Source organism: Podarcis bocagei (assembly GCF_964188305.1).
Source record: "Podarcis bocagei genome assembly, chromosome: 2".
Taxonomy (NCBI): Eukaryota; Metazoa; Chordata; class Lepidosauria; order Squamata; family Lacertidae; genus Podarcis; species Podarcis bocagei.
Genome location: NC_138126.1, coordinates 104,016,984 through 104,259,331, shown reverse-complemented (window position 1 = coordinate 104,259,331; position 242,348 = coordinate 104,016,984). Strand labels below are relative to the sequence as shown.

The 242,348-nt window shown below is 44.8% G+C and overlaps 2 protein-coding genes and 1 long non-coding RNA gene across 12 annotated transcripts; 1 reads left to right on the top strand and 2 right to left on the bottom strand.

The window, feature by feature from the left end:
- Positions 1 to 5,104: 5,104 nt before the first annotated feature.
- Positions 5,105 to 96,048, top strand: AATK (apoptosis associated tyrosine kinase). Of its 7 annotated transcripts, none has more exons than XM_081180839.1 (16): positions 5,105 to 5,528; positions 64,838 to 64,971; positions 67,569 to 67,712; positions 70,147 to 70,288; positions 73,362 to 73,441; positions 74,663 to 74,781; positions 76,423 to 76,510; positions 77,735 to 77,868; positions 79,396 to 79,480; positions 80,029 to 80,150; positions 80,867 to 81,016; positions 81,756 to 84,711; positions 85,257 to 85,419; positions 86,095 to 86,328; positions 87,652 to 90,698; positions 90,731 to 96,048. In XM_081180839.1, the coding sequence occupies exons 2-15, from the start codon at positions 64,927 to 64,929 to the stop codon at positions 87,681 to 87,683; spliced, it is 4,494 nt and encodes a 1,497-aa protein (XP_081036965.1). In that variant the 5' UTR covers positions 5,105 to 5,528; positions 64,838 to 64,926; the 3' UTR covers positions 87,684 to 90,698; positions 90,731 to 96,048. The 7 variants fall into 7 exon arrangements, with proteins under 7 accessions (XP_081036965.1, XP_081036963.1, XP_081036961.1 ...); XM_081180837.1 differs by having other exon boundaries at positions 5,105 to 5,803; positions 85,257 to 85,413; XM_081180835.1 differs by having other exon boundaries at positions 5,105 to 5,803.
- On the bottom strand, positions 93,908 to 98,887 carry LOC308579897. Its single transcript, XR_014004611.1, has 2 exons — positions 96,712 to 98,887; positions 93,908 to 96,592 (listed from the first exon to the last, which is right to left on the bottom strand). It is a non-coding gene; the product is annotated as an uncharacterized lncRNA (long non-coding RNA).
- Positions 98,888 to 100,462: 1,575 nt separating this feature from the next.
- On the bottom strand, positions 100,463 to 236,824 carry BAIAP2 (BAR/IMD domain containing adaptor protein 2). 4 transcript variants are annotated; one of them, XM_081180894.1, is made up of 15 exons: positions 236,591 to 236,822; positions 197,979 to 198,054; positions 190,910 to 190,996; positions 164,777 to 164,838; positions 163,953 to 164,024; positions 162,074 to 162,211; positions 130,688 to 130,840; positions 123,696 to 123,923; positions 122,081 to 122,282; positions 119,422 to 119,623; positions 117,247 to 117,315; positions 115,570 to 115,720; positions 112,128 to 112,162; positions 108,030 to 108,083; positions 100,463 to 101,006 (listed from the first exon to the last, which is right to left on the bottom strand). In XM_081180894.1, the coding sequence occupies exons 1-14, from the start codon at positions 236,666 to 236,668 to the stop codon at positions 108,056 to 108,058; spliced, it is 1,581 nt and encodes a 526-aa protein (XP_081037020.1). In that variant the 5' UTR covers positions 236,669 to 236,822; the 3' UTR covers positions 100,463 to 101,006; positions 108,030 to 108,055. The 4 variants fall into 4 exon arrangements, with proteins under 4 accessions (XP_081037020.1, XP_081037017.1, XP_081037018.1 ...); XM_081180891.1 differs by lacking the exon at positions 108,030 to 108,083 and having other exon boundaries at positions 236,591 to 236,823; XM_081180892.1 differs by lacking the exons at positions 100,463 to 101,006; positions 108,030 to 108,083 and adding an exon at positions 109,378 to 109,989 and having other exon boundaries at positions 236,591 to 236,824.
- Positions 236,825 to 242,348: the final 5,524 nt, after the last annotated feature.

The following is a 242,348-nucleotide window of genomic DNA, read 5'->3' as shown; positions in this document are numbered from 1 at the left end:
CATTATGGTGAGACAAATTTGCATTTAGCGAAATTGCATCCAGATAACTAGTTTATTGAACATCCACCCTGATTTGTTTGTACAAAGATTGCAGGGAACAAGCACACCTGTTTATGGAGAGTGCATTCTTACTTGTTTCCCCAAAGGTTATATGATGTTGCATACAAAGGCCAAATCTATAAAAAGCATGGCCTTTAATACTGAGGGTCTTTCCTAATGACTTTTTTCACTGCTCAGTAGTACACATGCATTTGTTTCTCATCTGATGTAGTTACACCCAGTGGCGTAGCGTGGGTTATCAGCACCCGGGGCAAGGCAAGTAATTTGCGCCCCCTAACCCGTGGATTTGCGCCCCCTAACCCTAACCCCCAGATGTTGCGCCCGGTGCGGCCGGGGCCCCCTGCACTCCCCACGCTACGCCACTGGTTACACCTTTCTCTAAGGTAGTGCTTTGCTGAAGGTAAATTGAATTTTACCAGCCAAAGTGGTAATGTGAAAAAGGCTCATTCCACACACAGAGCATTTTTGATAGAGAGTGCTATGTGGAATGTGGCTGCACAAATTTTATTAGCACGTATTGGCTAGCGACTATGACAACACTGAATGATTATTGGCCCCAAGTGTTGTTGTTTTTAAAATAGTGTGTATTTTATAGTCATCTACAGCCTAAAAACTCAGTTTTGTGCCAGTCCAATGCAAGAGTGTTCATACGGTCTGTCAAAATACAAATTAAAATTCAGAACAAAACCTGGTAAACGCCATTAAAGCTATTGGTATAGCAGTGTTCCATTACAGTGGTACCTCAGGTTACAGATGTTTCAGGTTACAGACTCCGCTAACCCAGAAATAGTACCTTGGGTTAAGAACTTTGCTTCAGGATGAGAACAGAAATCACGTGGCAACAGTGGGAGGCCCCATTAGCTAAAGTGGTACCTCATATTAAGAACAGTTTCAGGTTAAGAACAGACCTCCGGAACGAATTAAGTTCTTAACCCGAGGTATCACTGTACTTTGATATCCCTTCCCCTACCCTTTCATTCTAGGCTGCAGTTCAGAATTTCACTCCCTTTAAAAATACATCAAATATTATTTTCCCACACCTCTTGCGGCAAGGCTACATAACTCATTTGCACAGTGACAAGACACTGATGCTTTTCCTAGATAAGGACTTGTGTTAGCCTATCGATATCAACATATATCTCTGTAGGTGACTGTGGTTCTTTGGGATTCCAACCCATTTCTTTCAGCTGGGGTCTTGTCTCAAAAGCATGATGAAATTCACCTCTCTTTAACTTCAAAGAAATAAATGCCATCCTCCTGTTTTAAAGGAATATTATTTGAAAGCAGATTGTGTTCTAAGCATTTCTGTTCCCACTCAGGTTAACTGCCTCTGTAACCACCCATTAAGAGTTCTGCACTCCTGTTTTACAAATGGGAATTGTAGCTGCATGCAATGCAGTATTATCTTGTGCCCCAGGAAGGCAGAGAATGAGCTCAAAAACATTGGGGCGGCTTCTCAAAGAACATTTATTCACAAGGAGACCTTTTAATTTCCCCCATCCCCTCGCTCCTAGCGTAAGATCTATTTATGGCAGGATGACATCTACAGCACTATGTTCTTTGCAGCCATGGCTCCTCTGAAAAATTAATACTGTACGCAAATTCAGCTTTAAATATTAACATGGACTGTGGGAAAATATAGGTCCCCGTACTAAGAGCTGAAGAATTTCAGGCTGCTTGCTGTTGCACAACAGCATTACAGGAGTACATTATTTTGGTGAACGAGTTCCGATTACTGGGTCTGGGTGGGTGCTTTAATTAAAAAATTAGGCCTTTCAAGTCAGCTATGTTTTAACCATTTCTATGCTTTGTGGCCCAGACTAAAAATGTTAATTCAGGATTTGGGCCTTTGTCCTCTGCCAGTGGCTTGCTTTAAAATATGGCTTGCAATTTAACTGGGTGGCATTTGGTTCCACAGGCCCACTCTGATGCTAAAATGTCATCCCAGACAAGAGGAGAGAGGGCAAGGCATGGCAGCGACATTATGCAAGGAACCAGCCTTCACAGGAAGCATCTCCACATTGCTACTGGAGATTCAAAAAACAGTGGCAGCTGCATTCTTGGTCAATTAGAAACGTTATAAGTTGAGTTGACACTGCAGTCCACTGATCCTAAAGTCTGGGAGCCATTAGATCCTAGCATCTGAATGATGTGATGGTAGTGTTTAGCACACTGGATTTAGAGTGGGAAGATTTCAGTTGAAATCCCCACAAAACTCACTGAGTGACTTTGGACCAATAAGTATCTCTGAATCTTAATATACCTCAAAGGGTTGTGATGATAAAGGAGGAAAGGCCATGCAAACTGCCCTGTGTGAAGGAATGGCAAGATACAAATGTAATAAATACGTTTCATTTCCTCATCTCGTTCTGAAGGGGGTTGGAGTAGCTTTTCTCCACTGTGCAAATACAGCCATTTGTTTCAGGGAAGTACCAGTGAAGGCAGAGGAATGCAGCCAAAACTACTGACCAAAATAGGGGGAGTCAGTGGCAGAGAAAGGAGAGGAGGAGACCTATCTTATTTGTATGAGGGAAATACTATGAATTCTACATTCACCCTCTGTTTATACCTTTTGATTTTCTAAACATAAGCTGTTCACTCAGCGTAGCACACCTGTCCTCAAGGCTTTCATTTTTTTATTTTTTAAAAAAGATGATATTTCACTTCCAAAGATAGAGGGATGGAAAGGAACTGCCAAAAAGTATTTACTCAGGACAATACTTGAAGGGCCGCCTTTCCCTTTTTGAATCACCTTGGAACCTGCACTCACCATCTGAGGCCCTTCCTTGTGTGCCTTCTCCGTAAGGTCCAGAGAATGGGGCTTTTCTGTGGTGGCTCCTGCTTTGTGGAGCGCTCTCCCCAGGGAGGCTCGCCTGGTACCTTCATTGCCTATCTATAGGTGCCGTGCGAAAACCACTTTTAGAATTGGGTGGGCTGTTTTAAAGATCTTTCTTTCCCCTCCCCCTTGGTTTTTAATGTATATATGTGAGGGGTTTTGTTTGTTCGTAAGGGCAAGATAAAGCGACTTAATAATGATAATAATGATAATACTGTAATAATAATATAATGATGTATCCAGGCTGTAACAGGGTATGTGGTCTGTGTAGGATGACGTGACGAAGAAGCATTTATTTTGGAGTATGAAAGCAATTGTACACATAATGAAACAGTAGACTGAGGTGGTAGAATTCTAGATGGTACAACTGTACTTTGTACTCATGAGGTGATTGTGGGTCCTACCCATACATGAGATCAGGGGATTTATTGCTTATCAAAGAGCCTTCTTGGAAAGAACACCTCTGTTATGTAACACCCTCCCCTCCGAGGTTCAACTGGTGGTGCCAACATCCATCTTTTGGGGCTGGCTGGAGAACTTTCTTCTTTTGCCAGGTCCTCTGAATATGTATGTATAGGGCCAGCACAGCGAGATAGTTTTGCTCTACAACTGATTATTTTGACTGTTTAAACTGCATCTTCTCTTTTGTTGTTACCTGCCCCAACATCATCTGGTGAAGGGTGGCATCATCTATGATGAAGGGTGGCATATACCGGTACATTTTATAAATAAAACAATAATACATAATTTGACAAAACAGCTCAACCCTTTCTTTGACCTAGTTCAGCCTTTCCCAACCTTGGGTCCGCATATGTTATTGAGAACTACAGCTCCCAGCATCCTTAGTGAGAAGGGCCAGCAGTCAGGGATGATGGGAGTTGTAGTCCCAACAACATCTAGGGACCCAAGCTTTGGAAAGGCTGCTATAGTTAATTATACAGTGGTACCTCTGGTTCCATACTTAATTCGTTCCGGAGATCCGTTCATAACCTGAAACTGTTCTTAACCTGAGACATCACTTTAGTTAATGGGGCCTCCTGCTGCCACCACGCTGCTGCCATGTGATTTCTGTTCTTATCGTGAAGTAAAGTTCTTAACCCAAGGTAATATTTCTGGGTTAGCGGAGTCTGTAACCTGAAGCGTATGTAACCTGAAGCGTCTGTAACCCGAGGTACCACTGTATATATATGTGTGTGTGTGTGTGTGTGTGTGTGTGTGTGTGTCTCCCCACCCTCCAAAATCTCACCACCTCAATCTTTGTAATCTGTAATGTATAAAATGGTCCTGACGGGCCTGCATTTTCAAAGATTGGTAGGATCACTCAGGAATATCCTCTGCCTCAGTTCATGACCATTACGACCATTCGCAATTTATACTTTCTCCACATTAAATATCACCATACACGCTTCCCAACTAGTGCAGGGGAAGATCTGCCCCCCTTTTCCATTTGCCTCTGTCGGTCCCTATGGCCTTGCAACGAAATTCGTAGGAAACTCCATTCTTTATATACATTTATTGATTAAACGTACCACGCTTTATGCTTTATATCTAAGATTGACCCGTTCTCCCCTTGCTTAGCCAAGCAGCGCAGGTTAGCGTGTGAACCTGCTCCAAAGCGCAGAGAGCGCGCGGAGCCCGTGGCCCTAATTTGGCGGAGCTGCGCGTGTGAACGGGAAGGGCTGCTCCTGCCCGCCCGTGTGGATTGGGCAAATCTGTGCGCGCGCGCGCAGCCCTGCCGGCTCGAACGAAGGGCGTGTAGTTTAGCAGTGTGTGTGTGTGTGCGCGCGCGCGCGCGTGTGAGCTCACCCGGGTCACACTTGGCTGCACGTGCGGCAGCGACGCCCCTTCTTCGCCCATTGCGCGCGCCAAGCCATGCCACCTGGGCGAGCGCTGCCCGGCGGCTCCCTCTTCTCCCTTCCCCCCCGCCTCGCTCCTTCCCCGCCGCTTGCTGCAGTGTTGGGGGGAGGGCAGATCTGGAGCAAGATGGCGTTGCTGTGGCTGCTGCTGCTGCTTCTCCCAGGGTCAGCACTGGAACAGCTCCTTCCTTTGCATTCCCACTAGCACCGGCAGCTGCCCTGGTGTTCTGCAGCCGCCTCTCCTGCCCTGGCGGTTTTCGCTGCAGCCAGTGATCTCTTTCCCCCCACCTCCTCGGCGCTCCAGCTTTCTCTTGTTTTGGTGCAAAGCTTTTCCCCCTGTGTGGCAGCCGGAGAGGGGGGTGGGGGTGGGGTGGAGAGTGCGCGATTACATCTCCTCTCACTCCTTTTGCAAGACACTCACTAGGCTGTACCCATTCTTTGGAGGACGGCACCGAGCCAGGTGCAATTTTATTTTGTTTTTTTGCAGGCAGCTTTTCTTAGCATCTGTTTTGGCTTGATTTTGCAACGCCGAACGCCGGGGCCGTTGCGATTAAAAACAGCAGCCTCAAATTATAAAGAAAAGAAATAGATATATATCTAAGCAACTCACTTGCAACTGTGGCCGTTGCAACCCGAACCCCCTTCATCTTCCCATGGAGGATGTAATCGGCTAAAAAATACCTGAAGGCGACGCACTGGGATAATAACATGGAGGAAGAGGAGGAGCTGCAGCAGCATTGAATTCCCTGGCTGTGCTATCAAGAGGAAAGGAGATGGTGATTTTTTTAAATGTGGCACCGGCGCAACTTCTGGAGTTGCGAGAGCTTTCAGCCCCCTCCCCTCATCCCACCGCCTCACCTGCCTAGTGTCTGCCGCTTCTGTCATTTAATTTTTTGATCCACCCCCCCTCCTTTCTCTCTTCTCTGCACCCCCTACAACCCTCCCCCCCTTTTCTGCTTTGCCATGGGAATGGTGGCAAATCTCTTGGCTATTGTCATGTCGGCTTCATTTTTCAACCCCAGCTTTGCCTTCAGTTCGCACTTCGACCCCGGTAAGTTGGCTTTATTTCTGTAAAAAAAAAAAAAAAAGTAATGATTTCTCAATTTTCCTTTCCCTTCCTCTCTCTATCTCTCTCTCCCCTCCCCTCCCCCCAAATCGCCTTTGATTTTCCTCTCCTTGCCTCCCACTTCAGCTACAGATTTCTTTCCCCTTGCAGGCAATTATCCTCTACCTGCCCCCCCCCCACTTCTTGCGTTGTTTAACCCTTTGCTGAATCTGAGCCATTTTATTAGGCCGCTGGTGGTAAAGGTGGCAGTTAAACCAAGCAAGGAAACAAGACAACAGTACCCCAGTACCCTGCTCCCTCCCACACACTGCTTTTGTCTTGGGTTGTGATTTTTAGATAGACTCCTCAGGAACAGATTCTTCCTGCAAAAGTTGCATCACCATTGATCAACTGTTCTGTTCCCCCTCCCCTTCCATCATTTTGGAAATTAGGGGTATGTGCAAAGAGTTCCTGGGCATTTCCCATATGATATAATTTGACATTTAAAGTGCAGCTCATACTAGTGTATGTGACATCTTCTGAGGGCATACCTTGCATGCAAACAAGGTATTTATGGTGGTGGCCACTCTTTAAAACCTGACTTGTTTTGGGTGAGATGCTGTGAGTGATTGAGGTTTTGAATTTCGTGCCTGGAAGTTCCCTTTAATTGCAGAAGGGATGGAATTCTATGTGGCTTATAACCCTTGCAGGCCTTTTGCTCTGCATTCTTGTGAAGGTTGTATTGCGTAAAGTCGAGCAAAAGTGGGGTGAGGGAACCTTGTTGCCTTGCTGGGCCTTTCTCTGTGCTGGGTGTCAGTCTTGAATTGAAACTTCCCTTTGCTAGAGGTGATTGATTTTTTGACCCTGTTCAGCCATCAGCCTTTTGGCTGGGTCCTTGATTTGTGGATGAGCAGGAGCATGTTGACTCTGCAAAGTCAGAATTGTTGTATCCCAGAGGGACTTACATCTTCTGGTGACAGGTTTCACTGCTTTCCTCAGCCAGGAATCCTGAAAGGTAGAAACCTAATCTCTACATCTGCATCCCAATTTGCTCCTGAAGTGCTTTTACATCCATTGTCTTCCTGGTGCCTTTTGCTTTTATCGTCTGAAATAGCTTCTAATTCTCATGGGTCCCTCTCCCCTCCACATGAAACTGCCACCTCATCTCTTTCCACTAATTTGTGTGCCCCTAGTCCTTATCTGCCACGCTGGTGGAAGATTGACTCAGTCGCCTATGAATGAAACATGAATTTGTTTTCAGTACCTCCGAATGTCACTTTTATGTTCTCCACTGGATTTCTCATGTGAAAACAAACTGTCGTGTTCTGCCCTGATAATACGATCTTGGCACAGCTTTCTGGATTCCACTGCAGTTGCTACCTGGCAGGCCTGGAATGATGTCTTGGGCTCTTTAATAGGTTGAGTTTTCTCAAAAGGCATCTGTCCGATGAAAAACATGCAGAGGGATAGAGGATAGCACAAACAAACCAAACTCTGCCCTCGCTGATAAATAAATTTATTCGGGTCCTGTCCTTTGCCTTATACAGTCTTCAGCAAAAATTGGTAAAATGCTGTTCAGCCAAATTTCAGTTTGTGCATATAAGAACTTGCAACTCCGTCATGTAGGCATTAGGGAATCGTATGTTATATAAGTAGCTATTTTGCAGCTTTTGTGTTAAAACTCAAGTGCATGCCCCAAATAAAAATGGACCTGTTTCCTTAGTTATGTATGTTTCTGTTGCAGTGTGTGAGCTGACCTTGCATTTCACCAATCTGGTCGCAGATGGAGGCTGATAAACAGAGAGGGATGCGATTACTTTGCTTTCATCTTCTAGGTGTTCATGTGGAAGGATTACCCAAATTTTCACAAAGGCTTTTGCAAGATCTCTTTCCTAAAAGCAGCACAGAAAGACGGTGTTGATCAGTGCAAATGAATGTATGCTTTGGGTGGTGGTGGGGAGAATCATATAATACCTAAATAGTGTTAGCTTTTATCACTCATGAAAAAAGGTAATGACATAGTTTGTAAATAGCACCCTGGAACCATCAGCTCAGTCTGTTTAGCCACTAAAATAGCAAGCATGGCTAGAGAGAGTTAGGAAAAGAATAAGAAATAATACCAAAAGGATCAGAATGTCTTAATATCAATCATTTGATGTATTATGTGTTTACTTCTTGAATGATGTGTGGTACTTTGGGTTCTTTTCTTTTAAAATACACAATGGACTTGGATATGGATACTAGTTACAGATGTTACATGGCACATATTCAGTATGTTGAAGGGTGTAAGAAAAATTCTCACCCTCTTTTTGTAGGGTCCCTTCCATCTTAGAGAAGAGAGATAGTGAAGATAGAATAAGTAGTGTTGGTTGAAGAAAAGTGAATAGGGAACGTTTGTTTGATTTTACATAATGCTAAGGCTAAAGAAAACTCAGAAGTAACACCAAAACATTAAACAAATCTTACAAAAATAGGTCTGTGTTAGCGTTGTGCAGCTCTCTCCCACTAGAAGTGGTAAATTGCCAGCTGATTCTCTGTGGCCACAATTTGGTGGACTGATCTTACACTGACTGTGCACCAGTGTGCAGCTGACCTCCATGATCTGCAGTGTGTCCTGGGTTGCTTGCAACATAGGTTATGAACTACTCTGCAGCTGTGCCATGGGATCTGCATCATATTGTTGATGCAACCAATCATTTCCCAACTTATGCATAGCTTTGTGAACAATGTTATCCCTGGGCCATCCCATAGTACGTGATTTTGATTTCAGAGGCATATAGTGTAAGTGTATGGGACAGGATATTGGATAGCATGGACTTTCTCTCTTCTCAATGAAGTTTTGGATGGGGAAATAGATAGATGGGTTATGGTCATATTCAGCGCCCGACTGATTGCCACATATTTGGTTTTTTTGGCGGTCAGATTGACTAATGACTTCTTGTTTGTTGTTTTGTTTTTCCTGTGCCTCAATGTACGTGACTTGGATCGCTTGCTTGAGTCTTAAGGAGAGGTTTGCTCTCGGGTTGTAGCAAAGTGTGTTAAGGTTACATGAATTGATCTGGGAACAAGGGAGACAGAGTTGCTTCGTATAAGAGCAAGGGGATTGGAATAGGTGGCCTTTTATAGTTCGGTTCCTGTTCTCCTTCAGAGCTGTGGCTCTGTACCGATGAGCCTGTGGTCCTCCAGCTGTTGGACTCACAACGGCCATCCGCCCCAGCCATTATGACTAGTGATCAGGGCCACAGGTTCCCCATTCCTGCTCTTTGTATTGTGCATTGCTATATTATTGACCCACTTATCGTTGATCATACAATGGGGGTGGCAATCAGTGAAGCCTTGCTGGTGCTTGCAGCTGTTTCTCTCCAATTCCTCTCCACATTTCCCACTGATATTAGTTCGTATAAAAGGCTGAGTATGGAAGATAGTGGTTTGCCTAAGGCCACCTACTGGGTTCATAGCTGTGAAGAGATTTGATCAGGGGCCTTCCTGCCATATAGCTCACAGTCTTTGCCAGCTCTCAGACAGCAGAGGATTGTGAAGTTATGAAACACAGCAATGCAGAAAGATTTTTAGCAGAGAGTCAAGGAATTAATAATTGCTTAAGTTATTAACCAGTGGTAAGCAGCTGGAAATTGGATCCACACAATCACCCCCCCCCCAATGAGCGAGGTTTTGTTTTTACATTTGTCTCGTGGTTGAGATGCACATGGAAACCTGTCTTGTGAATGCTTCAACACATGTGGTCAGCACACGTTTACCGGGCTTCAGAAAACAAGCTGGCCAAATTCCAAAGCTGCCAGCAAATAGACTGCTTGATGCTGCATTCAAAAGATTGGTAAACATATGGTTCATTTGCAAGGTGACCGGTGGTACGTGGGTGTGGGAGGGAGGGGTAGGAAATTGATACGTGAATCTATTCCAGAAGTAGATGGCAAGGAATGGTGTGCACGTACTCTTATCAGAGCAATAACTTCAAGTCAGCATTAGACTCCCATAGTGTATTAGCTCAGGCACAGGCAAACCCGGCCCTCCAGACATTTTTGGGACTACAACTCCCATCATCCCTAGCTAACAGGACCAGTGGTCAGGGATGATGGGAGTTGTAGTCCCAAAACAAATGGAGGGCCGAGTTTGGCTATGCCTGTATTAGCTTGTACACTGGCCTGTGTCTTTCAAGTTGAAGCCAGTATTGGGGATTTGCTTTGTTGAGCACTGGTAGAGCTGCATGTCGTAGTAGAGTTCCCACTGTCAGTCTTCGGAGCCCCCTTGTCCTTCCTGTTTCTCCTATTTGTTGTCACTCACAGATAATGTACCCTGAATAAGTGAGCAAATGAAGGAACAACAGCATTCGCTCACTTTGTTCTCTTTCATCCTTATGAACTAGGCCTGTGGGATTAAGGAACGTGTATAGGTCAGGAGGAGGTGGGACCATTCAAGGAGGGGAGAGAATCTTGTCACCCCAAAGACCTAGAGCAGGTGCTCATATCAGCCCTTGCAAATACAGAGATAATCATTGCAGGTACATTTATTTGGAGCAGGACAAAGGACCTGTGCTTGCTAAATGGTATCCTGCGCCCCTCAACTGAGACAAGGGGTGGAAGAGGTGTGCTGAGCATGGGAATGATGAGCATGAAGGGACCTCAATGACAGCTTATAGGCATTTACCTAGTGTCCTTTGGGGAAGAAATGGCTCTGCTTGGAATGCTTCTGGCTTGTCTGGAGTTGATAAAACCCAAATGTTCAGTAGTGATACAGTAGGTGGAGCAAAGAGGGGAAACATTTTGCTGGCACTATGATTGCCTCCCCAGGATCCTGCCTGCCTTACTTCAATGATATTCCTCTTTATGAATGTGCTGGCCAATTTTCTGACCCACCAGGAGCCCAGAGACAGAGAGGGAGGGATGTGCACCTATGACATGGGTAGGAAACTGTGGGTTTGGGGTACAGATAATAATAATAATATAATAAATTTTATTTATACCCTGCCCTCCCCAGCCAAGACCGGGCTCAGGGCGGCTAACAACCAATAATATAAACAATTTGATTAAAATACAACTTAAAAAACAAGATTAAAATACAACATTAAAACACTAAGATGCAGCCTCTTCACAGGAGGAGAAAGGAAAAAAGAAAGAGGGGGAGGGAGGGAATCAAATTGATTCTAAGCCAAAGGCCAGGCGGAACAACTCTGTCTTACAGACCCTGCGGAAAGAAATCAGATCCCGCAGGGCCCTGGTCTGACGAGACAGAGTGTTCCACCAGGCCGGAGCCAGTGTTGAAAAGGCCCTGGCTCTGGTTGAGGCTAATCTAACTTCCTTAGGGCCCGGGACCTCTAGGGTGTTGCTATTTATGGACCTTAAGGTCCTCCGTGGGGCATACCAGGAGAGGCAGTCCCGTAGGTACGAGGGTCCTAGGCCGTGAAAGGCTTTAAAAGTCAAAACCAGCACCTTAAATCTGACCCCGTACTCCGCCGGGAGCCAGATGCAGCCTCTCTGCTCCGTGGGACTCTTTGCAGGCCACAGCTCCCCCCCCCCCCCGCCCCAGGGCACTGAACCTGATCTGCAGCCTTCTGAAGTACCGTATTTTGTCTCTTTCCCTGAATGCCTGGCACCCATAAAATGATGCAGTAACCACCCCCACTCCCATTTTTTCATGCAAGAAAAAGTGGCTGGCTCTTGAGGCTTGTTTGTTGTGTTCCTCCTCCCTCCATTGCACCTTTTCTCCAAGGTACTAAAGATGCTCAGTCACTCATGATTGTGGGTGAGAAATGTTGGCTAGAGTGGCCGCCAAGAGCACAAAGATGAAGCACCATGTAGCTATGGTTCAGATCTTGATGGTTCGTTGGGTGCCTGCTGAAAGGTCTCCTTAGACTTTTCATGTTCTTCTGCAGCAATTGTAATGATGGCTGCCATAGTCTGAAACCCTGGTCAGGCTCTCCTCAACAGATAATAGGGAGGGCAAGATGTATCCCAGTACAAGGGGGTGAGACAAATGAAAAAAGAATCCTATGGTGAGAGTGGCATTTTGTTTTGCAACTTATATGTAGCATTGTTATTTATTGTTCTGTATAGCTGCCATAAATCAGTCAACATGGAAAGAAGGAGGCCACTAATTTTTGGCAGGTAAAATGACTGGTATCATACGCTAAACCAGGCTTCCTCAACCTCGGCCCTCCGATGTTTTGGGACTGCAACCCCCATCATCCCTAGCTAGCAGGACCAGTCGTCAGGGATGGTGGGAACTGTAGTCTCAAAACATCTGGAGGGCTGAGGTTGAGGAAGTATGTTGCAGAAGGTTTTCCATCCAGCCTTTTGGGGTCTTGTGGAGGAATTACATGACTTCTCACATATATTCTTTTCTTAAGTCATATTTTATAGTAGGATTATGTTTCAAATAGTATGCATGTGCATGTTAGGAGAGAGGTGTTGCTTTGCCTTTCTGAAAGTGAAATGATACTTCCTTCCTTGGGCTCCATCTCTGCCTAGGGCTGTCATGCCAAGCAGTGAACTGTCCACCTGCTATTTTGCTGTGGTCAGATGTTGTCAGATGTTTCATGAAGTTACTGTGTCAGTAGAAACTTTTTGTTTCATTATACAGTGGTACCTCGGGTTACAGATGCTTCAGGTTACATACGCTTCAGGTTACAGACTCCACTAACCCAGAAACAGTACCTTGGATTAAGAACTTTGCTTCAGGATGAGAACAGAAATTGCGCGGCGGCAGCAGCTGGAGGCCCCAATAGCTAAATTGGTGCTTCAGGTTAAGAACAGTTTCAGGTTAAGAACGGACCTCCAAAACGAATTAAGTTCTTAACCAGAGGTACCACTGTAGTGTCATTAACGAAAACAAGAGTGAAGGCTACTTGGCCTTAGCCCGTTAGTAGTGGGCAAAGATGGATGAATCTGTCCATTTTAATTTCTCCCTCTTTCTCATTTTTTCTAGTCTTAAATTCAGTTCTCCATATTTCTGCAGCAATGTGCACTTATGATAAAAAACAATCCTCATGAAAATTCATAACCATTTTAGTGTGAATTTCTCCTAATAAACACATTTTTGTATGCACTTTCGTCTAATATGCACATTTGGTATGGAGTTTTGACTGATATACAGATCTTTACAAGCAATTTCCCCTAATGTAATGCATTTGTGTATGTTACTTCCACTAATTATATGCATCTGTATACACACTTTCCCATAATTATATGCATTTTTGTCCAGATTGTTTTGTTGGAGAACCGTGTTGCAAAAATTTGGAGCTGTGTGAATTTTTGAAGGATGCTGTTTTAGTTCATATATTAGTTCAAGGTGTGCAAATTAGGTAGTTTTGCATTAAAATGCAAATAAAACAAAATTGCTTCTCCAAGTTTGCCTAGCTGAGGTAAATTTAGCAACATACCAGAGCTTCTCTTATTGGCCACCTGCTTATACCTGCAGGCACCACACCTCTGAACAGTAGCTAGTGGTAAAGGATACTGATTGTGAACACCCATGACCCCTCCTTGCTTGCAAAGAGTACCCCTTCTGTGCTGAATCTAATACTGATGATGCTTGAAGAATGGGTCACTCCGCTAGTTACTTGGCACAAATGCTGTTAAAAACTGAACTCTTTTTAAAAATAATAATTGCTCTTACTATATTTTATTTCCATTAACTGTCCCTCATGTGAAAAGCTAAAAAGGCAACACTAATTTTTTTGCATTTATAGAAATCCTTTCCTAGTATTAGTTGCACTTCTTTGAAAAGTTAAATTAATTGTTGCACAAAAACAGTTAATTTGTTTCTGTAATTAAACCTGTTGTCGATTAAAGTATTTTTGCTGTTACTGTTCTAATAACAACTAAGCAGCAACAACAATAAAATGAAGATGACTGGGCAATCCTAAAAATGCTTGACTGTTATATCACAATATTTGATCACTCAGTTGGCCAAGTTTCTTTTGCCCGGCTTAGGCCATCTCTGTTTTCTTTTCATTCTCATTCAATCTGTGCTTTGTTAATAAAAAATAAATAAATCTCAGAGCATTCCCTGTTGGTTGATTTATGCCTGGAGCACTCTGTGTGTATTCCTGAGCCAAATGCCTTTTGCATTTCCATTGGAATTTGGCTATCTCCAGAAATGGCGATGACATTAGCATGGCTTAATTTGCGAGTGAGACTTGGTAATTCACATCTCAGACTCAGGAATGGGTGACAGTTTAGTAGCAGGCAGATCATTTTCATTGTCAGCAAACTGACGATAGTCTTGAAAGTGGATGGTGCGGAAGAATGAGTCCCAGGCGCTGGCTCTGACCTGAGTATCTCCTGGTTCTGACTACTTGACTGGCAGGAGGTTTATGAAGTGCATAAAAATGGGACTCCTGTTCATACCTTTGAACTATTTGAGGGGTGGCTGAAAATTTCTCAGTCAAAACCCAACTTCATTCTGCTTAGATTGAGGTATTTTCAGCCATCTCTTGCACATAGCTTGTTCCCAGGGGCCTTGCTGGGATTAGCTGATAAGGGATTCCATGATGCATGATATGAAATAGAACACCTCTCCCAAAAGACGCTAAGCTGGGCCAAAGAGAGAAGAGTTGGGTTGTAGGAATGGTTTTGTACAGGCACTGAGTTCGCTTTGCTTATTGTAGTTCCCTTTGGTGTTTGTCTCCATCTATGGTTTCTGGGGGTTTTTTTTGCAGTAGCTCTTTAGACCTGAGTACTCAGCTTACATTTGTTTGGAACTTGTACTTGTTGAACCTTTGTGGAGCTGGGTGCCTGTTTTCCTGAAAGTTGAGATGTTTTCTGTCTAGCATCTCCACCATCCTAGGCGGTGTAGTTTGTGTATGGTTACACCCCTTTGTGGAGAAGTTTATAGGCCACCTGCAAGGCAGAGTTATAAGATAACTAGGTGGGAGCAGGTAGATGGAATGAGTTCCAAAAGGCCAGAAAGAAAGCAAACATGGTACTTCCCCCCCCCCAAGGAAAAGTACTAAGAACAATACAGCAATTATAAATACTGTATGTACCTTGGTTTGAATGGCTGGTAGGTTTCTGGAAAAATGAATAAAACAATCAAATTGTGAAGACTTAGCTTGAAAACATGGGAAGGGGAGGGTAAAAGCTAATGTGGTTCTACTAAGAACAAGTCTACAAACCCACATTTTGAAGGACAGGACTAGAATTCAAAACTCCCTTCCCCCCGGGACAGATACTTCCCCCCAGGATTGCCACATTTTCTGACATTAGAGGTTGGTTTGAAATTTTTTGATAGAGAACTGCAGTCAAAAGAAATGGATCTTGCCCATATGTATTTTCCATTTGTTTATGGTTGTCTTGAGGACAGAGCCCAGATGTCAGGAAAGATACGGAGCTACCACTGTTACTTTGGGGAGGGAACATTGTTCAGTTCTTGGCATTTCCAGTTCAAAAGGATCACAGGTAGGCAGAACCCCCAACTTAGGACCCTGGCCAGAGTATGCAGAACTAGGGTAGAAGGATAAATTGTGTGACTCTGATATAAGGGTCTTCCCCTTCCCCTTCCCCCTCCCCCTTAATGTTTTCTGTTACCTGTCTATGTAGGCTAATGGTTCCTTAAGACTCAGGAGGAAGGAGAAATTTGATTCAGTTTGGCTGGGAACTGCAGCACAAGGGGCATTGCTAGAATACTAGCCCTGTACTTGGTGCTTTGAGTTGTGAAAAACGTTAGGGCTACCAAAGCACTTATTTCTCACCTCCCCATCAGAATTCAATGCAGAATTGAACCCCACCCTCCTGCCCATCCGCTGATGTCATGAGTAGTGTCAGCTGACTGAGGGGTGGGTGCTGTTTTGGAAAAATGGCCTTATGGGTCAAATTGGACCCCTCTGGCAGGTCAGGATTTGGCTGCAAGCTTCCCACCCCTGGGGTAAATCATGAAGGGCTTTTGCCATAGTGGAACCATAAGCAACTGCGTGTCACTGACACTAGTTTATTTATTTTGTTTATATTCCATGGTGTAATTGACAGTGACATCCATAGGTTTTGCACATAGTCTGTATCCAAGCACTAGCCAAGCCTAGACCTGCCAAGCTTCAGCAAGGTTGCTGCATTATGTGCCCCATGACTAGACTGAAAATTCCAGAATGTTGCTGATCCCTTTTGAAAGTAGGGCTCAAAGACAGCTGTTTGTCAGTGGCTTAAAGACCTCTTGGGATCAGCCACACTCCAGAGTTTCTGATCAAGAGCTTGGCTCTGGAGTGTATCTGATTCCAGATGAAAGCAGGGCTTGAAAACAGCACCAACCAAGTTGGTTGGCTAGAATCTTGCTTTGCAGTAAGTCTTGAACTCAAGCCATGCTGCAGAGCGAAAACGGTCCACCCGACAGCATGGGGATATAGGTGACTGATAGGTGGCCAGCCCCACCCACCTGTCAAAGTGACCCACTAGGGATGGAGGATCTTGGGATCTGGCCCACCAGCTAGATCCTGTCCCTCACCCTGCCTCCATCCATGCATACACTCAACAAGAGCTGGTATTTCTGTCCCGGTCTACATCAGGGAAACTGTCCCAAGCAAGGAGAAGAGCAGAATTGAATGTGTTGATGGTGGCTGTTCTTGTTTGCTCATGGATCCAGCATCTTAAAGCTGAGAATCTGATTTGGCTTAGGGCTCTATAAATAACTTTCTTTGGTCATTGCTTCCTCCTTCCTCCTAGGCCCTAGGGGGAGGTAGGAGTTGGAACATTAGGGTATCAATAAGGCATTGATTAAGTCAGGAAAGGTTTGGAGCAACGTGGCTGATAAGTGACAGGTAGCTGCTATTGCTACATCAACCGTTTACCTTAAATAGGTTATTTATAGGCAGGGCTTGGATATGGGCCAAAAATAGTTGGCAACCTTTGTGTGTGCTGTAGGACAGTATGTGCTCTTAATGCAGCAGTGTTTTTCTGTCTATAAAATTGTGGCAGGTTGGTTAGATGGATGGTTGTGGAGGGAAACGGCAGAGAACGTTTCATGTCACTGTTATTGGCTTCTCTGCATATGGCACGGGGAAGAAACATATAGCAAGTCCCAGAACTATTACTTCATCAGAAATGCAACCTTGTTTTAAAAGCACAGTGTGAGTGAGTTGCTTGTTGTGAGCATTTTTTAGTGCCACGGGTACTGAACAAAGGCTGAAATATTGATTTTGTTGGAAGAATGTGAACCATGTGTTCTGAGTGTTTGGATGCAAAAATATATTTTCTTATTGGAATACCGGTGGGAGGGAGTTTGAGGACTTCTGGTTTGAATCTGCCCAGCACAAGTGTGATAGAGAGGTGTTTGAATGCCCTTTTGTACTCCTTCATGTAAGGGAAAGAATGATGAGAGCATAGATTCCCCGCCCTGACATTTTCAATGTGTGGTTACGGGCTGGAGTAGGAATTCTAAGCTGCATTAGTGGTTGTGAATTGAGGGTGGTGCTTTGTTCTGTACAGCTTCAGAGACTGCATAGCAATGCCATGTTCACATGAATAATTGCTGCAGCTTAACAAACTCTTAATGTGTTTTGCCTTGAACCTATATGCATTTTCTTGAAATTAAGTCCCATTGATTTCAGTAGAGCTAACTTCCAAATCAATGTGTTTTGGCACATATGCACTTAGGCGCATAAATCGCCCACTTTCTTTGTTATCACTGAGACTGCATTCGTATGAAAAGATTTGCAGACTGCGTTAGGTATTCCAAAAGGGTTATTCAGAAAGATTACTTTGCAGAGTTCATGTGTTCATTATTCACAGGAACACATTTTCCACAAGGAGGACCATATTTGCGGAAGTCATGTTTGTCAGCTGACTCCAGAGTGTATCTCTCTTCTACTTTTCAGAGGGGGGGAGATGCTTCTTTTCTTTTTGGTGAAACACAGGACGCCTTAGAAGGAGTGGAGCAGGTTTGGTTCTGGTAACATCATTTATGTAAACCACACTGTTTGGGAAATAAGGTACTGTCATGAGTCTACTACTGTCATGATTTGCGCAAAACAGCCCAGATCAGTTATAGAATTGTTGCTTGGCAGAAGGCTCTTATTCACGGGTGTCAAACACAAGGCCCGCGGGCCGAATCCAGCCCACCAGACCTCGTCATGTGGCCCGTGTAGCCGCCGCCGGCTGCCAGCCTTCACCTTTTATTCTCGCTTTTTTTTTTTTTGACACAAGAAAGCCGCCTCTTCAGCGCATGCGTGGCAGCCTACAAGCCAGAGAACGTCTGCCCTCTAGCGGCACCGGCCGTTCTACACAGGAAACCTCCACTTTACACATAGCCCTACAGATACAACCGGCCCTTTGAGGGTGACCAAACTGCTGATGCGGCCCCCGATGAATTTGAGTTTGACACCCCTGCTCTTATTTGTACCTTGATGACTTGACGGATATCATAAACATGCAGTAGGCAGAGTTGGCCAATCCCAGGTCCTATTATGTCTCAGAGCCATTTAGGCGCTACTTGGTGAGCACGAGATCCCTTCTTACCAAGGGTCTTGGGCAGACGGAGTCTCTTGAATTCCAAGGCAAAGCACAATGAAATTTAGAGCAAAAACATTTAATTCAAAAGAAACAAGCAGAATAGAAAACCAAATAAAATAAGAATGCAGAAAAGCAATTTCTACTATTCTTGAGCTAATCGCTATTCCACAGAGGAGGCAAAACAATTTGGAGCATGTTTACTTTAATTTACAGTGTCAGAAAAATCAGTTTTCTGTGTAGAAACACAAAACCCCTGACACATATCCAGTGAGAGCAGTCCCAAGGAGGTTCATCTTTTATATTACCACTGAGAGCCCATTGTAATCCACAGAAGTAATTGCCAAGCCTTTTGATGTGGAAATAATATTTCCCATTTCCCTTATTCCATCTGCATTCTTTCCTAACAACACTTGAGTTAGATGCAAGGGCATATTCCATCCAAAGTTAAGGACTGTTAACTCCTATTGATTTCAATAACAGTGTTCAGCACAGACATGAGTTTCTCCCACTGAAACAAACAGGATCTAAAAGCGCTTGACCGTGGCTTGATTATGTGGCAAGTGTTAACCAAACCCATTCTCGCTGGATCTCTATATCAGTATTGACTGTTGAGAGTTATGTGATGTCTGTCTGGATCTTACTTGTTTTCTTAGTGAAATATTTTTGAGTTACACTTCTGTTGTTATTGTGCTTCACTTTCAACTGAAAAAAGGAAAAAAGACTCATAAATTGTAAATCACAGAGTGGTGTGACCACATTTGTCTGGTACCGCAAAGATAAAAAAAGAATCTTGTGCTCTCATTTTTAGTGTGTTTTTAGATCTTTGGCGCCAGTTTCCCCTGTGCTGGGTTTCGGCTGTTTTTTTCCTGATTTTATTATGGTTCTCATGGTTTTATGTCGGTTATATTGCTATTTTTAAATATATGTATCATATTATTTGATTGTGTTTTTGCATTTTATTGATTCATAACTTCTGAAGCCACCCAGGGAACTTTGTTGATACATAAATAATATTTATTGTGGAGTAAGCTTTTGTGGAGTAAGCTTTTAAGGGACGCGGGTGGCGCTGTGGGTAAAACCTCAGCGCCTAGGGCTTGCCGATCGTATGGTCGGCGGTTTGAATCCCCGCGGCGGGGTGAGCTCCCTTCTTTCGGTACCAGCTCCTGCCCACCTAGCAGTTCGAAAGCACCCTCAAGTGCAAGTAGATAAATAGGTACCGCTTTATAGCGGGAAGGTAAACGGTGTTTCCGTGTGCGGCACTGGTGCTGGCTCGCCAGTTGCAGCTTCGTCACGCTGGCCATGTGACCCGGAAGTGTCTCCGGACAGCGCTGGCCCCCGGCCTCTTAAGTGAGATGGGCGCACAACCCTAGAGTCGGACATGACTGGCCCGTACAGGCAGGGGTACCTTTACCTTTACCTTTTTAAGCTTTTGTGGATTCATTAAGTGAGAGTGTTATAAATGCTCATAATATTGTAACATTCAAGATCCTTTTCAGCAGCAGACATAGATTAACAAAAGGAGAATTTTAGCAGAAATACATAAATGTCTTTAGAGAATATCAAACAGTATTTTTCAGCAAATGGAAACACAGGTTTAGCATTTCAATGGCACAGTAGCAGCTTGAGTTCCAAAGGGGATTAAGATATGTATACAGTTAAACACTTGTCACTGATACCTTTTCTTTAAAGAGAAATTGCTTCCTTCTCAATGAAAGAAGTATAGGGCTTAACATGTGCTAAGGGTTTGATAAAATGAAATAACTATAAGAAGGAGAATGAAAGTAGGGGGAAGCAGCAGTGATATGTACTAATTTTAAAGAGCCCCTCTTTAAAAATAAATACTTGTGTTAACTGCTTATTCATGAGAATTCTGTTAGAATATCTTCCTTAGAGAGCATTACGGATCCTTTGCTAGGAAACAGAGCAGAAGAGAGTTCTGGGTCATCCTCCTTCACTGAACATGCATTTCCTTAAGAGGGAAAAAAATGGGACAAGAACTACTGCTTGTAAAGAATATTTGAACAGTACTGTACTGAAGGAAGATGACTGTAGCAGAGTACAATACAGCTGTTGTTTGATCCTGGCCTATCAGTTTTAGACAGCCAAATATCCTACCTCTGATAATAGCATCACCCTAATGTTTCAGATGGAACGCGGGTGGCGCTGTGGTCTAAACCACAGAGCCTAGGGCTTGCTGATCAGAAGGTCAGCAGTTCGAATCCCTGTGACGGGGTGAGCTCCTATTGTTCGGTCCCAGCTTCTGCCCACCTAGCAGTTCGAAAGCATGCCAGTGCAAGTAGATAAATGGGTACCGCTCCAGCGGGAAGGAAAACGGTGTTTCCGTGCACTGCTCTGGTTCACCAGAAGTGGCTTAGTCATGCTGGCCACATGACCCGGAAAAACTGTCTGCTAACAAATGCCAGCTCCCTTGGCCAGTAAAGCGAGATGAGTGCCGCAACACCAGAGTCGTCCGCGACTGGACTTAATGGTCAGGGGTACCTTTACCTTCAATGTTTCAGAAGAAAGGTAGGGTGGGATTGGGAAGCTCCTCTTTCTCCCCCAAAAAGCGTTTTTCCTATTTCCAAAAGAGAAGATTTTATGTGACTTCACTACCACGGCATAGATACTAGCACAGGATGTATGCATACCTGCCTACTAACTGAAAAGCAGTGGTGATTAGTGGTAGAGGTGGAAAAACAAAAACGCAGGAGGGTAGCTTTGACCGTTCCCTGGCTCCCCTGTTTTTAAGTGTGCAACCCTCTGCCTTCCTTCTCTCTCTTTCTCTCTTTTAATGATATTTATTACTTTTTTAACATTTCCACACAAACAAAAAAGGAAGAAGAAAAAATATATAAAGAAAAAACAATGCATATACAATACACAAACACTACATGAACTGAAAAAAACAAAACAAATAAAGACAAGCAAAAACAATTTAAAATCACCTCAAATATTTTCAATATTTTGTATTTCATTCCCTTATTTCCAGCGACCTCCTCCCACCTCCCTTTTTGTATTCCACTTCTATTATTTGTTTCAGCAATTCCTTTCCATCTTACTCGAGGCTTCCTGCCCGGCCAAACAACTCTAGGAGCATCCCTCTGCCACCTCCTGAAACCCTCCATCCCATCCAAAGCTTGCAGTGTTTGAAACAAAAGCAACATCCCCAACAGCACAGCAGCCCTCATCCCCACCACAATAACTCGGCCCAACAGTGACAACTTCTGGTTTGTCCATATTTCCAAATCCCCCTTCTCTTCAATCCAACATCCTTCACAGTTATCCTTAAGCAGATTCACATTTTTGGCAGTCATATCAACCCCCAAATACCTCTCTTTCTCAACCAATGTTAGTATCACCTCCTGAAACTCTGTCAGGCTTTCCTTTTCCAATTCAGATGGGGCTCTGGTCCTCAAATTCATCCGTTCTTCTTTAAGTTCAATCATAACGTATGTCAGTTGTCTTTGCATGGATGGAACTCCCCTCTCCAGTTGTATTATTTTAGATTCAGCACCAAGGATCCTTCCCCTGACTTCATCTGCAGTTTGCCATATCGAAGTAAATTCCTGTGTTAGTTTCTGAGTGGTTTCTGAACTGGCATTCACCTTTTGTCCCGAGTTGTTTAAGCTTTCTACAGTTGACTCAATTTCAATACTTGCAACATCCAATTTCACATTTCTCGCATCTATTTTCTTGTGGAGTTGTTCCAGCGAATCGTTTATTTTCAATAATTCAGCCACTAAGGCCTCCTCTGTCGACATCCCGTCTGTTTTTTCCTTTCCGTTTGCCACAACACTCAAAGAACCCAAGGTCAATTCCAAAGTCCCACACTTTCTTATCCCCTAGCCCAGCTCCCATCAAGTAAATTTCAGAAGCTTCCCCTAGTGGAAAACGAGTTATATTTGTATCGGTCAGTATGTCCTCTTTTGAACACAGTTTCAATAATCCAAAATTAATTTCAATTTTCAGTCACTTTCCTCCTTTTTTAATAAAGTTCAGTAAGATTGTTTCAATTTTTCATTACTTTACTCCTTTTTAAGTGCAGACGAAGACAATGGAAACAATGTATCTCTCTTATGCTAGCTATCACCGAACGTTCTATTCGCTGTCAATGAACCTTCCGAAGCATGTCGGTTTTACTGGCAGCCCGTTTCCAGGTTCGGAACGGTGGTATTTTAACTTCCTCACTCACTCCTGCAGGAATATATAATCCAAAGCCTCCCCCCCCCTTCTCCTGCTTCCAAGGGGGGTTTAATATTTTTTACTGATGAGAATTTAGTCCTTTACAATGGGCTTTCCAAGACTTTAGCTTACAGCCTCTTTGCCTCAGTCTTATTTACAAAAAGGGGAGGTGGACTTCCTGTTTTGAACCTCCCCCGTTTCGGTGCCAAATCAAAACGTTTAAAAATCCAATTCTTCACTCTACTCACGGGTAGTTGCTTTAAAATATAAATTGTCCACAGGAAAAAGTCAGCGCTCTCTGGCAACAGCTATGCGGCTTCGCTTCGTGGAAGAAGCAGTCGATCCGAAGCACCGTGCCGCTCACCCCACATCGCTCCGGATCCCCGAAATCGGGTTTCCTCGTGAGTAGGAGAGGCGCAAAAGGTGCCCGCCGGATCCCACGTTCACAGGTTTCAACCGCCTGTGATTTTTAGTGGGTCTCCGCCTTCGCCGTGGCGGCCAGACCCAAATTTCCATGAGGCAAATTCCTCCCGGTCAGAGGAATTCCGCCATTGCCAGTGGCGCCAACCCGGAAGTCCTCTCTCTGCCCCTCTGCCTTCCTTCTCAAGCCTCCATGTATACTAGGTCTTTTCTCATATGGTTAAGGTGGGACAGGAGTGTATTGACAGCACTGAGATATGCTATACACCCCCCCCCAAAAAAAGACACACACAATGCGTATTTAAGTGCTAAGGATAGGTTGCACTATGCAGCTCTAGTTCATTGTTGTTTGTGAATACAAAGATATAGAGACAGACATTCGACAGCAGCTCAGCTCCCAAAACACAGGGCAGATTTCCAAAGCAATGCTGAGCACATGTTGCTAGGTCCTTTGGATTTCCAGGTGTTCAAGATTTTCAAATACCTTGCTTTTGGAGCACTGAGTAAACCGAGGACAGAACTGCATTGGAAATAAATCTTTTTAGAAAACTTAGTGGAACTGTGACGATTTTTGATGGGATTTGCGCTTTTGCTGTAAAGGTTTTTTTGCTATGGAGGGGAATGGGGGAGTTGGGGGTGCAGGTAGAAAATGACTTGTGGCATCAAAGCTGCATCAAAGAAGTTCACCATGGAGTGGTTGGCAGGACAAGGGTACATTTCTTTGTTTTTGGGCAGTTTCTTGCTGCAGTGCTGAGAACAGTTTGCTTTGCAAGCACTGCACTGCAGCAACAGCAGTAGGAGCAGCAGCAAAAGGTTGATTCCTCTTGGATGTTGATGGCCTTAGAGATTAAAGTAGAGATCTGTTAAAAGGAAGAAGGGGAAAGATCTATATTGTGTGGCTGTTTGGGTGGTGCATTTTTTTTTAGCTGACATGTCTCTGGCCCTTGATATTCTCACAGTGCTCTTTCTTGCTCTCTCTCCCCCCCCCCGCCCCTTCTTCACCCTGGCACGGGTGATTACCTTTTGGATGATGACAATACAAATTCCTGTCAAAGCAAATTAAGAGAAATTAATACAAGAGTTTTGAAATGGCTCAGATCTCTGGAATTGTTCAGAGCACAAATTATGAGTCATGCAATCCTGCTTGTCCCTGGCTGTACGGAATGCAGTGAGCTGAAAAGCCCTGGGTGCTGGAGTGTGGAAATGATTGTTTGCTCTGGCCATTGCACTGAACTTGCTGTGTTTTGTGCAAAAAAGGCTTTGGATGTATGAAGTTTGCAGGCCTTGTTCATAGGGTGGCCACTTATGCATCAAAACCATCCCCAAAGGAAATGCATCACCAACAGAAAAGAGAGTGCATATTTGCATAAAATCTGCATGTGCCAATTTTTATGCATGCATGCAAATATTAAGATGGTTACTCTGATTTGTAGGGAAGACTGTGACCAGTTGACCTGTGTGCCTGCTCAGTTTGCATTCAGGTGCTAACTGTTCTTGGACAAGTTCAAGGCCCATGCTACTCTCACTGAATAGAAGACTTTCCTCTGTAAAGTAAGAGACATGGCCACCCTTGTTTGCACTAGTAGGCCCTGGTGCAACTTGATGTTCACATAGCATCTCAATGAGCCTCATCTGAATGTAGCTACATCCTCCCACCCTCTCTCTTAAGTATGGAGAGGGGAGGAAGCCACTGTTATAAGAAAAAAAAACTGCTCCCTGTCCCTATGGGGTAACCAAGAGCTCGTATAGAGTCCTTATGTTTATTGGCAGGAGAAAATAACAGAGGCCAACCAGAGTATATTGAGAAGCAAGGCAGATGGTAGGCCTGATCTTTATTAACTGTTGCAACAGGGTGCTCACAACCACATGCAGGAGGAACCCAGAACAATGGTGCGCAAGCCCTTATACAGACATTTGAAATTGCCCACCCTGGAGCCCAAGACCACTCCTCAATACATCATACATACATCACAGAAGGGGCGGTCTACAACAGAATCCTGTCTGGCAGGAAACCTGTTGATGGGGTTACCTGGCTGTTAATGGGTTTACCTGGGCAGCCTGGCTATTCTTTTGTGATGATAAATACTTAAAACAAAAATAAAAATAAAAAATCCTTCCAGTAGCACCTTAGAGACCAACTGTTATTGGTCTGAGCTTTCGTGTGCATGCACACTTCTTCAGATAAATAATTCCTGAGTCCAGGTCACAGGCTCACCCTATTCATATCTGAAATGTGCCCTTAGGGCAGGATTTGTGACCAAAGAGACAATGGGGAGGTTTTTCCCATTTCCTACCTCCTTGCAGAGAAACATTTGAGGTCAATTTGGGAGAGACAAAATGGTTTCAGGATTCTTTTTCCTGTACTGTTTCAGATATGTGGTTTATATATTTATGTATGTGTTTGCTTGGTATATTTATTTTATCTCTTAGACCTTATAATTCTCATAACATCGCCATACTCAGAGTCCAAAGCAGACTCATCTGATTCAATCCAGGTGGATTATGAACCAAATTAGATCAACAGCCCATTTCAGAATCCACATTCCAGCAGATTCCTTTCTATGGTAGAGCCATGTTTTTTCAGTACAATTTCCTGGGAGAACAATTGAATGTCATCAAATCCTGTTGGCTCCCAAGGGGACTTGCTGTATATGTATTCAAAGTGTGCGGCAGACATTCTAGGCTGTAGGTGGCTGCATGCCATGATTTTGAAGCTTAAAGGGGGGGGGGGGCTTCCCAGACCTTACAAATCCACCCAAATCCAAAGCTGCGTGTTATGTATATGGGCATCAGTTGCTTGCCTTCTTGTTTTTCAGTTTAAAAATTTACTTTGAGAAATAGCAACGAACACTTAATTTAAATCTAAACTTTTCTCTCTTATTTTCTTATTAGTATTCTAACAACAGCCTTTGAGATAAACTGAAGGTGTTTTGGCATGGAAGTGAGCAGCACACATTTCCTGTGCACCTTTCCCCTGGAAAATTATCTCTCTTCCCTCTTGCCAAGCAGCACTGATAATCTGGTATCAAATTGCCTGAACGGTAGCTGTGCCAAATGTGCTGTGTAGATCTCCTGATTAAGTTATCTGTTGGATATGAAGCTGATAGGAAATAGATCCAAGTATTTATTTGTTACAGCTACAGTATGTAGGAGGTAGAAAAATGAATGAGAAGACATGATGTCTTTGGATTCACTAGACCCTAACAAGGCTAACACTGTGCTGCGTAGCCAGACAGAACAGTAGAATCATAGAATTGTAGAATTGGAAGGGACTCTGAGGATTATCTAGTTCAACCCTGCAATGTGGGAATATGCAGCTGTCCTATACAGGGATCGAACCTGCAACCTTGGCATTATCAGTATCATGCTCTAACCCAACTGAGATAGACGTATTGCCAAAGTGCAACATGCCTTTGTTTTTGATATTTTTGTGTCTGGAGACAGGAAATCTGGATTGTTAGCCAACCCGACTCCATTGTGTCTGTAGCAGTTTCATCAAGCCCACTGGTCTGGGACAATCTTGTGGGAGATTTTGCAGTCAAACCTAACAATGGAAATCTATGACAGTTAGTAAATGAAGGGGTTAAGGACCACATCTTTGGTTGTCTTTATAAAGTAGTGTTGAGATGCATACATTACTTCTATTCTTTACATGTTTTCTGTAAAAAAACATCATAGTCTGTGACACTAGTGTTTCCTACAGCCATCATAATATGTGGTGCTATCCTTCTTTGTATTCTTAGTATAACCTCTCGTCCATCTGCTTGCATATGATCCTTTTTTGTGTGTGAATGTCTTCATGGTACCAGATTTTGTTACAAGCATTTTCCTGGCTGCTTCTTCCATCTTCTTGACATTTCTTTAAAAACTCTACAGGAAAACATTAGGAGAAGCACCTTCTCCATTTTTTCTCCCCCAAATTGATGCGCAGCTTAAAGCCACAAAATATAATAATAATACAGTAATAATAATAATGATAATAATTTCTACCCCTCCCATCTGACTGGGTTTCCCCAGCCATTCTGGGTGGTTTCCAACAAAAGATTAAAATATTTATATTTATAATATTTATAAAGAATAGCAGTTCACATAATATGTTTTAATACATATTTATTGGGAGGAAAGTGCAAATACATACATAAATAACAAATTTGTGGTCAGATATTAAAGTGAAGCAGGAAAAAAATACAACCAACTGTCTACCTCTTGTGGTTTTGTTGTTGTTGTTTAGTCGTTTAGTCGTGTCCGACTCTTCGTGACCCCATGGACCAGAACACGCCAGGCACCCCTGTCCTCCACTACCTCCCGCAGTTTGGTCAAACCCATGCTGGTAACCTCGAAAACACTATCCAACCATCTTGTCCTCTGTCGCCCCCTTCTCCTTGTGCCCTCCATCTTTCCCAGCATCAGTGTCTTCTCCAGGGAGTCTTTTCTTCTCATGAGGTGGCCAAAGTACTGGAGCCTCAGCTTCACGATCTGTCCTTCCAGTGAGCACTCAGGGCTGATTTCCTTAAGAATGGATGCGTTTGATCTTCTTGCAGTCCATGGGACTCTCAAGAGTCTTCTCCAGCACCATAATTCAAAAGCATCAATTCTTCGGCGATCAGCCTTCTTTATGGTCCAGCTCTCACTTCCATACATCACTACTGGGAAAACCATGGCTTTAACTATACGGACCTTTGTTGGCAAGGTGACATCTCTACTTCTCAAGATGCTGTCTAGGCCTGTCATTGCCCTTCTCCCAAGAAGCAGGCGTCTTTTAATTTCGTGGCTGCTGTCACCATCTGCAGTGATCATGGAGCCCAAGAAAGTAAAATCTCTCACTACCTCCATTTCTTCCCCTTCTATTTGCCAGGAGGTGATGGGACCAGTGGCCATGATCTTCGTTTTTTTGATGTTGAGCTTCAGACCATATTTTGCGCTCTCCTCTTTCACCCTCATTAAAAGGTTCTTTAATTCCTCCTCACTTTCTGCCATCAAGGTTGTGTCATCTGCATATCTGAGGTTGTTGATATTTCTTCCAGCAATCTTAATTCCAGCTTGGGATGCATCCAGCCCAGCCTTTCGCATTATGTATTCTGCATATAAATTAAATAAGCAGGGAGACAAAATACAGCCTTGTCGTACTCCTTTCCCAATTTTGAACCAATCAGTTGTTCCATATCCAGTTCTAACTGTAGCTTCTTGTCCCACATAGAGATTTCTCAGGAGACAGATGAGGTGATCAGGCACTCCCATTTCTTTAAGAACTTGCCATAGTTTGCTGTGGTCGACACAGTCAAAGGCTTTTGCATAGTCAATGAAGCAGAAGTAGATGTCTTTCTGGAACTCTCTAGCTTTCTCCATAATCCAGCGCATGTTTGCAATTTGGTCTCTGGTTCCTCTGCCTCTTCTAAATCCAGCTTGCACTTCTGGGAGTTCTCGATCCACATACTGCTTGAGCCTTCCTTGTAGAATTTTAAGCATAACCTTGCTAGCGTGTGAAATGAGTGCAATTGTGCGGTAGTTGGAGCATTCTTTGGCACTGCCCTTCTTTGGGATTGGGATGTAGACTGATCTTCTCCAATCTTCTGGCCACTGCTGAGTTTTCCAAATTTGCTGGCATATTGAGTGTAGCACCTTAACAGCATCATCTTTTAAAATTTTAAATAGTTCAGCTGGAATACCATCACTTCCACTGGCCTTGTTATTTGCAGTGCTTTCTAAGGCCCATTTGACTTCACTTTCCAGGATGTCTGGCTCAAGGTCAGCAGCCACACTACCTGGGGTGTACGAGACATCCATATCTTCCTGGTATAATTCCTCTGTGTATTCTTGCCACCTCTTCTTGATGTCTTCTGCTTCTGTTAGGTCCTTACCACTTTTGTCCTTTATTATGGTAATCTTTGTACGAAATGTTCCTTTCATATCTCCAATTTTCTTGAACAGATCTCTGGTTCTTCCCATTCTGTTGTTTTCCTCTATTTGTTTGCATTGCTCGTTTAAGAAGGCCTTCTTGTCTCTCCTTGCTATTCTTTGGAAATCTGCATTCAATTTCCTGTATCTTTCACTATCTCCCTCGCATTTTGCTTGCCTTCTCTCCTCCGCTATTTGTAAGGCCTCGTTGGACAGCCACTTTGCTTTCTTGCATTTCCTTTTCATTGGGATGGTTTTCGTTGCTGCCTCCTGTACAATGTTACGAGCCTCCATCCATAGTTCTTCAGGCACTCTGTCTACCAAATCTAAATCCTTAAACCTGTTCCTCACTTCCACTGTGTATTCATAAGGGATTTGACTTAGATTGTATCTTACCGGCCCAGTGGTTTTTCCTACTTTCTTCAGTTTAAGCTTGAATTTTGCTATAAGAAGCTGATGATCTGAGCCACAGTCAGCTCCAGGTCTTGTTTTTGCTGACTGTATAGAGCTTCTCCATCTTTGGCTGCAGAGAATATAATCAATCTGATTTCGATGCTGCCCATCTGGTGATGTCCATGTGTAGAGTCGTCTCTTGTGTTGTTGGAAAAGCGTGTTTGTGATGACCAGCTTGTTCTCTTGACAGAACTCTATTAGCCTTTGCCCTGCTTCGTTTTGATTTCCAAGGCCAAACTTGCCAGTTGTTCCTTTTATCTCTTGCCTCCCTACTTTAGCATTCCAATCCCCTATAATGAGAAGAACATCCTTCTTTGGTGTCACTTCTATAAGGTGTTGTAAGTCTTCATAGAATTGGTCAATTTCAGTTTCTTCAGCACCAGTGGTTGGTGCATACACTTGGATTACTGTGATGTTAAAAGGTCTGCCTTGGATTCGTATCGAGATCATTCTATCATTTTTGAGATTGCATCCCAGTACAGCTTTCGCCACTCTTTTGTTGACTATGAGGGCCACTCCATTTCTTTTACAGGTTTCTTGCCCACAGTAGTAGATGTGATGGTCATCCGAACTGAATTCACCCATTCCCGTCCATTTTAGTTCACTGATGCCCAGGATGTCAATATTTATTCTTGCCATCTCATTTTTGACCACCTCCAACTTACCCAGGTTCATGGTTCTTACATTCCAGGTTCCTATGCAATATTTTTCTTTACAGCATTGGACTTTCCTTTCGCTTCCAGGCATATCCGCAACTGAGCGTCCTTTCGGCTTTGGCCCAGCCGCTTCATCAGCTCTGGATCTACTTGTACTTGCCCTCCGCTCTTCCCCAGTAGCATGTTGGACGCCTTCCGACCTGAGGGGCTCATCTTCCAGCGTCATAACTTTTATATGCCTGTTGTATTTGTCCATGTTGTTTTCTTGGCAAGGATACTGGAGTGGTTTGCCGGTTCCTCCTCCAGGTGGATCACGTTTGGTCCAAACTCTCCACTATGACCTGTTCATCTTGTGTGCCCTGCTTGGCGTAGTTCATAGCTTCTCTGAGTTCTTCAAGCCCCTTCGCCACGGCAAGGCAGTGATCCATGAAGGGGACCTCTTGTGGTAGATAATCTAAAATTGTGCGAGAGATGGAAATGTGAATTCAGCCTGGGATTTTCTCTTCTTTCTCCTATAGAATATCTCCCCAGTTTCAGAGTTCATAATTCTCTACAGTGGTACCTCAGGTTACAGATGCTTCAGGTTACAGACTTTGCTAACCCAGAAATAGTACCTCAGGTTAAGAACTTTGCTTCAGGATGAGAACAGAAATCACGAGGTGGTGGCACGGCGGCAGTGGGAGGCCCCATTAGCTAAAGTGGTACCTCAGGTTAAGAACAGTTTCAGGTTAAGAACGGACCTCCAGAACGAATTAAGTTCTTAACCCGAGGTACCACTGTATATCCATTTATAAAATGGAAAACATCTAGCTTGTTTTCAGCAAGTGCTCTGATAAAAAAAATCAAGAAAAGGTTCTTTTCTCACAAGGGAAGGAAGATTCAGTGTTACATATTTTCAGTATTTGCAATTTAAGCATTTCTTTATGCAACTTTGGGATAAAAGTAGCAAATACAAAGGGCCAGGACCTAACACGAATGGAACGCTTGCTGCTCCTAGCCCTAGAGAGTCTATTTCCTCAGTGATTATCCTTTCAAGGTAAATCCCCACATTGCAGAGGGAAGCTGAGGGTAATAGAATAGCAGTTTGCTCAAGCCCACACAGGTTTACATTTATTAAATGTCTATATTTCTCCCCACTATAAAAAGCCTCAAAGCGATTTACAACCAAAATAAAAATGCATAACTATATTTAAAACATAATCAAAATATAAACATCCAGTTGCTGGTGCTGAATAACAGAAACATCTTTGCCTAGAAGTGAAACGATGAAATGGTTGTCTGCAGGTGGGCCCTGCTGGGGAGAGTATTCTGTAGCTGGAGCTACTACAGAAAGGACCTTTCCTCTCATTGTGACCCCCTGGACCACCTTCAGAGGTGGCACACAGAGAAGGGCCTCAGATTATGAACTCGGGATCTTGGCAGGTTCATAAGGGGGAAAGTGGTTTTTTATAATGTTTAGGGGTCCCAAGCTACATAAAGCTTTAAATGTCAAAACGAGCACTTTGAATTGAGCCTGGAAGCAAATTGGCTGCCAAGGCAGGCAGACCAAAACTGATGTCCACACCTTCTTGCCCCAGCTAACAATCAATCTTACACGTTCTTCACCAGCTGTAGCTTTCAAACCATCTTCAAAAGTTTCACGGTCTACAACACACTGCAGTAGTCTGATTTGGAGGTTACCAGAGCTAGGCTATCCCTATCCAGATAGGGTCGTAACTGGGCTGAAGGCACTCAGTACCACTGAGGCCACTTGTGCTTCCTATTATAGTGTTCCTATTATAGTGTTGGATCCAGGGACGCGGACTTATAAAAAATATTGGGGGGGCCCGGGAAAGCTCATGAATAATAAATAAGCTCATGAATATGCAAATAAAGTGGCGCCGCCTCCTCGTGAGCGAGCGTGCTGCGCCTATTAATCAGCTCCGGAACAGCTGATATGCGGGAAACGTGGGGCTAGCCGGAGAAGAGAGGGCGAGCCCCCTCCGCTCCGGCCCTAAATAGGGCAAGCCACACACCCCCAGCCAGCCGATTGGTACCCGGTCGTTCTCGCGGGGGCTGAAACCGCCAGGAGGAAGGAAATTCCCCCCGGCAGTGCCTTGGCAGTGGCGGTGGTGCTGCGAAGCAGCGAGGCAGGAGCCCCCGCCCCCGGGGATTCCCTAATCTCGCGGGGGACGGCCGGGGCTCTCCAACTAGGGCACGCGGCTGGCTGGCGAGGGAGCAGGTGGGGAGGAGGCGGGGGACGACGGCGGCGCTCTGCTGGAAGGGCGCCCGAGATTATTGGGGGGGCTGAGCCCCCCCAAAAATTTTTTTGAGGGGGCTCAAGCCCCCTCAGGCCCCATGGAGTCGGCGCCTATGGTTGGATCCAAGGGTATCCCCAGACTGTACATGGGCTCCTTTAAGGAGAGTAACCCCACCCAGAACACAATGCATTCCATCCATCCTGAGAGGGGAACCACCTGCTGACAGTGTCTGTCTTACCTGGATTGAGCTTCAGTTTGTTGTTTTTCATCCAATCCATTATCGAGGCCAGACACTGATTCAGCACATCCACTGCCACACCTGCTTGAGTTGCAAAGGAGAAATAGAGTTGTGTGTCATCAGCATACTAATGAAAGCGCCCTCCAAAATTCTGGATGGTCCCATTCAGTGGATTTCATGATAGGTGTTAAACAACATGGTGTATAAAATTGCAGAACCCCACACTAGAGGCTTCATGGGGACAAACAACATACCGTATTTTTCGCTCCATAGCGTGCACCAGACTATAGGGCGCACCTAGTTTTTAGGGGGGAAATAAAGAAAAAAAATTCTTTATTTTTTTATAGCACCAACTCCCGCTGCACTCCCCGGGCTTCAGGCAGCTATCTGCAAGCCTTCGGAGCACGGGGGGAATTCCTGCTGCACTCCGAATGCTTGCGGATAGCTGCCTGAAGCCTGGAGAGCGGGAGGGGTCGGTGTGCACTGACCCGTCTCGCTCTCCAGGCTTCAGCAAAAGTAACGCCTCCGGTACGCGGAGGGAACGCTCCTTCTGCGCTTTGGAGGCTTCCCGTTGCTATCGCTGAAGCCAAGGAGCCTGCATTCACTCCATAGGACACACACACATTTCCCCTTCATTTTTGGAGGGGGAAAAGTGCATCCTATAGAGCGAAAAATACAGTATCCCAAGCCAATCTTCCAAGCAAAACAATGCTCCCTACTCCCAATTCAGTCTCCCAAAAAGATACCATGCTTGATGCTACTGAAAGTTGCCAAGATTGGGTAAAATCAATAGGAACATGCTCCCAACCTCCTCTCTCCTAATAGGCCAACCAAGTTGGCAAAACTGGGCCTGAACCCCAGTTGAAATACATACAGAAAATCAGTCTCTTCCAGCCTAACCCACAATCAGTTATGCTGCTGTGGGACTTTCAGTAGAAGTTTCCATGGCTTCCATACTTGCCACTGCTACACCATAGACGGGATAAGAAAAGCCCTTATGTCTCTTAGGCAGTCAACTGAGCACCAGGGTTAAATCCTATCCAGAGTTTCAGAATCCTATTAATTTTAGCATAAGGCAAATGGAAAGCAAATGGAACTGCGTATAGATCGGGAATTTTGTTTCCTTATGTTCTTTTCAGCTTCCTTTTTGGTAGCTCCCTGCTTGACAAACTTGGCAAAGTAGAACATAATGCTGTGCCGTCTTGCTTCCTGGTTTTATTTTTGGCTTCATCCTGCTTTTGTACACTAAACTAGAAAAAATTTGTGTGTGCCTCCTATTCCTCCATTTTAAATATATGGTGTCTGCATGGAAGCAATCTCCAGTGTATGTGTATATGCATCCTACTGCTAAAATGGCCCCAACAGGGCCATTGGATGGTATAAAACAACTGCTGTTGCATCTTAGCCGAATGAGGTGCACATAAAATCAACCTGAACCATTATTTTTGGTGTGTATTTTAAAAATATTTACATAGCTGAGAGTGAGTGTAGTAAAAAGAAGTGCTAAGTCATTTTCTTTGTGCAGAGAACACTTTCTTGTGGATATGCTAACATTCACACTGTAGATTTAATACCCTGCCCATCTGGCCAGGTCTCCCCAGCCACTCTGGAGTTTTTTTTTAAGGATGCTGAGAGTTGTTCAGAGACCCCTATTCTCCTCACACAGCTACAATTCCAAGAGTTCTCCCATGAGGAGGGATTGATTGTTAAACCACTCTGGGAACTATAGCTCAGTAAGGGGAATAGGGATCTCCTAACAGCAGCTCAGCACCTCTTAACAAACTGCAGTTCCCAGAATTCTTTGGGGGAAGCCATGATTGTTAAAGTGGCATAAGAGTTCTTTAAATGTGTGGTGTTGAATGTGTTGTCATACCTGGTGGCTGGAAGGAATCTTTGCCATATTGGATTGGCTGCAGGCTTGGTAATGTATGTGAGGAGGGAGGGTTGTCATCTCCCAGAATGCACCATGGCTTGTTCATTTGAGCCGGCTGTATGTGCCTTTCTATGCTTATTTCTTGTCTTATACTCCTTTTGTGGCAGAGTTCTTTCCTAACTAGAGCACCTATCTGCTCCCTCTCTGAGATGAAGGGCAGGCCACCGCCCTGACAAATACCGTATTTTTCGCTCTATAACACGCACCAGACCATAACACGCATGTAGATTTTAGAGGAGGAAAACAAGAAAAAAAATATTCTAAACGAAACATTGGGTGTATGATTTTTGTGGTTCATGCTGTGGCCACAGACATGTGATCTGACAGTGAGTTTGGAGTAGCCCAATGCAAAAATCCTGAGGATCCATGTGGATCCATGCTTTGTAACCACGTTTTTGCACCACTGCGGCCCCAGGCAACAGTGGGTGCGTGATTTTTTTAGTGCAAGATGTAGCCATGGACATGCTATGTGATCTGATGGTGAATTTGGGGTGACCCAGTGCAAAAATCCTGAGGATCCATGTGGATCCGTGCTTTGTAACCATGTTTTAATTGGGGAAGGAAGGAAAAGCACTCAAGGGACAAGGGACACGCGTGGGGTGTGTGGAGAAGGATGCTGCTAATAATGAAGAAGAGGGGTATAAGGGGAGAAGGTTCCTCTCCTCTCCCATTTTGCTCCTTTAAAGAAGCAGGCTCTCTGTCCCTCTCTCCTCCCCACTCAGCGGCTCTTCTCCCGCTTTGCTGTTTCAAAGCGAGCCACGGAGGAGGGAAGGAAGGGGAACCATGGATCCTCTGCTCATGACTGCAGCAGATCCCCTCCGCCACCCGCAGGCATTCGCTCCATAACACATACAGACACTTCTCCTTACTTTCTTGGAGGAAAAAAGTGAGTGTTATGGTGCAAAAAATATGGTAAACAAACAAAAACTTTCCCCATACTTGTATTCCTGAACTCTACTTCCTGGGCAGTGTAGTTTGACCCTTCTTTGTGAGTTTGCTGTCAGGCTGGTCAGTTCAGCATAGTCCAGGCTCTTATCTATTCTGTTGCCTCACATTTTTAGTTCAGTGTTGAGTAAAACCAGACAATAAATTATTGTTGCCTTTAATGATGTGTGCCTGTGCCAGCATGGACATGTAGAAGGTTTCTCAGGTGACCATGAGGAAGAACCTAACTTAATTTAACAGCTGGAAGCTGAGATAAATTCCTTTGCATCTAGGGTTATGGCATGGCAAAGACACGTTTGATAAACCTGTTGACGTGGCAACCTATGAACTTCAGTCAGCTCTTTATTCCAGAACGTTTCAGTCACTTTCTGTATTGAGGTCTGTGATGGGATTCTCAACCCTTCCTGCACCCTTGTTTAGGCTGTATATTAATTAGTGCACTGTTAAGACTGAATGTCAAGTGCATGCTAAAGATAAGCTTCATGTGGTAATCTGATGTCACTCTTCATGAAATGATGTCTTCGCTTGATAAGCAAGTTCACTTTTCCAACGAAGCAATGTCAGATCTTTGCCCTGATGTGCCTGTTTTCCATCAGTGCATACAGTTGACAGCCTATGCTAGCTGAAATACTTGCTTCTTAAATAATATAAGTAGATTTTTATTTCATTTGTTTATCTTAACCTTGCTGTAAGTGCTGTAACAGCTAAGTGAAGTTGCTGGAGCACTTAGGCTTAAGCTAAATGTGACAATGGCAGATACACCACACAGGAGGGGGATTGCCAGCCTTCATGCCTCATATGCCCCACCAGGTCTTCCAGTTGGCTTGCAAGGCCATTTTGCCCAGGCCATTCCCACCTCTCCCTTACTTGAGACTGTCAGGTGTGGGACAGGTAAACCTGCAGCAGTCAAATTCACAGCCCTCTGAGACTAGTTTCCTCCTCCACAAAACCAACCCCAAACTCTTCTACCACATATAGTTGAAATGATGATGATGAAGATGAACAAGAAGTGGTTTGATAAAAGTGTTGACCTGTTAAAAGTAGAGACTGTTCATAAGTAAGGTGTAAGTATTAAGCCCCATGAAATTATAGGAAGTTTACCCACTGTTGCCTAGTAGTTGCAGCCTCAGGATGCTGCGTTTTTATATTTTATTATAATATGCCCTTTTTTTAACGATTTGTTTCCCAGAATGAATCTGCTTCTATGCATATTCACTGCAAATGTTACCCCACTGAATCCAGTGGAGCTTGTTCTCAAGCAAGTGTCCATACGATTTCTACCTTATTTGTGACCATACCTGCTTCAAACAGTTTATAATTATCGCCATGTCCACAAAGCCTTTCTAGCCTTCAAACCATTGATCAATACAGAAAAGAAATAATTCATTGAAAAGCCACCTGAGGTAAAATTGAAAGGTATGCATGGACTTGGTGGATCCTTAAAAACGCCTGTTCACTTCAGCTCTGCGATGTTGGCAGGTACTCTGAGTTAGAGTGTGTAATCTGGTTAGCCCACTCTTGCTCACAAATAAGGAGTAAAAGTTGACTCTGAGAGATGTACAAAGAGCTTCTCTCTCCTCTGGAGAGTTAGTGTTAGAGATGCTCTAACACTTCTCTAGAGAAACTGCTTAGGCAGATTGGAGAGTTCCTGCACTGAAGAGTCAATGTTTCTAAAACCTAAGGGCAAGACTACATGTGCTGTTAAGTTTCTTTGTATAAATACATTCACGTTTTTAAAATACAATCCACAGGCATGTGCTGGAGATGCAGGTAGCAGCAGGCAGATTTAGCATACCTCATTGAGAGGTGCCAAGTCAAAGGCCTTTTTGAAGGGAAGTACAAACCAGAATTGACCTGGTTCTAGACAAATGCCTGGAAATGGGTGATATTATTGGAATAATGGGCTTATCAAATGGAGGCTGTCTCAGAAGCTGAAAAAGTGGTTCCATACAGCCACACTAGAGCAGCAAAGTGAGTATTTAATTCATTAAAAATTATATACCGCTTGATTGTACAAAAACCCCCTCAAAGCACTTTACATGAAGAAAAAAGCAATGATATTATCAGTAAAAAAAGAGTTAAAAACAACAATTTAAAATCTTCCAAAAAATAAATAAATCAGAATCAACAATAAGATAAAAAAGCAGATTAAAACACATGTCAATATTCTACATGTCTGGATATTTTTATTTTGTTTTATTTATTAAATTTCTGTACCGCCCTTCATCTGAATATCACAGGGCAGTTTACAATATAAAACCACAAAAATATATATCATAATAACAAACAAAAATAGTTTAAAAGGCTATAGCTTGTTTAATTAGCCCAAGGCCTGGGAGAAGTGGTAAATCTCCCTGAGGCCCTTCCCTTGGGAGAGCATTCAACAAGGGGGGGAGCACCACGGAAAATGCTCATTCTCATGCTGCCACACTAAAATATTTATTTCTTACAAATGTGGAATGAGCATTGTGTAGCATCTCTAAAAGTGACAATTCTGCAGATCAGAGTGGTCAAGTAGGCATGCATGAGGTGAGGCAGAATCACAAGTCAACTAGTCCCAAGCTGTCAAGGGCATTATAAAGGTAAAGGGACCCCTGACCAGTAGGTCCAGTCGTGACAGACTCTGGGGTTGCAGCGCTCATCTCGCTTTATTGGCCGAGGGAGCCAGCGTACAGCTTCCGGGTCATGTGGCTAGCATGACTGACGAACCAGAGCAGCGCACGGAAACGCCATTTACCTTCCCGCCAGAGCGGTACCTATTTATCTACTTGCACTTTGACGTGCTTTTGAACTGCTAGGTTGGCAGGAGCAGGGACTGAGCAACGGGAGCTCACCCCGTCGCGGGGATTCAAACCACCGACCTTCTGATTGGCAAGTCCTAGGCTCTGTGGTTTAACCCACAGCGCCACACTAATACTGTAGAATAATCCCCCCCAACACCAGAAATCCTAAATCACGCCAGGAGCTGAGGATTGAATGCAGGATCTTCTCTAGCTGCCAGATCACAAGAAAGTCCCATTGAGCAACTTGCATAAAGAAGTGAGTTTGGATTCCTAGAGCTCTTTGCTGAGAGTGATACATAGAGCCACAGAGGTCTGAAGACCCACTACAATACAGTACAGTCGAGTCTTTCTGATCTACTCTTTGTTCTCCTGATTTGACATTCATAATTGACCCATACTTTTCCTTGACTAACAGGCTATGCACTTGTGGGGAGTGGGTGAGTGATTGAGAAAAGTTGTTATATTTTGTAAAACAAAAATTGTTAATCTATCCATCCACCCATCTATCTATATTGCAGAAAGTACCAGCCAGGTAACTTAATCATTATTGTGATTGGCACCAGTGGGGGACATTGTCCCAATGCAAATAGCAGTTTCAAATGAGAGATTTCCCTCAGGATGCAGAAGAGGAAGAAGAGATTCTATTTCCCCTCTTAAGCTTGCTATTGCCATAATCATTATTAGCCTTCCAGCTGATCCTAGCTGCACATTTCAAAATCTGCATGTTAAATGCAAAGTTTGGCCCTACACCTCTGGACCCTACTTTCTGCATCTTGTTTGTTGTTGTTTTTTAGTTGAGGAACACTCACATGAGAGCCAGTCCTGATGAACCCTGGCAGTTAACTGGAGCAGATCAGTTCCTGTTTAGCACACTGAAAAGCGAATCTGCGTTTAAAATGTTGTTGTCACTGCTCTCACGTTCTTGTCTGTGGCTCATTAAAACAAATTCATTTGACCTCCTCAGATTATGGCTACGTTTTTGCTTTGCATCTGTGTTCTGCAGCCAGCTTAGGCTTCGAGATGAAAGCACAAATTAATCAGAGTCTAATCCTTCTCCTAGTTATGCACTTTCCAGAGTTGGGTTTTTTTTTAAAAAAAATTATCAAAGCGTCAGTTATATAAATGGTGCTGTATCACAAGAATATCAAAAAAGGTGCATGTAAAACTATTTCATTCTAGCCTGGAGCAAATGTCATGATTGTAAAATCTGATGTAGTTTGCAGAAATTAGCTTTAGTGCAATATTGCCCCAAAACCTCCATAACCCCTCCTAGGGCTGGGTCAAGATTCAGCATGCCAATACACAGGTCACACCTAGGGCCAAAGTAGATGTGATGTCCTGTGAATGGAACACCTGTTGTTATTATTTCTCTTGTCCAGAAATCAGCCATGGGGGTGGGGAATTTGGATGAGAGCTGCAATGCTTGTGGAAGAACAGGATATGGTTGCTTGCGTATGTTTTCCCCTTCTCAGCTAATAGCTGCTTTTTAAATGAGGGCAGCCACGTCATTTTTTTTCCATACAGTTCCCTCTGAGGGTGAGGAAATGTCATCAAGTCCCATTGCTCCCAGGGATATTTGCTGTACCGTGTTCAAAGTGTGCAGTGGCAAAAGAGCACCGTGTATTAGCTGCTCCACATGGTGGGTCCTTGTTTTGGAGCTTTTTAAAAGGAAAGAGGGGGAAAAACTCGCTATCAGACAGAAGCAGCACTGCACCCCTTGGATTCCTTGTAAAGGGCTCCTCAGAATCCCAGCTGGGTCATGATCCATCCAGATCATACTGGGTGAATCCGCTTCGGAATCTGGCTTCTGCATATTCTTCCCCCACCCCTAGTTGTTTATAGGGGATTTTATGAACATCAGTAATGGGCTGCTTTGTATGCTCTCATTTGACATTAGATGTCCTTTTCCTTTCCCCCATCCCCAAACAGGCCTTACAGCACTTTACAAAGCTCTCCACAATATGTTGTTGTTGTTTAGTTGTTTAGTCGTGTCCGACTCTTCGTGACCCCATGGACCAGAGCACACCAGGCACTCCTGTCTTCCACTGCCTCCCGCAGTTTGGTCAAACTCATGCTGGTAGCTTCGAGAACACTATCCAACCATCTCATCCTCTGTCGTCCCCTTCTCCTTGCGCCCTCCATCTTTCCCAACATCAGGGTCTTTTCCAGGGAGTCTTCTCTTCTCATGAGGTGGCCAAAGTATTGGAGCCTTAGCTTCTGGATCTGTCCTTCCACAATATAGACTTTTCAAAATGCTGTACACAGGGCTTTGCAAAACCCAGTGTTCAACTGGACCCCTTTTGCCTGAGCCAGGTCTTTAAAAGCTGCTCCATACCTCATGTCAGGTAGAAGGCCAGGTGAGTGTGGCTTGACTGAGATGGCCTTGTGAGTCAAATGGGGAGGGACCTGAGGTCCCCCACACCTGTGCTGCCCCCATCCCCTTGTTTTCTCTTCTGTGATGTTTTCCTTTTGCTGCGGAGGTCTTGGACTTGAAACTATAAGAAGCCCCTCCTAGCATCAAAACAAAAGTGAGGTGCAGTTGGCAGTTTTAAGGGAAGAATGCAATGAAACATTATGGTAATTGTTCCATCAATGCAAGCATTTCGGCTTGCCAGGGGCAATGATCACCCCTCTCCCCCTTCTCCTACCCCCATGTGCTGTTCCGATTCCACACAGCCCCCAAGCCAATTTTAATTTATGGGGGGAAGAGAGGAAGGGAAAGCCCTGTTGCGCTAGTGGAAGTCTTTGCTAACAGAACTTGTTTGTTGAATCTGGCCCTAATTATTTTTGGCCCACAACCTTATTCCAGTGCTGGTGCACATTGGTTGCGTTTGATGGAAAGGAGGTGTCCCCGTCCCCCAAAAAAGCATTCATAGTACAGTGGTACCTCGGGTTACATACGCTTCAGGTTACAGATGCTTCAGGTTACAGACTCTGCTAACCCAGAAATAGTACCTCGGGTTAAGAACTTTGCTTCAGGATGAGAACAGAAATCATGCTCCGGCGGCGTGGCAGCAGCAGGAGGCGCCATTAGCTAAAGTGGTGCTTCAGGTTAAGAACGGACCTCCGGAACGAATTAAGTACTTAGTCCGAGGTACCACTGTAAACATATTGCAGTGCTTGCTTGTTTCAGTTATGTGGAAAGCAGTAATAACTTCCCTTCAATTAATGGTTGATATAAAACTGCCATGGAAATAAGTATGTCGTGAACTGCCCTGAGATCTATGGATGAAGGGCAGTATACAAATTTTAATAATAATAATAAGTATTCTCCCCTTCCAAAAACATATCACAGTGACCAGAAGTTTATTTTCATAACTAGTGTCCTTGAGCCATCTCATTAGACCATTTGAGTTCCTAATCCAGCTCTGAAGAAAAGTTATCTGCCAGGACAATGGCAGTTCCCCGTTACGTCCCAACAAGAAGAACGACACGGCTTAACAATAAATGGACCAAATGAGGTAGTGATTACAGAGGGAGAAAATAGCTTCATTTTCTGGAGATGTTGGTTATTTCTGTCAGGGGACCATTCCTGTTGCTGAACTTGCTTCTGAGTTGCCATTCTTACTCACCAGGAGCAGACTCACTGCTTATCCTGGCTGTGCCATGATCCTTCATTTCTGTACTGTAAAATAGGGTTAATAATATGCTACCTTATGTAGTAGTAGTTGATATAAAACTGGACGAGGACCATAAAGCACTTTGAACACTTATTCTGTCATGCAACAATAGAAAATTTTATTTTTTATTTATTTATTTATTTATTTATTTATTTATTTTTTATTTATTTATTTATTTATTTATTTTACAGTTTTCCATTTACACTTTACACTTCATACAATTTTTTCATCTTACATTATTCCCATACAGACTTCCCAACTTATCCTTTACTGGCATTCTAGGCCTTCAAGATTTAGCTGAAACTCAGTTAAATTCCACCCTACCTATCTTCCTATCATTTCCATCTTTCTTTGTTTACTGTTTTTCAGAAATTCATCCCCACTTGCAAAGTAGTTTTAATGCCATATATTTTAAAATATTCACTAAGATATTCCCACTCACCCTTTGTTTTCCTCTCATCGAAGTTTCTTATTTTTGCTGTCATAGCCTCAAGCTCTGCGAATTCTATCAACTTGCACAGCCACTGATCTTTTGTTGGGATGACCTCTTCTTTCCATTTTTTTTGCGTAAACTATTCTCATGGCTGCTGTTGCATATGGAAACAGATTATGAGCTTCCTTTGGCAACTCCCCTCCTGTAATAGCCAATTAAAAATGCTTATGGTTTCCTGGGAAATGTGAGTTAAAAAATTTCTTAAGTTCCTCGTATATCATCTCCCAGTATCTTTTTGCCCTTTTGCAAAGCCACCACATGTGTATCAAAGATCCTTCCAGTTTTGAACATTTCCAGCATAGTTTTGACCTTTTTTGAATACATCTTGGCAAACTTCGTAGGTGTTAGATACCATCTATATACCATCTTTAACATATTTTCTTTTATCATATAAAAAATACTATAGTGACAAATGAAAAGGAGTAAGGGAGAATAATTCAGCCAAGGGCCATCAGTCTTCATGGCATTTCAACTGTGACTTCAGAGGTCAGATGGAATTCATGGTTAGTTGAAAAGAATGTTAAACATCCCTCCAGAACAACAACTGTTGTGGCAATCTCTCTCTCTCTCTCTCTCTCTCTCTCTCTCTCTCTCTCTGTGTGTGTGTGTGTGTGTGTGTGTGTGTTACGGAATGAGGGTTTCAGTCATGATACACATGAGAGCATAATAACACGCACATGGTCCTTCATGGTGGATGGTTGAGATCAAGTGGCGTGTGAGGCAGCAGTACAATAGGAAAATTGGAAAATTCATCCCGGTGTGATTTCTGCCACGGCAGCTCGTTAGTACTGCACTCTTCAGCTTGATGACAGCTAAGAGACAGCCTCCTTTCCTTTCTTAAATGCAACAATTTAGTGACAGACCCGATGGCAGCAGCTCTGGCGCATGTGGGCAAGCAGGAGACAAGTGCTCTGTTGTGCAGTGAGCTATGTGAGTCACTTACGAGGTGTGTAATTAACTTCTAATAACCCCTTCTCCCACAAGCAGGCCTGCCTTCCTCAAACAGGACCTACTACGGAAGCTGCTTGGAATATATAATGTGCATAGGCGATGCTCACTAAGCATCAGACAGGCTCGAATCTCCTGCAGCTTTAATACAAGAGTATAGTGCTGGGTGACAGAGGAGGATAGGGGAATGTTTGTTTATCTGAATAAATAAATAAACTTGTATACGGCTTAAATACTTACTTTCGGGGGGGGAGCTTTTAAGTAGCTTGCAAGTAAAGAGGCTATAAATAAAAATCAGCAAATAGTTTATAAAAATCCTTTTGCTGTTTTCTGATTTTTAAAAAATATATTATACTAGCAAATTGCTTAGATTTTCTTTAAAAAAGTATTTGCTAAGCAGCTTACAAATATCATAGGAAATACCAGAAAATAACAAATACTTCATAGAAGAATCTGTTGGTTGAAGACAACATAGTCAGCTACTGAACAGGATAGTCTTCCTAAGTATCAGAAAGAGCCTCTGTAAACACATGGTTCCCTCCCCCAAAATATATAAAACTTAAACAACATCAAACTTATGGGATGGTATTCCAGAATGTTGAGTAGAAGTGTGACATGACAAATCCTGCTACCCCTCGTATTCCAGTCACAAGTGTTAGGTTCTAGTTCTCCTTTGCCAATTTTGCATATCAATACCTTACAAATTCTGGGTTGTTTTCCCCCCCACCTCTAAATTTAGTGCTTGAAGCCTTTCATGTGGCAGGTATGACCAGGCTGAATCTGCCAGTGGTGGTCCATTATCCCTGCTGGCATGATCCAGTGCTGGATGGGAGTTTATTTCAGTCCATAACAGCAGCATCTTACTTTGACTTACTTTGGGATTCAGTGATGGTTATTCTGTAGATGTGGTGAATCCCAGTGCATTTAGAGTGCAGTCTCACTTTCTGACCAATTTGATTCTTACATCTGATCTTCTTAAGGGTTATTGATTCTATTTTTGTGGGGTGTGTAAACAAACAGAAATGACTTCAGAGGTTGGGTATCATGTGGTAATTAATTCTATGGACAGACCCTTTCAGAACTGAAGTTAAAACCGGGACCTCATTTTTCAGAAATTCTCAGTAGCTGGTATGACACCAACCCAGTAACGTTGGGGGATAGGCAACTTGAGTCTCTGATGGTACCAAACCCAGTTTTCTGCTTTGCCCAAGTCCCACTTCATTGGCTAGCAGATCTTCATTCTGAAGTGCAGAAGGACAGTGTTCAAAGCACTCTTGATTGTGATGTGATCGTGTGATATACATAATTGTGAATTGTCGTTGGGTTTATAACTGCTAGGGTTCCATCACTACATGGGGCTGTGCTACACCCACCCCCAGGCTCTGTCTGTAGAAAGCTCACTATGGGATACCAAAGCCCTATCCATAGATTTGAAATAGCTGCTCAAATGTAGGATATAAATACGTAAGATATAAATGCCCGCCTACTGCTCAAAAATAGTTTTGGAGAGGACTTATACTCAATGTGATAGAATCTGAATGAGCTTTTTCCTGTGCACCCCCCCCCCTTCTAACCACCTGGTGTGGCAACCTTATACTTAAATCCTTTTTTCTTTTTATCAGTTGTGTATTATTATTTTTTATATAAAATACTAATAAAAAAGTGTGTGTGTGTGTAAAGTCCCCAAAATTATATCTCCTATATACATATATGAGATATAATTTTGGGAACTTTACTGAAGGAAGTGGAGGTAGCATCTCTAGTTAGCTGTAAAATGCCTGTTGGGTATAAAATGCCTGTTGGTGGAGCATCCTTAGCAGAGATGGTGCCTACTCTCTCAATTTTTAGTCTCTGGATCAAAACTATTTTATTTGCACAGGCTTTTAATGAACAGCGATGTTGACTTTAGAGTTGCCTTGAAATTTTATTGTCTTCATTGTTTATGCTGTGTTTCTACTGTCTTATTAATTTTATGGATTTTTGTAGTTTGTATTTTATTGGAGTTCTTATTGATATTGATTGTGGCTTTTTGTTTGTTTGAGTCATTGGAAACTCCCTTGTAAATTACTTCACTGTTAAAAGAGGAGATATAAATATTTTAAATAATTTTTTTGTGGAGGGTGAGGAAATTAACAGGGATATAATACATTCTTAGAGTCACATAATTTGCCTGTCCAGTTAGTTTTCACCATATAAACAGAAAACAACCATAAAACGCTATCAGATTGTGTTAGGAAATCACTGAGCTAAAGAATGGGTCTTTTTTAAAACAAACAAACCACACACAGTATAAAAGTTAATCTCTTATAGGTATCTTCTGTAGACTCATTGGTTATGGAAAGTGGAAGAATGTGTGTGTGTGTGAGAGAGAGAGAGAGAGAGACAGAGACAGAGAGACTAGGTAGAGTCTCAGCTGCCAATCAGTATGAACAAATGAAAGATCCAATCTCTCTCTTTTTCCCCCTGGCAGCCTTTGTTCCCTTCATTTGAACAGAGTGGTTGCCTTCTGAGGTGTAAAATTACTATCCTGGGAAATGCACACAAATTTTGGCTCCTCGCCTCCATAGGAATTAAGATATTTATGTGGCTGTGTTCGTTTTAGAGAGAGAACATGTACGGGTCTGAACATCTGGCTGGAAATGTCACCCTGGTGCTGGATTTCTGAGCTTTGATGCCAGTATGCCAAGCAGTGGTCTTAATTTCTTACATTGAAGTTGTCTTGGAGAGCTGTAGAAAATAAGGGTTGAGGCATCTGAAACTTGTGATTTTGGATATGAATCCGCTGGGCTGGGGAAGTTGAAAGCAGTCCAATATCATACCATTGAACCAGGGGTCCCCAAACTGTTGTTAACCAGGCCAATGGTGGTCTGCAAGCTTCATTCTAGTGGTCTGCCATGAGTTTGTGAAGAACAGTAGGCACAATGGCTGATCCATCTTCCTTGGAACTTGGTGGTCTGCCCAGAAGATGAACAGGATGGACTGGAAGATTGGAAATCACTGCACTCGATGACTTAGTTGCGTGACTATTGTAAATGGGGTGTAGATGTGGGGTTCACTGCAAAGACTGACTTGGGGTCAAGGAACTCTTGTTGATGATTCTTGAAAGCATCCACCAACCAATAGAGGCACTTGCTTCCCCTGAATTCCTGTGAAGCTAGAGACACCTTTATGGGGAATGCATAAAATATCCTTCTATTTTTATTTTTTTTAAAAAAATCATCATTTCCCTTAATCATTATTAAGATAGCTTCCCACAAAGAAAATATTACTTGACACATTATGACACCTCCAACATTTTAAGGGGCATGGAGCAGGCCAGCAAAAATTAGGGAGTGGATATTGCTGGTGTATACATCTACTCACTATCCTTTGAGGTCCTCTTATATGAGGGTGCTGCACCCTGACCACCCAGCCTTAACCAGATTCCAGATCATATGGAGGCATCTGAGTGCTTTGGGTCACACTTCCTTCAGGCCTTTCTGCTCAGTTTGAGGAGGTTGGAGTGGAGGGTCACATGCAGGAATATTGGGGGCAAGGGCAGGCATGCATGCCCACAACATCCTAATATTTCCTGCTCCAACGTAATAAGTCATCTGAAGTATCGAAAAGAATGGCAGAACTTAAAAGCCCAAGCAGATTGTGAAGAGCTTTTGCCTTGATGGAGCAACTCACTGGTAAATAGGATTCAGCTGCATTCATGCCAGCATCTGGCTGGCCGGTTTTGGATGCAGATGCTGGGCTAGATGAATCTTTGGGCTGACCCAGTAGGGTTATTCTTTCCTGGTTATATTAAAGGCTCAGAGCCTCCTTCGTCTCTAAATGTCACAATTTTGCTGGCCAACTTGCTATTACATAAGCCCATTTCACGTATCTCTTGGAAAACCATAGCCACCGATTTTCTGTGAGTGTAGCAATCTGGTCTGTTTTGCTCCTCACCATTATTGCACAGGGAAAATTTATTGCAGTCTGTCAAATAGTATTATGTCTAAACTGCGAGTCATGGTTGGGTTCAGTCCTGACAACCCACAATCTGTAGCCAAGGTTTGTTCTTGATTATGTTACTGACCGTGGTTTGTTTTGAGCAGTTGTTTCCCCCATGCATTTCCTTAGCTTCAGGATTTGGGTGCTGTAGTAGTGAGGTCCTACATTTAACTGATTTTGTATATGTATTTGCACTCCCAAAAACATTTGCTACACAGTATAAACAGGAAATATTAGCATATTGCCCTGCTATAACTTGAAGTGCTAAAGATTTCATATTAAACATGAAAAGATGTAGATCAGGCTTCCTCAACCTCAGCTCTCCAGATGTTTTTGGCCTAAAACTCCCATGATCCCTAGCTAGCAGGACCAGTGGTCAGGGATGATGGGAATTGTAGTCTCAAAACATCTAGAGGGCCGAGGTTGAGGAAGGCTGATGTAGATTATAACACTGTTTTGTCCTTACTCTGTTTCCCATACTTAGGTATCTGGGAAACTATTGTTTGGGCTTCATATTTGTAGACAAATTGGAAAGAGTTGGAGAAGAGCAAATATGATTTAAAAAACCAGAGCATTTAAGGATTCGGATACGTATCTGTGCATGTTTGTTTAGGAGTCAGACCCAGTATGTTCTAGGGAGCTTTATCTATCCAGCCTTAGTCTCTGTAGGTTTGGAGTACCATCTTGCCATTACAGCATGAATGTTGTGGTCCTGCGTATGTAAGGGGGCTAGGGTTGACTACTATTAAACAAAGTGTTCCTATATTTCAAAAAATTATTTATTTTGGCTGTCAGATAACATTTGCAATAGATTAAGTCCTGCAGTCACAGGGTTGGTGACATTTGAGTCCTTTTCCATTCTCTGGCTCTATGTCAAAATCTCCTAATGCTCATTTTTTAAAATATTCACCAAACACAAATAAACATGATACTGGTTTAGGCACGATTAACCCTTTAATTCACTGAGTAGAAGACTTCAAATGTGTTTCTAGGAATGTAATCAAGGAAAATCATCAATATTAATTAGGAGCATGGTTCCCTCTGGCTCTAGGCAAGCTAGCTTGTATTTTTGCAGGAATGCGTATCCTGGAATGCCTATGGGGCATACAACACTGTGCGGTACTGAGGAATATTGATTATGTTTAAACATTTGAGTAACAAGGGATCTTTGGAGTCACAGTAGTACTGTACAAACTAAAATTTGCCTAAGGCTAATGGAATTAAAAAGCCTATTCTATGCATGTTGAATTGAGAGAACTGATATATGAAACGAGAGTTGTTTCATATATGCGTTGTTGTTGTTGTTCACATTCACTTTGTTTTGGATATCCTCTCAAATGTACTGTACAGTGCATACGTTGTTGTTGTTGTTGTTGTTGTTGTTGTTGTTGTTGTTGTTGTTGTTGTTGTTGTAGTAGTAGTAGTAGAAGAAGTAGTATCATTTTGTTCCCCTATTTTTACTCTGAATTCCAAGGATTGTTAATAGTTTAAGCAAGTTGACTTAAATAAAAACCAAGCTAGATGTGGTGGCTGCTGCCAGTAATGCCATCGACAATTCCCTTCTGTATTGTGTCATAAAATTTACCTGACATTGTGACATCACAGCATTTTGCATCCCCCCCTCCCTGGTGACATGGAGTAGGCCTGGGGGAATGTCAAAAACCCTTGGTGCAAGATAATGTTTTGCCAGATGTTACTGATGGGGAAGTGGAAGTGATTGCAGTAGCTATATGTACGCCATCATGCCTAGTGTGCCTCTTGTGGCCTCTTTGCGCAGGCAAAATGGCCCCCTGTGTGATGAGCTCCCACAGTCCCTAAGGATACATTCCTATGGCGAATGTAACACGCAGCCTAGGCCTCCTGTTGCTTCCAGCTTCAGTTTCCCAGCAGCAAATGGCTTCTGACAGTCTACACTTCTGAATAATAATGTGGCTGCTGTATTATTATTTTTTTGTCTCAGAGGTGATTCTAGGTTTCATGACAATAATATGGAGAGGAGCAAAGGAGGAAACTTGGGACCTGTGTTGAATGTCTCTTGGACAGAACAACCCCAAGCTTCTGCCATTTGGTTACTCTGGCCTTCTGCTGCTATACAGCTTTTTCTTTCCTGAGCATATACAGTGGTACCTCGGGTTAAGTACTTAATTCGTTCTGGAGGTCCATTCTTAACCTGAAACTGTTCTTAACCTGAAGACCACTTTAGCTAATGGGGCCTCCTGCTGCCGCTGCGCTGCCGGAGCACGATTTCTGTTCTCACCCTGAAGCAAAGTTCTTAACCCAAGGTACTATTTCTGGGTTAGCGGATTCTGTAACCTGAAGCATCTGTAACTTGAAGCGTCTGTAACCCGAGGTACCACTGTATTGGAAAGGCCAATCTGTGCAAGGAACAAGGGAAGCAGAGAGCAACAGTCCCCATTGCCTGCACTCTTAACCAAGTTTTCAGCCTTTGTCTCTACATATGTATACAGTAAGGAGAATGTTAGCCGCTTTGAGACTCCTTTGGGTAATGATAAAACAGGATATCAAATCCAAACTCTTCTTCTACTCTTCTAAGAACAACAACAACAACAACAACAACAACAACAATGTCCATTGCTTACATGGAAGATGGAAATTCTACCTACAGTATCTATATTCGTAATAGTTCCCTGTAAAGGGATTCCACAGCGCCCCTTCCTAAGCTATGTAGTCAAGGCTATATATACCTGACTTTGTTTTGTTTTTTTAAACCCTTAAAAATCTTTGGCCATACAATTCAAATTCTCTGCCAAGAAAAGCTGAATTCTGTAACATGTATAAATTATGTGAAATAAGCGGGATTTCTTTTCTTTTCTACATAATTCATTGTTCAGTGTTTACTGTTTTGCATAATCTGTCCTTGTTCTGCTAGCTTTGGGGAGGAGAAGAAGCTAATATAGACAGCATGAATTATGAACTTTATACCTCGAGTCCAACTAGACAAGACACAGGAGATCTGTGAATGGTCCTTCTTCTGGTTTCTCTCTATTCTTCAAAGTGGCAGAGAGGTTGCACAGACTAGATTAAGAGACCATGATTCTGGAGAAGGGAGTTATCCTTTGCCCCTTGCTGAAAACACATGGGCACATGTTTGTTTTCCTGAGGAAGGCAAAGAGCCCTGCTGACCTAATTTTGGGGCACTGCTGCTTTGGTGGAGCAGGGTGGGGGTGGGTGGTGGGTGGGGAGAGGCAAGCCAGGCTGTGCTCTTCCACAAATCATCTGGTTTGGTCCCCAGTCTGCTTGAAGTCACAATCTAACCTTGTCCATGGTGCTGATTTGATTGTTTTTAACAACCTCATCTTACCACACCATTGGGACCATGGAATTGTGCTCTGTCTCATAGTGTAGCTTGATATTTAGCCTTCTATAAACCATTTTCTCACACAGCAAGTAAACCATGAACTCATAAGCTCCTTGAATCATATCTTTAAACTTTTCCATTTGTTTAATTTCTGGTATTGTTGGGTCTCGTGGACAGATGCCTTATACATTCGCCCCTCCCACTCCTTCCTTAACTTCTTTTCCTTCCTTCCTTCAATTTTTATAGTCAGTGAACTAGAAATATACTTTAAAAAAACACAGTAAACTTCTTTTCCTTGTGCATTGGTTGGTAAAAAGGTAAAGGGTAAAGGGTCCCCTGACCGACTCTGGGGTTGCGGCGCTCATCTCGCTTTATTGGCCGAGGGAGCCAGCATACAGCTTCCAGATCATGTGACCAGCATGACTAAGCTGCTTCTGGCGAACCAGAGCAGCGCTCGGAAACGCCGTTTACCTTCCCGCAGGAGCAGTACCTATTTATCTACTTGCACTTGACGTGCTTTCGAACTGCTAGGTTGGCAGGAGCAGGGACCGAGCAATGGGAGCTCACCCCATCGCGGGGATTCGAACCGCTGACCTTCTGATCGGCAAGTCCTAGGCTCTGTGGTTTAACCCACAGCGCCACCCGCGTCCCGCATTGGTTGGTAGAATGCCACAAACAACACTGTTGTGGAGTGTCCTTAACAAACATGGTGCATGAGTTTTAAAGGAAATGTTGAGCAGACTGGTTGGTGGGCCCTTCACTCAAAATGTTCTCACTGTGAATCACTGTCATTTATATAACCTACATGTAATAATCCTGAGTTCTGCTGGATTGGCGCAGAAGAACCATGAGGCAAATGGATGCTTTTTGGCTGGCTGAAGAAGATTCATAGCTTTTACTAATGGAACCACATTTGATAGGAAGGGCAACTGTGCACTGGGCTGTGAACTGTTTCTACTGTAGAGAAGCAGCTGATATTAGTTTCTTTCACTGATAGTACAGATGGCGCTAATTTGAAGAGTTTCTCTTGAGAGCAGTTCTGCAGTAATTTAAACTCCCAGTTTGCAAATCTTTATTCAGCTCTCTCTGTTTCTTGCATTTATTTTTGTTTGTACTGGAAGCAAAGCTGCTGAGCTAGAGTAAGGGTGGACACCCTTACTTGTTATATGCCAGTGGATGTGTTTGACACTTCAGAGAAATGTAATAATATCCAGATTCCGAACCAAAAGAGTCCAAATTTTTACTTAGAGCAAACTTTGCCCATTTTGCTTATATTATGCAGATGCATGCAAATAGTGTACTTTGTTCTTACTGCTGTGCTGGAATTTGTAAATTGGCAAAGATTGGTTGGGTCTTTGGCAAAGAAAATGGTTAGTGGAAGAGGAGTTGGGCTGGAATACAGGTCTATTGGTTCCATTTCCTGATTACTGGAACCCTGACCAAGAGGGCCTTTTGGATCCCTTATTTGAGAGATCAGCCAGGTGTTTCATCCTTTTCCTCTGCGGCTGTGAAGATCAGAAGCCTGCCTCTCTGTTTTTAACACCCGAGAGCTGGAATTTTCAAGAAGCCAGAATCCTTGCTGTAGTTCATAATTGACACTACATGGCAAAAATAATGAGCCTAGTACAGTAAATAACTTGTAGCTCTGCACTGAACATTATTTGCTTTTAAAGTTTGTTGTAATGCTGGCAGCTGCTCTTAGGTGGCCAAATAAAAAACATGTCTCCTTTGCAGAGATTTGAGCCAACTGAACTTAAATGCTTCCGTCAGTATTTCTAAGGGAAAGCAAATATCATGGTTTCTTGTGTGGGTGGCAGTTTTCTGGTGGCAGTCAGTCATATAGTCTGTCATGCAGCAGCTCTGTTTGAGGTAGTGGCAGCACAGAAATCCGGCTGGAATTAACTGACAGAAATTATTAACATGTGAAATGGCATTGACTGTTAGGAAAACTAACAGTGGGTGGGTTTGTCAATTTCAAACTTTTAAATACTAGCAAAGCTTGTTTTCCTCCCCCCTCCCTTTTTTGGTATAAATTAGTTTTGATTTATGTGGAAGCTCAGATTCAAACCTAGAGCTAAGCTTGCACAATTGCAAACCCATTGTATTTATATTTATTTATTTACTTAATAAATGTATATCCCACTTTTTCCTCTGAGAAGCTCAAGGCAGCACAGATGGTTCTTTCCTTCCCATTTTATCCTCACAACAATATCTGTGATGTAGGTTAGGTTGAGAGAGAGAGAGAGAGACTTGCCCAAAGTCATCCAGTGAGATGACTTAAGTCATGTCTAAGTCTAGCTATGATCCCACACTGGGTATTAGACAAAAGGATTGCTGCAGTGCACTCTACGTAGGGCTACCCTTGAGCAGGGTGGATAAAAATCAATGATATAAATAAATAAATAAATAAATAAATAAATAACATAAATAACATAAATAAAATCGGATTTATTTGATTTAAATCGGATTTTTAAAATAAAATGCTTTTGGAGGAAAAAATCTTTCTAAATATAGTTTTCTAACTAAATTACATTATAGTCCAAAGGCTATTCATCAGGAAATAAGGATTTGTTTTAAGTTTTTCATGTGTGCTAAAACTCAGTCTAAGTTTTTTTTTAAAAAAAATCATTTAACCACATCAGTTAACAAACATGGATACATATGCTATAATGTTATTGTTTTAGTTAAATAAATTGTTTAAATTGTAATTAATTATTTCTCCTTCCAATGAAGTACAGCAGAAAAGTTGTCCAAATATAAACAACAATTTCATAATTATCTGTCTATGTATTTCTAATAGTACAACCAAATCAGTATTTTTTGATATAACTGTAAAAACTACTCCAAAAAATTATTATTCCAAAAATGAAACGTTCATCTGGTTGTAAATATTAAGATTACACCAGCAAGAATGAGTCTTTCTGTAAAAAAATGATTTAAATCTAGTTTTACAGATGAGTGATTTAAAACGATTTGATTGAAATCAAATCCACCTTGCCCTTGAGGTTTGTTTGGAAGTTGCAGGTAGTGCAACATGGGACATGTTAAGCAGCTACTGAAAGAATTGCACTGACTGCCAGTTAGCTATTGGGCTAAGTTCAAGGTGCTCTTTTTGGTGGATAAAGCCTTGTAGATACCTGAAATATCATCTCACCCCTTAAATGCCCAATCAACACTGCCATCTTATCAGGAGGTCTGTTCCTCACAGGAATCAGGGCCTTTTGTGTTGTGGCACCTACCAGAGGTGGTTTTAGGGTAGTGTGACCAATACAGTCACACTGGGCACTATCCTGCAGGGGGCGCCAAAACAGTGCTATGGAACAGAGCACGAGAGGCGGGGGAACTGAATTTTAGCATCGCACAGGGAACTGCTGAAATTTGAGAGTCTAAAGTCTACTGCTGCACCTACCCTTTGTCTTTGCTCTCCTTTTGGCACCTACTGAGACATTCCCTTTTCAAAACAAAACAAAACCCCAAAAGATCTTTCCTAGTCTGCACCTGTACTGGAACTGTTTATAGAAGTTTTGATGGTTTTGACCTTTCATTGTTTGCCACCCTAGGGAAGGGCCATAGCATAAGTGATAGGACATCTGCTTCAACCCCTGCTTCAACCCCTGGTATTTTCAGGTAGGACTCAGAGAGGCTTCCTGATACCCTGGAGAGCTGTTGCCAATCAGAGAATTCTGAGCTAAATAGACCATTGGTGTGACTCAATATAATGAAACTTTCTGTGCTCTTCTGTTCCTATGCCCTGGGCTCCTTTGAGAGGAGGGGTGAGATATAAATTTAAATAATAATGATGAGGATACAGTGGACGCTCGGGTTGCGAACATGATCCAAGCGGGATGCATGCTCGCAACTCACATCTGCACACACACGGGTTGCGATCCGGAGCTTCTGCGCATGTGCAAAGTGCGATTTAGCACTTCTGCGCATGTGTGATTGCCGTAACCCGGAAGTAACCCGTTCCAGTACTTCCAGGTTTTGGCAGTCCGCAACCCGAAAAGACGCAACCTGAAGCGGCTGTAACCCGAGGTATGACTGTACTTGTAAATATTGTTAGGTAAATGCGTCAAGATTCTGAAGGTTGCAACAAACGCAGCCATGTCCAAACCAAAGCCATATATTTTCCTTTGTGCTGTTAGAGCTCTGCAGAATGATTTGTCGTTCCTGCTTTAAATGCACTACCAGGTAGGGGAATAGGAGCAGTTAAAGAGTTTAAGGGAGGCAGTAAGCTGGAATAAATCATTGTGTGTCTGTGCCCTTCTCAAATGTAAGTGGACTAAAGCCTACTTTTTTAAAAAAAAATCTTATTTGAAAAATATAGTTTATAGTCCTTGGCTATATAGCTCAAGAAACAAAACAAATGCCTGCAAATCTGAGAAAGGGTCAAAGGCTCTGAAATTTTGGACAGGAAACAATTGCTGCTTTAGTCCCCTTCTGCTAGGACTGCCTGCTGGTGGGCGATAAAGCAGCCTCTGTGTGCTGAGACGATTTCCCCAGCACTGACTGCTGAGTAGCATTTCGCTCTCATGGCCTTTTTTGCTCCCAGAGTTTGGCCCAGAACTCACAGAAAGGATTACTGAGTATGTGCCTAGCTCCCTGCTGAACCAAATATCCCATTAATTGTCTGAAGTGGCTGAGCCAGGCCCCGCAACGAAACAAAAAGCCTTGGCTCTGGGGATGCCAGTATTAGCAGCTTGAAATCTGTTGGTCTAAGTGCAAGCATGTCAGTATTTGCACCACAGACTACTGAACTAGTCTGAAAACAAATGCAGGGATATATGGCAGCAAAAGGTCTGTGTAAGGGTCTGTAATTGTAAGTTCTCAAGCTTGCTTTTTCTCAGCCTGGGGAACAGGAGTGATGCGGTCTCTAAAACCGAGGTATGCTGCCAACAGCCTTCTTTCCCCTCACTTAACCTTGAGGGAAAGGCAATTCAGGTACAGCAAACAAGGGCTACCAAAGTGTTAATTACTGCCAATGTAGTAATCTGCAACCAGTGTGTTCAGACCTGGCACAGCTGAGACTTGGCTGCTTGTGCATGATGGAGAATGAGCAAAACTGAGTAATACTTAAGGGGCAGGGCAGAATCATGCCACAGAGTCTACATGCTACAGATCGTGTGTGGGGAACCTTTGGGTCTCCAGATGTTTCTGAACTACAACTCCCATCAACCCCAGCAAGCATGGCCAGGGATGATGGGTGCTGGAGTTCAACAACACCTGGAGGGCCAAAGTTCCCCACACCTGCTATAGGTAGAGAGCTGGAGGGGAGTTGTACATATACAGTGGTACCTCGGGTTACAGACGCTTCAGGTTACAGACTCCGCTAACCTAGAAATAGTACCTCGAGTTAATAATGTTGCTTCAGGATGAGAACAGAAATCTTGTGGTGGTGGCATGGCGGCAGGCCCCATTAGCTAAAGTGTACCTCAGGTTAAGAACAGTTTCAGGTTAAGAACGGACCTCCAGAATGAATTAAGTTCTGAACCCAAGGTACAGTACCACTGTACCTGCTTCTCGGCTTAGCATAGCTTTTTTTTATCACCACCAGTAGGAGCAGAGAATTGTAGAACATGGAAACTTATGCAGATGAAACCATCCAAACCCAACGTAATCTTGCACATAAGGGGCAGAAGAGGGGATTCTCAGTGAGCAATTGGAGGCTGATCCTTAGCTGCCTTGGTGTTGAAGATGAGAACCTGCTCCTAAACTGTTTCCTCGAGTCTCTCACACTGCAGTGATTTCATCAAAGTCACTTTTGAGCTCCATAGAAATTCTGTGCATAGTAACTTCTGTGTCGTAAGTGATGGTGGTGGTTATTACTAATTTCCCCCTCAATTCAGTGAAACTTTTTAATATAAGCTAATGGGGTCATGATGATGATGATGATGATGATGATGATAATTTATAATAATTTATTTATACCCCACCCATCTGGCTGGGTTTCCCCAGCCACTCTGGACGGCTCCCAACAGAACACTAAAAACAGAAGAAAACTTCAAACATTAAAAACTTCCTTAAACAGGGCTGCCTTCAGATGTCTTCTAAAAGTCAGATAGTTGATGATTTCCTTGACATTTGGGGGGAGAGCGTTCCACAGGGTGGGCGCCACTACCGAGAAGGCCTTCTGCCTGGTTCCTTATAACCTCACGTCTCGAAGTGAGGGAACCGCCAGAAGGCCCTTGGCGCTGAACCTCAGTGTCCCGGCTGAACGATGGGGGTGGAGACACTCCTTCAGATATACTGGGCTGAGTATACTAGCATATATGTAAAAAGATTGCTTGACTTCATTGTCAAAATATGCCAGTTTTGCACATGTCAGTTCCCCTTCCAGTTTTCATTGTTACCAGGTGGATGAATTCTATCATATAAAATCCAGAACTGGCTAAGATTTATAGTCTATAACATCTGGAGGGCACCAGGTTTGTGAAAGCTGTCTAAGATCATGTCAGATTACTTAAAAGAACACAGTTGATGTATTAACTAAAGCTAAAAAGGAAAAAAAAAACCTTCTGATGAATTTGCACTACAGTATTTTTATATATATAGAATATGAACCACTCTTCTGTTTGGGAGCTGATGTTCTTTGATGCTTACTGGAGAGGTGGAAGCAAAGTAAAATGGTCTCTCCCTGAAAGCATGAAGCTGATCATCAGTGGGAGTCCATTGGTTTTTCTTGGGATGGGCAGCTGTAGCACCTCCTCTGTTCTATGTTCCCTGCGGCCACAACAGCATTCAGAAAGTTCCATGACAAAGGGAATTTAATTACCATTTCAGCACCAGTACAGCAATTTCCATTAGTGGAAACAGAGGCAATTTTCCAGCAAGAATACCCTGTGGTGCTGTTCCTGTGCCACTGGTGGTATTTAATCATGTAGACAGAACGCGAGGAAGCTGCAGTAAGATGCAAGCAGGAAATAATTTGTCTGCTTTCTTTCTAAGCTGAATACATTCAGACTGTTTCATTCCTTTGGCTGAAGAGAATATTGGATGCTGAAGTCCACAGGCTACTTTAGGGTCACCTTCTTCTGGAATTTCACTTGGGTGCCTATATCCATTCAGACCTCACTGGTTTCATCTTGTTTGCCAGCATGTAATTGGTGCTGGAAAGGCAAGCAAATTGATACAGTGTGACATGCTATTTTTCAAGGTTTTCGTCTTGTATCTCCCTGGTTCCATCCTCTTCTAAACATGATTTGAAATGGATTTGAGGTTATACTGTGTTATTTTCATGGTGCCCCTGTATACCTTGATGCGGGGCTGTCTTTCCTCTACTTATATAAAGTTTTTAACCACCTTATTGGACCCAGTGGAACTGGTCCATGATGTCTTCTTTGTCATGGGTGGTTTGATGGCTGCTGCTTGGGCAATCAGCACATTTTGCAAAGAGCATTAAGAATTGCAATGCCTTAGTTCCTTAACGGAATTTTAGTATTATGTTCAAGTGTTCCTACCCTATATTCCTTCCTGATTCTACCATGGCCATTTTTGGCCACACTGTGTTATTTTTAGCGGGGCCCTTGTCTGTCCTTTCTACCTGGAGCTTCAGTGAACTTCATAATTTAGGCTGCGAGTCTCCTTCATTTGTCCTTGCCCAACTTGCAAAACTATTAGGTGTGCTCTGGGAAAGCCCACCTCCCACTACCCTGCCTATGTTGGAAGGAGGAGAATAGGATCCCGTTGGAAGCAGGAAAGCCATTTCTCTGTTCCCTTGATGCTTTTATGGAACTCAAATTGGCAGCATCACTCTGAGTGGTTGCCTCCTCCATCCTTGCCCTCCTGCTTCCTCCAACTCTAAACACTTCATTTGTTGTGAGAGGTTCTGGAAGAACAGAGTAGCGATAGCCCAGCTGCAGCTTCTAAGGCAGGGGATCTGTGAAGGGAAGCAGCCCAATCAATGGCTCACAAAAGCAGACTCACAGCTGAGCAATAAAAGCCGTGGGCTGCTCTCGCTGCAGATGCCCCATAAACCTGGTGCATGAAGGCTCTTTTTGTTAGGGATCTGTACTATTCTCATTGCTGGCAGCCCTGGAGGAAGGGACAGGTCCCTTCTCCTTGCTCCAGGGAGAATATTGCCCAGCAATTTAATTGAGGCAGTATTTTACTATCAAAAAGACATGCCAGAGAGAGAGGTAAGATTCAGCCTTTCCGAGAGGAGGCTGGTTCAAAGTGCAGATAAAATAAATAAAAATGTGCAGGTGTTGTTTTATTTGTTGAACGGGATCCAGAAACTTACTCACATGGAACTTGTTTCTGTTTTGGAGTGTATTTCTGTATTTCTCCCGGTACCCAAACATCAATATATAGTTGTTAGGGGAAACTGATTATTTTTCCACCTTATGGGACCATTGCTCTTTGGCATGCTGTACCAAATGTGGTAGCATGCTCTATCCTTCCCCTGATCTGATGTTGTTATAAGGGGCTTTAGACAACCACATCGCGTGTGTTCTTTTAGTGCATGTGGGTGGGGAATCATTTGAACCCTCTTTTGTGACGCTAATTACAACATGCAGATTATACCTATGCAATAGACCACTGAGAAGATAGTCTTCTGTAAACAATGGGATGCAGATATCATTTGCGTATCTCTTCCTTGCTCCTTCCAGAGACGTGTCCCAAGCTGCCCCTGCTCTCACTCCTTGCTGTGACTTTTCAGATTTGTTTTGTAACTTTAGGTGAGCTTGCTACCTGAAGGGGTTTTGCTTTGAATAGCCCGTTGGGTTCACACGGCAAGTCTCCATTTTCCTCAGGGATTCCTCCCGCTTTGCATATCCAGAGTATCATGCAGCTTTTAAGAAAGGAGTGAGCCTCTTATCCACGTTTTTGTTTTGTTCATAAATATCCCTCCAAGGGCATACCGGCCATCTAATATATCAGGCATAGGCAAACTCAGCCCTCCAGATGTTTTGGGACTACAGCTCCCATGATCCCTAGCTAATAGAACCAGTGGTCAGAGATGATGGGAATTGTAGTCCCAAAACATCTGGAGGACTGAGTTTGCCTATGCCTGTAATATATCATGGAGTTACCGTAGATTTGATAGAAGATTATGGAAATAATAAGAGCAGTACTGAAATGGTACGTTAAATGTTTCTATTGCATGTTTGGAGTTCTGTATTTTTTATGTTTATTATAATAAACTCTCTAATTATACATTTTTTTAAAAAAAGATTTGAGTGAGAGCAGAAATTAAGTCATTTTCTTTCTCTCCCTCTCCATGTCTGCACATTTGCACATATGCACATGTGCATTTGAACACACACACCACGACACCTTCTCATCCATTCAGAGTGAATTTAATGTTTCATCATTGCCTTTGAACCAAGGCTTGCAGGGATATTCTGTATGTATCGTAGGGGGCATGGATCAAATTCATAACTAACTTTCATCAGCCAATGTAAGGAGAAATTGGAGTCTTTTAAACATATGGTGCTATCATTTTCTAATGAAGTCTATAGCCAAGTAAGGTCTACTCTGTCATTGTTATCCTACCTTATCCCAGAGTTAGTTTGCCACATTATCTTTGCATCTTCTATTTTATTTTATATCATCTATCTATCTATCTATCTATCTATCTATCTATCTATCTATCTATCTCACAATTTCCAAAACCACATTCACATTAAAATAAAATAAAAAATCCCATTCGTATATTTCTTTAAAATAAAACAATCATTTATGACTTCCCTTCTTGCCCTTCCCTGGTTCCTTTAATTTTTGCCAAGCCTCCTTATTTGGGACCTCACTCGCCCGCCATTACTGGGCTAACAAAATCCTAGCTGCTTTAGTAGCATACATAAATCGATTGCATCTATTTCTTGTTGCATTGTGACCTATTATTATTGTTATGCTTATTATTCCACTAGGGACGCGGGTGGCGCTGTGGGTAAAACCACAGTGCCTAGGACTTGCCAATCGCATGGTCGGCGGTTCGAATCCCCGCGGCAGGGTGCGCTCCTGTTGCTCGGTCCCAGCGCCTGCCAACCTAGCAGTTCGAAAGCACCCCCGGGTGCAAGTAGATAAATAGGGACCGCTTACTAGCGGGAAGGTAAACGGCGTTTCCGTGTGCGGCTCTGGCTCGCCAGAGCAGCTTCGTCACGCTGGCCACGTGACCAGGAAGTGTCTGCGGACAGCGCTGGCCTATAGAGTGAGATGAGCGCACAACCCTAGAGTCTGTCAAGACTGGCCCGTACGGGCAGGGGTACCTTTACCTTTACCTTATTATTCCACTAACTATTCTAAAAAGTAACTCCCATTTGAGATCCTCAAGAGGGACAATATGGAGAAGCGACTGGTTTATGTTCACGTGGAAAGTGAAGGCAGTGAAGGGCATAAAAATCTACCCTCTGATCTTTATTGCACTCACCTGTTCACTCCAACACTTTGTTGAGTCGAGGAAGCAGGGCACCCTCCTCCTTATTTGAATTGCATCCTCTAAAGAGCCATATGGGTAGCTTATGTCTCTTTCCCCACTCACCAAGAGGGCAAATATCTTTTTAAAAAAAATAATCAAAAATCCAAGCAGGGGATCTGTAACCATCTCCAGCTGTCATCTCAGGAAGAAAGAGAAGAATTTACAGTCAACAATAATCCACTGGGAACCTTTTCTGTACAGGTTTATTTGAATTAAATGAGACACTTCTGCAAGTACTCTTCCTTCCCATGTTTGTCTAACGTGGTTTTTCAACAACAAAAACCTGAAATTGCCTCTGAGGACTTAACCAGACCTCCGTTTGCCCCACTGCTTCCCTGGGGAAACCCGATCTTTAGCGCTGAATTGCAACAAACAGCAATAGTTTTTTCTGCAAATTGCTGTTGGTTCCGATTTCAGCTTTAAAAAATAATGCAGGAGCTTCATTGTTTGTTTATCTGTAGTTTGGCTCTAAGCCAGGCACAGGCAAACTCGGCCCGCCAGATATTTTGGGACTACAACTCCCATCCTCCCTAGCTAACAGGACCAGTGGTCAGGGATGATGGGAGTTGTAGTCCCAAAACATATCGAAGGCTGAGTTTGCATATGCCAGACCTAAGGACTGAAGGGAAGAGGTCAGGTCCTCCCCACTACCCAAGCTTAATGGGGACAGAGCTCAAGGAGATGCCTTAACAGTGCAGCACATGTAGAAAGACGTGTCACAGGTGGAAACAGTCAGGAGGAAGGACATGGATTGAGAACATGGGCTGTAGGTCAGTAGAAAATCCAGGGGCTGCAGTTGAAGGGATTTCAGAAACAAAAGCTGCCAGGGTGTTTGGGAGCCACCAGGGATTCCTGTGTTCTAAATCCCACCCTTTCAGGCTCAGAAGAACCATCGCGTAGAGTGAGCACATCAAGAAGAAGGCTGGGGTCAGTGTGGGGATGGTGGTCCATCAGGGCAAATGAAGCACTGCACCCATCATTTCTAAGCCAGCCCCCACCTACCTGACTTTTTAGAACCAGTCCAGGAGGTGCCAATACCTGCCAGCTTCCTCCTCCTCACTTTCAGGTGTGTTTGCATTACTGCCCCAGAGCACAGCGAGGTTGTTGGGTTCTTTTTCGCAGTCCCCCCCCCCCATCAGCTGTTGACATGGCACAGTCCCAGCCCGGCCTCTGAATGAATAGCTCTAGCTCTGAGGGTAGGAGGCATGATCAAGTGGTTAGAGCAAAGTGGCTAATTATGAACTATATTCCATTTAGCGAATGGGATTCTGTGCTCAGTCCTGCCTATCAGAACAGCCACTAGAGTGGCTAAATGGCCTTAGTTATCCTTGCCTGCTTATTTGTGTTGTTAAAATTGCTTCTAGGATGCACCCTTCTGAAATCTAGCCCTGCGAAGCACAATATGCTGTTTCAGGCATTTCTGGCTGCGCTCATTACTCCTCGCCACCCACCACCAGCATGCTTGCCTTTCGCGTTGTTGATTTAGTACTGACTCTTCCCCCTGAAAGAGCAGCTGCATGGCTTCAGAGCAGGGCTTTGTTCCTGCTAGAGATAAATTAGAGGCATCTCTTAGGGAGACTGAATTACCCCAGTGAAACACAGCTTGGAAATAAGGGGATGAAACACCTTTGTCAGGTTCCCTCCTCTCTCCATAGCTGGATGAGGAACGCCGTCCAGCCCCACACGTGATTCCAGATCCTAGCTGGGAAGTCCATCTGGAACAAGTGCTGAGAAAATCCCAGGCTCCTGGTTGCCTAGGCACCAAAAAATGTTCTGTTGGTGCCTAGACAATTTGCAAAGGAAATTCAGTTCTCTGCAGCATTGCTCCCTCAAAACTCTTGTTCTGGTTCTCGGGAAATCCAAACATTTCCCCCGCAAACTGCCCTAGAACTACTACGGTAAATCGCACAGCAGTTCAATCCCACCCCCACGCCTGGGCTCGGTGGTATTGCAAATGCCAGCAGACAGATGGATTACACTCTTGCCAGTTTTGGGCCTCGTGGAAACACAGGAGTCAACCGGCGGATATGGGCCTCTCTCTTAGCTGGTAGAAGCAGGGCTGCAGCCTTACAGAAAGCCAGGAATCCCACTGCTGGGGTTGAGGAGGCAGGCAAGGGATGCTTATTGCCATGGCGATGGTGTCATGACAAGTTATTTTGCTCCATTTCACGGCATGTGTGGGATTAGAACAGAGAGCGAGCGTTTGTGACTATGCATGTGTGTGCAGCATCTATTGTTTAATGTGCCTACACATAGTTGTATGCTCTCACTCACACACAATATCCTGTCCTATCCTTTCATCTTCCAGCATTTACATGTTCCCATACACTCTCCTATGTACATGCTTTGTCTCATACGCGTATGTGCTTCTTAACATACCATTGTAGCAACCAGTTAAATGCTCCCCCTGGGACTGTATTAGCTAGCTTAAATTGGCAAATTAGCTCTTTTGCATTACAAAGCATCTTGGGCTCCGTGATCTTGATGCCTTTAATATTTCTTTTGTTTATTGACTTCCCCTTTTTGCTGTGAAATTAATTTTTATTGCTCTGATTGTCTCATTTCCCCTTTAATCTTCTGAACGCCAGCTGTCTTCATTATTTTAAAGGAGCTGCCGTACTGGCCTTCAGGATACAACAAGCATTCTCCCTCTTGCTTGTTTCCCCCCTTCTGAAATGTGTGCAGTCTCCAACATCCCTTTATGTTTCAGGAGGCAAAACAGAGGGGGTGCTCAGAACCACCAGAAGTCAGGCCTTCTTCAAAGCAGCTGGCTGCTAGCAGACAGTGGTCTGCCAACCAGGCACTGAGGTCTTATGCACACTTTCTGTTGTTCCATAGGGAAAACCACTCTTTAGTGCTCATTCGGAGCAAACAGCTGTTTGGATTTTCTGCAGGTTGCTGTTTGTTCTGATTTAGAGCTAAAGAGAGGGTTTTTCCTGAGAAAGGAGCGAGGCAAGAGGGAAACTGCTTGGATTCATGCTTTCTAGGTAAGGGACAAGCGGAAATGTCCCTCCGTGAATATCCACACTGTCTGAAACTGGCGATAGCTTCTCCCTGAGCATAATGGAAATGACTGTGCTTTTCACCAAACACTGTGTGTGTGCAGCAGGGTGCCATGGGTCCAAACTGAGAAGGAGAGGCACCACGCTGCTTTCATACAGAGCAGTGAACTATGAACAACAGCGGGCAGTGTAGTGGCTGGAGTTTCAGACTAGGACCTGGAGGACCAGGGTTCAAATCCCTAGTCGCTCTGGGTGACTTTGGGCCAATAACTGTCTCTCAGCCTCACCTACTTCACAGGGATTGCTTGAGAGGGAGAACCATGTAGAAAATAAAGAAATCCATTAACAAATTAGAAATCTGAGGTATGTGAGGGAGGTGGATGGAGATCAGCAGGGCTGTGGGAAGTACAGGTAGGGTAACCAGGGGCCTATTTTATGTTAACCCAGCAGCATCCATCGCTGCCCCAACCTGGACAAACTCTACATGTTAAAAGCAGAGGGGAAATGCGCTGTGCACCTCTGTCTCTTGCATGGCACGGTTGCCTCCGACTTCTACTTCTCCTCAGCTTCTCCAGGATGTAGGCCATGTAGGACTAGGCCAGGTAGTCCACATGGGTTGAAGAGCATCTCTGGTTCCTTCTCTTTCCTGTATCATACCTGATCTCTGAGCAGAAGGGAGAGTGAAATGGGCTTGGGAGTGTTTTCTGCGTTCTGTTCCAGGAGTTGGGAAGGAGAGTAACTGACAGACCTTTTGTCTGAGAAAGTGTTTTTTAAGTGTATCGGTTGGAGCAGGGGGCGAACGGGCTTTTGTGCTGTCACAGCAAAAGGGTTCCTTAAGCCCAGAACCTCTGGGCTAACTTTGAGTCTGTAACAAAGGAGGGGGGAAAGGTGAAATTGTAGTCAAGTGCCATCCTGCAGGGTTCTGCCCCTCGATGTCCTTTTTCTGTCTTCAACTAAATGCTTCCCTTTTAAAAAGAAAAAAGTGCATCTCCATCCTTGGCTTTCCCTGCCCTTCCTTTCTAATCTTTCCCCCCGCTGTGTCCCATTTGTCTCCCTACAGACGGCACTCCCTTGAGTGAGCTCTCCTGGTCTTCCTCTCTGGTGGTTGTGGCTGTTTCCTTCTCTGGGCTGTTCACATTCATCTTCCTCATGTTGGCCTGTCTGTGCTGCAAGAAGGGGGGCATTGGCTTCAAGGTAAGCACTGTGGGAAGCTCACGTCCTCCCTAGGGCTAGCTGTGTAGCAGCACTGGACTTTGCGGTAGAGAGGGAGGTCGTTCTCCGTCTCCTCGGGGTCTGTGATTGCAAGGAGAGGCAGCAGGTGCTCAGCATTGGGCTAGAACAAACCTCGCTCTGGGTAGCCCTTCTTAGAACACCCGTGGCAAGGAGGCAAGATTCGTGTGGGAGAGAAGCAGATTTTGGGGGTGCACCCTTGTTCACAAACCATTGCTGCTCAGAGAAAGCAGGGGCAGAGAGAGAGGTGTGTTTGTGTGTGAAAGAGAGAGGGCAACAGTCAAGCAGCAGGCAAAGGATCTAAGCTGTGACAGGAACCAGCAAGGAATTCATCATGGGCTGAAGATGAAATGGGGTGGGCAAGGTTAGTGAGCAGCAACATCCTCCAACAAAGCCTGGTGTCAGGGGCTTGCTGAGAATCATAGAGTTGGAAGGGACCACAAGGGTTATCTAGTCCAACCCCCTGCAATGCAGGAATCTTTTGCCCAATGTGGGGCTCGAACCCGTGACCCTGAGGCTCTACCAACTGAGCTAGCGAGCCTTAGAACACAGCAAGGGATGCTTGTCTGGCATTCTGTTGGAAGTGGGGGTGTTGGGGTTGAAGGAGACCCTGTTGAGTCCTAACCAACCCAGAAGAAGAGGCGGGTGAGCAGATGAAAACATAAGAAGTTGTCTTATTCCATTCAGACTGTTGTCTGCCTAGGCCTGAGTGGCAGCAGCTCACTAGGGTCTCAGGAGGGCCATTGACACCCCCTGCTTCCTGAGGCTTTTAAAAGGAGAGGCCAGAGAGTGATCCAGGGACCTTCCACATGAAATGCAAGTGCTCTTCCAGCGAAATAACAGCTTCTGCTGTTGGGCCCAGAGGCAGTGGGATTCAGTGTGATGGCTCCTGTTTCCCTGAGGCACTGTGTCAGAATTTAGACCAGGTTTGTACACCAATGCCCTTTTTCGTACGTGCGACAAAGGAACACTCCTGCAAGTGGGGCGATTTAGTAAATCAGAGCTGTCTTTAAAGCCTCCAGGAAGGGCAGAAGCAGTGGGGATTTTTGGTGGGGCTGAGCTCTGTAGGGAGGAGGGCATTCTCTCGGGAAGCTCCTTTGCACAGTCTGGTGCCGTGCTGTGAGGAGCAGGTAAGAAGAGGCCACGAAATATGAAAAGGCACACAAAGAGAGTAGCAAAAGTCCATAGGTGCCCTTGAAACAACATCAAAGTGTGTTTCAGGTCCGATGGCTCTTCATCAGCAGCAACCAAACAAGTTTTAATGAGGAGATAAGTGTTTGTGCAAACTATCTGCCTTAACACGCTCTTCCGTGCACACCTTTTGCAGGTAAGGGCGCAAACTCCCAAGGCACTTTCCTCTCCCTGACAGCATAAGCTCTGTCGACTTCTAACGGGGAGCTCAATGGTGCAGTAGGCATTTCAGGGTACTGAGATGGCCTAAGACAGGGGTCCCCAAACTAAGGTCCACGGGCTGGATAAGACCCGAGGGACTCGTTTATCCAGCCCGCGGCGAGCCCCACCACTCGCTCTTACCGGCACTGTGCTGTGCAGCTGCCCACTTCTGGGTCGGAGGAGCACCGGAAATAGCTTGTGCGCATGCGCAAGCGTTATTTCCGATGCACATCTGGGTTGGAGGAGGCACATGCACACAAGCTATTTCCGGTGCTCCTCCAACCTGGAAGTGTGCCAGAAATAGCATGTGCACATGCGTATGGGCACACACTCCCCCGCCCTCTGGCCCGCCACGTGATCGGCGCTAGAGACACCGGCCCAAGGTGCGGTAAGTTTGCTGACCCCTGTCCTAAGAGGAAGGATCTCTTTTTTTTTTGCCTCTTGTCTTGAAGGAAATACATGAGTATTTGTTTGTGAGCCACGCATGACATCCCCTTCTTGCCAGAGTAGTGTCAGGGTGTCCCTTCTTAAATTCCCAGGCTGGTTGGCATCCTCGTCCAGTCTTGGCGGTGGCCTGCCCTGGAATGCCCCACGAGGGAGTGGGCAGCGCCAGCCTGACCTCACAGGCACAGAATGTGCTGGAGAAATGTGTTGCTGAGATTCTTGCGGGGGCTCTTGGCAGCCAGGCCGCGGTGCAGCCGTGGGGTGCTGGAATGGAAGCTATGGACAGTCCCGTGGGCTGGCGGCTGTGCAGCACCGGCCAGGTTTTGCCGTGGGAACAATGAGGCGCTTCAGAGGCCCCTACGCTGCCTATATAGGGGGCGCAGGGAGGGTTTGCAAAGCAGCCTCCATGCTTTCCCCGTGGAAATGCTGCGGCAGCGCAAGGGCGTCATGGCACAAGGGTGATGCTCACCCTTTCCTACCTGGTTGCCGGGGCAGCCTTCGGTGGGATAAAGTCCATCCAGGTAACTGGAAGTGGCTTTTGCATGGAGTGAATGGGGAGGTGGGAGATGCTGCGGCCACAAATTGCAGGCGGGATGTGTGTGCATGTGTGGATGGGGAGGCGGGCGCATCGAACTTTGCGTGCTATTGCCGGGGTTGGTGGTGTTGAAGGGCACTTCAGGGAGGGTGCATTTATTAACACTCTTTCTCTGGGCACTCTTGCCTAGAGCTGGAGAAGCGAATCCCGGGAGAAGAGGCTGAGGATGGTTTTGAGGTGTCTGCCCTGCACGGGGGCCAGCACAGTGCCCAAAACAGCCTGTAATGTAGAACTGGGGAACCCTGGGCAGCCCTCCCCCTGCCCCCTGACCAAGGTGAGGCTGCTTCTCCCTCAACTGTATTTATGACTGTGTCTCTCTCACTGGGGGCAGGGTGGAAGGAGCAGAGCAGCCGCCACTGGCCACACAAGCCGAAACAAAAGCAGGGGTACCAGTGTGGGACAACAAGCGTCCGGCCAAGGGCGGGGTGGGCACAATGGGCTGTGTTGCTCTGCATTCAGGTCCCCTGGGGCTTCCTAGCTGTCCCATGCAGAAATAGGACTGGGGGCAGAGGCCTGGAAGCTGTTGCGCCAGCCATTAACCTGCCCCCTAGCCCAGCCTTCTGCCCTCCAGATGCTGTTGGTTCCCAACTCCCATCAGCCCCAGCCAGCATGGCCAAGGGTCAGGGATGCTGGGAGTTGTAGTCCAGCAAAAAGCCAACAAATGGACACCAGGTGGGGAAAGCCAGCCTTAAACCTTTGTCGCTTTGCCTGTGGGACTGAGCTCCATCTCTTGAGTCTGCAGAGAATCCTGGGCAGATGATGCTTTGCCAATTTTTGCTGCTTCTGTCCTGTTCATCAAAGCTTTTCTCGCCAGCTGCACCGCTCATGGAGCGTCTGTGTTTCCAAAGGGAATTGAAAATTGGCTGCCATTAAATGTCCTAGGAGCTGTTGCCCTGGATCCGTGAAACCAAGCTTGAGCTAGCAACCCCCCCCCCAATCATCTCAATTTGTGTTTGTGTGTGTGTAAAGAAAGAGTGCAAGTAAGTGCACTGCTATCTCTGTCACCCCACCCCCTAAGTTTCAGTGTTTGGATCTGGACGGGAGCGGCTGCGCCCTTCACACGGCTCTGGCATGGTTCATGCGTGTGCTCAACGGTGTATGTGGCTGCTTGAAGTTGAATTGCACCTGCACAGTCCCAGATGGCAAGGCTGTTTGCATGAAGCGGCTTCCCCATGCAGCTATCCCCTCTACAAGAACAGGGCATGGCTGAAGCTGTCCCGTCTGAGCGGAGGGAGGTCTGCTTCACACAAGTGGCTGGCTGGCTGGCTGGCTTGCTTGCTTGCTTGCTTGCTTGCTATTTCATAGAGCTGCATTGTGCAACTCCCATTTCAAGCTGTTATACCATAGGGATGAGCCAGGCCTGTTGTGTGCGAAAGGGCTCTATAGGTCTGTGTTACTGGCCAGCGTTTACTCTCCTATTGCTTATGGACACTACAGAGACTCCTAACAGTTACTCCCTCCCCCAGGGAACTCCAGGAATTGTTGTGGGGTGGGAGTGGGGGGTAGCGGAGGAGACGGGAAAAGAATTAGGCAATCTCTAACCGAGAATTCAAAGCAAACTCTTCAAAGGGCATTTCCCCCATTATCTTGGGTTGGCAATTAAAATGGTTAAAGCCAATATTGGTTTTAGTGCAAATTGGGCATATGTATGAGAAGGCTGTGCTTAGTGCTTTTGTTTTTCCATTGTGTGTAGCTCAAGGATGTTTATACATGTATTCCTCCCCTGGCTGTTTATGGGGTGGGGGAATGTGTGTGCCTGTTCCTCCCCACCTGTGTGCTTGCTCCCTTGTAAGCGTACAGAAGAACGCAAGGGAGTTGCCACCCACCACCTGGGTGTATTTTGGAACTAGGAAGCTGCCTTCTACCAGGTTGGGATAAAGAACAATGGCAGTAAATATCCTTAGAATCCAAGACATGAACAATGGCAAGACCCAGAATATGAAAATTGTATTTCATTATTCTTATGAGTAAGGTAAACTACATCAGCGAAGGTACAGAAACACAAAACCAAATGATACAAATCAGAGGAAAGCATGCCAGTAGAGAAAAATCCATTTTGCCTGCTCAATCTTTTTCAATTCTGCTTTCTCAATAGTCAGAATTGACTTTTTATCTACCTGTCTGCTGTCTTCTGAATTATATTATTTAGTTTTGTGTTTCTGTATCTTCCCTGGTGCAGTTTATGTTTTATAGATCACCATTATAATACAGTGGATTTTTTTATATAGCCTGGGCCTTGTAATTGTGTATGCTTCGCTTCACATAATGTTGGACTATTGGTCCATCTGGTTTTTCTCATGCCAGTAGTCTGCATCTTTCCAAAATTCCAGGCAGGCAGCTTTTCCCCTCCTTACCTAGAAATGCCAGAGATTGAACCTGCCACCTTTGGCATGCAGAGCAGGTGCTCTGCTACAGAGCCTCAACTCGCCCCTTATTTATGGGTTCAGTACATGTGTCTGTGCCTCCTCATCTGTGTTTGAGATGGCACCGATGATGACAGTGATGAAGATGTTATAGAAGAGTAATGATTGCTTCACATGCATTATTGCAATAATCCTTACGTGACTGGCATTACGAGTATGATGATGGGGAATGCATGCTTCCACCCTTCCCTTTTCTACATGTGTATAAAAATGTTTCCTTGCCCTGTGCTGGGCTCCTTTTTCTCTCTCCCTATCTGTCTTGCCCACCCCTATCCCCCACCCCAGGAATTTGATAATGCCGAGGGAGAAGAGTATGCTAGTGAATTCTCAGCCCAGGGCTCACCCGCTACCCAGAATGGCCCAGAAGTTTACATTCTGCCTCTCACCGAAGTCTCCTTGCCCATGTCCAGGCAACCTGGGCGCTCAGGTAAGTTGCTGAACCCTCTGCATTTCGGATTTTGTCCACCCTTTCAGTTTTAGCAACGGTGCACACTTGCAACATGCAAAATAAGAGCATGACCTTGGATTTTCACACGGCTAACCAAACCTGGAATCTCCCTCCCCCCCCCCAAAAAAAAAGTGGGCAGAAAACTCCTTCCTTTAACCTTCGTGATTTTGCACTGTTCACTATGGTTGAAAAGGTGTAAAGGGTTGCCTATGTGCACCCTCAAAACAACTAAGTACTGATACATTTATTATGGCACTAACACATTTGTTATGACATACGCTTCCCTTGATTAGAGTGCCGTGATAAATGTGTTAGTCTTTCAAGTCTCTCTTTTGTTTTTGTTGCAAGAGGCTACTAATACAGCAACCACCCTCTGGAAGTTTTCGTCATGCCCATTCAGTGATCTTACATATGAGTTGTTTCCTAGAGGAAGCTGTCACAGGTTTACAGAGAAAAGTGAAGCAGGAGCAGTAGTGGTCACTACTATCGTTACCTGGTGCTTTTTGTAGAGTGACATAAACGAGAAGTCGAGACCCACCCTGCCTCTAGGAGCTTACAGCCTCAAGAGAAGAGGCAGATGCGATCAGAAGAATGTGGACAGTGGAATTACACATCCTTATTATATTTTATTTTATTTTAAAAACTTCTAACCTCAGGCTTAAACATGTGATCTGCTGAAGAGTCGGAAGAAATGCAAAATAGATTAGATGTTATCTTTTGTAGGCATAGGAAGATGCAAAATCTAGAGCTGTGCAGAGCATACAACCAGAATGCCAGATGTTCCGTGCAACACAGAAGCTCTCGTCCTTTTGCCAAAATATGTCAGTCCAAAAAAAAAATACACCTTAAGCTGTTGTATATTCTGTCTCATCCCACCAGGACTTAAGGCAGCAAAAATTGCCCCTAATGAGCAGGCGATCTTAAAGCGGCCAAAACAAGGCAGTATGCTTACGATGGTATGGATCCAAAGGTCACCATAGGGGGATTCAACCTCTGGGGCTCCCCAAGTGTCCGTCCCCCCACCTCCCAGCAAGATCAAAGCTACAAGAGATCCCCTCCGTCTGCAGCCCATTTAGCTCAGCTGTCTGTCATATATTGCAAGGCTCCCCCCCCCCCCACTCGCCTTCTCCTCCACACAATGGATGGTCTCATTCCTGCTGCCCACAGCCCACTTGCAGCTGCTTGGTGGATACTGTGTCTGGGTGGATCAAGTCCTCGTTCCAGTCATGGAGTTCAGTTCCCTTCGCCCACATCTATCCTCTACGATGTAGATGCTTCTGTTGCCACTCACAGCAGCTGCAGCGGGGCGGGGGGGGGGGAGCAGCAGGGTTGGTTTTATGTGCGCAGTGTGTGGATTTGTTTGCAACTTCCTGGGAGCACCTAGCGATGCTGCTTTCTGCCCCTCCAAGGCCCTGCCATACACGAGTTGTTCTTCATCAGAGGCATTTTCACATCTAAAAGAGTCTCTATGCAGTGCGTATTGTATGACGGCACCAGCCAGTTATGTGTTTGGGGGCTTTTGCTTCCCCTGCACCTACTTCAGAATCCTCTGCCTGCTCTCCCCCCCATGGGAAGATACAGTGGTACCTCGGGTTACATACACTTCAGGTTACAGACCCCGCTAACCCAGAAATAGTGCATTCAGGTTAAGAACTTTGCTTCAGGATGAGAACAGAAATCGGGCTCCGGCAGCGCGGCGGCAGCAGGAGGCCCCATTAGCTAAAGTGGTGCTTCAGGTTAAGAACAGTTTCAGGTTAAGAAAGGACCTCTGGAACGAATTAAGTACTTAACCTGAGGTACCACTGTACTCCAAATCCAGCATGGAAAAGCTCTGGTGCAAGAGCGCCAGGTGGAAGTGCCGGGAGCAGAAGTGGCAGCATCTGACCTTCTTTAGTTAAGCACCAAGCAGCCCACGTTTCAGGCGCTGGTGCTTTTTGCCTGTCTCCACACCAGATGCAACACTCTGCTGCTGTTGTTTCATTCCCCCTTTAACTAGTATCTTCCGGATTGTTCCGGCTTCTTAGATGGGCACCCCAGCCAGTGACTCGGCAGTGCCACCTTGTGGGTTTGGGATGGCAGGGCAACCCCCCATTTAGGCCGTGGTGGGGTGGGGTGGGGTGGAGGTGGCAGGGGAGGAAATGGGACACAAAATAGGAATGCAGGGCACTTTTTTCCTAAACAGGATGTGGTACCTGAAAAGCAGGCATTCCGGCCTGGGCATCCAGGCTCCCTCCATAATCAGGCAAGGCGGGGAACAGTGAGACAGGCCATGTCCAAGCCTCAGTGTAGGTGTTTGACCCCCTCAGCAGAAGTCACTCCCTGCTCCTGTGGCCTGAGATCACTTCCTCTCCTCCGCTACCTCTGGAGACAAAGGCCTTTTGGTCCCCAAGTCCCACAGGCCCCGCATTCCTTCCCATGTGACGTGGCGAAGGAATCCAAGGCTTGCTCTGCTGTGTGGGATTGAGCCAGCTAGCTGGACAGCGACTCCCCTCTGCTCTGCCCACACAATTCTTGCCTGGTGCGGCCCTGCTGTGCACTAAATGGGCCCTCAGAGAATGGGTCCAGTGTCCAGATACAGCCATCGCCGCTGGGCGCAACAATAGGGCCTTTGCTTCTCCGTGTGATGGGGAGCAGTGGCGTCTGGCACTGAGGGGGCGAAGGGGTGGCACCGCCTGCTTTTTGGGGGGGAGGGGGACATGGGACTGCCCAGAAGGGTGGACGCGACACAGCTACTTTCTGCTGCCTGGAGGCTTGGAAGTTTGGCTGTCTATAGCAGAAGGCTCCTCCTGCGTATATGTGTTTGAGAGAGAGTCTCACTCACCTTCAGTCCTGGATCTGCCAACGGGGTAGAGATGCAGCAAAGTCACGTAGCCTGGCCTCAGGAGCGGCTGAGGTGTCCGCTTCTCTCTGCGGATCCCCGTGTGCCTGATCCTTTGGGAAGCTTCCTGCCCCAGACCCCGCTCTTCTGCGGAAAGTTAGGATGAGGCAGCAGGCAGGGGACAAGCTGGCAGGGCATGCAGAACTTCAAACCGCTCTGTATGCTCCTTCACAGTGCAGCTGCTCAAATCCAGTGACCTGGGACGCCATAGCCTGCTATACCTCAAGGAAATTGGCCATGGATGGTTTGGCAAGGTAAGCTCCTCACCTGAGACTGATCCCATATTGTTGATTTATGCAACGGGGCCGCGTTGGTGGCAGTGGGGGACAGGGGGAGAGGGAGGAAGGAAGCAGACGCCAAAAGGCATGCCGAATGAAGGGATAACAGCGTCGCTTTTGCTTCCTGTCCCATTATTCCTGCCTTCCTTGGTGTTTCCCTTTTGGCTGCTGCTGGTATGGGAGTAGGACCGGAACAACGTGTTCTAATTCACAGGCTGCAAATAGAGATCTTAATTCTTCATTTCGACCCGGAGGGTGTGGAAATGAGGGGATTCCATTGAAAGGGTGCGAAGAAGTGAGGAGAGAAAGGATGCCCTGGGTTGGGAAGGTGGGAGCAAGGAATAGATTAGGTCTGACACCCCTGTCAAAGACTACAAGTAACAGGCCTTTGTATATTTATTTGTATTGCCTGCCTGCCTGCCTACCTACATTTTGGCATCTGTTTTTTTAAAAATAGTGCCTGCCTCAGTGACCCCAAAGCCAATTCTGAGAGCTGGCCATGGGGTGCCCCTAACTGGACATGGGTTATGTCCAAGGTCCTTGCAAGTGCTGGTGGAGTGTAGAGCAAGGAGAGGCCTCTTTTTCATGTTACATTTTAAACTTAAGTAAGATGCATTGAAAGAGGGAGAAGGCAAGATGTGAAATCTGTTGAAATGTAGTGTGCAATAACTTTAGCTCAGGTCTGGGCCTTTGGGGGGAGGAGAATGTAGGCCTGAGAATGCTGAGCCTGTTCATAGTTTTCCCCGAGTTGCTTTTGTCACTTGGGGAGTTGTCCCATTTGCTCAAGCAGTTGGACACAAACTCACATTGTGATTGCTGAAACAGCATCAGAAACCATGGGTCTGCATACCCCTCGGCTGATGCGTTGGCTCGGTCGAGAGGATGGATGACATGGAAAAGTGCCGGAAAGTAATTTCTGAATTGACACAAAGTGGGGGGTGGGGGAATTGAGAGCAGGGAGGGGAAATAAGTTTCTTACATTCGCTGGAGAATTACAGTGGACCAGAAGCTTAGATTTGAGCCGCAGCTGCATTGGTCACCTGCTAGGCTGCTCACCTGGCATTTTGCAACAGCCTTGCTATCTGACAGATACTGAGAGATAATGGCACTTCCTGGCCCATGCAGTGGCACTGCCCTATGGCAGGAGCCCAAGGTCCCAGTCCAACAGGCTAATGCCCTCTGTCTCTCCCATCCCAGGTGTTCCTCGGTGAGGTGAATGCAGGGCTGAGCAGCACTCAGGTGGTAGTGAAGGAACTCAAAGCCAGTGCCAGTGTTCAAGATCAGATGCAGTTCCTGGAAGAGGCCCAGCCTTACAGGTAAGTTCCCCAGGGCCTTTCTGTAATAAGAAACATTGTGTGCTTGTGGGATTTTCTGTCTCAGGTGTCAAAGTAACTTTGCCAAATTTGGGCACTATGCACTTTGTCCTGGGGAAGTGGCTCCACTTGCTGTTCCACCTGAGGCAGCGGAACGTCTTGGGCCGGCCCTATTGATGACCTTGGCCAGGAGAGAAAGATTATAAGAGGACCCGTGTTAAGTCTTCCCCCGAGCCGGAGTACAAATGTGCTTCTGGAAACCTGCTTGCCTTCTAAATAAATACCACTTTCCCATGGATGCGCCCAGAGAAACTTGACAATGTTAAAGCATAAAACTATATAAGACGATTGTAAGAGCTATTCATTCATTCCCCCCCCCCCACTCTACCATAATTTCCATGCCCAATTGGGAGAACACAGATGAGCCCCCATTGACCCGTTCCCCTTCCTGCAAGTCTCTGCCACTATTCCTGAATGTTGTGGGGGCTCAGTTGCCTGCAGCAGGGAGCTTGCTCTGCTTGACTAGGCTCTCTGTACTATTTAGACCCTGACACATCGCAGTGTTGTTGATGATCAAGAGAGCCCTACCCTTGTATACAACACAATGACCAAAACGAACTACAGACAGTGAGATACACCCTGTAGAATCAACCAACAATGAAAACTAGCAGCAGATTTTGGAACTAAAAAATGTCGAAACCGGCGGCAGAAGTAGTTAAGGCATTACAAATGTAAAATCCTAGTAAAAATGATGACGTCAACTTATTATACAAGACATTTAGACGGAGCTTGACTGATCTCAAATGCTTACTGTATAGCCCAGTTGCCCAAAGGTGTGTGCTTGGGAATTTCTGTTAGCACTGTGCAGGACTTACACCTAAAACGTTTTTCCCCTCTTTCCTGATAACTTCAAAGTATCCTTGCACCTTTCCCCACACACAATTAATCCAGTATAACTAATATTTCCTGGTTTTGTGTCAGTGGCCCCCAAGGCATTAACACACTTGAGGCACCTGAGGAAAATGTAACTCCTTCTAAGCAACCCAATTCTCTGTATCACCTGCCGGGAAAGCTGTTCTGTGTTAAAACGATTTGCAGCGTATACCCCCGGGGCTGGAAGGAAGTCAAAGGGGCTGCCTTTTGGATTCGAGAGGCATTGTCCAGGGGAAGAGGAGGGATGGGACAGTGCTGGGAAAGCGATGAATTACCGTACCGACTCATGAACAAACTCCCCTATTGTTCTTGGCCGTGCTGTGGTGGCTGGCACAGCTTAGGACCCATTTATTCGCGGACAGTACAGGGCTGTGCCATAGGAGCCCCTCTCTGTCCCCGCATGAACCTATTGTGTGAGTTGTTTGGAAAGGATGGGAGAGGAGAGCACACCCTGGAGCAAATCTCTCTTTCTCAGCTAACCCACTTGGGGCTTCACCTGTAGGCCCAGCCTGCTCCTTCTTGGCTGTCCTGGTCCCAGTGGCTTCCCTAAGGATCCTCCCATCGCCTTGCTCCCTGAGTCTCCGTTTCCTTTGATCTGCAGTGCTGCTGATGCAATTCCCTGCCTGGACTCTTTCCTTTCCTTATTCCCCCTCCCCTTTCAGTCCCATTTCATTCTCCTGCTGTCTCTCCTGCTTTCCCCCTGTTTCACAGGGCACTCCAGCATACCAATCTCCTGCAGTGCCTGGCCCAGTGTGCAGAAGTGACGCCCTACCTGCTGGTGATGGAGTTCTGCCCATTGGTGAGTCATTGCTAGAGGGGAGTTGCACGCTTCCTCTCCACCCCCCCCCATCCCCACAAAATCCCTGCTGCTGTGGGCCTCCCCTGAGCTTGGGGGGACAGGTAAGCAACAAGACTGTGGCTGGCCGAGAGCCAAATCCTTGTTTGGGTTCATACCGTATCTCCTCTCCCGACTCTCGCTTGGATGACGTGAAACCATTTGCTCGCTTCCAGAGGTTTTTTCCCCCCTGCTGTTGCGTTCTTTGGGGGAATCTGTGGCTCTCTGGGTAATGTTGAACTCCAGTTCCCATCATCCCTAATGGTCAGGAATGATGGGAGTTTGCCGTTCAATAACATCCGGAAGGACACAAGGTTCTATATACCAAGGTGTATGTACTTTCTCCAAAATATGCTTTGTTTTACCTAGTTTGATGGAAGGGACGTGGGTGGCGCTGTGGGTTAAACCACAGAGCCTAGGACTTGCCGATCAGAAGGTCGGTGGTTCGAATCCCCGCAACGGGGTGAGCTCCCGTTGCTCAGTCCCTGCTCCTGCCAACCTAGCAGTTTGAAAGCACATCAAAGTGCAAGTAGATAAATAGGTACCGCTCTGGTGGGAAGGTAAACGGCATTTCCGTGCGCTGTCCTGGTTCGCCAGAAGCGGCTTTGTCATGCTGGTCACATGACCCGGAAGCTGTACGCCGGCACCCTCGGCCAATAAAGCGAGATGAGCGCCGCAACCCCAGAGTTGGCCACGACTGGACCTAATGGTCAGGTGTCCCTTTACCTTTACCTAGTTTGATGGTGGGTGGATGCTCCTACTTTAGATACAGGGCTTGACTGAGAGACCATTGCATCTTTGAATTCTGTGATGTATTTTTTCCTCTGTGGGATACTGGCAGTTTAGTGTAGGGCTGGGGAAACCTCTTCCCTGCTCCTGCCACCCAGATGTTGCTGGACTCACTCCTGTCCACCCCTGGTCCATTGGTCATGCTGGCTTGAGCTGATGGGAATTGGAGTCCACCAGCATCTGGAGGGCCACAGACTTCCCTATCCCTGGGTTTGGTGCACATGACTCTCCCTCACCTCGGGCCTTCTTTGGGGCTTGGCTCCCACCCCCTTGGCTGCATTGCAGAGATGCTTTCTCTCTCTTGTTCTCCTCCAACCCACCCATTGAGACCGCACAAGAAAGGTCTGTAGGCAGTGGTGCCCATGGGTAATGTTGTTGCTGCTGCTGCCACCCTGACAGGGTGACCTGAAGGGCTACCTGCGGAGCTGCCATGCGGCCGAGGCACTGGCACCGGACCCTCTCACCTTGCAACGTATGGCCTGCGAGGTGTCCTGCGGCCTGCTGCATCTTCACCGCAACAACTACGTGCACAGGTGAGTCAGAGTTCCTGTCTTGTTCCTTTGCCACACTTTCACATGGGAGTGTGTGGAGTTGGGGTGGGGAAGAATCCTGGGAAAGGGGCCCAGTTCTTCATTGGGGTTGACAGGGGAGCACCAGCAGTATCAGTAAAGCGCTAAGCCCAAAATGCAGCAGGAAATAAAATGGGATGTGCACGCAGTGGTTCACAGAGCAGCGGGTGTCACTGTCAAAGCCACCCTGTGGAAGTTGCTGTATTCCATGCCAGACCATTGGTCCATATAGCTCAGTTTTGTCTACACCAGTGTTTCCCAAACTTGGGTCTCCAGGTGGTTTTTTTTGGACTACAACTCCCATCATCCCTAGCTAGCAGGATCTGTGGTCAGGGATGGTGGGCATTGTAGTCCAAAAACCAGCTGGACTGGAGACCCAAGTTTAGGGAAAACTGGTCTACACTGACTGGCAGCAGCTCTTTGCCATTTTAGACAGGAGTATTTCCCAGCCCTACTTAGGAGGACTGAACTTGGAATCTGCTGCACCCAATTCCACCACTGATGATCTCTTTCCATATGACGGTGTTGCCATGTTTATGAATGCAGCATGAGGTGGGGTGTTTGGTTCCTGGTGGCTGGAGGTGGAGGTGGTGATGATCCACAGAAGCAGAGATGAGGCTTTCATTTCCACTTTTGGATTTTCTGAAGGGTTCATGGGCTGAGAAATGGGAAGCCTTGGGTTCATGGGGTGGAAGTTTTGGCCTAAGGGAGAAAGTGAGTCCTAAGGTCCTGTGAGTGAAGTTATGTGGACTTATGGCCAGTGTGTGCCAGGTATGGCATGCGTCGCTTGATGGCTTTGTCCTGCAACGGCGTTCTTGTCTTCTTCCTGTTTGCCCTTCCTGGAAACGTGGGGCTCCAGCATGCAACTTGCACTCCAGGAAGAAACCATCCTGCTGTGGATACCCTTCTGCAGATCCTGATCTCCTCCCGTCACCCTGCTCTTCCTCCCCAACAATATCCTGGTGCTGAGTGAGTGGCACTCAAGAGACTCCAGCATCAGTGATTTTGTTGAAGAGGCTGAGCTCCGCCATCTTCTGAGGATGGGAGTCCTCCTTTTGGGGAAGTGCACTGAGCTACAAACTGGCTGAATTTTGCCTCTGCCATGATCTCACTTCGTGGTCAAAGATACAGCTTTGCTGTAGGGACATTGTTGGGGAATCAAGAGGGGGGCAAGCAGTTGACCGTGAGTTCAGACTGCTGTCGGTGATGCTCAGACTGCATCTTTCTCTGTGGAGTTGACTCTTGGTGCATTTCAGTGGATAGTCAACCAGTGGCCAGCCACAGATTCATTATTGGTCTTGGTGAGCTAAGCAAACCCGATGAGGGCATATTTGGGACCTTGCCCTGGAACATCTGGTCAGCCCTTTCCCACTTCCCGGCCCCATAGCTCCTGTGGGCCTGATCTGGGTCACAATGCATGGGCTCCCTTGGCCGGCCCGTCGCTTCACGCCTTCCGCTGTGTAATCTTCGCTGGGCGTTTCTTTTGTCTAGTGACCTGGCGCTGCGGAACTGCTTACTCACGGCTGACCTGACAGTCAAAATCGGCGACTACGGCCTCTCTCACTGCAAATACAAAGTAAGTCTGCTTTGGGGGCGGGAGCCGGACAGGGAGCACAAGCCAGTGTTGATGGTGGGGTTTGTGTTCAGGGCCCCCGCAAGGCTGATGGCGGGAGCAGCCTTCTTGGGGATGAGGGGCAACTTGGCTCTCTTGAGTGCAAACATTTTAAGGGGAGAAAAGGCAGGAGGGACAAGTGGTTGGCAAACAGGACTGTGCCTGCTTCACCGGGGCATGACTGTACGCAGGGACCTGCCAACATAAATCTGGAGGCAGGCTGGGAAGTGGGGATTGCGATTCTCCCAGCAACAGTGTGAACATGTCTAAGGGATAGGGAGAGGTGGGGGACAGGCTTAGTGGAGACAGACCTATTCTCCATCACCAGCGGTTCTTGGGTGGAGTAGACTAGGCCACCTTTAGCATAGAATAGGAAGGGACTTGAAGGCTCATCTTGTCCCAAGACCCTGCAACGCAGGAATCTCAGCTGAAGCATCCACAACAGGTCGCGATTGCTGTTTCTGTTGGTGCCGGTTTGACGTTGTCTTGCTTTGCCCCTGCATGCCTGGCAGGATGACTACTTTGTGACGGCTGACCAACTGTGGGTACCCTTGCGCTGGGTGGCGCCTGAACTCATCGACGAGGTGCATGGCAACCTGCTTATTGTTGACCAGACCAAGACCAGCAATATCTGGTAAGAAAATCAGGGGTGGTACGGGTGGGAAGGAGCTGTTCCTGGGGTGTGTGACCTTGGGAGGGTGGGATAGCAGCAACGTGAACCCTTAGGCCAGATTTGGGAAGGGGGGCAGTGATTTTACTGAGCCAGGTAAACATCTCATCACTAAGTAATATTTTACAGTGGCTGTGATCCAAGTTTTATTTTGGTAGCCCCACAAGCCAGCAGGCAACTCTCTGGCTTAGGTTACATTTTGCTCGAAAACAACCTTTGGCCAGGAAAACTGTGATTACAGTGCAACATGGGATATGCCTGCTGAGTTTGCTCCTCCTGTGTGATGTGCACCTTGGTAAATCTCCCTGCTGGGCTACTGTAGCACATTCTACATGGGACGACTACTGAAGGCGCAACTGGTCCAGAATGCAGCAGCCAGAATAATTTCTCTTGGTAGCTACAAGGAGCGCGTATTTGGTTTTATTGGCTGGTGTAATTGTTTGGGTTCCTTTCACTTTATTTCCCCCTTCCCACAGTTTTACCTGCATTTTCATTGTAATTTGATTGTGTCTCCCTCCCCCTTAAAGATAGTTGTCCCTTTTGAAGGATGAGCTGTGCATTTGCCAAGCAAATAAATGCAACTGCCCTGGGTTCAAAGGGCCTGGGTGACCCGGCGCTCTCCCTCTATTGTGGTGCCACCTGCCACTCGCGTGTGCTTTGAGCCCCCTCTCTCTTGGCAGGTCCTTGGGCGTGACCATCTGGGAGCTCTTTGAGCTGGGCAGCCAGCCCTACTGCCACTACTCGGACCGGCAGGTGCTCACTTACGCCATCAAGGAGCAGCAGCTTAAACTTCCTAAGCCGCAGCTCCCACTCTCACTGTCTGACCGCTGGTGAGTGAAGCAGGGCCCTCGGGGGAGGGGAGGGCACAGCATCCCATGAGGGGCAGAGGTGGCCAGCAGGCACTAAATGGCAAGCGTGGAGGAGGCTGGACCGTAGGCAGGTGGGATCAGGTGTGTGGGTAGGCAGATGCTGATAAACGTCTTTGGTGCCAGACTCCCATCTTAGCCCTCTTGCTAAGCAAACAGCACACCAAGCCACCAGGAATGGCAAATTGCAAGCTTGCTAAATGTATCCATTAAGTAAGGAACAAAAAGGCTGCCACTCAGTCGGTAGAGCACAAGCTTTGTTGGTAGCCCCACAAGCCAGTGGGCACTCTCTAACATAGTTCTAGCACCTCTCAGGTGGGCGCCCAAGGGAGGCATTCATAGTGACTATTTCTAGAAACATAGTACTGATTACGTCCTTATTTCAGGCATTGTGATATATCGGTACATCACAGTGTTTAGCTGGGGATATATCACAACGTTGAAAGCCAGACATTTCTCAGCCCTAGCGCAAGGTTAGCCACAACTGGTCTAAAAGGGTGGTTTTAGGGGTGTGCAGAAGAGAAAGAAGGGTTTCACTAGGGAATTAGGGTAGCAAGGAGCATGTTGCCAAGTAGGTTGCTGGCAAGGAGCAGATTGTAGATAGAGGAAGGCTGGCTCTGCGAATGACGCAATTGCTGAGTGTTGTCCCCAGAGCAAAGGAGCAACCGAGTCTCACCTCTCCTCTGCTCTTCCCTATGCGCAGGTATGAGGTGATGCAGTTTTGCTGGCTGCAGCCAGAGCAGCGCCCCACTGCTGAGGAGGTGCACCTCCTGCTCTCGTACCTGTGCGCCAAGGGTGCGTCGGAGGCTGAGGAGGAGTTTGAGCGGCGCTGGAACTCCATGAAGCCTGGCGGCGGCGGTGGTGGAGGAGGCGGCTCGGGCTCGGGCTCCAGCCACGTGGGCGTTGAGCTCTCGTCCTTCCCCCTCCTGGAGCATTTCTCCAACGATGGCGATGACGTCCTGACCGTCATGGAGACGAGCCACGGCCTGAACTTTGAGTACAAGTGGGACCAAGGGAAGACTGAGCACCTGCCGGCCTCGGCCATGAGCCCTCGCGACGCCGCGCGTTACCACGAGCTCTACTACGCCGCCAGCGGCAGCAGCGGCGGAAGAGGAGACGGCAGGCACCTCAGCCTGGGGGTCTCGCCCTCCTGCTACGAGTGCAAAGTGCAGGGCTGCCCTGGCCTGCACACGCCAGGTGTGGTGCCAGTGCTGAGCGCTCACAGCCCCTCCCTGAACAGCGAGTACTACATCCGCATTGAGGAGGCGGCTTCCGAGGGCAGCGGGACGGACCTCGACTACACCATGTGCTCCTACAGCCCGGAGTTTGGCCGCCCCTCACACTGGCAAGCCAAAGAGGGCTGCTATGAGTCAAACAGCAGCCCCACCGTCTCGCTCACCATGGAGCCCCTGCTGGGACATTCTGGTGCACATGGGGACAGCGGCCACTGGGAGCCCCCTGACTACTACTCCTATGGAGGGCAAGGGGACAAGGAGGCCTCGCCGTACTACGAGGCCTCCCTGAAAGACGGCCCTGAGGACTACCTGCTTGAGGAGCATGGGGCTTCCGAGTGGCCCGTGGCAGCTCCGCAGAAAAGCATATTTGCTGACCCGCTTGGTGTTTCACCCTCGGTGGGCTACGCCTACAAGGAGGAGGCCGCAGTGGCAGACTCGGTCACTCTGGAACTGGGAGAGGAGGAGGAGGAGGAAGAGGAGGAGGAGAACTCGTGTGGCAGCCCTGGGAGTGAAGGGGATGAGAACAATGGGTCCCCTTCCTCCAGCAAGAACTGGACGTCCAACACCTCCGCCAATAACAACAGCTGCCACCTGCTGCCGCCGTGTGAGCCACCTGCCAAAGACAGCTGGTGCTACCGCCACATGATCACTTTCCAGGGGCTCATGGCAGAGCCGCTGTGTACTGTACCCCGTGACGGCCCCACGCTAGGCATTGAGGACTTGCGAGCGGCCCTTTTGGGCGAGGAGCGGGTGGCATCATCTCACACGGGCTCCCCCTGCCCGGACACCGACTTGCCTTCAGAGGAACGAGCGTCAGCCGAGGTTGCCAGCGTAGAGATCGGCGCAGGCGATGCCACGAATCCCTTGGCTGAGAGCGGGGTGGAGTGCCTCCTGGCTGCCACCACTCCACCACCACCAGGGGACACGGATTCAGTGGCGTCAACGCTGGAACCTGTCAACAACACGGACACAGGGGATGCCACCGTGCCAGAGGAGGAGGCACTAGGAACTGGGGAAGACCCCGTCGTGGTGGAAGAGGCCTCGGCCGAATGCTCACCCAAGGTGCCGCGAGAGATCAACGTGGACAGTGGCAAGAACACCACAACCAGTGAGCAGGACAGGACACCAGACAAGACGGTTTCCAGCGCCAGCTTCCCTGACTTGGATGAGGCCAGTGACGAGGACACGGCTGAGCTCACATCCGGGGTCTTCACTGACTTCCCAGTTGATTGTACCGAGCGGCAGGACGTCATAGTCACCCTCAAGTCCTTGCAGAAGCAGGTGGAGACCCCTGACTCACTGGAGTCACTGGACATCCCCTCCACCACCAGCTCCTGCGAGGCGTTCAGCCCCACAGCCTACGTGCCCTCGAGCCAGCCTAAAGCCTTAGACAGCGGCTACGACACAGAGAACTACGAGTCGCCTGAATTTGTCCTGAAGGAGCCTCACGAGCCACGGGAGCCCGAGTCCTTCACCCAGCTAGAAAAGGCACCGGATGGCCCTGAGGGCCCAGCCAAAGAGCTGAGCCTCTCCAACTCCTTCAGCGCTGAGCTGCAGGCCTTAGACGAGAAGAACCCTTACCGTGACTCGGCCTACTTCTCCGACTACGATACCGAAGGGGGGACTCGGGAGGACGGGGAAGGGGACAGTGATGGTTCTGAGGGGCACGAGCCAGAGCTCCCCCAGGCGGACGTTGGAGAGTTGGGGAAGGACCCCGCCCAAAATAGCTCAGGCGAGTCTCGGCCTACCTTGCTTGAGCCCACTTGCCCACAGGAAGACGGCATGGGGTGTACCTTTCCTCCAGCGACTAGCGGCCAGGGCATGGGGACAAGCATGTCACAAGAGCTGGTAGTGAATGGAGTCACTGTTGCTGAGCTGGACTCATCCAGAGGCAAGAGCGACGAGGCTGTTGCCCTGCCCCAGGTGCCACCCCCCGCCACCAGGTCCTTTTTCTTGTCTCCTGTGGTTGCGAGTCCGGATGTGCCGAATGGGGCTTGTGAGGGAGATGCGGGGACGGGGAGCAATGCAGTGGCAAGGGCAGCAGAGGAATCCGGGGAAGGGCAGGAACGATGCTGCCCTGGCGAGCAGCCCCAGAGCAGCCCTGGGCTCTCTCTGGACCTTTCGTTGGTGCCCTCTCGGCATCCGTCTGTCCCTGCCGAGCTCGAGGAAGAGGAGGACGACACGGAGGACAGCGATGAGTCAGACGAGGAGCTGCGGTGCTACAACATCCAGGACCAAAGCGAGGAGAGTGAGGAGGAGCTGCCGGCTGTGCCCATTGTGGTGGCCGAGAGCCACAGCGCCCGCAACCTGCGCAGCCTGCTCAAGATGCCCAGCCTGCTGGTGGAGACCTTCTGCGATGACCTCGAACGCAAGAAGAAAGCCGTCTCCTTCATCGAAGATGTCACCGTCTACCTCTTTGACCAGGTGAGTTGTTTTCTGGTGGCCTGGAGTTGACAGCCGGAAGAGGCCCTCAAGTATGCTTTAGCATACTCACGAATCGAAAGTCGTGTGCCTCTTTCGTAGGAAACACACATGTTTTGTGCATTCTGCAATTTCCATTCTGCAAGCAACAGAAACACCCCACAGCTATAAGCATCTGCTGATCTCTTAACTGAGTATATTTTTCATCGTTTGTTTTGAAAGGTGCTGGTTACCAACATCCCCTAATCTTGATCGTAGTCTTGCAAGTCCGGACAAAGAAACCTTCATCCTAAGCCTCACATCTTAATTTGAACATGATTCTCAATTGTTGTTTTAAAAAAACCAGTTACATTAATATGGGAGTGACCCAAACTTTTTGCAAAGCCTGGGTTTGAGCGCGGGGGACGGGGGGTGTTAATTATGGCAGCCACCATAATTATGGAGCAAATAAGGCTAGGAGGGTGTTTATTCCCTAGAGGGCAACCTGGATCCCAGAGTTGCTCCTAAGAGACAACGAGATAATTATGCCCATTTGTATCTTCGCACAGGAAAGCCCCACGAAGGAACTGGCAGAGCATCCTTTCCCGGGAGTAACAGAACCTCCTGTGGCGCCACCTGTGCATAAGGACAGCAATGGTTCCCCAAGCCCAGCAGAGAGAACAGATGCCCCCAGCAGTTCCTCGGAAGGGAGCACCTCTGAAGAGAGTAAGGGTAGGAAACCAGAAGGGAACTGAGCAGGGCTCTGGGAGGGCCCTGATGTTTTTCCATCACGACACCTGCACAGGCTGCTTTTCTGAGCTCAACCCATCTAGGTTTGCTCTTGGGTGCAATATTTTTGCACCGCTTCACTATGCAACGGAGTTGGGGCACCCTCCAGATGTTGTCAACTCCCAGCAGCCATTATAGCCTTTGGGTTGGGTCAGACTTGGGGATGATGGGAGCTGTAGTCGATGACAACTGGAAGGCCATGTGTCACTTGATTGGACAGATTATGGGCTGCGGATTCCAGCCTCTGTGCATTGCTCCAAGCCAGCAGTTCTCAACCTGTGGGTCCCCAGATGTTGGACTACAACTCCCATCATCCCTGAGCTCTGGCCTTGCTATCTAGGGGAGATGGGAGTTGTAGTTCAACAACATCTGGGGACCCACAAGTTGAGAAAGGCTGCTCCAAGCAGCAGCTTATGTAAAGCAACCTGCATTTGGCCACTAGAGGGGGATGGAAATTGGTTCTGCATAGCAAGACCTTTTGGACTAGTAGGAACTTGGTGATGCAGCAATTGGCCGGGAGGCTAACAGGAAGCAGCAGAGGACAATTGGCCAAGCGGGGGTGGGGTGGGATTTTGGGCCCAGCTCCTTACCCTTCCACTGTGTGTCTTCCCTCTTCAGGTGGTGGTTTTGAGTGGGAAGATGACTTCCCCCTCATGGCAGTGAAAGCATCCGTCATGCCATCGTTGACGTCGGCGGCACCTGAGCCTGCCCTCCCCGGACTGCCACCCACACTAGTGCCAGCTCAGAAGCAGGTGCTGCCCATCCAGTTTTCACGCTTCACAGTCTCACCTGCCCCCGTGTCGAGGTTCTCCATCACACACGTCACTGACTCGGACACCGGTTCTGTAGGAGGTAAGGGGCATTCAGGTAGCAGAAGAAGGGGTGAGCCCAGAAGTCTCAAGAATGTCGCTCTTTTATGTCCCTGGGTCTGGAGGAAATGTCTGTCAAGCCACATGGCCTGGCCTAGATGCCACATGATCAACACCAGGAAATTGAGGAATAGTTAAATATTGAATAGGAAATGGGGGACAGTCCTGATTTCCGTGGGAATGCTGTTGAGTGATTTTATTGATGGCACTTAATTGGACCACCAGTTCATAAGAATTAATTCTACCAAGGCCATGTTTATGTGAAATAATTTCAGTATACCAAATGCACCAAAAAAAACCACCCCACATTTTGTAATGTGCACAGCAATTGAATAAGTGGAAACAACAGGGATATGGATCTGTTTTTAAGAGAGATCCTTTCTAAGAACCTTTTGTTCACATGGACCTTAGAGGCCCTTGCTCCCACTTCTGAGGTGCGAAAAAGAGTGTGATTGCTCGCTTTGTAGGAAGTAGGGCCAGGAGGATATTCCCCTACTTCACTGAATTGATCCATGGTTGTTGGGATGGACATTGTGTGTTCCTGTTCTCAAAATATAACTGAATGGGGGAAGACCTAAGACACTCCAGAATGAATAGCTCCTATGGAAGCATCTAAGGATGTTTGCCTATGTTTATTTGGGCACAGCCCGTTCTGTTAAACCCACTGGGATCATGATCAGGTGCACCATCAATGATAGGCAAGTGAAGGAACTACAGGCAAATTATGGACTCCTCTCTGGATTACAAGCTCTGGCCAGCGAGGGTCAGGTTGCAAAGCATAATCTGGGTCGGGTTCTGCAGTGGTGATTGGTGCCCATTGGGAGTAGTAGGGAGGACGGCAGGGAGGCCAACAGTAGGGGGAGCCAGAGCCAATGACAGCAGCCTGGACTGGTGGTAAATAGCAAGGTAGGTAGAAGTGGTTCGGCTGAGGGCAAAGCCCCATTCATCTACCTTCGCTGAGTGCCTGAGGCGGAATTTTTTGAATGGGGCTTCTGTGTCCAAAGCAACATAAGATGCAAGCCTGCTTGCACTCTGTTCTATGTTGGGGAACCTTAATTGTATTTGTCCTTTAAAAAACACACCAAAATCATTGTAGAGTGGGTTGAGGGGCTGGTGGCATGAACTGTAAAATTGGCTTAAGTCATGGGGGCTGGGCTGGGAATTTGTCTCTCCTTTGGTTGCATTTGATGCAGTAAGAATGGATTCTGCAACTTGGAAAGCTATGCAGAGGAGAGGAGGCGTACAAGGCCTCCTTTAAGGTTGTGATGCCCCATTACTAACTCTGCCTTTTCCCTTTTTTTTTTAGGAAGCAGTGAAAACAGAGGCGACAGAGAATGAGCTTAGCCATGGGCTTGATTTTGGACTTGCCCCTTACAGCATCGGTTTCTGCATCGGGGCTAAGGAGTAAGGATGGAGGCCCAGAACTTGGGTGGAGCAGAGAACTCCATGGTGGTGGTGATGGGGGCTCACTCTTACTATATATATATTCTTCTTTTTTAAGAGGCGGATTTTATTGGACAGTTCTTGACTGCTGCTAGGCTGGAGATGCCCCACGGCGTGACGATTTTGTGACAAGCGTGTGGATGTGAGGGTGTGTGTGTGTGTGTGTGTGTGTGAGGGTGTGTATATGTACAGATAGACATATAGACCTATAGAACCTATAGCATTTAAAGGGTAGAGCTGTGACCTCGCTAACATCGCTGCCCCCTCCACCCAAGCCATTTTGATACCCCCCTCCTCCCTCTCCAGCTCATGCCTCTTGGATGTTTCGACCCACATTGGCTTCCCAAATTGGGGCACTGCCTTGAGATCACCACCACCTTTTCTTCCTCCTGCCTGTTCTTGTAAGCTTCTCATGTGTGCTTTCCAAGCCCAGCACGGAATAGAGAGCGGAAGCGAGAGCACATAGCCTTGCACTGACACAGACATGCTTAAATTTGGCCCTTGAAAGCTGAGTACTCCTTCCTTCCTTCTCTCCCTTCCTTGTGACTGCAAGTCCCATCTTGCCCCCCTCCCTCTACACCTGGCTGTGTCGGGTGTAGCCTGCTGTTCGGCTGCACATCAAATAAGGGGAGAGGCGAGAGAATGGATGGTAGGCAAACTCAAGTGCCACGTAGGGGAGCTAGATGAGGTTAAGGTGGCAATTTCATTTGTGGGACGGGCTCAGTAGCAGTCTTCCCTTTCCACAGTGTGTTTCTGCTGCCCCTCCTTTTCCCACGTATAGATTCTGCAACTACTGCTGGCCCCTTTACCATCTGTTCAGCTGCACCACTACTGGAGCACTTAGTGGTACAGGAGCTGTGCCTTAATGGCCTTTGGTGCATCCTTTCTCCAACCTTGCCTTGGGGAAAGCAGCCTCCCTGCCTGTTAGGAAGTCTCCCTGCCTGTTAGGAAGTCTCCCTGCCTGTTAGGAAATGGCTGCCTAAGCAGGAAAGAAAGGGGATGTGCAGGAAATGCAAGGTTAACTTAAAAAACAAAACAAAACCCTCTAAGCAGGGGGGAATTTTGTGGTGCAGATGCCCACCTCTCTTCCCTGCCCCCCAACACACCCGCTGTAGAACCTTCCTATTTTCCCTACCACAGTATTGTTTAGGTGGAGGTTTTCTGGGGTGCCAAGCTGTGTCCCGTCAGCAAGTGGGTAGGCTGGGTTTGTGTCAAAATGCCAAACTTGGTCATGTGGGGAGAGACTCCAACTTCCCTTCGCAACTCCTAGAGGAACTTAACATACAGGAGGAGACTCCTGACGAGATGTGTAGCAAAAGCAGGTCAAACGGCTACCGGGACTATTTTTGTAAAAAAAAAATTAACCTACGCTATATCACCTGCCCTAACAGAGCGGCAGATTTAAGTTATTGTTGCCAAAGAGATGTAAAGAGTTAACTTTTATCAAGGTTTCTTGGGGATGGGGTGGGGGAAAGGACTGGAAGGAGGGAACCGGGGGAGGGGGGAAGAGCATCATGGTTGCTTTCTTTTGTTTTTGGTTTAAATCTTTTATCAGTTTAAACTTTAGGATAATTGTGCAATTTGGGATTTGGGGGGGGGGGGAGGAAAAGTAATGAGGGGGTCTACACTCGGGGGTTGTGGCCTTTTGGGGCTATAGACCAAACACAGATACTGGAAATCAAGGGTGCAGGTAGCAGCTGCTAACAACCGTATTTGTGGACCATTTCCAAACAGGGGCTAGAGGACAACCATGGCCACAGGAGCCCGAGACAGCAGCAAAACATTCTTTTCTTAAGAGGCCTTTTTGTTCTTTCACGTCTCTGGCTGTTTCTCTTGACATCAGGGCCGATGACTCTTCTCTTCTTTTTAGTTCCACAAGGGGCATAATGCACTTCTAAGAGCAGAAGGAGAGCACTTGCGGGTTCAGGCAGTGGCCCTTCTAGTCCAACACCCTGTTCTCACAGTGGCCAACTAGATGCTGGTGGGAAACCTATAGGGCAGGGCATGAATACAGCAGTACTCTCCTCACTTGGGATTCCCCACTGCATCTGATGGTGGAGCCAGGGCATAGCCATGGTGGCTAGTAGCCACCCATAACCCTGACCTCCATGAATTTATCTCATCTTTTTTTAAAGCCACCCAGATTTGTGACTGTCACTGCCTCTTGTGGGAGCAAGTGCCATAGTCTTGAACGCTGCTGTGTGACGTAGTGCTTCTTTTTGTCTGTTCCGAATCTTGCAAAATTCAGCTTCGTTTTCGAATTCTAGTATTATCAGAGGGTAATACTACTCTCCCCATCTGCTTTCTTCACACCATGCATAATTTTATGTACCTCTTCTATTATATATCCTAGAATTGTAGAGTTGGAAGGGACCTTCGGGATCATCTAGTCTAAGCCCTCGCAATGCAGGAATATGCACTGCCCCATACGGGGATCGAACCTGCGACCTTGGCATTATCACCACCATGCTGTAACCAGCTGAGCTACCCAAGCTGATCTAATATCTCACCTCTTGTTCATTCCCCACCCCCATACTTAAGCATTAATTTATATACACGCACAATGCCCCCACTGTTCATCTTACCGGATGAACAGAGGTGGGGGTGGCTTTAAGATCCTCCTTCTTCTCATCTTCTTCCAACCTACTCCCCACACACCAATCTTAGCCAGCTGGGAATCAGTGAAGCTGCATTCCTAAGGACAGTTATAAACTTCGGTGGAACATTTTAAGTGAGTAATGTTTAAGAGTCCTGCTGATGGTTTCTTGATTCTTCACATCCTGGGCACCAGCGAGGACACCTAGAAGTGTGTTTGAAGCAATAGTTTTGTCTCTCCCTGCCCTCCCTCCCCTGGAAGCCAGAATATTGTTATGTGCATGGCATTCCTTGCTGGGAACTGTTGCTTCCTTGGTCTTTGTGAGATCTGCTGTCCTTGCCGAAAGAGCTGCCAGGCATGGAAAGTTAGCCATGCTCTGTTCACAGCCTCCTTGTATGCTGAGGTCAAATACACATATTTAGTCCCTCTCCTACTGCAGACCAGCATATACACGATGCCTGCAGTTATCTCCTTGCTGTATAGTCCCTAAACACAAATGGATAGCCCTGGACTTTGGAAGTAGCAGTGCTCTTGTTCGGTTTTTCTTCACTAAAGTTTGCATTATGCCTGGGTAAGTGACAGAGATAGTATTGCTGTTGACTCAATTCCCTCTCCTTGTGGCAACCAGAAAACTGTTGCTCAAGCTTGTTCTCCTGGTCGGGGCTGCCAGACTTCAGGGCATTCACCGTCAGGTGTTTGTGGTTTGATCTTGCTCGAACAGCTGAATCTGTGATGCTACCCACACTTCTGGCCAGTGTGGCCAACTGGGAAGAGAACTCCAAAGGAAATCATGGACTGGAGGAGGAGCCAGCAAATAAGCAGTTCTAGCATTGATGCCGGGATATACCAGAGCAGGGGCAGCAGGTCTGACCCAGGAAGAACTGCAAAGATCACAGCACATTTTCTTTCCTGCCCAGTTTCATTTGGCTGCTGCAACTCATTCCCCCAGTGAGTTGCGCTCCATGCACACCAGCACATGCCTATTCCCAGGAGCCAGAGAGGACAGAATGCAAGAGGGATTTCTGCAACTTCTGTTTTCTGCATTTTGCTTTGCTACATAAGCCACACACAAGTGCCACCTACAGACAAGAGCTACCCCTTCTTATTGAGCAGAATGAGGTACTGCTTCTAGTGGCTAAAGGGGGAAACCCAAAATGGGAACCTCAAGGCTGGGGGAAAAGGGCCTCTCTCCCACCCTGCAAAAAAGGAAGAGTGGTTTGTTAGCTGTTAACCTCTCCAACCAGAACATCGCAGCTTCAAGAATCCTAAGTCCAGGCAAATCCTTCTGAATGAATGATTTCCAAAGCTGTAAAATGGCTCTGTCCCATGGCTTTGGGCAGATATTTATGCAAGATGTCCAGCTGTCTCCATATCAGAATGACAGTGTTCCCAGTAAGTAGCATCCACTTTGGATATGGCCCATCCTGGCACGAGTGCAGCTGTGAGCAGCTGGTGGGATTGCCATAGGGGCTCAGTGGAACTCTCTCTCTTCCCCCTCGTTGCTGCATCAGAGCACACTAGCCATTAACTAGAACAGGAGGAATCCAGGGCACTCCACGGTCCAGGAATTTGCACTAGAATTTGCTTGACAATGCAACAGAATTCCAGGTTGGACCCTCTGTTAGAGAAGGAAGGTTTGCTGCAGAAACAGAAGCGGCTTTTACCTCTGCAGTTCACGTGCGTCTTGGAGGGGAACAGGAGGAGAAGCTCTGTTGGCTCTGTGGCAACCTCTCTGCATGTGCACAGCTTCCCAGTTGCTCTTCATTTGGGCATGGAAGGAAGACAAGTGAGAACCATGCATAAACTGTTCTACTGGATAGAGACACGAAGCCACTCGGGCGAAAGGGAGCAGGGTGTACTTCTTGCCAGGATTCCACTCTCTACCCAATAGTTACTTGGACAAAAAAAGAGAGAAGCAGGGAATTCCATGAACGCTAGTAATGTGCCCACAACTACTGATGGCCCAAGGGTTTTGGCCTCTGTGGTTCCAGTCAATTCATTGTGGGTTTAATTTGAGGTGGACCACGCACAAATTGCTCCAGTATCTTATCCCCACCTGCAAGCACTCCTGCTAGTTTTACCAGCAGAGCTGGAAGCAACTAACTGCCACCTTGCAAGATGTGTGGGAAGAACAGAAGAACTGTCATTGGTTACCCCTTCATCTTAATTTCTTTCTGGCTCAGGAATTCTCTGGAGCTGGAGCCAACTGCAAGTGGGCAAAGGGGAGAAAGCCTGCTTTCTCACAGTGCCAGCTGCTTTGGGTTGTGAAGCATACATTTCTAGCACCTGTGCCAACATGTATTGGTGGCTAGGAGCCAGGCTGTGCTGTAGCCCACTGTGCTATTTGCAACATTATAAAGTCAGGTTTGCTATAAAGCCAGCACAGTTGGGTTTCTGCATTTGGCTTAGTGATGCTTCCGCACTATTGAGTTTATTCTGGAATGGCCATTCTTCGTCCACTCACTTTTTACAGGGCAATCACATGCATTGCAATCAAATCATTCCCCTCCCCTCTTCTGCTTTTCACTATGTTTCTATGATTTTGTTTTGGGAGAATCTGATGTAAGAAGAAATGGAACAGCAGCACAGGGTTAAGCCACCTTGGTGCTGCCCTTGTGTTCCTTGCTCCCTCTTCCTCAGAGATCTGCTTTTGACACGTGCAGTGGGGCTCCCAGCAACTGAACCCTATGGCTGTACCTCTTCAACTGGGGCACTCTTTCCTTATTACCTTTTCAACCGGTGCCATTTGAGCAGCGTACATTTAAAAACAACAACAACAAAGCGTTCGAATGCCTTTTCACATTAAAATAAAATATTTGAGCAACAGCACTTCTGTGAAAAGAGCATTTTAGCCCAAATTTAAATGTTGGTGATAAAATTAAATACCGTTGAAGGGGTTCATTAGCTTCACTGTTAGCCGCCCACCCACATGGCTATGTTAAGCCCATTGTTGTGAACAGAACATGGCAGGATGTACATGCACACATAGAACACAGCACCAGCTGAATTGGGGGAAGGCCTGTTGCAGTTGTGCATGTAGCTCATAGCAAAAGGGTAATGACTGGGTAGCACTAATAGCCCACAGTCTGAAAGCACCCTTAGCTGTGCAGTCCTATCTATGCATGTCTACTCAGGGTAAGTCCCACTGAGTTCAGTAGGACTTACTCCCAGGTAAGTGTGTAAAGAATTGCTGCTTAAGAGTACGTTATTTATCATGTGGCCTCTTATAGCATCAGGAATAACCAACATTTGTTTTTATTTAAACAGCTATCCTTCCATCCCTTGTGGCTTTTGAAGCCCCATCCATTCATACCACATGCATGGAAAGCAAGTAGGTTGTTGCCAAATGCAGGATTCTCCCTGGCACCATGGGAATGTGAGTTAAGTCTACTAACCATCCATCTGCGCTGGTGTGTCTTTTCAAATTGCGCTCGCCATACCCTGGCGAGTACAACCAGGGCTTTGTGTGTACTGCCATTCAGTGGAAAATGTGTTTTGTTTTTTTTTGTTCTTAAGGCCACAGAATACAATACTTGCTGCAGAATGTGGTTTCGTAAGAACCTCTTCTTTCACTTGGAAAGAAAAGCAAGTTTCTAGCCATTATGATTGCAAGGATAAGCCTGAACAAACCTCAGAAGCTGGAGAGGCTACTGGTTCCCTGGTGAGGTTTAGTTGCTGCTGCTGCTGCTGCTGCTACAGGGCTTCAGTAACCCCCTTCCTTGCCATGAAAGGGCAGGGAAGCAGAATACAGGTAGCATCAGCAAGATCTTGCAAATTCGCTTGATATATGTAATATATAGTCTATGTAGTTTGTCATACACAGCCCTCTTTCTATCAGTTTAGGGTGGAAGTTGAACGGTCCAGCTTACCATGAGGCTTGAGTTTCATTTTGGGCTTTATTTTGCTTCCCAACCTTATTGTTTCCTGGCCTCGGTTTTTCCCGTCTGTAAGTGTTATGGGAGGCCGGTCCCAGCAGGGCTAATAGTTGGCAAACCAGGCTTACTATGTAAGCTGTAGAGGCAGCTAAGGGTGACTCCCAGTGCTCCAAGCAACATTTGCTCCAAGGATCATCCACGGCCAATAGTGAGACAACACACACTTCTTACCATATTCCTACAAGGGCACCTTGCATTTTATTTATTTAAATTCCATTTAAATTGTTGAAAGCACCTCTAAGCTGTTTACATAAAATACAAAATGTTATGTTAAAAGTTACGATCGGTAAAAGTCAGGAATGAGAAGAAAGCATTACCAGAAGTGGAGGGGAAAGGTACCATTTCCAGTGTTCGAGGTTTCTATGCTTATGCCACTCTATAGGATCAGCAGCAGAATAAATTATGCAAAGTAAACAAATTGTGCAAATAAAGCAAATTTGCATGATTTATATAGGATGCAGAATTTACCTTTTTTTATTTTAAAGCGTGTCGCGCATTGACTGCCTTAGCGAGCAAGGAGGGCATAGCAAGAGACCTTCACCCAAGATGGTTGTAAAGCAGATTGAGCCTGCTCACGCTTTACACCAGTTTTCGTTGTCCAGCCTCCCCTTCCTCTGTAAGAAGCAGATGTGGCTCAGAACAGATTTTTTTTTTTACTATGAGAGAGCAATGCTTAAGTGCCTACAGAACAAGCAGATGAGGCCATGAAACCTCTCTCCTTTTGAGGAAGTTGCCTACCACCAATGCTGGCTTTGGGTGGTGGAAATACTGCAAAACAGCATTTGCTCCAGAGCTGTGCAGCTTTTCCTTTTCTAAACCCCTGAGACAGGTTAATCTAGATGCAATATCCAGAGCAAAAGTCAGTGGTAGGCATAAGATGACAAAACGACAAACCAATCCCTTTATCCACATGGGTGCAATATGCCTCTTATGTAATGGGAAGAGTGGCTTTCATTCCAACAGGGCTGAGTGCTGTTATTCTCCAACTGGGAGACATTTGGATTGGAGGAACAGCAGCCAAAGGCAGAAATGGTACTCCTCCAAGCATTGAGGTATAAAACTCCAGGCGATTCCACAAGGGAAGGTAGGCTTTATAGGCTGCTGAACACTACTGGCACCTCCAAGCAAGCACACTAGGCAGTGCTATTTGCACGGGCCCCATTTTCACCTGATATACTCTGTATAATTACCCCACATTTCTTTCCGTCGTAGGCAGCTGTCGGGCATGGCACGGGTGCAACTGGTGGTATCAACATGGGCTGTTTTTGTGTGGGGTTTCTATCCGTTACACTTGGGTTCCTTCCACATTCGGTGAAATGGGAGAGTGGAGGATTCACAGGCACAATGAGTTCCGTGGAGCGCAGCTTTGAGGGTGGGAGTGTTGCTAAGTGGCTACAGCGCAGTTCGGCCTCCAAGCCACGTTCCTTTTGGCACTGCATTTGAACAAGAAACGCTTAAGGGTGTGTGTGGTCTATAGCATCAAAATGCATTCAGCACCTGAGAGGCTGCATGAAGACAGAGCTAGAGAGCTATGTTTTGGATTGTGCTGGTTTTTGGTTTTTTTAAAAGAAAAGAGAGAGAGAGGCTATTTACAGTGTATATTTTATTGATACGGGTCATAATTGCTGTATTTTTTATCAGTGCTGATTTCCATACAGCTCCCAGCATGTGTGTCAAATACCATTGGTCCAATAATAATAACACTAAAAATAAAACATTTTTAAAATAAGCCATCTTCTGCCTGCTCTCATCGTAACATCTACTATGCGTTGAAGCCAGCATAATTTATTGGGGTTTCATAGGTTAAGCCAGAGCTGTGATAGAGGAAGGGCAGATGAGCTTACCTTGCGACAGGCACTGCTCCTTTCTCAGGAAGCAAACTCAGAGGTGCAGGAAAATCTGTACCTGCTGTATTTCTGACTCATGCTAAAGGCACAAAAATCAGGTGTTGTGCCAATACTCATGAGAGCGTCTGTTAGTCACTGTGTGTTCTAGACTTCTATACTGCTCTTGTGGATGGTGGCAAGCAAATTTAAAAACACCACTTTACAGCTGTAGTCAATCCCCACCTTAAGCCAGCAAGGGGGCTGTGTGAGTGTGAGTGTGAGTGAGTTCAGCAGCACATGGAGCCTTTTCAAATACTTCCTAGTGCCCTACCTGAACCTTATTTAGTAGCACAGGAGGATGGCTGGGAAGGTAGCAGAAAGGTTGAGGTTTTGCTATTGTGGGCTTATTTGTTTTTTAAAGCAGCATCTAGAGCAGCCTTTCTCAGCCTGTGGGTCCCCAGATGTTGTTGAACTACAACTCCCATCACCCCTAGCTAGCAAGGCCAGAGCTCAGGGATGATGGGAGTCGTAGTCCAACAACATCTGGGGACCCACAGGTTGAGAACCAATGATCTAGAGGAAACTGGCAAAGCTTGCAGAACAAAGGCCACATGTGACACAACAAATATCCACAGCTTGCTTCCTAGGCAGTGTTTTACCCCCATTTTACAGAGCACTAGTGGAAACACTTGGGTGGAGATAGTTGTGCCCTAATTAGTACAGGGGACCTTTGGGGGCTTGTTATTGATTTGCTAGCGAGGAGCAGGCTAAACCACCAGATTCCTATCAGTTTTGTACCTAGGCCTGGCCTGTTGTTAATCTGATGTTGAGTACAACCTCTTGAAGCACTACTTTCATCTCATTCCCCAGTGGGGGGGTTTTTTCGGGGGGAGACAGGTTTGTATTCTTGTTATCTAGCTTATAGTATGAATTCTTCCAATACAAACAAGTCCACCTCTTCCTTAATTTTAATTCATGAAATAAAGGGTCAAGGACAATGGGCACAGTGTTGCGGGGGGGGGGTGTTTGAAGGAACCCGTCTCCTGCAGTTTAAATAAGTGTTTAATTTACAGAAATGCTAAATGCTTCACAATGCAATTGGGTTAGTCTGTAGCAGCAAGCAAGGAAGTAAAGAAGTGCTGGGCCTCCTTTGAAGACCCAACTGCTGAGAGGCCACATAGCACATTTTACCTGGAGCATTAAATGGCTGCCACACTGCATTTCTGAAAGAGAAACAACTGAGCACTAATCCCTAGGGCACGTGTGGCTACATCAGCAAGGACTGGCATGCACAAGCCTTCAAGCTGGAGCAACAGAGAAGGGATATGGGGCTTGCCCGCGGTAAGTATTCATGAAGTTCTCCTATGTAATCTTGTAGATAGGTGCTTCCACTACCCTTTTCAGTGTTCTACATGGAGCTGAAGTGTTTGGTAGCTTGTACCTTCTATTCCATTTTTGCTACGAGCCAGCTGCTGACTGCTGTATTTCCTTCTGTTCTGGGTGGCAGTGGTAGTTGCTGATGTAGACAGATAAATTTGATACCACAAGCAGCTGCTCAGTGTCCCTCTTCCAGCATGAAATGTTGGCAAGTCACAGGGCACTTCTGGATCGAGACAGGCCGATTGTACGGTTGTTCCCTATTCTCAAAAACATATTAAACGTGCCCATCTCAAACACTGAGTTGCTGCATTTTAACTGGAGATTTACCGCCCTCCCTTTTGTCATGTAACACTAGTACTTTGTCCCTTAGGCACATAATGGTGTTCAAAGCCTTGAATTCACATGGTGTGCCTTTGCACAGAGGGTCAGAGGGCGTGATAATATTATTAACCTAGGAAACCTCGAAGTCCAGGTGTCTTTATGCTGCCCGCATCTTGGTCACTTCTGCCAGAACTAGAGTGTAACATTACTCTGCAAACTGGGCTGCGCTCCTGCAACCATTACTACATTGGGATGGGATACTTTCTACCCTTGTTGCTGGCTTGAGACAAGTGTGAATAAAGAGCTAGAAATAAATAATAATAATAATAAATCTGGCAAGAGTCTCATCGTCTAAGTAGAATTTGACCTTTCTGCATAGTATGGCTCTGTGCCATTTCTCAAAATATAAAGCTCTGGCTGAGAAACCTCATCACACTCCTGTGGACAAAGCCCTGAGGCAATTATTAAGCGCAAGAGAGAAATATATTTCAGAGGGAGGAAGGTAATAGAATCAGGCAGGATACACTCAGGCACGCTGGCTGCAACAGCAGCACAGGACCTGCATGTTTACTCATAAGCAAGGAACGGCCTAGAATTGCAGCTGTCGGCCAAGGTCGGCATTTGCCAGATTATCTGTCCCAAACAGGAACAAACAATAATTGGTCTGTACTTAAAATACATTATCTCTGTACAAAAATAAAGGTGTTGAGACATGTATGGAAGCACATCATGAGCATCAGTAAAAAATGCAAGCGATGATGCCTTTCCATGTAGAATACTAGCGAGATCTCAGCCCCTCTAAATGTGAGGCTGGCACTGCGGATGCATTTTATTTATTTTATTTTATTTTATTTGTTTTAGACTAGACTCTGTGCCCTCACTTTATATTAATCATCAAACCTTCTCAATTTGCATGTGTGTTTTATCTGAGAACCAAACAACGCAAGGCAGCTCTGTGGTTTTTCAACTTGAATCCACATGTGGCTGCTCTCTTTCCCCTAATGCTTATTATTATTATTATTTATTATTTATTAGGGCATACTGGCATTATTATTATTATTATTATTATTATTATTATTATTAATTTATTAGGGCATACTGGCAGCAGTTAAGGAGATGGCCCGTTTAACCCTTCTTTGGTAAACGTTTGCCTACTCCAACACACCAGGCTGCTTTCCCATGCATGGAGGAGAGAGATACAAGGCCCACGGCTCATCTTCTCACCCACTTGCAAGAGAAACTCCTGATAGTCCTGCCTTGCCTGCCTTCCTTAGCAATCACATCACAACATGTATTTGCGTAGCTTGCCCCCAAATAACTTCTGACTGGGATTTTGTAAGAGGCGCCAAGGTGCCTGAGGTATCTCATGGTAGGTTTAGAGATGAGACACAGCTGCCACTTCCCAGGATGGATGGCTGAATTACCTTTCATTAGAAGTCAGATTGCGGATGAACTCCAGCAAGAGGAAACTTGGCCAGAAATGATGAATGTGCATCAGAAGCCAGTCCTGTGACCCCAGGAGTGATCTGCAAGTTGACTGCTGCTGTTAGGGGAGACAGTAGTACAGATCCCTCCTTCCCAGTTTGGAAGCGCACGCTAACATCGCCCTGCTGGGATAGCCATGAGGGCTGTGCACTGAAGCTTTAGGGGAACTTTGGTCCCTCCAGCTCAACAGCATATGCAGACGCTTCTTATGAATACATTCTAACATTCACATTGTAAGGAGCAGCTAGCCTGTGGTTCTCCAGGGATTTCTGGACTACAAGTCCCATAATCCCTGACCACTGACCATGCTGGCTGGAGCCGAAGGGAGTACAACAAACCTAGAGGGCCAACAGCTTAGCCACCCCTGTTGTTAAGGCAAATGCAAGGGCATCTTAGAAGAAAAGCAGGCTATAAAGAGCAACAAAAAGAGGAACTCTGCAAGGTCCTGGTTCACTGTCCAAGAGTAATACTAATGGCATTGACCTGCAGTACCGAACTGGGGCCAGGCTGCCTAAGCTGGCTTCTTCCTGTGGCATGGACACTGAAACACTGCGCCAGGCAGTATGTGTAGAGAAGAATTCCACTGGAAGAGGAGTTCAGGGCAGAAAGAGGGGTGGGCAGGAGAGAGAGAGATAAGCTAGCTTTGTTAACTGTTAGGGTTCTCCCCCAGCCTAGCTAATTAGCAAGGAGTTCTATTGAGAAGGGGGCTGGTGCTCACTGAAAAGCAACTAAAAAGGGTGTTTCCCTACTTGATGCACCATAGCCATGTGCACACCACATGAAAAATGTGGACATAACAATTTGACTATGATCAGGCACAGGATGACTGCCTTGTGAAGTTTGACCTGCCCTTTACTTCATTCCATACTTGCAGTGATCTGGACTGGTCATGAAAATTAGAAGGGTAACTAGAGGACTAACTTTTGGAGGTAACTAGAGGTAACTTTTGGAGTCTGGCTGTGCTAAGTTTAAGGAGAGTGGGCTACCCAGTGAAAGCGCAGCATAAGTCAAAATGAGCCAGTGAGTCTTCCATCTATATAATGCACTGCTCTGGCTGTAGAGCTGTACAGAACAGACTTGCAGCTGCTAGCAGCCGCTGTCTGGTGACACCGGGTTTTTATTGACAACCACTGAAGTCCAGAGGCTCAATTTATTCAAATCCACACGTTTGATTGTGCCAAGAGACCTCCACAAGAGATTGAGAAATAAGATAATTGCAAAACGGAATGTCTCATCCTGCTCATACTATCTTTCCTAGCTTATTATCACCCTTAGAAGGTTTTGAACGTAAGTCTATAACAGAACAGACTACATGGCCTGGTTCATCGTTCTAGCTCTCCATTCACAACAGAGACATCATGTACTCTTTGAGGTACTTATCACTCCAAAGGCCAAGGTATATCTTCTGCTCTAAAGACAAAAATTTAAAAAATGAGTGCACCAACTTCTGCTTCCCAAGCAGGAGGTTGAGATTCAGTCTAACTACAAAAATAAAGAGTTGTGGAAAGATAGACACATGTGCTTTACAAGGACACCACAGAAATGCCACACAGGTGAAACTCAAAAAGGTGCGAGGTACCCGCCGTCGCCCAATATCCCTGGAGATCAGCTGATGAGAGGAGCGGAACGATCGTTCGTCACCGTTGGTTTGAGTTGGACATTGGCAAAAGGATTCCTGCAGAGAGAAAGCAAGGCTCAGCTTTAGTAGGAAGAACTTTAGGAATCAATTGGCCTACACCCAATGAGACAACAGGAAGAATGAGTGATGCAACAAGGACCACAAGGACGCCTGCACAGTGCACACTAGAAAACACAGTTCCTGCTGCAAAATCAAGACAGCGTCAATTCAGACAAAAATCTTTTAACTACTTGGAAGGTATCTTTGCCCTAGATGGCCAAATCTTAATGGCAAAGCATTTCAACGTTGGCATTCAATCTATTTAAAATTGGGAATGGAAATTGTCGTGAAAGCGATTAGGAACAAGGACACATGGATAGACACGGGTTTGTCTTGTGCAGAAAGCAACACACACACACACCAGTGAGCACTTGCAACATCTCTAAAGTGAAAGCTCCCCTAAGTTGCGTAAGAAAAGATGTTTCGAGAGTTTAGGATATAAAAAGAGCCTGTCTGCTGGCCAATCGCCACATCTTACGCTAGAGAATTCCCTAGTTTTAACTATGTGCTGGGTGAAGAAGTACATGATAAAGAATCCCTCTCCTGATGGTAAATCATCTTTGCCTGACCCGTAACATGCAAGAGTAATTACCATATGGACTCGGACCACGGCATTGGGTCATTATACTCTTGGTTCACGTTCACAATATGTTTGCTTCAGCCAATGTGGTCATTACTCTTACATGTTGCAGCCCCCAATTACTTCATTGTTGACATTTCCATGGCAATTGTAACAAGCTCTGGCAGGAAAAATGCAAGCTGCCAACAGTTCATAGAACAGAGACGGCCAAGAAAAATACTACGAGTCCCTTCAAGATTCAAGCTGGAGAGTCCCAGTGATTAAAATATTAAAAGAACACCAATCCCCCCCCCCAAAAAAAAGAATTGCTGGACTCTTCCACAACTGTTTCTGATGTTCAGGCATGAGTGCCTGTCTTCTTGTGGCCAATAAGGCACTATCCAAGAGATATCATCAAGCTTAGGGGAAGCTCAAACTATTTAGGGGGGAAATTGCTTAAGGTGGAAACATCCCAGCGAGGACCAAGTATGCTCACTGATCACAAAAGGCTGGCAGTTGCAGTGGAGCAAACAGAAAACCACGTGGGGAGGGGGAATGGAACAGGCCACGGCTGACAGACTGGAACCCTGAACAGGAGTCCTCCCCCCAGCACCATTTAATTGCAAGTCCTGTTTGTTCTACCACAAATCCAAGCCACCTGTAAACAGAATGGCCATGTTAAGTACCGTATTTTTCGCTCTATAAGATGCACCAGACCACAAGACGCACCTATTTTTGGAGGAGGAAAACAAGAAAAAAATAATTCTGAATCTCAGAAGCCAGAACAGCAAGAGGGATCGCTGCGCAGTGAAAGCAGCAATCCCTCTTGCTGTTCTGGCTTCTGGGATAGCTGCGCAGCCTGCATTCGCTCCATAAGATGCACACACATTTCCCCTTACTTTTTAGGAGGGCAAAAGTGAGTCTTATAGAGCAAAAAATACGGTATGCCTTTTTGCAATTAAGGGGGCATGACTATCCGTCGCTCAGTTTGGACAAGGTTAGGCGGCCTGCCGGCATAGATCTGCCTGCAGACAGAAAGGTCGACACCCATATGACCGGTTTTTTTTTCACCGTCCAAACTGTATTGGAGGAATTTGCTCCAGGACTGAATCACTGCTTTCTAGGTTCTCCCGAGCAACTGGACTATTTTCAGATTATGCTGCTCTTACTTCTCCCTCCGCACCCGTGCCTCCCTCCTGCAAGCAAAAAGTCACATTTTGTTGATATTTACGCCATACCCACGTTGCACAGCATTGCTTCCTCCAGAACATCTTGCATCTATTCGGGGCAAGCTGCTGCTCTCCAAATACTTGCTAACACATAACTATTGTGAGCTTGCCACACTCTCAGGTGCAGGCTGCTCCGCCACAGACAAATCTAGAGCCTGACTTAAGGTCACCGGGTGGGTGTGAGGGAGGCCTTTCCAGCCAATAGCCAACTGCATTCCTGAACTATCTTGGCACAGAGAGATCTGAGGGGGCGTTGCTTCAGCTGCTCACCAACAGGCAACAATTTGCGGAGCATGGCTCTGCAGCATAGAAATGGTGCTTGAAATTTCTCCAAACTGGCTGGGTTTTGAGCCAGGAAGAACAAATTTCAGATCCTGCAGCCTTCCCTCTGAAGACGGCAGTCTTTAAGACATAACATCCCATGTAAGACATTGGCAGCACACAACATTCACACACAAAAACGATCAACTCCCTTTTATCGAAGTAACGCCTTTTTGCTCCAGAGTTCGTGCGGTGTCTTCTTGTCCCTCCCCATCCAGTGTGGTCTCAACATACAGGCAGGTGGAATACGCTTGAAAATGAGTGCTTATTTACACTTGCCATTTCTGTGTCGCTGCTTGGGATTGAAGGGCTGTTTCTTGCAGTTTCAGGTGATGGAGCATTGTTGGAAATCACTCCCCAAACCTGAACGGGGAGCCATTAATACATAGCTTCCCACTTCCAAGAAAATCAATGACACTGCCAAAGTGCCCTCGGGTGATTCCTCGTAGGGGAAGTAAATAAAATTAATCCATGCTGCTACCACTGTTGCAAGGGTCTGAGAAACGAAGACGCTCATTTAGTCTTAACACTTACCATATAAATGGTACCATATAAACGGCCAAGAACAGTTTGCCTGCTCTTGACCTATTTCCTTTGCCATAGAAATATGAAATACCATTTCTACACGGTTAAGGTTACAACTGCAGGGCAAAAAAGGCTGACTGAAAGCAATTATTACTGAACAGATCAAGTTATGGCCACATGTTGAAAGGAAACAGGTGGCACAAAACTGGCCAGATGTTAAGACCACATTGCCTGCTATCTCTAAAGGAGAAATAAAGCAAAATACAGACTGGTGCTTATTGTAATAGGCAGGCAATTTCTTCAAGGTGAGGGGGAACCATTCTTTTGCCTAGTTCTGTTGGTGAATTTTGAATCGCCAATGCCTGTATTTGTCTATTTTTTATCTCTCTCTCACACCCAGCCCTCTATTGTTGTTACAACTGTCCTAAAGAGGCAGCCCGTATTTTTGTGCCATGATTTCCCCACGGTATTACTGCACTATAAACATACAGGTAGATACAACACCAACGTACATTATATTCCAGGTTCAGAATGCGTCAAGGCAAAGGGTAGAACATCTGGCCCTCCAGATGTTGTTAAACTACAACTCCCATCATGCCTGACTACTGGCCATGGTGGCTGGAGGCAACAGGAGTTCGGAGTCCAGCAACATCTGGGTTAGCCACCCCTTCCCAATATATAGGTCTGCAGAATTCTCCTTCACAAGAACCTATTGGGTTATGAACCATTTCTATCTTGAATGCGTTTACATTCCTTTGAGCTTCATAATTTACAATTCTCAGTGACTGTCATGCAGTGGCGTAGCGTGGGTTGTCAGCACCCGGGGCAAGGCAAGTAATTTGCGCCCCCTAACCCTAACCCCCAGATGTTGCGCCCGGTGCGGCCAGCACCCCCTGCACCCCCCACGCTACGCCACTGCTGTCATGTCCACATTGCAGGCAAAAGTCAGAATGCTGCAACTTCTGCGAAGGCCACGTTTGAAGGCTAGCACTGGGCCCTAGCTTGCCACCAGACTTAAAAACACACTGTTCCCTCTTCTTTCCAATGTCAAGAGTGCTCTGAGGGATATGTCATTGTCACAATGGTAGGGTGAACTCTCCCAAGGGTTTGGGGACACAGACATTTGGCAAGTATGAACACTCAAATTAGGGCACCCAAACCAGATCAGCTTTGAACCACTTGTTAAATGAGATGCAAGATAGAATTCAGCTTTTTGCAAAGTCTCTCACAGTAGACAGAAAGTGTGTTGCATCAAAGGAGCAAGTGGGAGAAAGGGAAGATTATGAAGAAAAAGAAGGCCTTACGCACCCATGTGTGATGCACAATTCCCACAAAAAAGAGCTGAGCATTCCCACAGCATGCACAAAACCAATATATAAAACTTGAGATACCAGCATTGCAAGCTGGCTCATGTACAGCTGATTTAAGGAGAGCACTGAGAAAAGACAGGAACCCGTCCTATTTTATGGAGAATTAATTGCCTTGCGGTTTAAAATTTAAGGCATGCTTCAAAAACTAACAAGTATTTTGCTTTTTAAGAGAGAGGACTGGGCAATTGTTTCATAAAGGGGGAATTGGCTTGTATGGCAATGGCTTAAACTTATCTAGAATTACAAACTGGTAGCCAATATTGCAGGGGGCGCTGTGGTCTAAACCACTCGGCCTCTTGGGCTTGCCGATCAGAAGGTTGGCGGTTCGAATCCCTGCGACGGGGTGAGCTCCTGTTGCTCGGTCCCTGCTCCTGCCAACCTAGCAGCTTGAAAGCACATCAAAGTGCAAGTAGATAAATAGCTACTGCTCCGGAGGGAAGGTAAACGGCGTTTCCGTGCGCTGCTCTGGTTTGCCAGAAGCGGCTTAGTCATGCTGGCCACATGACCCGGAAGCTGTACGCCGGCTCCCTCGGCCAGTAAAGCGAGATGAGCGCCGCAACCCCAGAGTCAGCCACGACTGGACCTAATGGTCAGGGGTCCCTTTACCTTTTAGCCAATATTGCACCAGGGGTTTAAACTCATGCTTGACCAACACTTCTTAGAAGGGCCTTGGACAGAGAAATGAGCTTTGTTTCCCAAAGAGATAATAATAGTGACCTTTTTCAATGTTATTGTCCAAATGAATGAGGAGTGTAAAATAATGTTATCCACTCACAGTACCAGATTATTAATAAATAATAATGGTAACAGATGGTCTTGCCCTAACAGAATATTCTCAAGAGTATATTCTGGAGATACCGTTAGCACAACATCAAGATTAGGTTTTGATGCTCATACAGCAAAACACCCGTTTAGGGCACTTGTGATTCTCAAAAAAGGCAACTGCAGTTCCAAACAGGAATCTAATGGCTTTAGCGACTTCCACAAGTTTCTAGTGTATGGGAAGACCTAGAAACCAGAATCACTGAAGAGAGAAGGCATTTCTTAGGGAGGGCTGGATTAAGACCTTTAGAAGCTCTAAGTACTTAAAAGATTTTGGTGCCCCCACATATATCTAATTCAAAATATAAACAATAATAAAAACACAGTTTTATTATAATGGTTCCACAGGTATTTTGATAGAGCAAGACTTGTTCTCTATTGCTCCAGGGTATTGGGCTAAAATCTAATGGTTAGAAATTAGACGAAAAACAGATTTTGGCTAATCATTAGAAGAAACTTGCTAACAGCAGAAGCTGTTCAATAGAACAGATTGTATCGTTGAAGGTATTTAAACGGAGACGCTGTAACTGAACCCTGCATTGCAGATCTTGAACGCAGCAGAGTTTATACTGAACGACCTCATGGGTCCCTTCCAGTTCAATGATTTTGAATCCTGTCATCACACCTAAGTACAAAAAGCTAAGGCAGCAGTCCCAAACCCCAGTCCGAAAAAGAGAGAGGGGGAGACTAGGCACCCTAATGCAGGTATGGATAGGAGTGCCACCCTTCTTCCAGAGCAAAGCACCTCTTTGCAGCCAGAGCTGATTATTTAAAAAGGTCTGCTCAGTTCACAGCAGCAAAGATTAATTATCCTATTTTTAAAGCACAGGCAATTAATATTCCCAACTTAATTAATGCAGAGGCTAAGATCATTTTTCTCCCAGGGGATGCTAAAATAGATTCTTGAAGCTGAAAGGAACTTAAAGTATTGAAGATTGTTCACACTGTGACTCATCAAAGAATAGTTAACTATTTTTGTAATGGCAAACGAAAAAAGGAGGGGTAAGCTCCAAGAGCCTGATAAAAGCAGCATAAAGACTTCCTTGAATTTCTGAGGTTCAGTGAAGAGTTGGGGTGGCAGGGAGAGCAGAAACTAAATCTATTTTATCATCACCATACTTCTTCCCTGGCTCTGAGATTACTTCATTTGTTCCACTCTGTTGGATCAACATACCTGGCTTGGCTAATGTAACCCGGATCAACATGTTCAACAACACAGTTAGGACTTGAATTCTAGTGCGGAGTATAAACCCAAGTGTATATACATATATTGGTGTAGGAATCACAGGGCAAAAACAAGAGATCACTGAAAACATGAGCAGCTGTGAAGAAAACATTAATTCTTTGTCAGTATATCCTTACATGTATGGGGACCCTCTGTGCATACAGGATATACCAAATGATTTCAAGTGTTGGGACAGCAACTCAATATTCATTTCCATACACACATTTCCCAGCATGCACATGGAGTTGCTGTAACCCATAAGTCAATGGAAAGACATTGCTGGTGCAGGGCTCTTTTTGTTCATGAATGTCCATACCCTGCACTTTTGGATTGGATCTCCTGTGTTCCAGGAAAGAGCCCTGGCAGGAAGACAGGAAACCAAACAAGAGAGGGGGTCCATCACATTAAAGGGGTAAGAAAGCCAGTGACCCCGAGGTCCAGTGAATTTAGCAGATTAGCACTACGGCTGTGCAAAAAGCTTCCTAATAATAAGCTAGAAACCAGATAGAGACCCCAGAGCTGCCCAGATTTAGATGCACCCAATGAAAAATTCAACCCTAGGAGTGATGTAGCAGAAAAGAAAAGGGTGGGGAGAATTGAGCATGGAGGTTTGGGGTAGGCATTATGCTAGGAGTTGTGCGGACGTAGGAGTGGATTACAGAAAGGGAAGCACTGCTCCAAAGGTCAGAGGAGGAAAGGGAATCCAGCTTCCGTCAGCCAGAAAAAGGCAAAGAAACTTCAACCAGTGGACCGAGTGGCAAGCGAGTGAGTCAAGCTCTGAACTGACTGATCATCGGTGGAGAACGGAATTCACCAATAGTGCTGTAATTTTTTCCATCCCTCCATCCCCATATTCTGGTTCCACCCTTCGCCAGCATTTTAAAAAAGTCTGTCCAGAGCGCTCTTAGGAATGAGGTGGGAGCAAAGGGAAAGGAGTTGGCATGTGGGGGAAAAAAATGATGAACTTACAACTATACACAGTCAGGGGACACCTCTCAAAACCTGGCCACTTCAACATCTGAGCTGTAATGGAAAAATGGAAAAATAGAGAGGCTGTTTGTACTTTGCACACATGCACACTCCATAAACAATTGGGGAGGAATCAATTATTTAGAGCAGGAGCTGATTAAGTCCCTTCGACACGCAACATTCAGGTGGGAGGGGTTTCCTCTGAGCAAGATGCATTTGTTACTGCACTATACAACTTATGACTAATGAATGGCAATTAAAAGGATTAACTGTAGGGAAGAGAAATTGAGGCCCTGGTCCTTTCTAGACTGGTCAGAGGCTAAAATGAAATGACAACTCCTTGGAATATAGGCTTAAACGTCATCCTCCAAAAACATCCCACACTCTATTTCCTCTTCTATAAAATTCACAGAACAGTCGCCCTTTACTTGGGTCTTCATAACTTTCAAGACCCGTGAAGCGTTTGGGAAAGGAGTGACAAATCACAACAAAGATCACATGGTGATAATTGTACAGAGCCTCTTCATGCTGAAACCTTCAGGCAGCCAAGCAACTGTGTGAGAATTTCGATCGTCACATGGATATAACATGGCCGTGGGAAGAAAAGCAACTGCTTGCTCCAGCTTTGTCTCATATAGTCACAGGGAGAGGCTGAGCTTACTGCACCCTCAAGTATCCTCACAATTCTGTATGGTAGTGACCAGCTGTTAGTGAATAGGCTACTTGCTCACTAGACTAAAGTAGTTGCTATGCAGTGATACGATAATAAGCTGCTGTGATGAAAACAACCAACTGCAGGGACAAAAACTGGTTAAGCAAACAAACCCTGACAATTCAGTTGAACAGCTTATTCCGTATGATGGTGGGTAAAACCCCTATTAGTCAGGGTTTAAGCTCTCCCATGATAAATCCCTGACAAATATCCCGTTTAATATTCTGCCAGCTGACCCGTGTGGTTTGTTGGAAAGAATTTTCTGCTGGATTTAGGAGATCAGCGTTAAAAGCTCAGGTTCAGGGCAGATGCCCCACTTGTCCCTTTGAGCAAGTTGCTCTCTCGGCCTCAGCATTCCATCTGTAATACTGGAATGATTACGGTTTGATCCTTAGGACTGTTGAAAAGGTTACTGGGAAAACAGCTACTAAAAGCACTCAATGCGTTCAAGAGATCACAGTTGGAAGAGGATGAAGCAGGAAAGAGGACGAAAAGTTGGTGAAGGCAGGATGGGAGTTTTCAGCATCCTAGCAGAAAATACCTGCAACACTCACTGCTGACTGCAGGGCTTGTTCGTGACAAAGGCAATAATAATAATAAAAAAAACCTGAAGAAAATCACCCAAGCCCAACTCGATGAAGGAAATCAAACTTTTATTCAAACATCTCGGTACAGGGCACATTTCTCTTCGACTATTTGTCATCATTATTATTATTTATTACTCTTTGCTTTTATTTATTTTTTTAAAAAACAACACAGAACTTTTCCCCCATCACTTTTACAATCCTTAACACAAGTTTTGTGTATTATTATTTTTTGCTTTGTTGTTTTCTACATCGATTCTTTTACTACAGAATACCCTGGATGTAAAAAGTCTTTTTGAGCAAAGTTATGACAACAATGGAAGGAGGTTGTTATTACATATGCCCCAAGTCTATTATATAAAACAAAACTTTTACTATGTGTGTAGAGATAGATCTTTTTTATATATATATACATATAGTCAAGATAATATTGCCAGCAGCCTCCAATACAGATAAAATATTTTGCTCTGAGTTTCATTTTGTCTGTCTTATTTATTTATTTTTAATCACATTGGGGTCATAGGAATACAGCTTTGCACTGCAGACTTTGCAACAGGAACTGAAAAGTGTTGAAAGTCTTTAACAGGGGGGCCACGTTCACAGAGTTCAGTGATTGAAGAAGCAATACCAGTAGCCATTAACTCCAATCCTACCCGGTTTGCCTCTGAAGTTAATCAAGAATACACAAAGAAGATTGACAGTGTTTTAGGAAATGAAGCAATTGAACTTTGCCTGAAATCACCAAAAGTTCAAAACCCCGCCCTGCCCCCAAAACACACGTGGTTCTTTCCATCCAGCCCCCTCCCCTCTGCGCAAAAGGGGGATGTGGGGAGGACCACCCCTTCACTTTCATAAAGAAAAAGTCTTTGGACTGATTTGGAAAGCTGCATAATTGGACAAAATATTCCTCCCCCCCCCCCGAAATCCCAACTTGGCTCCACAACCCCAGAGTGCTAACCATGAGGTAACAATACCTTCCTACAAAATATATATATATATATTATATGTATATATAAAACAAACCCCTTTTAAAAAGGAATACTGGGTTGGTGCTCAGTTCAGTTGGTTGGATCAGGTTAACAGTCCAATCCTCACTGAGAAACCAGCCTCTGCTCCAGGCAGCCTCCCTATAAGTCTATCTGTGCACATTCCCCCTTTTTGACAGAAAAAACTGGCATCATGGTAAAGTTCAAAGAAAGATATCTGAAATAACAGTACGTACACCATAGGCCATGCATATTTGTTCCTGGATATATCTTATCTATAACTATCCATCTAGATAGATAGCTAGATATAGATATTTCTTTTTTTAAATTTTTTTTTGTAAGGAAAAAAAATATCCATTGTATTTTGCTATTAATGTGCAGCTCACATTAAAGCCTTTGAAAAGGGGTTGTGGACTATCTTTATATATATATATATTTAAAAAACCATTTACAAAGTACAAAGAGAGAGAATGAGAAAGAGAGAGGTGCAGGATTTCCATCGAGTTAAATGTAAACTGCATTGAGGCGGCTGCTGCTGCGAAATCTAACAATTCCCGTTTTAATATTTTCTACTCGGAAGGGTGTTTTTGCTTTTGCAAGTGGCAGGGAGTGTGGAGAGGGTTGCAGCACCGTGGGTTCCTTAACGATCACAATAGAAATCCGGGGTGGGGAAGAAGAGCGACTTTTTTTAAAAAAAGAAAAAGAGGGTAGTTGGGAGGAAATTGTGCAGAAGAAAAAGAAAAAGAAAAAGAAAGAAAAGAAATAAAGAGAAGAGAAGCAGAAAACTCTTCCAAGCAGCAGCTGCCATTTCTAGTCAAGGTTCCTTCTCTCACACTGTTGATACCAAAGTGCCACTGCCGCTGTGGAATAGAAAGAAAAAGGACAGGATACTGCCAAACCGCACTTTGCACCACGAAAGGAAAAAGCATCCGATGGACAAGAACCAATGCAGCAACACATCTCGAGTGCCATGCAGTATCCCCTTTGGCCTAGAAGCTTGCGGGGGGCCGGGGGAAGAGACTACTAAAAGGCGAATGATACTATTAGGCTGCCCCACTGCGCTTTTGAAGTTTGCTGCAGGCTCAACGGGCATCTCTATACCCTGCTGCCTGCTGCCGTGTGCTTAACAACTAAAAAAAAAGAAGAATTTGAAAGCTTGCTCACTATTCTGCGACATTTTGATTGGACCTAATAAAAAGTATTGCTTTACCATGGGTTTTGAAGTCTCTGTTTCCTATAATAAATAGCTTTTTGGAAAGCTTTCTGCTATAAGTGAATTCTTTTTACATGCCTGATATTTCACAGTCCAGAAATCTATTACCAGTGCTGTCCTGTCCCCCAATACCTTCGGTCCTCTCATGTACAGTACTTGGCTGGTCCCTACCAACTAAGACTGAGAAAAACCACAGTTTAACTCTGGTTTGCAAGGAATGCTTGGAATTCACGAAGAGAGGGAAAAGCAGGGCAGGCAGCAATTGAGCTCACTGCTGCTTCAACAAACCATAGTTGTCTAGATGGGAGACCACCTGGTATCCATGCACATGCTGGGTTCCAGGCAGAAGAAGGGATAAAATAAATGTAAATACGCCAAAACCTAAAGTCTTTGTATCCTGCACTTAAAGGCAGGTGGCTGTTAAGCCCTGGAAATTGCCGTTTTCAGAGTGCGCCAAATGATTGTGCCTGCTTGGGGAAGTGGTTGAATGCAATTCAGGGATACTGCTGTCTCCCTTCTGTGTGTGTGTGTGTGTGTGTGTGTGTGTGTGTGTGTGTGTGTTTTTATGTATCTACAATGGGTTCAAAAGTCCAAGCCTCTTACCTGCTTGAGGGTCTTGCTCCATAGTCATCCAGTCCCTGTGGATGAGAACAAAAAGAAAGCAAGGGTGTCAGTCAGCAGAAGAAACCACATTTGCCAAAATACAGCAATGGAAGAAAAATAAAAGCAACACTGACAATCAACCGTTTTCTGGCGCAGAGTCAAAGTGTTTGGGTCTCAGGAAGGATTTAGCTACCAAAGCCATAGAGTGAATGGTAAGGGGTTACGTCCCTTTCACCAGAACATGACTTTGGGTAGCAAAAGGAGAAGGATAAAAACTGAGCTCTGACATTTCAGCTTTGACTTGGGACAGAAGAGGTCTCTAACTTTTAGTTGCAGTGCAGGCTGCTGCTGCTGCTGGGCTGTTGCAAAAACACCCTGTGGAAAAAGCAGGTTGGTGGCATTGCAATGTCTGGTGGAAGCAAGCACAGGACTCTGCATAGTCTCATCTCTTTTGAGGATTCTCTTCAAAAGAAAATGCCAAAGCGATGGCTTCCAAGCATCAGCGAGATGGATGAAACAGAAGCAGCAGCACACAGAGAAATGCAGGCTGCCTCTTTCATCCTCATGCTCCGATGGGTACATATAAAGAAAACGACGGACACTTATTTTTCCTGCTCGAATGGGTCCCAGGAGAAGTCAAATCACAAGCCTGGATGTGATGCACTTCAAAGTCCCATCAACATTTAAGGGGGAAATTGTGAGCTTGGGGAGCTCTAGCAGGCATGCGTGTGCCTTCCATTTTGAAGACACTCAGCCCTGCTCAAACCCTGTGAGCTATGCTTGCTGCAGCGAAGCCAAATGCAGCAAGCCAAGGAGGACTATGGATGTTCCCTGGAAAACTCCAGTCACTTCCTCCTTCTCCTTGCTTAAAAATACCACTTATTATTCTGGACAAAAATACCAAGGCAGGCAGCAATTTTCAGCTGCTCAGGGCTGACGGTCTGTAGCATAAATGCTGGGGCAACATTCAATCAAGTTTAAACTCCATGCTTAGCTCTTAAGCCAAGCCAAGTCTCACTAAGGGTCATTAGCCATAGAACCTTTTGGCAGTAATAACTAACAAACCTTCATCTATCTGCAATGGGGCTGGGATTGTGGGAAGGGAGGCTTCCAAGTCAAAGCCTCAGAACCACTCATTTAAGAAACCAAACTATTTTCCTGTTCCGGACAAATAACAAAACTACCATTATTTTGTAATTTAATCTTATCACAGTTATGCTCAGTTAAAACTTGCAGTTTTGTCGGTTCCACTGCCCTAGCTTCTTCTGTAACCAAAATACTGCTGTTTTGTCTCAGCTAGAAATATCTTTAGACAGCAATAATCATCCCTGATTATCTGCCTTTGATTTAATATTTGTATCCTGCTTTACTAACAACAAAGTTGAGCTCAAAGCAGCTCAGAACAATAGGACACCTTTTGCAAAATACTGGCTTCAGCAGCAAATGTTTTCCAACTAGTGAGCCTCCTTTTGCTTTCCAGTCACCTTGGTTGATTTTATCTGCATCCTTCCATCCATCTCCTTAACCTTTTTACTTAAAAACTAGTCTTATTTGGTTGAGTCGAGTCTGCCAGGCTCACTTGTGCCGGGGGAACGGATGAAGTTGTTGGGACTCACATCAGCCCCAGTCCACATGGCCAAAGTTTTGCAATCAAGCTCCTTCTGAATGGCAACCGCTGTGGCTCAAGAGTCAAGAAGGCTAGACTCAACCAAACAGCGGCACAGCTGCTCAACAAGTCAATTGGAGGACACCATGTTAGCTACCTGTTCTCTACAATTTGAAAACCTGAAAGGGGGGGGGATAAGCTTTGTTGATGGGTGAGCAACCCATTTCTAGCAGTAGACACTCATAGAACGGCCACATGTTACCAGTTGGGTATTTGCGTTTCTGTTTTACTGCCACTCTTTGTGCCTCACCCATCGATAATTTCCCAATGGGTTCACTTATTCTCCATAGTTTCTGTTTGTGATTCTCCGTCTGATTCATTCCACTTCCCCAAAAATGCATTCTTTTGGAAGAATGCGGATGGGAAGGAGAGAGGGGGCAGGATTACCCAGGTTGGGTAAGCCACAAAGATGCAACAGGCAGAAAACAGGCCCCAGAAACCCCAATGGAAACATTGCGTTCTTGGGACTTACGGCTGTTGACCTAGGATAAGGCTGGTAGGAGGCAGGTAGCAGTTGGCAGAGGCCATTGGAATATTCATTAATTGCACAACCGTAGGGCATAACGTACTCCTACAAATAATGAACATAAGCACCTGTTGGCAAGTTAAGCCTCACCTGCTCGTAAAAAGACCTAGGTTAGAAAACAGACACTTGGAGAATGTTCACTTCAGCAGTGCCTCAACCAGGACTCCTTTTAGCAAAACGACCTCCCATCCACCCAAGGCGCAGACGCAGCTCTGTGCTTTGGGCCCAGCTCTGCTGCTGCTGCTTGGCTACAGAAAACAAGGGCAACTTCATTTTCTGCAGGTGCGGCACATGCAAGAAACTAGAGTCTGCCATAAAGAGAGGCTAGGTTTAGCTGCTGCATCGAGAGAGAGTGGCTTGACTGCCTCCCAGCATTCTACTCTGGAGAAGTCTCCAAATCCTTTATAGGCAACAGGAAACGTGGGGGTGGGGAGAAACCCAAGTGAATATATCCCGAAAGGTTGGGGGAAGGGCTTGGATATCTTGTTGCATACAGCATACAGCCCAGTGAACATTCCACAAAATGCAAATAATTCACACCCCCAGTAAAATCCACCCACAATTACTCCTCTGTCCCCACAGGGAGGAATAAACCTCAACAGATATTGCTAGTGCTGCTCAGTTAAAACCAGCCTGGCATATAGCTGCTTTCAGCTTTATTGCCTAGGTGAGGCAGGTTAGTTCTCCCAACCACAAGCCCACACATCTTGCAGGTTCTCTCTCAGTTTTGGAACCCTCTCATGCATGCTGGAACTTCTAGCCAGCCAGTGGAACAGGTGTGGGGAGCCTGTGGGCCCTCCAGATGTTGCTGGACTCCAGCTCCCAGCAGTCACAGCAGAGCCAGGAATAATGGGAGTTGTAGTCCGCCAACATCTGCATTCCGGGTCTAGACAGAAGCTGCAAGCTCTTTGCTCAGAGCTGTGAAGTAGAAAAGGAACTTGTAACACTCACAGCCCCATCTCAGTTAGGCCGTTCCCACCATCCATGACCACTGCTCCCTCTACCTAGGGATGATGGGAGTTGTAGTCCAAAAACAGTTGGAGACCCAAGTTTGGGGAAACCTTGCTCTAGTTTTAACAATAAGCTTTCTTTGAAAAAAAGAAAAGCAGCAGTTTGACACCAGGAAAATAAAATGCTGTTGCCAAAAGCAGAACTTTCATGCTCTGAAAATTCAAATTTGCTGCAGGCAGTTAAGGCAGGTTTCATCCACCAACAGACAGCGCCTCTCCCCTCCCAGTAAGGTTCGTCACCTGGGCAAAAGCAGGCACTGCCACGCTGTACGGCCTCTGTTTGAAGGTGTTGACGTTCTGTGACTGGAAAGCTCGGGAAGACATGCTGTAATCTGGAGGGGGGATGTCATCTTTGTCCAGCAGGTTTCCTGTGCTACTGCTTTTCCCTTGGCTGAAGAAATAGATAAAATTTGCTTAGCAAACGTAGGAAAATTGGCTTTCTATGTTTTTAGCACTTCTCATTTTTATATGTAAGCCGGCTTGAGTCCCGTCAGAGGAAAAGGCGGGATATAAATAAATTGATGGCAATGATTACAACAACATTTCCTTACTTCACAGAATTTTTGCTAGGAGTACTTTCCTAGCTAGCACTTAAGCCACCAACTTGCTCTCTTCTTGACCGTCTTACTTGAGGATGGCCAGAGAAGCCAATTACTAACATATCTAACTGCCATTAAGTCCGCTGCCTGAGGAAATGAGTTATTTTGTGCTCCTGGCCTGTCACCAGCTATGATCCTGAATTTGATCTGGGGTGAGGGGAGAAGAGGACTTCAAGGGAGGGCAAGGCAGCCACAACGAAAATTGGCAAGGGAGGGAGATAAATCCATCAAGTCCCCTCCTGGAAATTTTCCAAATGTCAGCTGACTTGAGGGAAGAATTGTGTGATGGGAGCCACCTTGTCCCTCTTGGGCTGGATATTGTTCCCTGTTCTGCTCCCGAATATGACTGGGAGGCGGGGGGGGGGGGAGCAAAAGCTGCTTCCAGGGAGGGACTGCTCTTTATCAAGGGCAAGACAGTGAGAACTGCCACTGTCATTTGATTAGGATATAGGCCTCCCTCTCTCTAGTCTTCTAGACCGCCAGAAATTGCATAGACAGAACAGTGTGAGTGCACTAAAGGAATCGTGCTTGAGCTTGTTTTAACCCTCCTCCCTGCCATTCATTTTCCCTCTTGTGCCGTGCGTTTCAAGACTGCAAAACCAGGAACAGGGACCAGCTTCTTATGGACTTCTGTAAGCCTCTCTGTGAGCTTTCTTTTTCTTTTTTTTTAACCAAAGGGTGGGGTATAGAAACATCTTAAATAAAACAAACAAATAAATAAATCATCTGAATGCTTTCACTGAAATGACCCCTTCCTCACTTTCAACTGAGGAATCAATGCTGACTTACGTGCCCAGCAGACCTCTTTCTATCTCTATCTCTCAAGATGCCATAGCATCCATGCAGATTTTTCTTCATTCTTTCAAGAAATCGTTTTCCCCCACACCCAGGCCTGGGTTCTTTCAATTTTAGTCATCCGTGCCCATTGTGTTTATCACTAACAAAACATTGCGATAGGAGTCGTATATTTGCTTTGGGCTGTTCCTACTCTCTCTCTCTCTCTCTCTCTCTCTCTCTCTCTCTCACACACACACACACACACACACACACAGAGAGAGAGAGAGAGAGAGAGAGAGAGAGAGCGGGGGGGGGGGGGCAGACAGACACCAAATATTTTGGCAGCAAAGCCTGCCATACTGGTTTGGCAAACTTGAGGCAGGTATGGCTGGTTACTGACAAAAGAGGAGCCAGAAAGAGGGCAATGCAAGACAGGCACAGATTCTGGCTCAGCAAGGGCGGGGTTGATCTCTATAAATACAAACGTCATTCAAACGCCACATGTTTCTGTGGAAGCCAGCAGACAACACAACCTTCTTACCTCATGTGCAACCTTTCGCTCCCATCACTGTCCAGCACACGTGTGTAGGAGAAAGGAAACCAGCCTCTCCTGTGGTACAGATTAACAAAAGGAGGAGTTAAAAGTTATTTCTCTCTCTTACACTGAGAAAAATAAGACCCCACTTAAATCTGCTACAATCACAGCACTGGGCAGCCTACCTCCCTCAGTCAAATTTTCCCAGGTTCAAGGCTCTTGTACATTTTGTATGAGCCTCAAATTCCACACCATGTTTTCTGAACCAAGTAATTTTGGACACTTTCTTGTGGCATGTTCTGTATTTTTGATAGGTGAGTGGTTTTTTTACTTGGGGGTGGCAGGATGCAGATCACCTCCTCCCCGGTCATGAGTACAACACCAAATGAAAAAGGAGCAGCAATAGCTCCCCCTCCTCAGCTGATCAGCATCCAACACCCACCACTGACATGTGGCCCCTGAAGGGTTGTCAAATGGTAAATGTGGGCCTTCAAGCAATAAATGTTATCCATCCCTGCCAATCTGCCCCTTTTGCCAGTATCACCTCACAGTGTGGTCATCCATTTGGGCTAAATTATTAACTCAAGTGCATGTCAGCGAACTCTCCTTTGACCTTAAAGGCTTCAAGGCCCAATTCTGCTTATCAGGCCAGCAATTTACTTGGGCAATTGCCATTTGAAGCAGGCCGTCTGAATCTTGCGCTTAGAGATTCAGTTCTTCCCAGACCCCCTGGAAAGAATGGTAATTGCTGGGAGAAATACTGGCGAACGCTGTAGCTCCAGATTTAGGACCTTTTAAGACTCAAGATCCTGGTTATGTGAGAGCTCACAAACACTCTGGGATTGTGGAGGAGCTTACCTACCTACACAACCGTTGCCAAGCAACAAGCTCTCCTCTACTCCTTAGCAAACATACTGTGCAGTCTAACCCAGCAACAGCTTTTGTTCCATGTTATGCCACAGACACTCTAGGAGTGAAAAGGCCTTGCAATTTCTGCCATTCCTTTTAACTTCCCTTTGGCATGCTTAAGACTTCTTCCTTCCACAGTGTGGAAGCTTCAAAGCAGAGAGCAGAGCTGTTCATTATGCGCTCCGCACGTTGGCACACCAAACTCCAACCACAGTGCAACACACAAGATAAAAAGTGTAAGGGATATTTTCCAAAATGGTCATAGGCAGCATTTACTGCCAGGAGTGGTGTACTGGCATGCCTTATCCAGCCCCCTGGCCCAGTTTGGTTACCTGGGGGGGGGGGTTAAAAAAACCAGATAATCAGATCAGAGCACCAAGCATCATGCCAGGTTTCAACTTCTCTGCCCAGTTTAGCGCCATTAAGAAGATGCAGGCCTCCCCCTGCTCATCAGAAGACTGATCTGATTATCCATTTCCCCACTACAGTTGTACCTCGTTTTGCAGCTGGGATCCGTTCCGGAGCCCCGGCCGCTAGCCAAAAAGGACGCAGGGCAGGTTTGTGCTTCTGCACACGCACAAGCGGCAAACCCGGAAGTAACCCGTTCCGGTACTTCCGGGTTTGCCGCCAACGTTTGCCGGAATGGACACTAGTCAAGGCAGACGTTCACGGAGGTATTACTGTAGTTGATTATTATTCCTAATGCCCCTTCGCCACTAGAGGGCTGCAGCACAGAGGGGGCAATAGGGAATAAACCTCCCATTCTCTGCTCCAGAACTATAGTATACCAAAGAAGGGGTGACACTCCACCCCATGCATGGGGAATGGACCACTTTTGGCCACACCCACTGCTGTCCTGTGGCTCTTAAGAGAGTTGGGCGCAAAAAACGCTTACCCACCCCAATTTACTGGAAAGTCAAGATGTGTTTCGAAGAAGGAGAGTGTGAGAGCCCCATGCACAAAATACATTGGTTTTCCCCCAATAAATACTGGCTTGAACAGTTTTGGAACTTTTCGTGCTTGGCCTTCTGGCCCTACCTTCTTATACAGATGTAAGATACTGGACTAACAACACAGACGCCATCATCCCAGCTTTGATCTGAGCTATGCTATGCGTGTGAATGTTCAGAAGCCAAGACACCTAAGTGCAAGAGAGGCAAGGCAGAAGTACTGCCTCCAGGTACTCGGATAAAGAAGATGATGTCAAATGAATACCTTTAAGAGGGACACCCTCCCCCCACATTCTCAAGACTCAGAAGCAACCACACTCACAATTTTGTCTTCTCGCTCTCTCCGTAGTGCCACCCGTCTCTGGCCTCAGGCACTAGCAACGTAATGAGGTCTCCTTCCTTGAAGCTCAGCAGGGTGGTGTTATCCCCGGCAGCATGAGAGAAGATGGCTCGTACTCTTGTCCGGCCGTTCTTTTCCAGCCCTGCTGCCATGGAGCTGGAACGGGGCAGAGTCTTGTTTTCAGCTGGCATGGGAAAAGAAAAGGATTAACAAAGCTGGCTCTCAGGACTGGAACTCTCATCCTGGAATATCAGAACTGCCTCTCGCCCTGGAGAGGATTTCATAAGCTGGTCTACACTGAGCAGTGGCTGGTGTGGCAAGGGGCATTTACTTGACCACCCATCGCCAGCTTTGCTGTGGCTTACAAGAGGGGGAAGGGTGAGGCAGTGGGGCAGTCGGTGTGTTGCAAGGGCACTGGGGGGAGCACTGGATTGGCTTCCCCAACGCATTTGCACCCTGCTGACCTTGCTATTGCCTCTCCCCTCCCACTTCTGTCCTGGTAAGCCACAGAGGCTTTGGTGACTGGAGGTCAGGTAAGCGCCACCCCTCCTAGTGGACCCTCAATGTGAAGAAAACTCAAGGCTTGACAATGTCGCCCGTTCTTTTTACTTTAAAATGCCAGATGCCATCTCAATGCAAAAGATTAACAAAGAAGAGCTTTTACATTGTTTTCTGTGCTGGTTTGGAGGAATTGTTTCTGTTGAAGAATAAAATTCTTCTAACAAACAAGTTTTGTTTTTAATGAAAAATAAGGATAGATGGTGTCAGTAAATGCAGTCCCTCTGTTAAGAGCGAGTTTCCAAGGAATGAGCTAACAACAAAAGAGTGAGGCCGTGATCTATGGGAGACATCTTGTGAACAAGCCCTCCTAAAAGGAACAGCGTTGAATGGTTTGCTTCCCAAGCCACCAGTACCACCTAACGTATTACTCATACATACTCATAAAATCTCTTACTTCACTGTTGGCAACACAAGTACAGCAATGCAGGTGTCCAAGAAAAACCCCCAGTGTTTTAATCTGCATCCCTCATAATTGTGCCACATGGCCTTGAGCAAATTCTTAATATCGGCCACTTAATGGACCACTCTCCCATAAGAGTCCTTATTTTGCAGGCTTTGGGGTCAAGGTAACTTTCCCAACACCCCACTATTATTTTTGTTTTTGCTGTGAAAAAAAAAGCTCCCTATTGCACCCAACATTTCATTCATCACCCTAAACCTTTCCCTCCTGCTTGTGAATGGCAGCAAAGGAGCGGGGCCAGGAGGGGAAAGAAAGGCTGGGTGAGTTTCCTGGCATGGAATACCCACATGGACATGGAGCACTGAGCAATCTCCTTGTTAAAACAAATATTAAATAAGGTTTAAGGTATATGTCTGTTTGCCATGGCACAGAAAGGAGCAGTGGCAACACAGTAGGATAACCCATTGTCCAATGCCATGAACTTTGCCTTACCCTGCAGAGATTACTCATCCACTGCTACAACCAAGCAGCAGCAGATACGGGAGTCTAGCTTGTACCTGTTGTTATGAACATTACAGTGGTGCCTCGCAAGACGAAATTAATCCATTCCGCGAGTCTCTTCGTCTAGCGGTTTTTCCGTCTTGCGAAGCAACCCTATTAGCGGCTTAGCGCTATTAGCAGTTTAGCGGCTATTAAAGACTTAGCGGCTATTAAAGGCTTAGCAGATTAGCGGCTAAAAGGCTATTAGCGGCTATTTAAGGCTTAGCGGATTAGCGGCTAAAAGGCTATTAGCGGCTTAGCGGCTTAGAAAAAGGAGGGGAGCGGGGTAAAATCGGAACACTCGCAAGACGTTTTCGTCTTGCAAAGCAAGCCCATAGGGAAAATCGTCTTGCGAAGCAGCTCAAAAACGGAAAACCCTTTCGTCTAGCGGGTTTTCCATCTTGCGAGGCATTCGTCTTGCGGGGCACCACTGTATTGCAAAAAATATGCTATACCTATATGGCTCTTTTCTTCTAAAATTATACAGAAATGGGCAGAGTGCTAGAACCATTTGGAGCTACAGTTGAGAACGTCCAGGCTGTGTGTCTAATTAGACGCCCAAGCCTTTGTATTTGCCCCACAAGTCCATTTTGGGCAAACCATGCCCACTTGCCAGTCACCTGCTGTCATGTGACATCAGGCACAGGAATCTTCTAACTGTTATCTAAGCACTAAGCCTCTGCCTGCTCTTTTGACAGCAAAAGGCAACAGGCAGGGACTTAGCTCTGATCTTAGCGCTATTGTCCTGTAGGTGATGGGGCAGAAGGGCATCCAGGTGAGAGAGTTTTGTGCCACCCTCCTCCGTGTGTTTCGATGCCCCCTTCTCCCACTCCCACTTCACTGATGCTGAAACAATATCAGTGGCTATTCCACCTAGCATCAGAAAGATGGCTCACTCCAAAAAAAGGTGAGAGTTTGCTGCAGGGTTGTCTAAATATCCACCTGCCTCCTGAGAGAATGGCTGGATTTACTCATATGCCTCTTTTTGCACAATAAGCTGTGCCCAAAGTGGCTTAGAGCAAAGATTCCAAACATCAAAATGCAGAGCCCTGGGAATAAATATACAGAATACAGAACATGCCAGTAAACTTGAGAGAGAGAGAGAGAGAGAGAGAGAGAGAGAGAGAGAGGTTGACTTACTGGTTGCATAGCTGTTTTTCGGCATGACACTTTTGCGCACAGGAAGCGTGTTGGAATAAGAGTCGCTCAGCTGCTTCTGAGTTTGGGGTGGGGATAAGGACTTAGGCTGAGGAGGCTTCCTGTCAGACCAGTGGTTGTAATCTTCGCCTTCTGAGCTGGAGACACCGTTCATTACTGGAATGGTCTCTTGTGCAGACATTCGCTGTAGTCGGGTGGGGAAGGAAGGAAGGAAGGAAGGAAGGAAGGAAGGAAGGAAGGAAGGACAGTTAGCTTTCAGTACACAAGGACTGCAAAGTAGGTGGCCACTGTCAGGAGTTCAGCCTACACTCGAGTAGGACCCTGGCAGAGACACATGCCCGACTGGCATGTTCTCTCCCTCTTGGTCGATTGTTCGGGATCTTCAAAAGCTTTCTTCTGCCCAAACAACACAGCGCCCGATGCCAACAGACATCGGCACACTTAGGAACCCGCTGAGTTTGCGCAACTTGCGTGACAGACCTCAGCAACTCAGCATTTTGGCTAATCTACTTTATTTACATATAAACACACACAGAGCACTGCAACATGGCTCCCTCTCTCTCTAGCATCAGACAGCAAAGAGAAAAAGAACAAAGGACAATAGTCCCACTTCACGGAACACAGTAATACAAACATCCTGTTTCCGTCACTTCCCACTCTATGGAGTCAAAACATATACCGTCATGTGAAAGACAACAATCCCATGACTGCAATCATGGAGCAGGAATTCTAACAGCCACATCCATGAAACCTTTTCGGTGCAGGGTTGGGGAACTCCTGGCCTTCAAAGCATTGCTGGATGCCTTCCCTCTCATTTGGCCATGCTGCCCGGAGCTGATGGGAGCTGCAATCTAACAACTGTCCCACCATTGCTTCAGTGCAAAACACATCAAAACATGCCTTTCCCCCCTTTTAGTATATATATTTATATTTAGAAAGTCGTATATAACCAACTGTATTAATCAGGAGGGGGCATGCAGAAGCATACATCTTTAGCAGGGGAGGCCTAACCATAGAATTGTAGAGTTGGAAGGGACCCCCGAGGGCCATCAAGTCCAGCCCACTGCAATGCAGGAATCCTGCCCACAGCCATCCCTGCCTGGACTCAAACCACCAGCCTCCTGGTTAACAGCCTGACCCACTGACCCACTGCACCACAAGCAGAGAATGGCAGTAACCCTGAAGTCAGAAATATCCTGTGTTCTGTTAACTGCGCAAGCGATGGTAAACGGGAAGGCCTGTAGCTTACAGGTAGAGCACGTGCTTTGCATGCCAAGTGCCCCCCACCAGGGTCAAACCCTGGCATCAACCCCTGCCCAGAAACCTTGGGGAGCTGCTATTGCCAGCCAGCAAGCGTGCAATACCAAGATAGGTGGGTTGACCATCTGACTCAGAACAAGACAAATATTCCAAAACTCGGTGCCCTCCTGCTGTTGCTGGGCTGCAATTTCCATAATTCCTGGCCATGGGCTATATGGAGGGCACCATGTTGGCAAAACATTATTCTAGGTCTACTGCACCTTGCTGAAAGAGGAAACATGAAATCCCGCCCGCCCGCCTGCCTGGGTCCCCACATACACACACATGCAGTACTTACTCCTACAAAAGGTGCCAGCTCTGGTGGGACAGGGAGTGGTTTGGCACCAGGGATAGGGTCCGAGATGATGAGGTTTGACTTGGATGTAGAGAGAGGGCTGGGCATGATGGTCCCATTGCTGCTGATGGCCATTTGCTGCATGAGCTGGATAGCGCGGTCTGGAATCTTGTTGGGATCGGAGCAGGACTGCTGCCACACAGGGAGTTTCTGCGCCAAGATGTCTTTCCCCTGAAGAAACAAAGGAGAGCAGTGTGAGGGAAAAGGAGAGAGAAAGCACAGTGTGCTTCCATCGAAGGTTTTGTGTAAAATAATAATAATAATAATAATAATAATAATAATAATAATAATAATAATAACAACGACAACAAGACCCCTTTCTAAGCTGAACCCCCGCACCACAGTTTTTTGGCTTCCAAGAGAATTGAGACTTATGAATTTGTACCACATGGACACTCTTCCAAGTTGTTCACCATTTGTCTAGTTAAAAGACAGTGAATGAGATTCACCCTGATCCCGTGTGAGCTATAAACAAGATAAAGTCCAATAAAAGACAATGAATACGTAGGTAATGGCAGCCGATAGGCCAGTGAAATAAGGTGCATGAAGTATTTATAATGGAAGGGAAGCAATAAGTTCCCCCTAGCACATCTTAAAATATAGTTTGGGATGTAGTTGCTCAGATAAAGCACATCTGATAAATAAAGTGAGGTCAGACTCTGGGCAAGTTCTCATCCCAGGATTTTTCCCTACAAGGGGTGAACTTATCCCCACTACCAAACTGTCTGTTCTTGCTATCCAGGTGCGGAGCCACAGAAGGAGCTGGGAGCCTGCAGTTCAAACCCCACTTGGCCATGAAACTCTGGGTAACTTTCAGCCAGTCACTGCCTCCCAGTCTGACTTACCTCACAGGGTTGTTGTGGGGATTAGATGAGGAGGGGGAGAAAACCTTTTAGGCCACCTTGAGCTCCTTGGAAATGAAGGCGGGATATAAATGCAATGAATGAATGAATGAATGAATGAATGAATGAATGATGTCAGTATTCCCAGTGCTGGGAAGTTCTTTTCTGTGACGTTTCTGACTTATTTCTGGGATATCAGAGCTTTAGTTTTATTAATTATTAATTATTACTACTACTACTACTACTACTACTACTACTACTACTATTGTATTGAAAGGGAGAGATTGGTTTAAGACTCGGCAATATCAGGCAGCAGGAAGCCTCGGAACACCTGACTGCCATTGACTGGAGTCCAGCAGACTTTCTGCCTGCTTGCCACTTCCCCTAGCCAGTCACACGTTACAGACTTTTAGAAGACATCTGAAGGCAGCCCTGTTTAGGGAAGCGTTTAATGTTTAATAGATTATTGTATTTTAATATTCTGTTGAAAGCTGCTGAGAGTGGCTGGGGAAACCCAGCCAGATGGGCGGGGTATAAATAATAAATTATTATTATTATCATCATCATTATTATTATTATTACACAAACACAATTCAATATGAATGCTTTCTGTTATGTAACTAGTAGCAGAGGTGAAGCCTGAGCAATCTCAGAATAAGTTTAACTAGGCGTGTCATGACCCTTGTAAAAAACGAAACAAAAAACCCCACCCCTCCCTAATAAAGCTGATCATAGAATCATAGAATTGTAGAGTTGGAAGGGGCCCCAAGGGTCTTCTAGTCCAACCCCCTGCAACGCAGGAATTATGTTTACCACTGAGTACCACATCCTCAGGCAAAGGGAGCTTCCCTCCTCCACTTAACTATTACTTGCTTGTGCAGCTGCTTCAGACATTCCAAAACTCCCACTTCTATGAAAAGCCCCATCTTTTCCCACTCCTATTCAGAACCCAAAGCACCTGCATATCCACCGCTGTGTTATCACCCCCTCCCCCCACCCCAGTGCGCAACTAACCTAATGCTTGCCTGGAGGCTGCCAAAGGCTATTCTAGGGCCTCCTTGCACACAGTGTTGTTGCTATGGAGAGGTTGGTCTCTGCAGCCTAGTAACCACCGTTGTATATTGATAGCACCCTACCGCTAGCACAGCAATGCGCCGGGAGCACACTGTGTTTCTGAGCAAGTCTCCCATGTGCTGTAGTGCTCCACTTCCTTTCGCCCCAAGCAATAAGCCACAGGGAAAACGGAAAGGAGGAGAAGGGCCGGTCTCATGCTTTGACAGCGATGGGGTACGGCAACTACAGCAGAGGGGTTTGCCAGAGCGTGTGAAAAGCAAAGCATCCTTGGCCTACTTTGGATGACTAGATGTGCAACTTTGGGATAAAAACTGCATACTCTTCTTCTTCCCACTCTGATGGGAGATGAAGGAAGGAAATTCCATCTTGGTCCCTTTCAGGATATGTCCTTAGTCTCCCTACATCATGTCTCCCTCCCCACCATCTGAGAGGGATAAAAGAGCTTTGGAGTAGGGAAGATTTGCTAGCAGAATAGCAACTAAATCCATATCGAAGTGTAAGGAGAACATTGGGGGGGGGGTAGATGAAGGTCAAGTTCCACTGCAAGAGCAGAAATTGGTCTGCTCACAAACTGAAATAGCTTGAGAACCCTTAATGTTTGATTTAAGGTATGTATCCACCTTTCCTGCACAGTGTTAACACTCAAGTCACTAGTCTATACTTATTTGGATTTGATATCCCGCTTTATCACTACGCTAAGGAGTCTCAAAGCAGCTAACATTCTCCTTTCCCTTCCTCCCCCACAACAAACACTCTGTGAGGTGAGTGGGGCTGAGAGACTTCAGAGAAGTGTGACTAGCCCAAGGTCACCCAGCAGCCGCATGTGGAGGAGCGGAGAAGTGAACCCGGTTCACCAGATTACGAGTCCACTGCTCTTAACCACTACACCACACTGGCTCTCCAGTATTTAAACACAAACCCCCAAAGATCTCAATGCCCAGATACACACACACACACACACACACACACACACACACAAATATATACCATACAGCTACTATTCTCATTTTACTTGAAGTTCATATGTACCTCCTCAGTACAAAGCTAATGTTTTAAGGGAAGATATTCCTATCTACAAGTCTAAATAATAATAAAAAGGAGGTGGGGAAAGTGCCCTAAGGCCCTAAGTTTGTGTTAAACCACAAAAAGAAAAGAAAAAACCCAACAATTCTGCTTGCCCGTTCGTTATGGGGGAGGGGAAAGAATTCTTTCTTAACTTGTGCTTTACATATATCATCAACATATAAAAGGCCCTTAGCATATGTTGTCAATTTGCTTGGCACACACTACTGCTTGAAGATGCTTATGACTAAGCGGGACTTTTCAGCTAATCCCTTTATTATCTAAAAAACACCTTTTCAATCTTGCCAGATGGATATGGTTAAATGAAATGAGTGATATACAGAGAAAGAAGTAATTAAAAGGTAGAGCTTGTTTCTTCTGAATACCAGCAGGAGTCCACCGACAGCCTAGAAATATAGGCTGTTTCTCCATCAAGGGCATCTACAAGAGAGATTATTTCGCTATTTGGCTACCCAAGGGAAAATATGGTGCAGTATGGCATTCTGGAGTCATAATCCACACAGGCCCACCACCTGATGGCTCGCTTGCTGCCTACTTACTGAATACGTCTGTGGTGAATCTCTGGCAAAAGTGGGCAGAAGGTATTTTGGGATCTACAGCTCATCTCTAGAAAGTTTACAGTAGATTGGCAAGGGTTTCTGACCCCCCACTTCCTAATCTTTTAACAATAACCACAAAATGACTCTTCCCCCCACCCCAACAAAAATGGACTGCTGAAAGAAAGAAAGCCTGGGGTGACCAGGAATGGATTTGTGTGGGGGAAAGACTGGACTCGGTGTAATTCTGAAACTCAAAACAAATCCCTGCGCTCCCCTAAGCTGCTCAGAGGCGTCATGGATATTCATTGCTATTCCACCACCTGCCATCCAGTGAAATGTATGGGATTTGTCCCTCTCCTAAAGAGGAGACTGAATTATTATTATTTACTGAATTTAAAAACATTAGGAAGAACTTTATGGTGGTAAGAGCTGCTCATCAGTGGAATGTACTCCCTCAAAAGGTGGTGGACTCTCCTTCTTTAGAAGATTTTAAGCAGAGGTTGGGTGGCCATCTTGCAGGGATGCTTTAGTTGAGATTCCTGCATTGCAGGGGGTTGGACTAGATGACCCTTGGGGTCCCTTCCAACTCTACCATTCTAGGATTCTATTATCCTCCCCTGCCTTTTTCTGTTCCAGGAAGGTACACATGCTTGAAAGCTCTGTATCCAAAGCACACCCCCTTTTTTTGTCCTGGAGCTTTCCCCATGAAAACCTGCTCTTTAGTGCTCAATCCACAAGAAAATTTGAAGTTTGCTCTGATTGAGCGCTAAAGAATAGGTTTTCATGGAGGTGGGGGGAGCTTGGACACAACTTTTTAAGCATGGACCTGTTCTTGGAAAGAGCAAGGCAAAAGGTAAATGTGGATATACCGTGAGTTGTGTTCAGGAATGCCAACTTGAATAAGCCCCGCCCTGCATAATTGATCACATGACACAGTGCATGCACACCATTTGAATGGAAATGCCTATCAACGGGGGTGGGGGCTAGCTGGCTGGCCCCCACATAGAAGTTGGCTCCTATGGCTACGTTTCACATTGGGCCAAATGGAAGCTTGTGCTTTTGGCTGGGGATGGATTACAATATCCATTTTCAATTGTTTTTTAAGGGGAACATGTTCAAAAGTGATATTTGCCTTACTAAAGCTTGCACAAGGGTAACAGAGGTACAGTGGTACCTCTGGATGCGAACGGGATCCGTTCTGGAGCCCCGTTCGCATCCTGAAGCCCCGTTCGCATCCTGAAGTGAATGCAACTCGCGCCTGTGAGTCGTGATTCGTCGCTTCTGCGCATGGACATGATGTCATTTTGAACGTCTGCGCATGCGCAAGTGGCGAAACCCGGAAGTAATCCATTCTGTTACTTCCGGGTCGCTGCGGAGCGCAACCCGAAAACGCTCAACCTGAAGCAACTTTAACCCGAGGTATGACTGTATTGCGCAAGACCTCTGTGTTGTTCTTGCTGTTTCTAAAATCTGGTGCGTGTTCTGAGATTACAGTCTCCAGGGAGATCTCACACATGTACTTGTTTGGAGATTATGAAAGAACAGCTCGCTTTAAATGGGTTGTTGAAATTTGAATAGGCCTTCCAGGATGCAACAGCTCGTAGAAATAGGCATGCTTGCATCATTCGGGCTGCCAAAAACAAAATAGCAAGGTTGTGCTCAGGTGAGGAACACACATAAGTAGGGGTACGGCCTTAGAGACCGCCCACAGAAATGTCACCACATGACAAACCAATTACCTCATAAACATGCCGACAAAATTCCACACCAGCAGCGACTGCAGATGTATATAATGGGTTATTTTTACTCGCTTTTTTCTGCTGTGAGGTGAAATCCAAATTACATGTTAAAGTTTGGGCTGGCAATTTGACAACAATGGCATCGTGTGCGCACTTCCAAAAAAAAGTGTGTGTGTGAGCAGCACCAATTCTACAACAAACTTCCATCTGGAAGCAGCCTTGACTTTTGCTTTAGTTGATGGATTGCAGTGTTTTAGATGCTACATACAAAAGTAGATTTAGCAAGCTTGAAGCCTGTGCTCCCTGTGTGGCTGGGACACTTTTGAACATCTTTGCTTAGGGGTTGGGACAGCAAGGAATCTAAATATTGTGAAACAATAACAGTACCAAATTAATATGTGTTAGAATACATAAACCTTGTTGAGACATAAGAGCTAGCCCATGTTACATTGCTCAAGCTTTAAAAAGCATGCTTAAGCTGACCACTTTTTGAAGGGAAGGAGGTACACAGAGCCCTGATTGATTTAGTTCTCCCAATGCAGATTAGCACCCTGCACCAATTTTTCTCAGAAAATTGCCCCCTTGGTTGCCATATGCATCTTACTGCAGTTAATAGCTAGGGAAATTTCTGGTGGGGAAACCAACACAAGGCCCTGATCCAGACTGTTGAGCAGCTAAATATTTTTTTTTTCCCCTTCAAAAAGAAAAGTGGCCACTCCAACACCTTTTTTTAAAAAAGCATGCTTCATATAACATGCAGTCTGGGCTAATCGTTCTTGAGCAATAGACCATAGTGGATGGGTTTGATGGGAACATCTTACCCGAACAAACTTCCCCAGTGGCCTAAAACGTTTCTGAAAATGTTGGTGCTGATATTGGTACTGCAGCAGTGGGTACCAACCCAAACCTCCTGCATTGTTCTGACTGAAATGAATTTGAATGGGTTAGGCATCTGGCCTCCAGAGCCGCTGGGCTTTTATTGTTGTGCTAGAATTGGGCAGATATATTACAACCTGAGGCAGGTTTCCAACCTGCAGTAGTTTTCAGATATTGAAACAGCTCTTGAAAAGGAAAGCACTCGTTTTTAATTATCCTGGAAACTACTGCAGGGGCCCACAGGTATAAGGCTCCTTATGCTTACTGCAGCTTTGTAAAACACTACTAGATATGGAGTGTGGTGGATAGCATCTCTGTTGGGAGACATACTGCAGGAGTAGGCATAGGAAATTAAGACAGTCCAAGGGGGTGAAAAGCTCGGAACAAACTGAAGCAAGCACATTTTCTTTGGCATCGACACTTGGTTCGCTCACAAACATGTGTACATTTGTGAACAACTTGAGACGAAGTACTTGGACCTGGAAGGTGTGCAACATCCCCATCAGAATTAAGGAACATTATTTCCCTTCAAGTTCCTTGAAAAGGAGCAACCATTTGTGGCCCGCAATTACCAATATTGCAATCTGGGGGTGGCAGAGAAGTTGCTATTGTAATTTGAGTTCATAAATTGGTTTTTAGGAGTTTAGAAGTCAGCCAGGACACAAATGTTGCCCGTGTCTGGGTTCCCGAGGGACTGCATGAACAGAGGGACTTTTCCGTCCAACCGCTTCCCAAGTCGATGGTTCCAAGGGTACAGCACCCCGACACAACAACTCGCTCACCTTAGAATGGTAGGTGAGGGCATTTTTGGCCACAGCACACTGCTTCTCTACCAGGAAACAGAATCTTCGCCTCTCTTCTGTGAGCGCCATCTTGTATCCATCGCAGACGTAGTTCTCCAGCTCGCCTTGCTTGTTGGTGATAGCTTCAATGAACTGGGAGGGAAACAAACACAAAGCAAAAGAGGTTACCCAAGTGTTCCCATCTGAGCCACAGCACAAAGTGGAAGGGAGGGCTGTCGTTCTGCATTAACACATCACTTGGTCTGTAGCAGAATTCCCTTCACTGTCTGCATCAAGCATGGCAAGGACCAGAGGAAAACAGAGAGCGTGGTCATTTTGCGACTGCGGGCTGTCCGAGGCTCTTAATTATTTCCATCGTTCCATTCATGGCCGGACGGCAGGGGGCACTAGGCAACAGGAGTATACGCAGGCTTGAGAGAATGCATCTCTTTCCCCCCTCGCCAACCATCCTTAGTCATCTGACCTCCCCCACACAAAAGCTCCTGACTCAGAACGTGGGCTTCAGATGTTGTGTGGGTGGCAGAAGAGCAGAGAGAGAGAGAGATTCTCTCAGCCTCCCTCCTACTTTGCCTGCACCTGGGTAGTGCTCGGTTTTTCTAGTGCCGATTGTTACAAAAAAAGCGGTTGTGCGCTGCCATGAGGTTAAAGCTCTTCGAAAGGGCTTCCACTCAGAGGTGAGAGGAGGCTGAAACACAGGCTGTCCATCTCACCTGTTGCAATCCGGACGGATGGAAATGAACTTTGTCATGTCCGTGGGGTTGAGGGGGGGCAGAGAAAGCATGAGCAATGAATATGTACCTTTCCTTGCTTGTACTTAACAACCCACAGACCCACCCCCCTCCTGTGGGAAGGCAGAACAAATGACTGCCTGACACACTCCCACAGAGCCCACTGTTCCCTTTCCAAACATCTATCCGCCGTGTCAAACAATACCCACTCACGCCTGGTCTCCATACACCCACACGAAAAGTCATCCACCAAGTCCCTTGACCTCAGGCCATCAGCTGCTAGAAATCTGCATTTGAGTCTCTACGAAATCCAGGCTACTCCCTCTTCCCAGCTACAGTCTTCCTGCACCGGGCGTTCATTCTGAGCAGCTCAAAAGTTTGGAAGTGCTTCTTTTTAATTATTGGGGAAGTATGAATTATTCCCACCTATGCAGACTGGACACTTGTTGCCACGAGTTGTGTGTTGCTTTGCGCTCTCTAACTGCAGTGGGAATGAGACACTCCTCTAAGTTCATGTTCTGCACAGGGCTGCAGCTACTGCCACCTCTTGCATTCAGTGTGAAACTTCTGCACAGGTGCATGCAAGCCATATTTCATTGCGTAAGGGATGCAAGCTAAGCAACCCTTGCCTGACAGCCTGTGCTGTTAATTAATGCTACAAAAGCTACCTAGCCTCCTTCTTTAGAAACATGGGAAGCTGCCTCATGCCAAGGACAGACCACTGGGTCCATCCACCTTAGGTCTCATGCAGGGAGTTGTTCCCAGCCCTGCCTGACTGGAGATGCCAGTGATTGAACCTGGCACCTTTTGTGCGCAAAGCTGATGCTCTCCTCTGATTTCAAGAACCCTTTGTTCTGCAGCATCCCTTTTCCAATAGGGCTGCATGTAAAATTTCTGATCCATTAAAAAGGTGTCCACAGTTAACCAGGCAGCAAAATTTTGAAAGAGAAAAGCACTTAACAACAGCAACAACGACAACGACAACAGCGCACCTTCAAGCAGGCTCCTGATGCAGAAGCAGCACTGCCCCCTGGCAAAAAAAGCAGCAGCAATGCCTTTCCTAGAATGAAGCCTGTTATACAAGCATGGATGATCTAAAACAAGAAGAGAAGCATGCTTCTCTCTCCAGAACTGTTTTCTTTCTTTCTTCCTTTCTTTCACATGCAATAAATGCATGCATATTTAATCAAGGCATGTAGTAGATTTAAACTCCCTATGATCTATCAACTCATATTTCATGAACTGGATGACAGCCAATTTCTGCACATGGATGCAAGCAACCAAGCATGTGGCTTAAAAAGAAAGAAACAGCTCCAGACTTGCCTCTTCTGAAAGAGACACACCGCAAAATGCAGTCTCAGACTTGCTTCAAAATCACTCAAGACTGACACCTCTGCTGCTCCCTGCAAAAAGGTGGATTCCACTCTGAGCTGGCAATGAATGGGTTTACCGTCTTCTGTCTGCCTTATCATGCCAGCCCAAGCTTGTTTTGCAGAATGCAGTTCCACCCAGTCTTTGGGTGGGAGATGCTGTTGCAAGCATTTGTCTTCACATATAGAAGCATTTGTCTTTATGCAAAAGATAAACCTGGAGTTTAATTTCCCTGCAATGCTACAGATTCCAGACATAGCCTTGAGTAAATTTACTTAAGACTTCTGATTTACAGTCCTTGTGTTCCAGATGAGGTCAGACGGGCCCCTTCCCTATTTAATTTCCAACACCCCCTGAAGGCTTCAAAAATTGTTATTCCAAAAGGTATTTCAGTTGTGGATTGCTTTTATAGTTTTAACTGATTTTATTTTATTTATTTGCTTTCTGTAACGGATCCTTGTAAACCACTTAAGAGATTCTTGTAGTTAAGTGGTATATAAATTGTTTAAATATTGTGTGCACACATTCATGTTTCTGCCAAATGTCTCTGCAAACTGTCTTTATCGCTCACTGTGCCAGGGGAAAAAAGGGCAGAATAAAAGGTTACGTATTCTGAGAAGAACTAAATTGGCAAGTGTCATCTTCATTTTCCTTACTTACTGGCAAATTTGTTTCAACATTATAGGGCATTCACCAAGGCCCAGCTATAAGTATCCAAAAATAAGATTTATGCACAAGCATTTATCACCTTAATGGGCAAGTTTCCAATCCAGCCAATGTGAAGCATTCTGGAATTCCATTTATTTCAATGGGAGAGTTAAGTTTAGTCTCTCCCACTGAAATATATGGGACTCCCAAATCCTTTACCCTGGCCATGAACTAGCCAAAGCAACTATCTACATCCAGTGTCTCTGGAAACAGCTTCCTAGAAGCAGACCCTTCTCAGGAATAGATGCCCCCATTTGTAATTTGTTTCTTGTTGCTCTCGACTCTTAAGTTATTTTTCTGTGCATGTGCCTAATTGAACCAAGTGTTGTTTAGCTGTTTAGTTGTGTCCGACTCTTCGTGACTCCATGGACCAGAGCACGCCAGGCACTCCTGTCTTCCACTGCCTCCCGCAGTTTGGTCAGACTCATGTTTGTAGCTTCGAGAACACTGTCCAACCATCATTGAACCAAGTACCCAGCTGGTTTGTTATCATGCATAAGCTTTGAAAAAAAAGTCTAAATGCAGTATTACCTGGTTGCAAGGAAAGATAAATTTATTAAGACTCTTAAAAGAGTATAGGCCTTATTGCTCTCCTTCAGTTCATCACCTAAGCCACAAACGCCCCCCATCTCTTTGATAATGGAGCAACTGACAGCTGTCAGGGGTATCTACAGGTAGCAACAAGAGAGTGCATGAAAAGCAGCCACCTACAATACCAGCACTGCTCCCGGCTGTGTCGACGGTATTTGTGTTAAACCATTATTCTTTCCAGAGCTGTACTCTTGAGGGAACAAGGTGTCAGGAAACGATTGAGCAACGAACGATTGAAAAACTAGATAGGAAAAAACCAGTGTGGCCTCCCAATTGTGCTACACCAGAAATCCTACGGCATATTCCACAGGGTGGAAGGACTCCAGGTGTCAATTCCTTTTGAGATGGGGCAGAAAAGATTGAGGAATGAAGCAACTTTGAGACAGGCCAGCAGCTGTTATGTCTTGATATGCTGGAGCACATGCAAAGTGCCAAGAGAGCAATCTGTGAGGCGGAAAGGCTTTCAGTTCCATGCTTCACGTGCTTTCAATTTTGATGTGCACTATATAAATATTGTTATATTACCCATCGTTCCAAACCTAGCACACCCCACGTGAGCTATCTGGGTGGACTGTAAATTTTGACTCCTTAGAGAGAAACAGTTGTCAGCTCCTCAGGCAGAATTTCTCTAACCTTAGTTTACCAAATTAAAGAAAAGAAAGAACAGCGCCAACCTAACTGCGTAAGCACAGCCATTCTAGATTAGACCACAGGCCTGCCTTGTCCAACAACCTGTTTCTCACGAACTAGATGAGCCTGAGAAGCCCATAAGCAGAACTCAACTCAAGGACCATTATCCATTTTTTCCCCTCAGTGACTGGCCTCAAGTGGCCAAGACTTGTGCTTGGAGGTTCCATACTACTACCATCATGACCAACAATTTCCCAATTTCCCTTTTAAAGCCATCCAAGCTAGCGGTCATCACAGGGCATAAATTGAATTACATACAGTGGTACCTCGGGTTAAGAACTTAATTCGTTCTGGAGACCTGTTCTTAACCTGAAACTGTTAACCTGAGGTACCACTTTAGCTAATGGGGCCTCCCACTGCCACCGTGCCACTGCCACATGATTTCTGTTCTCATCCTGAAGCAAAGTTCTTAACCCAAGGTACTATTTCTGGGTTAGCGGAGTCTGTAACCTGAGGTACCACTCTACTGTGTAAAGTACCACCTCCTTTTGTCTATCCACCCCCCCCAAAAAAATCCCTCATGTATGGAATCATTACACCAGTGTTTCCCAAACTTGGGTCTCCAGTCGTTTTTGGACTACAATCCCCACCATTCCTGACCACTGGTCCAGCTAGCTAAGGATGATGGGAGTTGTAGTTCAAAAACAGGTGGAGGCCTAAGTTTGGGGAACACTGCATTACACCCACAGCTGTTGCCAGAAAGAATAGGTGGGGGGAGAAAAAAAGGCTGGGCAGGGAGGAGACATTCTAATTTGTTTCCTATGGAAGAGCTCGCCTGTTCCTCACCAGTCACCCAACTTCCTTTACACTACAGGGATGGGGAACCTGTGGCCTTCCAGATGTTGGGACTCCAGCTCTCATTAGCCTCAGCCTGCAGGGGCAATGGTCAGGGATGATGGGAGCTGGAGCCAACAATATCTGGAACGCCACAGGTACCCCAGCCCATTCTACTCTCTTGTCTTCATTATTGTACTGTGAAGAACACACATCTGTCCTGCAGAGACAGCTCTTATGTCTATGTTTAAAGTTAGGATCAGGAAGCAGAATATCCATCCCATTAAGAATGTCATGGTTTGGAAAGAGAAGCAGGAATTCCTGAATTCCACAGTATTGGAAACATTTCTTTACCACATTAAGGACCATTAAAAATGAATTTCGTTTCGAGTTCTGCACTAATAAGCAGTCACTGCAGAGCCTACTAGGAGATGCTGTTTGTTCCTTCAGCTTGTCTTCAGCAGTCCCCCACACCCCAGCCATGTCAAACTGAAATTCCCAAGAGACACAGAAGCGACACATGGGGAGTCATTTACATCTGTGATCCAGAGCAGATCGTCTCACTGAGACAAACCACAAGAAAAATCGTTCTGTTTCGGAAATTTGCTCCGAGATGATATATGGCTGTTGACAAGCCAAGACAGACACAGACAGACAGACAGACAGACAGACAGACACACACACACACACACACTCACACTGGGAGAAACATTATCCACAATTTCCTATGGAAGCTTTGAAGCATGGGAGGAATGGGGGCAAAGCTGCCCCAAACAGAAAAGAAAACCGTCCACGCCCAGCTGCCTAGGTCAACCCACTAAAAACATCTCTGAAGCCATCATTTTCTTGAAGAGGTTCAGTGAAAATTCCCAGATATTGATTATTGTGACCCAACAGAGTCTTGCTGGTGGGGTGTTCAATCTCGTGGTAACATCCTATATGGTTCCTTGGCCAGCTGCTGAAGGGAGCATGACCAGCACTTGCAGCTTACTCAGGTCCACAATCATTTAAGACCATGCACTTGCCCCAAGTAGGACAGGGCATGCGTCTCACCTAAGAGAGGGTGGTGCCACGTAAGAGAAAGGAAGGGAGCACATGGAACTTCCAATTTGGCTGGACCAGGAAAACAGAACAGCCTTTACGTTCACTTTGGCCAGGGCACCAGCCTAGTCATCAACAGCATGCTGCTTCTGTCTTGCCACCACATGCAGGGTAAGACACACACAGCCATAGGGCTGTGCAACAAACGGCAGGAGACTAAAGGTGGGATTTGGGGGCAGGAATGACTCTATTCTCCCTGTCTGTCTCCAAAGGCCTAAAGCCAGCCCAGGGTATGAATAGTGACCAGTTCTTCTCCCACATAGCAACCTGGATCCAAGTGACTGGACCCACCAGTCAACAGGGAAATGTACTGACAAGGACCCCTTACATGTCTCTCTTCATGCCAGGGGCATAGGAAGGGGGGTGCGGTCCACCCCGGGTGTCATCCTTGAGGGTGTGTGACAAAATGGCACACTGCGGGGGCGGCACTTACTGCGGGGCCCTGTCTGCAGCACACCTGAGCCACGCATCTCTCCTGGGAGTGATGTGGTGGCTCAGGGCCCCATGCTGTCCGAAATGGCAGCGTAGGGCTTGCGTCCGCCAGGCGGACCCTGTGCATGCATCACCACTGTGTCCCCATGGGCGGACTGCCCCGCCCCCACCGCTCTGGGTGCCAGAGCAGCTAGCTACGCCCCTGCTTCATGCATCCGTTTCATAAGGTGGCTGGCTGCTGCTACAGGGTATATTAATGTTGGGCAGGGGGGAGATCCACGTAAAATACACTAACCACTCGTACCAATGCATATGTAGTTATTTAATATGCAACGGCTGAGAGCACTGTCCCTTAATTGTTTCATTTGCTAACTGGATTAAAGTTGCCTAAAAGCAACAACAATGTTATTTGTAAACAAACAAGCAACAACAACATTGAAACACTGCTGCCAGAGACTTCAGTCCAGCACCTTCCTAAGAACTCACATTTGTTATTTCCAGGTTGGAAAACGTTTAGATAAATTCACATCCCTCCGAGTCCAGGACAAGGCTTCTGCTTAAAAATTCATCCAGAGAAAAGGCTTCCTCCAATTAGCTATGTCAGTGGTGTCTTTTCAGTAAGGCTGTGATCCTAAGCACATTGACTTGGAAGAACCTTCTGCTGAAATTAATGGGGCATGCCGATAGGTTGTTTGTTTGGTTTTAAAGCACACCTGTTTCTTCATTTACATAGATAAGCAGACTATAGTCTCTCTGAGCTAATACAGTTGTACCTTGGAAGTCAAACAGAATCCGTTCTGGAAGTCTGTTTGACTTCCAAAACATTCGGAAACCAACGTGCGGCTTATGATTGGCTGCAGGAAGCTCCTGCAGCCAATCAGAAGCCACAGAAGCCCCATTGGACGTTGGGGTTCCAAAGAACGTTCGCAAACTGGAACAGTGACTTCCGGGTTTGTGGCATTCGGAAGCCAAGGTGTTCAACTTGCAAGACGTTCGGAATCCGAGGTACAACTGTATTGTACAAACCTGAGCCTACCCCCTAGCAAAAACAGGAATGAACTTTGGAGATAGCAAAAGGCTGGAGGACTAGGAGTATAATTTAGATATCAGCAAAAATGAAAAAAAATAAAATGAAATAAAATAGGACACCCTGAATCTTGGGAGAAAGCAGGAAAGGGGTTATCTCATGAAGCCGGTGACTAATCACTCATGAGAAGCTGCTCTGCTTATCCTGAGGCGCCTGTTGCATTGTAAGCAGCCTCCATTGTTCTGCATGTGTGTGGGAGTGGAAAGGGGGGGGGGGAATGAGAATAGAAAGGAGGGGGAAGAATGGTGCTGTTTGCATAGCTATCAAGCAAAGTAAAAGCCATTATCTCTACCTCAGCAATGGGCTGCTCTAAAGCAGAGTCTCTAACCCCCCTCCCCCAATATAAATTTTTCATACAGCTTTAACCCTTCGCTCATCTGTTAAAACAAAGTCTTGCTCTTCGTTTATATAACAGTTTTGGACTCAAAGGCCCCCAAAAGCTGTGAACAGCACCGTATCAACACATCAATCAAAACTATGAAATAGCAAAGTCGCAAAATACGCACCAATCACACATTTTAGTTCATGAGCTACATTCACGCTTTTTACCACAGATGCACCTCCGCAGCATTCCAGTCTCACTTGGCAGCCAGGTTAACTTACATTTACATTTACATACACACACGGGGGGGGGGCAGCTGCCCCCCCAAATCAATAAAAATGCAGCTAACTGAGGTTCTGCCACCCCCCTCACAAAAGGCATGCCCCCCAAAAAAATCCTGGCTACGTCCCTGCACACACAAACACTGCCCTGATGCTATGACCCCTCACTTAGAAGCAAGCCTATCCAAAATCAAAGCACTGAAGGGGAATGCCCTCACTCTACCCCAAATGAGATATCCCAAGGGCTTTCCCTTGGGGGTTTCCTCATCATCAGCACCCATAGTCAATGGTGACCTGACCTCTCATAAACAGCTGGTTCCAGCTACAGCTCTGGTGAAGTTCCTGCCCTTTAAGGGGAAGAGTTAGCGGTGAGGCTTTTGTGCACATTTTCCTTCCATGAACTGGGGATCCACGGAGCAGCAAAAAGGTAAGCAGTTACCTAAGTATTTAGAGCATTTTCATGTGTAGCAAAGGGCTAAGTCTTCCAGGCACAGGAACTCCATTTTGAAAGCATTATTCAAGGCTGAGCGTCTAAATTTAGCAAGAAAAAAACCATCACAAGGTTCATATTCAACTTAAGTTTATCTTTCGCTGCAACCATTCTCTCCCCCCAACTCCAATTTAATTATATAGAGGAAAATTATTTTATCCCTTGTGTGGACTCAAGTTTGCCATTTGTTGCTCACATGTTTAGCAGCATGATGCAACTTGTTTATGTAACTAACTTGTGACTGGCTATCGCTATGCCATGTGCCACAGTGCCGTGGAAACGTAAAAGAAAAAAGGAAAAATAATAGTTCTCCAGAAAGGAAGGAACTAAATTAGCACTCAAAAAGAAAGCAAGGGAAATACAGACTTGCTGAATTCCTGACTGGCATCTATGGTCACATAAATATCACTGAGGTGATCCAGCTGAGAGATGAATGTGCTTCCTGTTTGGGGAGTGGAAAACACATTGCCTCCAACTCCAGGGAAATAATGTGCCATGCCCCAATTACTGTTCTCTTGATCAGTAAGGGAATGCCTATGTAAATAGAAAAGCCCCATAACTACATTGTTATTACTTTACTATGAATTATTTACAGTAGCTACAAATGTGCTGTGTGTGTGTGTGTGTGTGTGTGTGTGTGGTTTGACATAGGAGAATGCACATTCCTCGTCTTTGAAATCTATCACATGCACATGATAATTACAAAATGGTTGCTATTCTCCCCACCTCACCTAAAAGGTTCTAGTTTTACTCCCATTAGTGATGATAGGGTGTTTATATTTAGCACGCCTGAGAATATAAAGGTAAAGGTAAAGGGACCCCTGACCATTAGGTCCAGTCGTGGCCGACTCTGGGGTTGTGGCGCTCATCTCGCTTTATTGGCCGAGGGAGCCAGCGTACAGCTTCCGGGTCATGTGGCCAGCTTCCGGGTCATGTGGCCAGCTTCCGGGTCATGTGGCGAACCAGAGCAGTGCACGGAAACACCGTTTACCTTCCCGCCGGAGCAATACCTATTTACCTACTTGCACGTTGACGTGCTTTCAAACTGCTAGGTTGGCAGAAGCAGGGACCGAGCAATGGGAGCTCACCCCGTCACGGGGATTCGAACCGCCGACCTTCTGTTCGGCAAGTCCTAGGCTCTGTGCTTTAACCTGAGAATATATCCACAGTAAAAGCATGGTATAGCAGCTAGAGTCTGCTTAGTTAATGAAGCTCACTGGACAGTTTCAAGCCAACTGCCAACCTCTTGACGTGTCCTACTGCACATGTTTGTTGCAAAGTGACAAAGACTCTGGTGGGAATCTTACTAAGATTTGTCAACCACCACACCCCAAGCAGGTGAAATGTTGTTGGGTCCTTAAAACAAGACAGGTCTGGGTAACTGCTGGATTTTCTGCTTCCAAAAATGGGGATCAGAGATCACTTTTTTCATTCTAAAATCCTAGGCGTAGCAGGGAACTTAAGCACACAGCAAAGACTAATTCAGTCATCCTACGGAGAACAAGTCCATCTTTGGGACTGGAAACGTTGAACGCAAACATATCTTATGGCCATAAACAAAGGCAATTTGTTGTCTCTTTTCGATTTTGTTTATCCCCTCTCTGCTACACTGCTTTTTGTAGTATCCAGCCTGATTAAAAAGTTATGGAGAACTCAGAAACTTGCTCACTATTTTGGAACATTTCATTTTATTGTAATAAAGGAATTGCTATTGGGACTAGGCTACAGAACAACACACTCTCTCTGCCCCAGCCCAAGTCATTCCATTCTGTGGGTGAATTTCCCTCACCAGCCTCAGCACTAACCAGAACCTCCTCTTAACCAGATTTGCTCAACTGTCCGGGGTTATGTCAGCTGGTGCCAATGTAACCCTTACTTAACCACATTTAAAGGACAGCAAGGTAAGGTTTTTTTGTGAATTAAGAGGATGGGGATAGCTGAGAGGGAAGCGCAGCTCTACAGCCTGATCCCAAACTAGAACCTTGGTTATTGGATTGAGAGTACTACATCTGCACCGCCCTCATAAATTCCAGCGAGCAAAGAAAATATAGCTTCACTCTGGAAGTCAAAACAATAATTTCCAATATGGAACCATCAGAAGTAAAGGACAAAAATGGGAGGGAACTAAAAACTGAAGCATGCACATAGTTTCAAAAGCTATGAACCAAAGAGAGGGGTCAATGTTGAATGTGGAAGGAAGGTGCATAAACTAAGGACATAATTAGGCAGAAATGAATACTGAGTGCAGAATTCATGTTTCTAGCATTTCATGTACTTGAAGACAGGTCTCAGCAGAGCGCCGTGAAGTCTCAAAACTACAGGATAGGGTGGAGGAGCAAGATTTTGTGTGCCTGTGGGGTGTATGTGTAGGATCTTACTGTCTTATATAGTTCTTTCCAGTTTCTCATGAGCAACAGAAGCAGAAGTAAGGTAGGTAAACTCACAAACACAACTCAGCTCACATAATCCATTAAGTTTAAAAAAGGTCTTGTCTTGACACTTACTTTTATTATTTTGAAAGTAAATATTACACCCAGCCCCCTAAGAGGGGCTGTGAAAGAACCACCCACTGCCAGCAAGAATGTGCTATGCGATAATCTTTCCAGAGAAATTCTGTTAGTTTAAATCACTCAGCAATTCTATAAAATGGACAAAGCCTTAGAAGGTGATCTGGCATCACAGAACTAAAGCTAAACTAAAACAAAACCCTCTCGAGCATGTCTATTGGGTTATCACAATAATCACACACTTTGAAGACAATTGGTTCTTAAAATAAATACACTGTAAGCTCACTTCAAATTTAGAAGGTTCGAGAGCACATAGGACAGCATAAGGAAAACACCAACATGTAGGAAGCTACTAAACAGCAGGTATGGGCTGTGTATGGTGTTATATATATGCATGCAAGCACCACTATCAAGAAAACTGTGGAGAGATCTACTCTGTGCAATGCAATGGGTGGAGGAAGAGATGACTGAAAGGCAACATGATATGCCACTGTTAAAATAAAACACAGCTGATTCAAGCACTTGGCAGGCTGACAGATGTGTGTCTTTCACTATCATTACTTAAAACAGACTTGCTACTCAGAGCACCAAACGGTTTGTGAATGATATCAAAGTCTACTCTGCACTTCATCAGTTGCTGCTGCTAACAATTATTCCCGACTAGCAGCTCGCAATGAGATTACAAGGGAATTGAAAGAGGCAAGAGGAGGAGACCCCACCATCTATGCGCACATAGCACATACAACAAGACCCTCCTCATTTCCTGGAAGATAATCTCACATGCAATCCCACACCATTACAGGGGAAAGAGAGTGGGACAGGAAATGCAGGTAGGTATCTGCGGTGAAGAGATAGGTTAAGCGATATATTGAGAGACCAAGATTGGCAGTGTCTGAACAACGGGCACTGATCAGTCAAGGAACTAGTTCAGAAATGAGAGGCAGCAAGGTTAGGAGAAGTCAAAACTCTGGAAGACAGAGGTTTATGCAGGTTTCTCTAGGCTGTGAACCCCTGGGAAAGCTTTTGAGTGCAAGTTTTTCAAGAACCATTCAGTTCAAGGTGATATAGCCTGCACATCCACTTTGTTCAGCCAGTTAAAAAATAAGAATGAAGTGGCCCGCTACCCTCCTCCCTCTAGCAGCCTGTTTATTTTTGTTGTGGTGGTTGTCATTTGTTGTAGTGATACAAACTCAAAACTTAAAATTAGAATGTTAATTAAAAATGTTAATTAAAAAGAGACAAGTACCGTATTATTCCGTGTATAACACGGTATTTTTTCCTTAGAAATAACAGGCAAAAATTGAGGGTTGTCTTATACACGGATAGCGGAGGGGGGGCGGGCGATTGGTGGTAGCAGCCAGCAGGAGACTGGCAGCGGCGATTTGCTTTGGCGGGCAGGCTGTAGAGTGATTGGCGGTGGTGACCTCCTCCCAAAGAAAGCTCAAAAACTCTGGGCAGTCTCCGCCCCCAAAAAGCAGAACTGGGAAATGATAAATTGGTACTAAGAGATGATGTCTCGCCATATAAGGTAGCTTAAATTGTGTAACAAAAAGTACTATTGAATGACACCTATAATTAGCATCTCCCTGGATCTTTTTGCAATGACCATGGCTTTAGACCGAGGAAGTTTTGAAGAGAGGGTCTTTAACGGAGGTTTATTCAACACGTGTTTGCAGAAACTATTTCACGTATACCTAGGAAAAGTTTGCTAGGGTAAGTACAACAATGGATGTCAGGTAACAGCTAGCATGCCCAGGGTGCTGGAAGCCAAAAAGGAAAAAGATGGAAAAGGAATTAATCTCACCAACCCTTCATTTCCCTATGAAATATGCACTTTGTCCAACCCATCCTATACTGGTGAAAAGGAGAGATGAGCTACTGGCCGAGATTTGCATTACTGGCTTGACCAAGTATGGTTAGCCATATCTTTTCCCATCATGTGTAATGTATCTGGATACAAACAGTAAATAGAGGTCAGACAGCTAGAAGTAATCTAATAAAAGAAAAAGAAAAAGCCCTTTCAAGATTGAGCCTTTGATAATCAGCTTTTGAAAGCATGAATAAGATAAGCCAAGATTGGTAGTTCTATCATTGTAGCTAAGAAAATGAGCTTTCTCCTGTGAGATTATTATGCATGTTTTCAGGTTCTTCTACCTAAGGTTTTCAGATATGTCCAACATATCACCATCTCCCTAAATTGACAGCCATCTGAGGCATCAGAAACCCCATCAAACAATTGCAAGTGACTGCCTAGGCATGTTTACAGCTGAGGTAAGAGTTCACAGTGGTTACCCTAATACCTTAAACCAACCAGATATTGGATAGTAACACTACTCATTTAATTTTGAAACAGGATTATAATCTTGAAAAAAGGGGAAGGCGCCACTTTTTATATAGACTGGGCAGAATTCAGCTAACTAGCTCCACTGGCAGAAGTCCACATGTAGACTTACGTTAGTGCAATGGTATCCAACCAAGTATGGCAAGATGTGTGCAGAACCAGGTATACATATGATGGAATACTGGGTGTGGGCTAGAACTATAAAATACTGGTTGTGTTGCCATTCTTGTTGTCAACCTTCAAGTTTGCTCTCTGACTTACTTAAGGACTCTTATAAATCCAGAGGGTTCCAACTTTTACATAGCAAAATCAGATCTATTGGTATTGACTTGGAAATCTTGTATAATTCAAGTGAGCAATATATTTATCGCAATGTTCAAACCAGATTAAAGGACACTGAAAAACAAAACATCGAGTCAGCTGTAAATAAAAATTTGCTTCCCCAAGTTCTATGGTTTAGATACAACAGATAACAGGGTCACTTATATCTTAAAATTATAATTCCAGTCCAATGCAGGGCCTTTACATTGGCCCAAATGAACGTTTTCCCCTCAGTTTTCGTCAAGGGCAGATATTTAAACATCCCCAGAAATGAAAGACATTGGGGATGTTCTTTGAATGTGCCGAACACTGTAGAACATATTCTTTTCTATTGTCCATTGTACAACCAGCTAGGCAAACGCGTGCTACCCCCTTTTTTGAGTAGTCCAACATTACAGCTCAGTGAAATTATCAGATTCTATCTGTCTGACATTAATCTGGAAGTAACTGCAAGGATGGCTGAGTTTTTGTCAATAGTATCTCTTATAGAGCGGTGAATGGCACTATTTAGCAGGAAGAAATCCCAATGAAAATCCCCATCATTATCTATTTTACATGGCTGTTTATTTCTATATATTTTAAAATTCTATATATGGATGTTTTATGATAGCCCATATTTGTAATGCCTAATGAAGGTTTGTCAAAGTAAGTAAGTTAGTGCAATGGGGCTTTCCCCACTCTTCTCCCTCTTCATATCCCTAGAAATAGCCTTGGGGTATGTGTGTGTGTGGAGAACCCCCGGAACAGTGTGTGTTGGAAGAGAAGTAGGGATTATTCCGCCTGGCAAGCTGAAAAGCTCATGCTGATGGAGCATTTGCCATAGCGTTATGTTGAATTCCTCCCACAGATTCCATATGTACCAGCTTTAGCTGCTGCATCAGCTGTGGTCCCTTCCTGACAGAGACAGACTTGCCAGTGTCATTTGTGCCTTAGCAACCTTCACATTGGAATACTGCAACATGCTTTATGTGGAGCCGCACTTGGAAAAAGCTCTGAAACTTTCCAGAGCAGCTAGGGTGCCAACTTGAATCCATCACACCAGTTTTGTGGGATTTGCACTAGTTGCCAATGAGAGCGAGCTTCTGGGCTGATGGTGTTAACCTTTAAAGCAAATAATAGCTTGGGACCTGTTTACCTTAATAGCAGCCGCCTTCATAGTTTCCTCCCCAATTGCTTTAAGATCCCTCCTCCAGGTCCCTCTATCTCATGAGATGAAGCTGATGTCAGCCGGGCTTAGGGGCTTTCTCTACTGTGGAGCCCACACTGTGCAATGCTTTGCCAAGCATGGTCTGTTAAGCCCCGTCATAATATTGCCTTGTGTGGCTAATGAAGATGTGGCTTTTTTTGGGTAAGGCCTTCAGCTAATGAATTAATTCATTTACTAGCTTAGCTTCGTGTTCATTCGATGGCTGATTTGGAATTGTTAAATTTGTTTTTAGTCTTATGTTCATTTTTTATCGTGGAATTAGCTTTAATTTGAGGATTTTTACCTGTTTTATAACACTAGTGATTTGTTGGCTCCCTTGAGTTTCCTTGGGTAATCAGGCAGAATAGACATTTTTTTAAAAAATAAAAATAAAAGACACATCATCTTATTTCAGAAGCACTACACTGTGTCCAGTTCCACAGACACAAAACCTGCCCCTCATCTCTGGTTTCTTAAAGTCTGTAATCACAGGTGACAGAAATAGAAAGAGCAAATGGTGGATGCCACTACTACTCAGTTTTGATAATCCCTTCCATTGGCATCACCTACAACAAAGAGTGAAGGACATAATGCAATTTGAGTGTCACACTCTTAACATCACACATTCCAGCTCTCCTGCTTTTTAACTACAGGTGCTTTTGCTTAAAATAGATACCTATACCAACCCCTCCATCCCTTTCCCCAGTGTTTTACAGCAACACCCCTTAGGAGAAAGCCTGTCCCTCTCCTTGTTTTGATAATTTGCAGCAAACTATTCCCCACCTCATTGACCATCCCCACCTACCCCTTTCATCTTCCTTTGCTCAGCTCCTTTTACCCAATGGCTAATTTGTGGATAGGCTTAGACTGCAGAGTGAGAGACAAATCAGGTTCTCCCTGCATGGAACATTTTGTTCATACATTGACAGAAATTTGTACTAGCTGCAGCTTGTCAAATATAAAACACGTGCAAATTCCAATATATATTTAAAAATACAGTGGTACCTTGGGTTAAGTTCTTAATTCATTCCGGAGGTCCGTTCTTAACCTGAAACTGTTCTTAACCTGAAGCACCACTTTAGCTAATGGGGCCTCCAGCTGCCGCTGTGCCGCCGGAGCACGATTTCTGTTCTCATCCTGAAGCAAAGTTCTTAACCTGAAGCACTATTTCTGGGTTAGCAGAGTCTGTAACCTGAAGCGTATGTAACCTGAGGTACCACTGTATAGATTTAGCATTTCTCGGAATTAAGTCCTTCTCTTCCACAAGCTACCTGACCCATTGTCAGGAATGACAAAACAGAAGCCATCCTACAACTGTCTGTGAAGTGCCACGCATGCACAGTATTGTAAAAAAAAAAGTGAAGCCCCCAAAATACTTCATTTGTTGACAACGTGGGTGTTTCATTTTTTGCCACCAAGCACTATCCCTTCCACAGAAAAAGCATCTGGGATCCATCTTCATAAAGCTAGCAGTGCAGAGGAATTTTCCAGAAGGATGACAATTGACAAATTAGGGAACCGCTGTTCAAACTGGTTTTGGGCAAGATGAAACACAGCATTTCTATTCGTCTATATAACCTTTGCCACTTTTTCAGCTTCCTGGGTGAAATCCAATGCCTTGCAGATTTCTGCTGCCATGACAGGTTTTCTGCCCAGAGTGGCTGGGGCAACCCAGTCAGATGGGCTGGGTACAAATAATAAATTATATTCTCTGTCCCATGCACCCTCCCCCAAATTACTCCACAGGAAAGACGACTAATACATTGCTCCCCGCCCCCCACCACATACAAAGAAATAATTTCTTTCTGCGCGACTTAACAAACCCAACAGTAAAGGTTCTGTCTGCTTTAAACATTTGCAGTGCTGTATCTTATTCTTTCCCCAACAGAAAATGAGTTTCTATTACCATATGGATACAGAAACACACTGTCTTCCAGCAAACTGTCACATGTTTAAAAGGGGGGGGGGAGCCTTCTTGCAGATTTTTCTTATAGTGTACATACTAAGAGCTGCATAACTAATGCAATTGCCTGAAGTGTGACTCAATTCACATGGACGAAACAGAGACTGCATTGTAAGCAGGGATTCCACAAATGCTCAGGTTGCTACTCTCTGGATGTCATTTGCATTACTATAACATGGGCGATGGAGGGACGCGGGTGGCGCTGTGGTCTAAACCACAGAGCCTAGGGCTTGCCGATCAGAAGGTCGGCGGTTCGAATCCCCACGACGGGGTGAGCTCCCGTTGCTCGGTCCCTGATCCTGCCCATCTAGCAGTTCAAAAGCACATCAAAGTGCAAGTAGATAAATAGGTACCGCTCTGGTGGGAAGGTAAATGGCGTTTCTGTGCGCTGCTCTGCTTCGCCAGAAGCGGCTTAGTCATGCTGGCCACAAGACCTGGAAGCTGTACGCCGGCTCCCTCGGCCAGTAAAGCAAGATGAGCGCCGCAACCCCAGAGTCGTCCGCGACCGGACCTAACGGTCAGGTGCCCCTTTACCTTTAACATGGGCGATGCTCTTGTCCCCGCAGGTCCTTACTTGTTCTTGTTTCAGAGAACCGAAAGGAAGAAGGGGGTCTCTTGCTTCATGCCAGGAAGAGAAAGAGACCTACATGGATGACTTAAAGGGATAAGCACCTCTCCAGCTTCCACAAGTATGCAAAGCGTGGAACCAAAAAGAGGCAGAAAAAACCTGCTGCGAATGTATTTTGTTTATTAATACAGGCAACCCTCCATTGAGGCGCATTCAATATGTGCATGACTGCGCACACGCGCATCATGTTCAAAAGTCACTCCAAGGAGCAATGCAGGGCGGGGCAGAGGCGGAACAGGAAGTTTGCAAGCTTTTTCAATGGTGTTTCAAATATAAACAATTTCACTTAAACACACAGTGTTTAAGGGGACTGAGACCCCTGTGTAAATGGGGGGGTTGCCTGTATACCACAAATAGTGTCCTTTTAAACTATTAACCAGGGGGCTGCTATTTAACGTTGTCTGGCTTAGTAAACTTGAATGGTTTCAGCCATACCAGAGTGGGGAATCTGTTACCCTCAGTGGTTCTCAACCTGTGGATCCCCAGGTTTTGTTGGACTACAACTCCCATCATCCCTGACCACTGGTCATGCTGGCTAGGAATGATGGGAGTTGTAGTCCAGCAACATCTGGGGACCCACAGGTTGAGAAACACTGCTCCATATGTTGTTGGACTACAATTCCCATCAGCCCCTGCCAGCGTGGCAAATGGCCATAGACAATGGGAGTTTATAGTCCAGAAACATATGGAGAGCAACAGGTTACGCATGCCTGAGTTAGTGTACTTTTATCTGAAAATAGTAGAGGAGGTATTAGGTGTTCTGAATCTTACCCAGTATTGTTATGCAATGAAATCAGCCACCTCTTGTATGACTGGTTTCAACCAGATATAAATGTGAAAGCAGAACAAGGTTATGCTGCCAGAGGTTTCATGGTTACGGTTTCAAAAACAAAATGTCAAGCATTGTTCAATAATCCCAATGATATTTAATTATTTGGTATAGATTTAAACAATGTTTTGGTCCAGGTTTGCCTCTACTAACACCAAATAGCTTACAATAAAGCAAACAAAGTTGGCATCCATTGGGGGATTTTATGGTATGGATGCAGAAACAACTACAGTGGTACCTTGGTTTACGAACTTAATCCATTCCGGAAGTCCCTTCTTGAACCAAAGCGTTCCGAAACCAAGGCATGCTTTCCCATAGCCGTGGGGGACTCAATTTACAAATGGAAGACACTCAACAGGAGGTGGAACATGTTCTTATTCCATGGCAAAGTTCACAAACCAAAACACCTACTTCCGGGTTTGCAGTGTTCTTAATCCAAGTTGTTCATAAACTAAACTGTTCTTAAACCAAGGTACCACTGTAGCTGCAATATATGACCTTGTGGTGGAGAAAAATCAAGTTCTTAGGTCTCAGCTCAAACAAGGCAAACCATGAGCCCAAGTTTGGAAGACATGTTAACCAAGCCATAGCTTAGATCACAGCACAGAGCAGACCCTGAAGGACTGGAGAAGAAGAAATGCAGCTGCAATCTCTCCTCTCTGGAAACTGTCTCATTCATGCTAAGCCATGGTTTGGCTTAATGTTACATGCAAACCAAACTAAGTAGATCTATTTTAGAAACCACTGATAAAAGAGGAAAGGATGTCCTATCAGCCTGCTGGCGCAATGTTGAAGATCATCACAATATTTGCACATGCCAGAAAACATGGGGCTATGGATCAGAGGTGACAACAGATTATGGCAGGCTGCAGAGGCCAGACTGAATTTGTGGACCCCAGTTTGGACCACTACTCTATTTGGCAAACCAAACACTTTATAGAGCCATGGCTAAGAAAACCCAGCAGATATTCTGCTAAGTTGTTTTTTGTAACAGAAGCACATTAACATTCTTGAACCCTAGAAAATTTGAGTAATCTCAGACATAAAAGTGTGTAACTGGATGCATCTCATTATAAATTTGGAGGAACTGAAACCATTTCATAACTATGTTTTGGGGTGATGCAAGCTTACATTTGATTAGATTTTAAAGCCTGTGCAGAGCCTTGCCTTAATTTTCTTATCTGTGCAGTGCCAAGCATTTTCATGAACAAACATTCCCAACACTTCTGAACAAGACGTGCATGGTGTTAGAATACTGCCTATAACTCTAGGAGAGGGTTTTCTATATTCAAACTTGGCCAGCACTTCCCTGGTTGAAGAAATGATGGAACAGAAGCAAGTCTGATGAAATAAGGCCACTGAAGAATGTTTAAATCTAGCACTAAAAAGCTTTTAATTGGGCTACTCTTCATCCCTTACTCTCTAGAGAATGAGCACTTCGGTGTTGGGAACAAAAACTGATACTCTTTTTAAGCTTAAGTACCTCTGGGCTTTTTACATAATTTTTCCTAATGTCTCTTTTACATAAAACACATATGGCCTGGTTCAAGCCCAACTCCCCCGTTCATTAGAGTTCCCTGACCTATAACTAAAATTATTTCTCCTTCTGGGAATATCAAAATGAGGCTTCAATTATGGAAATTTTATAAGAACTCCGGGCTATTTAAGCAAATAGTGTTGAAGCATTAGCAAATGCTCAGAGAAGAGAGGAGGACTCCCATGCCTCTTCGAAGACACCTAGATACTTAGCTCAGTGTGAAGATTCAGCTCAGCCCATCCACATAAATCTTCCAGAAAAACAAAGTTCTATATTTTCACCCCTAAGCATGCATTCTCCATCTCCCCCACACAGGCAGACCAACCTAGAGAGGTGGGTAGAGAACCCACCTATCAACCACATGACATCCATATGATATCAGATGATTGACAGGTCAGTGGTTACACCCACCTGCCAAAGTAGGCATGCCATGGTGGAGGAGATAAAGATCTGCTCCATCAAGTCAAAACGGTTCCCAACCCCTGAAGAAAGGCATAAAGCACAGGTACAATGGCACTGATGTTTGCTACCATGCCAATTTTAGGGCTGGAGATGGTCATTGGACTCCAACACCTGCACTTGTGAGACAATATAAATGCAGTGATTCACAGGACCAGACAGTTGATTTAGCTTCAACCAATTGGCAGACTTTCAAACTTGAGTGCAGGTGAGTAATGATATAGGTGAAAAGCTTTTTAAAAATTTTTAGGATTTGATGCTTCGGGTTTAAGTCCAGTTAGAGTACTAAACCGATTTTCAAGTATGTTTTGTGCAATACTAATAAGCAGCTGAGCATTGTTTAGCTATGCTGTTAACCTTTTTACATTCCCCTTCCCATAATGTCAAAGAATATTAATAACATTGACAGAGCTGAGTCAGGAAGTCTCACGGTAATCAACATAAGGCAGTCAATTCATTTCCATTTAGAAATGACAATGTAATCATGCAGAAGCATCTTCAGTGGCAGATGAAAATACTTTAATCTAGCAAGTACATAGGAGAATATGCTGGAATCTGTGAACTACACTAGTTTAAATTTTTTAAAAAGAGGCACCATTTACAAGCCACTGAAACACCTTCCTGATGAGACAGAGGAATGATTTCAAGGCTATTCCTCTGATATTTTTTGAGAATAAGCAACATTTTACTCAGTGGCACTAACCTCTTGAATAAACATGCACAGGATCAGGCTTTTAAAAAGTTGTGAAGTGCAGATTCTTAATTAAGAATCATATAAGAACTGGGGACCATTTTACCTATGAGATTGATTTACCCCACATGTGCCCACTTGGATTGGTGGAATTGGCACTACGATAGCTGCCACATAATACTCATTCTGCATTTGTAATAACTTTGGAACTCACTGCCTGTTGAGATCAAGCAGGCACCTTCACTCTACTCCTTCCGGCGCCTTGTTTAGACAAGCCTACCCAGGCACTTAGAAAGTTGAGGAAGTTTTAATCTGTTCTAATGTTTTGACATTTGTATGTTTTAGACTAGGTTGTAATTTTTTCTTGCTTTTCTTGTCTTAATCTTTTCATAAACTGCTTTGAGCTGTGTACAAATTTTATGAAATAAACAGATATAATTAAGCAGTGAGAGGAGAGGAAAATTTTGTTTGCACTTGAGGAGATGCCTCTCTAGAGCTTACATGACCCTTTTCTGACATATCTCCACCAATGCACAAACATGGTGTCAACTGATAGCATCACAAAACAACACCCAGTGGATACAAATGTGAGAAAGCTGCTCTAACCAATACCAAACTACATGTTAATCATTCTACAAGCTTTAAAGATTAAGCTGTCTAGTGCCAGGAAGAAAGGCACCACAGTTCAAGAAGGACACTGACAAACTGGAACGTGTCCAGAGGAGGGCAACCAAAATGGTCAAAGGCCTGGAAACGATGCCTTATGAGGAACGGCTAAGGGAGCTGGGCATGTTTAGCCTGGAGAAGAGGAGGCTAAGGGGTGATATGATAGCCATGTTCAAATATATAAAAGGATGTCACATAGAGGAGGGAGAAAGGTTGTTTTCTGCTGCTCCAGAGAAGCGGACACGGAGCAATGGAGCCAAACTACAAGAAAGAAGATTCCACCTAAACATTAGGAAGAACTTCCTGACAGTAAGAGCTGTTCCGACAGTGGAATTTGCTGCCAAGGAGTGTGGTGGAGTCTCCTTCTTTGGAGGTCTTTAAGCAGAGGCTTGACAACCATATGTCAGGAGTGCTCTGATGGTGTTTCCTGCTTGGCAGGGGGTTGGACTCGATGGCCCTTGTGATCTCAGCCCAGGTAAAGCAATCAGTGACCATTGTCAAGTATCCTGGTATTTCAAATCTTACTCCGCTAAGAGTGACCGCCAAAGAAGATGATGATCCTGGCAGACAGGATTTCTGTTGTACACTGCCTCCTTCCGTGATGTATGTATGATGTTTTTGGGGGTACTCTCAAGCTACAGGGTGGGCAGTTTCAAAAGTCTATATAAGGGCTTGCACACCATTGTTCTGGGTTCCTCCTCCCTCCTGCATGTGGTGAGTTGCAACAGTTTAATAAAGATCAGGCTTACTACCTGCTTTGCTTCTCAATATTCTCTGGTTGGTCTCTGTTATTTTCTCCTACTGATAGGGAACACACTTAAGGACTCTATACGGGCTCTTGGATACCCCCATAAGGGAAAAGAAGCAGGTTTTTTCTACATCAGTATGGAGGGGGAAGAATCCCCCTTCCCACCACTCTTTGCCTTGTGACTTGAAAACACATGTCCATTGGGAAATGGCATCGCTCTCTAGAATGGGAACATTCGGTCTCTCTTCTATGTCAGCTATCTCTTTGACGTAAGATTTGGTATGCTGAATGAAATCTTCATATGCCATTTTGGCAAAGCAGCTACAGAAAACCCCTTCCAATTCCTCATGTTAGACCTGCCTAGTGTATACTCAAGATTTGGATATTTATTCTACCTTATCTCCAGCACAGCCATTTGTCCTTTTTCCTTGAATTGACTTTTTTTAAAAAAGCTTCAGGACAATGACAAAATACTGCAATTCTGCAAACAATGGCAACATACAAAATAAGCTTTTAAACTTCCTGTGGCTCTAAAATATGAAAGCAAGAGATCACAGAGTGTCTGAATCCTGGATGTTTAACAGCCAGTTAAATAAACGTACCTACTAAAGTAAAGTCTAGGGGTCTTCCTAAGTTATAATGGATTCCTATTGCAACAAACAGAATTATGCTTTTCTTTAACTTTCAAGACTTGGGTGGTAGCAAATGGGTGTTTAATATATTTTGCCGATCATAAAAAGCCTTCAAGAAGCAACAAAGATTGGTGCATTCTTCCTCTAGTATTAGTATCCCACATACATCTCCAATTTAGCCAAAAAGTTGTTTCTCCACTAGCTTGGTTTGAGGGTTTTTTTGGGGGGTGGGGGAAATTGGGAAGAGAAAAATAATTCCATAAGCCAGGAGCATCTGGACCGAACACTAACTCTGCTGCCAGGAAGGGAGCGGTACTCTGTTTTTAAAATAACTACTGTCAACATGATCACACGCTCGTAGAACAAAATTGGGTGTCGATGCAAGATCAGGAGATACAAAGCCAAGATTGCAGTTCATAGCCATATTTAGCATCTCTTTAGTCTACAGTCAAAAAGGAAATCCTCTCTCTCTGCACACATTGTTAATGGGTTATGGCCAGCAGGATACCCTGTTATCAACCAGCTGCTCACAGTCCACAGACATTTAGATCGGATCAAAGGAGTTTGCAGAGTACAATGGTCTGCAGAACAGTTGCTTGGTAATGTGGGTATCAGCACAAAATGGTCTGGTTCACAGGCTGCTTACAACCATAGTTAAACTAAACTATGGTTGAAATGTGTACATGCACTGTGCTCCTGCTGAAATCGTGGGCACTTCACTCCTCCCCTGCTCCTGCTGCTGTTGTGGCTGATGAGAAACAAACCAGGATCTGTCTCACCATTTCTCTCCTAACAAACCACAGAGTACAGTGGAACCTTGATTCTTGAACGGCATCGTTGATGAACAAATCGGCTCCCAAATGCCGAAAACACAGAAGTGTTCCAGTTTTCGAACGTTTTTTGGAAGCTCAATGTCCGATGTGGCTTCCACTTGAGTGCAGGAAGTTCCTGCAGCCAACTGGAAGCCACGCCTTGGTTTTCGAACGGTTTCAGGAGTCGAACGGATTATGTTTGAGAACCAAGGTACAGTGGTGCCCCGCAAGACGAAATTAATTCGTTCTGCAAGTTTTGTCGTCTAGCGAATTTTTCGTCTTGCGAATCACGAAATCCCATAGGAATGCATTGAAAATCAATTAATGCGTTCCTATGGTCAAAAAAAGTCCAAACAAAGCCAAATTTGGTACAACAACAGTTTATTAACTGCTCTTTAAAGTCACACATACTGTAAAGAGCAGTTCAAAAATTGAAGGGAAAATAAATTAACTTTATAAACAAAACATGTCTTTGTTTTTAGACAAAGGAAACAAAGTCACGAGACGTTTTCGTCTTGCGAAGCAAGCCCATAGGGAAATTCGTCTTGCGAGGCAAATCGAAAACGGAAAAACCTTTCGTCTAGCGAGTTTTTTGTCTTGCGAGGCATTCGTCTTGCGAGGTACCACTGTACGACTAAGGCTTGTTCTTGGCTTACCAGACAATGCTTGCTTGGAGAGAAGCGAGCCACAAGTCTGGATCTAGATGTAAACCTAAGACTAAGTTTTCCTTATTGAAAGGGAAGAGGGGAGGAAACACCAGCTGAAAAGAAACTGAAGGTACATTCTTTCACCTTTGGTGGACGTGCCCAAGGATTAAGGCTTTCTGGGAAATGATATATAATGAAATGAAAAAGGTATTTAAATATACCTTCCTTAAGAAACCAGAGCCCTTTCTCCTGGGCATTGTCGGCCAATTGGTGCCAAAGAAAGACAGAACATTCTTTATGTATGCTACAACAGCAGCAAGAATACTCATCGCAAAGTATTGGAAGACACAAGACCTACCCACCTTGGAAGAATGGCAGATGAAGGTGATTGACTACATGGGATTGGCAGAAATGACTGGCAGAATCCGAGACCAGGGAAGAGAGACGGCGGAAGAAGATTGGAAGAAATTTAAGAACTATCTTAAGAAATATTGCAAAATCAATGTGTGTTAGAATGAGGCGGCTTTAAAAATCAAATGGAGTACAGCTGTAAAGATTAAGTTAAAAGAAAAGAAAGATTGACAATTAGATAAAATTAAGGGTGAGGATTTGCTGAACTAAATATTTAAAATGGGAATGCAGAAAGGGGAGGTATGAGAAGGTCAGTGAAGTAAGTTTTAAGAAAATAAGGTTCTGAAATTATACTTGTTCTTTTTTTTTGTTTGTGTTTGCGTATTGTTTTGTTTGATATAATTTGTAAAACTTCAATAAATATCTTTTTTTTAAAAAAAAGGAAACACCAGCTTCTACATGCAGGCAGATAACAAGACACCTCAGCAGACCATATCCCAAAAGTTCTCCTCCTCTCTTAAGGAACACACACCTAGGCTTCACCAATTTCAACAGGAGAATTAAGCATACGTCCAACTCTTCCACTGGAACAAATTATACTTTAAAAAGGAACCGCTTTGGCTGCATTGTGCCCAAGTTTTAAAAATTTATTACAAAGCCAAAATTCTTTTAAGAACGGCCTGCAAACCTATCAGAGCACAAACCACAAAAGAAAGGAACAGAAAAAAACGATAATACCATCTGAGCAAACTTTAGAGCACTTTATTTAACAGTGCTGGGGGGGGGGGGAGGAAATCCTGCAATTTAGCAACTTCTGCAACACTGTTAAAACCCAAAACACTACCAAAGAGATCAGCACTTTCTAAATTCCAGCTATAAAGAAGGATTTTTGAAAGTCTGAGCCATTTCTTTTTCACCTCAACAAGCAGTGATAATATAATCCACCCATTCTTCCGCTCTCAGTTTAGTTCCTGTTGCCTGAAAAACAGAAAGGTTTTATATTTCTTTACAATGGGTGAAAGTTCCCTTTTTTTTTTTTTTTTTTGCGCCTCAGAATGAAATCTGTTTCCCACCTAACAGTTTAATCTAATTTGCAGCACAATTCTACTCAGAAGTCAAGTCCCACTGAGTTAAGTGGAACTTACTTCCAGGTAACTGGGTATAAAGACTGCAGCTAAAATGTACATAAACACCTCCTGAATTTTATCCTAAGTTACAAACTGCAGACTTTGTTGGGCCTCAACTTCATGCCCAGCTTTCTCTCCCCTGCTCCTACGTCTCATTTTTTTTGGGCCCCTGAGGCAGAAAATCCCATCTGCACTTCTCCCCAGTCCCCACTTTTCAGAAAGTAAAAAGCAACAAAAATAAATAACATCATGCTGCCCTTTCATGACACTCAAATTTAGGTGCCAACGGTGGGGTCAGTTCTGTGTTTGAACAGGATGCTGACATGAACCAGACATTTAAAATGCAGCCTAAAAAGAACTCTGTGCTACCATGAGGTGGGGTGAAACGGCAAATTCTGGGCACCATTAAAAGCAGCAACTTGTCAATTATTTGGGGACTTTGCCTCTCCAGTACTAAAATATATTCATCTGGCTTTGCTTCATGCACCCATGATAACAATACAGTAGTACCTCGGGTTACATACGCTTCAGGTTACAGACTCCGCTAACCCAGAAATAGTACCTCGGGTTAAGAACTTTACCTCAGGATGAGAACAGAAATTGTGCTCCAGTGGCACGGCAGCAGCGGGAGGCCCTATTAGCTAAAGTGGTGCTTCAGGTTAAGAACAGTTTCAGGTTAAGGACGTACCTCCGGAACGAATTAAGTACGTAACCAGAGGTACCACTGTACTGAGTGGAGGTACTAATATTTATAAAAGCCTGCCTATCTCATCAATGTAGGAAATTTTTGTTCAATCTGGCGGCTTACAACACAGCAAGTCATCCACATACCTAGTGTAATGTACATTGGTACCTCGGGCTACAGACACTTCAGGTTATAGACGCTTCAGATTACAAGACTCCACTAACCCAGAAATAGTACCTCGGGTTAAGAACTTTGCTTCAAGATGAGAATGGAAATCATGCAGCGGCAGCACGGTAGCAGTGGGAGGACCCATTAGCTAAAGTGGTACCTCAGGTTAAGAACAGTTTCAGGTTAAGAATGGACCTCCAGAACAAATTAAGTTCTTAACCCGAGGTACCATTGTAGTCATTTCTTCTTTATGAAAGGTATTTGTGAATGAATGCATATGAAAGATACCTAAAACTGCATAATCCACATAAATATATTGCGTTCTTATGTATATATTTTTTCACTTATCTTACCCAACAAATATTCATCTGCAATGCATTTGAATTAGAATACACCTTTGGACTTAGTTGCCCTGAATGTAGCTGCTCAGGGGCAATTCATATAACAAATTTACCCACTCAAGTGTGCAGATGGTAGCAAGTGAAAGCACAAAGCACAAGGGCCTTCTCGGTAGTGGCGCCCACACTGTGGAACGCCCTCCCATCAGATGTCAAAGAAATAAACAACTATCTGACTTTTAGAAGACATCTGAAGACAGTCCTGTTTAGGAAGTCCTGTTTTAATGTTTGAGGTTTTACAGTGGTACCTTGGGTTACAGACGCTTCAGGTTATGCGTTTTCGGGTTGCACACCGTGACGAACCCGGAAGTACCGGAACGGGTTACTTCCGGGTTTCAATGCTCGTGCATGCGCAGAACCACCAAATCGCAACCCGCGCATGTACTGCGGGTTGTGAACATGCCTCCTGCACAGATCACGTTCACAACCCGAGGTTCCACTGTATTGTGGTTTTACTATTCTGCTGGGAGCCACCCAGATGGGCAGGTCATCATCATCATCATCATCAATCATACTGCAGGCCCAGAACTGACTGGATCCCTTGGAGAAAGTTAGAAAGGCTTTGCTTCCTTTTTAAATCTACACTACATTAAAGAGAAAGAAAAATGACAAATACCAAATACACAAGTACAGTCTGGGTGGAACATGTAATAATGTACAGTAACAGTATTCTTGGCACAGACCTCCATCTTATACCTGCCAACACAGCAAGGTGGATGAACAGATTCTTTCAAACAAAGCATAGATAGCTGCACCTTATGACAGTCCTTCTACTGGTATTTAAGTAGCAGACATTCAGATGGGTTTAAAAGCTCAGGTGCATGCCAAATTTAATTAAGTCTTCAAGGGAACTATGCTAGGCAACAAGCACAGCTTCATCAATACTTACACATTTGGAAACACAATTTTATTTCTCCCTACAGCATCTCATACCAAAACTGGGAGACCAGATTCTTAAAACGACTTTTAGAATTAAATTCAGAACTATTATGTTGTATTTTCTTTCCCATCAAATAGCTCAAGCCAGATTGAGACTCATTTGCTGATAAACACTCCTATTTCCCTTCAGCGACTCTTTTCAAATCACACAACCAATTAAAGAACAAGTAATTCATTGTTGTTGTTTTTTCATGCAATTAAAACATGTGGCCTTCCCCAGCATAATCTCTAGGTTAATCACCAGGCAATTATTTCCTTACACCTGCATCTAAAACAACTGAAAAAGGCCCTAGGATCTGTTGTCCTCTATGCTTAGCTCAGAAAATATGAAAAGTATAGTTAGTCTTAACCTCCAGTTACCATTTGGTTAAACCCCGACTCTACAGGATAAAGTAGCTGGTAATGGTTACGCAGTGCATATCAAGGCAGGAAGAGTTTGCACCGAACAGCTGAAAAATAAACTCATCCACCTAATCCAACCAGATTTAAGCAAATTGCTGGTGAAGCAAATTACAACTCCCATTATCACTGTCTAGTGACCATGCTGGCTATGACTAAGGGACCTTTGGAGTCCAACATCTGGAGGGCCGCAGATTAGCCATCCACTTATCTACACGGCATAAATTTTGCACTGAAGCAAAACTTGCTTGCAACTTACAGTGACAGTGGTGTGCACAAAAACGCTGGAAAAACCAAGTGCCTCACTCATGTTCAAGAGCAAGCTAGGGATGGTTGAGAACTCCCAAGGAATAGGGTGACGAAACTATAAAGGCAAAGGCAAGTTCCCTAGAACTCTTGTTATACCCTCTAATTTCATATGCCACTCTGGTATATGACAAGGAAAAATAGAAAGCAAAAAGTTAGGTATAATGTCTTTAAGCCAGAGCATGTTGACGGAATCCCTACAAACATATCCTTAAGACTTGCTGTGCTTGCAGGTTTACAGGTGAGGCACCAACTGGAGAAGGCACCGACCTTAAACCCATATGAGAGAGAGAGACACAAAGAGAGAGAGATTAACCAAACAAACATGCTTGTTTTACTCCTTGAGTGTCACTAGTCTATCAATGCCTGTGAAACAGGTCCTCTTTGCACAGCATCCATGCCTAATCATTTGGTGTTTTTTAAAAAAACGGTAGTAGCCTTTTTCATCTTTTTTAGTGCATCAGTCTTCTTGAAAACAGTGTGTGTGTTTCCCTGCACAAAAAAGAACAATTTCCTTTCCTCAAGATTCATGCAATGACACTTGGTTGCTCTCACCAGGCAACAGAGACAGCCTGTCTTAAGACTCTCATGCCTGTCTCAATCTCTAGGGGACACTATCAAAATCTGATTAGAACACAGCATGGCGCTTATCAAGTGTGCTTGAAATCAGAAGTCACTGACTAGGTATTTGTCTTGTCAAATGAAAACCCCCTCTGGCATAGGCAAGAATAATTTATTTATTCATACATGCATACTTAAGATTGGAAGTGAGGAAAGCGCAAATGAAAATTAAGAGACCGGGGAAATATTGTTAACAGAAGGCACTCTGATATATTTTGTGTGTGTTATCAAACACGCAATGCCAAAGGAAGCAAGAAGGGAGTGAAGAGTTCTCAGTAGTTAATTCATTAATAAAAATACATCTCAACTAATTTGTGTTTTTTTTTTAAACTCTACTCTATAGCTTTCACAAAGTACTCTACTACAGCTTAGTGCAGACTTAAAGGTAAAGGGACCCCTGACCATTAGGTCCAGTCGTGACCGACTCTGGGGTTGCGGCGCTCATCACGCTTTATTGGCCAAGGGAGCCGGCGTACAGCTTCCGGGTCATGTGGCCAGCATGACTAAGCCGCTTCTGGCAAACCAGAGCAGCGCATGGAAACGCCATTTACCTTCCCGCCGGAGCGGTACCTATTTATCTACTTGCACTTTGACGTGCTTTCGAATTGCTAGGTTGGCAGGAGCAGGGACCGAGCAACAGGAGCTCACCCCGTTGCGGGGATTCAAACCGCCGACCTTTTGATCGGCAAGTCCTAGGCTCTGTGGTTTAACCCACAGCGCCACCCGCGTCCCAGTGCAAACTTAAAGGTAAAGGTAAAGGTACCCCTGCCCGAACGGGCCAGTCTTGACAGACTCTGGGGTTTGTGCGCCCATCTCACATCTATAGGCCGGGGGCCAGCGCTGTCCGGAGACACTTCCGGGTCACGTGGCCAGCGTGACAAAGCTGCATCTGGCGAGCCAGCGCAGCACACGGAATGCCATTTACCTTCCCGCTGGTAAGCGGTACCTATTTATCTACTTGCACCCAGGGGTGCTTTCGAACTGCTAGGTTGGCAGGCGCTGGGACCGAGCAGCGGGAGCGCACCCCACCGCGGGGATTCGAACCGCTGACCTTTCGATCGGCAAGCCCTAGGCGCTGAGGCTTTTACCCACAGCGCCACCCGCGTCCCATAGTGCAAACTTACACACGTTAAAATTGTTATTATTGTTACCACCACTATCCCTGCATCCTACCTTTTCTCCAAGGAGCTCAAAGTGGTTTACACTGTTCTCTCCCACTCCATTTCACTGTCCAACCATGTGCGGTAGGTTAGGCTGATAGACTGGCCCAAGGTCACCCAGTGGCCTTTAGGGCTTGGAACCCTGATAGGTGATGGCGCACAGTGGCAAACCCAGAAGTGACCAGTCACTAAAAGGGCGGGGTGGGCATAACAGGGTGTTTCAATTGCACACAAGCACATAACGACCCAGAATGCAACTCAGGGATTATCTGTAGTAGCTACTAGTGACAATGGTTATTTAAGCCACCTTGAAAATGTTCGTTATCCAGAAAGGTGGCTTGTAAAAGTTTAAAAATAAATAAAAGCTTGCAGCTTTACACGTGGATGACCACGCAGCTATCACTCAAGATGGCTCAAGCCTTCCTGGATGGGAAACATGTTAAGTATTATTATTACCCCAAGCGGCTTCTATGATCTGACCTGAAACCAGCCAAACTATGGGAGTAATGCCAACGTATAGCTTGCCTGATAAGATACAAGCATTGCCATATGTAGTTAGAAGAAGTACCACGCAGATCCTGCTGGAATCCAGCACCAGTGAGGAGAACAAGTAGTGATTTTTTAACCCAGAGGCCTTTGCAGGCAATCGAAAAGCAAGCTACGCCCTACCTGCAGCTCCTTGTCAGAGTATTTTTGAGGGTTCTTGCTCCCTTGGCTCTTCTTCCGGAGTTTCTTCAGTTCAGCCTGGCACTTCTCTAGCGAATCCCCCTTGTTCCTTTGCTCGGTTTGGTACTTCTTCAGAGCAGCCTGTATGTGGAAGAGGTGTGAGTAGCTGAAACAATAATATGCTGAAGGAGTTGAGCAGAGATTTCCCCTGCTCCTAATGAGCGCAGCTAACATCCTCCCTACAGGCAAGAAGGTCCTGACCTCACACCTGCTGAAGAGGGTATGTTTTGAATGAATACATGTTTAGAGAAAAAAGCTGGCTTCCTCTGGGGGAAGTGGAGAAAACACATTCCCAGTAACCAAGAGAACAGGGGTCCTAGCAGAAGGGAAAGTCAACACAGCATGCTCTTACATGCTTGGGGAAAGGGCTGTGTTTGGGTTTTGAAACCCTTTGCCCTTCTTCTTTGGGCGTGGTAGTTCACCATGAATTTAGAAGCCTAAAAAAAAAAGAGTCTGCAGAGGGAGGAACTAAGAGAGAAACACCACCCTTATCAGTTTGGAACTGTAGAATTCAGCTCAAAAAGAGCCAGCCAGTTTTCCCAAGAGGGACTTGTAAGGCTGGTGCTACTATTTTAAAGCGATGTCCACTTCTAATTACTATATGTCCCTTTCTACCAAACTAATGCTTGGCAAATCAGTGGCAAGCAGACTATTAGAAACTAGGCTTCTTATCTGGGCTGTAAATTAAGCTGCAGTGAGCTGGGTCTTCAAACTTCTGGAAGTTTCCATTTCGTTCAGAAGGAGAGGAGAAGGGAGAGTGGTCCGTGTCAAAGTTTTGGATAATAGAATGAACTGAAGAAGCAGGCACACACACACACACACACACACACACACACACACACACACACACGCTGAGTTTTTAATGTAAAGAATTATCACCTCTGCTTCCATGGCAATGTTACCTACTTCAACTTTAGTAGCATAAACATTCACCATCCCACAGAGATTTAATGACTCATAACTCCCCGTGTTCACTTCATATCTAGAGATGGTCTGGTTATGCTCCCACACAAATGAGAACTAGAAAGTGCTGGATTTGAGGATAATTTATCTAGTTCTGTTCAGATTAACAGAATAGAGCAGAGAGTCTACATTCAGAAACCATTTGTATTCTCTCCTTAAAAATTTAGTGCAACTCAAACTCTTCGCAGACACAACTATAAATAGGAAGGTGGTGGGAGGGGAGGACAAGAAAAACAATGGGCTTTCATTTCCTGTTTTACAAGCTTCTCCAACATATTTGAAATGGATTTTTTTGCATCTCTGGGGTACAGGGGAACTGAGTGAGATGTAAAAGTTCCCCTTTCAACAGAGAGAAGTTCAAAGAAAGAGTGTGAAAGTCAACTGCACTCTCCTAGCTCTCTTATCATGTCCAAAATGTCTCTTGTTTTGAATGCAAAAACCAAAACTACAACACAAACCTTGCAGCAATACAATGGGTTTTGAAAAAGTGAACCACATAAATTTGAATCCCGGTGGTTTTAAACTTACAAAGGATGAACACACTCATGATATCTTAACAGATAAAGCATAATCTGAATTAAGTGAATGTAGTTCAGAACGTGTCCTTCAGAACATATCTTAAGAAATGCCTTGCAGGATCAGTTCAAGGTTCAACTAGTCTAGCAGAATTTGCAAGAAACTCGGCCACCGGCAGGTTGATATGTGCAACCAGATCATGATCTTCCTTGCATCTACCCCTTGTCTTGGAGCAGCCCAAACATTTATGGTAGTAGATCAACCAGTTAAATGCTACTATAAATGCAATCAGATTTGAGCCGGTGATCGGATTGACATTAAATATAGATTACATATTACTTACACTTAGATACCGTGAATCCAGTTCTACTTTCTGCTCCAGTTGTGTCAATAGCTCATTGTGGAAGGACTTCAGCTGAGAACCAAACAGAATGGGGGGGGGGAGATAACATCTTTAACAATTTCAGTATGTGAATACAAGAAAGCATGCCATGAAGGGCAACTAATCCACATGGGACCTTTGCATCTGAGGATGTGTACACAAAACAGAACATGAACCAGTACAATAATATAATACATAGGACAAAGAAGCACCAGAACAGCCAAGCCAGCTCTGAGAAGACAGGTGTATTTTATTTATTTCACAACAATTATATGCCACTTGACTGTAATAAAACCTCAAAGCTGTTCACAAAAAGAACAGAACAGTAAAATTATCAGTTAAAATAAAGCAGTTTTTAAAAATGTAAAAGCACAATAAAGAAGCAACGAGCAGTTATAGGACATGGGGTGTACCTGCAACAACATCAATCAAGTGGAAATGCCTATATTTTCCCCCTGAATAAAATATGAGGAACGTTTACCTGCCTTGCTGCAGCAAAGAGCTTTCCTGGTGCTGCATGAAATCAATCGGTCAAGCAAGAATCTTGGTCCACAATCAGGTTTTCCCCCCTGCAGCTTCAATTATTTCTCTGACATTGCCGAGGCCAGCATATGATTTATGATTTTGTTTGCCTCATGGCTTATTCAACAGGGGGCCTTATTCTTATTTAAAGGACTTGGCAACTATTTCACAACAGATGTATTTTAGATCCACGTGTATCAAACAGACTGCCTCTTGGCCAGCCTCTGTAAAAGGGACATGTCAACAGGAAGTAAAGTGCTTACCATCTCTTCCAACTGATTCTGAATCTGTCTGTGGACTTCGGCCATTTGGAACAGAACCTCCCCTAAAAAAAGGCAAAGACAAAACAGGGAGGGAGGGAGACCAAAGGAGACATTTTTAGAGACCTTTCTGCATCAACCTTCTCTCTCTTCCCTTTCCCCTCAAACTACAGACCTGCAGTTGTTTTTATTTTAAAAAATCACTTCAGTTTTGCTGGTGCCTGAGGAAGGAACACTTCTTTCAGAGACTCATTTAAGACTAACTCAGTTTACACATACAATACGTGCTACCCCAGAATACATGGTCAGTTAGGCAGAGTTAGGCAAAAAAATTGACACCCAGCATCTTACAATCTGCTTCTCTCTTTGGCTGTGTCTACAGTGGTGCCTCGCAAGACGAAATTAATTCGTTCCGCAAGTTTTTTCTTCTTGCGAGTTTTTCGTCTTGCGAAGCACGGTTTCCCATAGGAATGCATTGAAAATCAATTAATGCGTTCCTAGGGAAACCGCCTTCAGACCAGGTCCGGGGACAGTCTGTCCCCCGACCTCTTCTGAAGGCTGGGGGGGGGGAACAAGGGCTTTTCTTCCCACTGCCAGCCTTCAGAAGGCTGTTCTGAAGGCTGGCGGTGGGAAGAAAAGCCCTTCTTCCCACCTCCCGCCCCGCAAGCTCCGGGGACAGGAGGGCTTTGCTGCCGACCGCCAGCATTTTAAAAGCCCCTGCTGTCCCGGGGCGATTTTAAAATGCTGGCGGGCGGGAGCGAAGCCTCCGCTGTCCCGGGGAGATTTTAAAATGCTGGGGGTCGGCAGCGAACGCTTCGCTCCCGCCCGCCAGCATTTTAAAATCGCCCGGGACAGCAGAGAAGTCTCTGCTGTCCCGGGGAGATTTTAAAATGCTGGGGGTCGGGAGCGAAGCCTCCCGCTGTCCCGGGAAGGCAGGCGGGGGGGGGGGAGCAAAGACTTTTGCCCCCCGCCGGCCTTCAGAAGAGGTCCCCCCCCCGCCTGCCTTCCCGGGACAGCGGAGACTTCTCCGCTGCCCCGGGCGATCTTAAAATGCTGGCGGGCGGGAGCGAAGCGTTCGCTCCCGACCCCCAGCATTTTAAAATCTCCCCGGGACAGCAGAGACTTCTCTGTCTGCTGTCCCGGGGAGATTTTAAAATGCTGGGGGTCGGCAGTGAACGCTTCGCTCCCACCCGCCAGCATTTTAAGATCGCCCGGGGCAGCGGAGAAGTCTCCACTGTCCCGGGAAGGCAGGCGGGGGGGAGCAAAGACTTTTGCCCCCCGCCGGCCTTCAGAAGAGGTCCAGGACCTCTTCTGAAGGCCGGCTGTGGGCGAAAGTCTTTGCTCCCGACCGCCAGCAATTTAAAACAGGTCCCCGGAGATTTCCCTATGGGCTTTCGTCTTGCGAAGCAAGCCCATAGGGAAATTCGTCTTGCGAAGCGCCTCCAAAACAGAAAACCCTTTCGTCTTGCGGGTTTTCCGTCTTGCGAGGCATTCGTCTTGCGGGGTACCACTGTATCTCTCACCAGGAGATAGTTATTCTTTCTCAAAAGTGCATTATAAAAGGTTGAGCATCTTGTGATGTTCTATATTTAAGGTTTGTCTTTACATGCAAAAATAATAATAAAGCATTTAAATAGAGAATACAGAAATGGTAGAATAAGACCAATTATTAATGGTTCTTGGGTATGCTAAAAGTTGTGTGCAAGTTTCAACAGTCTTCGTTGAAGGCTTTGCGCTGATTGACAAATCCTTCGTGCAAACAACAAGCCAACTCAAGTTTTCTGCAAGCTTATTTATTTCCCTAGAGACCCTCATTCAGCAACAGATGAATTTCCTTAGAGGAGACTCTGTGAACATTGCTCCCACTTCCAGAACAAAAGAAGAAGCACAGATGCAATCTTTTAAAAGATTTTATTTGCTAAACAAGTGGCACTTCCCCCAAACTGGTAGGAGCATATTTCACACCAATTGGCTGCTCAGCAGTAGTAGCCTTGCTTTCAAATAACATGCTATGTGGACATTTCCAAGCCCATTGGTTAGTAGCAGCTGGCTAATTATACTCCAGATTATTGGGGGGGGGGGGACCTAAAGCAACAGCAGCATAATACCTTTATTAGGACCAGGGGTTGTTGTTGTTTTTTTTAAAAAAGGTTATTTTAGGTTCACCACAACTCTTCTTCAGGTTGCATATTAAGCCCCCCGCCAAAATCAAACGAAGGTGCAGAGTGTAGGGTTGCCATATTTCAAAAAGTAAAAACCCAGGACACCCCGAATGTTGTTGAGCTTGATGCAATTCCCAAGTCTGCAGCTTGTAGCAGACTTAAGATGGAACGGAGGAATTTTAGAGGATCAGCCGAATAAGTTAATGGAGTATGTGGAGTTAGCGATGCTGACTGCAAAGATAAGGAACCATGATGAACATACCATAAGAGAGGAATGGGAAAACTTTGGAGAACATTTAAAGAAAAATATATATATATATATATATATATATATATATATATATATATATATATATATATATATATATATATATATATATGCAGGTTTTGGTGTCTTCGGGTGTCTTCCCGTGTAAGAGTTGGGGTGTCTAGGCGACGTTTCGACGAGGTCTCACTCGTCATCTTCAGGCTGGTGCTTTCGGCTTCTTGTTACTAGAACAGAGCAGGATCTCAGTGTTTGAGTTCCACTGAGATCCTGCTCTGTTCTAGTAACAAGAAGCCGAAAGCACCAGCCTGAAGATGACGAGTGAGACCTCGTCGAAACGTCGCCTAGACACCCCAACTCTTACACGGGAAGACACCCGAAGACACCAAAACCTGCATTCCTGTACCCGTGAAAATCTACGAAAGCAAATATATATATATATATATATATATATATATATATATATATATATATATATATATACCGCCCTATACCCTGAGGTCTCTGGTTTATAACAGTTACATAAATCTCCAAGTAGCAGCTAAATCAATTAGAAGGTGTAGAAAGATATGCAGCACAACTAAGAGTAAAAAGGAACCCATGGAGGGGTGTGGGAGTCAAATAATGTAGAAGGATAATGAAGAATACAGTGGTGCCTCGCAAGACGAAATTAATCCGTTCCGCGAGTCTCTTTGTCTAGCGGTTTTTTCGTCTTGCGAAGCAACCCTATTAGCGGATTAGCGCTATTAGCGGCTATTAAAGGCTTAGCGGCTATTAAAGGCTTAGCGGATTAGCGGCTAAAAGGCTATTAGCGGCTTAGAAAAAGGGGGGGAAGCGGAAAAAAATTGGAACACTTGCAAGACGTTTTCGTCTTGCAAAGCAAGCCCATAGGGAAAATCGTCTTGCAAAGCAGCTCAAAAACGGAAAACCCTTTCGTCTAGCGGGTTTTCAGTCTTGCGAGGCATTCGTCTTGCGGGGCACCACTGTAGTGTGAAATGGATGTACCAATTTATTGTTAAATTAAGTAAGTAAGTAAGTAAGTAGGGTGTGTGTGTGTGTGTGTGTGTGTGCGCGCGCGCACGCGTGTGTGTGTCACTAATGGGGGAATTTTAAAGGCAACAATTAGATTACATCATGCCTGGTACAAAAAGCTTGCATGTTGCAGCAAGGCATGCTGGGCTGAGGAAGTAATGGCGACTCTCCCTTCAAAAATCTAAGAGCCAACGGGTATTCAGCTCTCTCTATGGCACTAATTGGAACACACAGGTTCCTCTTAAGGCAGAGAATGGAAATAAATCAGAACCTGGTAGCCGTTATATTGACAAAGTTGCAGATTAATTAACGTGCGCCATCTATAAAAGGGTCCCATGTGCTCCAATTAGCACTAGAGGCACATCAAAATAACGGCTGCCTTTTAATATTTTCAGAGGGAGGAAAAAACCTTTGCTCCTTTGCCCTGGTAGCTTTTGGTGCTATCCAATATCTTTTTGCAGTAGACATGCATTTTAAACTTTCTCCTTTTCCATCTTAAAGCTATTATTAATTTAGGCTGGATTTTTCATTAGACCCAACAATTCTCTCGCTCTCCTCCCACCACTTCACCCTTTTCTTATGTTGGTTAATATCCAGCCTGAAGAATAATTCTGGCTCTCTTTTTTGTGACTTTTCCATTGATCCCAATAAAAAATATTATGCTGCTGCTGTTCTTTTTATCCACCCCCGCCTGCCCACAAGCAACTCAACATGGATGGCTCCATTTTTATTTTTATTTGGTCCAGAACGATACAGTGGTTTGCAGTTTGGTGAAAACTGTGTTAAGTAAGAGTTGGTTCAGCGGAACTTAGAAGTAGTGAACTTTCAGAAACAAGCAGGTTTTGGAATAGCATACATTACGTTCTCCTCATTTAGCTATATGGCCACATGCAGATCTCAATAGCAAACAGCTTCTCAGCTAAACTCTACCCACTAGTTATCCACACTGTGTTGTTGCAAAAGGAAAAGCACTGTTGAAGTGCAAGATCACCCTGCTTCTGATTTGCTCAACTTCCCACACATCGTATCAAATTCTTTCCCCCCACTTATACCTCTCAAACTGCTTTGTGATGATAAATCAGTTTAAACGAACTCAGGCAATTAGATCTGTTTTTTGTATTTTCTTGCCCCTGTAACAGTTTGAAAACTATATTAGAAGGCATTAAGAGTTGCCCAGGGCTACCTGCTGACTCTTTGGAAGAACCAGACCTAGGATTCAGTAACAACGATTAATCAGTCGTTAGAGCATGAATTTGACAACATGAATTTGACGAAACTCCGTGAGGCAGTGGAAGACAGGAGTGCCTGGCATGCTCTGGTCCATGGGAACATGAAGAGTCGGACATGAAGAGTCGCCCCCGCCCCCCAATCCCTGACCCTAGAGGCAGTTTTTGCTCTCTACCAAGACACTGAAAATAGCACAAGGTAGATAAACAAGAGAACCAAGTAAATAGACAAAAACTCTCTGGGGAGGAAAATGCCAAAGGTTTATTCCTTTAAAACTACAAACAGCAACTGCTGATTACAAGAGTTGCACAGGGGATGAAAGAAAATGGTTTCACTACTGTATCTACATGAGGCAGTTTATTAGATCGTCATTTTGGAAACATGCCCTGTAATTTTATAAGCTTTCTTCAGTCAAGAAAGTTATTATTATTAGTACTCAATACAGTATAGGATGCAATTTATGTTGTACAGCTTTTCTAGCTTCAGAACCTGAAGCCATTTCAGCTCTAGCTGTGATCTTGCCAGAGCTGATAAAGATAATCGGGGTCAAATAGAGCCGCCATTTGGATGGAAGGCCCAAGTGACTATTGAATTAATACCTCAGTACAGAGAATTGTGGGAGTGCAGTGAAGCCAAGGGGGTCTTTGAAAGCTGCCTTATATGTCTCTTCCTTTTCTGCTTTAAAGAGGTATACTCCTCCACTTTCTGCCAAGTGAGGAAGTCAATTATAAAGGTAGTCAATCATGACAAGTCTAGGGAAGGGAGGATTATTCCACTGCTGCAGGGAATGGCTTCGCCAGACTTGTGTCTCCTTCTCCCTTTTATTCCAACCTATTAAAATCCCCCTTTGGCCACGCAGCTTCCTACATCTAGTAGAACATGGCGCCCAAGCACGTGGAGCCACATGCCGGCCATGTGTGCATATGTCATAAGCCACATAGTGGTTTACTGAGCACAAGCAATGCACTCATACATACAGATCCACCATTCCCACTTTGCTCGCCCCTTGTGGGACAAGGTGGATAAACACGTCAGAAGGTCCAAACCACAGCTTAGTTTTCTGCAAGAAAACACTAAGATCAGGCATAGGCAAACTCGGCCCTCCAGATGTTTTGGGACTACAACTCCCATCATCCCTAGCTAACAGGACCAGTGGTCACGGATGATGGGAATTGTAGTCTCAAAACATCTGGAAGGCCGAGGTTGCTTGTGCCTGACTAAGATCAAGCCCACAAACAACAAATAATGGTTTCCACTGGTGACCTCGGACCAGTTACTCTCAGCTTCTCTTGCCTCACAAAACTGTTGAGAAGATATAAAATGTGAAGGGGTGGGGTGTTTATACGATGCCTTGAGCTCCCTGGCAAAAAGGTGGGAGTAGAAATGTAATTACCATATATACTTGAGTATAAGCCGACTTTTTCAGCACATTTTTAATGCTGAAAAAGGCCCCCCCCCCGGCTGCTCCTTCCTCCTCCTCCGCCTTTGCCGCTGTTGGCGGTGGCAGCGGAGGAATGAGTAGCCCGAAAACAGCTCTTTCGGGCTGCTTGTTCTTCCTCCTCTGCTGCCCCCACCACCAGGTTTGTGGTGTGGTGAACCAGCTTATAATCGGGTCAATAAGTTTCCCCAGTTTTTTGTGGTAAAATTAGGTGCCTCGGCTTATATTTGGGTCACCTTATACTCAAGCATATACGGTAAATGCAATTGTGCCATAAGACCCTTGGCAGGGAAGATTTACAAGGACAATCATCTAGCGCAGGGGTTGGGAACTGCATCCAGGTGGCCAGATCCTTACCTGCCCCATACCCTCCTGCAGGAAACTCTTTGACAGGAGGCTAAGGCTTTGAAAGTGTTGACCGTCAGCCAAATGCCAGCACCTGCAAAGCACTGTGCCTATGCATGCACCAATGATCATGGCAGCCTGTGCAAAGGCACCAGGTTTTGCAAGCACCAACCGCCAGCTGCTTCCAGCTGCCAGCAAGCCCCACTTTCAGAAGGAAGATGCATTTTTACAGTACAATGTTATACAGTACATATACAGTACAATGTTAAGTGTAAGGCAGGTGGTTGTGCCAAATAGGGCCGGAGGCGCCTCACATCTGATTCAGTGCAATACACACCAAAAGCATACCCCTGTCTCTTAAGGGTGTGGAGGGAGAAGCAGCAAGCACACAAACCTCTCACTAGAAAAAGAGGCAACTAAATGGGACGTGGGTGGCACTGTGGGTTAAACCACAGAGCCTAGGACTTGCCGATCAGAAGGTCGGCGGTTCAAATCCCCGCAATGGGGTGAGCTCCCGTTGCTCGGTCCTTGCTCCTGCCAACCTAGCAGTTCGAAAGCACATCAAAGTGCAAGTAGATAAATAGGTACCGCTCCGGCGGGAAGGTAAACAGTGTTTCCACGCGCTGTTCTGGCTCACCAGAAGCGGCTTAGTCATGCTGGCCACATGACCCGGAAGCTGTACGCCGGCTCCCTTGGCCAATAAAGCGAGATGAGCGCCGCAACCCCAGAGTCGGCCACGACTGGACCTAATGGTCAGGGGTCCCTTTACCTTTACCTTTTTACTGTATTGTTATTACATTTATTAGCCACTTTTTTGACATGGCAACTCAAAGCGACTTAGCAATACATGCCAGTGAGTCACCTGTTGTGAAAAAAAGAGCCTGTCCTATTACCTACAGAATAGCAACCCTGGAGGTAGCCTTTTCCCGCCCCCCTGTGAATATATAAAACCACAAAATAGGATTAAAATACAGAGTAGCTTGAACAAGTTGGGAAGAGAAGTATACAGTCATTGTAACAACACCTGCACACAAAACCTGCCTGTGCTCAGATTATCAGCAGAGTACCAACTACAATAAAAGACACTATCCCAGCCTTTCAACACGGTGCCCAAATATCGATGCAAACATGGGGATTACGAAGGCAACTTAATCTAGTCTGTCTTCCCTCACATTTATCAGGATGAAGGGAACTCTGAGAAACATTTTGTGACAGTCATTGCCTTAAGGCAGAGAGCACTAAGCATACCTAAAGCATTCCTCACAAATAGTTTTTGCCTAGCCTCCTCCTTTTCCAGCTGCTGTGATTCTGTAGCCTCCTTTGGCCAGAAGCAGCTTCAGCTTGTAGAATTGCTCTCTGCTTTGAAGCGTTTAAGTATGTAGGTCTTAAAACAGGAAAAACCTTGGCAAAGTCGAGGATGTGCTCGGAGGCAGAGTGCATGCTTTGAATGGAAGTGGTTCGCTTCCCAGAACCTCCAACAGTGTCCCTAGAAAGTCAAGGCCTTTGGGCATGGATAGTACCTAGGCTAGATGAACCAATTATCTTGGACTCAATGCAGGTTCATGCATTCTCATTCCACCTTGCTGCAAGACAGCCTTCTATCATCTTAATAACTGCCCCATCCTTTGAGAATGTCACCAAGCCTGTGAAAAGGACTTCTTCCGAACATTCAAGTCGTCACAAAATCTCACTATGATGTTATAGGTTGGAGGGAGACACACACACACACCGCTAAAGCCTAGAAATTAATAAATGCTAAGATTTTTATTGGGACGCGGGTGGCGCTGTGGCTTAAACCACAGAACCTAGACTTTCCGATCAGAAGGCGGGCGGTTCGAATCTCCGCAACGGGGTTAGCTCCTGTTGCTCAGTCCCTGCTCCTGCCAACCGAGCAGTTTGAAAGCACGTCAAAGTGCAAGTAGATAAATAGGTACCGCTCCGGCGGGAAGGTAAACGGCGTTTCCGTGCATTGCTCTGGTTCACCAGAAGCGGCTTAGTCATGCTGGCCACATGACCCGGAAGCTGGACGTCGGCTCCCTCGGCCAGTAAAGCGAGATGAGCGCCGCAACCCCAGAGTCGGCCACGACTGGACATAATGGTCAGGGGTCCCTTTACCTTTTTAAGATTTTTATTACAGTGGTACCTCAAGTTACAAACACTTCGGGTTACAGACTCCGCTAGCCCGGAAGTAGTACCTCGGGTTAAGAACTTTACCTCAGGATGAGAACAGAAATCACACTGCGGCGGCACAGCAGGCCCCATTAGCTAAAGTGGTACAGTGGTGCCTCGCAAGACGAAATTAATTCATTCCGCAAGTCTCTTCGTCTTGCGAGTTTTTCGTCTTGCGATGCACGGTTTCCCATAGGAATGCATTGAAAATCAATTAATGCGTTCCTAGGGAAACCGCCTTCAGACCAGGTCCGGGGACAGTCTGTCCCCGGACCTCTGCTGAAGGCTGGGGGGGGAGGCTAAGGGCTTTTCTTCCCACCCCCAGCATTTTAAAAAACCCCGGGACAGCGGAGGACTTCTCCGCTGTCCAGGCAATCTTAAAATGCTGGCGGGCGGCATTTTAAAATCGCCCCGGGACAGCGGAGGACTTCTCCGCTGTCCGGGGCGATTTAAAAGCCCCTGGGAAGGCAGGCAGGGGGGACAAAGACTTTCCCCCCCCGCCAGCCTTCAGAAGGTGTTCCCGCCCCCCGCCCCGCTTCGGAGCACCGTTCCGAAGCGGGGCGGTGGGGGAAGGTGTTCCCACGCCCCGCCCCGCTTCGGAGCACCGGGAGAAGCGATCTCCCCGCAGCCCCTTGCTTCAAAAGAGGTCCGGGGTAGCGGGAAGCGCCGCTGCCCCCGGACCTCTTTTGAAGCAAGGGGCGGCGGGGAGAAGCGATCTTCTCCCCGCAGCCCCAGGTCCGGGGACAGCGGGAAGCGCTTCCCGCTGTCCCCGGATCTGGGGCTGCGGGGAGAAGATCGCTTCTCCCCGCCGCCCCTTGCTTCAAAAGAGAAGACCCGCTGTCCCCGGGGCAAGCTTTGTTTTGCGAAGCAAGCCCATAGGGAAATTCGTCTTGCGAGGCAACTCGAAAACGAAAAAACCTTTCGTTTTGCGAGTTTTTCATCTCGCGAGGCGTTCGTCTTGCGGGGTACCACTGTATCTCAAGTTAAGAATGGTTGCAGGTTAAGAATGGACCGCCTGAATGAATTAAGTACGTAACCAGAAGTACCACTGTATTTGGGATGCGAAGGGAGAAATACAAGCTGCAGAAGAATTCCTCAGCTAGCCTATGCAAAACTTCACACAGACCCTGGGTGAGTGCCTGGAACCCTCTGGAATCTTGTTACTGCTTGGCATGGGGGGGGGAGCACCCAAATTTTTGTAACAATATTGACCCTTTGAAAAAGCTTATCTAAAGCAATATTTTCCTAATTTGCAGCCTGTAATTTTTCTTCCTGGGCTTTGAATCGCACACTGTAGTTACAGGGTGGCATATGAGGGAAACAAAATGAAGTTGTAAGTCATGTTATCTGCTTAGTATGAGCTTGAACATATCAAAGCCATCCTTAACTCTGGCTGTCACCCACTGCAATTAAGCATACTGTGTCTACATGCAGTGTATGGTTTCATGCATGAAAGGAAGGTCTGGGCAAAAAGGTTAAAGCCACAAAACCTACAGGAAATTGCTTTCTGGTTGAGATGCTAAATAAATGGGAAGTGACTGGTTCTTGTTATCAGGAGCACAGCAATATAACTTAGGAAATTTTGCTGCATACTCCGCAAAAAAAAAAAAAAACAGTCCAGCAACTTTCCCTTTCAAAATAACAATGCAATACTGGCTTAATTTGTATACAAAGCAAAAAGCCAGTTTTAAGATCGCTTGAAGAAGTTTTGCAGACAAATCTTGAGAATTGTAGCTTTCATGTGAAATTATGCCCTGCAGCAATTATCCAGACTCTGCTTTCTGAAGCATAGTTGCACCCATTGATGATTTGTGTGAATACGGACAGTTAGTATGGAGAACAGCTCTTATCTGTGTCCATTAAAACATTAAGTTAGTTGGACCTTTACAGAATCAGTAAAGAAACAACATATGTCCCTGCTTCAGAGTGTTTCCATTTTATCTCAGAAGAGGACCAGTGATAGGGAAAGTTCCTGTTCAGCCCACAGAAATCCTGTTCTAGATGTTCTTGGCACTGATAAATATTTTATTTAATTAATGGTATTTTTATACTGCCCTTCATGCAAATATATCTCAAGGTGGTTCACAATGAGAAATTACAATAAAGCACTATTACATAATTTGATTTAAAAAAGAAAAGATTTACAACCCAAAACAGGTGCCTACAAATCCGTACTAGTCAAGACTGCTCATGTAGAAATGGTGGTCAATACTGAAGGTAGATCCTTTTCGAGCTAGTAAACAGAGTCAGATTCTTAAATGTAACTAACACATGTCACCATCATTGTTTTACCATGTCAGAAGATTAGCTTCTACAGAAAAATTTCTGAGTTCCAGTGATAGTTTACATACCTTGCTACTTGGGAACAGGGCATTTGGAGCTAATAAAACTATTTCCAAGCCCAGCTGACCAGAAATGTAAAAAGTAAGTAAATAAATAAAAATGTGGGTTGTTTCCAACAAAGTCAACCTGTTAACAGAAAGACCTCTGCGACAGGCCTTCCTCTTCCCTCTTCGCCGCGCCAAAAAAAAGTTGTGAGGCTTCCCTCAACCCTCCATAGCAGATTTGGGGAGCTGGGTGCAGGGGGGACATGGATAAAGGGAGTAGTAGTCACTGTATTAACAACTTCATAGGATGAAACCCAGTACAGTATTTCTCTCTCTCTCCCCCACTCTTTTTAAAAGGAGTTTTCAGAGACAAGTGTCTATCTCTAGTCTGGTAAAAAGATTTTTCGATGTACATTTTGACCAAAGAATCTTTTCAAGCCTATATCGGCAAAAGGAAGTGGAAAATCCTGCCTGTTTTTCTAGTTGTTACCATTGCTAAAGTGCTCAAAATAATTATATTGCACATGTGAAAAATAGATTGTGCTTTCCGCCATGAAGATGTAGAGTGTGAGAGAGAATGCTGTGGACTCACTTTCCTATATGCAAGGGAGGCAAATTTACAAGGGTTTAATGCTAAGCAGCTCCACAGGTCTCAAGCAAATGCAGTCTACAAAAACAAGGCCTTCAATCCAGGGATGTAGAACCTGTGATTCCCCCAGATTTTTCTAGGTCCCAGCTCCCATCAGCCCTAGCCAGCATGACCAATGGGCAGTGATGCTGGAAGTTGGAATTCAATAACATTTGGAGGGTTACAGGTTCCTCAACCATGCTGCAATCTGTCTGCTGGCTCCAAGACTTAGTACAGTTTTCTTGGCTTCATTCAGCAACTTGTTCTCTGGGAAGCTTATGGGCTTACGATATCTTTCTCTCCATCTATTTTGACCATGGCAGACACCTCCTTGTTGTACAAAAAGTCATACAACTCCTTTAATTCCATTGCCGTTTCTTCTCGAAAGGACCACAAAGCTTTCAGAGTAGCTTGGATCTTCTCTGTGTGGTGGACAACCCTCTCTTGTTGCCAGTATTAAAATAAGATTATACTGCCAGCCCAGTTGGCCTCTGTACATTGAAAAGTGAGAAGTGCCATCTTGTTGCTACCTTCAGGTAGTAGAACGCCTTGGGCTGGCTCTGCTACCATCCCTTGCTATAGGTACCAGCACAGAACACCCCCCTTCTCTCCCTGTGAACAGGTGTGTGCCATTCTGAACTTCTTCTGTGGTTTATTACTGTAGATGCATGAGAAAAGGTTGACATAACTTAAATAACTTAAATATGACACGAACTTGCTAAACACTGGAGCCAGCCCACGTGTCCTGAAAGCCATTCAGGGAACATCCTGAGCTTCTAATACCTTGCATAAAGGTCAGCCCATGTAAATCTAGCTACCCTTAAAATCTACTTAGCTTCTGAATGAATGCCATCGAAATAATGGTGGGATCACTTGGAGACATGAGGCAGACAAGGATAGACAGTTTTTAGGCACTGCTCACTGGAATCACCTGCTTTCAACCTTTTATTAAGCAATATGAATGGAATGGGAGGTAGGCAGGAAACTGGGATAAAATAAACAGTGCAAAAACTATGGAACTTCTCAGAAGTACTCTCTCAAAGCACCTTCTCTTCTCCATTAGAATGAATTGGCTAAAATTAGTACAGACCCCCTAAAAGTTCAATACAGTGGTACCTCTGGTTACGTACTTAATTCGTTCCAGAGGTCCGTTCTTAACCTGAAACTGTTCTTAACCTGAAGCATCACTTTAGTTAATGGGGCCTCCTGCTGCTGCCGCACCACCGGAGCACGATTTCTGTTCTCATCCTGAAGCAAAGTTCTTAACCCAAGGTATTATTTCTGGGTTAGCTGAGTCTGCAACCTGAAGCGCATGTAACCTGAGGTACCACTGTAGCTAGTTAGCTTTTTCCAAACTCCAACAAAGAAATTTACTCTCAATGAACTCACACAGACTTTGCTTTAAGGACAGGTATATACCCTCCCCCACCTTCTCCATTTCTTAACTTGCTATCAGTGTGAGTTCTGCGGCAAAACTGCCACACTCACTTTTATGTAGGCTTAAGAGAATAGCTAGGGATTCTTTCACTCTTTAGATAAGGTGTGTATGTTTTGCAGGATTTGCCACTTGCTTAAATTGTATTCTTGCTGCCTGAATCATCATTTATATATTCCATCACTTCCATTTCATATAATAAATCTAGCTTTCTTTATTCCTTTTGTGGGCGTAAGGTTATGGGGTTAAACATATATTCATAATGGATGCATGTTATAACTCTAGCAAAAGATCCTAAACCTCTTAGCTTATGAATGTGTATGAATACACATTAGTGCCGGACACGCATGTAGGTTTAGACCAGGCTTCCTCAAACCCGGCCCTCCAGATGTTTTTGGCCTACAACTCCCATGATCCCTAGCTAGCAGGACCAGTAGCCAGGGATGATGGGAATTGTAGTCTTAAAACATCTGGAGGGCCGGGTTTGAGGAAGCCTGGTTTAGATACATACATGCAACATCCCTTTACATAAATGCACATATGAGAAGTCAACTTCGATCTTTAGAAGAAGTGTCTTTGTCCAGACACAATTTGTATAGATGGGGAGGAGCAAATAGGCACAAGTCAAAGGTGGGCAGGTTACAAATAAAAGGTTATTGGAGATAAGCATTCAGTATTACTTATTGTATATTGCATTGTGTTATGACCTACCCTGAAACCTTGAGTGAAGGGCAGGATATAAATATTGCAAACGAATCTTATTTTCCAGGATACTTTAAAATCGTCCCAAAGGCTTATTCCCAACTTGGATTTCAGTTCACGTGCAATCGGATGTAATCATGTCCTAATTTATAGAGCTGAAGAGCCTCTATAAAGCAAATCAGCAATACTTTAGAGCTTTTGACATTTTAATGCATTTTTTAAAAAAATAAAAAATAAACGAAGGCAAATAGACTTAAATATTGTAATTATTGGACTTCTGCATGAAGATCAATTATATTTTCAACAAGCAGTATAAAAAGTTTTGGAAAAGTTTTCAATATTCATGAGGCTAGTCAGATCTAAAGGTTCAGGAAAACAAAAGCAGCACACACAAATATAACACTTCTGCAATGCTGCAATCGATGTTTTGATCAGCAAAACTACAAACTATGCTTATCCACCTATGCATGCTAAGGGCAGTTTCATATATTGTGGAAGCTCACAGGTACCACATGTTTTTTTCCCTGAAATGTGCAAAAGATATGCTCGCTCTCTGTCTGGTCACACATTCCTGCACCTCTTTTAACAAAATCTATGATTCTGCATGAGAAATCCAACAAGTGAAGAAAAAGAGAGTGACAGCTGAGCATGCAGTTACCAACAGCAAAACTGCATGTAAAACTGCTGCTGTGGACAAGACAAACAGGAGATGACAGAAACATCATTTTGTAACCACACAGTGGTGGATACTTAACACAAATGGTAGTGTTCCTGTAGTGCAGGAGTGGCCAACTCCCAAGAGACTGCGATCTACTTACAGGGGGGGTTCAGGTCAAAGGTTTTTTTTAAGGGTTTTAGTGGGGAAGGAGTAACAACCACTCACCAACAAATTGCTGGGGGTAAATCACTGAGTAAATTCAGTCTTCCATTCTGGAGATCATGCAACAGTGGAGGGCGAGGCAAAGGGGCAGGGCAGGATTCAATTTTACCAACCTAAGTAAAGGGTGGTGCTGTGGGTAAAAGCCTCAGCGCCTAGGGCTTGCCGATCGAAAGGTCGGCGGTTCGAATCCCCGCGGCGGGGTGCGCTCCCGTTGCTTGGTCCCAGCGCCTGCCAACCTAGCAGTTCGAAAACACCCCCGGGTGCAAGTAGATAAATAGGGACCGCTTACTGGCGGGAAGGTAAACGGCGTTCCGTGTGCTGCGCTGGCTCGTCAGATGCAGCTTTGTCACGCTGGCCACGTGACCCGGAAGTGTCTGCAGACAGCGCTGGCCCCCGGCCTCTTGAGTGAGATGGGCGCACAACCCTAGAGTCTGTCAAGACTGGCCCGTACGGGCAGGGGTACCTTTACCTTTTTAAGTAAAGGGACCCAGGGGATCACGATCGACCTGTTGGACATCCCTGCTGTAGTGTATTTGGGTGTGTGTGCAGCAGAACAATTCCCTTGTTGACGTTCTTCTGCCGCCTCAAGGGTAGCATCCTTAAGGCTAGAACTCGAATCTAGAAAAATGAAAGTGGGTCTCAGCAGGACTTTTCCTCAGCAGCAATTGTTTGCAGTTGCCCATAAAGAACACCCAGCCTCCAATCAAATGGAAAGCTGCTCCCTCTCTAGTACAGAACAAAATGGTTTACTGCATAAGCATTGGTTGCTATGCCACAAACATCTAAATATGGCTGTCCATGGACATAACTAAGGAGGAAATGAACAGGAAGGGAATGTGATGGAATAGAAAAGTGAGACGGTTTCAGGACACTTCTGTGGCCACATAAAATTAGGTCAGGTGCCACAGGCAGCCCCCAGGTTATCTACCTGTCAGCTAAAAGCTCACTTCCAGATTCTGGAAATTGCTTGCCTCCACCTGAAATCACGAATTTGCTGGAGTTATTAAGCAATTAATTTATAACGGTGGTGAATAAAATGTGGACTGAAATAAAAATGTTTTAAGAATTCCCCCCCCCCAAAAAGTGACCATGTGTATTTCCTGTGTGAGTGAATTCTAAAGAGAGAAGCGCCACCACTGAGGCGGCCTTGTTTATCTGCCAACTTACCATATCTTATCAATGGGCCAGACAATAGGGGGCCCCAGCAGCTGAATATATAGCCTAGGAGACTCATATGAGGACAAATTCAAAATAAACAAGTTTCAAGCAACATTTAACAAGCGCATCCTCTAAAATTTGAAAAGCAGCTGTGGGCTAGATCAAAGCTTTCCCAAATGCATTTGAAGAAATATCAAGGAAAAGTGCATACATTTAAAATGAGAAGTTAATAGACTCCACTTTTTACCAACTGCGTGTTTAAGAAGATCTATACATCAAGGAGCATCTCTTTGATTCTACGAAGCTACTGTTCTCCAAAAAAGATGTTGAAAGGATTGCTTGTATCAGCAGGTCTCTAATGCCCAATTACCCAGGCAACTTAACACAGGGGAAAGGCAGTGATTCTTTCGAGGGTAAAGAACTAATTAACAGGTACAGGATAGCATAGAGGTTTAGTGGCAGCCAGCCAGCAGAAGTCTGCTGTGCCAAAAAGCAGGAATGGCCATTGAAAGGGTCAGAAGTGGGGGTGGAGGGAGAAGGGAGAAAGAGACAAGCACATAATCTGGTTCTGAGAATCCTTTCAGCTCCCATCTCTAGTTCCCAGGATCTGCCCCCTTAGCAGAAACACCCTACCTGCAAGCTTAACCTGTTGACAGAACAATCTCTATCATACACATTCAAAACCTATTCAGGAACAATACATTTGTTGACAGAAGGCTGGGTGTCGCCTTTTCAACCATACTTTCAATCCGTAGGACTTTTAACTAAACAGAAACAGAGGCCTTGTCTGCAGTTGAGAAATTTAACTTTTAGAGTTTGTCCTCAAAACAACGGTTATTATAAAAAGAGCTCAAGGATTCTACGGCCGGCAGTGCCCAGCTATTGTTGAATTCTCTGGGTGATTTCCCACTCGCATGCATATTTTGATAGTGTCTCAGTCACTGTTTCCAGGTGGTTTGTCAACACTTGACACCAGATCCCAGGCACTCCTTAGAACTAACCCATGAGTTATTATTTGTATAGCGCCACCCATGTACAGCTAGTTTCATAACAAGAAGAAAAGGCAGGGAACATTCAATTGAAAGATAAGTTTCCATGACTAACCCCTTCCAAGGTGTCATCAATACTATTTGCTTCAAACCTAAGCTGTCTAGATAAATTTTACTAAAACAACTACTTCTGTTTTGCAGGTTATCTCTAGCAGTAATCACCTTGTTTAATTTAATTTTAAAATATTTCTAGGCCACTTTTTATTTTTAAAATTCCAAGCAGTTATAAATGAATCATAGCAGCATTTTGAAATGCAGGTAAGTAGGAGCCTGATGTGCTTTAAATTAAAAAAGCAGTTGATGCATTCAACAAAAGCAGTTTTGTTGAATCCAAACAACTCAGAGCAAATATTCTCAGAACCTGCCAATTAAGTCTTCAGTGTCAGGAACTAAGTTTCTTAAAAAAACACAAAGCTTCTTCACCTGTTGTGTTTTCCCAGAACCACAGCTATTCCTTGGCTTCCTTCCGAACTATTGGATGGGAGAAGCTGTAGCTACCCATCTAGGAGTCACGCAGATTCTTAAAACACAGAATTGCCAGCTACCTTCTGAGCCAGGTGAAAGCGCTGCATCTTCAATATTCCAGATCTCAAGTTACTTCAGGATTCTTCAATTTCTCTTTCCTCGCCTTCTTGTTTGTTTCCCTGCCAGCATTGTGCAGAGGTGATACAACAAAGAGGAGAGACTAGCTCAACCAAGACCCTCAACCGAAACAGAAACCTCTGATTACATACACTGAAAAAATGACAATCTTTACAGCTTTTCGATCAGGAACTGACTATTAACTGTGGGGTACGTGTTGATTGTACACTAGTTTGCAAATGCATAGCTTTGTATGGAAGCCACTGTTTTCACTTGTGCATATAAATGTTTACTTTGATATGATGCAATAAGAGGGAAGAGTCATATGTCCTTATAGTGACAAGCTAAAAGGGGGTCGGGGAAGTTGTCCCAGAACGCATTTTGAAGTTAGTTTTGTGGCAAGGGCATTCCTTCTCTATTAAGAGTACTGTATTTTTCTGTGTATAAGACGTTTGTTTTTTTAAAAATTATATACAGTGGTACCTCAGGTTAAGAACTTAATTCGTTCTGGAGGTCTGTTCTTAACCTGAAACTGTTCTTAACCTGAGGTACCACTTTAGCTAATGGGGCCTCCCGCTGCCGCCGCAATGTACCACTTTAGCTAATGGGGCCTCCCACTGCCGCCACACCACCACCGTGTGATTTCTGTTCTCATCCTGAAGCAAAGTTCTTAACCCAAGGTACTATTTCTGGGTTAGCAGAGTCTGTAACCTGAAGCGTCTGTAACCTGAGGTACCACTGTATAAAGTTTGGGGTTGTCTTATATACGGAGAGTGCAGAGAGTAGACTGGGGATTGGTTGCTGCAGCGAGCAGGAGATTGTCAGCGACAATAGGGTGTGTGATTGGTTGCTGTGGCAAGGGCTGATGTCAATAGGCTGGCGCCGTGGCAACTGGGCGGGCGATTGGCAGCTGCTGGCAGTGAGCAGGCAATTGGTGGCTTTGGTAGCACGTGGTACTGTCAGCGTTGATCAGGTGGGTGAGTGATTTTAGGCAACCCCGACCAAAAAAAGCTCAACAACTCTGAGCAATCCTCCCCCAAAAAGGCTTAACAACTCTTGGCAATCTCCACCCCACCCCCATTTTCTTAATTTCAAGTCCCCCAAAATAGGGGGAGTCTTATACACGGAAAAATACGGTACATGTTTCCAATGATGGACTCCGCATGGGGCCTTTAATCAAGATCTAATTCAGATTAAAGCCTGCACACGTCCTGGCAGCAGCAGATGGCACATCACACAGCGGCTGGCAATCTAGCCCTACCTGAGTGCACTGCTATAAAAGACATTTTTCTGCAACGCTCTCTCCTCCGAGAATCCTGTGGTATTTTACTGGAATATACAAAATGCTGGTTGATTATACCGTCTCATCAAAACTTTCCAACACTTAACCATTGTCTCCTCCCACTTCCTTTAACAGAGGTCTTAGGGTAGACTGTTTCATCTTTCCAGCATCAAATAGACAGGCTTGTTCAGAGAGGGGTTTTGCCTATGGGAGGGACTGTATCGGGAACCTAAGCTTATGGGTTTGTATGTGTGAACCAGATCTTTGATAAGAGTCTCTTGCCTGTCTTTCCACCTCCGGAACAAAGAATTTCAAAGCCATGTAACAGAACGCGATGTGACTCCCCAGCTCTCTTTCATGGCATTTGCCACATTCGCTGGAATCGTATGCAAGTTACACATGTAGAAAATTGCTAGCCAGCTGCAGCCTTTCAGCTCCTGAAACCCTTCTAATGTTAGCTACCTTTTGAACAAGAAGATAAGCAGTTTTCCCCAAGACTTGGCTTCCCTTGTGTGTAATTCTGAGATGGGAATGCAAATTTATCTGTTCGGCAATTTCTGAACAGTGTAACACAGGTCACTGTAATCGACATTAGTCCGCTCAAATAAGCACATGTCCCTAGTCTGTTATACATCTGTTGTCATATTAACTCCCTTACTCAGACAAATGACCTTTACACATTCACCGTGTTTATCACCACACTGCTCCTGCTGCCACAGAAAGCAGATACCTGAGACAAGTACAAATCCAATTAAGAGATTTATTAATCCCCCCGGAGGAGGATTCAAAAGAAGCACTTACAAAAGGGTTTCCAATCTGGGTCAAAGGCAACGACAAGCACCATCTAAGTTTTTCCATGCTCAGAAGGAACTGCTCTCTCTACACAAGCTGCCGTGCAGCATCTATCACAAAAAAGCGATAGGTAAAATATTTGCACAACTACTGCTAAAATAGTCGCCCAACAGTTTCACATCTCCTGATCTTTCTAAGTTTGAGGGTTCAGGAGGGTTTTTACACCCTTGATTCAACCTGGACGTACCTAGGTAAAAAAGGAGCATGCGGGAAGTTTCTGCAGCGAGCTTAATATGCCATAACTTTTATGCTGAATGTTTGCCAGAAGCAAATGCATGCTGACATTTCATATTAACTCCTTTCCAAATGAATGTCAGCATTCTTCTAGATAAAATCGAAACCCACCAGAATTTAGCTAATCCTTTTATGTTGAAATTATTTTTGAGTTTCCCCTCTACCTGCAGCCTGCTCAGAAATGTAGGGACTGTACACCCTCCCTCCCACTCACCCGAGATACTTCTTAAGACACTAAATATGTAGACCTGCCAACTTCCACCAGCTACCCAATCTGTTTGTGTTTTTAAAATGCAAGGAATTCAACCGATAAAATTTTAGCTGTAGCATCAGGATGCCAGAAAAGGGCTTTTACCTGTTAAATTTGCCTGTGTCACAACTGTGAAAAGAGACAGGAGTACTGCCAGAAAAGAGAGTTTGGCAGTGAACCTTTGCATTAAATTTCACATCTGAGAGAGCTGCCTTCAAATGTTTCTTCCCCAAAGGAACCTTTAGAGTAGGAAACCATAGCAAAGCTTCCTGAACATGTAGGCTTCAGCAACTTTTAGTATTGCCATCCACAGCACTAACAAGCAGCTGCCACACATTTCAAGCTGAAAATGCAAAAACTGACTTGGAGGGAGGTGCAGTCTGGACAGTTCTGATATACCTATCGCAGACTGGTTTCCTAGCAATGAAAGCGGAATTTTTATGGGTGGCCATGACGCACACAGCTGGCCCTCTGTGATGGTGCTGAAGCTAGTTACCTGGAGGACCCAGCTAGGTTAGCAGGGAGCCACCCAGATCATGCTCCCAGATCTCAGCCAAGTACAACTTTGTTTTGTTTTGCTTGGAGCTCTGCTCTTGTTTTGTTTTGTTTTGTTTTGTTTTGTTTTGTTTTGTTTTGACACTTCTGCCAGTAGGTTGGTCCACCAAATCTTATCTTAGTTTTCCTCTTCTCTTAAAATATTCATTTTTTAAAAAAAATTGGGGGGTGGGGTGGGGAGATGGAACCATCCTTGGGCATTTGTCCTCTTCTTTGCCCCACTTCCTCAACTGAGGATACCCTTTTGTCCAACTTAAATCCAGCCATTTTCTCTCTTCATATGATAACAGCAGTATTAAACAAATCATCTCTTCCAAGTCATGGATCCAATCGGTTTCCTGTTTCCTCCGACACTTTCCCAAGGGGGAGGGAACACTCTTTACCACTGCATCAGGGCAAACATCAATTGTCAGAAAACCCAATTGACGTTTGGTTCAATTCAGTGCTAAAGAGCGGGTTTTCCTGGGTGAAAGCTGCAGGACAAGTAGAAGTCTGGATGAGCCCTAAGTGTTCCCCACTCCCCACAGAGTCACTGTCAATTGCTTTCTTCATACATCTCAATTTCTAGGATCTGCTTGGAAAATTGTAAAGGAAGTGAAAGTCACCTCCAGGCCAGAAGGGAAAGTGGAAGTCTATTCTGAATAAATCTCCATGTCCCTGCAGTAGCCAAGAAGAAGAATAGAGAGGGAGCTTTTACTGAGCTATAAATGGAGCAAGGTTGGCTTACAGGTGCAGATATATTTACCTAGACAGAAGGTGGGGAGCGGGAGTGAAAGTTGAAACTAAGAAAATACCAGATTTCCCTTTGAAGATGTAGTTTCAACTGCCCCCACATCAACACACACCCCTGTCCTGTCTCAGTAATAGTAGAGGCAAGATGCAGAATATGCTAAGTGAGACTACCAAGAGGGAAAGAATTCTGACGCTCCACCTAAGTGAAGTGACTCAGTTCCCAGGAATTTGTCAAGGCATTTAGTATCGACACTGTAGCACAGGTACTCACTTGTGGGCATTATAACATTTCCACCCATCTGCTGTCCTCCCTAACAAGCAAACCTGTGTAACGACAACAACATCAACATTAAGAGTTGCAGCATAGCAACTGAAGTTCATGACTTTGATGAAAGGAAAGAGACAATGGGCCGATTTCTCTAAGGAATTTTAAAAGGACATGTTTTGTAATCAGGTCATTATCTTAAGTAACTAAAAATAACTGTATCTGTAGCCAAGCTTACCCCATTTACAGCTCAGTAAAAGCCACCCTCCCATTCTTCCCAGTTGCAAGTATTCTGTAGAAGAACAGTTTAGTAGTTGTCAAATTTCACAGAATTATAGTCTCTTGCCCCCTCCCAAAAAATAGATATAACTGACAAGGAATGCAAGGAATCATATGCATTTGAAACCAAGATGAAACTAGGAAGAAGTGAGTTATTATAGGAACACAATACTGTACATACATATCAAAGACCAGTTCTACGCAGAACTAGACCAAGCTGTCAGGAGGGTCCCAGCCTGCGAACAATTCTTCCCGCCAGAGATTTCAGTACCAGAGCTGGGGACGATCATCACACATAGGACAACTGCACAGGCCACTTTGGTATTGGCAGCATGAACAAGAATGGACAAAAGCTGCTTGAACAGTACTCTTCACAACCTCTACATCGTGAACACGTTCTTCTCTACTAAGGCAAAACAGTGAGTGTCCTGGAGACATCCAAGGTGAGGCCACTAGCACCAGCTGGATTTGATTGCCACCAAGTGATCAACCCTGAACTATGCTTGTGTCACATGGAGCTACCACAGAGCCAAATGCAACACGGATCATTTCCCTGGTGGTGAGCAAGATCCTTATCCAGCCAAAGAGGGCCCATAACACAAAGCAGAAAGAGTGGCCTTGATCAATTGCTATAAGGCGAAGACCAAGGTGAGCCTTGGATTCATGAGTTTTCCCTATTTCTGTTCCTCCAATGCTTCTGTTTTAGATTAACCACAGTTTGGTATTACATCCAAATCCTTAAACGTTGATTAATCTTGAACTCTGGTTAATTAACTAGGCTTTGAATTTGCCTTGTTTCAACAAACCATAGTTAAGATTAACCAGAATGTTCAGCTTCTGATATTACAAGCAGCTGTCATAAATCTTAAATTGAAACGAAAACTTCCGAACACTCATCCTCAAAACATGCCAGAGGAAGGACAGGAGAAATCGAATCCTAAATTTGCTGCAGGTTGTCCTCATAATTCTATACAATGGTTTAGTATCATGTGTGAATACAACCTCAATCTACTATAGTCCCACCCTTGATGGGGGGGGGGCGGTTTGCATCCATGGTAGTAGATAGTTGTAAAGTCTTTCACATTTGGATTTCACCCACAATGCTGAACCATGGCAGGAATGAACATTTTATTTTCTTTAATTTGGAGAGGATGGGTTCCACAAGTTCTGCAACAGGAAACACACAATCTACAAAGTGGTTTTACTGAAGCTATGTGCATTTTTTCGCAACATTTTTCTAAATACAGAAATTGCACTTAATAAGTCTTGAGTCCATCAATTCACAAGCTTGATATGTTACTCTCTTGACTTGCAGCAACATGAGTAGGACTAATCACTTGAACTAAGTAGGCTTTCTGTAGGAATTTCTATAGTCACTGTGGCCCTAATGTATTTCAAGATCACTTACCAATCTCAAGGCTGAATATATTAAACAAGACTGGTACACATCCACAGTCTTTCATATGCAACGAGGTTATACAGGGGTTTTGCTGCATCCTTACTTCCAAAGTCGGCAAAGGATTGCAGCCATATTAAATAAAATCTCAAAAAAACAACAACCCAAGAATAGTTCAGCATGCACAATGTCTGACATGTTTAAGTATGCTGGAAGGAATGCAAACCTAAGCAAGCACAGCACTTCAGAACCATGCAAATAATAATAATAATCTGCAGCTAGCTAGCTAGCATCCCAAATTCTACAGATATGCCTCGGAGCAAAATGTAAAATCCGCTGTTCCTTCGAGGATCTGCAACTAATGGCAAGCCATGCATTATCTCTCAGATTTCTTCAAGGCAGAAAAGAGAAACACACTTAGATTCTTTACTCCATATAAAAAGGCAAGCGCAAAAGGACACAGAACTGGCATTTTTCTCTACTGGGTGTATTTAAGTAGATAAAGGGCTCCTTCAGGGCAAGATGACAACAACATTGGCTCTGTTGCTCTGTGCAGGGGATGCCGTCTATGTGCACATGGCTGCGATTGAACCCAAGTGAGCTGTTGACTTGGGGCAAAATGAGCACATTGTATGAATATCAGATTAGCTAAGGTTTTGGAAAGACTTTTAGAGTCCTAACAGCCTTCACTTCAGGATGATTCCCCAAATACTCAGCAAACCTGAGTTTATTGGAGCCAGAAGGCTGTGTTGTTACTTTTACGGTACAAATCATGCAGGCTGTGCACATTTACTTAAGACTGATTGGGGAGGGGGAATTTGGAAACGGAGCAAAAAGGAAGGAATTAAAACGTGGGTGGTTGCTTGATGGGGATTAGAAAGGCTGCAGAAAAACCCAAACAAACTCTCATTACGCCAACAAGAATTTACTTGGAACAGCAAAACATCTAGCAAGATGTCTGACTTTTCAGGGCTTGTGTGAAACTGCCATGTCCTGATACATGCTTGCATTTCCAAAAAAACACCTCCATGTAGTATGCACAGGTATCAGGATATTCAGGCCCTGTGTTTTATTAGCATTTGTCTGAGTCCCACCTATGTATCAAAAGTAACACTCACAGAGAACCAAAAACAGATTTTCCCCACATCTATACATCGCAAGGAACATAGAGGTGTTATTGTGGCAGCCCATCAGAAGCGCCACTTCCCCAGAAATAAAACCTAAGTGTTTATTATTCACAGGTGACCCTGCAGTTCCCAGGAACTGACAGAGTTGTCATTGCTTAAGCAATGGCGGGGGGGGGCACTTTGGCTATTTTTAAAAATAATGTATATACCACTGTTTGTCAAAAGACCTCAGGGCGGATGACAGTATTTTAAATATACAAACATAAAAGCACAATACAACAAGTCATCAAATACTCTCATCAGAATAAGAACTATAATTGCCTAGCCTAAGCGAAAGATCTCTTCACCCACAGGCTGGACAGAAGAGGAAGGTCTACAGCTGGTGCCAAATGACAGCCGATGTTAATGAGAGCTGAACCTCAAGGGGAAAATGTTCCACCAAAGTTAGGGCGTTAGCATAAGTTCTGTGATTAACTCTGCAGCAGTGAAGGCTAAAACTTCTCTACAAGCAAAAATGTGGCGTGTTAAAGGACAGCCTACTACTTTCATCTATCTTTAGATTAGGTAAGCATGAAGGAAATCGTTTAGGGGGGCAATTAATACCCCATTTCCTTTTCCAAGAAAGAGGAGTGCTTATGAACCAAGTTGTGGAGAGATTATGTATGTATAATAGCACTAGAGTATTATCATAAGGCTTGCACAAGCAGTTTTAAAATTTTGCAAGAGACCGTAAATTAAACTGCATAAGACTCCCAATATTAGCCCACAACTAGTACTGCCATGTTGTTGTTTTTCATAAAGTGGATTTTTATTTTTGATCTACTCACCAGCATGAGACCAATAAAACAATGTTTATTGCAGAGAGAAAAAATATTCCTGCACCTGCAATTATGATATTTCAGGCAAAGTAAACACATTTATGAAATACTGGGGATTGCTCACACTAGCTCAACTCAAACGCTACACCAAACCATGATTAAAGATGCTTAACTGGCATGTTGTCCAAATTGCTCACCAGTCTAACTGATCTTAAGAAATGTGGACCAGCAAGCAGGACCTCTGGCATTGATCTCAAAGGAAGGCCAGTTCATGCAGGTGCAAGAGGTGCTTCAGTTAACCTGGTTCCAAACTGCTTCCTTAGAGAAGGGCCTCAGTGAAATAAAGGAGTTTTATCTGAATGCCCGATCAAGTCATGTCAAGCGTGATTGGCTGGTGGAGCCAAAAATTTGGTTGACTTTGCAGACACATTTATATTTTTCCTGCAATGATCATGGTCCTGATTTGGATCTCAGGCTTATGGAAAACCCCTCTGACTCTAAAATGCCAATGTCTTGTATCTAGTGCCTTGAACAGGATGCACTTCAAACAGATGGAAATGAATTAGGGTATTTTGCATCTCATGTGCAAATAAACATCCATCCTGTCACTTAAGCATAATTTATGGAATCCATATTCCACAGGAGAGTGTAACCTAAGAATACAAAACCTGCATGTTTGAGAAAGGGGTGTAACAGCTCACGTTAAGCAATACACAGGCAACACCTGAGGATATTTTAGAACTCCTCTCACCCCTTATGAATAATGAGGGCTGCTCTTTCCCTAGAGAAGACAAAGAGGTGTTGTGAGTTCACCCTTCCCTTTTTAGCAAACATCATCTCAAGCTTTTAACCAAAGTGGCTACCTTTTTTCAGCCCAAGGGCAGCGTTGACAGTTGGCTAAACCTTTGAGAGCCACATGGCAGCAGTGAGTGTGGTACTTGACTTACCTAGTTCCTTAGATCCTTGGCTTTCGCTGGCCAATTCTCCCATTTTAACCAGAGCATCAAAGTATCCTTTTGCTGCAAAAGTCACACCTAGAAATCGAAACACATGTATATTATTGCCATGTACGTTTTTACCTCCATTGTTGCTTCAGGGATAACACAACAGAAAATGTTTCATTTATTTGAATGTACTTGCTAAATACGGAATTCCCAGCTATAAACTGCTGTCAAGTCCTGTTGCACCATCTAAATGCTAGTGTTGTCACCAAAATCTGGCAGAATCAAAGAACACCAATAACTTAGTGAAACAAGACTTAGCTTTGCAAAAGCCATGCTGGCTCTGCTTTAGCAAAAGCTTGTTCTTCTGTATGCTTGGTTATTTTACCTTTAACAATACATCACCAGTTTTCTGAAGACAGACGTTAACTTAACCAGTCTGCAATCTCCAGGAACCCCAACCCTTGGATCCCTTTTTATGTAAAAAAAAAACCTGGTATTACATTGGCTACCTTCTAGCTCTTAGGTATGGAGGCTAGTCTTAGGAACAAGCTAACTTATTTTGGTCAGAAGATCAACAATTTCATATTTGACTCCTTTGAGAACTCTTGGATGGATGCCACCTGGACCTGGCAATTTGTCAGTTTTTATTTTGCCCGTTAGGCCTAGAACTTAGTCTCTTGTCACCATTATTTCCTTCAGTCCCTCAGACTTCCTTCCTGCAAAAGTTAATTCAGGCACAGGGATCTGCCTTATATCTTCCACTGTGAAGACAGATGCAAATAATTCATTCAGCTTCTCTGTAATCTTATCCTCCTTTAGCACACCTTTGATTCCTTTGCAATCCAAGGGTCCAACCCCTCCCTAGCCAGTTTCTATAGCTGAGCTTCAAATTTTGCACTCCAAACAACCTCCAAGCATTATGGAGTGATTTGACCATATGACATAATACTGAAATGTTCAAACTCCAATAAGAGCTTCTTGGACACACACTACCACATCAAGGTGAAATTTTCAGCTTGTGTCACATAACAATTTTTGTCACTGAAATGAAAGAAGCTTCACTGTATAATCATTCAGATAAAACTCTCATGAGCTAATTCAGATCTTACAAGAGTGGAGGGAATTTTGACACACGAATAATGTGGAATGCAACATAGAAAGTGGTAGTTTGGGCAAAAGGTATTGTGTTTAGAGCAGGATAGGACAACACAAGAATCTGATGGGGTTGGGTGTGGGACGGTGGAGAGATGCAAAAGCCTAAATATGGGCTCTGCATCAAGATCTTGCATTATTTCTCCCAGGCTAATCTGCAAGATTAGAGAAGGTTATTCTGATTATAGACCACTATCTTGGTATAAACCTGAATTTTTATTCTGGGAGAAGACACATCTTTAACAATACAGTGGTACCTCAGTTTTCGAACGTCTCCGTTGACAAACATTTCGATTTTTGAACACTGTAAACCCGGAAGTAAATGCTTAAGTTTTCGAACATGCCCCGGAAGTCGAACATACCATGTGGCTTCCACTGAGTAAAAGATCCTAAGGCCTAGCTGTCGGCTGTTGAGTTTTCAGTTTTTTAACGTTTCAGAACTCGAACCGTCTTCCGGAACTGATTACGTTCGAAAATCGAGGTACCACTGTACTAGCTTATCAAGCCTCCAAAAATCTTACTAAGTAGCCAGCTATCACTTGACTTTCAAATGCAGCTCAAGCGTTTTAGCTCGTTTGTTGACATTCCAATTGCACACGTCACTTTAATCAGATAAGAAGGGGGTTCCACTTAATCACAAGAACACATTGCATAGATTTTGTTTAACACCTCAAAACTACATGTTCTAGCAAGTGCTACTGGATTAAACTGCTTGTGTTTCATAAGGATACAGATCAAGAGACAAGAGAGCAGGAGAAAATGGAATGGCCTTTAAGATTACAGAGTTGAGATCTGCAGATAGAATGCATTTATCAAAAACCGAAGCAAACGAAACAAAGATTGCAAGAGTTAGTTCTCAAGAATGGATACCGTATTAACCCACTTCCTTGTCTTGGAGCAGCATTTCTCAGAGAGTGTGCCAAGATCCACCCAGTGGGCATTGGGCTACTTTCAAGTGGGCCTTAGTGCCACATCCCTGTGCCTCCTAGGTGTGCCATTGCTTTTTGTTTGGACCAGCACCAGCACCAGCAACTACCTGCATGGTGATTAAGGGTGGCTGGGGGAAGAGCAGTTTGGAGCAGGCACTCTTCTTGAGTGCCTGCTCAATGCCAAATTCACAGCCTCTGCAACAAGAACATTACTAAACCAACCATAATTTCCTTTTATTTACTTTAAAATTTGCACTCTGTGTTTCAGTCTTCAACGAGTTTATTTCTCTTAAAATGCAAGACATATCAGATAATAATATCTATTTGCACTTATCAGAATAGCTTTCAGCAGCATTTATTATATTATTTATTTGGTCATTTTGTTTTAAGTCTCCCCACACCATGGTTCTCTCGGCAACATACAAACAACAGGATGTTAACAATTTAAACCATTAAATCCTTATAATGCCATTTAGTACAACCCTTAAAAAAAGAAGAAGAAGAAAAAGGCAAAGCACAAACTAGAACCAGATAGGGAGTAAACTTCAGCCATAATCAAATCACAGAGAACTAAAATCACAGGTGAGCTAAAGAACACCCCAACCATAATTTTTTTTTTAAGATTAAAAGTTGGAATTTGAATCCTCCATAGCTAATATCAGGAGAGCACAGGGTGCAGAGAGGGGAGAGGGAAGTCCCACTGCGCACGTGGAAACCCTAGGCTTCTTCACACTTAAATATAAGCCACGGTTTATATGAATGTGCTACGTGTGCTAGTAAATGCTGCTATATTGCTCCTGTTTTACTCTGAACTCTCTGGAGCCAGGAGAAAGAAGCCTCAAGATTTAGCTTAGCGTTATGTATGAACTACTTCTTGTGGTCTGTTTCTCTCAAACCATGAGTGGTAAGCCAAGAACAAAACTTGGGTTCTGCTCATGCTTTGTTTGGAGAGAAACGAACCACAAGTGCTGGTTTGCATGCAACACTGAGTCAAGACTCGTGGTTTGTTGTTCCCGTCTCCAAGCAGAGCAGAGCAAAATGGGAACAATTCAGCAGTATGTACTAGCATGATGCTTAATCATGGTAAGCTAAAAAACACAGTTTACCATGACACGTGATGTGAACCAGCCCATTATGTGTTGGGCACACAAATCCTACCCTTACAAATATGTTATTTTGGGGGGTGGGTGGGTGTATGTAACACTTTTATGTTAACCCAAACCAACAGGGCCACTATGGAGTTGCTTTTCATTCATTCCAAGGTGTGTAACACTTGGGCTATATTTCAAAGTATTTTATACAGTGCTGTAAAATCAGCTATGGGCCATGACTCCCTGATGAAAACCACGACACTTCAAATTCTGTCAGCGTTCTTTAGGTAACATTTTGATCTCCTTTTAACAACTTTTCAGGGTCAACCTCAAGATAATTAAATGCATATCAAGAGGTTGGTGGGGTTCTTCTTAATATAAGCTTCCATTTTAGCAGAAAGATTGCCAGAGCATGATTCCGACCAGGGCTTCATTCATTCAGCTTCTTGTGAATGCTAGGACACAGCCTTGAAGCCCGTGAAATGGTAATAAGAGAAGGGAGTGCAACCCTTGAGAATGTGTGGAGTTTGACTCTTTACTGAGTAGCACTGGATTTCAAAAGCAGGCTAAAGACACCCAGTACCTCTTTTTTTCCTTGAGAAACCACTGGAGACTGCAGATCAGTCCAAAGCGTGTGCAAGGCATGTGCAAAGCAGTTCCATGTGGTACAGCATAGGCGCCAACTCCCTGGGACCCTGGGTGCCTGAGCACCCACAAAATTCCCCCTCTGAAGGGGCCAGGCACCCACAAATTTTGGTGCCAGGGCCATGCATGCCCTGGGCACCCACGGTCGCAGGGCCAAGCTGGCACTCCTGTTGTACAGAATGTGCTGCAGTTGGTTTGAGAACATTTCCCTTAAGTCTCGCTCAAGTGATGCAATGCTCACATAGCTGACTCATGAGATAGTTATTCTTTTTATTTAAGGTGGTTGGTGGTGGGGAAATCCCAGGAATGTTACTGAATTGCTGCTGCACTTAAACAAGCAGGCAGAGACAGTAAGTGAAGTTGCCAAAGGGATCCTCAGGCCATCTAAAAGGGGGGAAAGGCTTTCAGGGAAAGCTTTCCCCTAGGGCTTTATCGAGGTTCAGGTGTTAGCAACTATTAAAAAGCAAGAAGCAATTAAGTTCTGCTTGCTAGCTCAAGTCCCTGGGGGTGGGAGGGATGAAAGTAGCCTACCTGCACTACGGGACACAAAAGCTAGCAGCACAAATACATAAGAGAAATAATGTACATGGCTGACCAAACTCTTGTTTGGTTTGAACAAATGACGTTGGCCGAAACATGTAGGAGATTTTCCACACCTGCCTAGGGCCAGCTGAAGCAGCCTGGGCAGGAAAGCAGGCATATTAGGAGCACGACAGCGCCTACAAATCTACTAACTTTTGGGCAAATTGCCAAGCAGAAGGTAAAACAAAACAAAACACCGTCCATGAGAAAATACCACTTCACATAACTCTCTGGTTTTGCCCTTAAGATTTTTTTCAGTGTTCACTTAAAAACGTACAATCTGAATGTGACGGACAAGTGTTTGGAAGAATCTGTGTGTCATACAGATACACTCAGCATGCAGGTGGGATTGGCTGCAGTTCCCTGTGAAATGTAAATATGAAAGAAAACCTGGTGTTGTTGTTCTTTGGTTTTTGTTTGTTTGGGTTTTTTTTGCTGCCTATTGTATGATTAAAAGTGGTTCTTAATTGTGTTATTCTGTGTTGGATGGAAGAATCCTGTGACTTCTTAAAGACTCGACTGTTTGAATTAAGGCATTGGCTTTAAAGAGTCAACTTTGTAAGATATGGTTGATGAAGCAGGATCTTGCCTACAAAAGCTCATGCCACAGTTACATTTGCATACAGATAGGCTGCTAAGTAGATACTGGAGTCAATGGGATTCAAGTGCCTAATTATAGCCTTAGACTTCCCGATGAAGCCAATGGATCAAGTCTGCACCAACAAGTCAGTCATTATTAACTAAACTGGATGAAAGCCTTTGCCTAAAAATTGGAATGCTCTACTTTCTATTATTTATTTATTTTCCAATTCTTTACTCATCCTTTGGTCCCAAGCACAGGTTACATTAACTAAAATACAGTCTATAAAATAAAACCACAAAACAGATACAACTAATAGCAAAATTCATGGGGAAGACAACTAAAAATTCATACTCCGCTTCCAAAGGTCAGAGTAAACAGGCATACCCAACAAAAGATGTAATGTCAGTGCCAGACTCTCACTAGGGGGTGAGAATTCCACAATTTCTGAGCTGCCACATACACCTCTGCGGATGGCAGCATTACCAACAAGTGCTCCTCCACCCATCTTGACACCAAAACTGGTGGATGTGGGAGAAGTTTCTTCAGCTATTTGGGACCCCAAGTCATTTAGAGCTTTATACATTAATGTAAACACAAATAGGCAACCAGCACAGGTGCTTCAGGTCAGGTGTGATATGACTCTTTTCAGTCATACTAGATTGCAACTGGTCCAGAATGAGGCAGACAGTCTCCAAAGAGTCTTTAAGGGCAGCCCCAAGTAGAATGTACTGCAGTAATCCAATCTGGAGGTTACCAGAGGATGAGTACAGTGGCCAAGTCCAAACAGGACTGTAGTTGGTAAACCAGTCAGAGCTGGAAACAGGCATTCCTAGCCACCAAGGCCACCTGAGCCTTTGGTGACAATATTGAAGCCAGGAGTATTTCCTGCAGATCTACTCCTTCAAGGGAAGTGCAATCCCATCCAAAACAGGCTGCATCCCCATTTTCTGTGCTCAGGAACACAACACCTCCATCTTGTTTGGATTCAATGTCAATTTCCTCATCAACACCCAGCCCATTGAGCACCAGCCTTCCGATGAGAAGGTATGGAGAGATAGAAATGGATGTCATCCATGTGTTAATGACACCTTGCTCCAGAACAGATGCTACCTCCCCAACAACTACATATGAATATTAAAAGAGCATGGGAGCAGAATGCACCCCTGAAGCATGACACAGTGCCCATGGCACAAAGTAATACCCCCCACTAATAGCTATTCTATGGAACAAAACTCCCAAATCAAAAACAGAACCATCACAAAATGGTGCACCACCACCACCACCATTTGGAGTCTGTCCAGGAGAGTACTGAGGTCCAAATTATCAAAAGCTGCAGGCAGATGAAGAATAATTAGGAGAGTTCAACTCCCTTCATCTCTCCCCTGACACATGTCAACCACCAGGGAAACCGAAGCAGTTTTGATGCAATGGCTGGGCCTGAAGTCAGATTCAGATTGATCTGGAAACTCAGCTTCTTCCAAGCATGCTTGAAGCTCGACCACCACCTCCCTCTCAAAGTGCCTTGCCCCCAAAGGGGACATTCGAGAGTGGTTTATAATTGTCAACCTTTTTTTTTGTTTACTCATTTGGGATTTGCTAATGTAGCTTTGAAACATACATCTATACACTGTGAAGTGTAGTGCTGGAACTTCTTTGCTATTAAAGATAGGTTTGAAGATTTTTATTATTACTATTTAGGCAATCCAAAGAGGCTATTTGAGACGGGAAGAAGGGTGGAATCACAAGTTGTGTTTATCATCTAGTTGTCAGTAAATCAGCAGCCTGTATCTGGCTCATCATTGTAAGGAAGATGTTTCATGTCACAGCTTCTTAAGCAGTGCGCCTTGTGACAGCCCTTCATGCTTCACATGTCATAGAATGATAATGCGCTTGTGTCTTAATTCAAAGAGCTGCTTTGCAGGCTGCCTTCGGCAGACGAGAGCATTTCCTGACATATTTTCTAAACTTCAAGAGCAATGCCAACCTCAGCGAACAAGATTTTGCCATTCTCTCCCCCCCCACACACACACCTCTGCTACCACCCGATGCCACAGCCATGACAACAACATGCACAATTACACTTTGCTTACCTGCCAAGGCTTTTTCATAGTTCTTTCCCATGGAAATGAAGTTCCGGAGGCTGGGGTTGAACTGCTCCATTATAGTCTACAAAGAAAGAAAAACACACAAACAAACAATGCATTAGCAATTCAAACACTCTGCCGAGAAAGTGACTAAAAGTGTTCTTGTACTCCTTGTGTACACATGTGTGAATGCAAGAGAGAGGCTGAGTCACACTATACTACGAAATACAGCCTCGGAAACAGAATCTTCCCACAGACACGCAACACACGCCATGTGACAGAGACAACACAAGCCAACAAGTCAAACGACATTTTGCAAGGCAATGGATGCATTTTTACAATTCGGTCCAGGATTCTAAGTCAGCAGTTATGTACGAGAGGAATTCCAGACACCACAAAGCTCTCTCCTGTATGACTATTTTGCCAGAGCATAAACAAAATGAAGCATAAACCAGTATAAGGAAGCAGCAGCAGCAGCAGAAAATCAGAAGAAGTAGGATAAGAACAGCTGGCAATTGGGCACTAACACTTCAATCTGTAGACACAAAGCAAGGTTTGGCAGTAATAGCAAACTTAAATTTGGCCAGACTTAGAAATGTATTTATTTGTATTCATTATATGTATTCGCCTCAGTTCTCCTACAGAACATTGTGCAGGGGACTGGCTAACATTGCTATATATTTTATACATTTAAACCATGCCTGCATGTTCCAGTCGAATACAAGGGCCCTGGATGGGCAAAGCACTGCAAGGCAGAAGCCTGCTTCTGTATTTAGCACCTCATGATGAGGAAGAATAATTGAGGAACCCTCATTTTTTCTTTTATAGTCATCACCGGCTTCCTGACAGAGATTCTTTATAGGCAATTAAAGCATTCGACTTAGCAAATTTTTAACCCGTTCTGTCTACTAGGCGGTGTCAGCATATTGGGATTTCAGATTTTAACACCTTGTTATACATGTGGAACTGTTACCATTTACTGTAAATATACGAATAATGCAATTTATTTAATTACCGTACATATTTACTCCTTACAGAGAACATGTGAGAGTAAGATCAACCGCACACAGGCCTTTCTGGTTCATTTCAAAATATCCCATCCCTGAGATCTGCCTTCACATTTAAGGTTTGAGCTCTTTTAAGAAAATGGTTTTTCCATCCACCAGCTTCTTTAGCTTATTTCATTCTTGTAAAAACAGACAAGGAGAAACACATTCAATACTGCTATGTTTGGCCAGGCTAGAAAATGCAGGGCAACAGTGTCTAACGAGAATTACATAGTGTGCCAAGCAGAAGAGTTCATACATTTTGGTTTAAAGGTGCCATTTAACAGTTGGAGAACTCGTTTAAGTTTAAGGATAACAATTCATACCCTCCCTTTCTGAATTAAGATGCTCTCCAGGCAAGCTGCAGAACAGTCAATAAAAGCAATAAATACAATTCAAAGTTAAGACAGCAATATACAAACAGTAATTAAAAACAGTATCAGCAGAGACACAAAGTTCTAAAAGGCTTCAGGATTCAGCTCCATGCACCAACTACAAAGTAACAATGCATTTCATGAATGGCCAATGTGGTGCCCTCCAGATGTTGTTGAACTATAATTCCCATCATCCCTAACCAATGGCCATTAGGAGCTAATTGGGGTGGAAGTCTGGAAGGAAAACAATGTGGCTGCATTAATAAAAAGGCCACTCTGCATAAAAGTCACTGCCATTCCATCATGACCAAAGACAGTTGGAGTTATGTCATGGGGTCTAACTGGAAGTACACTTTAATGTATACCTTAAGTCCTGACAAAATACCTGGGAGACAATCTAGCTCTATTCCTCCTTGCCATCAGAATCAGGTCATGCTGTGGAGAAGCAGGTCCAGTGCCTGAAGGCAGTAACGAGATGGATGAGGGCCAAGAAACTGAGACTGACCCCTGGTAAGATATCAGGAGCGAGCCAGCAGTAAATCACACTGTGCAAATTGGAAATAACTATTTATTAGCAAAACACGATTAACACAGGAGTGGCCAGGCATAATGAGTACAGTAACTCATCTCCAATAGGTCTTGCCCCAATGAAGCAGATGCTGTGACTGAAGGTCCCTTCTCCCCATAGCTGCCTAAGTCCTCTCCTTTTCCAGGGCTTTTTCCAAGCTATCAGAAACTGTGTTTGTGCATTACCAAGCTTGTCACAGCAGGAGGGGGAGACACCTGTGATTTTTCACAAGCCTGACAAGCCAGTGTGGTGTAGTGGCTAAGAGCGGTGGACTCATAATCTGGTGAACTGGGTTCGATGCCCCGCTCCTCCACGTGCAGCTGCTGGGTGACCTTGGGCTAGTCACACTTCTCTGAAGTCTCTCAGCCTCACTCACCTCACAGAGTGTTTGTTGTGGGGGAGGAAGGGAAAGGAGAATGTTAGCCGCTTTGAGACTCCTTAGGGCAGTGATAAAGCGGGATATCAAATCCAAACTCCTCTTCTTCTTCGTCTCTGCCTCTTGGTCTCCCTCATGCCACTCTCCTGCCTCAGCTTCTGACTGATTCTGGACTTCTCTCTGCCACAGACTCTCCAAGCTCACTAATCCTTGCTACCTCTTCAAGTTCTGACACTTCCTCCTCTCAGTCTTCTCCTTCTTCTCCCTCTTTTTTGTCTCACCAAGGATGGGCAGTTCCCATGTCCAGGAAGCAGATAGATGTCCTGTTCTAAACATGGTTGCACTCCCCTTCATGGAGCAGATTTATAGAAAGTGGTGGTGGGGGATGAGTGTTCAGACCCCTGGGCTCTCACTTGTGGGGTGCCTCAGGGTTCTGTCCTCTCCCCCATGCTTTTCAACATCTACATGCAGCCGCTGGGAGAGATCATCAGGGGGTTTGGGCTGGGTGTTCATCAGTATGCAGATGATACCCAGCTCTACCTTTCTTTCAAATCAGAACCAGTGAAGGCGGTGAAGGTCCTGTGTGAGTGTCTGGAGGCGGTTGGAGGATGGATGGCGGCAAACAGATTGAGATTGAATCCTGACAAGACAGAAGTACTGTTTCTGGGGGACAGGAGGCGGGCAGGTGTGGGGGATTCCCTGGTCCTGAATGGGGTAACCGTGCCCCTGAAGGACCAGGTGCGCAGCCTGGGAGTCATTTTGGACTCACAGCTGTCCATGGAGGCACAGGTTAAATCCGTGTCCAGGGCAGCTGTGTACCAGCTCCATCTGGTACGTAGGCTGAGACCCTATCTGCCCGCGGACTGCCTCGCCAGAGTGGTGCATGCTCTGGTTATCTCCCGCTTGGACTACTGCAATGCGCTCTACGTGGGGCTACCTTTGAAGGTGACCCGGAAACTACAACTAATCCAGAATGCAGCAGCCAGACTGGTGACTGGGAACGGCCGCCGAGACCATATAACAACGGTCTTGAAAGACCTACATTGGCTCCCAGTACGTTTCCGAGCACAATTCAAAGTGTTGGTGCTGACCTTTAAAGCCCTAAACGGCCTCGGTCCAGTATACCTGAAGGAGCGTCTCCACCTCCATCGTTCTACCCAGACACTGAGGTCCAGCACCGAGGGCCTTCTGGCGGTTCCCTCACTGCGAGAAGCCAAGTTACAGCGAACCAGGCAGAGGGCCTTCTCGGTAGTGGCGCCCTCCCTGTGGAACGCCCTCCCACCAGATGTCAAAGAGAACAACAACTACCAGACTTTTAGAAGACATCTGAAGGCAGCCCTGTTTAGGGAAGCTTTTAATGTTTGATGTATCATAGTATTTTAATATTCTTTTGGAAGCCGCCCAGAGTGGCTGGGGAAACCCAGCCAGATGGGCGGGGTATAAATAATAAATTATTATTATTATTATTATTATTATTATTATTATTATTATTATTATTATTATTATTATTATAGTATGGAAGTGCTTCTCTGTCGCTTGATGCCTAGGTGACACAGAATGCCAGTTTCCTGCTGTAGTGCTTCCTAGAATGACCCAGTAACCCATGTTCTGGTAGCCTCCCATTTAAATTGTAATGCACTCTACATGGAGTTACCTTGAAGACTGTTCAGAAGCTGCAAACAGCCACCAGAGTGTTGAATGGCATGGCTTATTCTAACCATAGAACCTGTTTTATGAGAGCAGCACTGGTTACCACCTGTATGGCAATAACTTGGGAACCAAATACTTGGAGCACTTCTCCATGTATCAACTTGCCTGGACCCCTCAGATTTCTAGGAGAGGACCTTCTGGAGGCGATACATCAGGTGGTGACAATGTATGTTCTGTGGTGGCACTCTACCTGTGGAACTCCTCGTCAGAAAAACAGCTGGCATCTACATTGCATGGGTGGAAGGTGTCTGTTCACTAAGATATTTGGGCACAGTTTATCAGTGTTGCCCATTTGTAATGGAGACTGATTTCTGTTGTTCGCATGGATTCTAGGACTAGTCTTAAGTTTGTTATATTGTGTTTTAATAATTTTTGCCCATAAACTATTCTGAGGTTATTTATTACAGAGAATGGTATAGAAATTAATTGACTGAATGCATGAGTGAATAACAGAAGCACCAAACTGGCTCAGCAGCAGGTAAGAAAAAACGGCAAACTGTTGAGCACTGTGACTATTTTTCTTTGGAGACCTCGCCTCACTGGTCTGCAGCAAAGACTTTCCAGTGCTTTTGTTCGCCAGAAAAATTAACTTTTGAAGCAGCAGCTCATTAAGTAACTTGCTCATAGATCAAAGTGCAAGAACAAAGCATGCATCCACAGCCAGGACATTTTACTTTGCTATTCTTGACCCTTAAACATGTAGACAGGATTTCTGCTAGCTAGCAAAGTAAAACATAGGTTTAGGTAGGTTTATGGACCTCATTTTTATGGTCTTAGACATATGCACCCCTAACCCTCACATGATCAAAACAAAGAATGGCAAAGTTCATTAGAAAATGCTGAAACTTGATAAACAACTGGATAAAGATCGAGCCCAAGCTCACCTAGAATTTGAACAGGCCAGATTCAAAGGCTAGCCAATAGGATTGCCATTTTATACATGATATATATATATTTTTCTGTTGAGGGCACCAAGAGAGAGAGGGGAAACAATCCACAAAAAGAGGTTTCAAGGAGAAGAAGAACTCTCGCCTCCAGTTACCAAACTATGTACTTTTAGACTTCTACATAATCACCAAAGAGAACGGCTCTTTGTTAAGTGTGTCACAAGCCGTGAATGAGTCTCCTGCCTACCTTAGCTCTACCATCCAGGAAGTCATTCAATCACTTTGTAACTATGGCACCTTACAAATGAGATGAGGAATTTACTAACTGATCTTTGTAGGAAGCAGAACTAATTCTGCGCTTTCTGATTGAGAATCTAACCCCTGAACTAATGGAAATTTCATATTGCAGCAAGGAAAGCCACAGGCAAATAACAGAGGACTCGGGAAACAGCCTAGTAACAGAACAACAAGTTCACTGCATAGTTCAGGGAACTTTTATATTAAGAGTCTGCGTGATCTCTAATGCATGAAGTTTGTCTTCTTTTTCCTTCATAGGTTGGCATCTACAATGGAGGATATTTTCCTCAATATTTTCAAAAATGTTAATTTTCTACTTTGACTACATTTTTAATGAATTAACACATTGGCTAACTGACCAGTGGCTCTCTTACAAATTAATAAAAACAAGCCATCTGGGCATTTCCACAGTTACGACCCAACCAGTCACATACAAATTCTCCTTTCCTAACACTTCCCTATTGCTGAAATACTATCCTAGAATATTAACATACCATGCACATGGACTCTTCAAGACAAGTAAGTAAAATGCAACGGGGGGAAAGATGCTGGGGCAGTTTTGGTCATTCACTGGAATTCAAAACTAGCATTCACCAACACTGCATCCTATCCACAATGGGTTTTCCTTCCATGTGAACTTGCTAAGGGTTTTTTAATCCTGATAAAGGTACTTCAGACATGAACAGAAGCCCAAGCTTACCTGGTAATGGTAGCAACAACAAGGTTGGGAGGCTGGGAAATAACCTCACCCAATACTAGCAACCATTTTACTAATATTCTAGTGTATTGTCTGTATTATTTGATGAGATCAATTCACTGGGGAGCAGTTTAGACACCTGGAAACGTTCCAGTTTAAGAATGGATTTTCCTGGATGCGTACATTAAAAAATGCCGCTCAGAAAAGCCACACACAGAGAGAGCTTTTTCTCAAGTTCATTTTGAGCTCCTTATAAAAATCACGTGCATGTTATCCACAGGAAGAGAAAGAGTTCTGGGTTCTCCCCACTACCATCACCATCTCTCAGGAGGACCAAAAAACTCTTACAGAACAAGCGTTCAAACATAATCTGGATTTTCACTGCAACCCAATGGCCTTTTGTAGAACTGGAACTCTTACTACTAACCCGTGTGGGAGGTGGGAGTACAGTGGTACCTCGGGTTAAGTACTTAATTGGTTTCGGAGGTCCTTTCTTAACCTGAAACTGTTCTCAACCTGAAGCACCATTTTAGCTAATGGGGTCTCCCGCTGCCACTGCGCCACCAGAGCACGATTTCGGTTCTAATCCTGAAGCAAAGTTCTTAACCTGAGGTACTATTTCTGGGTTAGCGGAGTCTGTAACCTGAAGCGTATGTAACCCGAGGTACCACTGTACAACTGAAATAAGACTGCTGTAATCCCAATCTACCTTTTACCTCTTGTTCCTGTCCACCCCCACCCCCACCCCCCGTCCCGGCCATTACTGCAGAATATAGTTCTGACTGTTGTATTCCCCTAAAAGCAAGAGAGGGAGGGAAGAGTGAGACAAGACACTTCTGTCGAATAAGCTGAGTAAACATCTGCCACCTCAATTGAAGCCGGCCAAGCAACTATAAAGCTCATTTTCTGCCTGAAGCGTTTTTATCCCTCATTTCTGGATCCTGTTCTTTTGAGACCATGACCACTGTAATTTACTTCAGCAAATGCAACCCATCAACTAATGCCAAGGAGCAGCAGAGCATCTGCCATTCTGGTGTTCAAATCAGCAGGTTATTAATTTCATAACAGGCAAAAAAACTTCCTCGTGGCAACACATACTAGCTTGGAAATTTCAGTGTAGTGTGCTTTGTCTGGAAGTAACATAGACAGACTTTTAAAAATGCTGGTTAGCTCAGGAATTTCCTTTAAATCCTCAGATTAGTCTGAGCAATGGCCTTGCTCCAGTAGTTCTCTTGACAGGCTACTAAGTGAGCAGAGACATTTGTGCTGGCAAAGACGACCACCCTGATCTTCTCCTTAGGACAAGGAATAACATTCAGGGATGTTTCAAGAAAGAAGAAGAGCCAAACTCTTAAGAAGCCAATTCAAAATTCCTTTCAACACAAACTTATTTAGCAGGTTGGGGTAGAGAGAGAAACCAAGATCCAACCCACTTGACCAGCTATCCTAGAGACCCAAACCCTGTTGCATTTTTGTACCTATGGCTTGACTAAAAACTAGGGATGGTATTCAACTAATTTTTGCTCAGGGTAGACTAACTGAAATTCATGAACATGACTAACTTAGGTCCATTAACTTCCACAGGTCTATTCTGAGTAAAACGCATGTGAACGCCACCCAAGGATTCCAGGTCCTCTGTGTGCACAATAAGAAACATGGTAGGCAGCAATAGGGCTGCAGCTTGAGTAATGGGAAGAAGAAAGTCATGTGCTGGCTGCGAGGGCAGGGGAAGAGGCCTGCTGCACCTCTTGAACCAGTTCTGATGTTCTCTGCAGGTCACCTTGTACTCAAAGCAATAAGCTGCTAATATTAGGGCTTCCATATCAGGAATGGTTACCAACAGGAACTGTGCCTTACGTTGCATGTGTGGAGAATTCAGGCTTGCAAGATACGTTGTATTTTAATAAAACCCTATTGCAGTGGTACCTTGGGTTACAGACACTTCAGGTTACAGACTCCACTAACCCAGAAATAGTACCTTGGATTAAGAACTTTGCTTCAGGATGAGAACACAAATCGCACCACAGCGGCGGAGGGAAGCCCCATTAGCTAAAGTGGTACCTCAGGTTAAGAACAGTTTCAGGTTAAGAACAGACCTCCAGAACGAATTGAGTTCTTAACCTGAGGTACCACTGTAATAGATTTCACTAGCTGGAGCTAGAGGAAAAATGGTTGCTCAAAGGGGCCAGACTCAGAGCATTCTACTACACTCCACAAACCATACACTCAGATGACTTACATACACAAATACTATTCTGCATCCAGAGTTGCTACAGGTCATGGATTCCAATAGTCTGATTTATACACAAAAAAATGAAATTGTTAATGCATAAGGAGTTTGAGACCCTTGCTGGGTTACTGCCATTCATTCAGAGGTCGACCAGCAGCTCATTTACTTCCTGACTATCACTACCTTATCAAGTGTTGTTGGGGTGCAAGTTCTCTTTTTAAAAGTTGCCATGTTTTGACCACAAAATAAATAGATGTATTGTTTTTACAGCATATAATAAAGTTAACAAGCATCTAGTGTCTCAGTTTCTAAATTGTGTCTACAGTGAACCCTCAGGTTACGTTACCTTTGGGTAATGTAAATTTCGGGTTGCGGACGCGGCAACCCTGGAAGTGTATACTTCCGGGTTTCACCCTGCGCGCATGCGCAGAAGCGCTCTATGGTGCCATGCGCATGCGCAGAAGCGGCGCCTCTAGATGCCGACTTTTTGGGGTACGTACGAACCCCCAGAATGAATTAAGTTTGTATCTGGAGGGTTCACTGTATTTCCAAAATTCTCTATGAAGTTTTACAAGCCCAGTCCTAATCTAGGCAACAAATGAATTATAACACTCAAGAAATGTAACACTGCAGTGCTATAATGTGCTTTATATCTACCCTAATTCTAACATTTTGCCAAGGAGCTCAGAGCAGCAAGTACGAAGTTTCCAAGAGGCATATATTAACCCCAAAATCATACAACATTGCATCCTATTAGGGGAAATTGCTTGGGGGGGAAATGTGTATAATGGGCAAAAATGTGTATGTTAAAAGAAATGCACACTAAAATGCTGACCAGTTTGCATGAGGACGGTTTTAAAAAAGCAGCAAACCAATGCAGAAATGCAGTGAACTGAACTTAACACCAGGGAGATAAGCAACTGATAGAAACTGAAATTGACAAATCATTCGTCCGTCCATCCATCATCCATGATAATTGGCCACCCTGAAGGACAGCTTCCCCATACTTGGTTCCAGCAACTTAAGGGTTCTGATAGAAATGTTATCACTAACAGTAAGTTTCACACTGCCAGTCAACTCGAATGTGTCATCCAACAACTTCTACAGCATTGCATCAATTGCTCTTGTAGGAAATAAATAATATTCAAACAAGGTGCTTTGTGGTTTATCTCCCATAATTATATAAGGCACTTAACTATGACACATCACAAAGAAGAAAACCTGTACATCATCTGTGAATCATGTGTAGGAAATGAAGGGAAGGGAAATTAGTGCCCTTTCTTACAATGAGTTTGCCTTAACCAAGTTTGCACTACAAAGCCACACTCCAGAGAACATATACTGAAACAGTGGTAAGCCATGGATTATAGGTTCCCAGAACTGTAGGATAGTTTCCATATTTCAAGAAGACAGTGAATACAGGGAACACCTTTACTGAGTACAGCTGTCACATGTTAAATAAAATAATGGTTTGCGTTGTCAGTTTACATTCTATATACGGTATATTTGTATATTTAGGAAGCAGAAATGCCCTCCTTGTTCCCTCATATACTGTGTGTGCATGCACAGATATGCAGAAGCAGCTCACTGGATGTAGCAGAGCTACCATGAGATGAAAGGAAAAGAGAGGTGTTGGGGAGGTCAGACAAGCCGGCACTACTGCTTGTATAGTTGCACCACGCCGAACTGCCTGCTGCCTCATCCCTCCCAGCAAGCAACAGCGAACCAGGAACCTAGTGCAGTAGCTCCACCCCACGCAGCAAGCTACTTCTACACACATGAATCAAGGAAAATGCAGGTGGAGAATAGTACGGCACAGTGCCGCAACAGCACTGCTTTACTGGAATTTTCAAATAATGTAGTACATTGCCATTTCCTACAGAAACACACAGACACACCTTGACATTTTTCGGAACAAAATGAGAATCTTCACAAGGGAGATGCAGACGCTTTTAAAGTGAAATAATTGCTTTAAAAGTAACTGTCTCCACAATTCTGTGTTGAGAAGTATTGACCCAGAAGCAAGAGCTAGAACTATCCTGCAGTTAAGGAAATGACTTAATTTATAGGAAAGCATGTTAAAAATTGATATTTATATACCCTCCCCTTTTCTCTTTTTTTGAAAGCAGTTTTTAAAGAAGAAAAACAGGGAAAGAGATGCATATGTGAAACTGCTGTATACCAAGGCAGCCCATCATTCCATCTAGCCTACATGAGATAAAATGGATCCCCACACCTGCTTTTCTAAGCAAAACCTCTAACAACTGAAAAGGTTCAAATCTGCTTTATGCTTTTCGTAAATGTGAAACCAAGGGTAAGTTACATTCTAGAATCACAAGACATTACAAATAAGAGGTAAAATACATTGGATACACAATGGTTTTGCTTAAGATGTGATCATCAACACAAGACAAAAACACTGAATTTTATTTCCGACACAGATTTAAAGTGTTATATTGGCATCGGGGGATTCACTTTCTAGTCATCAATAATACATCTGAATTATAGGTCAGCTGCAGCTTAGCAGTCTCATGCAATTCCTGTTTTGACACAGAAACTCACTCTTTAAAACAAAAAAGCCTACTCCTTGCCAGTCCACTCCTTTTAGCCAAACATTCAGATGAGATATTTATGAACAAACAGATATATTTCTCCATTTGTACATATTTAAGATCAAAGGAGGCTACAATTACAGAACATAAACATTAAGTGCAGCTTGTTTCTTTACATTCTCAACTTTGGCCACAACCCCCAGTTCATTTCTTGACTTGACTTCTGAATGCAGAAATACAGACAAATGTTGCCAGGTAACCATTTATACTAGAATGGTTATTCAGCCTTTATGTATCCAGATTCTGAGATATCAATTCCTATGATGTTCTTAGCTAATGCTTACACTTTCCTAAAGTTTACTTGGAACATCAGATTCAGGAGAAAGCTGGAATGCATGAATTATCCTCCTAGTTTTCATTTCCTAGGTTTATTTACATGACCTCACCTTCCTGGTTAAATGTATTTATCTTCTTCCCAGACTTCCTTGTTCTTCCAAGGCAATGCCTTTTTGAGTTCCTGCTAGCTACAGACTTTGGGCTTCCTAAAGTAGGAGTAACTTTTCTGCAACAGCATCATGTGCATTTTCCCCCCATTCGCAGATTAGAATCCTGCCCCCTTGGTCTCAAATAGCTGTATTGACTCTAGCCTAGAAACCACATATATTTTCCCCACTGTCTTACAATTTGTGCACTGGTGATGCTCTGTAGGTTATGTCCAGACCCATCACCACTTTATTGAAACGTGTGTCATATTTACGCTCCCAAACTTTGGGCAGAGAATGTCAGTGATCTAAGGTACCACCTGTTCTGGGCTAGGAAAGAAGAGGTAGAGAGCTACATGCAGCCACCTTGCAAAGGACTGTTTTGATTAAATAGGCTCAACGTGCAGATGTGGAGATGTTTAGTGCAGAACCCAAGAATAGAATCCTGTTGGCAGGGGGTGCAAGTTGGAAATCAAAGATGGAACTGAGTAGTTAGCTGTGAATGAGTGAATCTGCCAGCACCTGAGATCATGCTCTACTGGCACTTCCGGGTTGACGCGATCTGGAAATGGCGGATTCCCTCCGAGCTGCGGAGGGAATCGGCTCTACCGAGGACGGGTCTTTGCCGCGCCGGCGACGCGGGGACCCTTAAAAACCGCAGGCGCGGAAGCCTGCGGACTGAAGACTCGGCGGGTGCCTTAAGCGCCCCCCTGATCCACGAAGAGCCTTTTTAAAGGCTGCGGAGAGGATACGGGGGTGGCGTGGCACTGAGAGTCGATCGCTACCTCGGTGGAGCGAAGCCGCAAGCCATGACCAGAGAGCGCTGACTTTCTTCCTTGAAAATTTGGACTGAAAGAATCACCCGTGAGTAAGACGGATTGGGACTTTAAAAAAAAATTTACCCTGAATTGGAGACGACCGGGGGGTGTGCTAAAAGGAAGTCCGCACCCCCCCCCTTGCAGAAGATCTAAGCAACGACATAAGAGCTAAGCTGGAGAGCCTACCCTTGGTGGGGTGAGTTAAAAAGGACACTAACTTTCAAGATTTAGCTAAAGGAAATTTTGGGCTGGAGAGTGGAGTTTTGGAAACTTTCTTTTTGTTTTAAACAACCCCCCCTCCCGGGCTCGGGAACGTCCTGCCTTTGTGCCCGTGTAAGAGCTGCAGAGTTTGACAGCTGTCAAAGCTGTCAAACGGGCGGTTTAAAGTGGAAAAATCGCTATCTAAGATCCCTCTGGACTAAGACGAGTTATAATTGAGCCAAAATTGTTGGAAACAAAGTAATAATAATCAGTTAAAGGACTGTTGGAGAAAAGACTAATAAGTAACCAGATTCCCCCTAGGGGGAATTCTGTGAAACTACAATGGATACAATGGCTGTGGAAGGAAAGTTACTAGTGGAAATCGAAAGGATGTTTCAATTGGTGGGAATCTTACAAGAGCAGAGCTTGGCCATGAATAAACAACTTGTGACTATGACCTTGGGAACAGGCAACTCTGCTCTCTGTATTGAGGACCTGAATGAGAAAGAATCCACAGCTGAATGGGAAACAATATCTACAGAGGTGGAAGAGACTAAACAACAAGAAAAAGAGGAGGTAACCTTGGGAAGCAACAACCAAAAGCTGACATCTGTGGAACACAAGCAAGGAGACTCTGGGAACATATCTACCACAAGTCTGCGAAAGACACAGAAGAAGAAGGAGGAGGCCCCGGGACAATATGGAATACAGGAACTTAAAATAAAGAAATATGATTGGGGCCTCCGTTTGGACTTTGATTCTGAAGACACAGGCTCTGTGGAAATTTTTCAGCAGTTACTTTCAAATCTCCTTGTGGGAAGAGAATATACTTTGATGGTGAAAGAACTTTTTCCAGACTCGACGACTGACATAAAGGACTACCAACAAGACAGGCGGAGAGGGACTGAAAGAGACTTGAAAGCCTCGGACGTGAGGAACCCAGGCTGAGAATCTCGACTTTGGATGTCTATTGGGAAGGGACAAAAACCGGGGATGGGAGGGAGGGAAGAGGAGATTCTTAAAAACTCTTAAGACTTTTAGGTTTGGTTAATATGACTATTAATTAAGATAAAATGAAAAATCGATGGAAGAGAACTTAAGTCCAACTTAGGAAAATCATTTTTTTATTATAAAAGAGGCAATAAGATGAATAAGATGGCTAAGAGGAGAAATACCAACTTGCTGATATAATCTTGGGAACTGGGATGCACGAGGGGGGGTGGGGGGAAGTCAGGGAACAAGGTTATGAAACGGGGATTTGCTGATTTTATACATGTTTTTGTCTTGTGTTTTTTCTTTGTGTGTGTTTTGTTTCTATAAAAGCAGAAAACCTAATAATTTTTTTTTTTAAAAAAAAAGAGAGAGAGATCATGCTCTACTAGTCTACAATCACATGAGTATGGGATACCAAATTGTTTGTGCATGAAAAATGGGCTCACATCAACTGATATACGCAAACTCACTGATTGTGGTAGCCAGGTCTTAAGTTCAGAAGGACATCTATTTGAGGAGGAGATGGATGATCATTATGGCGACTTATCATAAATGTTAGACTACATATGTCCAGGGCAAACTAAATAAACATTTCATTTAACACCATCAACTATAGCAGCTACACAAGAAACGACAATTTTCGTGCCAGAGAATGATAATGCATTTTGAAGGTAAGAGTTTCCTGGTGATGGAGATGTGTGATGTGAGGTATTATAATTCTTATTTTGTGATTCTTCAAAAAAGCATTAAGAAAACATATAGACATGTTTACAGAAACTGAGCCTTAATATGCAAGTTCAAAAGGTACATAAATCACTATTGGGGGATTATTGGTGTTTTGCTAGATAGTTGCACCCATGAAAATTGCAGCATATGTCTCAGGATTTGCCATCACCTCAGCAAATAACTAGATGACATAATCACTTCCTCCTTTCCTAATATTTACAAATATGTAACCATTACGGACTACCGCAACCTTGATTCAATGTGACAGCTACCACATAAATACCTTCTGGCATATATTGTGGCCAGAGTGGAGCTGATATCATTCACTTGCCATACACAAGATGTAAATTTGACAAACTATAATGGCAATAATATCACAACTGTAATTTATCATAGTGCTCTGTGGTTCAGTAAGTAATGACATCTTTGGGCAGTTTTATATTAACATGCTGGCTGGGGCTGATGAGGATTACGGTATATTCCAAAACAGGTTGGCAAAGGCTGCTACATAGTCTTTATGAACAAGGCCTTTAACACCTTTAGGACAGCAAAGTCCTTTGTAGTTTCTAATGAGATCCCAAACATTTTTTTGGAATTTGAGCTCAACAGGTCTTTCACTGTAGTATATTGTACAGAACATGCCTATGACTGCATCCTTTGCAAGGTTTCAAAAGCTTTAAGCTGCAATCTTACACCACACCAATATACCTGGGAATAAGCCCAAATGAACTCACTGGGAGGGATTCACCTAATAATTCCTGACAGGGAAAGCTCAGTGCAAGAACTTACACTTGCACAATTGAGCTTCTCAACCACCTCTCCAAAACTGGCTCGCAAGGGTCAGGATAACCTCCAGAAAAGCGTGCAGCAGGAGAAGAGGCAGAATCGTTCCATCTAGCAAGCTGAAATGATTGCACGGAAGGATGATCGCCTTAGTACGATGTGGAATTCTTCCCAGAGAGACTTCTGAGAAGACTTGTATAGGATTGCACTATAAGTGTGTGAAGCACAGATCACAATCTAAAAAGACAAAGACCTCAACACCACTTTTCTTGACCAAGTGAATGAATTCAGGTTCATGGGATGGGGACAGCAAAGCCCTATGTTCAGCAAAAGCCTGGTTAATGAAAGCAAACAGCATTCTTGCTTGAATTCTGCCCCATCAGCATCACCCACAAGTTGTTTGCTTTCTATGTGCTGCCTAGGCAGAGTTTGGGAAAGCAGGGGGGGCGGCACAAAACCCCTGGCAGCTAAAGGTTGAAAGGGCTTTGTGGTTTCGTTTCATTGCTCTAAATTCCCCCTGGCATTACTGCTCAACTCTTTGGGATTGTTACAGCTTTAATTCAGCTGCCAAAAAATTGAAACTAATGCAAAACACGAGGGCTCCAGGAGAGGAAACGGGGGAAAGTTTTATGCTGAGAGAGATGAAAAGCAATAGAGTGAACAGCAGAGGGAATAAAACTTTCCCCAGTACCTTAGAGGAATACAATGACTGCTAGTTTTGGGGAAGTCATTTGAGAAAGTTTAAGGGAGAAAGAATTTGAGGACAGCCCATCTCAGCTTTGCACAGGGACTCAAGCAGACAGGAACTAATTAAAAAACCATAACTCCAACCTGCAGGCCCTCCAAGTACTGTTTTATTAATGAAACCAAAGGAGGGAAGAGACAAGTAGAAAATGTTTCTCTCTGAAAGCTGTCAACCCAGTAATTTCAGATGGTCTTCTAGCTGGACTTAGGGCTGCCATATTTTGAACAGCAAAGAAGAGGACGCATTTGCCAACTTCTACTTTTAACTATGGATCATTATGACGATTCTCATTTTACATACCCATGAAAAAGAGGACGTGTCCTGGAAAAAGAGGACATATAGCAACTTGATACCTGTGAAAAAATATCCAACACACTGTATGTATCATGCTGATGTGTGTGTGTGTGTGTGTGTGTGTGTGTGTGTGTGTGATATATTCTTGGCCAGCCTTAACAAACCTGGTACCCCCTCCAGATGTTTTGGGGGGAGTTGCGGCCACCAGGTTGGCCAAAGCTATTCCTGGATATGCACTGAAGAGGGTTGAAAACAAGCCTTGAGTTCAGGGATGGAAATCCTTGTGTCCCGTCAGCTGTTGCTGGACTACAAGCTCCCATCATCCATGCTAGCTGGATCTGATGGGTATTGGAGCCCAACAACATCTGGACGGCTACAGCAGAGGCAGATTTAGGGAAGCACAACCAGTTTGATTGCACCAGACACCACAACTATGATGTAGAATGGAAGGTAAGAGGAAGGGGATGCTAAATTTTGTCATTGCACAGTGCGCCGCTGAAATTTGAGACCCCAAGGTCCACCACTGGCCATAGGCTGCCCCTTCCTTGGCCCTAGGCACCACTTGACAATGGAGCGCAGTTTCCTGTGTCAGTTGGAACAAATAGCAATGTACGGTCTAATCTCTAATAATAAGGGAGAGATGAAGGCAGCTCTGGCCAGCGCAGGCACAGATTTGCAGCGGGTATTTTCTGTGATGTCATTTTGGTATTAAGACAAAGTGACATATTCTCAGAGCATTTATCACATGCATATCCCACACTTCCTTCAGGGAGCTCAGGGTGGTGCATATCCTGTTTTAAAATAGGCTTTCACAGACACCCTAGTTGCTTCAAATGCTAATTTGGCTGAACCGCACGGATCATTTATCCTAGCTTACAACTTTCTCTTTCAGATCCTCACTTCCTTTTCCTCAAAGCAACACTTTTTAAAAAGCTGCATTATTTCTACACTCCCCTGATTAAGTTGTTTTCTTGTATGCAATGCACACCCGACAGCTGCATCAGTTTAACTTACATTCTACTTAATGGTTCACACAACATGGTAAGTCAAACTATGACTTAGAACAGGGGTAGGCAACCTAAGGCCCGCAGCAGGCCAGATGCAGCTCAATTGCCTTCTCAATCCAGCCCAAGGACTGTCCAGGAATCAGTGTGTTTTTACTTGAGTAGAATGTGTGCTTTTATTTAAAATGCATCTCTGGGTTATTTGTGGGGAATGGGAATTCGTTCATCCCCCCCCCAAAAAAAATATATAGTCCGGCCCACCACATGGCCTGAGGGATAGTGGACCGGCCCATGGCTGAAAAAGGTTATGACCCTTGACTTAGAAGGACTATGAAATCACTTTGCATTAGGAGCAAAAAAGGACTGGGAGCAGCAGAGCTAAGCCAAGGTTTGCCTTAGCATGCCATCTGAACCCAAGCTCACAGTTAAGCTCTCTCCCTGGCTACAACTAGTGGCTATTGAGGAGAGCGCCTAACCACAAGCCTAGGTTTGGATGATACAGTTAAGCCAATCCAGGGTTTAGCTTAGCATGCCACAGCAATAAAAAGGGCAGATGAGGAGCAAAGTGGCTACAATCTCCTCTATGGGAGCCTGCACAGCCATGGTTAGGGCACCATGCCCTGCAAACCAAGTACTTTTTTGTGGGCACAAGATGTCTCCGCTTATTGTGTTAAGGTTACAGTAGCTGTTCAGCAGACCAGCTGTACGTCATTACCTTTCTCTGCAACTTTTATTACATTAAAAGGATTGCAGAAGCTGTGTGTAAGAAGTGCAATTTCAGTCCTTAAAAATGTGGGTCGTTGTATGTTTAATTATATGTGTGTGTGTGTGTGTGTGTGTGTGTGTGTGTGTGTGTGTGTCTTTAATACATGTTACCAGTCTGTTGTTTACTGTTCATTTCTGTAAGTTGCTTTGAGTCACTTTTGTGGGGGGAAAGCAACTAACAAACATTGTTGATAACCATCTCAGATATAAAAAAATAAATTGTAGCTATGGCATGAGCAACAGGAAAACAAACAGAAGCTTCTTCCACTTTCCCCTTCTGATATGAAGCAGTATACACTTATATGACCAGCTTCTCATTCTTATTTTACTTCCCCTAGATTCTTTAAATTAGTCTGCATACCCTTTGCAACATTATATGCTGCAATAATGCTTATTCTTTTGCCTAGAGAAGGGGGGGGAGAGAAGAGTGGAAGAAAAACAGCTCCCCCCCAGTTGTTGTTTTTTATTTCCTGGGCCTAATTGGTTGACAGCCTATGTAATGTTCAGGTAAGTGACAGTTCCATAGCCTAATGGAGAGCCTGAATTTCCTCCAGCTACATCGAATATTGAAACTTTTCTCATATTAAACCACTTCAAGTTTTTTTCCCTTACAATCAGCAGTACATAAACATTATGCTGCTGTAATCATCGTCATCTTAATTTTTTGTATTTACTTCAAAAACACTGCCTTATTCAGCCTATAGCAGTCACCTGTGGCTTTGATTCACCTCCTTTCTGCATCAATCTGCATGTTTTGCAATTGTTGCAGGGGGGGAACCCCATCAATTTTGCTTTATTCTGTTCGTGTTTCTTTTTCTTCTCATTTCCTGTGTGGCAGTCTCTCTCTGGTACTGGCAGACACTTCCTAGAATTCAGCTCTATATATGACTCTGTAGTGCTGACAGGGTTTCCCCATTTTGCATTGCTGCAAGTATCAAGGACAAATAAGTTTTACCAAACTGACGTTTTAGAGCTCAGTTAGAATATGCACATACCAGCGTTTGGGATACCACCTGTCTCAAACACTCCCAATCAAATACAGGCTCTGGAATCCAAAGAATCTCATTTTTCATTTTGACAAGAGGAAGGAATGCTAGCATTTTTGCAGAAAGAGCCAAGCCTCCAGAACTCTTATTATTTATTTCATTTATAAATCACTTCCCATGAAACATGCCAAAGCGATTAACGATGGAAACATCAGCAATTCTAGTCTAGTGCAGATAAAGGTTGGAATACTGTGAACAGGAGACACACACATACCCCAACAGCAGATACAAAATCAAGGTTTATCTTTTTTTTAAAAAAAGGAAACCAGTGTTTTCAGTGTGGAAGAAATCATCCTTCATCTTTCAAGGGCTACTCCAAAAGCCCATGGCCTATAGCAGTTGCTTAATCAAGCTGGCAAGGCAAACATTTACTCGCTGCATGCAAACTGTTGTTATTGCAAAACAGTAATCTCACCCTGAAGTGCAGAACTGGTTAGAATGAATGTGGCAATTAATTTCTAAAAACAAGATCTTCGGAGCTTACCTGAAGTCACACCCTGGGCCTTGGAATATTTGCTCCTAAACCCATACAGTATAGAACTGCCTGTCATTACTTAACCAGTAGAATAAAGGCACTTTGAACATGCTCTAAGGTGCTTTATTTGCTGTGTCACACATTCCAGTGAAAATCTTGTCACCAAAGTTGGCTCAGATTAAACTCATCAGATGGAAAAATGCTATTATAGCAGCAAAAAAATTAATTCCAAAGAGCTAAAACCAGGACACATCAGTAGGTCATGGAAGTTCTATAGATGGGAGTGCTAAGACAATGATCAGCAGGTGTTAGGTCAGCGTAACAGAGTGTTAATGGGAACCTAAAGCACTTAAGATCCCACCAGTGGCTCACTTCAACCATCAGTTTACACCCCAGCACTAAAAGTGAGGCAAAGCTTCCCAAAGTGGCTTAGCAGTAGAGTACAAAGGTTTCAGTACTAAGCACACTTAGTTAAAAGTAAATCCGAATGATGTCAGCAAAACAAATTCCAAAACAAATGAAGGTAAGAGCACACACTGCATGTACTCTACAGCCCCTGTTGCTTTAATCATAACAAGGTTCAGAAAGATAATATATAATAAAATTCATATTTCACAGACCGAAAGCAACTTGCTCACAGTTCAGACATAGCAATGTCTGTCCGCTAAACCATTTTTAGTGGGACCCAGAACTATGTCTTTGTGTTCTTTCCTTGAGATAGAAAGATATGCTTTATTGTCCATTCTAGCTCAGTAGCAAACACTGGTTAAAGCCATTGTCTGAGTACCTATTTTTATACAGCCAAAATGGCACAAACAAGAGAAAGGTATCATCAGCATTTTAAAGGGGTTTTTAAAAAAAAATAAAAAATAAAAAATAAAAATCCCCTTCAATGAGGACTGAGAATGATCACTGGGCACAGAACAGTGACCGACTGTTGGAAGAAAGCCAGAGGAAGGGGAAATATACCGTATTTTGCGCCCCATAAGACGCTCCGGCCCATAAGACGCACCTAGTTTTTTGGGGGGGAAATAAAGAAAAAAATTTTTATTTCTCCCCCAGGTGCGGGGCTGGAAGAACCAGGTCGGGGAACAGTGGGAAGGCACGCTCTGCCTCCCCGCTGTCCCCCGAGCTTGTGGGGCTGGCGATGGGGAGAAGTGCACCAGTCCCGGGAGGGCAGGCAGCTCTGCTGGGCCACCGGGAGCGGAGCGGAGCTTCTCCCCCGGCTCCCGGTGGCCGGGCAGAGCTGCGCTGGTCCCAGGAGCGCAGGCAGCTCTGCACGGCCCCCGGGAGCGGGGCGGAGCTTCTCCCCCGGCTCCCGGTGGCCGGGCAGAGCTGCGCTGGTCCCAGGAGCGCAGGCAGCTCTGCAGGGCCACCGGGAGTGGGGCGGAGCTTCTCCCCCGGCTCCCGGTGGCCAGGCAGAGCTGCGCTGGTGCCAGGACCACAGGCAGCTCTGCAGGGCCACCGGGAGCGCGGCGGAGCTTCTCCCCCGGCTCCCGGTGGCCGGGCAGAGCTGCGCTGGTCCCAGGAGCGCAGGCAGCTCTGCCGGGCCACCGGGAGCGGGGCGGAGCTTCTCCCCCGGCTCCCGGTGGCCGGGCAGAGCTGCGCTGGTTCCAGGAGCGCAGGCAGCTCTGCAGGGCCACCGGGAGCGGGGCGGAGCTTCTCCCCCGGCTCCCGGTGGCCGGGCAGAGCTGCGCTGGTTCCAGGAGCGCAGGCAGCTCTGCAGGGCCACCGGGAGTGGGGCGGAGCTTCTCCCCCGGCTCCCGGTGGCCGGGCAGAGCTGCGCTGGTTCCAGGAGCGCAGGCAGCTCTGCAGGGCCACCGGGAGTGGGGCGGAGCTTCTCCCCCGGCTCCCGGTGGCCGGGCAGAGCTGCGCTGGTTCCAGGAGCGCAGGCAGCTCTGCAGGGCCACCGGGAGCGGGGCGGAGCTTCTCCCCCGGCTCCCGGTGGCCGGGCAGAGCTGCGCTGGTGCCAGGACCGCAGGCAGCTCTGCAGGGCCACCGGGAGCGCGGCGGAGCTTCTCCCCCGGCTCCCGGTGGCCGGGCAGAGCTGCGCTGGTCCCAGGAGCGCAGGCAGCTCTGCACGGCCCCCGGGAGCGGGGCGGAGCTTCTCCCCCGGCTCCCGGTGGCAGGGCAGAGCTGCGCTGGTCCCAGGAGCGCAGGCAGCTCTGCACGGCCCCCGGGAGCGGGGCGGAGCTTCTCCCCCGGCTCCCGGTGGCCGGGCAGAGCTGCGCTGGTCCCAGGAGCGCAGGCAGCTCTGCACGGCCCCCGGGAGCGGGGCGGAGCTTCTCCCCCGGCTCCCGGTGGCAGGGCAGAGCTGCGCTGGTCCCAGGAGCGCAGGCAGCTCTGCAGGGCCACCGGGAGCGGGGCGGAGCTTCTCCCCCGGCTCCCGGTGGCCGGGCAGAGCTGCGCTGGTCCCAGGAGCGCAGGCAGCTCTGCACGGCCCCCGGGAGCGGGGCGGAGCTTCTCCCCCGGCTCCCGGTGGCCGGGCAGAACTGCGCTGGTCCCAGGAGCGCAGGCAGCTCTGTGCAACCCTCGGAGCCGGTCTCCCGAGGGTTGCGCAGAGCTTCCTGAAGCCTGGAGAGCGAGAGGGGTCGGTACGCACCGACCCCCCTCGCTCTCCAGGCTTCAGCCAAAGCCTGCATTCGCCCCATAAGACGCAGGCACATTTCCCCTTCATTTTTGGAGGGGGGAAAGTGCGTCTTATGGGGCGAAAAATACGGTAATGGAGCAGCGCTCCACACATTTTTATTTTTTTTGCAGGCCCCACCTGTTAGGTAAATGAGCAAGTCAAGCTCATTGATCTTGCAGAGCTACTAAAGCAGACTACCTTTCCAAAGACCAAACACCTTGGAAGGTTTTCACCCTTTCTTGGTACTTTTGCCATTAGGACTCTTATACTTGAAGGAGTGTCTTCAGCCCAGACACTGAGGTCCTTCTGGTGGTCATCTCATTGTGAGAAGTGAAATGACGGGGAACCAGGCAATCAGAAGGCCGGTGGAAAGGGCCAGAAGGAATGATGATTGAAGGAAGCTGAACGAGAGAACATGGAAGGCCAAGACTTGTTGAGGCTGAGGAATGCAACCTTAGAAGTTAAATAAAGGGCAGCAGCATGGGATTGTCTCTCTGGCATCATCCAACTACAAGGATCGAGAAGGAGCATTCTGTCCCGTAACGCTTCCTGAGAACTGTCCCCAGCAAGATACTCCGCTGAAAACCAGATCTTCAGGTTTCCTGGTTTAAGCTCCATGATGCCTGACAATGTGACAAGTACAAAGAGGTAAGAAACCTGCTTCAAACTTAAACAATGCAATCTTTATTCCAAGCAACTGACATTTTTGCTTATCTGCTTACTAGTCAGAGGATTAACAATGCTCAGGAATCCCATAGAAGGGGGCCTGCTTGTGCGAAAGCAAAAGCCTCTGGAAACCTCTGAAGTGAGAGCTACATTTTGGCAGTTTCCAAATTCCATGGTATAAAGAGTTCCAGTGTCTGAACTGGTTGATCCTGATTCAGAACTCCACCTCGTTATTAATATTTATTGCTCAAACATATTGCTGTTTACATCGGTCACTCCCAACCCCTTGAGTTCAAAACACCACATCCCAGTTTCAGAGGGATGAGTCTTTCCACAGAGGAGAAACTTAATTGCTGCTTAAGGTCAAGTCCAGTTTGACAGCAATAAGAGGGCTCAGAAAGGACTCCCTTTGTTCCTGCCTGTAGCAACACTACCAACTTAGGAGGATGTAGACAGAGTTACATAACTCAGGAGAATGCTGGTATCTATGCACTGCCAAGTCTCACCATCTGGCACAGATGTTGCATAATAGACTAAGAAGCCTCTTGGGAGTGTTCAGACTATCACTACTCGTTAGTACACTGCTTTGTTTCAGGGATCCTGCCCCAACTCCTTAGAAGATGTTGTCACCAACTGCCTTTGCGAGAAGCAAACATGCAATTGGTTTCGCTTAGTTGTAATTATCTAAAGGAGTGGTCACTACTGGATAAGAGGACTGGAACTCACCTTCCAGGTCACCAAGTCCATGACTCCACTAAAAGCTAAAACATTATCACAGAGCCCGCCCACCCTGTGTTTCACAGAAAATAAAGAATGAAGTCTTTCGCACATCTACAACTTAATCATTTGAACTGGAGTTGCCAGGGATTGGACCTGGGGGTGCTCTGAATGCAAAGCACATGGGCTACCACAAAGGATGGGTAAATCTCCACATTGAATTTCCCAGTTCTCCCCTACTACCCACACCCCAAAAATCACAACCACAGAAAGCAGGCAACTTGGACTAGACATGAGAAATTGGTATAGGAAGTGCATGCTTTTTAACTTTCCCTAAGCAGAGGCACTGTACCTTGTGTGTTCCCCTGTTTTAATCATCACAGGTATATTGTGGTTTGTTCCCGGGGTCTTTTTATTTTTCTCATGGCTTATTGCTGGTATTTACACTACCACTATCATGCTGGAAGCCAGTCTAGCTACACCTTAATTTTTCCACAGGTGCCATGCTCCCAGAAAGTTTCTTGTTAAGCTGAAGTGCTTTGTTAAGTCCAGAGACGATTCTGCCTTTTACCTCTTCTGCAGGTAATGAACCATGTAATACATTCAAAGAATTACAGAAAGTGGCCATAAGGCAACTTTCAGTGAAGCGAACGTTAGTACTTACCGTGGTAAGTTCTTTCTCTGTAGGGAGAATTGGGACCCAGGATGTGGGTTTGTTTCTGCCCATCTCACCACTGACACAAAGTCCTTAAAAAAACACCTTTGAGGATACTTCAGGGGAGAGACAAGCTCCTTGCTCCAGATCAACTCATGCTTAAACAAGTACCGTAACTGTATAGTCATACAATAACAACTAAGGAATAGGAGAGGAACACAGTGATTTCAAAAGGAACATGCCCCCTCTGTTCACTACATGAAAGGAAAGGTTCTTTCTGGCCCCTTTAACTAGCACAAGTCAAGGGGAGAAGGGAAATAAACCTGGTATGGGTTGAGAAGGCAAGAAAAGCTGGGAAGGAAAGATAGGAGGCCCCTGGACCTTGGGGGGAAAGTCTCATAGTCCTCTGGGAAGATTCAGCGTCCGGTAGCCTCCCCCATGCACACAGACGCACCTGGGACGGCCAGATCCCAATTCTCCCTACAGAGAAGGAACTTATCACAGTAAGTACCAACATTCACTTCTCCTTCTTCCGTAGATGGGCCGCCACAGTTATCAACACCTTTGAGAAGGTTCTCGGACTTTGGGCCAATTCCAAAGCCAGACAGGTGTACTGATAATGATGGTTCTGGTATGCAAAATGCAGAAATTGGCGATTGGCTGAGTAAACTAGGATGTGGAGGTAAGCACTTTCCTGAGGCCCGCCCCCAGTCCCCGCGGCTAAAGGACCCTGATGGGTCTGTGGCAAGTGGGGGAAGGGGTGCTGTGGTGGCTGCAGGCAAGCCCAAAGCCTGTCCTAGCCAGGCATTTCCACTCAGAGGTAACTGGAGCCATCCCTGGGGAAAGAAAAACCCCTCCCAAGATGGTGTTCCCGCCTTTTTCTTTTGCCGTGCCTAGAGCAGGCAAGAGACCCTTGGTGAAGGTAAGGAATGGAACTGCAACAAGAGGCTTGTCTCTCCCCTGAAGTATCCTTGTGGCGTTTGCCCTCCTATGTGTGTGACATCATACTGGGTTCATAGGGAAAGGGTTAACTAATTGCAAAATGACCAACCAATGGGAACCCAGGGGGCAGAGTTAACTGTGTACAGTGGTACCTCGGGTTAATTCGTTGCGGAGGTCTGTTCTTAACCTGAAACTGTTCTTATCCTGAAGCACCACTTTAGCTGATGGGGCCTCCTGCTGCTGCCGCGCTGCCGGACCACAATTTCTGTTCTCATCCTGAAGCAAAGTTCTTAACCCGAGGTACTATTTCTGGGTTAGCAGAGTCTGTAACCTGAAGCGTATGTAACCCGAGGTACCACTGTATAAGGTTTAAGCACAGAGTTTTTTTAGAGAGAGTTGTTGAGAAGACAGTCTGGAGTTAGAAGAGACGGAGAAGATAAGTCTGTGGGTTGGGCTAGTCTGGTGTGAGAGAGAGAGAGAATTTGTTAAGAGGAGTCAGTCAAACAGTTCAGATAATCAGTAGGAAGGTATAGGCCGGTAAAGAAACTAAAGTTAAGATACTGACAGGAATATTATCTGAGAAACCATAAACTTGTTAATGTTTGTAAAATAAACTTGTCTTTTGGTTCACTTTTAACAACTGACTGGACTCAGTGTTTTACCAGAGAGTAATTGGTTTGTGGCAGCAAGCACAGTGGTGGCACAGGGATCAATAGACGGTTAAACGTCTGGGGACCCTGTGTGATTGCCACAATCCTCAAGGTTTTTTGTTGGTTTTTTTAAGACTTTCTGACAGTGACGAGATGGGCAGAGACAAACCCACATCATGGATCCCAATTCTTTCCTATGGGAGGAAGGGAAATAAGTCTTGCAATATATTAGTACAGGAATGGGAAACCCGTCGCTGTCTAGATGCTGCTAGACTACAACTCCCATCATCCTTGACCATAGTCTATGTTGGCTGGGACTAATGGTGGTTGGATGTAGACCAAAGGAGTGCCCGCCCAGATGGATCAGGCCAAAGGCCCACCTTGACCAGCTTTCTCCTCCAAATGGCAGCTGGCCTAGAACATCTTTCAGCAACTCTACAGCCACACAGAGTGGAAGACTGCAGTAGGGGTGGGGAACTGGATTTGACCGGTGGGCCAGATTCTTATCCTGTCGAATCCCCACAGCCAAGTGTCGCAAGCAGGCGGAGCTGCCCACCAGCAAATCAACCAGTGCCATAACGCCACCAGAAATCAAGCTGTGTGGGCCGTGGAATTCCTGCTTTGGAGGAGGGTTTTGTGTGTTTGAGCCCCATGTTGGGCAAAATATTCTTGTATTGCAGCAGGGAGTTCAACTGATGACTTTCAGGGTCACTTCCAACTCTACCATTTGATGATTCCTTCTCTACAAATCCAGGATTTTATGATTCCAAGAATAACCAGAGAGCCTTGGGTTCCCCACCCCAGGATTAGTAGATTGACTTTTGTCAGTCCTCATCCATCCATTTTAGTACAAGCAAAACACTGAGCAAAAATGTGTTAGCAGATAATTAAGCAAAAATGCACAGTGGACCATATCACAACACAGAATGTGGCATCCATACCCTTTTTCACCCCAACCATCCTCAGCCATTATATTTGCATAACATTTCCTGGGATGAGCACAGTTTCAGCCAAAGGCATGAAGGGGTGATCATAAAGCATGACATATACAAAGTGGCATAAGTATAGCCTGGGGGCGGGGGCGGGCTCTCTTCTGTCAACCTGCATATCCCCCTCTAGCTGCCAGGATGTGACAGCCACCCACCCTTCTAATTTGGCTTCATTTGAAAAAGAATCTCTCTTCTTCCCTCTGGACTTTGAGATAATAAGGCAATCAGCTGTTTTGCTTGGGCTGACATTTACTGCATCTGATGTGCAGCAAGTCATGATCAGGAATTCTGGCTACACTCATCCAAAGCAAAGAAAGATTAAGAGGAAAGAGGAAAGTTTTTTTAAAAAAATAAATGCCAGGATGAAGCAGCCCACCGCTCTTAACACGTGAAAATGTCTTATTTTCAAAGCCAAACTGGGTAGAAGTTTCCAATAATGGCAAAGCTGAGATATAGCTCCCTGAACAGACCATTAAATAACTTATTATGAAGGGTGGGGGTCATTTTCCTACTCTTAATTCTGGGTATACATAATATATAACCCCCAATGTTGTGATTATATTCACACAAAACTCTAGTACACTTTTAAACATTGTGAATAGGATGACGAATTCGCATTTCTCCTTGGTGTACATTTCTGATGTAAATTTTCAGAAAGCACCAGCAGAGGTGATAAGACTCCTATCGGTGCCACAATGATATCTGTTCTGTTACAAAGAAGTCCACCAGGATGAGTCACAGTAGAGGGGGAGGTGGGATTACGTTGGCGGTAGGTGCCAAGCTTTCTCCATCTCCCCCTGTAATTATTCCACATGTGTAGGCAAGCCAATTGTGGTGGTAGCAGTGGTGAAGGGGAGGGTGACAGCTCCTTCCACTATCTCATTAAGTGTAATCATTCTGAGGGAGAGCTCTGGTAATCGCAGTTCTCTAGAATCAGAGCCGTTTTAAGAAGGGTGGCTTAGGAAAAACTACCATGTGGAAGCAGAAAGCTGAAGCTCTTTTGATATGTGCAATGATACATGCTGCAGAAAGCAGCTGGTTTCCTAACTGCATCCCCAACAGAGGAGGGAAGGCAGCTAGGTATTGCTGTAGCCTTCCTTAGAATACCATGTTCAGCTACAGTGTAGTTAAAGGTAAAGGGACCCCTGACAATTAAGTCCATTCGCGGATGACTCTGGAAGAACACAAAAGAATAACAGTAGCCAAAAACTCTAATAGAGATAGAGTCAAACCTTCTGTTCTCTCTAGCACTCCTGATCCTGGAGACCCATGCTAAGGTCCATGAATTGATTCCACCAAGGTCTTAAAAGGATCACTGTTGAGGTAAAGGGTCAGGAGAACTGCTGAAAGATCCCACATTCCACCAATTACACTAGATTGTCTTCCCTCTCTAGAATGATCAGCTATTGATAAAAATCCAGCTGGTGTCACTTAATATAGAAAGATTACTGTATGAAGAGACCATCTAGGTATCCTTGCCATAGCATGGATTTCTGAACGCAGCTATCCAAGTGAAGCAATCAACCCTAGAAGGCATATCACGACCAAATGCTATCATGATAAATGGAAAGCCAAGAGCAAGATGAAATGCAACAGATTACCGGAAACAGACAAATTCACTGCCAATCTAACAAGCTTAGAAGAGAACTTTCCATCTGGCAAGCTGCACATTCTGTTCCTACTTCCTGTAGAAGTTAGGATCACCCTTATGGCTTGCATAAGTTGGATCTGTTAGTCTTTCTGACTGAAACCATCCTCACTAAAGCTTATGGTGATTTCCAACCAGAAGAAAAGATGTTCCGCAAAGGAGTCCTATAGATGACTATGCAGTTGGGTAAAATGGCTTTCTCTTTAAGATCAAAATATTGGGTAGTATTCAACTAGGTTTTAACTAAAGGTAGACCCATTGAAATTAATGAGAAGTTAATGAATTTAACTAAGGGCTCGTCTACATTTCCGCTTGTCCCTTGCCTAGAAAGTACGGCTCCAAGTGGTTTTCCTCTTTGTCACATGCTTTCTAGGCACAGGTCTGAGCAGTTTTGCCTTTGCCCCACTGCTTTCCCCCGAGAAAACACTCTTTAGTGTGAAATTGGAACAAATGGCAATCCTCTGAAAACCCAGTTGCTGCTTGGTCTAATTTAGCAGCGATGCAAACGGAGGGGTGGATATGCCCAAAGTTAGATTCATTAATTTCAATGGGTCTGCTTTGAAGAAAACATAATTGAATATCACCTGGTGCTTCCTTCCCGATTTCTAGTCTTTACCTCAGAAGTGTCAGTAGTTATTCACTCTCTGCTCTTATAAAGCCTACACTATGGCACACCCGCAACAGGTCCCGGCCACATATCTAACACACCCAGAAAGGGAAGAGCTCTCATTAGAACATAACAAACAGCATTCACAAAGTGTCAATGGATTACAAAATGCAGGGTTTATTTTTAACTCTTTTTAATTCCCTGACAAACATATGACATGAACATGTGAATCTCATTCAGAAAAAAACTGGAATATCATCACATAAGAACTGGTAGCGAATTCCATCTTTACCATCTTTTGCAATTAGATAAACATAGCTTTTTAAGTTGTCATTAAACTTCAGAGATCATACACTCTGGAGCAGAACACCAACACCTCCTTATATTTGCCTGTATTATCCTAAGAACCTTATTTAAAGGAATTACATAAAGGACATAATTTGGCCAGAGCTGATCAACTGCTGTGGGTGGGAGATACACAGATGCTAGCAGAGGCAAATATGAGAATTAGTGTCCAACAATATGTGGAGGGCCACAGGTTCCCTGCTTTCCAGTTTAAACAGATTTGAATTATTTATTTTTAAAGTAGCAGAACAGCTATAGCATGAGAAACAAAGACAAATCTCTATGCATGTAATTGCTCACACACTAGGCAGAACAATGTAAGTCAAGACATCCTTTAGTTTGAATATTTGGCGGCAAATGTATCAGGGTGCCATGGAACCATGGTGTCATTTCTACAAAGACACCAAACAAAATAATGGTCTTGAATGAGTTTCTCACATGGTTTATTTCATGGCTGGATGGCTATTCTTAGCTTTGAAGTGGAAATAAGATTGTGCCAAATCCTGGAGCCATTTGCATTATTCTCCACCACCACCACCCCAAAAAACCCAACAACTGGAGTTCAGACAAAAGGTGTGGAACTATTATCTTATACCCCTAAACCCGCACATATTACAAGGTGCAATGGGGTTTCTTTTGATCTTCCTAACAATATGGACTAAGCAGGATAGGAAAATCGGTTTCCAGGTGGAGAAATCAAAACTAGAGACCGAATTGTTAGAACCCAATACTAAGAATTTATCTAGAATGTATAACTTGCTGTTGAAATGGAACACACAGGATGAAATAGTTAAATCGGCTATGATTAAGTGGGCGCAGGATGTTGGACATAACATTATGTCAGATGACTGGGAATGGTTATGGAACACCGGTATTAAATTTACGGCATGTAATGCCTTAAAGGAAAACATTATGAAAATGGTTTACAGGTGGTACATGACCCCAGTCAAACTGGCAAAAATCTACCATTTGCCCGATAATAAATGTTGGAAGTGTAAAGAGACTGAAGGTACTTTCTATCACCTTTGGTGGACATGCCCGAAGATAAAGGCCTTCTGGGAAATGATCTATAATGAAATGAAAAAGGTACTTAAATGTACCTTTCCTAAAAAACCAGAGGCCTTTCTCTTGGGCATTGTCGGCCAATTGGTGACAAAGAAAGATAGAAATTTCTTTATGTATGCCACAACAGCAGCAAGAATACTCATCGCAAAGTATTGGAAGACACAAGATTTACCTACTCTGGAAGAATGGCAGATGAAAGGGATGGACTATATGACATTGGCTGAGATGACAGGCAGAATCCGTGACCAACGAAAAGAGACGGTGGAAGAAGAATGGAAAAAATTTAAAAGCTATCTTAAGGACTACTATAAACTGAATGAATGTTAAAATGTTGTGGTTGCCAGAAGCAATAGGGTACAGGGATACAAGGTTAGACAATAAAAGAGGACTAAGATGACTGAGATTAGAAAGTAACAATTGGGAGTTGCTAGTTGAAATATGGACATTGGGATGCAGAGAGGGGGGGTATGGGGAAGTCCAAGAAAAGAGGTTTATGAAAATATCTTTGAAACTATTCGTGTATGTTTGTCATTTTTTTTTGTGTTTGTTTGTTTTTCTTAAAAATGTTGTAAAACCAATAAAAATTTATTAAAAAAAAAAAACAATATGGACTAAGAACGGAAAGTGTCTTTGCTTTTTATAATTATCATCTGCCATGTTACCGCACAGAATTCATCATCTTTTGTTGAAATCTGTTCCTGTACTTAACATGCATAAATAGCAGAAGAAGAAAGCAAACAGGACTTTCACACAGTAAGCCAAACCTGAGCATTTCAACGGCCCCCTATTATTGGCTGAAGTCCAATCACTGTGTTACAGTACAAACAAGTTCATGGGTTTGACCCTCAGTGCATTACACTCAATGTTCTATCAGCTATGTTTCAGGCATGCTGTAAACTTCCAAAGTGTATACGATCATGAACAGCAGATGGTTGTAGACATTGCCTTTCAAACTGTAACTCTGATGATTTCACAGAAATATCAACAACTAGAAGGAAAAAAATGACGGAAGGATGCTGTTGATTCCAGCTCAGACCTCCCTTTCTTCTGTTAAGTGTTTTGCTTAACCTTTTAACTTCCATTCCTAACTATAACCAAAGCTACATAAGGGTAACTGTCCCTGCCTACATTCCCTGCCCAAACTGGCTCTGAGAGAGTGGGGGAAACCCACAGAAAAGCATGCAAGGGGAAAGAGAGGGTGGGTCATTCCATCTGGCAAACAGAAAAGCTTGCACTGATGGAACAATGGTCAAAGTGCTACACTGAATTCCTCCCATGTACATTACATTACTCTGTAAAGTACCATGTATGGCTAATGACAGAGCAGAAGCAACAATTGGTATGTCCCCATCTTTAACAGCCTGCAAGAAACTAAAACTGAACATTGGCTATGGGAGAATATTTTCGATGGGTGTTACAGTATACCTTAATTGTAGAGTTGGAAGGTACCCTAAGAGTGATCTGGTCCAACCCCCTGCAATGCAGGAATCTCAGCTAAAGCATCCATGACAGAAGGCCATCCAACCTCTGCTTAAAAACCTCCAAGGAAGGAGAGTCAACCACCTCCCGAGTCCATTCCACTGTTGAGCAGTTCTTACTGTCAGAAAGTTCTTTCTGATGTTTAGTGAGAATCTCATTGCTTGTAATTTGGATCCATTGGTTTGGGTCCTAGGCCCTGGAGCAGGTGCTTGCTCCATCCTCCATGTGACAGCCATTTAGATATTTGAAGATGACTATCATGTTTACCAGGCTAAACATACCCAACTCCCTCAACTGTTCCTCATAAGGTTTGGTTTCCAGACCCTTGATCATCTTGGTTGCCCTCCTCTGAATGCCCTTCCAGCTTGTCAATACCCTTCTTAAATTGTGGGGCCCAGTTTGGTGTCATCTGCAGATTTGTTGAGCATCTGCTCAATACCATCATCAAAGTTGTTTATAAAGATGTTGAACAACAATAAGCTCAGGACAGAACCTTGTGGTATCCCCTGTGTCACTTTTTTCTAGGATGTTGAGGAACCATTAGTGAGCACTCTTTGGGTTCGGCCAGTTAACCAACTTCTAATCCACCTAACAGTTTGTGAAACCCATGCTGGGTCTTAGTAATGACAGCATCCTTTTCTAAGTGTTCACAGACCGGCTTTTTAATTATCTGTTCTAGGACTTTTCCTGGTATCGATGTCAAGCTCACTGGTCAATAGTTATCTAGGCCTAGATCATTTCAAACACGGCGAAAGATCATTTCATTTGTAGCACTAATCACTATACACAGTGCTACAAATTTCATTAGCTTTAGAACCTTATTTGTGAAACCTGCTGTCATTTCAACCACATCCAATTTAATTGTTCAAAAGATTCTTGTACACTGGAAGAGTAATGTGAATTCTCTGATAGTACAATCTAGTGCACGTCTACCTGGGAATCAGCCCCATTGAATTCAGTGGGTCTTACTGAAATGTAAACATGCACAGGATTGAAGTCCCTGCAATCCAAGCCCAACAGAGATTGAAAGGTGATGGAGCTCTGCTTCCATACAATGGCCCTGCCTACGTTTCCCTTTTTTATTATTTGTGGTAGAGAAGCTTTAGGCAATTCCCCCCTCTGATCCCAGTACAAAGATACAATAAAGGGAGGCAAATGATTCTTAGAAATCTGCATCTGCCAAGTTAAATAATTCCAGTCCTTGCCAACACGGCAAGGACAAGAAAGATCACAATAGCCCTGTTCCTGAACTCCCAGAGAAATCGTTACCTTTGCTGCAAACATGCCATTAGCACAGCTCTTCAAAAGACAACAACTTTAACAGCAGCGACTATAATTCAGAAGCAATGGCCCTCGGAGGCCCCGGTGTTTTATTATTTCAGAGGACGGGCCGAATCCAGTTTACTTGTTCAGCCACATTTCTCTTCCTGTTTGCTTAGCTTAAGCACTCACAATCTTCAAGTCACCCAACTTGCCCCAGCTCACTTATTAGGGCAATCTTTCAACAAGAGACCATTCATTCAGACGGCAAGTGAAGAGTCTGCCAACATGATCTCCAACACAAGCTTAACCGTTTTTTATGTAACTGGGACTAAAAATGTTTCAGCAAGCAGCAGCAGGGGTTTGATTAAATTTAAAACATGTCCCCATTAAGGCACAAGAGAACAAAGAGGTGTTGCTTCAGAATTAGCCTGCTATACATTAGAAAATGATCATCCTGGCCACAAATGTCATTGTGAGCTGTTACAGACAGGGTTAGGAGAAGATCTATGTAATCATGTAACTGATCCACATTTACCCCCTTATATGTTTACTGAACCTTCTGCAATGTAATGGTGGGATATTTAAAATGCAGTCAAGCCAACAACTCATGTTTTGCTAAATAAGGCACACGACAGGAGCTGAAGCTCACAAAAGTTTTTCTATAAACTTGCGGGGGGGGGGGGACATAGCTATATATTCTCCTCCCTCCCTGGGCACCCCCTCTTCCTCTTCATCTCCTTCCGCTCTGCCAGCAATGCGAGAGCATCTGCTAGGTCTGAGCTACACGCCCAGTTTACATTTTAAGATATACTTAAGTGCGTCTTTGTAACCGAATTACCATTTTAAACCTGCCTAAACAAAGCTGCTTTATCTATCACTCTTCAACAAAGAACATTTGCACTCTGAGTAAATGTTATTTTTAATTTTTACAATACTTGCTTATGTAATTGTTGTTTTAAGGGGGAAATCCAGTCTGCCTTAAAGCATCCTGGATTACTTAAACTAAAAGGCTAAAAACTAACCTATCTAAGCTTCCCTTTTAAGATGCAAAGGGATGGCACCCTGTTGAACTTGCAAACGTGAGGAAGGGTAACATCTAATAAATATATCTTCTCCTTGCATCTATTCACACACCAACAGTAATAAGTATTGCATAGTGTCTCCCGTATTCTCCTCTTGTACAGAATGCCTCACCTATGTCCCTTCTACTAACAACTGGCCATGCAAACTAACAGGGAATCCAAGGCTATGCACACATCATGTAGTACTGCATCAAGAGACCCACTGATGCAGTATAATGAATAAGTCTGATTTGGAAAATCCCTAGTTCAAATCTTGTTCTTGGGTAAACTTCTCTTAAACTCAGCTTTTACCCACCAGCAATTTGGGACTTATAGTATTGGCCCATTGTACACTTGCCAAGAATTACGCAGCTATGACAAACAGGTCTAAATGCTTTAAACACACTTTACAAATGCTAAATTACCATCTATCATCATTAACACAGGGATACACCCAAAGGTAACATCCACTGAAGTTCTTTTGAAAATTAGTTGCCCATGAAAGGCAGTCAAGAGGAAATGTGTTGTAAGAGGACACAAACCATGGTCAACAATGAGGTCACTTGTGAAGATGTGTTCATAAAGCTAGAGAAATTAATGAACAAGTGGTAACTGCCCAAAAGAGAGCTCCTTCCAGCATGTCCAGAGGGATGTAACCTCATGCTCTGTGTAGCTCAGAGAATATCTGTGGTATTTGCATAGCCTTACCCCTATTCCTAGTTGTTGTAGGCATTGCCATAGTGCTTACTTCTCTTCTGTCCATCTACCATATACTATGTAGCTGTCTACAGCTGTTTTTAATAAACATTGCTACATAAATACATTTGTGTTTGGTTTGCAACTGGGTCTCTCAGCTCCAGGCTCAACACTACCAGTGCTGACAATACAATTGGATTATCACAACTATTGCCATGGAGTGTGAAGTGACCAGATCCTACCAATGAAAACAACTTGTGAAATGCATAGTGCGGCTGTTTTCCAGCTGAAGCTACACTAGTCAAGTGTAATGACACACTTTAGTTGCTAGTATAAAAAAGGACAGCATGTGGTTGGTTGTTAACAGTACTTGTGTCGGGAGAACGAGCATTTTGAAGTTTACAGCAAGCATATCCAACTAATTTTTCCTATAATTAAAGAAGGATTCTTGACTCTTCAAGATACAGATGTGGCAGCCTAGTATTAGATAGATTTGAGTTAAGAACAGACACAATATTCTGTACTTGGCAAGTGAGGCAGAAACACCCCTCTTTTGCCTCACTAGCTGCAAAGTAGCAGTGACACATAATTGTGCTGCGGTTCCAGACTCCTAAACAAACAAAGGGTTCATACCAAATATCACACAGAACTCTCTGTAACTAGACCAGTCCCCCAGTAAGCCAGGAATGGAGAATCTGTGACCCTTCAGGTTTTGCAGGACTTCAACACCCATCATCCCCAGCCATTGGCCATGCTAGCTGGGGCTAATGGGATATGGAGGGTCATAGGTCCACTGCCTCCATCATCTCCAATGTAAGCCATTGGCATAACCCATAGCTATCATCAGACTCTTTATGGATGAGGGGATGTATATACCGTATTGCCTACGGCTGTAAAAGTAGAATTTCATCCCATCCAAAGAGCTGCTTAGGTCCATGCATTGGCCACTCTTCTTTGAACAGTTTCCATATCACAAACAGCTTTTGAAATTCCCACCCCCAGTTTCAAAAGCACTTTGCCATGCAGCTTGGGACAGTCTGAGAGGATTACTTCCATGGCTGTTTGGATCCTGATTAATCTATGAAACAAAGAAATTTATCAGCCTGCTCATAACAATAATAATGCACGAGGGGAAGGGGAAAATGAGTGGGAGATAGATTCGCTCTCTCATCAAATAAATAATTTTCAATGGCTAAGGATGGCTGTCATATATCAAGCAATGCACAAAGGCGGGGCACAAGAGAGAAAAATGACAAGAAAGGCAGCTTTAAGACATCCTGCAAGGTTAAATGGTGCGAGCCTAATAATTGAGGCACTTCATGCTTTTCACAGATAACTTAATGTTGTAATCATTTAAAGAGAGGAACAGAGACTGCAGAGACTGACCCCAGACAATAGTGCAACTGGCTCTAGTTTAATGCATGAGAGCCCGCATTACATTCTCAAGTTAGCAAGACTTTATTAAGAGTTGCTCATAAGGCCTAGTGGAGCAGAACCATTTTAATTTACCCTCGTTCTTACAGCAGAAGAATATTTTCAGTTAGCTGTCAAACTCAAAAGATAGGGAGAGGGGAAATATTTCAGAGCTTCGCTAATCCCCAACAGAACCACAGCCATAGAACTAATTACAGTACAGTCTTAACAATAAGGTTGCTTGTGGAAGTGCGCCTAACTTAAAAACAAAGGCCAAGGGTATTTCAAAGCATATAAAAATTGGCCCAAATTAGCCACTCTCAAGACAAACATGGAATCTGATATAGGTCAACTTCAGCCCCCCTTTGAGCCTTTATGACAAAACGGAAACTGCTCCATTGTTTCTAGGTGCCATTGGGAGCAAGGGGACAGGAGCAAATATTTACATGAGAAATTCCAATACTTTGTGCTCCATGCGCAACACAGGAGGTGCACTTCTTGTTCCAGGTGATATGAAGCCAGAAGCACTACATCAACAACACCATCTGTACACATAGGTGACAATTCCTGCATCTGAAATATGTGCAGGTAGAAGAACATTTACGTGTGGCATAGGCATTGGGGAAATCAGGCTTGCACTGTGTAACAGCACCTCTATTATTTTATTTTAAAAAACAGAACACCATGTACATATGCCTTGGGACAGCAGATTTTGAACAACTGCCCAGAAATTATCAAGTAACTGGTGTGTGTTTACTGAGGGACACGTGCTTTTGAATGGCATGATATTTAACTAGATATTATCCCAGCATAAATGAACATAATATTGGCCAATTTTGTATGACAATATCTGAAAATAACACACACAGAGACACATACACATACGTTAAGGGCCTCTATCAATCCAGGGCCCCTTTAACTCAAGTAGTTCTTTCTTTCTTTTGTTCTTCGTTTACTTAAATAGACTCAAACATGTTATATGAGCCAGGAGATTAAATCTTAGGATAAAAAGGAAAGTGTGACATTATTAAGAGCAAGAAACAGTTTATTTAGGTACCACCTGCCTCCATCTAATATACCACGCTGATTTGACCTAGCAGAGAAGTAGTTTAGCAAAGGAACATTTATAATTAAAACTATTCAACAGAAGCCTTAGAATATCTACTTAGAAAGCCACGAACAGCTGCAAAGAACTCCAAGTCTCCAAATTCAGAAGAACCCAACAGTTTCAGAGTTAAAGACACCCTAGCAAATCGATGGATCTCTCTAGAATTAATGGAAAGATCATGTCTGGAGATGCCCTTAAAATTTTTAAGCCATACAAAACACATATACCTGTACTCAGGGGAAGATAATCCTGATTCCTTCTCCATTCTCATCTATTCTCTTTCCTCTGTTACAGGCTGCAATCCTGCACACATTTACCTTGGCATGACTAACATTGAAATGAGTAGGACCGACTTCCAAGTAAGTCAAGGGTTGTGTATAGGATTATTTTGTGAATTATCCTTTGTGAATTACCCTTGCCCAGGATAGGAACTGCCCAGAATCTAGTATAGGAGACCAGGTTTACATATAAGAGAAAAAAAGTTAATTCTTTTTTTTAAAAAAAAGACTCCTGCACACAAGTCACCTGTCAGCTCTGCCCTTACATAAGACATCTTCCTATACCCATTTTAGAACAAAACCAATTTGTTTCCCCTATTTAGAAAGCAAGAAGGGGGTGGGGGGGATAGGCCAAACATGATAGCATGGGAGGGAAGGAACCTTATTTAAAAATGAATAAACAGTACTTTCATAATAATATCTGACAAAGAGAAAGCAAATTACTGCTTCAGGCCAATCTAACTAGCATTAGCCAGTCGGAATAATTAATAAGTTAAGATACTGGTATTTGCCCTACAAACAGGGATTCTTTTGAAACAAATCCAGTACTGTACTAAAAGCAAACTCATTTTGAAAAAAGGGGGTTAGGAGAAAAGTTGCTGGTTTGCTTTTTTTTATTTTATAATAAATGACTCTCCTATTTGGGGCTCTTTTTCTCCGGAGAAGTGTACAACACACACTTCTCACCAAGTCCTTTACAAAACTCTCTCGCCTCAGGAAGTATGATATTCTAGCCATCTCCACCTTATAACCTCAGAGGAAAGCAGTATTAAATTAAGGAGTTCGGGACAGGATTGGGGCGGCGGGGGCAGGGAGCTTCCCGTAGTTACAAACGATCAGTATAAAGAGGACTATCTCGACACTTGGACGGATAGAGGAGAAGGCAACCAAGACACTCTTGTTATGCAAGCCAGGTGTTTTAAAATCATTTGTTTCCAGGGCAAAAAAGGGGGGGGCGCTTAGAACCACCCGGTGCATCCCCAGGATAAATGAAATGACTAGAAATTCGATTGGGGGTGGGGAAAGAGAGAGAAGAGAAATGTAGGTGAGAAGAGGGAGGAAGCGAGGAAAGCTACAAAATCTTGCAACAGGTGAGTGCCACTCGGCAAGGCACACAAAGCAAAGCTGGCATGCAGCGCCGGCCCCGCTACCAGCCAGCGGCAGGGGGAAGGTGTGCGCAAAACGGGGAGTCCCGGTGCAGCTGAAGGGGGAGTAGGAGAGGGAAAGGAAGAGGCTCGGAAGATGAAAGGCTGCTCCAGAAGCAAACAGTGCAGTGCAACGGAATGCAACGCTGACCTCCCCCGCACCCCCCGGGAGCTTCGGACGCTCGGATCTTACCTTGTAGACATTCTCGGTGATCCGATGCACCTCCTCCGAGCGCGACATGACGGTGCCGGGGGCTCCGGGAAGCACCATAGACCAAGGCAGGGGGCGCAGAGCTCAAGCCGAGAGCAGCGCGGGAGAAACCGGGAACGCTGCAGCTAAGATCCGAGTACGTTGCAGCGCGGCAGGGAAAGGCACCGACGCTTTTATACCGCCTCCCAGAAGCCAGGCTCATCCCACGGCAAGCCGCCTCCGCCTCCGCCCGCCCCCGGCCCCGCCTGCTCTTGTATTGCTCTGCCCTGGCGGCAGCCTCTAGGAGCGCAGCCGGGGAAAGGCGGGGAATGGGGAAGGAAGGCGGGGGGTGGGTGGGAGCGAGAGGCAGGGCTGGGGCAGCGAAGGGGCCGCGGGGAAGGACGGGCGGGAATCGCGGCTACCGGGTGTCGCTGGCACAAAGCACACACATTCAGCCACGCATTGCCTGCACCCAGGACAACAGCCGTCTGCTTCCCAGTCCACGCATGTCGGCGTCCCCGCCCGCTTCCAACCGAGCAGGGAGAAGGGCAACTCTGGCCTCACGCGCGATGCCTCACTCAGACACGCGCCCACCCACACGTGGGCGAGGAAGGGACAGGAGAGAGGAGAAGCTGGCTCTGCCCCGACGCCCCCGCGCACTTATTTAATGGAGAAAGCAATGTTTACGGTCAGGTTATGTACTCGGACCACCTTAGAGAGGCACGCCAGCACTTAACTCGCTTTCTTCCCCTACCCCACCCCAACTCTCGCATGTGTTCACACATGGCGGCGGCAGCCATTGTTTTCTGCCAGCCCCCGCCGGCTTCCAGGTACACTGCTAAGGACCGATCCGCGGAGAAATTAAAGACAATGAAAGGGACCGGTGGGGGGGGGGAGAGAGAAGGATTACAGATCACACACATTCCTCAGCGAATAACAAAGGACACGGGATGGCGCCCACCTTCCGGGTGGCGGCGGCAGGCAGGCAGCCTCCCACCCACGTTCACCATAGTCTCCTCTTGCTTCGAATACCTCTTTCACCCAGACAGCATAGGCTTAGGTGAGATGTAGGCACGCGCCACCTTTTACCACGACCTCCTAGGCAGAAAGAGGGCTTAATTAGTAACCCCTGCGCATAAGGAGGGCTTAATTACTACCCCTTACACATAAAGAAGACGACTTACTTTGAAACAGGGCTCAGCAGGGTTGAGTCCTCCCCTCCCCAAGGTATTAATATTAAACAACAATAGTTCTCTTTACACGTGCAGAGAGTTTCTCCCTCCTGAGTAGCACATATTTTCTACAACACCAGTGGTTAGGGTTAAAAGGCATAATTTAAAAGGCTGAGACCACATAACACCAGTCTTGAAAGGCCTACATTGTCTCCCAGTACGTTTCCGAGTACAATTCAAAGTGTTGGTGCTGACATTTAACGCCCTAAATGGCCTCGGTCCAGTATACCTGAAGGAGCATCTCCACTCCCATCATTCAGCCCGGACACTGAGGTCCAACGCCTAGGGCCTTATGGCGGTTCTCTCACTGCGAGAAGTGAGGTTACAGGGGGAAAGGCACAGGGCCTTCTCGGTAGTGGCACCCACCCTGTGGAACACCCTCCTATCAGGAAATAAACAACCACCTGACGTTTAGAAGACATCTGAAGGCAGCCCTGTTTAGGGAAGTTTTTAATGACTGATGTTTTAATGTATTTATAATCTTTTGTTGGAAGCCTTCCCCTCACCCCTCTTTAGAAATTAAGCTGCACACTCTGCAAGAAGGGGGAGAAACAACTTCATACTAGCACCTCTCCTTTATGCACACAGGTGCATTTATTAGCCCATAGGTGAATGAACTTGCCCAATCAGTGATGGGTCATAGCTCAATAGCACAGCATCTGTTTTGCTTGCAAAAGGTCTCAAGCTCAATCCTTGGCAGTTCCAGGAAGGGATATTGCTCCTCGTCTGAAATCCTGAAGAGCGGTTGCCAGTCAATGTGTATAACACGGAGCTAAATGACAAATAGACTGACCCAGCATAAGTTAGTTTCCGGTGTTCCTAAATCACAACTATAGCCACCAGTAGCACCGCCGTTGCTCTGTGGCACTTGGATTTGCCACAAACAATGCAAATGTATTCATCTTTCACAAGCAAAGCAATATGCTGTGTTACCAACACTATCACTCATACACCTGAACATGAATCCACCACACGTACCATATGTATGTTTTCACAAACACAAACACAATACCCAACAGTTCTAACAAGTTATTTGGGTTACAGGTAGGTAGCCGTGTTGGTCTGCCATAGTCGAAACAAAATAATAAAATTCCTCCCAGTAGCACCCTAGAGACCAACTAAGTTTGTTATTGGTATGAGCTTTCATGCACACTTCTTCAGATACGTTATTTGGGATGTGCTTATTAGTCTTATTTCTCCTTTCTCCAAGCTTTCAAATGTTGACAATTCAGGAGGTGGAATCTGCATCTGATCTGGCTGTTTCACTGTAGCCTCATTATGGGTTAAAAATCTATGCACCTTAATGCCGGCATCTTCAAGCTGCGGGTTAGATTTTCACATGCAACCTCACTAACACCACCCCCGCTCCTTGGGAAGGCACCGCTGTAAATGTTACTTCCTCTCTTCCTTAATAATTATTTGATAGGCTGTGAAATTGTTGGCATTTAAAGCACTGTCAGAGCTCCTGGTGAAATAAATAAGACAGGCCTGGGTGAAGACTTTGTACAAATACAAATGTACTTCTCTCAACATCACTTGTGATAAATTCACATTTGAAATGCACACAGGAAGACCCAAATATGGACAGGACTTCCTTTACAACTAGTCTACAGAGTTCTGCTGTAACTCAGTCTGGTTTACACATTTCTTCCTTTATCAGAAACTGCCCCCACCAATCAAAAATAGCAAAATGTAACTTTGCCACATACAATCTGAGGATGTCCGTAGATCCATGTCACTAGAGCCCTAAGTAACATCAGTGACCAAGAGCACTTTTTACAGTACTCTATTGTCAACACCGGGACGTGGGTGGCGCTGTGGGTTAAACCACAGAGCCTAGGGCTTGCCGATCAGAAGGTCGGCGGTTCGAATCCCCGCGACGGGGTGAGCTCCCGTTGCTCAGTCCCTGCTCCTGCCAACCTAGCAGTTTGAAAGCACATCAAGTGCAAGTAGATAAATAGGTACCGCTCCGGCGGGAAGGTAAATGGCGTTTCCGTGTGCTGCTCTGGTTCGCCAGAAGTGGCTTAGCCATGCTGGCCACATGACCCGGCCAGTAAAGCGAGATGAGCGCCGCAACCCCAGAGTCGGTCACAACTGGACCTAATGGTCAGGGGTCCCTCTACCTTTTTATTGTCAACACCACACTGAGGACAGATCCAAACTATACATTTACAGTGGTACCTCAGGTTAAGTACTTAGTTCGTTCCGGAGGTCCGTACTTAACCTGAAACTGTTCTTAACCTGAAGAACCACTTTAGCTAATGGGGCCTCCTGCTGCCGCTGCGCCGCCGGAGCCCGATTTCTGATCTTATCCTGAAGCAAAGTTCTTAACCTGAAGCACTATTTCTAGGTTAGCGGAGTGTGTAACCCAAGGTACCACTGTATATCACATCCAGCACACATTTAAAGCACATTACTGCCCCCACAAATAATGCTGAGAACTATTGTCCAGGTTGCTGGGAATTACAACTCTGTGAGGGAGTAACTACAGTTCCTAGGATTCTTTGGGGGGAAGTCATGTGCTTTAAATGTGCGTTGAAAGTGTTTTAAATGTACAGTGGGCAGCATAATGAGCTGAAAAAGGTATTCAAATATACCTTTTCTAAGAAACCAGAGGCCTTTCTCCTGGGCATGGTGGACCGGAAGGTGTTAAAGAAGGATAGAACTTTGTTTATGTATGCAACCACAGCAGCAAGGATCCTTATGGCAAAGTTCTGGAAAACACCAGATTTACCCACACTGGAGGACTGGCAGACGCAGCTGATGGACTACATGGAGTTGGCAGAAATGACTGGCAGAATCCGAGATCTGAGCGAAGAAACAATGGAGGAGGACTGGAAAAAATTCAAGGACTATTTGCAAAAACACCATAAGTTGTTTGAATGCTAAGATTTTGCACGACTAAGAAACGTTATGCTTCTGCAATTTATTTAAGTAAATGATAAAGTAAATAATGACGGAAAAATGAGACAAATTAGAAACAAAATATTATGTTTATTAAAAGTATTGAAACTAAATTACAAACTTCTGAAATTGGTAACATAATAAACTCAAAGGTACAATAAGATTTGAAACAAGATAACAAATTGCTGAATTGGCTAGAATAATGAATGCAATGTCGAGAGGATGTGAGGAGGTCCAAAAGAAAGTGAATTGTTGATATCTAACTTCTGTTTCTCTTTTCTTTTCTTACTCTTCTTTATATATATATATAAAAAATGTTTCTTGCATGTTGCTATGTAAACCAATCTGTTAACCTATGGAAAGAAACACAATAAAAAATTTCTTTTAAAAAAAAAATAAATGTACAGTGGGCAGCACCGCACATTCAATAGTTTGACAGATTGATGCTACCTCTACCAGTGGCAGCTGGTAGATTTTGGCACTGGTGGGCAAATGGCTATTTTCCAATACAATATTGTGAGCATTCTCTGGCAAGCTAGGCATCTCTGATCCAGTTCAATGGAAACTTCCCAGTGGGTCTTACTCAGCATGGATATTTTATATCCTTCAGAATTGGAGGCAGAAGTGGTCTACCTATAATTTCTAAATCACACATGGTTAACAAACCTGAGAGTTAAAAAAAACGCCTTGGATATGTTAATTATCCTGTAGCTGCTTTTGGAAGAGGTTGTTTAGGCCTTAGGCTAAAGGTGGAAACAAACCTTCTTTATTTTATCCTTCAGATCCTACCCGACATGTGCAAAAAAATACACTAAGAATTAAATAATTATGAGCTCAGGAATTTGTTTTGAGTACCAGAACTGAAATGAGTTCACAGTACATCTGGCAAAAAATCCACCCCCTATTACCCCTTTCCCCCTCTCCACCCTCCAGTTTTCCTTATTTCAGTAGTATAGTTGGGGAGCAATCCACTTTTTTGCTGCCATTGTTAAACAACTGGGAGATAGAAATCCTTGCTGATCTACTTTAAACAGCCCAGATTTAAATCTGCCTGTAAATTCCAGTGTACCTTCTGCTACACAGCCCTGCCTTACATAGGTCATTAAGGAACATCATAACCTGTACTTTTAAAATTGAAAACTGATTCTTGGGATGTTAACAAATAAGGACAATGAAAACAGGGCATTTGAACATTAGAAAGAATGTACATTTGGAAAAAAGATCCCCCCCCCCTTTTAAACAGACTTCTGACAGTCCAGACCACTAGCAGCTAAATATGACTATTACGGTGAGACGTGAGGGGTGATTAGCACATCCTTAAGAACATAAGCATGGCCTAGCTGAATCAGACCAAAGGTCCATCTAGATTAGATCACCATCTGGCCAATATTTTACAGGCCTGCTTGGTTTTCACAGCGTTGAGGTTAGTAAAGCACTCCCCGACAGTTAAGTCCACTCGAATTAGGCTATGGGGTACGGCGCTAATCTGCACTTTCAGGCTGAGGGGGCCAGTGTTTGTCCGCAGACAGCTTTCCGTGCTATGTGGCCAGCAGGACTAAACCGCTTCTGGCACAACTGGACACCATGACAGAGGCCAGAGTGCATGGAAACACCGTTTACCTTCC

Coding starts and splice junctions, on each gene's coding strand:
- AATK (XM_081180835.1), top strand. CDS start 5,716: ATGGGAATGGTGGCAAATCTCTTGGCTATTGTCATGTCGGCTTCATTT. Junction 70,289..73,361: donor CAGGCAACCTGGGCGCTCAG/GTAAGTTGCTGA, acceptor GCTCCTTCACAG/TGCAGCTGCTCAAATCCAGT. Junction 76,511..77,734: donor TGATGGAGTTCTGCCCATTG/GTGAGTCATTGC, acceptor CCACCCTGACAG/GGTGACCTGAAGGGCTACCT.
- BAIAP2 (XM_081180891.1), bottom strand. CDS start 236,668: ATGGTGCTTCCCGGAGCCCCCGGCACCGTCATGTCGCGCTCGGAGGAG. Junction 198,055..236,590: donor TCACCGAGAATGTCTACAAG/GTAAGATCCGAG, acceptor CTTTCTTTGTAG/ACTATAATGGAGCAGTTCAA. Junction 122,283..123,695: donor AGCTGGCACCTTTTGTAGGA/GTAAGTACTGCA, acceptor ACCCGACTACAG/CGAATGTCTGCACAAGAGAC.